The 215,129-nt window shown below is 49.2% G+C and overlaps 4 protein-coding genes across 4 annotated transcripts; 1 reads left to right on the top strand and 3 right to left on the bottom strand.

The window, feature by feature from the left end:
* Positions 1-6,840: 6,840 nt before the first annotated feature.
* On the bottom strand, positions 6,841-7,604 carry LOC134051301 (uncharacterized). Its single transcript, XM_062504974.1, has 2 exons — positions 7,056-7,604; positions 6,841-6,903 (listed from the first exon to the last, which is right to left on the bottom strand). The coding sequence occupies exons 1-2, from the start codon at positions 7,602-7,604 to the stop codon at positions 6,841-6,843; spliced, it is 612 nt and encodes a 203-aa protein (XP_062360958.1).
* A 9,832-nt stretch (positions 7,605-17,436) lies between these two features.
* Positions 17,437-111,998, bottom strand: KCNB1 (potassium voltage-gated channel subfamily B member 1). The gene is made up of 2 exons (XM_062504790.1): positions 111,432-111,998; positions 17,437-19,458 (listed from the first exon to the last, which is right to left on the bottom strand). The coding sequence occupies exons 1-2, from the start codon at positions 111,996-111,998 to the stop codon at positions 17,437-17,439; spliced, it is 2,589 nt and encodes an 862-aa protein (XP_062360774.1).
* Positions 111,999-131,754: 19,756 nt separating this feature from the next.
* Positions 131,755-139,702, bottom strand: B4GALT5 (beta-1,4-galactosyltransferase 5). Its single transcript, XM_062504943.1, has 8 exons — positions 139,570-139,702; positions 136,948-137,061; positions 136,087-136,211; positions 135,525-135,641; positions 134,616-134,803; positions 134,275-134,397; positions 133,770-133,871; positions 131,755-131,902 (listed from the first exon to the last, which is right to left on the bottom strand). The coding sequence occupies exons 1-8, from the start codon at positions 139,685-139,687 to the stop codon at positions 131,755-131,757; spliced, it is 1,035 nt and encodes a 344-aa protein (XP_062360927.1). The 5' UTR covers positions 139,688-139,702.
* A 40,192-nt stretch (positions 139,703-179,894) lies between these two features.
* SLC9A8 (solute carrier family 9 member A8) lies at positions 179,895-198,580 on the top strand. The gene is made up of 16 exons (XM_062504866.1): positions 179,895-179,902; positions 180,489-180,667; positions 180,983-181,063; positions 185,136-185,194; positions 187,664-187,747; positions 188,656-188,757; positions 189,566-189,600; positions 190,145-190,288; positions 191,415-191,553; positions 192,732-192,837; positions 192,984-193,100; positions 193,836-193,918; positions 195,095-195,206; positions 195,643-195,863; positions 196,905-197,051; positions 198,249-198,580. Exons 1-16 carry the CDS (start codon positions 179,895-179,897, stop codon positions 198,378-198,380), a joined length of 1,749 nt encoding a protein of 582 aa, XP_062360850.1. The 3' UTR covers positions 198,381-198,580.
* Positions 198,581-215,129: the final 16,549 nt, after the last annotated feature.

Here is a 215,129-nt window from a genome sequence, read left to right as displayed (position 1 = left end):
ATTTTCTAGAAGCTGTAAGATGAAAAAAAAAAAAGGGAAAAATATTAAAAAAAAAAGAAATATAAAGGAAATTATTTCCAGGTTGGCTGGAAATTCATTGTTTCCAGGAGCCCTAGCTCTTTTTCCCTGGTCTCTTGGCATCACAAACCAGGTATGCCAATCTTGAAGAAATCTCAGTGGAGAAATCCCAAGTGTGGGTGATGTGTGCAGCTACAGGAATGTGCATCTCCCCTGTGGTGTGTGGGGCAAGAGGGGCACAGGGCTGGGCAAGCATCCCAAGAGCTTCTGACTCACTTCTTGCTCCTACTCCCAAACTTAATCTTGGTCAAGTTCTCACCCCTTTTCCTGCTTTTTCTGCTCTGTGCTCTGCTGGCAGTTGTCCATGGGGCTGTATATATCACAGTACTTGTCTGTGGATCTGTGTGTCATTTCTGTTTGTGTAAGATGCCCTGTGATTCTGTGACAACTGCATATGGGGAGGCCTTTAAATCTATCCTGCTTACAGTGGCTGTTCTCCAGCATCCTGGTCTGTAGGGTACAAGAATCCTGGGTTAATGGCAATATTTTTAAATTGCCTTAAATAAACTTCCATTCTTGACCAGAGTGTTTTACTTCATTACACAGGAATGTTAAACACGGTATTTATCTGCAGAGCTATGCAATCTTACAATAACAACATTTGATGCTGCTTAAGATTAAAAGGCTCTGGTTTCAGGAGCAGAAAAGATTTCTAGCTGGAACGAACCAGCCCTTCAGTGCTCAGGTACTACATAGCAGAAACCTGAGCTTCCAGTTCATTTCCCAGGAAAGTTTCTAATGCTGAAGTCATGGACCTTTGTGAGACCTGGAGTGTCACTGGAGTGACAGACTGGTGCTGGTCCATCAGGCACCTCCTGTGTTCCTCCTGCTTCTGAGACAATATCCTCTCTACACTATGGATAATATCTTTGATTTCAGCACTTGTGACCTGAGCTGAGAGGGGGGAGTGATTGGGGGTGTGCAGCTGTTCTTCACACATGCTGCCCTATAAAGGTCACTGAACTGGGAGTTTGGTCCTCAGGTGCAACAGCTGGGATAATGCAGTGGCTCCAGGAGAGGCTTTGGGCAGTGTGAGTGCTGCTAGGATCTCTGCCAGGATAGAGGTGAATGTACATGACACACTTGTGAATCGCTCAAAGAATTTAGTGGGTGGTAGAGGAAAGAAAAGGGGGTGGTGAGGGTGCCTTTTTCTCCTATGCTCTCATACAGTGGGAAGGAAGCTGGTGACTGGGAGGTATTGAAATGCTGGGGGCACACAGAGCAGCACCTGGCAGGGCTGTCTCAGATGGCACTGGAACCAGGGACTGGGCTGTGCACGAGCAGCTCAGCCAAGAGCTGTCCTGAACAACAAGCAAATCACTCACAGTTCTCATGTTTTGCTTTGATGTTGAGGTTTAAATTCCTTGTCCTGGGAAAAAGAGTGTTCCTTAAATTTGCCAGCCAAGTGGAGTTGTGGATGTGGGAGGCAGCTGGGCAGGAGCTCCCACTCTCACAGCATAAGTGCAGCTCTTCCCTCGTCCCTCTCTCCAGGCTACCCGAGGGCCTTGGATAGCTGAGCCCTTCTGTGCAGGGTGAGGGATGTTCATCCAGGGCTGCAGTGAGCAGCCAGGATATGTGCAGTTAGTTCAGAGCTTTCTGTGCTCCTCAAGACTTTCAGAAAGGCCTTCAGTTCCACAGAGCCTTACACAAATTACAAGAAATCTAGTTTTTTATTTCTCAGACATTATGAGGTTGACCAAAATATTTGGCACAAGAAGCTTGACTTCAATTCCTGGTGTATTTTCTTTGAGAGAAAATCTACAACACTCTCTTCTCTTGCTCTCTCATTCAGTTGCATGTGTTGCTTTTCTTCTGGGACCAAAATGAAAAGCACTCAAGAGCAGAGAAAAACAATCTTCCTGGGTCTTCCTTAGCCCATGAAAAATGGAGCTGTTAGAGTCACTTGGGGTGAAAGCAGTCCCTGTCCCTGGGTCCCCCTGGGCTGGTGCTGGCTGTGTGTCCCTGCTGGGAGAGAGTGGCTGGTCCAACCAGTCCCTTTGTGTCTCACCTGGAGCTCTGGTGCTCGTGCTTTGGCAGCCAGAGCCACCTCTGAATGTCCTGCTGCTCCTCTGCCAGGTGGGCTCAGGCAGGGCAAGAAACCCTGCCCAGCAAACTGGGACTGAAATATGAGAACTGGTGAAAGGGACCATCTTACGGTAGCTGGCCAAGAGTTCACCTGTGTCTCCATGGTCTCTAAGACCTCCTGTCTCAGTTTTGCAGCCTGGAGAGTGCTGAAGGAGATGGAAAGGAAGGAATCGACAAAGAAAGTAAACCAGCTAATTTTTAGTTCCATTTCCCAAGAAATAAGAGAAGATTTTAGCAGTTAATGAATTATTTCTGAAAACATTAGTAATAGCTGCAGGCAACATTAGCTTCAAGTTTCCCAATGAGCAAGAATCACTTACATACCCTTTTAAAATTCTAATGTATTTTCATTTGCTGTAGCTCGACTCTAACATGGCTGGAGGGCTGCAAGGAGGCCAGGAGAAGTAGCCATGTTTCCTACAGATCACTGTCTCCTCAGATGAAGCAGTGGGAAGCAGTTTCTGGATCCTATTGAAGCCTGGAGCTACCAATTATGTCAGCAGAGAGGCTCCAGAGCCCTTCGTTAGCGCTGGGGACGGCGGTTTCAGCTTAGCAGAAAAGTTGGTTGTGTCAGAGGTTAAATAGCTCTGCTGCTGGTTAAAAATAGGTTTGCTCTGGACTTCAGAGGCACTGGGGTTTCTGCTTCCTTTTCAAAGAAACCCTATGGCAAATCTGGAGGCAGAAGGCAGCCAGGAATGTGGACTGGAATGCAGTGACCCAGCAGCACATGATCCCCTCCTTGTCCCAGGTGGTGGTGATGGTTTGAATCCCACCTCTCACCCAGACCTGAGGCTGGGGCACGGGGAAGAGGGAAGGTGCTGCTCTGGCAGAGTCTCTAGGGTTGGCTTGGCTTGCCATGGCACTGCTCAGTGACTGAGGGATGCATCATCTGAGAGAAAAAGAGGAGCAGATGGTAGAGGGAGTTACAGTGGGAGGAAAACCCAATTAGAAGTCCCAGCATGGTTTGTGTTGGGGATATGGATCTTAATACCTTAAGTAACAGCCAGGAAAAGAGAGATACCAGGCTTTGTCACCCATGGTGGAGAAAATTCTTGTTTCAGAGAATGATATGAAAAAAACTTTGGTAAAGCTACTGAGATATTCTTCTCTGAAGGGAGAGTGAATGAAGGAGGTAAACAATAGGAGGGATGGACTTGATATGTACAGTGTGTGGGCTCAGTATTCCAATAGAGCTTTTCTAGCTTTCCCCTCCTGGAAGAGTGTGATAGTTAAAACAGCAGCCTGAGAGTTGGAACTCTGGAGAATATCCCAGATATTCCCCAGGGAATACCCCTGGGAATATGCCCAGCACCTCCTGGCATAAGCACCTTGCCATCAGTCTTGGAGGGAGTTCACTTGTGCCCTGTTTTGGCCATTTGGAAGTTAAATTTCAGGAGCAGAGAGCATTCCATGAGCTGGACTTGGGCAGTGGCACCTCTCAGCCTCAGCTGCTGTAAAATCCTTCATCACTGAGACCGAGTTTGCAACTTTTTGCCACACACAGGAATGGGACTGTGGGAAAATGAATGTATTTTTGCTCATTCTTTCTCACTCAGTGTTTTTGTTTGTTTGTTTTGGTTTTGTTTTTTTTTTTTTGGTTTGTTTTTCCATTAAATTCTATTTCTACCTGGTGCTATGCTCTTAATTACATTGCTGAGTACACCATATAGGTCCCAGATCACTGAGTAATGTTGATAAATCATTCTTGTGAAACAGGTACGTGTTTTCTGAGGGGTGCTCAGGAGCAAAGGGTCAGGGCTAAGTAAAGACCAGAGCTCAGGTGCTCCCAGGCCTCATGGTTATGACCAAGTCAGCCTAGGAACTCACAGAAGCAACCCTGGTGGAAAGGATTGGCCATCCTTAAAGCTTTTTGTTCTCTATAAAGAACTCCAGGAAATGCTGTTTAGTGAGTTTATTCTGGAACTTATAGGAGTATCAGTTGCACAAACTTTTCCTGATGTAGGCATAGATGTAGGCATAGAACTGCAACACAGTATGGGATGCTTGATGCCCTGGAAATCCTCTCTAAATACCTCAGTGTTTATAAAAACTTCCTGCAGCTCAGGGTAGGGCCCAGCATATCCCATCTCAGCTTCCACCCCTCCACCCTGACTCCAGAATAGCAAAATATTTCATCAGGAAACAGGCACTTACAAAATCCTTCCTTCAATTTCTCTTCATTTCTGTTACATAAATTCTGTATTTCCTGGAATAGAGGCTCTGAACTGCTGAACTCAGTCTGAAGGCAGCCCAGATAACGAGCTCATTTACATTAATAAGAAATCAACTGTTCCTTTTTGCTGCATTCCTAGGGGAGCAGCTGGTGGTCTGCTTTTTCCATGCAGCTTTTCTCCTCCATCCTGAAATGCCTCAGAAATATTTGTTTGCCTGAAAATGTTACTGGAAACCAAAATAGCTGATGTGAAAAACAAATAGAGAAAGCCATGGATTGTTCTGGTCAATTAGACCTTCAGGAAGTGGTCAAATACTTTGTATATTATTTGATAGCTGTGTTCAAGCCTCATGGCTCTTAATTTACACTTTCTCATGCCTGGATCAATCTTCATCTCACTGTCCCCAAGCTGCCTCTCCACTGCTCAGGACAGTGCTAAAAGCTGCATTACTGTGTGGTTTAAGACTAATTATCATCAAGGCATGAAAACAGCATTTTACATTTTGAAATTTTGGGTTTGCACATAGACTAAATCATTTTAGCTTCAATTATTACTAACCACACCTGCCAACATTAGAAAAATGGTACAGGGTGTAGCTAAGTATAAACCATTATGTTTTTTAAAATCTAAATCTATTTTCTATAGATTAAGATATATATCTCTTATATATCTATAGGTATGTATCTATAAAACAGATATATAAGTAAGTGTATTTAGATCTATAGATACAGATAGAAAAGATAAAAAATCTAAAAAATTCGATTAGCAATGTGGGTCAATTGTTTAATTATATAAGGATTAAACTCAATGATTCAGTGTTGCACATATTTGCTTTTATTTTTCAAGACTCAATTTAATGCTCAGTACTTGTATTTCCAGCCAGAAACCACAAACTTTCATTGCTGTGACAGATTAGTCTCAGCTTGTGCCTGGATGTTGAAAATGATACTCTGGGGCAAAGTTACCTCTAAATGCTCTTGCTTGCTGAATGATAATGATGTTGCATCTCTTAGTAGCCCAATTTCCTTACAGAAAGTAGGAAGGAAGGTAAGTAAGTAGAAGGAGGCAGTATGGAGAATCTAATTCATATTTTATAAATACCTTGTAAAATATTTATATTATTACTTTCTCTTCTGAAATGGTCAAAATATATTGAAAAGCTGACCCTTTTGCTTAGGTGTTGGTAGAAAATGAAATGCACAGGTGATGGCCCAGTAACTTTGTGGCAGCTGGTGCTGAGCAGGCAGAGCTGAGCTGCCACTGGAGACTGGGCTGGGGGTCCCTGCTTTCCACAGGGGTCACTGATCCTGCTCCAGTCACTGCATGTACAGATATAGATATAGATATAGATATAGATATAGATATAGATATAGATATAGATATAGATATAGATATAGATATAGATATAAAGATTATATAGATATAGATATACATTAGATATGATATAGGTATATAGATGCTATAGATATAGATATAGACCTGCTCTTTAGCTGGGCATAAAGCAGGTGTGGTTATGGGGCTGAGGGGGTGTGGGATGAAGGTCCCAGGCAAGGCAAGACAAATTTCTGCAGTGTATGCTAACTAAGGCAAAAATAATTCCTCTCTAGAGATTTGTGACACAGTAATGAACCACCACGCCTCAGGGGATAAGCATTATTTTAATTGACTTGATAAAATAAATAAACTCATAGAGCAAACCTCCTTGGACAGTATAATTACAGATACTGGGTTATAACTCATGAGTTTGCACGCTCAGGCTGGCAGACAAACAACAAGAGATGTCATTAGCAGAAAGTGAAAGAGGAAGACTTATGTTATAGGACTTTCTCCACTTTCTCATTCTTCATTTGTAAACTTCCCTTCATGTTCAGTGCATCAGTCTTCCTAGATGTGACTGTCACTGCTCATGATGAAACATCTGATAATTTAGATTTTTCTTATAAAGACCTAAACTGAAAATGAACACAAGCAAAAGCAGAACCATGCCATTAAATAATTGACTTTGGTGATATTTGTCCACTTATGCATTTAATGCACTCATTGAATGCACTTTGTGCATTTGACTTTCTGGTTTTCTTTTGCATCTGTATAAAGTGGGATGTGGAACTGCAAAGTGCACTTAGTCTTTTTCCTTGGATGTGTATGTGCAGGAACCTGCCAGGGTACGTGAAGTGCAAAACTGCACAAACAGGTGGTGGTCTGGACAGAACATGTGCTTATTTGGTCTTTGTTCTTCTCATGTTTTAATGGCCATAAATCAAGGTCTCCACAACTCAGGGGGTTCACATTAGAGCTTTGAAACTCTTACAGAAATAGCATTCCAATATAAAACAACATTTGATGTAATAAACTTAGAAAATATTCCTGAGTAGTTTGAATTATCTTTGCTCTCATGACTTACACAATTTAACCAACCCAGTCTAATGGAGCAGAAGACCACAGTGGTTCTCCGAGAAAACCCATTTGTGTTCCAATCAGCCAAAGCAGCCTGTTTGTCTGATATTCACACCCAGAGCTCCTCGTCTCCAAACATCAGCTGTTCTCCCATCTGCATCTGGTTTTGCATCTGCACAATTGCAAGATGCTGATCATCTGGTATGGCTCAAGTGTCAGGGATCACATGTGTGCCAGGGAACACGTGTGTGTGTGTGTGTGTGTGTTTGTGTGTGTGTGTGTGTGTGTGCCAGGGATTGTAAGTGTCAGGGACTGTGTGTGTGCATGCGTGCCACGAGGTGTGGATGGGTTCTGTCCGTGCAGGGAGAGCACTGGGGGTTTCTGCACTGGGGGTTTCTGCACTGGAGGTTTCTGCACTGAGGGTTTCTGCACTGGATATTTCTGCACTGGGGGTTTCTGCACTGGAGGTTTCTGCACTGGGGGTTTCTGCTCTGGAGGTTTCTGCACTGAGGGTTTCTGCACTGAGGGTTTCTGCACTGGAGGTTTCTGCACTGAGGGTTTCTGCACTGAGGGTTTCTGCACTGGATATTTCTGCACTGGGGGTTTCTGCACTGGAGGTTTCTGCACTGGAGGTTTCTGCACTGAGGGTTTCTGCACTGAGGGTTTCTGCACTGGATATTTCTGCACTGGGGGTTTCTGCACTGGAGGTTTCTGCACTGGAGGTTTCTGCACTGAGGGTTTCTGCACTGAGGGTTTCTGCACTGGATATTTCTGCACTGGGGGTTTCTGCTCTGGAGGTTTCTGCACTGGGGGTTTTTGCACTGGAAGTTTCTGCACTGGATCTGTCAGAACAGGAGGTGTCAGGCTCGGCATGGCTTTCCTGACTCATGGTCCCAGCCATGAACAATAACATATGTCTAAACCTGCTGGCAGCTGCCAGGAGCTGAACCAGGAGCTCAGTGCCAGCCAATGGAGTTTGATTTTTGGCCAGTATATGTGACCATGAAACAGAGCAATACAGGCTTTAGGTTTTTCCGTTCCTTTTTATTTATTTCTGTAGGCTGTAGTAAGGGACCATTGCTTTAAAACCCTTAGACATTCGGACATATTTTACAAGACAGTACAGTTTCTGAATGTCACACATTGATCACAGTTTCATACTATTACATGCATATAAAGACACGGATTTTTTTAATAATTTGTTTTACAGAAACAACTGGAGAGGTCAATAAACTTCAACAAAGAATGACTAAATCAAAGTTACAAAAAATGTAAGACTCTAAGTACACTAGTATATGGCTAATGTTGCTGTAATCACCCCAAAGTGCCAGGGCATTGAAACATTTCTTAAAAGGGAAGAAAACATCTGCTGGTGCATTGGACCAATATAACTGATGAATTGAGTGAATTCCAATATAACCCAATGAAGAAATTGTGCAAGGCATGCAGGATCTGCTGGGCTATGGGGCACAAGCACTGCCCTTCCTTACAGACACGCTGAGCTGGGCTCCTCAGTGATTCCCCATGGCATGGGTTAAAAAATAACTCAGTGCAAGGCAATGGAGAAACCGGTCCCAGTCTGCCCTTTCCGGGTCACAGCCAGTTTCAGTTTCCACCTATAAAAGCAATTTGACCTAAATGTACCAGCAGAGCCACAGGAAACACATTTTTCAGTTTTTATCTGTCACTAAGTATCACTTTCTTTTTTAAAAGGACCCCCACAGCTTTCCTGTCCTTCAGTGAGGATGGGTGCTTAGGGCTGCCCTTTGGGGATGTCACTGGGAAACCTTTGCCTGGGCTCAGAGGTTCTGCAGGTCCTGGGCTCCTGGAGGAGACCCGGGCTGGTCCCCAGCCCCAGCTGCAGTGGCAGCACAGCCTTGGGCACGGGGACATCACTGAGCAGCACCCGCAGCCCTCGCTGATGTGCTGATGTTTTCTCCCTTTTCCAAAACCGCTTCACTGGCCTGATGAGAGAGCAGGATTCTCCTGCAGGAAGTGGGGGTGGATTTTTAAGTGCTAATCTAGTTGGAAAGAGAGTTTGGTTGGTAGCTGTGGCTGGCCTTTCTGAGTACAGTATCATGGCTTCAAAATTCAAAGTAAAATGGAGATGCTGCTCCCCTCCCCCTCCCCCAGACACATCAGTGCGGAATGGTTCAATGCAAAAGTAATTTTCTGCACCAACCACCAAAAAAGCCAGAGAATGGGGAAAAAATGTTCCTCATAAGCCAACAGAACTGACATAAACAAAATAAATCGCAGGGGTTACAGGAGCCAACGAGTGGCAATGAGTATGTGGAGGCAGTAAGACATAACAGGAAGAAGAGTCATAAATGGCAGAGCTCCTAAATGAAAAACACAGAGTAGAGAAGAACGGATGAATGGTCTTAAATGCAGATTACCAACAGGAGCAGAGGTTGTGCCACAATTCAAAGTAACCCATGGTCCCTGTGCTGGCAGTGTCCTCCCAGCTCCAGCAATCCTGGGCTGAGGGAGAGAGCACTGAACTCTGGGGCTGAGGTTGGGATCCTGCCGGAGGGACAGTCAGTCACCTGTGAGTTTGGGATGTGCTGGAAGGACAGACAGTCACCTGTGAGTTTGGGATCTGCTGGAAGGACAGACAGTCACCTGTGAGTTTGGGATCTGCCGGAGGGACAGTCACCTGTGAGTTTGGGATCTGCCGGAGGGACAGTCAGTCACCTGTGAGTTTGGGATCTGCTGGAAGGACAGACAGTCACCTGTGAGTTTGGGATCTGCCGGAGGGACAGTCACCTGTGAGTTTGGGATCTGCCAGAGGGACAGTCAGTCACCTGTGAGTTTGGGATCTGCTGGAAGGACAGACAGTCACCTGTGAGTTTGGGATCTGCTGGAAGGACAGACAGTCACCTGTGAGTTTGGGATCTGCTTGTGCCATCAAGTCCACAGAGTGAGCTGCCGTGGGGATGCTCAGTCATGGCTGCAGTGACTGCCACCCTCCTGCCTGAAGGATTCCCCCCTTTCCCAGGCTTTCCCTGACCTGTCTATTTCCCATTCCCTCACCCCACTGGTTTCCAGGGAGGTGCTGTGGACAGACACCTCCAGCCCTGAGGCCATACAAAGTGATTCATTTTCCATTAGCTTTCAGAGGTATGGCTCCAAATTTACTGATCTAAAGGGGGCACAGCTCCATTGGCCTCAATGGGCTTTAACTTACAGCAGCAAAGAATTTGGCATTTCATATAAATTTGGTTTCCTGGCTTTCATGAGGCTCTAGTTTTGAGGGATCTTTGTACAGAGTTCTGCCTTATTAGTTTTTGAAGGTAGTGTCACTGCAGTATTGGAAAGACCCCTTTAAAAATAAAGGTTTATCCTTGTTCAGTCCTACAGATCATCAACAGTATTATTTTAGTTAAAAGGAAGAAGGTTTTGCTTTGTCTTCTAAGCCTCTAACACTGAAAACTTCTTGTGAAATGAAGCCAGAATCAAGCAAAGCAAAATTTGGAGTAGTATTTACAGATACGAACACTTGTGGCACCCAACCACTGGTGTCAAAGGACACTTACTGTGGCTTAGGTAACACCAGCAATGAATGGGATCACATCCTGGATGCAGGCTTTCAGTTCTCCCAAGGTTTCCTTTGCTTGGTTGAGACAACGTTTCAGTGCAAGAGCCTAAATGTGATCAGCATGGGGTGAGAGATGCATGCTGGAAGATAAACATCTCTTCCTCAAAGGGCTGGGGGGTATTTGGGCTGCTCCTGTCCTGGTGTGGGAGGGCACAGTTAAGAGTGGGCTGACTAGAAGCATTCTGTGGTTTTGTTGACTATGCTCTAACAAACTTGCTGATATGGAAGGTGCCTTTTGAAGGGATTGATGTGATTGCTGATGATAGATATGGCAGCCTATTACATTACTTGCTTCCTAAGAAAGAAAAATCCCACCCAACTTTAATACTTTCATTTGTGAACAGGTCTTGCTTATACTCATATGCAGAACTGGATCTAGTGGTTATTCCTTTCATTCGAGGGATACCTGGACTTTCTGAAACACACACCTTTCCAAATTACATTTGTGTCAGGTTCATTGGCTATTATAGTGGGCATAGAAGAAAATCTCACAAAAAACGAAAGGAAATGGAACCAAAACTCCATCTCTGGCAAAAGCAGGGTCACTGCCTGAACTGCTGGGCCCAATCACAAGAAAATGTCTGTGCAGAGCTAAAGTGGCTCTGGAGTGCTTCATCATGCCAAACTTCAACAGGCCATGAGATAGCTTCAGGATGAACACTTATCTCATGGACTTCTTATTAAATTTCTGTGAAAATGCCTGTGGGTACAGCTACCAAAGGAGCAAAGAAGATCATTATGTAAGCAGGTACATGGACATGGACAGATTTTACCATAACTAAATCAGAATCTGGTCCCTTTTTGAATGTTTACACTTCTCATTCCTCCACAATTTTTTCTCATTTGCTGATTTTCTCTGGGACCAAAAATACAAATTCCAAAACCCAGTGGGAAAGGAAAGTCTGGACACTTCTGTTTTAATCCAGAAAAAACTTTCCTGAAGGTGCTTGAGCATTGCCAGGTCACTGCCTTGAATAAGAGCCTAGATTTTGATGCTTATCCCAACTCCATCATGTCACAATTAGATTTAAAACCTGTCTCTTCTTTCTGTTCTCAGCTTAATCGATGTAAATCTGGAGAAACTGCAGCCAGGAGTGTTGGGTGACCTTTCCCCTGCTGTCACCAGGGCAGAGGCTGGCCTGCTCCACGTTTCTCAGCAGGAATATCTCAGTTCCCACAGGCAGTCCCTGGTTAAAGTACCACAAACAGGAAAATACAAAAACATGACAACATCAGACAAAACCCATGACCTTTCACAGATGCACTTCCAGGAGGAAAGTTGCAGGTGTTTTATCAGAAAAAAAGAAAATGACAACAACAAAATGTTGGGGGATCAGCTGTGTAAATGAACACTGAGAGAGCTTCTAATATATTATTCTGTAATACAAAAGAAGAAATCTGACTTGATTGCCCTATTATAAATTTGCTAAAAATACAGATATATATTTATATTTTTATATATATATAATTTTTTTTCAATCTGAACAGAAAAATAGACTACTCTGGAATGCATGAAAGTCACATGACTTTTCCATACATCAGGTACTTATAAAGCCAACACAATGGCAAGCAGGAGGTACAGAGGTAACTAGAACATCTGTACTTTATTCAAGAACTATTTAAAGCCATATTCTCCCCAAATGGGTGATCCAGAGGAACCCAAGGTAGCACTTGTTGTGTGCAGAAGTCACTGGCTGCACATGGGGGGCTGGGGCTGGTTGGACCCCAGGGAAGCCCCCCTGGCTGCGGCACCTCTCGGCCTCCTTCAGCAGGAATTGTAGGGTTGCTTTGGGATGAGGTGTTCTGTGGAGCTCACCAGCAGAGAGAACGTGGCTTTAGAAACCTTTGTGATGAGTTTTACATAACCTCGTTATTTACTATAAACTGTACCGCTCGTAATTCTGTCAAGACATAAATATACAGTAGGTACAAATATTAACAATACATTACAATTTTACAGAAGAGAATACTGTTTTCCTTAGAAATGTATATCTTATTAGCTGCAAGGGAAGAAAAGGCTACAGTTTATCACAGCCATAGTTGCCAAACAACCTGAGGGCCTCAGCTGTTTCTCATGACTGCCCAGGCAGATATTCCTGGCATTTGACACACGCCATGTTCAGGAAGGGAATGTGCGTTCCACGGATTTCTTTTCCTCTCTCTTGCTTTCATTTTTTTCCTTTCTTCTACCTTTTTTTTTTTTTTTTGGCTTTCAAACCTTTCAGAAAAATGTGGATTTCACAGGAGACTCTTTTGTTTTGGGTTTTTTTTTTTTTCCGTAAGTGTGCTTAGGTGAAGTTTTTAAGAAAAGGCACTGAGAAATCTACTGCAAAGTCACTGTTTTTTCCTCTGTTCAAGGACACAACTCAAGAATCTTTAGCCTCCTAGTTAAGAAAACTGCACCCTCTCCTTCCACATATATATATATGTATATACATATATATATATATATATATATATATATATATATATATATATATATTTATAGGTATGTGTTGAAAGTGATGATGATGCCATAAGATACAAGCAAGTGCAGAAGTGCAGACATCACCCATCCAGAGAGGGTTCTTGCAGGTGTGATGTCTTCTGCAGCAGCAGGTGAGGCTCTGGCATCTTGCTTGGCACTTGGTGCACAGGAATTTTGCAGGCCTGAAGCCAAATCTCAGTGATTGAACCCCACGCTTTAGCTCCATGCAGGAGGTGTTGCCTGTTTTCCCCAACCACTATGAACTTTGGGAAATGTGTATTGAACAAACACAAATTCAATTGTCTTGCTAGGATCTATAGGATTTGGTGAGCATTGTGTTTTCAAAGCACTGCCTTTCCTCTGCAATGAGTACAGATTTAGTCTAGCACAGCTTTAGGTTAGAGTAGATTTCCCAGTGCTTACATTATATATATGTGTATTAGGCACACGCACACATATATAGATACATACTTTGTATTCAGACTTTATTTCATTAAAATAAATTAAACATACTTCTGTTTTAATTGGGCACAAAATGAGAGCTACATCTGTGTACACAAATAGAAAGAAATGCTCTTCAAGCATATTATATGCTAAATTTTAAATTATTTGCTTTCTATAAGAAATCTATAGGACTTTGGCTATTCAGACTTAAAAGGAAGATTTTAAATGATACTTTTGAATTTGGCTTTCAAAAGTGACTCAGCAAAATGCTACTTTAAAGGTAGGACTAAATAGATGACATAAGGTGTGTGTCATGAGCGATCACGCAAGGCAGACAGAGGGCCTTTGGTTACAAGGAGAGTTGCACCAGTTGACTATCAGATAAAAAATGATAGAATTGCTGATTTATACATTTTTGTCAGTGCCATCTATAAACCAAATACATCAATTTAGATGAGTGTGGTAAATTCTACACTATATGGCTATATTTAAATACGTTCACTTTCGTGATATGTAAAATATGACTTTTTTTTCCACATGAAAGCATCAGCTCTAAAAATATTTAACTTGGAAATCACTATTACTTTATAAAAAAAAAAGATCCCTGATTTTTCTTCTTTTTACATTTGTGCTGATGGCAGACATGACTGATCACTGAAACACAGAGTTCATACTGAAACTGTTCTCTTTAAGATTTCTTGTTGCTGCTCTGTGGCCTCAGAAAGCCACAGAATTAATCAGTATTTAAAGCTTATCTGCTGGAAAGTTACTTTTTACTTTTTCGTGATGACTCAACATTAGCCAGTATCTCAGCAATACGTCGGTTCCTCTAAGTACACTTGAATTGACTATGGCCAAATCCTACAGTCCCTCCGTCCCCGGGCAGACACGGCCGGGAGCGGCGCTTTGGGCTGCGGGAAGGCGGAGTAAGGGCGGAGGAACCCCGGCACGGGCCCTGCGTAAATTACACACCCGAGAGATCCCGCACACACAGCCGGGAATTCCCGCACCGTTCCCGCACACACACCGGGAATTCCCTCACACACACCCGAGAGATCCCGCACACACACCGGGAATTCCCTCACACACACCCGAGAGATCCCGCACACACAGCCGGGAATTCCCGCACACACACCCGAGAGATCCCGCACACACAGCCGGGAATTCCCGCACCGTTCCCGCACACACACCGGGAATTCCCTCACACACACCCGAGAGATCCCGCACACACAGCCGGGAATTCCCGCACCGTTCCCGCACACACAGCCGGGAATTCCCTCACACACACCCGAGAGATCCCGCACACACACCGGGAATTCCCGCACAGTTCCCGAACACACAGCCGGGAATTCCCGCACACACAGCCGAGAGATCCCGCACACACACCGGGAATTCCCGCACCGTTCCCGCACACAAACCGGGAATTCCCTCACACACACCCGAGAGATCCCGCACACACAGCCGGGAATTCCCGCACCGTTCCCGCACACACAGCCGGGAATTCCCGCACACACACCCGAGAGATCCCGCACACACAGCCGGGAATTCCCGCACCGTTCCCGCACACACAGCCGGGAATTCCCGCACACACACCCGAGAGATCCCGCACACACAGCCGGGAATTCCCGCACCGTTCCCGAACACACAGCCGGGAATTCCCGCACACACAGCCGAGAGATCCCGCACACACACCGGGAATTCCCGCACCGTTCCCGAACACACAGCCGGGAATTCCCGCACACACAGCCGAGAGATCCCGCACACACACCGGGAATTCCCGCACCGTTCCCGCACACAAACCGGGAATTCCCTCACACACACCCGAGAGATCCCGCACACACAGCCGGGAATTCCCGCACCGTTCCCGCACACACAGCCGGGAATTCCCGCACACACACCCGAGAGATCCCGCACACACAGCCGGGAATTCCCGCACCGTTCCCGCACACACAGCCGGGAATTCCCGCACACACACCCGAGAGATCCCGCACACACAGCCGGGAATTCCCGCACCGTTCCCGAACACACAGCCGGGAATTCCCGCACACACAGCCGAGAGATCCCGCACACACACCGGGAATTCCCGCACCGTTCCCGAACACACGCAGCCCCGGGCACTCTCTCGCTGCCCGGCCCCTCCCGAGCTGTCTCTCCCTTTCTCGGAGCGGGTCCCAGCGGCCGGGCCGGGCCGGCGGAGCGGAGCAGAGTCCCAGCACCGCGGGCACCGCTCCGCGCCAAGGAGACACCTGGCAAAGCCATCCTCACAATCCACACTAGCTCCTGGAACAGAAATGTGCTTATTGCTTTTGTCCGTACATGCTGCATTCACTGTTACGGGTTACAGACAGTGCTGCACGGCCGGGACGGACACACGGCTACATTCAGGACTAACCAACAGCTGTTCTTTAAAATAGCAAGGAACAAACGCAGTGGACTCGAGTGGCTTCGGGAGTCTCCCTCCGCCGTGCCCCTCTGCTCCCGCCCCGTGTCTCCGCTCATCCCCGGACCCGCTGCCTGCAGATTGCTACACCCCGGCAGGACCTCAGGGACAGGTCAGGAAACGCTCAGCGACAGTTATTTACAACTGAGTTTTACAGTAGAAACAGAGAACAACATAAATGTTACCATCACAGTTATCACAGGACAAGTCGTGACTTGCTACAGGCGTGTAACAAATCACAGTCACAACAAGAGGCACAAATTAAAGAAGTGCTTGGTTAAAGTGCTTGATTGTTACACTCTGCTATCCTACTCCATCATCGCAACGACAACAAAAAGTCAACGTAAAGTGCTTTCCCCCCGCCCCCCCGAGATTAAAAACCAAAGACAAATTATTTCCTACACAATTTGACATAACTTTATTGAAACAATAATATTCTAAAAACCTAGGCTGCTGGCTGCTAGTTCTGTTCACTTAAAATGGTCAGACCTTTTTTTTCCTCTTTATTTTCTTGTTTCATTTAAAAATGACTGGATGCTATTAAAACGCCAGGCCTGATTCTCCTGCCTCTCGCAGCCGCTTCGCGCCACGGCCCTGCAGGAGCAGGAGAGAGGGAGCACAGCCAGGCCCGGCACGGCTCACTAACGAATCCCTCCTTTTGCATATTTATGTAACACTTGCATATCTTTCACTGCGCTGCTTGAGCGCAAAAAGCTTCGGACCAGCCTGCTCCTGTCCTGAGCTCGGAGCCGGCGGGAGCGGAGCCCGGGGCAGCGCTGAGCAGCGGCGGGGACGGGCGGGCAGAGCTCCGGCACCGGTCCCGGTCCGGGCAAAGCCCCGGCCCCGGTGCGGGCAGAGCCCCGGTCCCGGTCCGGGCAGAGCTCCGGCACCGGTCCCGGTCCGGGCAGAGCTCCGGCACCGGTTCTCCTGCCAGCCCCGCTCTCCTGCCAGCCCCGGCTGCGGCTGCGGTGCCTCGGAGCCTCCTGCTCCTGCGCGACCCCTCCGACCTTTCCCCGCGGCCACGCGCTGGCCCCGGGGCAGGTCCCGGCTTTTAGCAGAGGGTAAGTGCAAGTCTCACTGTGTCCTAGGGCGTGTTTGGAATTAGATACAAGTGGTGCAACTCACCCTGCTGATATTTCAAAATAAAACATCAGGTCCTACAGGATATCAGATTGTTAAACACACAAAGAGCATTTTAAGAATTGGTTTCTCTAGACCATTATTTGTTTCAAATGCTTTTCACTTGGATTTTCCAATAATGCAAGTGTTCCCTGTTACCTTTAAACATAATATCCATCAGAGAAAGCTGTAGATGGGGAACAGCTGCCCTGAAGCACGGAGCATTGTGTTTTTGAAAGCTTTGTACCAACCCCAGCAATTTATTCCAGAGTTCAAATCTGGCTGCCTCGGCATCCTTTATGGAACTAATGCAAATCAGATGTTAATATTTCCAAAAGGAGCTCTAGCATTCAAGGGGAATGGATGGATATTTGGTCACATTGGCTTCACTGGACAACATGAAAGGAGATCAATGTGTGATCATGATTTGCAATAATTTTTTTACTGATGTGGGCAATGTCTTTAGAGTTGTTTCAGAGCAGGACATTTTCACAAACCCACACTGGACCTCCCCCAGACTTTTAGAAACAGGTGGCTTGTTTCAGCCAAGTTCATGCCATGCAGAAGCTCTTTTGTTTGTGTTGACTGTGAAGATACTCCTTAAAACTCTCAGTAAGTTCTTTCAGACCCCACCTCAGATGCTTTGATCATGTGTGTTAGCATGTCCTCCACTGCCTGGTAATACATGGACTTCTGGGGAAATGTGATTTTCTAGTCTGACAGTCTCCTGATTGCCCTGGGTTCTTCCAGTGATACCTTCCATAGAGTAAATGCAGTTCTGCCCTATCAGCTTAGGGGAGGTGGGTAAAGCAGCAGCTTCTAGATGGTTCTTCTCTGTTCTATAAACATGGTCCTTTTGCTTTAGATAGCCACTGTTTGCAACACTGTACTTGGGACTCACATTTCCAGGCGGACTCGAATCATACATGAGCTGACCTTCATCGTCAGTGTCAGCATCGATGTATTTGTGTATGCCAGCATCATGGAAGTTGAAAGCTATGGCTGCCTGGGACTCTGGTGACTTTGGGGGGGTTCTTGCACTCGCAGTTGTGTAGATCGAGGTTTCTGGGCTCATGAGAGACCTGTCAGAGAGCAAGGAAGTGTCTGCGGCAGCAGCAGCAGCTCCCCGGCTCTTGAGAGGGTCTGGGTATGTTCTCAGTACATTTGATGCTGGTACTAATGTGCTGGTGTCCTCCTCCATGAAGTTGACTTTCAGAGATCTTAGTTTTAAGGGGTTACTGGCCTTGATGGAGCTTTTGGGACTTTCAATGAAGAAAGCAGAACGGTGGCTGCTGTCGGAGCTGGGGTTCATTTCCACGTACCTGGCAGCGCTGCCCTCGGGCCTGCCCTGCTCCTGGATGATGCTGATGCCGCCCTTGCAGGGCAGGGAGGTGAGGGGGCTGTGTGAGAACCGTCCTGCCTCGGGGAACTCGGCTGCGCAGCTGATGAAGCTGTCGATGCTGGACATGCTCCTCATGTCCATGATCCCGTCAGTGCGGGTCGCCAGCAGCGGCACCATGGGGCCAGGAAGGGTTTCCATTTCCAGCTCTTCCTTCTGCTTTCCAGCCTGACTCGACTCTTTAGTGTTAAGGTTTGGCTGGGACTGAGTCTTTGCCATTTTGTTGTACATGTCCTCGAGCTGTTGGACGTTCAGGTGTTGGGGACTTGAAGATGACCTGGCTTTTTCTGGGGATCCTTGTTCCTTAGTTTCAAAAGATTTACTAGAACTAGTTTCAGAGAGTGTTCTCTTGGTCCATTTCCATTTGCTTGGAGATAAATGATTGTCCTGAACTTTATCCTTTTTGGCTATGCTTTCTCCATTCTTCTCGACCACAATGTCCATGAGTTCTATGCTACGGGCAAATGCATCCTTCATGTTCATGGAAACAATACTGCCATTTCTTTTTGCTCTTTCAAGAGCTTCCCTGCGCTTAATGGCTTTCTCCTGCCTCTTCTGCTCCTTGTAAAACTCAGAGAAGTTATTGACGATAATTGGGATGGGAAGAGCTATCACCAGCACACCAGCAATGCAGCACAGTCCTCCTACTATTTTACCCAAAAGAGTTTTGGGGTAAATGTCTCCATAGCCTACTGTTGTCATGGTGATTGTTGCCCACCAGAAAGAAGCTGGGATGCTCTTGAATTTTGTATCATCCTCATCCTTTTCTGCAAAAAACACTAAACTAGAGAAGATCATAATGCCCATCGCCAGAAACAAGATGAGTAATCCAAGCTCATTGTAACTCCTCCTCAGTGTAAACCCCAAGGACTGTAAACCCGTTGAGTGCCGGGCGAGTTTTAGAATCCGGAGTATCCTCATAATCCGAAATATTTGGACCACTCTTCGTACATTTTGGAACTGAAGTACACTTTTATTGGATTCTGTGAGGAAGATAGTGACATAGTAGGGTAAGATAGCCAGCAAATCTATAGCATTCAGTGGGCCTTTGAAAAACTTCCATTTCTTAGGGGAGGAGAGGAACCGCAGGAGGTATTCCATTGTAAACCACGCAATGCACACCGCTTCCACGTGGGCCAGCTGGGGGTTGTCTGTGGTCTGCCCAAATTCATCCACGCCTTGTAGCTCAGGAAGTGTATTAAGGGACAAGGCAATTGTAGATAGTACAATAAACATGATGGAAATGATTGCCAAAATCTGGAAAGGAAAGAGAGAACAGTGAGTTAATCTCAGAATACATGATGCTGTCTCTCGCTGCCCTTAACTCATGGCTCTATTTTCACTCACACCTTGCAAGATCCATTTTGCTCAGCACACAGAAGTCAGATTACCAATGCACCCTGAGCTGAGTTTATTTTGGAAGCTGTTTCAGATGCATAAAGGAGATAAAGCATCTACTTTGACTCCTGTGCTTTCGTCTCCATGTAGTCAAGGAACATGTAAGGAACAGCTAGGATGCCAGGAGGGCTGTGAAGCAGCAGGAGCTTTTGATTAACTACTAATTAGGTGCCCAACAAGGCCATCTGGACAACAAGCTCTGAAATTTAAGGAAGAGGGAATGCAATTGTGAATACACGATTCGATCAGTGCTGTGCCCTCCATTTAATGAACGGTTACTGCTGTAATTTGGGGTGATGATGGCTAATTACAGAGATGTGTGTACAATTCTACCACATAAGCATATAAATAATACACTCTTATTTAATGACTCATCTCTAATTTGATTCTTGATGGTTGTGAAAAACATGAAAACTTCACCAAGTTTTCTAAGCCATTTTGAGCTTTGAGTTTTCCAGAGGAGAGAGCAAGCATCTGAGCAAACCAAATTGGACAACACTGAGACAGCCAAGGCAGGGCAGGTCCAGTCACCAGAGGCCTCACATGTCTCAAACTCAAGAGAATAAAATGCAAGTGAAGTGTCTCATGGTGAAGTGTGGGGAAATTTAGACGTTAATTACTTCTGCATGGTGGCTTGTTTGAAAAGACCATCTCCTGGAGACCAGGCACTGCCCCTGAGAAGAAGAGAGCCTGATCTGCTTTCCTAGAAGGCTCTTTTGGAGTTTTTGCTGTAATTTCTTTGTTTACAACCCACCATTTCTGAAGGTGTTTGGGATGTTTGCATGGTAATTTCAATTAGTTTTGCTTGGCTTTATCTCTGCCTACTATACACAGAAGGCTTATTTGTAGGCTTAGATGTATGTACCTGTTGGGTTTTACCTCCTTCACTTTCAGTGTAAATATTAACACTCCATCTTTATTCAGTGAATGGCATCCAGCAGCAGTAATTGGTGTCAAACCTTCTGTTTGCTTTGATATACCTTCCTGCTTTGAAGATCAAGGCAATGCCAGATGAATATAAATAAATAAACTGGGAGATCTAAGGGTAAATTTTGATTTTGGTTTAGGAGATTTAGCCATAAAGCTAAGCAATAAACAGAGACAGACATTTGTCATTTCTTCCACAAGTTGCAGCAAGATGTCACTTGTGCTCCCAAGATACAGATTTTCCCCCTTACTCATCTACTGCAACCTCATCTTTAGGAATTTTCTTAGGCTAAGAAAAACGTCTAAATGTGAGTTGATTGTCCTCAGTTATTCAAGGCACTTTTCAATTGGAAAGTATATAAAACTGAGATGGAGTCTCTCCAGCAGGGTTTACAAGATGCTTCTCCCTCTGTAGGAGATACCTTGTCCTAGAAGCATCTCCCATCCACTGAAAGCCACCCATGGAGCAGTTGTACACAGAAAACTGGATCCAGCTGCTGCTGTCAGCCTTTAGCACTGTTCGGTTGCACAGGGCTCTGTCCCAAAGTATTTACAGTCTGGGATTTCAGATTATAGAAATCACCATCTGTCTCTCTAATAAGGTTTCCCATCTTGGCTGTACTGAACCTCTAGTTTGGCAGCTCTTGCATTTTCCACTGTCAGTAATGAGAGACAGAGAGCTGAAGGGAAGATGTTTGCACTCCCAGGGAGGCCTCTGGGGATGCTCTGCATCACAGGCAGCCTTTTCATTCCATTCCTGGCCTTTCCTCCTCCATTTACTCTTCCAGGTTCACTCCTCTTTAACAAGAAAAGGCAGTGGGACCGGTTTGGGCTTGAGCAGAAACAATCCCTCTGCAGTGCATGAGGCTCCAGCTCTCACAAAACTGGAAATCTTTTTTCCAGTCACTGTAAAAAAGCACCTGTGGTCCATGTTCCAGAGCACTGACCCCAAATCTTGCTGCTTCTCCAGCTGCTCACGGTTGCATGACATGGAAGGAAGCATGGGAGAGGGCTCCTCAAAATTAATGTAGTTGTTTAATTCCTCAAAAGGCATCAAACATAGTGCTTGTGGGAACTTGGGATGGGCAATCAAACTGCTGAGGTTCAGAGAACGTCCACTCAAAAGAACAGGAAGGTCCCTTGAGCTCAGGCTGGGACTGGCAGAAGAAACAGGGATGAGAATGTTCAGCATCAGAGGCCTGTTAGATTTTGTGAGTGCTGCTGAAATATCCATGTTCCACTTATGGAGCAAAGTGAAAAAGGGAACACTGCTCCTCTCCCAGGTCTGGCTGCTGGCCTATCTGGAATTTGTGGTCTGTTTATTGGGATCAGGGAAGGCACCTCTAGCATCCCTGAGCTGCTGGGTGCTGAGGAGCACCCAGAGCTGCTGCCTTGGATGCCCATGTTTGGTCCTATAATATGCATAACTAACTCTGGCAAAGCTTGCAGCCTAAAATTCAGAAGTGTAGGAAAAAATCAAGAGTCACAAAGAACTGAGTGACATGAGGACACGTTAGTGACACAGGCAGGTTCAGGAGGCCCTGCGTTGTGGAGCCACAGCTATGACAAATGCAGAGCACTGTGCTCACGGTGGCTCCGTGCGAGCTGAAGCAGGAGCCCTGACAGACCTGGACAGACATCCTCAGCACAGACACTCCTTCAGCTGCTCCTAAAGCTCACAGGCTTAGGACTGGCTTTTCCCCACGCCACTTTCAGACCATTTCCACTAACAGTTTGCATGAGAGGACCTCTGCAGTCCTCTTTGCTTCTGTATTTACTCTTGCATTTCACTTGTAGCAACACATCACAAATTGTGAAAATCACCTCAGGTACTTTACCAGGTCACTTGCAGAAGGTATTGGAAGGAATCCTGATGATGGCCCTGGCTTGTGGTGCAGTTCTCAGTATGGGCAAGATTTTAGGAGAAAACTTCTCCACTGAATCAGCTGTTTCACAATGGTTTTTGTGGAGTGGATGCTATGGTTCCTTTGTGGAAGCTAAATAACCCAAGGACAGGCAGGGCAGGGTTTTGGATGAATTTAAAGCAGTTGCCTGGAAGTGATTAGCATGATTGTACATACATGCTAGTTATTACACATGCAAATAAGACAAGCTGATTTTGGGAGCAAGTGTAGCCAGTTTATGCAATTGCTGTTTCCTGAGGCAAGATCGATGTGCCATGCTGGCAAGCCTTTAACCCCCATCTCCTCCAAAATTCCCCCCAGAACTAGGCAGGCCACCTCTGCCTGGCTATTTCAGCAAATAGCCACCTGCCCTGGGCCTGATCCTGCTTGCTGGGTGAGAGGGACCCCAGAGACTCCTCCTTTGTGATGGTAAGGGCTGTGCTCATCCTTGGGGAAGAGGGCTCCTGCTTGCTCAGAAGTTCCCCATATGTGTCTCTGCTGCAGTTTGTGTGTTCACCCTGCACAGAGAGCGGTGAATTTTAGGCAGCAGGGACTAACCCAGCATTGAGGTTTGGTGATATTTATTGCTTGGTTGTTTTCTCTGCTAGAAAACCCTAACAGAGATAAAGGCATAAGACAGGAGACTTTCAAGGCCATTAAAATTTATAAGAACTGGCTGTCCCAATCCCATAGATGGCTCTAAAATCTCAGGGTAAGCATCTGAGATCTCTCTGCTCGTGGCAACATGTCCTATACTTTTTCTGTCTTCATACTGGGTAATGAAGCTGATATAGCAAGGAGAAGGGGTGGTGTGTGGGAGAGAGTAGGAGGGTGTTTGAATATAGATTTGATATTCTTGGAAATACGATGAGGAAATTGTTATGTAATCAAGGAGTTCAATAATGGTTTTGTCTAATGTGCTTTTTTAGCTCCATCAAGGCTGCAGAATAAATGTGGCATCAGGACCAGGTTTCATTCATATGCTCAATTTACTAAGGGATTTTTTTCCTGCAGCCCCTCTGCTTTCCCAAGCTACAATACACTTTGAGTCAGACTGTCCAGCTCCATTCTGCCACACCTGTGCCAGCCTCTGAAACAGTGAGCACAGTGTATTTTGAGTGAAATCCCATGTGCTGCACAGTGCAGAAACAGATGGAGAGTTCCTTAATCTCCTCCCCAATTGATTCTGCACAGGAATAACATCCCCTGCTCACAGCAGCTATACATGTCTGTGGTATTTATTGACAGGGACTTGTTTTAGGACACATCTCTTCAGTAGAAAATGCCTATTTATTCACAAACTGAAAGAGTTTGCAGAACACAGTCACTTCTGATGTCAAGATTCTGACCACTAGGCTTGCAGGAAGTTTTTTCTAGAAAATGCTGAAGCCACAATGAAAGGTAACACTTGCTCCTTTCATCATGGCAAGTTGGGTCTGAAGTGGGGGATATGGCTGAAGGGAAGTACAGAGAACCTTTAGTCCTCTTTTTCATGTGGAAGGATGTTAAGATGTAATGTAAGACCTTGAATCTCCAAACCCCTTAAGTCCTACTGGGTTCTGTGGAGTAGAAACCTCTGCTTAGGAGTTTTCCCTGACCTGGCACATTCCATGTCACTTCAAGGTGCTGCCCCAGGGGAACCCTGTGCTCCAGCAGCTCTCTGCTCTGGAGGGGCCCTGCACACACAGCTCAGCTCCTGGAGTATCCCAGGCACTGTGCACACCATCTGTAGGAAGGCAAAGCTCTGCACTCCTCTGCAAGCACTGCTGCACAGCAGAACACCCATAAAAACAACAGCAAGATAAAGCCACTTACATTTTGCTTTGGAAACATATGAGATCTTAGTTTTGACATTTGCCTGGAAAAGCCAAAATTGAATAATGCTTAATGATTTGATTTCAATTATAGCTGTAATAAGTTTATATGTGTAGAGAGTAAGTCTATTTAGTTTAAAAGAGGATACAATACTTAGCTGATTCTATGTCAATGCTGTGTTTGCCTACAGGCACCCAGAGAGCTGCAGCTACAACTGCTGCTGACTAAGGTATAGTGGGCAGAAAGTCGCCTTCAGGCATAGCTGGCTGTAAATTCTTTAATACTCTTAAGAACATGTTCAGCTGTCAGAGAGCTATCAAACCCCATTAAATGATAAATGGTGTCAGGCTTCCTTCAGAGCAAAGCCCAGATGCAAATGGTGTGCTGGAGAAGAAAATGACAGATTAATCAAAATACTGAAGAGGCAAACTTGAAAGACATACACTGCCTTTAGACACGAGTGCAGTGACAGTTCTCAGGAGAGGATGAGAGGGAAGCATCTGTCCTATTTCTGCTGCTGCTAGCATGGGGGAAATCAAAAAAGAAACCAAGTGAATGGCACATGGAAGCTGAAGTTTCCCATTTTTCTCCCGGCCTTGCCTTGTGCCCAGGATGATGCAATCGCAGCAAGCAGCCCTGGGACTGCACATTGCACAGCGCACACCCAGCCCCACAGCCTGCACAGAGCCAAGCCCTGCCTGCCCCCTCCTGTCCACGCAGACAAACCCTGCTGCCATCCCCAGCCTGGCCGGGTGTCCCTCGACGCTGCTGCTGCCCTCAGCTCCCTCTGCCAGCCTCTGGCTGCCTCTCCAGTCTCTCTTGCTCGCACACTGCCCCCCTTCGTGCTGCTCTTGGAGCACAGAAGTCGGACAGTGGCATTTACTGCACAGCCTGGCCGTTCCTTGGGACAGCTGAACACAGACCCGGGCACAGAGCATCCCCCTGCCCTGCATCCCTGACCCCAGCAATTCAGCAGCTGCTCCTGGGCCAGGCTCCCAACTCCTGCCCTGACAACACCTTCCCCCGAGCCAGGGCTCCCCTCTCAGCTGCATCTTGCATTCAAGCAGACAGAGGTTTGGACTCAGAAAAAACAACAAAATAAAGCAAAAATATAAAGAAAAAAACAAATAAAAGAGACTGCCTTCCACCTCAGCACTGGTGAGTGCTTGGGAACAGCTCTTCAAGATCCTTTGGGATTTTACCCTGCACCAGGGAGAGACGCTGCTCGTGATCGACTCCCACCATACAAAGCAGTCTGCTCAGCCTCAGACACTATTTACAGGGGATGCTGAGCTCAGTGTTGGTGTTTGCAGGAGTGGTTGTGGGAGGGTTTTTTTAATGGTGAAATTCAATCAGGAATGTGCCAAGATAGCATGAAATCATTAGCTTGATTGCTAAACCAGTCTTCCTCTCATGAATATGCATTAGAATAATTGATATTAATTCTATTCAAATCTTACAGGCACATTAGTCCTGCATATTATAGTGTAGAATTCTTTTGAAGACTGAACCAGTTCTACTGCTGCTTTCTCACCAAAAGGCACAATCAGTCTTGCTGCAGGGAGATTCAGCGAGTCATTGATACCATCCTGAGTTGCACATTGAGAGGAAAGTAGAACAGAGCTCAGGTGATGTTTTGCCTGCAAAAAAACCTGACCTGTTTAACATTTCTTCCAGAAATTAGTTAGGAAAAGTGGCAAATCCATTTACTAGCATCAGCCACACTAATGACATTCTGAAGAGACAGGGAAGCCTGCAGGAAGAGTAAATCCCTGCAGACAGAAAGGCAGGGGCAATATCCTCTGCTGTTTAATGTGCTTGATACAAGCATGGACCTGTCAGCTGGGTGTCCAGCTGTCCAGGTGTCCAGCTGTCCAGTTGTCCAGGTGTCCCTGGGCTGTTCCCCAGGGCTGACTTCAGCTCCCTGGAGCTGCTGCTGCCCCTGGGCTCCCTGCAGGTCATGGGGGCTTCCCCACTGGGTTTCAAAGGGCATTTTTTTTTAACTGATGCCTGCAAGAAGGCCATAAAATTTAGGCTGAGGCACTTCTGCTGCCCCAGAAGCTGTCCTTGGGGTGCAGCCCCTGACCAGAGTTTGCCTGGACACTCACAGCCTGACATAAGAGGAGCTCTGGAGGCATCTCTTGCACTGATGGGAAAACATCGTGCTCACACAAGGGATTACAGAAGTTACCCTTGCAGAATAAGAAATTGAAAAAAAAAATAATAGAAAAAAATAACTGAAAAATAAACTGAAAAGAAATTGAATGTTACCATTCTTTTGTTCAAAAGAGACTTATGAAGCTTCTGCTGGTGGTGGGAAACAGACTTGCAGGATCACTCCAAGCTCTCAGCACCTTCCCAGCTCTTGGTTCTTTATTCTGCTAAAACCTTTTGCTTTCTTGTCAGCTTCTCAGCTCTCCACCATGTCCCCCTCACCCCCCCGCTCCTCCTGTCTGGCAGGCAGACCTTGTGTCAGACAGAGGACTCTGATGCAGGGACACATCCACACAGGGTCCACCTTCCCAAGCCAGTGCTCCCAAGACTTTTCTCTAGAGCAGAGCATGGAACCCTCGCTGACAGCTTTGGCACAAAGGGAATGAAGTGTTTTAATCTCAAGCACAGATGGTTCTTCCTTTTATAAGCACCAAGCACTGGATTAGATGTCACATATTTCATAAATAGCAACAACTGTATACAAACTGTGTACAAAAACAGCTAAAAACTAATCCTTGGCAACAAATCATTCATATTAGCATGGGGCCACAACAAGTGGTAAATAGAGCCAGTGGACAACAAACTTGTATGAACATAAAAGAAAAGGCAGCTCTACATGAGCAGTTCAATAAGAGAGCTTGATCCTGCCTCATTGTGAGAGTTTTGATGCATCCAGCTATAAATATAGAGGATGAAACAGAACTGTGAAGATGTGTACTTGGTTCTTTGTTGGGACACCTTTTCTTTTTCCTTTTTTTTTTTTTTTTTTTTTTTTTTGTTTATTATTTTGTTGATTTCGAGGATTTTTAAAACTCAATTTGAGTTCACAAAATGCTCAAACTCTTTGAAGTGTTTGCTGGCAGTCTGGGAATATTCATTCCATGCTTGCTGACTTCTGGACATTGACAGGAGAACAAACCTTTCCAAAGTGTAAGGGATAAACAGCAGCTTGGACAGCCCATGGCACACACCTGCAGGGTTTGGGCACACACCTGTGGGCACACACCTGCAGGGTTTGGGCAGAGCAGCCTCTGCTCCTCGGTGCTGCTCAGGGCTCTGTCTCCACTCCGACTGCGTTATCCTTAAGGAGCTCTGGCAGATGCTTCACCTCCCTGCTCTGCCATTGAGAGTTCTGCACTGGTGAGACCCCCCATTCCCACGGGAAACCCTTAACCCTTTCCACACTTAACCCTTCCCCTGCCGGCCGGCCCGGGGGGAGCCTGGATGCAGAGGGCAGGTGCTGAGGGGGGTCAGCTCAGCCTCCCTGCTGGGAGCAGCATTCCAGGGGCTCCTGGTGTCCCACACCTCCTCAGAATGGGCACCCGTTTCTGTGCTGCCAATGTGCTGCCATTTCTGTGCCGCTTCATCCCGAGTGCAGCAGGAAATGGCAAAATCTCCAACAGAGCAGGATTTGCAAAAGATCCCAGCTCCGATGTTGGCATTAAAACATTTTAACGTGGCTCATTAAAAACCCATTAAAACTTGGTTTTTCAATGCACACAGTGCCCAGCATCTCTCACTGGCAGCACTTGGTGGCATCGCCTGCTGCCTGGTGCCACTTGCAGGACCTGGCCAGTGGGAATCTGCTCAGCAGGTCTGGAAATGAGACACAGGGTGAGCCCAGCACAGGGAGAAACTGGCTGCTGGGGGGAAAAAAAGTCCAGTCCAAACTGGGCTTGTTTAGAGAAGGCAAAATAATAAGGGAAAAGCCACTCAGCACGCCAGGGAAATAAGTTTAAAAGAATTATCCAGGGATCTGGGAATAACCTTCCGAGGGCTGCAGCCTGGCACAGATGTGAATGAGCATCCCTGGCAGCTGAGGGCTCTCTCTCCATGTGTTACACGGAATGAGCTGGCAATTCCCACGGCAGTCCTGAACAGCCAGACTGCTCAGAGCAGCTAATATTGCCTAATTGTTTTCCTTTATTTCTTGGAAAGAAAAAAGACTCCTAAGGGCAGTGCCCCTGGAGCCATGTGTCCCAATTAACCTGGTGCAGGTTGTGTCACTCTGCTCTCTGCTGCATCCCCTTCATGGGGCACAGAGCGTGTCTGTTCCCATGGCCACTCTCCCCTGGGAAAGAAAGAGGAAGGAAAAAATGTTCTGCTTTCTATTTATGAATGTCCTGCCTTTTCTGCAGCCGGGCTGAAGGCTCTGACTTCTTTTCACTCTCTCTTTCCCATTTCTCTGTCAATTGATTGCTCACTGCCAGAGGGCATTACTGGCTTCAAAAGCTTCATTTTCTAGTTCCTGAGCTCCTCATCTTCTCCTGGCTCATTGCCGTTACTGGAAGTCAGATCCAAGTCCCAGACTATTTGGGCTGTTTTGAATTTGACCTTGAGAGCTTCTTTTGCTCGCCCCATCACATGAAACAATCCTTTGATCATTTTAGGCATGTACTTTAAAAAAAAAAAAAATCCAATGGGCAGAAATTATTTAATTATGTCAGTGGTGAGTTGAAATAAAATAGAACTAAAACATTCCCAGACAGGTTTAAAGAATAGCAGTGCCTGGGGGCACCCCTGCTCTCTGTGGTGCTGGGGCCTGTGGCACACACCAAAAACTTGCTTCAGTTCTGTAACTGAGCAGCAGTTGTGCTCTGGTCCCAACTTTTCCTGTGCTTAAATTCAAGGCTTGCAAGATGCAGTTGTGTAATTCGCATGAAAATTACGGCCTGTTCCTGAAGTATTTCTACCTGGAATGGAAATCCCTAAACTGTAACTTCCAGCAGTGGCCACTGAAAGCATATGGCAAAACAAAAAAGATGGGAGTAGTGAACCCTGAACTTCTGTGCCATGCTGGCCAGCCTCATCTGGCCTGGCTGGGGAACCACAGAAAAGATGGTGGTGAAAATGCAGTGGTAAAATGCCTTATGGAAAACATTATTTTTAACTAAGCTACTTATATACTGTTCCCTGCAGTACTCTAGAGAATTAGCTTGTCTAGCAAGGTCTCATGAGATTCAAATCTTTGACATGAGGTTTCTGCTATCCTCTGGGCAAAACCACCTCTATCAGACTATTGAGTAGTGGGTGGATTTGTTCAGGAAGTGGTTCCTTGGATCATCATTAGCAGGAGCAGATCCTTTCCCTGCAGCCAGCAGGCTGGGCACGGGCTGTCCTTTTCTGGGGTGAATAAGCCAGGCTTGGCTACTCCAGCAGCTGGGCTTGACTGGCTTTGGGCAGGGTGGATGTCAAACCAGGCAAACTGGCTGGCGCTCTGCTTTTGGAGACGTGAAGAGGTGTTAAAATTGCCACATGTATGGGATGATATTGTTGGAATACAGATAAAAAACTCACACATACTTTGTCAGCAGAGCAGGAGGGGGAGGGATGGGTCCTCAGTCAAATCCATCCCCTTTCACACCTCTAGGTTTTGCCCTAAAATCCAGTCAAACTACAAAGCTGCTAAAGATCCCAGTTACCAAAGGGAGGGATAATGAAGATACAAAGGAAGAAAATTAGCGGCAAAGCTGTGCTCCTGGATTGTTTCAGTGCTCCATGGGAGAGCACTGAGTTCCTGACAATTTACCTTTCAAATCTCTGAAATTAATCAACTCTTGAAAATTGCCAAAACATTATTAACACAAACAGCAACACACAGCAGGGTGGCTTTGTGAAATGACAGCAGAGGCTGCTCTCCAAGCAGCCAGGGGCTGAGGGCCACGCTGGGTGGGTTTGGCTCCACTGCAGGGGAGCACAGGACTGGGGACCCTCCCGGTGCCCCGCACCCCTGGAGGGGCAGAGCATCAGTCTGGCTCACAGCCTGGGTGTGCCACGGCTGCAGCCTGAGCAAAACTCGCTCAACAGAGCATTTCCAAAGGCTGGAATGGGTCTCCTCCCATTAGTGCCATCTTCTGCAAAGCCTCCTCTCTCTGCACCGAAAAGTAATAACCAAAGAAATGAGCTTGAAGCTAGTGTGGGACCATGCTCAGTCCCTGTGAAAGCCAGCCTGGAAGAAGGATATGGAGTCATCTTGCAGGGCTCACCTTTCTCTTCCAAGACTTCTCCCTCCAGGTTTGGATGCTCAGCAGAATCCCACTTGGATCTTGTATCCCCTTCCAAACTTGCTGTTTGCAGAAAACAATTGCAGCCAATTTCCTTTTACGTGAATATGGTGGAAGATGTAAAACAATGGGAAATTTGGAGGGGATTGGACAGTTTCTCAAAGAAAAATTAAGTGTTACCAATTGTTACTTTTTTCTTCAAAAATTCTTTTGAATTTTTTCAAAATTCATCAAGTGTCTGTGTTTGCAGTGCAGTGGCTGTGATGCCTAAAGATTTTTTAGCTTTTTATATATTTTTCAAGTATTTGTAGCCTTGTAGATTTTTAATCTATAGTTGTATGGTTTCAAGTACTTTTCCTGCCTTTTCTCACAATAAGCTAACCCTTACTGACACATTCTTGAAAATCTGTTTAGTCTTGTTCTTAAGAAGATAATTTCTGACAAGGACATCTTGTTTTCCACCAGACTTAAGAGACATAACAAGAAATGTAGCAAAGAAACCCCTGGACCACCTCCAAGGGGCTGACCCAAGGGTGGGTTACCGGGATTGGATGTTATTGGATGTACCTGCTAGATATACTAATTAATTAAGTTGACAAAAATTGTAGAAATTCTTCATCATGAGTGCACGGAGCTGTATTTGTGCACCTGAAAGCTTTCACTAAAGAGTTTCTTTCTATATTTTCACTCTTAATACTGTTTGGAAAGTTTTGTGGTTTTATTCCAGGCAACAGCTGCCGCTTTGAAATCAGGCTCTGGCAGATGTTATTTTGGGGTATTTAAGCCAGGCTCTTGCTGTCACCATCTCAATGTTCTTGGCTTTGTTACTGTTTCTCTGTTTTATTATTCTGAAGGAAAAAAACTCTGTCAGTGTTCTTTTTCTGGCAAGGAAGGGCTGTGCCAGCACCAAGTGGACGGGCTCCAGGTGGCCGTGGCTCAGTGCTCCCGTCCCTTCCTCCTGCTGCAGGCAGGTGCGGTGACACCAGCGCTTTCCCCCGGGCCAGAGGGGTTTTGTGCTTTCCCTGCTGCCTCACGGAGCTCCCGAGCCGAGCTGCAGTCCTGTGGCCAAGCCCTGCCAGAGGCTGCCCTGCCCAGGTGTGATGCTGGGGCCAGGTGAAAGGGCTGGCACGTCCCAGCTGGGCACGGTGTGCCCTGTCCCCAGCTTCACGAGGGGCTGCGGCACAAGCCCCGGAGCTCACAGAAAAGCCCCAGTCCCCGTTACGCAGCAGGAGCTGAACTCCTGCAGCGGGGTCACTGCGTGCCCACCTGGCTCGGGCTGGTGCCAGCACACCCAGCAGCGCCTGTGCCTGTCCTGAGGAGCCCACCCGGCTTCACCAAGCTGGGCTGACTCCAGCTCCTGGCGTTGCTTTCCAGGCTTTTTCAGCGTCCTGCTGTTCCACTCAAGGGTGGTGCTGTGACAGTCTCTTGCCTCCGAGTGGACCCTAAGTGTCCCCTGCAAACCCCAAACCCACAGGTACCCAGGTAATACACCATGCCTATATTTAAAAGGGTGACCCGAGTTTGGGAAGCATTTTTGGGGACCAGTCTGTAATTTGAAACAGTTTAAACGTATTTTTAAGGAATCCTATAAAATGCTGTGATGCCAAGCAAGAGCTTTCGGTTCAATTATACCCTCACAAAAATCCCAGCATGTCCAGGCAGCTCCGGGGGTGACACCGGGCAGTGCAATCACATCTTGGGATTGCTCCGAGCGTTCCCACCCTGTCCTGGATCTGTGCCCGCCCTGTCCCGGGCTGTGCCCCCACACAGGGCGCGACCCCAACCCCTTTTTCCCAGGAAACAGCTCCAGAGGAGCCGTGTGCCTGCCGCCTGGGGGAACTTTCTGGGCTGCTTCTCTTCCCAGCTCAGGCTGCTCCAAGAAATAAACACCGAAAGGGCTCTGCACAATGTTTCTTGTCACAAAGCCACTGCTCTGCTGTGTTGCTTGTGACAGTGCCACCATAAAATAGATGTTCCTTGTGCTCTCTATTCTGGTATTCCCAGTTTGAGGCTCAAAAGTTGACTTACTCCCCCTTTCTCAGCCCTCTCCCACATCACATCCTACGGAGCCAGGAGTATAAAACCACTGAGCCTCGTTGCTAATGGCCTAAGCAAATGATTTAATCAGTGATGTAAAAGGAATGACGAGCTTGTAGGATGGAAAAAATGCCAGATAAGACTAATGAGGTACTGTGTAAATCCAGGCATTTTCTAACAGATGGGACATGGCAGAGTTGACATGTATATTATTAAAAGGGACGTAAGAACGCAGACAAAACAATAGCCGGGGTTGGCCACAGCTTGATTTACGCAGTGGAAACATTTTTGCTTCTGCAGGCAAAGGCAAGAAACATAGAAGGCAATGCTTGGTAGTGAAGCCACAGTGGAGATGCAATGCCTGTATCCAAACACAGCCGGCTCTGCAGCCCTGGGCTGAGGCAGCCTCATGGGACAAGTCCTCCTGGGCTCTGCCAGACGAACCAGAATCGCTGTCCCACAAGGACAGGGGAGCCAGGCACCCTGAGACAGCTCAGGGGACAGTTTGGGGGACAGCTCAGGGGACAGCTCAGGGGACAGCTCCGTGTGCCTCGGGGGCTGTGGGCAGCAGCAGCCCTGGTGTGCAGAAGCCAGAGCTCAGGGCTGGGGAGGAGAGGAGAACCCAGGGATGGGAGCATGGTTCACTATGGGATGGCAAATGAGGCAAGTCTGTATTTTTGCCTGCCTGCTTTCACTGGAGAACCCCCTTGGAAATTCCTGATGGTGAAATGCAGAAAACCGTAAAGCAAAAACCCTGAGTCATCTGTCTCAAACTGTCACAGCAGCTTCCCCTGTCAATCCACATGACCCACTCAATTCTCATCCATTTTCTCCATTTTGGGGGAGTTGTGAAAAATAACTACAACCATTCCAACTGATTGGTGATAACATATGCTCAAACTGCAGTGATTTGGCCAAATTCTTCTAAGGCTGTACCATGTCTTAGGCTTTATATAATCCAGACAAGAGCATCAGACATGTTCAGGGGACTTGCTCTGTCCTCAGTGCTGCTGTACCCTGGGCAGACAGGCCAAAGCTCAGTGCTCTGCAGCAGCTCAGACAGGGGGGAAAAAATATATATATATGTAAAAAGAACGTAGTTACTAATGTCATTTTCCATTGAGATAGTGAATGAAATCAATCTATCATGCTAAATCTACAAGTTCCAAACTGTATACATAAGGTATATTAAGGGATTTGGAAAGATTAAGAGTAGCTCCTACATGTCTGTGTGTGCATAAGCAGTGATTGTTTTATCTGTGAATTACCTGCAGAAAAGGCACAGATAAGGAAAGCAGCATCAGAGGGAGTGTCCACTCCAAGCTGAGCTCGGAAACAACCTGCTCCTGAAACAACCAACCTGCTCCTGAAACAGCCAACCTGCTCCTGAAACAGCCTGCTCCTGAAACAACCAACCTGCTCCTGAAACAGCCAACCTGCTCCTGAAACAGCCTGCTCCTGAAACAGCCAACCTGCTCCTGAAACAACCAACCTGCTCCTGAAACAACCAACCTGCTCCTGAAACAGCCTGCTCCTGAAACAGCCTGCTCCTGAAACAGCCAACCTGCTCCTGAAACAACCAACCTGCTCCTAAAACAACCAACCTGCTCCTGAAACAACCAACCTGCTCCTGAAACAGCCAACCTGCTCCTGAAACAGTCTGCTCCTGAAACAGCCAACCTGCTCCTGAAACAGTCTGCTCCTGAAACAACCAACCTGCTCCTGAAACAACCAACCTGCTCCTGAAACAGCCTGCTCCTGAAACAACCAACCTGCTCCTGAAACAACCAACCTGCTCCTGAAACAGCCTGCTCCTGAAACAGCCAACCTGCTCCTGAAACAGCCAACCTGCTCCTGAAACAACCAACCTGCTCCTGAAACAGCCTGCTCCTGAAACAGCCTGCTCCTGAAACAACCAACCTGCTCCTGAAACAGCCAACCTGCTCCTGAAACAACCAACCTGCTCCTGAAACAGCCAACCTGCTCCTGAAACAGCCTGCTCCTGAAACAGCCAACCTGCTCCTGAAACAACCAACCTGCTCCTGAAACAACCAACCTGCTCCTGAAACAGCCTGCTCCTGAAACAGCCTGCTCCTGAAACAGCCAACCTGCTCCTGAAACAACCAACCTGCTCCTGAAACAGCCTGCTCCTGAAACAGCCTGCTCCTGAAACAACCAACCTGCTCCTGAAACAGCCAACCTGCTCCTGAAACAACCAACCTGCTCCTGAAACAGCCAACCTGCTCCTGAAACAGCCTGCTCCTGAAACAGCCAACCTGCTCCTGAAACAACCAACCTGCTCCTGAAACAACCAACCTGCTCCTGAAACAGCCTGCTCCTGAAACAGCCTGCTCCTGAAACAGCCAACCTGCTCCTGAAACAACCAACCTGCTCCTAAAACAACCAACCTGCTCCTGAAACAACCAACCTGCTCCTGAAACAGCCAACCTGCTCCTGAAACAGTCTGCTCCTGAAACAACCAACCTGCTCCTGAAACAACCAACCTGCTCCTGAAACAGCCTGCTCCTGAAACAACCAACCTGCTCCTGAAACAACCAACCTGCTCCTGAAACAGCCTGCTCCTGAAACAGCCAACCTGCTCCTGAAACAACCAACCTGCTCCTGAAACAGCCTGCTCCTGAAACAGCCAACCTGCTCCTGAAACAGCCAACCTGCTCCTGAAACAACCAACCTGCTCCTGAAACAGCCTGCTCCTGAAACAGCCAACCTGCTCCTGAAACAACCAACCTGCTCCTGAAACAGCCAACCTGCTCCTGAAACAGCCAACCTGCTCCTGAAACAACCAACCTGCTCCTGAAACAGCCAACCTGCTCCTGAAACAGCCAACCTGCTCCTGAAACAACCAACCTGCTCCTGAAACAGCCTGCTCCTGAAACAGCCAACCTGCTCCTGAAACAACCAACCTGCTCCTGAAACAGCCAACCTGCTCCTGAAACAGCCAACCTGCTCCTGAAACAAGCCCGGAGGGAGCTGCAGGGCTGTGCTGGGGCTGTTCTGGGGCTGTGCCACCTCCTGTCCCTGCTGCCCAGCAGACGTGCTGACGATCTGCTGGTTCTCAGGCCCTGCTCTCACCCCAGGACCTGCTGCCCGCAGGAATTCCCACAGGAAGGCTGGGATTAAGCCAGCAGAGCTGAGCCAGGGCTCACCTGGCTGAACGCACCTGGGCTCCAGGCCCAGGATTATGTCAGGGACGTGGAACAAGGAGAGATGTTCCACGGGCAGCAGATACTGGCTGTGGCTGTCAGTGGCAAACCCCAGCACGATGGAAATGTGCTTTCCAAAGTGATCACCTGGGCTGGCACACCCCATAGGGCAGGACACCCTCCCAGCACTCAGCGTGTGAAACTGTGGGTTATAAAAAGCATCCTCTGAAAAGATTTTTTTACTGGGTAAAGGCACATTATGAGGACTTCCTGGCTTAGGTAGCTGTGTATAGCAGCAGTAATCCTATTATGCTTATCCTAAACTGTCCTCCACCGAGCAGTGAAGTGAACTTTACAGAGCACTAGAAGCCTAATTAAGCCTCCAAGCCTGCTGTGAGCAGCTCAGTTCTGCCTCTGTGCAGCCAGGGTCAGGTCATGACAGAAAACACAAACACCTGTACCACATCCCCAAGGCTGCTCCTTGTCCTCAGTCGGCTGCTTCCAGCAAATGCAATCCAGTTCTTTGCAGGAAGAACTGTCCTACTTCTAACCAACTCTTTACAACAGAGAGCCTAGACCCATGCCCACACAGCTATGGCAATAACTCTTCTCTTGCAAATGGCTGTCCCAATTCTGAAGGCCGCTCACACACTTCTGTATTTTTGTTGCACAGCTGAGGATAAAGAAACCTGGTACTGAAGAGGGAGGCCTTGGGCCTGGCCTTTGTGGAGAGGCTGTGTAAAGCAGCAATATCAGCCCTACAGCCAGTGTGAGCTGGGGTGCAGCAGCCCTGGTGCCTGGACAGCAGCCTCAGGCTGAGCCACAGTGTCCAGGCAGGCTGGAATGGCCTGGCTGCTTCACTCGGGCTGCAGGAGCTGCAAGACAACATCAGCTTTTCACCCCGGCAGTCTTCGAATGCCTCCAGAAAAACCTGTCAGTCAAGGAGCTTTCCTGGGCAGAAACCAAAGGGATGACCAAGGGGACAGCAGCTGTAGCTGGAAAGGGCTAAATGGATGATTATCCTGAAATCTTAATTGCTAACTAATGTCTCAAACACTGCTTTGAAAAGCCCAGCATAACCCTCAGTCCAGCACACAGCTCGTGTCCCTGCTGGGGCACTCTGTGTGATGCATGCCCAGGTCTGGGCAGGACAGAGCTGACCCGAGGGTGTCACAGCACATCTGCAGCACAGCAAGAGGTGCTGGCATCACTCTGCGTGGCCAGCATGGCTTAACTGCTGACCACCACTAAACACGGATTTCTGTGACTTTTTCAGAGCTTCCTTCGCCTTTCCAAATGGAGGGCACGTCTGACATTTAGCTCTAGAAATTAATATCTTCAAATGCTTGCTTTTTGGTGTAATAGACTGAGACAGGCTAAATATTCGTGCTCTTGTCTTGCCTGGCTGGTAACCCAGATACTATTAGTGAAGCACAACTGGGTCATGAGAATTAATATTAGCATCTGCGTTAGCTGCTTTATTTACAGCACTGTAGCTGTCAAAAGTTGTGGTAGCTTAAAAGGAACATGGTTTATTCATGCTGACACTAGCAGTGGAATAGCTGGATGAAGGCTGGCTGGCTCCTGGGGACCAGGCTGGGCCTGTGGCAAGCACAGATCCGAGCTGGGCAAATGCCCTGTGAACAGTGTGGGCAGTGTGGGGTGAGGGCACAGCTCGTCCCAGCTGACATGGGCCAGCAAAAGCCTTGGCTGGCAACACAGCCCAGCAATATCCACTGTTCTTCTGTACTGCCCCAAACCAGAGTGAGAGTTTCTGGAAAAACATGGGATGGAAGGACCCTTAGGTTATGGTGACGTTATAGAAACTCTGATCACTGTTTCAGTATAATTAGGAAATTAATTAACTTCCCAGCTCAGTAATTATGGAAACTTCAGCCTCATGGAGTAGTGCCACACCCCACAGGTCCCCGTGGCCTGGCAGTGGTCATGGGCTGGGAACACCCTGCAGGGGCTGCTTGGAGCGGGGGCAGTGCTCAGAGGGGACTGCTGGCAGTGCAGGCACCTGACAGGAGCCTGGGGAGAGCATTATTATTATTATTATTATTATTATTATTATTATTATTATTATTATTATTATTATTATTACTATTATTATTATTATTATTATTGTTGTTGTTGTTGTTGTTGTTGTTGTTGTTGTTGTTGTTGTTGTTGTTGTTGTTGTTGTTGTTTTCAGCCAAAGACCAGAAGATGCAGTGAAGGGGGGGCCTGTTGTGCCTCTCTGCATGCTGCTGCAGCCAGGAGCTCTGTGACATGCAGGTGCTTAGACATACCTGTGCAGGCACTGCAGGTGCTCAGACACACCTGTGCATGCACTGCAGTGCCAGCTTTGCCTCCACCCTGGAGCTGCTGCTGTTGGACACTGGCACTGCCAGCCAGTGCCCTCCTGTGCTGCACCCTGGGACATGGCCACCTCCTTCCCAGACAGTGGCCACCTCCCTGCCATGTTCTGTCTCCTTTCCAAAATCACCTGTGACCAAGAGCCAGCCCTCCTATAAACAAAGCCAGTGCTGGGTTTCAACTTCAAACTGAGCTGAGTTAATAAAAATTTCTGAGTAACTGAAGTTTCAGCAAGGAGGTCTTTAAATAACTGTTGGCAGGGGTTTTTTTTATCAGCAGAATTATTAGAAATATTTTATCTTACCAGTAAAAATTGTATTAATTTATCATCCAGTCTACTCCGAAAATCCATGAACAAAGAAAACTAGAAAACAGTTTCACAAACTGACTTTACTAGGCAACAACACTGTCTATTCTCTGGGTACATAAAAGTCATGTTAATCCAGTATAGAACAGCAGAGCAGTTTTGAGCCACAGCCATCCCAGGCAGGAAAGGAGCTTGGGCTGGACTCTGCTGGAGCTGCCTTTGCCTTGTGCTCAGGCCAGGGATGGGAAGAGCCTGGAGCTCTTTGGGCAGTGCAGCACTGCAGTGAACGTGTCCCTGGCGTCCCCAAAACATCACCATTGCTTTTCCTTTCCCCATGGGGTCAGGCAGGTCACACCTGTCCAGCCACTGCAGCAGGAATGCACTGCCTGCCTGCTGGGCCCAGGGGTCTCTGAAACAACCAGAGCATCCTCCCACATGGGCCACAGAAATTCTGACATTCCTCTCATATTCCTGTCTCAGTTGTTACATGGATAAATTCTTAAGCCATTATATCACAACGAGGGCAACATCTATTTTTTAAAATGAGGAATCTGGCAGTCCCAGAGCCAGAGGTATTGTTCTCTGTTGGATTTGGATACATCAGCTGCTGAGTTTCTTTTTTCCTTCAGGACACACAATTAGCCATCTGGAAGCTTCATCAACACACCAAAGCAGCAACTACAATTGTGCTTATTAAATAAGAGTCTAAATCTGTCCCAGAGAAAGCAAAACTCTCCCTAGCACAAGAACCCATGGCAAATCTGCCCTCCTGTAACCAGCAGTAACTGCTGAGAAGAGAAGCTGTGCCTGGAGCCTGAACTTTGAGGTGAGAGGGACGAGCTCTGCTCTCAGCTTTGTCCAGTGCTGTCCATGGCACAGACACACCGAAACTCCAGCCTGAGTCCAAACACTCCCAAACTGTACAATCCTGCAAAACCCAGCTACTTTCTCAGAGTGTATTTTACCTGGCAAGGTAATGCCAGTCCTTGGAATCCAGCTGGTCTGCTGAGGTTTGAGGATGTGTAGAGGAGAGGTGGGAGCAAGAGGACGTTCTGGTGACTTCAGCTGGTGACTTCATCCTCAGGAGCAGCCCAGGGACAGCACAGCAGGGTCTGCACTCTGCTTGGCAAACACCCAGTGCCAACCACAGCCCCCTGTTCCACCCCCTCTTCCCTGCTCTTTCTGCACACCCAGATCCTGAAGATCTGTGCACATCCAGTGGTGGAAATGTGTCCCTAGAGGTTCTGATTACGTGTGGTAGGGGGCAATGGCTATTTGCATACAATCAAGTGTGATTAACCTTGGGAATACATTACTGCCACCTCAACTCTCCAGAAACCCACCCTAGCCCCACCCCTGCCATCCTGCTCACAGCAGACTTAATTTCCTTGAACAAAAAGGGCTTCCAGAGACCGAGGTGATGCTTCACTGCACCCCTCCCACAAGCACTTGCAAATCCCATCCAAGGATTACACAGAATTCCTCCCGGAAGTAAAAGACCCAGGAATATAACGTAAAAGTATTTGGAACACTTGAAAACACTAACAAATGCTGCTCCTGGATCTGAGGAATGAGTTGAAGCTATTTTGTTGCTCTCTGCATTGCTGCTGTGGGCCCAAGAGGTTGGTCCAGGGGCTGCTCTCCTCATCCAGAGATTCATGGGGAGGAAATGCAGGGAGAACAGATAATATATGAAGAACTGATGGAAAAAAAGAGTTGCTCTGACTGGTTATTTCTGACAGAGAGCTCTGAGCTTCTGCTGGCTTTAGTTTTGCTAACTGTACTTTTTAATTTTGGCAAGGATGCCTGGAGCCCAGGAAAGGAATGCACTGTATATATAATTATAAATCAAAATATAATATAATACAATAAGTAAAATGAACCCTGAAAAACACCACTCACTAGCTAGCTGCATATGACATCTACCTAGTTGTTCCAGGCTGTGAGTCACCACTTGAATTAAAGAGGTGCAGTTCTGCAAGGGCAGCTGGGCTCTGACTCCCCTGGCACCTACCTCGTGGTGAAGTGAAATCCAAACCCACTCAGCTTCCCCCCAGGGTCCTGAGCTCAGCCCTGTCCCACCTCAGTGCCCTGGCAGAAACCTCAGCACCAGGCTGTGCCTCCTGCGTTTTATAGGCAAAGAGTTAAATGCCTGAGAAATGGGATCACAGACCTGAGAGCAGCCCAAAGCAGCAGGAGAAACCCGGGGCTGGGGCAGAGCTGAACATCGCCGTAAAAGGCAGACACTGGAACTTCAGGAGATGGACACCTATCCCAGGGCAGTCCTTTCGCCCAGGAAAGAGGGACAAAGAGAGGTTGCAGCCATGCCCTGAGGGCTGGGGCCCACGTTTGTGACTGCAGGAGCCAGTCCAAACTCTAATCCCCGCTCTGCCAGGCTGGAGCAAACCTTGCAGCGAGGGAAATGCTCTGACAGTGCTGCTGAGCTTTAGTGCAGGGCCACGGGAGGCTGTAAGGAGCAGAAAAAGATGGTGCAATTGATGTTTTAAGCGACCACTTAATCATGGAATATCCTGAGTTGGAAGGCACCCACAAGGATCACTGAAGTGCAACTCCTGGCCCTGCACAGGACAGCCCCAACAATCCCCCTGTGTGTGATCAAGGATTTAGAGAATGGAAATGTGGAGGGGAGAGGGACAAGGGTACAAATCCAACACGTTTCTGCTGCTGACCTTAACGACCTGAACAAAAGATCAAATTGGCACAAAGATAATGAGGAGGAGGATGGGTGTAAGAAGAAAGCATCGCCCTGTGTGCAGTGACACACTCCCAAACACCTGCATGCCCAGACCTGCACCCCGGGCTGCACTGCCCAAGGCACAGCCACAGGCAGGACCTTTCTGAGCCCCCTGCTCCTGCTGCTCCTGTGACAGCTGCTTGTGCACTTCCAAAAACCAGCAGTGCAAAATAATTTAGTGCTGCTTCTCTGCAAGATGTCAGGACCCCATAATAATAAGTCATGATGATTTCACAGCAACTTTAAGCCAGCTTCCATCCTGCTGTCAAAGCCATGTGTCCTTTAAACTGCTTTCTCCCTACTGGAATTCAGCCACCTCTGTAGTGGGACACACTGGGATTTTAATCCTGTAATGGACAGCATCAATCCTGGCCTCAGGGGCTTCCCTGGAAGCAAGGAACATGCTGCAGCATCCTTCACTTCTGTTTTCAGACAGTCAAATATTTCCAGCAAGCTATTAATCTTTGAGAAGTGAGCTGGGCTTGGTCATCATTACTTAAATGGAGTGGATGGCAGAAGGTAGGTACCTGAAACCTCAATAAAAACCGCAGCCAAAAGGCATGAATATTTCATTCCTCTGCTAGAGCAGCAGCAATAGGATGTGACAATGCTGATGGCTTGCAGGCTTGAAGCTCTGGCTGGCCAAAACGAGGCAAAAAATCCTTTATTACACATTTTTCTTTATAGGATTCCAGAAAAGCTCCTGGTCTTTTGGAAACATCAGCAACAACCTGAGAGGACTGGGAGCATTTCCTTGGCAGGGTTTTAGTTCCTAAGGTACTTGACGTTTGTGATGCTTGGGATGGGATTAAAGCCCATAAATCAAGGATCCCAACACCTTGTGTGTGCTTTCAGTGAAGCAGATTTGTTTACAGCTTATTAAGGTCACTGGGAGGTTTGAGCATTTTTACCAGCTGTTCCTTGTGATTTTTGGCAGCTCTCAGGATGTCATTGTCATTCCCAGCGTATCTTGGGATGGCTTCAGAAGCCCAGGGAATGGCAACCAGGCACCCTCACTGTGCCCTGAACACTCTGCTGTCTGTGAAAGGAAAATTCCCCCAATCTGCAGGGCCTGGGAGCCTCAGAGGGCTGCAGGGCAAGCAGCTCCTCTCATTGAATGCAAGATGCAAAAACAGAGAGGAAGAACACTTTTAAAAGATTATTTTAGTCCTTTCAAAGCTTCTCACTAGAAGCTTTTGACTTGCTGAGAGAAACAAGAAGGTATTAACTGTGATGCTGAAAATAAAGCCCTTTGCTCTCAGGTTGAACCTGGACAGGGACTTTCCAGGTGATCTCACAGCACACCTGGTTCATGTGATTGTCTCTTACAGTTTCTCTTTCTGACCTTTTGATCCAAATCACTTTTCCTCTGTAGGAAATTACCTGCTGTGCTTGATGGCTGCTCCTTCACCTGGTGAAGGATGGATCTTTGTGGTTCCCACAAGACCTTCAAGATACACAGGCTGTAATTTGGTGTTTCCCTTACTTGCATATCAAATTAATTTTTGATTTGCACCTGCTACAGAGGTTTTTTGTTTGGTTGGTTGTTTTTTTTGTGGTTTGTTAATGTATTTTCTTTCTTCACGATAATACTCAAGTGAATAGTAGTGAATACTTCAAGTCAAGAGTGTGATACATTTCCCAGTGAACTCTAGCAATACAAAGCACATTTTGTCCTGGGACACGGCTCACTCCCTTAGCACAAGGAATTAACTCAAATGCTGCTGATGCTGATGTTGATGCAGTACCTGCTCTTGACACTTTCAGATGTGATTACAGGCAAAAGGGTCCTGCATCAGGATAAGCAGAGGCTGAAGGGCTTTACTGTGTTCACAGACCAGGCTCACCTCAGCCACAATTCAGGCTGATGAAACAATCAGTCCCACTACTTCACAGAACAAGCTTTTAAAACCCTGTCATTACAAAGGTTTAAAAAGGCTGTAGTGTCTCAGCTCTTCCCAATGCAAAACAGAGCACAAATGAGTATAAATCCGTGCCTCAACACAATGTGTAATTTGCATTTAGGCTGCTAAAGAGCTGAACACAAACCTACATTGAGACGAGAACATCACTGACACTGCTGAGAACGAAGGTGTGGGGTAGAACCAAATGGCAAAGGGCCTGGGCATGGCAGGGGAGGAGTGATGGAATGCCTGGGGCAGAGTCAGCCCCAGCGAGGAGAGACAGCACTTGCTGTTAGAGCACACCAGCTGGAATTGCGTAGTCTGGGTCCTTTTCCCAGTTATGGCATTCTGGATTTGTTCAGTGACCTTGGGCAAATAATTTATTCTCTTTGTGCACACTTTCCTCATCTGTAAGAGAAGGTTAATAGCTACTGCTCAGAAAGGTTGGCTTTTCCTGGCTTAGGTGAAGCTATGAGTCAGGGCAGACTTTGGCAGATGTGCTAAGAGACACCATAGAGGTAAAAAGTACAAATAATTACTATTTCTTTTGCCTGAGGCAGGTGTTAATCATAGATGTGTCAATGGTGCAGCACTGACCAGAGGAGTTGCCTACCATGGGAGCAGGGTGAGTTGCCAGGCCAAGAAGAATAATAGAATATTGTATTTTCTCTAGGTTTTCTCCAACCTAACTGTAAAGCACAGTAGATGTACTCACTCAGAATCCTGTGAGCTGGCTGAGGGTCAGCCTGTGCCCTACAGGTGTAAAACAAACACCCACCCCGTTCCCTACAGGTGTAAAACAAACACCCCGTGCCCCACATGTATAAAACAAACACCCCGTGCCCCACAGGTATAAAACAAACACCCTGTGCCCCACAGGGTGCAGGCCATGCACTGCTAAGGGGAGTAATAAACCAGCTTGGACTGCAGATGATTTCTCCAGCAGTGAACAGAATCCATAGAATTTTATTGAATTGCTCAGGTTTCTATATCTTTCATAAAAAAGAAGCCGTGTGCACATATAAGGGAGCTCACATTTTAGGAGTTTCCTATTATAGATGTCATTCCCAATGGTTAACTCATCCAAGTGTGACTTGAGTAGCCCACATCATCAATATTAAATGTGACATTTACTATCAAGAGCAAAGTTTTGGAGCTGCTGCCAGCCCCAGTCAGTGAGCTGTAAATATTTTGATCACAGAACAGGCAGAGGAAGGAGTGGCTCAGCCCTTGCTCACGCCAGCACCACGGGGAGCTGCTGGGTGTTTGCACAGAGCCCCAGGGGCTCAGCCTGGCAGCTTGGCAGGAGCCTCCTCAGCTCGGGAGCCAAGGCTGTGGGTAACCCTGTGCCCAGGCTGGTCCCTGCACTGCTGCTGCCTGTGTGATGGGCACACAGAGGATGGAGAGGGAGGATGGAGTCCCCTGCAGTGGGGACACAGGGAGCATGGAGGATGAAGGATGGAGGATGAAGGATGGAGGATGAAGGATGGAGTTCCCTGCAGTGGGCACACAGCGAGGATGCAGATGTTCCCTGGAGTTCCCTGCAGTGGGGGCACACTGCAGAACAGCTCCACCAGCCCTGCACATGCCTGCACTGAGCTGAGCCCTCGGCACAGCCTGGGAACAGCCCCAGTACCCTGGGGGAGAACCCCTGGCCCACCACAGCACCCAGTTTCCAACAGGTCCCTCAGGATCCCTGACAGGATCAGCAAGGTGTCCCCTTCCCTTCTGGACACCAGCTGAAGCCTGGCAAGTGATTTGTACAAAGATGTGACTTTCTGGTGCTGTTTTACAAAGGGTTTGCTTGTGGCTGAGGCCAGCCTGGAGCTGCAGTGTCTGGGTGTTCACACATCAGCTCAATCCCACACCCTCATCCACAGCCACAGCCATGGGCTGCCTGCCTGGGCACTGCCCTGGGCTGTGACCAGAGCTGCTGGGGACAGCGGGATCTCAGCTGAGCACAGGTACAGACCCGAGGAGCTGCAGTTTGAGAGAAGTTATCACTGTGATGACACCTGACCAGCAGCAGCACTGCGGAGCTGAGGACAAGAAAGGCTCTTGTGAGAGCTTCACATTAGAACTCTGTCCGGGTACCTCACCCTGCCAAAACCACCCAGCACACTCCCCAGCACTGCAGACTCATCTGGTCCTGCTGCAAGCTGTGCACTGCCTCCTGGCCACACAAAAAAGAATATTTTGGAACTGCATGATTTGCCAAAAAATGCATCGCTCAGCTATGGCAGTAAGGAAACACCAAATAAACACTGGGGATTTTTTTTTTCAGAGGTCATTTTTCAGTATTTTAAGGGGAAGACTTTTTGGAAGACTATCAAGTGTGTTTTTGTGAAACACAAAACTACACATGTGACCCTACAACTTACACATGATGAAGAAGTCTGCAAGGTCTTATTACTAAGGAATGGAAAAGTATATTAAAAACTGCAAATACCAAACAGCTTCATTACTTCCGTTATCATCTTTTGTCTTTGTCTAATTGTATGTATCCATTTTCAATAAAGAAACTTCATACTCCTACGAGTTAGATCTTACTGAGAGAGACTTTAATTGATTGCAGGACAAGGCCAGGCTGGCTGGATCATGCAGACAGAGAAACAAGGTGGGACAGGATCAAACACCTTAGTTATTGTGGTCTGCATGAGGAACAGAAACACTTGTTAAACTTTACTCGGTGTCATTTAATGTTATTAGCCCTCCTGGACCAGAGGGATTTTACTGCTCCTCCAGATAATGACAAATGGTGCAGCTGGACAGAGATGAGTTATTCACTCCCATGGTAATTGCTGAACAATGATACTAAAGAAGCATTCACCAAAAACTTCCCTGGTTAATGATGTTTAATTCATTATTAAATGCAGCTCATTACTGTTGGAAATAAGGCCATTTAGCAGCCATCAGCTTTGCTAATATTCCTGAATGTCTTCCAGTGATCAGACAGCAAGGAGGGAAGGCAAGTTTTAAAATATACATTTTCCCTTCAGAATAAAAATCAAAAAAATTTCTGCCAGTGTTTATGAAATAATGCCTAATATCATCTGAATCTTTTGCTTCCCTGTACAATCAGAGTAGTCAGTTGTTTGCTCCTGGAACTAACATCTCCTTTACAGGAGATTTTAAATGTGAATTTCAGTGCAAGAAAATCTCTGTATTCAGCACTTGTTGCCCTCCTGCTCCCCACATGCTGCTCCAGGGGTACAAGCACTTAAACCACAGCCTGTCTCATCCTTTCCTCACTGAAAGCTCTGCGGGCTGGGTAAACCCAGAGATCTTTCTGACAAACAGATGTGCTAAGGGCACTGCCTCCCTTCTCTCCCTCCTCTCCCTTGCCCTCAGCTCCCGGGTGCTGCAGCTGCCCAGGCAGACAGCAGCTGGGATGTCAGAAATGCAGATAAAACCAACAAATCAGCCATCAGCCAGAGCAGCAGGCAGAGAGTGGGACTTGGATCAAACCAAACTGGATCAAAGAAGGAGGCAGATCTAGTGATTTGTAATACACAATTCCCAAAGCAGCTACCCAGGAGCACCAGAGGCAGCAGGCAGAGCTGGATTGCTGTGGTGAACACTGGTTTTACCTGGTGGGATGGGGCACATCACTCTGCTCAGCTCAGTTTTTCACCCAACCCTCCTCAGACAACCAGAGTGCTGCAAACTGAGGGAGCTGAGGTGCCAATTTCCTCCAAGAAGATATCTCAGCACTAATTCACATCTTGTGAGCTGAGAAGAATGTACAGGGTAATGTCAGGTTATAAAACAGGCCCTTGACTTGCCCTGGTTTAATTAAGATAATGAGAAGTGTAGGATGATGAGCTATGGTTCCAGACAGCAGGAAAAAGGGATGGAGAGCAATTACATTTGGAACAGTGAAGAGTCTATGGAACTGGGAGCAGGGGAACAGGCTGTGACAAAGGGGATGTCTACAGGAGATTTATTGGTACTGAAAATAGAGCAGGGCAGGACTGGGTGACTGGGGAACTTTGGTGAAGCAGAGCCTTCTGCACCTGGGAGGCAAGTACTGGTGCAGCCAGCAGTGTCTCATAGGTGGAGATAAAAAGAGCTGGAGGAGGAAAAAAGGCTGCTCCCAGAGCTCCCCCATCCCCAGGGACTGCTCCCAGACCATCCCCATCCCCAGGGCTGCTCCCAGACCATCCCCATCCCCTTCCCCAGACCCGGGACAGCACTGGCAGGGAACCCTGAGCACACACGGTGTGCTGAGTGCTCCCAGCAGGCTCTGACAAACAGCCTGAACGTGTTTGTCTCACAGATTTCAGTGGGGCTTGTGTGGACCCAAACTGAAGCATCTGTTGCATCACTCTTCTGAATTGAGCTCAGTCACTCCCAGCACCCAGACACACACAACATTTCTTCCTTGATGCAAAATGCTGGGAAATCCTGAATAGAGCTGGTCTTACAGTGAGACACCATTATCTTTGCTAGCTCTGGATCAAACCCAGAAGAGGTTCAGCACGTTGCAGTTTAAATACAAAGTAGTATTTGTAGGTTAAATGTCCTCCCACAAGCATAGCCCTGTGTCTTATTTCTGTCCCAGCTCAGAGCCCACCACGACAGAACTGGGTGAAGGTGTGACAGAACCCAGAGTTCTCTGCTGATGCTTTCCTAATTGCAATAACTATAATGATGTAGTAACACCAATCCCATCCCACCAGCTCTGGTGTGACTGAATTCACCATTCTGCACAAACAGGGTTTGCTTCTCCTGCACCAGCATTTCCACTCACTGCCTGCAGACAGAGACCCCAAAGCCACAGATCTGTCTCTGCTGAGCTTGGAAACAGCTGAAAACTGCACTCCAGGAAATCAGGGTCACATGCTGCACGGGGACAGAGGGGAACTCCAAACGGGTCTTTATGTGTGTGCTGCATAATTCACCAGCACCACAATTAATCCAGATCAGGTCGTTTTACAAGAAGTGCTTCTGCAGAGTAATCAAGCTGATGAGTGAGCAAACTGGGTTCAACTTCAGTATTAAAGGAGCAGCCAGAGAAACAACTGGGAACAACAGGCCTGAAGAGGAGAGTTTAGACTGACAATTGATGTGTGGTCAAGTGACAATTGATCAATATTGGGTTGACATGAGGCTTATTATAGACCTCCTTAATAAATATACATTTAATTTCTGATCTACTGTGCCAAACCCACTTGTCTGACACTGGATTGTATTACATTTCTATGCTGTTTTTATAGGTTGAGTCCCAAGAACCATAATTTATTGACACTGCTTTATAAATCTTTAAAAGGGCAAGAGAGATTGACTTAATCAGAACGAATCGTTTCCCTTTTGTTTGGACTAGTTTAAAATCAGTTGCTTTCTACTTGATGCAATTTAAATGACTAATTATGACTTGATTTTCTCCCCTCCCAATCCCTTTGAATCATAATCAGTGCTTTCAGGTAATGAATTTACCATTCTCAGAGCATTATTAAAGAAAGACTTGGTCCTCTCTATGAGTAGTCTTATTTATGCAAGCTCCCCATCGACTTCAGAGAGCCAAGTGATTAATTCACAAATAATTTATCTGACAAATGCTACTTCCCTTCTCCCCCTCCCCACCCTTGCAAACTGCCTGTGGGCGAATTAGAATTTTCTCAATTATTCATTATTCAGAATTCTTGCAGGTTTATCCCCAGTAAATAATTTTTGCTGTAAACATTGAGTAGCTGCAATGCATGTGAGCACACTTTGTGCTCTGGGGCAGCTCCCAAAGCCACGTGGCCTCATTTCATCCCACAGCCAGGATGGTTTCCACACCTCACCAGCACAGAAGCAAGGGGGAATGTTACTTTCTGACACACAAAATTACAGCTAATTCTGTATTATCTTCAATTATTTATCTATAGGCCCACTTTGAAGTATTTTAGGCAGGAGTTACATAAGAGGAAAGTATTGTTATTCCTTCACCTGCCCTCCTTCTCCTGGGATGGTGCTCCTGGCTCCGTGGGCAGCTCCAAGCTCTGCTGGGGACTCGGGAGCAGCTCTGGGGGAACAGCTCAGACAGGGAGGGAGGGGGTTCCCTGGAGCTTGGGGTGCTGCTTCTCCCCATCCCAACAGTGTGCCCAGCACAGGGAATTCCCTGGAGTTCCCTGCTCTGACCCCCTGCACAGCAGATGCTGAGCCACTGGGGTGCAGGTGATGGATGGAGCTTGTGGGACCCCGGGAGAACCCCAGGGACAGCTCAGGGACAGGGCAGTGCCAGTCCTGGCTGTGGAGCTCAGTGCCACGGGTGGGCTCCAAACAGCACCCAGGGCTGTGCCAGCACCCAGCGGGGTCCCAGGGTCCCCCAGGGACCTCCCTGGCAGCAGAGCTCCCAGCAAAGCTGGGTCTGGGACAGCGGTGTGACTGCCACCACTCCTGCCCGGTGTCACCAGCCCTTGCAGCACCGGGGCCTGAGCTGGCACAGCCCAGTTCTTGGTGGGAGCAGCTCCCAGCCCCCCGAGGCAGTGCCAGGGGCTCTGAGCAGAAGCCCCTGGTTTGTCAGGAGATCAGATCCTGATCTGACAGTGAATTCCAGACAGCCACTTACTCCACTCTTTATGGAGAAAGTTTTTCCAGTTTTTTGACTTAGTATTACGTGCAAGCAGAACTGATTTTTGTCTGGAGAAGAAGCTCCTCACTGAAGGAAAACAACCAAGGTCTGCAGAGGGGGTTTGCCAGGGAACATGTGATGTCTCTCCTCCAGCACAGACTTCTTCTGCAGAAAACCCTTCACTAGAGAAGTGATCAGAGCTGATAGAGCTTCATCTAATTTAAATGAAGCAACTCCCTTGCTTTTCCTCTAACCTCTGCTTCTGGCTGGTTGTCATGGAAAATGGACAGATGAAACCCAGAAAGAATTTGAAGGAGAACTTAACTAAATTGAAAGTGTAGCCCTGCAGCTTTGTTTGTCAGCCTGTTTCTGTGGTGGCCCCGCTGTTAAATAATTGAGCAGTGGCAGTAACTAAGCACAGGTTACAAACTGAGTCAAGGGAGGGCAGGCAGGTAAAGGCAGCCTGTGAGCAGCACCCTGGTCCCTGCCAGGATCTGTTCTGGCACAGCCCAGCACAGAAGGGGATGCTGGAATGTCCCCTGTTTGTGTCCCCCACACCCTCCTGCTGTCCCGTGCTCCTGCCAGGGCACGGATGGACACAGGGCAGCTCCAGGGACTGGAGCTGTGCCAGGTGGGCAGCAAGGAGATCCGGAGAGCTTATTAACCTGCGTGGGGCTGGGAGTTCCCTGCTCCAATTTATGGCCCCTCTGACCCCATCTTCACTTAGCAACACGAGGGGAAGGGGGGAGAAAAGCAAAGCAGGTATCTGTGATGCATAAATAACCTCGTTGCCATGACAGCAGCAGGATCTGCAAGCACTATCAGTATGGAGAACTCCTGGGTAAATGGGACCTGACAAAATCCAGCTCCTGGGTTAAGCAGGTGAAAAAGAAGTCAAGTCATCTGCCAAAGGGCAAAGGGCTGGGTAGCAGTGGTTTGGTTTTGGAAGAGATTTCTGAGCACAGCAGATATTCCATCAGCATGCCTTTGCAAGGAAAGCAGTGGCAGATGGGCTGTGGCATGGGCAGGATGGCACAGAGGGATGCAGCAGATGCAGCTCCATCATGTCACCCCTTTGGCCCTGATGGCCTGGGCTCACCACTGTGTGTCCGTCCTGGCCATGGCTGCTGTGACACCCAGCACTCATCGAGGAGCTGCTCCCTCCGGAAGATTTCACATTTCCCAAGTGCCCTTTGTGGTTTTCATAAACGAGCAATGCAGTGACACCCTCACTGCAGGGAGAGCCACACTGTGAGCCTGGACATGGTGGGGGCAGGTTTGGTCCATGCCAACAGAGAGGGGCACAGTGGATCATACCAGGGCTCTAATCCATCATCATCATCTCCCAGGGCAATCAAAAACAGATGAGGCCTCTCAATTTCCCCCTTTTTCTGTGGTGAGCTTCCTCCTGCTTTTCAATACCCCTTGGAAAAGAGAAAGGGAGTGAAAGGAGAAGATGGGGTCACTGACACTTTGTGGTGGCAGACTGGCCTTTTGCAGAATATTCATCTTTGAGAGATGAGGGAAATCAAGGTGGGTGCTGTGGCTGTGCTTTGTGTGTGTGCTTTATCAAACCCTGAACCTCCAGGAACCAAGCCAGACCAGAACACAGGAGTGCTCTCCCTGCTGCCCAGCCTGGCTGAACCCCCAGCTCTGGGTGCCCTCTTTGCCTTGATGGTCCTGCCTGTCTAAAGTTCAAGGAGGGACAATCTGGGATGAGGAATTTCCAGCCCTGGAGGTCCTTTGCTGGCTCAAGTGGCCATTCAGCACCCAAACACCTCTGGGTTCAGGTTTCCCCTGCCTTCCCTGTCTCCTAAAACGTGCCTAATAAGCTTAATGTCCCAGGTAATTACTTCAGGAGAGCTGATCTGCTCTTCCAGACTGGCAGCAATAGGCTTGGTATCAACCAAACCAGGGAGGAATCTCTCAGGGATAATACTCAAGGCAGCAAGGACACAGCAGAGCAGAGGCTCCCCCTCACCTTTAAACACTGTTTCAGGGACTTTTACCTCAGAGCATTTTTTGGATATGATCTGCAATCATTCAGTACAACTGAGGGGGTTGGTTTTATCCTAAAACTGTGTTGCTCAGTCTTAGGTTTGTGCTGCTGGAGATGATGTCTGTATTAGGGGATCACTGCCATGCCTCCCCCGTGCTCCGCTCTCCACTCCCACGACTGTTTCCACATCCACTGTGTCCAGCCTGATGCTGAACTGGGCCAGTGCCTGCTTCCAAGTTTATTTTTAAAAACTGTTTTGCTCTGCACAATTACTGGTGCCAATGCAAATCTCTGCTGGTCCCAGATGGAGAAGGGAGGCCAACAGGTCATTCCTGCTGCAGATGTACCCCAGCCCCTTCCTGCACTCCCTGCTGGGGCTCAGAACAGCCTTTGCCAGGGGGTACAGTACTCATAAGCTGAGCCCTGAAGGTGACCCCTCTTATGTGAACTAATGACTCCAAATTTTCCATGTAGAGTGCCCCAAGAGAAAATTTCCCTCACTGGCTGCTACTGTTCTCCAAGGAACCACTCCAAGTGTTCTCTGTATATCCCACTATGGGAATTACCACTGTAACTAGTTTGTATTTTCCCCAGGGAAAAAAACAGAGGTCTTTTTTTTCTGAAACACTTTTTTTTTTCTCCTTACTGGAAAAAGCTTCACTACTGGAGTTTCAAACATGAGGTGTAAATCTTTCTTTTAGATCATTAACTCCTCCTTGGCTCTTTCAATTTTTTCAACTGCCTCTTAAAGACATGCAGGTGCTGGAGGAGAGAAGATGTGCAAGAGGAAGCCTCTGTAAGGAGCTTGTGGAGTGAACAGGAATGAACCTGTTGGTAGAGATCTGATGGCCTTTGGCCCCTTTTTATAAAGGAAGGGGGATCCAGATGTAAAGTCAATCTGTGATTTGCAGCTTGTATCTTCTCATTCAGTTTTACCAAAAGTCAGCACTTGGCACATGCTGTCCATGCACCCCCCTTTGCCACCAGCAGGATCTGGGGATGCTACAGCAGCTGCAGGATCCTCTGGGCAGGACAGAGCCAAGAGATTGACCCTGGATGTACAAGGCACTCAGACTTACACAGCCCATGGGGTGTCCCACACATTCCTTCTCCTCTCTGGAGGACAGACACAGACTCATGAACTGCTAAGGAAACCATCTACATTCACCTACTTAAGACAGAAATAAGTACACCGACTTAAATGGGAAATATCCAGCATGCTTTTTCCAACACTAATGTCTCCTTGCACAGTAATCTTATTTACAGCCAGACAAGTGACCAGTGCTGGCCTTGTTTAGGTTTCTCAGCAAGTATAAGAAGATTAATATATACATCTTATTTCTGTGGTGATAAGCAGCTTAGACAATATGACTAAGGGTCACTCCATACAATAGGTCTATGGAATTATTATAATTTTCTGGTAGGCAATGAAGTGAGCTGAAGGTTTCCAGCCTGCAGCCTCAGGGCTTTGCCATTAACCAAGCAGCTGCATGCTAAGACTGAAGCTCGTCAAGAGGCTGATTTTTTTTTTGTTTCCCATAGGAAGTAAGGACATCTTGACATTTAGTGCATGACAACATTTCTGAAAATACATTTCAGACAAATAAGAGCATTTTGAGAATACTGAAAATGTTTGTTCCAATCATGACCTTAAGAAACACTGTGTTACCTATGTGATAGAAAACAGGATAAACCTTGGAAAGAAAAGTCAATCCAAAACTGAAGCTGGACCATCTCAACTTCACTGAATACAGTATCCCCTAGCTGATTTCTTCCACAACACACACCTCCACTGATGTCTCCTCTCCAGGACAGGCAGGCAGCAGCCAGTGCTCAGGCAGTTCCTCAGGGAGCTGCTCCTCTCCCGGAGGGCAGCAGTACTGACCAAACCCCCCCTGCCCCACAGAGCCTCAGCTCAGGGGGTCCCAGGAGCTGCTGCCCCAGCGCAGGCTGAAAACACTCCTTGGCCTCAGCACACAGCTGAGAGATCTGCTCCTTTGTGAGCTCATCAGCCCAAACTGATCCCAAACCTGGAACCACAACAGTGCAGAAAAATGGCCAAACCTGCTTTTAGCATGAGCTCCAAGGGGGGCTGGAGCTGCTCCCAGGAGCCAGCCAGCTCCAGGCAGGAAGCACCCTGCTCCTCTCTGCTTTCCAGCATTATACAATTCCTTCCCTCAAAACTGGAGCCGCGTTTCACCTCCACTCAGGTGTGTTGCTATCCTGCAGATTTAGTAGAGAGCTTCAGAGCTATGCTGTACCACTCAGTAACATTCTGAGGCTGCAGTACATTGCATTAGGAAACAGGTCAAAATGCCATTGACTGAATTTGTCAAGGGAAAAAACAGTGCAACATTAAGGAATTCAATAGATAACGTGGCTCCAGGTCCAGGCAAAGCCAAATGACCCATGGTCTGACTCTGAACACTTGCAAATGTCAAGTTATGGGTTGCAAAAGGGGAACCCAGGGTGTTTTTAACTGTACCAGTACATTCAGACTCTGAAAATACCACAGTTTCCTCAAATCCTTCCATCCTGTTTCTGGTGATCATCTGGCCTCCATGGGCTGAGAAACAGGGTAGGTTCACCCCCAGCTCCTGTAGGGCTGGCTGCTGTGCTTTCTGCACAGCCTCCATCCCTGTGGGACACCAGGGACCCCTCAGCTCCCTGCTGCAGACCCCCATGGCCAGCTCAGTGCCCAGCTCAGTGCCCAGCTCAGTGCCCAGCTCAGTGTCCGTGCCCAGCTCAGTGCCCAGCCCCATGAGTGACCCCCAGTGCTGGGGTGCTGCAGGTGTGCAGGGCACTGAGCAGCCTGTGCTGGGCTGGAGGGCAGAGAGGGCTGGGCAGGAGCAGGGGGAGGGAGCAGGGGCCAGAACATGCCTGGGTTTGTGCAGAGAGCCCAGCACGGGTGGTGGGTCTGGATTTATAGACAGCACATGGCCACGGGGAAGGGGACGATGTCTTTGAGAGGGAGCAAGAAAGGGGAAAGGAGATCATGTTTTCTCAATGCTCTTATCTGAAGCAAACCCTTAATAAGGATTGGGATGAGCCTGGATAGAAGGGAGGGTTACCTGTGCTATGGTGAAGAGCTGGGGGGTGGGTGTGGGGGCTCAGCTGGCCCAGGGAGGTGCTGCAGACACTGACCCCCAGCCCAGAGGAGCACAGGGGCACGCTGCAAGCGGAGCGAAGCATCCAAATGAACCCAAACCCCAAAGACAAGGACCTGATGTAGCAGGACTCCTCTGGCACCTTCCTTCTCTGGTCACCAGGACCTCCAGTTCTCACCACTGCTGGTCCTCCGGTGTTTGAGTTCTTGCGGCTCTTTAGGTTTTGGGGCAAAAGGTGAAAATTCAAGTCTTTTTTGATGAAAAGAAATCCTCTCTCCATTCTCTAAGGCAAATTAAGCCAGAAGCCTACGGGCTTTGTAGTATTTGATGTACTATAAAGAGAGGCCAAGAAATCCAGGAGGTCTGGAGAACACCTCCATCAACAAAGTGCTTTCCTTCCAAACCCAACGTGGAGAGCAGTGGAGATGTGGGAACTCTGCAGCCTACCCTGCAGAGTGCCAGACTGCAAACAGCCCTGAGCTCTGGTACCAGGGCGGTCAGGGGGACACTGGGATGGGTTTTATGCCCAGCATCACCCTGAGTTATTCCTGACCTCAGCAAAGGTAGAGCCAGCTCTTTCCAAGTGTCCTGGGAAAAGCCACGCCATGTCTGACTCAAGGAAGGGAGGTCCAGCAGCAGTGTCAGTGGGGCACAGATGGGAACTGCAACCTGTCCTTTGTTCATTTGGGGCTGCTCTCAAACCATGACAATGGGGATTAAAGGATTGAAAACTCATTGGGTATTAGTGCTACAAAAATACCTGTGCTGTCCCTTGTAAAATACCTGTGCTGTCCCTTGTGTGTTTGGGTGTGTTTGGGTGTGTTTGGGTGTGTTTGGGTGTGTCTGGGTGTACTGGGGTGTGTTGTGGTGTACTGGTGTGTACTGGGATGTATTGGTGTGTATAGGGTGTGTTAGGGTGTGTTAGGGTGTTTTGGGGTGTGTTGCTGTATACTGGGCTGTACTGGGGTGTGCCATGGGGTGCTGTGGGGCAATTCCAGAGCACACAGAATGGCTCCATCCCCCGTGCTCAGGCTCTGACCAATTCCAGCCCCTCTCTGCTCCCGTCCATCCTGCTGAGCTGCCTGGAGCCAAACCCAGCAGGAACCATCAGCTGTGACAGAAGCTCCTCTCGGAGGGCTGGGAGAGCTCACAAGTGCCATTATTGCCTGCATTTATAATGACTGGGAATCAAAAACCTCGTTTGGGAAGCCCCATTTGTGCCTCACACAACTCTAGGCTCTGATGGATACTAAAATCTCCCATTAATTATGCATGAAAATGTACATCTTTGGCTTTTAGGGACAGAAGAAACAGTTTTGTCTTGGGAGTAACAGAGAATTATTTTGGCCCGGAGTCAAGAACACACAACCCAGTTTTTGTTCATTTCATTTGGTTTTGGGTTCCTTTCTAAGTGCAGGCAGCTCTTTGGAAAGGGGCTGTTTCCTACAGAAAAGAAAGTTTTGTGTTCTCTGCACATTCTTTCAGTGCACCATTTCAAAACCTGAGCAGGCAGTGCTCCGCTCGTTCCCTGGCCCCAGTGATCTCAGGTGGCTCCAGAGGACAATGTCACTGTTCTGGGTTGTATTCCACCGCCCTGCATCTGAAAATCCAACTGGGAATCCTCCAGCACTCTCAGGTACCTTACCAAGTAGGCAGGAGTAGCTGATAAGCTGGGTAATGAACCTGAAAAAGGATGGAAAATCCCAGAGGGATGCTGTATGGGATGGGGGGACAGCCAGGCTGGTCCTGCTCTGTGCCCCAAGGGTGGCACGTGGGCCACTGAGTGCCACACAGGTGACAGGGCCCTCTCAGACCCCAGGCTCAGCACAGGCTCTGCCTTTCCCCCTGCACAGAGCAGTGTCTCAGGAGGTGACAGGGGAAGTCCTGGCAGCTCTTGGAGCCCAGGGCTCTGCTGGCTCAGCCCCAGCTCCAGGCACAGCTCAGCCATCCCCGTGGATTTGCTGGGATGTGGCACAGGGTGGGCACAAACTGGCCCCGAGCAGAAGCCAGGTGTGGCTGCAGGACTCTGTGCCCTGCCAGAAGAGCCTGCCCAGCACCTCAGCCCCAGGAGCTCCCCAGGAGCTGCCCATCTCCAGAGGATGCTTCCAAGGAAGAGCAAACAATGCAGAGCTGCCATGATATATTTAACGATGAGTCATTCTCTTCAAAATGATCAGCTGTGAACGGCTTTCGGCACTCTGGGAATAATGCAATGATGCATTTCATGTGAATCGCTGCGGAGCGTATCCATGGCAACCCCATCCTTGCAGTTTGCCAACAGTTGGGATAACCGGCCTGGAAGAGCTGCAGAAAATAAACCTGCGTATTATGGGTTTTTAAAGGAAAAATCGGGCTTGTTTTGAATTACAAGAGGCTTGTCTGCATGCTCAGCTTAGGCTGGCTTGGTTGGCACGTTGTGGCACCTCTGTGGGTCCCTCCCAGGGGTGACATCCCCTCCCCACAGCCCCGCGGCTCCTGTCCCTGCTGTGCCATCTGCCACAGCCACGGCCCAGCCTGGAATGGAGCATGGCTCCAGAAAGGTGGTCTGTGGAAAACTGCATCCCTGCTTCCCAGAAATGTAAGGGCAAGGCATTGAAATTCCCTGCGTGAATGAGTTGTTCTGAGCAGCCTCTTGCATTACTCAGGAGCTGAATTTTGAAAACCATACGTAGGCATCGAAGAAAAAATACATTCCAATCTGCTCTTTGCTCTGGCACAGGTGTCAGACTCTCCCTAGTTCAGCAATGTGGATCCTACAGAAAAAGAAAAATGTAATTTTTCTGTATGGTAGCAGGATTTTCAGGAAGTTGCTTAAACATAGCAACTCCTGGAAGAGTGCCTTGGCTTGTTTGGTACTTGCTGGGTCAGTCTGGGGTCTGTGTCTGCCCCAAGGAAAGAAAAAGCACAGAAGGACAAGATCCTTCAGGGAATGAAAGGGCTGGTTTGGTGCAGATCACTGGGCATTAACAGGCTGCCCTGGTGTGCCACCTGCAAACTCAGCTCAGCAATGCTCAGGAGAGGGAGACCATCCCTCTGGAGCCCTGGGAATACAGAGCTCTGCTCAGATACCTAATGGGTTTTATGCCTGTGGAGCTTGAAAGCCCAGCCTGAGGCAGGATGAAACACGATTTTCCCTTCAGTGTTAGGAAGTGAGTGGCTCCAGCCCATCTTTATTTTCTCTGAAGCATTATGAAAGGCTAAACACTTCAAGAAAATGACATCCATTCACAGCATGCCAAGGCCACTGGTGTGCTGATAAAAATTCTAATTGCAAGAGGGTAACTATCAATCTCTCTGAGTCATGCTACAGAAGATGCTGAAATGGCACTCTTGTTTTCCTCTCAAGCATTCCGTCGCAACAATCGTCTCTTTATGATAACATCCATGAAGCACACACAGCTCTTGATAGGCTTTCTAATTTCACTGAACAAATCCTTTCTATTTCCCTACTAAAAATAAGGAAAAACAAACAGGGAAAGGATAAAAAAAAATAGTAGAGAGAAGAAAATTTGGTATAGGAGGATTAGAAAAAGAAACAGTTTGGCTTCTGCCAACCTAAGATTTTTCATCGCTTTAAAAAATGAGAACTAAACATTTGTCCATTTCTCCATGTTTCACCTCTCCAAAACCTCACCATGGGATGTTCCACCTGGTCAGCCTGGCTGCCATGCCCAGCCCTGGCCTGGGACCATCTCCTCTCCCACAGTGGCCACTTGTCTGCAAGCACTGCTCAGGAGATCCAGTCCTTTTGCCATGGGGAGAATTTCCATGATGGTTGGACAGATCCCAAAAACCAGCAAACCCAGACCCGGAAAGTGAATTTGTGGATGAATCCATTATCATATTAAACCACTGAGTGACTCCCAGACAGCAGAACTGTGTCTTGGCACAGCCCCAGAGCTCCTGAGCCCATCCACGCTGTCAGCAGCGCTGCCTTGGCCTCGGCCAGGACCAGACAGTACAGCCTCAGGGAACAAACGTGAGCAAAATCTCATTTTCTGCTGGATCAACCTGAATTGTGAATCAATAGCTGAGTTTCTGGCTGTTCTGCAGGCGGTACAGGACACAAGTTCTGTCCAGGTCCTGGTCACAGGTGGCAGGAGCTGTGGGTTAGGAAGGAGGGATGGGCAGACGTACCCAGCGTTAGGAAACTCCTCCCTGGGCAGCTCCAGACACTGCATCACAGCACAGACAGGCTGCTGACCTCACAGCTCCACAGAGCAGATGGCTGGGGCTCCAGGACATGAAGGAACAGGAACTGGTGTTCCGAGAGGTACTGGGAGGGCAGATCCATCCACCCTGCCTGCCCTCAGCCCCTGAAGGCTCCTGCTCAGTAACCAGCAGTGCCCAGACTGCTGGGGCTGGGTCTAGAGAAGGGACAGAATGTGAATATTCAGATCCTCAGACTAACCTGGGTGATTCTTGTTTGGCTGGTAATGTCACACCAATAATTTGACATTATTGCCTTATATGAGGAGTTGCAAAAGCTCACATTTGAGGAAGGGTGAGAACTATTTACATACACATGTGCAGGCATATTCTGCTTTTGGAACAATGCAAACCCAACCACCAGGACACAAGGGAGTTACAGCTGCTCTGTCCATGCTCTCAGTTTGGACAGTGGCAGAACCAGGACACATGACTTAGTCTAACTGTAATTAAATTGCAGTGGCAATGCCAGGGCCAGAGCCCAGGTATGCTGTCTGTCAACATCTTGCCTTCAGACAAGACCATTCTGGTTGAAATTGTCCATGCAAGAAATCTCCTCTTCCTGAAACAAGGGGTGATAGAGTGGACAGAGCATGTTTGGAAAGCTTTGTGCTTTTTGTACCTAGGAAACCACGTCTGCCCATCTCACCTGTGCCTCACTGCACACCCCATCCACACCTGGCTGTGCCAGGACAGCAGCAAGGGACCAGCTGATGTGTCTGTGCCCTGCTGCTGCCCATCTTCTGTTGTCACAATACTCCCTTTGGAGTATAAATCAATACTCTATTGATACAATACTCCCTTTGGAGTATAAATTGATACTCTATTGATACAATACTCCCTTTGGAGTATAAATCAATACTGTATTGATACTCACTCCCTTTGGCTGCTGACTGAAGAAGTTTGACTTACAGAGAAGTGTCTCACACTTCTGCATTTCATTTCTGCTTGGTTTCTCTCCATGTCTGCTCAGTGCAGCCAGGACTGGGCTGTGCTAATGACTACCAGAAACACCAAAATCCTTCAAATTACCAGGCTCTGCAAAACCCTGCTGGCCTCTAGCACCCTGCAGACCTGCAGTGCCTCTCATGTCCAAAAGGATTCGTTTTCCTTACCCACACCTGCCAGGAATCATTTCACAGACTTCTTTGAAGTAAAAATAAACCCTGGTGGATAAGACAGGTCTGGACACAGTCTCCCATGGAGCAATAAAACTTCCCTGTCCTCTTCTGTAGAGGCACCGTCCTTCTGTTGGCAGTGCAGATGTGCATGACAGGAACAAGATCAACAAATTTCTACCATGGCAGAATGAACAGAGACTTCTTTTAGAGGGAAAGATGGATGTATGTTTTCTGAGCCTCAGTCTACCAGCACAATTTATATCAGCAACAAAATAGGATGTGACTGGTTTTAAGGAGCCTGCAAAGCACATTGTAGTGCAGGACTGGGACCTGCAATGCTATTTTCAGGGCTGTTTTCTCCTCATACTCATACCATTGCTGGGTATGCAGCAGGTAAGCAGGCAAGCCACAGAGGGGAGGTTAAAAATACTTTCTCTGAACACATAGCCCCAAACTGGGGAGACTGAGCTGCAGCCTATTGAGATAAGAAAATTGAATATGCCATTCATATTTTCAAAAGGTGAGTTTTCCTCTGGAAGTTGCCACCCTATTAATATATTATGTCCAGGTCACCTTTCATCACTTGTATTTCGCATCATGAAGTGGCATCTGTGGTGGAGATAAACTGACCATTGACAACACCATGTCCAGAGGGCAAATGACTTTATCAGTGTTCTATTAATAAAGACTCCATTACTCTTTATTGCCTGCTTCCTTCTAGGTACCTTGAAACCTGGATTTCCACCTTGGCTGAGAGCAGAGTTCTCACGTTCTCAACTCTCTGGTCAAGCCCTGAGGACCCCCAGCCTTTCCTCAAAGAAGGTGCAATGTAATTTTACAGAAGAGCTCAACAATGTGCTTTTACTGTGTTGCCATAGGGCTGCAAAGACAGCCATGGTTTAATTCCAAATGCTCACTTTTTTTTATCCCTCTCATTTTATTTTTTTCCTGGACTGTGCATGCAGCAGCACATACTTGTGGGGGCTTAGTGATGGTTTTTGCAATAATTCTCTGCAACCAGTTTCTCCTATGGACCAGCTGAGAAGAGCTGACCAGAGCCTGAGGATGCTGTAGAGGAAAACAGCCTGGGCATCTTCTCCCTGGTCCTCACTGTCACCAAAAGCCAAAACTCTCACAACGTCTCTAAACCCTTCTACTGCTGAAGGTCTGGCAGCTAAAGAACCATCCATTTCCTCAAAAACCAACCTCTGAAATGAATCATTTTGATAGGTGCCAGGATAACATTGTCCTATTTTGTAGGAATTCATGTTCTGAAACGAGTTGAGCTCCAAACAAAGTGAGTAGCAGAGCAGAAAGATATGTGAACAAAACTTACACAGTTGGTATGACAACAGGGATGTTTAGCTCAGATAAGACAGAAAGGCCTTGAGGGGAGAATGAAAGAATACGTACACTCAAAAAAATTGCAAATCTGGAATGGCTTCCCCAAGACAGATAAGAATTTATTAATAATTTCCTTCAGACAGAAGATAAGGCTGGCACACAGGAGAATTAACCTGAGACTCATCAGTGCTCAATGAGGTGAAGCCAAGCGGTGAACAAACCTCCAGGTTACATCACAGCTGCAGCTGGGAGGGATGGTTAGTTATTAATTGTTAATTGTATGAACATTTCCTCTGCCTTTCCTAACAAAGTTCAGTGTGTTTGAGAGATAAAGAGCCACAGCCCTGCTGAATCATTTACACTCAGCCTTAAAATTCCCCCAAGGCTCAGCTTTGAGTGTATACACCAGGAACCTCCAGGAATCCCCATTTTTGTGGGTGAAGCCCTGGAGGTCCCTCACAGAGAGGCACAAACAAGGGAAACACTGCAGTCAAGTGCTGTGGCTACCCTGGTAGTGTAGGACAGAAACTGGCCCCTGGTTTTGTCACTTGCAGTGAATTTTTGTTTCAGAACTCCTACAGGAACAAAGCACCAGGACTGCCTGGAGCAGCTGCTGCTTCCCAGCGTGGTGCTTGCACGATGGAGAAAACCCTGCTCCCTTCCCAGGAAGCTTGTGCTGGGGGCTGTGGGGATGGTGGGTGGTGGGAAACGCCACCAGAGCAAGTCTGTGCTATTCCCAGCTGCAGCAAAACAGATATGGAACCAAACCCTGCCTTCTTTCCCAAAATGCAGCTTTCCAGCTGATTCCTTCCTCCAACAGCCAGCAGGGTAGCAGGTCACTGCACACTCTCCCTTAAAGTCTGACAGGAGCTGCTGGCAGGCACTGCCAGGGTTGTTTTCCCCCTTTTCCCTGCAGGGATGGAGCAGAGGAATGGAGGAGAAGCAGTCCCTGAGCTGGGACCTGGGAGCTCAGGACCTGCACATCCCAGGATGGACCGAGCAGCAGCGGCCAGGGAAGGTGATTGGAGAGATGTGGAGCACGGCAAGTGGAAATAATAGCACAGGTGAGCTTGACCTGGGCCATGAGCCAGCCAGTGGCAGCACTGCAAACACCTCTGCAAGGTAACTCAGTTTTTCTGTGCACAGTAAAGGACAAAACCACAGGTAGATTCTGATCAGCCCCACCAGTGCTCCTCCCTTCCCTTCTGATGGGGGAAGATGGACAAACTGCAATGAGGGTCTGAACATTTCCCACTCTGTTATCCCCTGATTTTATGCACAACAAAGAGCTTTCAATTCTCCAAACTTAACAGGTATGACTGTTTTTTATCTCTAATTTAGCAATGTTAATCATAAAAATCTGTTTTGTGGAAACTTGTGAGAGCTCTAATTTTTGTGTTTTCTTTGGAACAACAGAAAAGAGCATGAGATAATGGACTTTGATAATGTTGAATTGTTCCACTTTGATGAATTGTGATGTTTTGTGCTAAAAGTACAAAGTCATAATCCACTATAAAAAACTAAACAGCTTATGTGCCTTATACTCTTACACATTCCCGTTTTAGAGCTTGTATTTCCATCTGCCTCAGAAGCCAAAATGACACAAATTAGAATGATCAAATCAAAGGGAGACATTTTTACCTCAACAAAATGAAACACCTTTGATGTTAGTGAAACTAAACAAGAAAGTCAAAATGATTTGACGTTTCCATCAGAACTTGGCACTGACACACTTGTGTGGAACATTTCTGATGTGAGGATTCAGGAGAATCCTCCCTGTCCCCACCCCATGTGCTGCCTGCATCTCTATCATCTTATGCTTGTTTAAGGAAGAACTTGTGGACTCTTGTTTAGCAGAGAACATTATGCTTTATAAAATCCTGTAGTAGTTTTTATGAGAGACATAAGAAAGGAAACAAGAGCTGCATATTCCATCCGATCCATTTATCATCCGAGAAGTATCTTAATAAAGTTAGAAAACAAGATAATGCAGTCCAGAACTACTAAAAGCCTTTCAGTCCAGGCCTCTCCTGTACAGGCCAGTAAGGGTGGAATAAAAAGAGGAATTAATTGTAAAAGTCATTAGTATGTGACTTTATTCCAAAATGCTCAATATTTCTAGGTCTGCCCTTCAATATTCTAGGGAGGAGAAATCTTAAACCCTGATTTTTGTATTTTGACTTGAAGGAACTCCTGTTTACAGAGCAGTGTCTGAGTCAGCCGATTATTTCACTACCACAACAGAGACATCAGCTGTGACTCAGTTCAGCTGTTTCTCTACCTTTGCAACCCCAGAGTCTCCCTCTTGCTCTGGGGCTTTTCTCTACCTGGCTGCTAAAGAAAGAGCCTGGCCAAAAATACTGCACTGTGCCCCTTGCAGCCAATTCCCTCCCTGAGGGGAGAGAAAAACTCATTTACACAGGGTTCTTTGGCAGAGGGTGAGGATTCTGTGCCTGTCCAGAGACAGCAGCAGGGACAGGGACAGGGACAGGGAAAAGGGAAAAGGGAAAAGGGAAAGTGCAAAGGAAAGGGGAAAGGAAAAGGGAAAGTGCAAAGGAAAGGGAAAGGGGAAAGGGGAAAGGGAAAGGGGAAAGGGAAAGGGGAAAGGGAAAGGGGAAAGGGAAAGGGGAAAGGAAAGGAGAAATGAAGGGAAAAGCAGTTTCCTCTCAGCTCTGGGTACAAGAGGTGTCTCAGCCTGTGGGACCCTCGGGTCTGACTTGGTTTGTGAGTACTTCAGTGGCTGCAGCTCCTGCGTGCTGCTCTGAGGAAAGCAGAGCACTTTGTGCCTGACAGATTCATTGGAGCTTTTCCTTCAAACACTCAGGATAAATTCACAGCACGGGGCTGAGTTATACAGCAGCAGACACTCACAGAGAGAGCCCACAAGCACAAAATACCTGTGAGGCTAATCCCTTCCCTAGGCTGTGATCTTGGGCTTTGACACAGCCCTTGGAAGGACCTGAGGAGGGTCCCATCCTTCCCCATGTCTGTTTTTGTGTCCCCCTTGCTCCATTAGCCCTCGGGGTCAGCCCACACTGACCAGCCCAGGACACCCCATCCCCTTGGTGACCTTGCCCTGCACACGTGTGTGAGACCCCCAGGGTTTGCTGTGCCTGGGGCCTCCTCAGCTTCTCCCACCTGCCCTGCCCTCCTGCCAGGGAATTCGCTGATTAGTGTTTTTTTTTTTTTGATTTCTCCAAATCATATTCCTAATCTGAAGAGGTAGTTTTGAACAAATTTACTAAAAAAATGTGGTGATCTATGGGGCAGCTGGGACCTGGAAGCAAATTCATTGCACAACCTGGGATAAGGTCTGAAGAGATTCTCTTGCCATTTCCAAGAGACCAAGAGGGACTGACTGAACTGCAGTCAACAGAAATAGGGTAGAGCAAACAGATGTAAGAGTGAGGTCAGAGCCAGCCTTTAAATCATTAGATAGCAAACCATGCTGGCTTCATTATTTCATTTAATGACACATGAACTGTGGAGGTGTGGGAGTAGAAAATTAATATCTGGAAAAGCCAAGACTCGAATGAAAGCATTTTATCAGACAAAGATTCCTTTCCTTTCTTTAAAAGGGCTAAAAAAAGAAGAGGGAAGTATCCAGAATAATTAGCCCAAATAACACCATTAATCCTGAGCAGAAAAAGACACTTGTTTTTCCTGGATCCCTGGAGTGGGATGAGAACATTTTACCCAATGCAGTGTTGTGATTTCCCTTGTTTACTTGTTGCACATTGTATGCTCCTCTTCCAACAAGCAGCAGCAATTGCCAGTCCTTCAGCAGAGCCCAACCTCAGTGTTCAGCTCATGTTCATCACTGTTTCAGAGCCAAAATGCTGAAAATAATCTACCACTCAAAGTTACAATTATCTGAACTGCCAAAGTCAGCTGCTCCTGCTGCCTAACCTCCCCTTTCAAAGGAAACACTATTTCTCCCAGCCTTGGGTCTCCTCTCACACACTGGTGGAAGCAGGACAGTTCTGAAGCCAGTGGAGCTGTAGAGATGTGAGCTTGAGGCATGTGAGAGGCATTTATTATTGTTGTGTTGTCTCTGTTGCCATAACTCCCCCAGCCCCTCAACCAAGCACGTGCTCCAGTGGTACTGGAACTGCACAACATGTAATCCTTGCAGCACTTGCACTCAAAACAAGCCTGTTTTGCTTTCTCTCTGGAGAGGCATCACCTGGGCTGTGCTGAGACAGAGCCTGGAGCCTCAGGGCTCACCTGTGAAGACAGCACAGCATCAGCACTGGGGTCGTGCACAGCATCAGCACCGGGGTCATGCACTGCCCCTGCCCTTCTGCCACTGCTGTCTCTTCACTGCATCCTTCAGGTGATGCTCCTTCCACTATTTGGTGGCCGTGCCAGCCCTCCTGGGGCTTGGGAAGAGCCTCAGAGCATACTGCCAAGGATCCAGCTCCAGATCTGTCCTTCACATCAGCAGGGAGGGAAAGAGTCCTGGCCTGGTGCTTCCCCCCAGGGCACAGGCTGGGAGCCTGCTCTGCAGCATCCTCAGTGCTTTTATTATCCACATTAACCACAGCGAAGACAAGCCTAAGCCATGCTGTGGTCCCCATGGAAACAGGCCCAAAGAGCTCTGGCTGACTATTAATCAAGGTGTATAAATGCCCTTTCTCTTGTAAAGGCTCTGAGGAAATGTCTCCTGGTAGAATCCCCCGGAGCAGAGGGACACGCAGCAGGACATACCTGGGACAGTGCAGATGGGGCTGGTGTGGCATTTCACCTGCTTTACCTTAAGAAAATGGAAAGGAGGAAACCTGCTCGAATCTTTAGCACGTTTCCACCCTTTTTATCCCACAATGAAATTGTTTAGAGACATGAAGTCACACTTTGTGTCCTTGCTCTCGGTGCTTGAGGGCCAGTGGCGGCATTTTCAGGGATGGTATTTGGGATGACAAAGTGTTTGCAGGCAAGGGTGAATCATTTCCCTAAGGACACCCTCATACTTGTATTCAGGAGAAGAAAATGTTCTGCCTTTGGCTTGACAGTCCTTCAGCATCTCCCAGGTCCCCCTGTCAGACACGCTGGTCCTGCACGGGGCTGTCCCTGCTCAGCTGAAGCTCCCAGAACAGAACAAACACAAACAAACACAAAGGATCAGCAGCTCTGGGGCACGGCTGGGACCTCCCCCCAGCACAGCCAAGAAAAGACCTTCAGAAAGCTCTGACCCCTCTTCCTTTGGAGCAATGACACTCATTAAGGAGCCGTGCTGGCAGGAACCTTGTGCCCACTCCTTCACCTTTGCCTGCTTCCCAGACTAAATTTGCACTGGAGAGTGATGGAAAATTTATGTCTATATTGGGAAAGTAAGAAAAAAAATTCATATAAGCAGGATAATCTAAATTTCTGATCTCTATGACTTAAAAACATTTTTGTAATATAAAAAGGTTAATTTTTAATATTAATGTTTAGCATAAATTAGCTGAAGTTTTATTGTAAAAACTGTTTTGAATCACACATCAGAAAATAATTTCAAAGCTTCTCTTAAACTCCTGTTTTAAATTTGTTTCAAAGAAGGGAGCCCTGCAAACTGTCATTTTTCTGTATCAGCTTCAGCTTCAACAGTCATCTTCCAACAAAAATATTTTGCCAGAAAGTTCCCAAACAGCATTTCTACAGCATCACATTGTTCCTAGGTCTTAAAATAGGAGACTTGGGGTTATCAATCCCAAAGTCTTTCTTGGTCATAAACACTTTTTTTTTCTTAAAGGGAAAGCAGAGTCATGAGCACCTTCCCAGCTGGTCCTGGTGGCCACCTCGTGCTGTTCTCCAGGCAGGAAGATGCCATCCAGGATGGGAACTGGCACTGGCAGTGGAGGCAGAACTGGGAGCCCTTGGCCATTTCCACCCACCTAAAACTGGTGTTTTTAAAACTCTTGGCAGAGCTGAGCTTCCTCTCCAGGCGTTGTCTGTGCCTGGGAGCCCCAATTCCCTGAGCAGAGCACTCCTTGTGCCCCATGCTGTGAGCCAGGGACCTCTGGCATCCCTCTAACCTGCTCTCTGAAAATGAAAGCTGTAGATTTGCCTTCTCCATTGGCCCCTGTTCCCTCTTCCCTCTCCCTTAACATAAAGGGTGCCCTGAGGAGTGGGAAGATAAATTCCTTCTTCCCTCTGCCTCTTTGATGACAGCTACAATCAGCTTTGCTGATGAGATGCCACATGCCCAAGCTGCCACAGAAGCAGGGCATGGGAGCAGATCTGCACCCCAGGGTTGTGAGCCCAGGAGTTTCACAAGCTTTAAATGTCTAAAGCAAACAATAGGAACAGCAGCAATCATGTACTGTACTTTTCTGTCTTGCATTCAACAAAAGCCTTTTTTCTTTCCATCTGTGTTGGAAGATTTGGGATCTCTGGCTGTGCTGGAGAGAGCTCCACCCCTCCACCCACAGCCATGGCACTGGGGGATGTCACAGCCATGGATGGAACTCAAGGATGGCACTAGAGGATGTCACAGCCATGGATGGCACTCAAGGATGACACTGAGGGATGTCACAGCCATGGATGGCACTCAAGGATGGCACTGAGGGATGGCACAGCCATGGCACTGGGGGATTGTCACCACGGTGCTACAGGGAGCCTGCACTTGGGGCTGCACAAAGAACAGGGCTGGGACTTGATCCAAATCAACTTCTCTCCAAGCCTTCCCAGAGCCAAGACTGTCTTCACTGAGTCATTACAGGTTCTTTAAGCAATGGCACTGAAAATAAGACCACGACAAATGAAGATGAAAATCAGCCACCTCTAAAGAGTTCCAGGTTCCCTCCCAGGAGCTGAGGAGCTGCTCAGAGCACACACACAGATCCTGCGTCTATCCTCCAGGAAAACTCAAACAAGAATTGCTTGCCCTCTGACAAGTGACTCTGCTTTGCAGTTTCCAGGTAAAGTCTGAGTTAGAGGCATTTTTACAAAGAAAAGAAAAGGCCCATCATCTGTGCCACAGATGGAAAGCTGAGTGGTTTTGTGAGCACAAGAGCAGGGTCAGAACAGGTCTGAATTTTCTATTTCTAGTCAAAAGCTTTACAAAATAACTCTGTGCTAGCAGCTCCCACAATCTCCTTTGCATGGAAAGGGCAATGACCTCCTGGCCAGCCAAAAAAATGAAAAGATCCAACGTCCTTCTTGCAGAAAAAGAGAGGCTGGCAGAGGAGACAGAACCCACAGTGACTGGGGGACATTCAGGGTGCCCTGTTACCCTCCTTCCAAATGACTCCTGGGTTCAGCCAGGCTCCAGCTTTTCACAGCAGCTTCAGCACAAAGCAAAATACAGGAGCTAATCCTCAGAGCAGCAGCTGAAATAACTGCAGGTCAGACAGCCAGATCCTGCTGGGTATGTTTGAGTCTTTCAGAGAATTATGAAGTTTTTCATAGATAGAAAAGGTTATGTTTGAGCTCCTGTCTTTGCTCAGAATTAAGGTGTCCTGGTCCCTCCTTGCCATCATATCCTCTGCCCTGGAGGGAGCCACAGCTGAGTCCATATGCCAAGAAACGACAAAACATTTAGACACTAATTTCCTAGTTGGACTAATAGATGTGGGCTGTTAGGCACTTGCATAGGAATTAGGGCTATTAGAGCCTTTCAAAACTGGACTTAAAATCTGTTTTATCCTTACTGAACCATAAAGCCTCAGGCATCATCATGAGAACAAATCACACAGGGGCTGGCTATTTTCCACATCACTGCCTTATCCCTTGGGCATTAATAATTTTGAAAATCCATGGGAAATGCACACATGAGACTGCTTTGGGCAAAAATCCCTGGCTTTACAGAAAATGCAGTGGTGAATGATGATCTCAACATAAAATTAATGACCTGAGAATATTTTTTACTTTTCTTGCCATAATGATGAATTTGTAGAACTAATAAAGACAGTGGATAAGTGGTTAATGTTCCCCTGCAGATGGTCACAGTTTATTACTATTATGACTATATTATTATCATAATGATTCAGAGGCTGGCAGGGAGAACATGACCAGCAGTGCAAAATGTCTTGGAGGTGAGTGTCACTTTTAGCTCCTCCAGAACTGTCCCTTCTTTGGAGTTCTCTAACAGTAACTGCTGCACAAGAGCCTCTCCAAAAACTTATCCCTATCATTTGCCTGTGCTTCCTCAAGGAAACAAAACCAGGAATTTCTGCAGACAAGTTCCTTTCTGAGCAGGCACAGTCTTGCCAGGGCACTCTGGCAAAGTGTGGTGATGTTTTCAACCAGGTACAGCTGAATGAAGAGCCTTTTGTGACCTATCAGGATTTTAAATGGGAAGCAGAACTAAAATGTTTCGTAGCAGAAAAGTTTCCTGAGCTTGACTTCTAGCTGAGCAGCCTTCCTGAGCACAGCTCAGCTGTCCTTCCCAAAATACAGCGTGTACTGAGCACTCTCTGCTGTGCCTGAACAGCTTTACTGCTCCACTTTTCTCTTCAAAACCATGCATATTCTATGGTTGTTTTTCTTTAAATAGTCTGGTCTGGCCTGGCAGCAATGAAAGGCACGGAGGAGCAGGCCAGTTCTCTGCTCATCTTTTTGCCATGCATAATTGTGGATGTGTTCCCACCTCCTGCTGAGAGAGTGGGAATCTTTCAGGGTCGGAAAATCCAGGGCCAGGATCCGAGTTTCACACCTGAGAGAACTGCTGCACAGAGCAACTTTTCTTTTAATCAAGCCTTGATCTCGAGTCTCTTACATCAATGCCTGGCTGACAGCATCTCCTTCCCTGCTTTGTCTTGTTCCTTCACCAGCTTTGCTTACTCAACTTTGAGCAAAGTGAGACCAATTCAGCCAGAAGACATGCACTGGGAAGCCTCTGTATATTCCCAAGCAGGGCAGACAGGAGTGATTTCCATTGCTGCTGACAGCCAGAGGAGCACAAGGAGCTGGGAGCTGCCAGCAGCTGGAAGCAGCAGAGCCCCAGGAGAGCCACGAGCTGCCAGGGACAGGATGGAGCCGAGCTGATCCGAACCAGCACAGGAGGCACATCCAAGGAAAGGCTCTTTGACACTGCAGCCTCAAACCTCCTGCTCCACTGCTGTCCCAGTAAACCCAGCTGGTGTCTGACCCCTCTCTGCTGGAGAAGTGCTCCCTGTGTCCCAGCCAGCTGCCCACAGCAGCCACGGACTGGCACTGCATGACCTGCCCCATGGCACTGGGTGTGCTGGCTTTATTGTCCCCAGGACACCTTTTGTTACACAAAGAAATGAAATTCAGAACAAAACAAAAAAGCGCTGATTTTCATTACTACAGGGATTTTAATTTGGTGGGACTGCCTCCTACTACTGAGCATAAAATATTACATTAAAATCAAATGATAATGCAAGAGCACGTAGCAGAGTAAGAGCATGAGATTAAAAGCCAGCTGTGATTTTAGCAGTTTGTCTGTAACACCAGTGCTCCTCGGACTCTGGATGAGGACGATGCATATTGTACAGACACACTTTTACTGGCTGTAATTTACAGCCTGAAGCACTATTGTTCTTTGTATAAAAAAGAACAATTCTGTTTTCCAGCGAGCAAACAGCTCACCGGGCCTGCAGAGAGAGGCAAAGGCAACAAAATGTCTAAGGCAGAATAAAGAATTTACTGCTGGACCAAGAGAGACTATACATGAGCTCTTTTAGAAGTGACCTTCCCTGAACAGCACCAACAGAGATTCCAGCCTGACGACGTGCAGCATCCCGGCAATCTGCTGCTGGCTGTGCAGGGTCTGAGGGGCCAGCAGACTCATTTTGGGTAAAAGAGGGACGTGTCCTGTGCCAAACAGCAGCTCAGAGCTGCGGGCGCTCACTGCCCTCACCCAGCTGACAAAGCCCCTGGCACAGCAGCAGGGCTGCTCCCTCCTCTTCCTCCCCTTTCCCCGGGACATCCTCCAGCCCCACAGAGTCCTGGGGCACAAGGGACACTCTCATGTGTGTCATGTGTGACATGTGTGTCGTGACCATGGGGTGACAGAACTGCCCTAAGGGGATCCCCACCATGGCTCTGAGTGATAACACTGAGCAGCAGCACTGAAAAAACAAAAACCAAAAAACAAAAAAACCACCACAACTAATTTTGCAGAGCCAAACCCAACTTCGTTTGCTCCCAGTAAAAATGGATTTGTCACACATCAGTTATCCAGCACTAACAAACCATCTGATCTCCAGCTAATAAAGAGGTGAAAAACATTCATTTCAAACATGCCTGTTCCCCAAAAATGTACCCAATTTATGCACATTTAATTACTGCAGGTTCAGAATAAAATAGCCCTTGTCTGTATGTTCCCAGTAATTGCACATGGTCATTAGCATAGTCTACGCATTAAAGAACATCTTAATATTTAGTGGTAAAAATAGTATCAGCTCTGTGGATGGTATAAATGAATGGCTCCAAAGTTCTCACAGTTTACTTCCAGTAAGGTTTGCTCTGTAATATTTTACCAATCAACATATTTTTGGTTGACAAATGTGAGCAGATATGGATCATGTTGCCTTGTGAGGCTGAAAATAGATTTTGCAAATATGTTTCAGGCTGCGGAGGTGGTTCATGCAGTGAGGCAAAAGACAAGGAGAAGGAAGATGGACACGCTTTGGTTCCTGAGGCTGGATTTGAGTCTGGCTCATCTGTGTGTGCTCATTAATCAGTCCAGAAAGGAAACTCTGATGCTTTCCACAGAGGGCACGGCTGGTACTGGGAGCAGAGCGCCACTGTGAGTGACAGGGCTCACGTGCCTGGATGTGACAGAGCATGAACAGCACCCTGTGTGTCCTGTGTCACATCACCCTGTGTCCTGTGTCACAGCACCCTGTATGTCCTGTGTCACATCACCCTGTGTGTCCTGTGTCACATCACCCTGTGTGTCCTGTGTCACAGCACCCTGTATGTCCTGTGTCACATCACCCTGTGTGTCCTGTGTCACATCACCCTGTGTCCTGTGTCACATCACCCTGTGTGTCCTGTGTCACAGCACCCTGTGTCCTGTGTCACATCACCCTGTGTGTCCTGTGTCACAGCACCCTGTGTGTCCTGTGTCACATCACCCTGTGTGTCCTGTGTCACAGCACCCTGTATGTCCTGTGTCACATCACCCTGTGTGTCCTGTGTCACAGCACCCTGTGTGTCCTGTGTCACAGCACCCTGTATGTCCTGTGTCACATCACCCTGTGTGTCCTGTGTCACAGCACCCTGTGTCCTGTGTCACATCACCCTGTGTGTCCTGTGTCACAGCACCCTGTGTGTCCTGTGTCACATCACCCTGTGTGTCCTGTGTCACAGCACCCTGTATGTCCTGTGTCACATCACCCTGTGTGTCCTGTGTCATCACCTCATGTCCCCTGTGTCACATCACCTCATGTGTCCTGTATCACACCATCAGGGAAATGATCAGGCATGAGTGCTCAGGTTCCAGTTTCTAATGGAGCCTACAGAATTCTACAAGTTGCATTGACTTTAGAACAAAATAAAAAAAAATCTAAAGATTTGTAGAGTGAAATAGAATTTGACAGAAATACTTTTTTTCCACTCATATTCTTCACATAGAAAAAAAAAAAACAGAGAAGGGCATGGTTGAGGTTACACACACACAAAAACCAGGCTTAGTCAGAGTTTCTGCAGTCTGGGTCAGCACAGTCCTTCCCCCAGCCTGGCTTGGGGCACTGGGTGTGGAGAGCCAGAGCCAGGGATGTCTGTGAGCATGAGGAGGATGAGGATGGAGAGCCCAAATGGATGGAGAGCCCCATGCAGCTCAACTGAACCCACGTGCTCAGAAAATCTCGTACTTAAGGCATCCATATCTCAAACCTTCTCCTCTTGAAACTTAAGATCCAAGCTACACCTAATATTCGGTGAACCCAGGCAGAAACTGAAGTTTGGGTTTTAGTAGGAAGACAATTTTATGATGTAAAAATAAATCTCTATTACTGCTTAATATTTTGTCATACTCCAACTTTTTGTTTCTTCTAAAGAAAAAGAGACACTTCATTGACTTGCTCATTCATTTCAGGAAGAACAACATTTGAGCACTCGAGAGCAACTTATATGAAGAGCTGTAACAGCTGGAGTGGAACCATTGCTTGTTCAAAACTCAAATTTGCTACAACTGTACGATTTTACATCTGGCAAAAATATAGTAAAATCATTGCATAATAAATTACTTACAACTGACCTATTTTTATTTACAGCAAGAAGAGAAAAAATATCTGCAAATGAGCTGGAGGAGGAGGAGGGGCTCAGAGAGTGTCTGCAGGAGCTACAGGAGCAAAGCCCATTGGAGAGGAGCTGCAGGAGAAGTCAGTCTGTGGCTCTGGGATGGAGGCAGCCTTCACTCTCAGAAGAAACAGGATGGGAACCCGAGGATCCAAATGGACAGCATGTGCATAAAAAGTACCTTCCTGAGCAGAATTTGCATGGCTGTCTTCCCCACAGCTTTGATTTGGTAAAATTTCAGTGGATGGCTTCCAGCTCCTGGTCCATGAGCCATAAGGGAAAAGGGCTGCCAGGAACTCCCAAAGTTCACAAAGAACTCCCAAAAGGGCCTGGCCCCTTGGCAGGACACAGGGTGGAGGAGGAGGCAGCTGTTGGTGAAGCCAAGGGAAGGGCTGGAGAATGCCCAGGGCATCTGCTCCACCCTGGGAGCTGCTCCTCTGCCTGGGAGCTGCCTCCTGGGCCAAAGCTGGGATCACAGGGGTCTCAGCTTTGAGGAAAGCATGACCCAGAGAGCAGACAGCTTGCACTGAAGCCCCCAGTCCATTTGTACACAGCTACTGCAGGGCAATGTGTTCATTCTCCGTTGGTTCCACAGATTAGTTATAAAGTACCTACCCAATCTGCCACTGAAATGATGCAGAGGCAAGCGAGCTGAAATAGGTTCTGGAGTTGTCAGCTGGTGACATCCAGGCATGTTTCTAAGTTTTATGATCTTAACCAACACACACTGCTCTGTGCCTAAAGGACCTTGACACACTGAATCATGTTCTCAAAGAAAGCAGCAATTTTCTGCCTTTCTCCTATTACTCAAACTAATGTAGACACTAAATGAACTTCTGTCAAATACCTCAAAATATCTGTAACACGCCAGCACCCACTGCTGACTTTGAGCTTGGCTTTTTTCAAAAATCAAAGGTGTATTCTTAATTCCATTAAAGCTGAGGCAAACTACCCAGTTTGAAGCCTGGTGTTCCATCCTTTGTGCTTATTCTGCCAATGTGATAGAACAGATACCATAGGAGAGGAGCAGAAGAAACCTATTCTGATGGGAAATGCCCTTTTTCAAATAGTGAAATTCTCCAAGTTGAATTTTATCCAACCACTGTCCATTGAAAAGAACCCTCCATCTGTTTTATAGTTGCAGCTCATTCCTCCCATGCCCTCAATTCTATTTATGAATGCTTTTTAGAAAACCCTTTTCCCATTAAAGCAGTGCAGTGTTGAATTCTTCTCTGAGTGACAATGGCAACGCATGAAGGGGGAAGGAGGGAGAGCAGGGAAAGGCATTTCCATTTCCACAGTGCCCTGTGCCCCCTGCACAGGGTGCTGGGGGTCACACCATGGCACAGCAAGCAGCAAACGTGCACAGCAGGGCAGGGACACGGTGCAGGCTGCTGTATCTGACTGGAGATGACACAGGGTGTCACAAAAGTGCTGTATCAAACACAGGAAAGGAAATAACAGCAGACACTTCACAGCTGTCTGGACTGAGGTTTGCAGGCGCAGCCATTTGAGCACTGCAGGGGCAGAAACTTTTCCTCAGGTCTCGTACAGAGCACGTATCCTATCCTTCTATTAATGGAAAACCACACCAGAATTAGACATATTCTTCTCTGGAGCTTCTTTCTGCTCCTGTGTATTTATAGCCCCTTTCAATCCAGATAACGTGCCTGACAAAGCAGGATTGATTTGATTAGCATGTAAATAAAGCCTCATTGCTGCTCCTAGCTTGTCTGTCACCGTTGTGTTTTGATAGGATTTCTGTCTGCCTTTTCTATTTACATCTGCTTCTTGGAATCTTAGAACAATTTAGGGTGGAAAAGACCTCTAAGATCATCAAGTCCAATTACTAACCCAGCACTGCTAACCCCTGTCCCCAAGTGTGACAATCACACAGCTTTCAAATCACTACAGGGATGGCCACTCTTTGTAGAGTTCCTGAGCCTGTGTTTTGGGAAGGGTTCAGGTCCTATCCTGAGATCTGGCACTTGCTCCTGACCCAGCTGCAGGAGCAGGACCCCATCAGGGCCATTCTCCTCATGAGGGAGAGTGGATACTGGCATACCAGTATCTCATTTTTCAAGCAGATGGATCCTGAACAGCTTATGGGGGAAAGAAAAAATTCAAGCACATTCCCCTGAATGCTGGGAACAGAGCAAAAGGAGCTTCAGATGGAGACGCTCCAGACTGTATGGTTCAAGTAATGGTTAAATACATGCTCCTCAGAATTATACAAACAAATCCCCTTTCCAAATAAATTCTACCACACCCCTGTCAGTTCCAGAGCTGGGGCTGTTTTGAGTGACTAGAGCGAGGGAGGATAAATCTGCAGAATTTTCTAACAGTAAGAGCTCCAGAACTGAATCCTGACAGTGAAAGATGGTTCACAATAACCTGTTAACAGGAGACAGAATCCCAATAAATGGAAGTGGCAGAAATCCACAATATAAAGCAGCAGACTGCAAGCTAAAACTGATTACCAGATAAACTATTATTACCAACAGAGGACTTAAAAATAAACACAGAATGGTCTTGCACAACTATCAGAGGAGATGCTAAGCAGGGGATGGGGTCTGTCTACGTGGGCACACACATGCACACTCACACGCTGCAAGGATGGGTCCCTGCAATCAGATGTGCAGTGAGAGCAATGGGACAGACCAGGAAAAACAGAACTGATTCCAGCTGAAAGGAAGAAATCACGTTTTTGAGGTTTACCCAAAACAGCATTGCAGAAAGATTAGTTAAAGCAATGCCACATAAATTTGTTTCCAGTGCTGGAGCAGCCAAGGGAACAAACATGCTGCACCTTTACAGTGCTTGCTCTGAAAACACCAGAAAGGAAGAAAGAGAAGCACAAAAAATAAGTTTAACCAGCGTCTCTAAACCAAATCCTACAAAGCTGTGCTTGCAGGTGGAACATTATTCTTCAAAAACTGCTCCTCCGCAATCCCTGAGGAATCCCTGAGGCACCCGGGGCACTCCTGGCCCTTCTGTGACCCTTCAAGCACTGCCAGGCTCTGCAGGTGACAAAGCCATCACTGGGGCCCTGATCCCGCTGTGTGCCCTGTGTCCAGCTGTGTCCAGCTGTGCTCCCACTGTGTCCAGCTGTGTCCGTGTCCCACTGTGTCCAGCTCTGCTCCCCTGTATCCAGCTGTGCTCCCACTGTGTCCAGCTGTTCTCCCACTGTGTCCAGCTGTGTCCCCTGTGTCCCACTGTGTCCAGCTGTTCTCCCACTGTGTCCAGCTGTGTCCCCTGTGTCCCACTGTGTCCAGCTGTTCTCCCACTGTGTCCAGCTGTGTCCCCTGTGTCCCACTGTGTCCAGCTGTGCTCCCACTGTGTCCAGCTGTGTCCCATTGTGTCCAGCTGTGTTCCCGTGTCCCACTGTGTCCAGCTGTGTCTCACTGTGTCCAGCTGTATCCCCCCATGTCCAGCTGTGTCCCCCTGTGTCCAGTTGTGCTCCCATTGTGTCCAGCTGTGTCCCATTGTGTCCAGCTGTGTCCCCCCGTGTCCCATCCGTCCCCACCTGGCACAGCCCCAGCTCGGCCCCAGGGCTGCAGCTGCAGTCAGGCCTGGCTGAGATGAGTGGGCAGAGAACCACAATTGCCAGCCACAGGAAATCCGGGTTACTACAGGTTTGGATCATAAAATCCTCCAGCCTTGGAGAGAAAAAGCTTCAAATCCTGACATTTCCTATGGAATGAAGTTCAAGGAAAAATTGACTCATTGGAATGCTGTGCTTTAACCAGATTGGTATGCATGATATGAATATTAACTGTAATAAGGAAATTACAGTTAAATACAATATCCGTATTTAACATAAAATTAAAGAAAACAAGACCATCAGTTCATTTGGGCTATTCCAGTGGGGAATTTAGACTAAATTAACACAGCCCACAAAGCATCTTAATTTGAAGATGTGACTGAAATGTTGTGGTTCTGTTGGCAGATTTCTTAACAAAACCAAAGTTTTTAGCCACGTTATGTGGCTTCAACAGTAAACCCCTTTTTCCTGGGGCACAGCTCCACCCTAATAAAACCCCGGACAAGGTCTGAGCATCTCCAAAACCCAGAACTGTTCTCAGGTGGTGGGACCACAGTCCCTGCTCCCATTTTGCTCTCCCACAGCCTCCTGCTTACATGACAACATGCAGCAGAACACCATGTTTAAACAGACATTATCTAATTTCTGTTCAGAATAATTTTGGCTCTCTTCTTGGGGGACAGACCCCTTTAATCACTTTGGTGTTTGGAATCCCTCCTTCCCAAAGCCAGCTCCTCCCTGAGCAGCCATGTGCCAGGGCTGCTGCACTCAGACACCGTGGGACACGAACCAGGACAGCCACGCTCGGGGCAGGCACGCCTCTGCCTCGCTTAGAACATATCAGCTATTTTTATCCATTACACAGAGCTAAAAAGAAGGTTTGGGTTTGTTGGTTTTTTTTTGTTTTTTTTTATAAGAAGTACTTCAGGGAAAAAGAGACTGCACTGAAACCTTCAGTGATTTCTGAGCAGCTCATCCCCCACACACCCTCAGGACCCCCAGCCCCTTCCCCTTGCCCGTGCCCCCCTCTCTGAGCAGGGACACCAAGGGAAGGGCAGGGGGCTCTGGCTGCCTGTGCCCCTCCAGGGCTGCTCCAGCGCTGCACCACCAGTGTGCCCCAGAGCTGCTTTCCATTTTTGGCAGTCAGGCCCAGAAATATGCAGGAGACATAAATAATTCCTTTTTTGCAGTCAGTCCAGAGGACAGAGCGCTGGCTCCAGCGGTGGGGCTGGGGCTCAGGGCACCGCGGGCACCCCAAAAACTGCAGGGATCTCTGAGCCCTCCAGTGCCCCAAAACTGCAGGGATCTCTGAGCCCTCCAGTGCCCACCCCTCCTGAGATGAGGGAAAGGAGAGGAACCCAGAGATCTGACAGCAGCCCTGAGACAGAAGGTGTTTTTAACAGGAATTACTGCAGAGCACTGGGCAGGCCAGCACAGGCTGATCCAAAGGCACCAAGCTGCAGAGGGTCCCTGCCCTGAAGTGCTCCCAGCTCATGATTTGGGGTAGCAGTGCTCTTTGGGCTGCCCTGTGAGGCAGCAACTCACTGGAGCTCGGGTAGGGGAGGTTTTGGGTGGAGACAGGAGCCACTGTCCATCTTACCCATCTCCCACAGCTGCTCCAAGGGGTTCTGTGCTGGAAAAGTGCCCTTGGAGAGGGAATTCCTCTTGCCTCGATCCAACGTGTGTTATGTACCTGGGTGCTGCCATCCACCTGGGGCTTGGCTTCTCCCCAGCTGCTGCCTGCCAGGAAGCTGATGTGGAGATCCCAGGCAGAGAGAGACTCCTTGTCATGGAAACAAGCACTGCTCTTCCCTCTTCCAGCACACCTGAGTCTCACTGGGACGTTAGGAAGTGTCACGGGGCTCTGAGCCTCTGCAAGGTGCACTGTCCCTGTCTAAGGCTCTGGCACGAGGCACTCTGCCTCCCCAGCTGGGAGCACAGGGGACCTGGAAGCTTTGGCTCCCTTAGCCCAGACAGTTTGTGATCACCATCACAGGAGCCTGCAGGGGCACCAGACCTGGGCTCACAGTGGGAAAGTCTCAACCTGAATATCTGAACAGGGTCTCTGAAACTGGCCTGTGACCAAGTCTCATGTGCAGAAATAACCTCCCCCAGAGCACCCTGTGACTTCAGTAGCTGCCAAAGAGCCTGGCCAGCAGAGTCCTTAGACCTGAGACAGCTGCTTCACACCACTGTTTACATCAGCTCTCCACTGCAAGAAGAAAAAAAACCACAACCCTGAAATACTTTCCTGGTACCCTGAAAACAAAACACTTGGAGTTTTGGCCCCTCATGCTGATCCTCAGTGGGTGGAGATTTGCACTGGCTCCAGCTGAGCTCTGCTCTTTGACATCAGCACAAGAACTCGCCTGCATCTGCAAATACCCTGCTTATGCAATGCCCATAAGAACATTCCCTTGCTGCTGCTCCACCAGCTCATCAATCCAGCCTGCTCCAGCATCGGGGCTGCGGCTGCTCCACGGGAACAAGGATGTGCTGGAAAACACAGCTCGTTTTGCTTGCTCCCTCAGCACTGGGGTGCTGACAGGTGGGAATCCTGAAAGGTTGCTGCAGGGATAAAGACGTGTGCTTTTCCCTATGGGAGGACTTGGGAGGGTTTCCATGTCCCAGCCTGCAGCCCTGGAGAGCTGCTCCTCCGCCTGCCGAGGCACTGAGCTCCCCAGAACCTGCTGCCAAGGGCCCTCCGAGCTGAAAACAAGGAAAAATCTCATGTTATTCACTGTGGGTGAAAAAATATGTGCTGGAGGGCCCAGTTCAATGAATAATGAGGGGATAAAAGAGCTGCAGCAGCCCCAGCAAATCTGTTCCACGCTCGGTGTTTCCCTTTCCCGTTGTGATCCGTGGCACTGGCTCCAGGAGTGCAGCCCAGGGAGGGATGCTCAGAGCCCCCCTCACCTCGTCACACGCCGGGGTCCCCCTCTGTGGGCCCAGTCCAGCCCTCCCAAGCTTCTCCAAACGCTGCAGGGTCAGATCACCACCAACAAAACGAGGGCCACTGATGGCCCTGCAGGCTCCAAATGACTGGGGTGTCTGGGTTTTCCTTCTCCTGCTTTTCAAGTGTCCCCACTCACAGCTTGTGGCTCCAGCAGTGGGAAGGAGCTGCCATGGAAACCTCCCAGTGCCCTTTTCTGACAGCTCCTGCTGAACACACGGAGCATTCCCTCCCCGAGACATGAGACACGGCTGGGAAATTACCCCTGCTATCGTTTGTGGGATCTTCTGTGTGCCTGCAATGCTGAGATAAACGGTTTGGAAACCTGAGGAGCAAATTCACTGCAAATGAGATTGGGCACAAAAGCATCATAAGCCAGGAATTCAAAGAAATCCAGGTATTCACTGCTATTTTTCAATCTTGTCCTGGGCTAACGAGTTTCCTTCAATGACATTTGCTGCCACAAAGGCATTTCCTGGTGCTATGAGACTTCCAAGGGAAAAAAAAGGAATATTTCCATTTCTTGCAGGCAGACCATGATTCAAATCATGTCTCACCCACGTCTCTCTTTGATCAGGCCATTGCAGAGCACTGTCAGTAAGCCATGAGTCCTCAGCTGAATGAGGCTGATGGCAAACAGAGGCACGAGAGCGTGGTGAGAAAGTGCTGAGCTGCAGCACAGCAGTGGGAGCCAGGAGCACTCAGAGCCTGAAGCTTCTCTGGCTTCAGGCTCAAAGAGTTTGGTGAGCATCCTGAAACGTGAGTGCAGCAGAAACCCCAATGCTGCCCAGACTCACCAAAAATTCAGCTGTGATTGATGCAGCCTGAAATCTCCTGGCCCAGAGATATTATTCGAGAAAAATCATCAGATACTTAAACTGCCTGAGGTCCTGCACAGAACCACCATCAGTGCACATCTCTTGGCACCCAGAAGCCTTTCAGAGCCTGCCCAGGGTCAGGGATGTGGGTTGGCAGGGGGCTGCTGACAGGAGGTGCCCTCCTGGCTCCTCAGCTCCTGCTCTGGACACACAACAGCTCCCCTGAGATGTGGGAAAGGGATTCAGAAAGGGAAGCATACAAACTCTCCCCTGAGTCCCGACAAGAGTCTCTGGTGTGAGCCATGCTTTCATACCAAACACCCCAACTTTTACACTGAATTTCCCAGCCTATTTGCTGATTTAAAGAGTTTTAGGGAGGTATGAAGCAAGGACAGCTGATAAGATTTGTGTGAGTTTACTGAAGCAGCCATCAAGGGGGATTTTGACAGAACTGATAAGCAACCAAATGTAATTCCTGAGACAAGAGTTCCCAGACAGTTTACAGATTAATGAGCAGCAGCAGCCCTGTGAACAAGGCCTGCAGAGCTCTTCCAGAAGACACTGTGCCACATCCAAGGCATGCCCAGACTGCAAAAACAGCCACAGAGGTGGGGTGGAAGCACCAGCTACAGAAGTACTGCACAAGACATTCATCACATGGCTTGGCTTTGGGTTTCTTCTGCTTGGTATTCAGGTCATTTGACTTGCCTTGATGAGAGGAGGGAGGATTTCACAAGCCAGCTAGAAATTATTTCAACCAAACAATGCATGAATGCTGCCAGAGCACATTGCAGGCGAAGCTGAGAGGTCTGAAAAGGAGAGGAGAGGAGAGGAGAGGAGAGGAGAGGAGAGGAGAGGAGAGGAGAGGAGAGGAGAGGAGAGGAGAGGAGAGGAGAGGAGAGGAGAGGAGAGGAGAGGAGAGGAGAGGAGAGGAGAGGAGAGGAGAGGAGAGGAGAGGAGAGGAGAGGAGAGGAGAGGAGAGGGCCACTATTCATTTGTTTGAGCACAGGATATCATTCTGGATTTTAGCACTCAACTCTGTGGGCACTGACCCCTCAGCCTTCTCCATTTCCCTGAGCCCATGACTGGAGCCAAGAGGGCTCCATCCTGCTGCTCAAACACCACTTCACTCCTGGCCATGCAAAGGAAGGGTCCTGCAGCAATGCACCAGCCTGGGGTACACCCCTGCCATCCATTCCTTTGTTCACTTGTTGTGCCTGGCTAATCTGTCTTTAATCACTTTAAATTATCCAGCATTCAAAGGAGATGCCATTTATAGGCTCTAATTGCCAAGCTCCTACCAGTTCTCCTTGCTGCAAAGCTCTTGTGCTGTCAGTCAGAGATGGTCCCTTGCTGCAAGATAACAACATGAAATTTTCACTGCACAGAAAGAAAGACCTTGTACAAGATTGGCATCTAATTACCAGGAACAATCTAGAAGTTGCTAATATCTTCATCAAAACAAGTATGTTGGACATACAGAATAGCCAAGGTTTAGGACCCAGGTCTGTCCCAGTGCTCCCTGGCACTTTGTTTAATTATCATGAATGTGCAAGTCCTGGAAATCCACTGGAAATTCCTGGTCTGAGCTAGCTGGGCTCACTTCAGCCAGGATCTGATTGCTCTTTGCCTCTTCTCCTTTGCTTCTGGAGGTGCTTTTCCAGCCCCGTCCCTTCCCCTTCCCTTCCTGCTGCAGCTCCCCTTGCTCAGCAAGCCCTGCCTTGGCCAAAGGGGCTGGGGCTCTCCAGTGCCCAGGGAGGCTGCACCGTGCTCAGCTCCCCTCCTCTCCCCTCCCCAGCACACTCAGCTCTGCCTCCAAGGCTCTCACAGCCTCTCTGGGAATCTTCCAGAGGCTCCTTCAACTTTTTTTTTTTTTTTGAAGCCTACAGCTCTTTATTAGAATTTGCTCTAATCTCATTTTAATTCCTTCTGCAAAGTCTCTTGCCGTCTTAGATCTACTTTAATTCCTCTTGCAAGATCTCCACCTCTTGTTTTATGTCTCCATTTAAAGTCTTTTGGCCTAAGGTCCTGGGCTCTGTGCATGGCTCGGGTATTTGCTCCATCAGATTCAGCAGCAATTCCAGCTCGCAGCTTGCTCCTTTGAAAGCAGCTCCTGCTCCTGATAGCCAGACTTATCCCTGTTTGATCTGGATCAAAGTTTGGGGCCCCACTAAGATGACCCAATTAATTAGGAAAAACTGACAAAACACTTAGGCATTTCTCTGATGAAATCCTACTTATTTATGCAGATTGAACAGCCCTAGCTCCCTGAAAAGAAACAGGAGTGAGGTTTCCTTTCTCACAGCTCTTGGCATGCATCAAACAAGACTCAGTCTCCCTAGCTGCTCCTTTTAAACTTTTCTGGGATAAGCCCCCAGGATGCCCCTCCTGATTTATTCCCCTCCCTGTCTCTGTTTCTCCATTCTTTATTCTCCTCTTGCCCAGATCGATGGAAATTCATCCAACAGCTGCCTGGAGGTCTTTTCCTGAAGCTGTACCAGTCAGCAGACAGAAGGACAGGGTCATATTTTAGAGGCAGAAAACCAAGGGGTCAGCTCCTTCTGACCCTGCAGCTCCCACCAGTGCAGGCTGGGGTGAGTCACTTCTTCCCTTTGAATTACATTCTCCCGTTTCAAAAATGAGGACGTGACAAAGCCTTCAAGAAAATTTTGCTCTGGTTTGGATAGAAGGTGCAGAGTTTGTGGAAAACCCTCCTCAGTGTGTGCAGGCAGCTGTGCCAGAGCAGGCACTGTCCCTGCCCTGCACACACCATTCCCAGATCCTGTGACCATTCCCAGATCCTGTGACCATTCCCAGATCCTCTGGGGCTCCTGGCACCCCTCTGTAAGAGCAGGATCTCCAAATAACCCCCCTGGAAACAACTGCAGGGGGAATTCAGCCATCCTGCAACTGCCTGGACTTACAGAGGGGAAACAGGGAAGGGAGAAGGGAGCTTGTTTTTCTGCTTGTCAGCTTTTGGAAGCGAAACCAGCAGCACTAAGAACTGCACTGGCAGACAGAAAGACAAGTTTTCACTGGTGGTAAGACCTTAAAAGACAACTGTTTATTTAAACTAACTCAAGGTCACAGAGATGGACAGTTTGAGAGAACTCTTTTTTTTTTTTTTCCTTCAAATACTGCATCTGAAGTTGCTCAAAAGATGAAGCTGGATGCTCTGTGCATGTGGCTCCCGCTGATAGTGGGAGGGCAAAGGAGGGCTGGGAGAGATGCTGGAGCCTGAAGAAAAGCAGAAGCTTCCTGTGAAAGAGTACAGACTGGGCAGCACAGGGAGGTCAGGCCTCCCACCCAGCAAGAGCAAAGCTCAGAGACAGCTGCAGGATTTCACAATCTCCTCTCCTAGTTCTGGAAAAAAATTCAATCTCTACCCTTTGAGTAGTGAGGATTTAAGTGCTGGGTTTTCCTAAATACCACAGGGTATTTCCTTGCAGTGGGAGGTGGCTGGGCATGAGCTGGAGCACAGCAGAGTCCTTGGCAGAGATTCTGAGCAGCCCTGGACACATCATCCTGTGAGCCCAGACCTGGAGAAGGGCACTGGGTCCTGGCAGGGCTGCACAGGAACCAGGGATCTCTGGGGAGCCACCTCCCTGGACTTGGCCAGCTGGGTGCTGGGTACAATACTGACCTGTGAGTGCTGGATAAAAGGAAAACCAGCCAGCCCAGCCTCGTCCCACTGCACTGGAGCACACCTGAAACAAACTCTGTTGGCCATTTACAGCTGGGACCTCACTGCCCAGCTGGAATCCTTGTGCAAGTTGCTCCTCTAATCTTTCACAGCTTGATGCTCTTTTCGAAGATGCAAGCCATCACCACATCTGCAAATCTGGCATCTCCATAGCTGAAGGGAGGAAATTTGGAGAAGTTGTGGCAAGAAAAGAGGTTTGAGCCCTTTTTTGGAAGAAACTGCCTGAAGTGTTGGAATTAGAAGGTGCCTGGAGAGAGCTTGGAAATTCATATCTTGATTGTAAGCATAACCACAGTGAAGTGTCATTTTGTAATTGAAAAGACAAAACTGTAAAAGCTCTTTGGATTTATGGCTACTGGAAACCACCTTCCCACTATTTTCTAAATTGGTTCTCTCCAAAATCAAAAGCAAGCTCTAAAGCTCTGTCTCTGCAGATATTTTGCTAAAGAAGAAAAGCACAATTCTTGGGATTTAAATTTGATTTGTGTTCTCAGGGATTGGGTGATTTTTTTTCCAGCACAACAGAAATTGACTGGTATCAATACCATGGGAAACAGAAAACGTTTTATAAGAGTTAACTCACAATTTTCCTAAGCTTCTCTTCATGGATTTATGTGCTTGGGACCATGTGCTGAACAGACCCATGACTCGGTCACTTCTTAGAGTCTTTACAGATAAAATACCTTATCAATTTGGCCCTTGCAAGACACAAGGTGAGAAAGTCTTGAGGCTGTCCTGAAGCAGGAGCTGATGCAGGGAGAGATGGGAGCCCCAGGCCCTGGGACAGCAGCGTGTGCTGCCAGCACAGAACTGCCCTGGAGAATTTCTGCCTCTGCTTTTTGGATTCTGCGCTTCCCAGCTCACAGCCTCTGTCAATTTTCATTGGGAAGGAGGTGATCAATCCTTCCAGCACTGGGCTGTTGCTCCAAGAAAAGGTCCAATGATAGATTCCCAGCCATTGGATGGTGATTGGGAGAGATAATTAAAAATTATGGAGCAATGCAATGCTAGAGATACTGCATATGCTTTCAGGATAAAGAGCAATGTCTCCAAACTGGAAATTATGATGTTTTCTATTGCCAGAAAAGGTTTGCAGTTTTGAAGCCATCTTTTACCCTGACTGGTCAAGTATCCATATCCACATAAATCTGCACTGGCAGCCCCAAACAGCTCTGTGAGCTGCACTGCAGGAACAGCCTCTCAGTGCCTGGGAGATCTAGTGGGTGAGCAGGTGGGAGATGGCCAGCAGGTTTCTGATGTCTATAAATACAGGTACTGTGTATGTACCTGCTCAATAAATATATACATGCAGTCTTTTGGTCCTACATAATGAACCACCTCAAAACAATCCCCTACCCAGTGCAGTCTGGAGACACTAAAGCCTTCTACATGCCACATCCCAGCCTGGAAACCACAACTGTTTCATTTTCCAACTCCAACAGTCCTGACCTCTCCCAGCCTTTCGTACACTCCTGAGACTCATACTTTTCTTGGGATCACAGTGAGCTTGTGTTTTTTCATTCTCATGTGATTAATAAGTTATGATCTACAGATATTTAAGCAGCCCATGTTTATTTTTCTGTCAATAGAAAGAGAATGTTTATTTGCTCTGGGAGCACTATTTTCCATTGTCTGATTTTAAACTTCAAAACAAAAACTTGAGATACTAGGTGATTTACGAGCCCCTCCTAAAAATAACTCATCCCATTCTCATCAGTGAATCTCCCATTTGGCTCTTAGCAGTATCCCAGCAAAGCAATGGGGAGAGAGGAATGGAAGTCCCTGGCTCCTGGCGAGCACTCAGAGCTTGGCCACAGAGCCCTGCCCCTGCCCCAGTGCTGTCCTGAGCAGACCCTGCAGGTGTGGAGGGACCTGGGTGCACTGAGCAAGGCTTCAGCTCTGACTCCCCAAGAAACACCAACAGGTTCTTGTTTGGGTCATAATAACTCACAGCTTTAGTTCTTGGATTCTTATTCTCTCAGCTGTGGCATCTAATGTGTGAATACCTCTTAATTTAATCTTTACCTCTGGACAACAACTCCTGAACTTCACTTACTCTGTGGCTTGCTCCCTTCATGAACCTACGTGGTACCCCAAGGAAATCAATCCTGTGTTCAATCCTGGGATCTCAGAGCAGAGGGAGGAACAGACATACAAGGCACAGGACTACAATTTCCTTGAATCCTTGCAAAAGTATTTCCAAATAATTTCAGGGTTTTGGAAAAAAGAATCCAAATTGTCTACAGGGAGAAAACCCCAAACGAGCCCACTCCAAGAAACAAACCCAGCTGGAAAACAGCTTTGCTAGCCATTTTCCCAGCACCTGCAGCTGTAGCAGCCGTGCTGCCAGGGCCAGGGGAGGCTGAGGGTGATGAGCTGAGCTGAGCTGAGCTGAGCTGGGCTGGGCTGGGCTGGGCTGGGCTGAGCTGGGCTGAGCTGGGCTGGGCTGGACTGGGCTCAGGCAGCACCTGCCGGGGCCACCTGGCCAGGCACTCCGGGAGCCAGAGCCCGGCTTCTTCCTCCTCCTGCTGCTGCTGCTGGGAAGGTGCTGGAGCCATGTGCGAGGCAACCCCCGGCGCCGGGGAGTGTGGTTCCCACCTCTATATAAAGTGATTTCCTGCGATGCCGGCGCGGGGGTGGGATGGATGTTTTCTGTCAGGGATGTTTTCTGTCAGCGCTGACAGCGCCGGGCTGAGCCTGCGCTCCCCGCAGCCAGGCAGCATCCCTGGGGGAGATCTGCCCCCCTCCGCCCTTCCACTGCTCCCTCCTGGCCCCGAGCGTGTTCTGAAATGGCCAGAGCCCTGCCCTGCCCTGGGCTGGGCTGTGCCCGGGCTCCAGGAAACAGCAGCACCTGCCCGGCACTCCTGGACCACTGCTCTGGGGAAAGAGGCACGGACAGCCGGGATCTACAGGGGCAGGAAGGACTGGAAGGCTGCAGCTTATGGGATAGACCATGAAAAGCAAACAAGTCTGCTGGCAGAGCCAAAAGCTGGGAGAACAAACCTCAGTCGTGCTGCACACCAGGCTCAAATTCAACACCTGGGTCATCCCCAAAAAATGAATCCATTTGTTTGGGTGCCCAGCAGGGGCAAACAGGTCCCTGCTTCCTCCTGCAGGGATGCTCATCCATGGACAGCCTGTCTCAGGGGGCAGTTAATGGCTCCCACATGGCTCCCTCCAAAAATCCACCAACACCAGCTCCATTTGCTGCTCGCTGCCAGCTGTGCAGGTGACAGGATTTCCTTCCCATGGGGATGGGACGGGCCCTGTTCCCACCCCACTGTGCTGTGCCATGGCAAGTCAGATCCTACATGGGGAGGGAGTTACGGGTCAGGGCTGTCTGGAGCATCCCCCCACAGTAACTCACTGGGGTGGGCAACCCAGGCTCATGATTTCCTTCAATCCCTGATTTCCGGAATACGTCAGAAAACTCTAATTAAGGAGCCCTCCCCTTCTGGTGGAAGTCTGCTTGTGTCAACAGAGAGACGGGAGTATTTAGCAGACTTCTTTTTCCATCCTGCTAATTTTAGGCCCTTATATAACATTTCTTTCAATACAACCCAGTTTCTGTAGCCCACTGAAGGAACGGCGCTTCTCATTTGTCTTACACCAGTGCCTAAAATACTCCCCGGAGCTGGAGGGCTGGCTCTGTGCTCCCACCACGCATGGGGCCAGCTCTGCCCACCACACCATGGTGTTTAAATAGCCCAGTGCATAGAGGGACACACACACAGAGCCAGAAGAGGGGCTGTGCTAGTGCAGCAGCAGCACAGAATGAAATTAAAGCCAGTTACCCCTGTCCCACACAAGCCCAGCTCCAGGTACCCTCTGGCCAGCAGAGAAAAGGGCTGAGGAGGTGACACCTGACATGCTGATGCCTGAACCTCCCAGTGAGCACTGCAGCTCCTCGTGGTGATGCTTCAGCTTTGCTGCAAATTCCCTCAGCCCCTTCCTGTGCTGTCATCTTCGATGAGAAGTGGTTCTTACCTTCCTAAGTAAACCTCAAAGTTTGTGATGCTCCAGAGCACATCAAAAATACATCAAAATAACTCAAACTCCCTTTGACGGACCACATAAAGTTTTCAATTTGCATTTCAAAGCCACAGTGAGGAATGGAAGGCAAAAGCAGACAAGGCAGCAGCAGACACCCAGACCTGTCAATTATCCCACTGATATTTTTGCACAAGGCTGGAACAGCTGCAGAATAAACTGCCTGGGGCCAAGCTCACCCCTGCCCTGGCACTGCTGAACTCAGTGGCTCTACACGTGTGGACAAGATTTGGCTTTTCTACACACTTTTCCACGTGAAAAGGCTTGTCAGCATCACACTGGGGCAGCCCTGGAACACCAGTGTAGCGCAGCTGACAGGCCAGGGGGATCCAGCCTGTTAACTGGTTAAAAAGGAAGGAGTTTTCACTACCGCTGAGGGGAAAAAAAAGGAGTTGGAGTTGCCTGAAAGCACAGTGAATGATGCTACGGAGATGCCAGGAAATGCTATGTGTGAACAAGAGTCAGCAGTGGAGCAAGGTGTGGTGCTTCCCTGCCAGAGCAGCCCTTCCCTCGCTGGCTGCCGGTGGGAACCACCCTCCTCTCCCTCCCTTCCCTGCCCAGCAGAGCTCAGCCCGGGATCCAGCTCACCCCACGGCTCCATCCTTCCCTCTGCACCCAGTCACACCTCCCAGCCTGTATCCACCAAGGACTTCTAGTGAAGCTTTGAATAAATAACGAGCACCCAATTTCACTTTACAGTAATTAATCTAGAGGATAATGCACTCATTTGCCAATGCTAGGAGCATTTATCTTTTCCTCAGAAGGAAGTTTTTAGCTATGAAAGAGTCGTGGTAAGCCAATGAAACCTAAACCTCTGTATCCATCTTACACCAGTAACTGCTTTTAGCAGCAGTATGGAAAGGGAATATTTTCTCTGCAGCACAGTGGTGTGGTTCCCTCCCCTCCCAGGGAAAGCAAAAGCTTTCTCTCCTTCTCAGCATCTCCTATGAAGATTTGGCAAGAAGACAAGTAGTATTCTTTGTGGTGTGACTCCTGCCTTTCCCTGCCCTTCTCTTCCCTCTCAGAAGCAGCAGTGAAGCCTTTGGGCCAGGATGCTGTGCAGCACCTCGCTAACACAGCAGGCTCCTGGCCCAGGACTAGACCTCCCAAGCACTACCCTAATATAAATAAATATGATTCATAAAGTCTAACTTCGAATCTGGCAACTGATCCTCTGAACAAAGCTGGTGAGTCAAGCTCTGAAGAGGTGGAACCAGCCACAGCCTTCATGATGTGTTAGTCAGCACGAAGGAAATCATTGCAACTGCTCTGACGTGGGAACGCAGCACAGCTGATGTAAGCCTTGGCAGAAAAGTATTTGCATCATAACCCCGAACTGCTGGACTGTCTCACTGAAAATCACACCAAATAATGCACTTTTCCAGCTACCCAAGCATTGGCACTGCTGTGCCAGACCCTGAGCTGGCATCAATCAGCACAAACTGTGCACACAGCGGGGCTGGAAGCGCTCACAGCCGGACACTGCTCGGCAGGTGAGCAGGGAAAAGGAAAGAGGTGCCATGGCAATGGCCCTGACACCTCCAGGCCAGAACAGAGTGAATGATAAAGCCTGCCACAAACCCCTCTGCTGCAGGGGGGGAACGCTGGGCTGGGCAGGTGGAAATAAAGGAGATAGAGGTGGGGGAGGATGGGGGGAGAACAAAGGAGGAGATAAACTGAGAGCACAGACAGAAAAGAGCTGTCAGTGCAACTCCAAGGGAGGCACCACAGCTGTCACCACGAGCCAGAACATAATTTAACTCCTCAGGCCCCCGGGTTTTGGGTACCTGGCACTGAAGTCCTCCCTTATGCCGGGCCAGGGGAGCCGGTGCTGCACAGAGAGCGTTTCAAAGGGCATCGCCCCTCGCAGCCACTCGGGTGCTGGAGGGACAGCAAGCACTGCTGGGCTGAACAGCCTCACTCCCCACTGCAGAGGGGATTCAGGCATGCTCCAGGAGCCATCCCTCGTGGATGAGCTCTCAGTGAGGAACTGCAGAGGTGACGGGAGCCAGGACACCCCGACACCGCTCCCGGAGCCGCCGGCGCAGGGGCTGCCGTGCTTTGTTTCTCAGCTGAGGTTCTTATTGTGACAAGTGAATCACCAGGAATGAATCTAACAAAGATAGCGTGGTAAACTTAACAGAAAAAATATATCCCTCTGGATGTGTGTTGTGTTTTGAGAATAAACTGAAGAACAAGGCATTCCTCAGTTTAACCCATATCCTGGGTTTGCCTGGGGTAAAAATATAAACCTTACGAACAAGCATTGTTTTTGCATTTCCATTGAACCTGCCTTTGTGGAAGTTGAAACTGAGACAGCCCTTGCTAACCTCAGAAATTACCAGAAGTACAGACTGAGTGTGGGTTTTGGTTCTCTCCCTTTTCAGGTTGTTCTGTTGGCAAGGATGAAAGGTCCAGACTGGTGCCGGTGAGCTGGTACCACCCTGTCACCCCCTCATCTGCAGCTCGCTGGCCAAGCAGTGACCAGTGCGCTTGCTGTGCAGATTTTTCAGTGAGGATGCTACAAGGTGGACCCCAACTCTGATAGTGCTGCTGAAGGGTGGAGCTTTAAGGTTCTCCTCTGTCCAGCTCTGAGGGGAAATCTGGGACTCAGCAAGCCCATCACCATTCTGATGCTGCACATACCTGTGTCAACTGAAGGCAGCATCTGTCCCTTACAGAAAAAATCTGCTGAAATCCAAATCACACACGAGGAAGTCTGAGATGCTGTGGAAACCTACAGACATCTGTTCTGGAACCAAAACTCCAGACTGGCAAGGACACTGCTCAACAAGGCTGTCCTATCCATAATTACACCCATTTCTAACCAAGACTTCCAAACACTACAGTGACTGAAGTGAACCAGTTTCTCTTTTTTACCAGTCTGTTTGAGCTGTTTTCTAACACAGAGTCACTGGGGCTCAGCCTCCCCTGGTCAGTGCACACAGGGAATCAAATCCACTCTTCATTGAGGGACCAGGTTTAAATTAAACCTGAGCTGGTAGGAGAGCCCAGTTTGGAGGGAACATTGCCAAGTTCTCCCTTTCCCACTCATGAGGAGCTGTGAAACCCAAGGTTTTGTATGCTGGGATCCCATGGGCTCCTGATGGGAAAAGGCTGAAAAAAAGATCGCAGGGGAGCAGAACAGAAAAAGGCCAGTCTCGTGGGGAATATTTCTGATTTCAGGTGGTGGCTGCACAGTTTGGGGGTGTAGATGGGGTGCCTGTATGGGATGTGCCAGGTGTCCCTTGTATTTCCCTGCACTGAAGGAGATAAATGCAGCCCCAGAGCTGACTTCCAGCCTCACTGCACCTTCATCTTCCCAGTTAATATTTATAAAGTTCAATATTTGTGCGATGTTGTGCAAGGGGAGGAATATTAACCAGAATGCCCGAGGGGCATCCAGGAGAGCAGCTCTTCCTGCGGGCCAGGCCACCACTGTCACCCAGGAGGAGACAATCATCAGGGGCAGGGTTTGTCCCTGGGCGTTTAATTCAGCTTCCATGTGCAAGTGTGGCTGCAGAGATAAAGGGCGGCCGGGATAAATCCCAGAGCACAGCGGCTGAACTGGGAAAACAGAGTTAAAGCACTGCCACGTTCTCAGCACTGAAATACCTGGAAATCCTGCCAAGAAACCAGACTTTAGGGAAAGATCAAAGGATAAGTACATCTCACCAACATGTTTCCCTTTTTTTCCAGCGGCGATCAAATCTGCAGGAGTAGAAGCGGGTTTTCAAGGGGCAGAGCAGGCTGCCCCTCCCGGGGGCTCTGCCCTGCCCCGCAGGAGCCGCATTAGCTCTGGCTCCGGGCAGTGGCCACCAGTGACTCAGACTTTCCACTCCCCATAATCCCTCTCAGTAGGGTACAGATTTAAGAGTTTTCATTTGACTTCTGACTTCTATTTTGTTTTAATTTATGCACCTGCTTTGGAAGAGCCTTTGAAAAATCTGACAGTGGAGAAAAAAGGAGCGTGTTTTTATCTGTCTGATGGACAGGCTGAAAAAATACCCCAGCGCAGTGAAATTCTGCATTACCAGGAAAATAACAGCATCTGCAGCTTTCTACAGGCTGTTAATAACAAGCACTAAACTACTAGAAATCCTCTGTCAGAACAAGGGCAGAGCTTAAGTGAAAGAATAAGCAGTTCAACTGAGTCAGGAGCGTGTGGCTGACACAAGACAGAGCAAAGGGCTTTTTAAAAAACCACACCAATGAATTATGTACAAGCCCATGCTCAAGGGCCCAGATCCCATGTCTGGCTTGCAAGGGTCCCAGCAGCTGCCCTACTGGTCCCTCGTGCTTCCCAAGCCAGGCACGAGGCAGAGGCTCCTTCTGTAAAAGGACTTCTTGTTACGGGTTTTGGAAAGGTCAGTAAATAAAATCTAGGTTTTGACATGCCAGCTGTTTTTGGAAAAATGACTTTTTTTCCATTGTCCCTGGGTCTGAAACAGGGAACACCACTGCTTCAAAGGCACTGTGCAGCTGCAGCTTTATCCACAATGCCAGAGTGCCAGGCTGCAGCTCACAGCCTGCAGGTAACACAGGACCTTCCCCAGCCCCACATCCCTGTGGCTCACAGCTCACAGCCTCTCTGCAGCCTGTCCTCAACACAGCCAGTGCTCCTGGTCCTCCAGCCTCCCTGCCCTGCCCTGCCCTGCCTGGCACTACCTCTGCAGCTCCCCAGGGCACAGAGCCCTGGCCCCTGCTCCGTTCCCAGCTCTGCTCGTCCCTGCACAGGGGCAAATACAAACTGCCCCTCCTCTCTGGCTGCCCTGAGAGCACAGCTCATCCCAAAGGACAGAGTTCAGGGCTCACATCCTGCACCAGAGAGCTCCCAAGGGCAGCTGTCCTGCTGTGTCCCCCTGGCTATGTCCTCACTGCTGACGGGTGTCCCCAGAGCACTGCCCGGTGCCCCCCAAATAAAATCCTGCCCTATAACCTTTTCTGCCTCACCCAGAAGATAAAACTGTAATGAGGAAGATTTCCTTGAGTTACGGTTTATTTAACATCATTTTACAGCTCCGTTGTTCTAAGGTGGGTATTTTTAGTGTCTCAGATTGCTTCTTCCATCTAGAGAAATAACAGTGAGTGCATAACGTGCTGGAAAAACAAACAGTTTTACTGCGGGCTTTCTGGAGGCTTTTGGTAAATAGTTGCACCTGGTTCCAAGTGTACTTTGTTCTAAGGTGCTGGTAGTACCTGCCTGATGTCATGCACTCTGGGGCTGTTAATTAAGGATATTGTGGTTTATTGGTGTTTGCATCTGGAGCTGTGTATGAATGAATGGTGCCCCCAGAGAATATGATTTTTTCTCCTGGAACACAGATTGAAGAAATATATGAAAAATAGAGACAGACACTCTTAAAACAGCTCGATTTATCTGATCCATTTCTAGGAAGTCATATTATCCAGCTGAGAGTACATCAGTGATGCAAAACTGCCAAGGTGGTGAGCTATTTCAGGATATTCCAAACCCAAGTAATAACATCTTGGTACTCCTGTGGTGGATTTATTGAGTGCTAATCCTTCTGTATACCCTTGTCCTGCAGTCAATGAGCAGCTCTCCTCTAAAAAGCTCAGGAGCCTTTAGCATCTGCCATCCTGATGACTGCAAATCTCTCTTTAACACCCAGCAGTAGTTTGCACCTCTATGAGAGTATGAAATTTTAAGAGCACTCTTTTCCCTGGAACTTCCCTGAATGTTAATAATGGGAAGGGGGCAAGAGGGCAGTGGGAAGAATTTTAGAAGTCTGCTGGTCTACATTAAAGATGGATCCCATGGGTAACATCTCCACATTGCCTTTGACCTTCATCGTTGTTAGTGCTGCTAATATAAACACCTTACTCCACGCAAACCTCCTTGTATCATTCAGAAAATCTAAAAAGAGCAAATTTGACAGTTTAAGAACTTTTACAGCCTTCCCCCAGCAGTGGGGAAAGCATTTGCCCAGAAATCTCAACTACAACCCTGCTCTTATCTCTGTATTTAGATGGGGTTTTGAATTTTGAATGTGGTGTGTGTTGCTTACCTCAAACAGCAAATAACAGCAAATAAATAACAGCAAATAACCTGCCATTGCACCTGCCCTCTGCACCTTCCCAAAGGCTCAGGGTCTGTGACCATGACCCTGAACTGCTCTGGGAATGTGGTGAGGAGCCCTGGTGGGCTCAGCTCGGACCAGCCACAGGGAAAGGAGAGAGCTGGGGGCTTTTCCTGCAGCACAGAGCCAGGCTGGAGACTGAGTTCAAACACTGCAGAAATGCTGGCACTGCAGGGAGGCTCTGTGGGGATGGGGACATGAAGGAACCATCAGTGCAGAGCTCCCTCAGGCCTTTCCCAGCACAGGGCACGGAGCATCCCAGTGCCCACCTGCCTCTTACACCTCACCTGAAACCCCACAGACAACCAGAGCTCTGTGAGTAGCAGGGAAGTACAAACCAGACCGAAACAGATGCCCTAGCATTTATGCTGCTACACCATCAACTGCTGAACCCAAAGAAACGCTTTTTATTTCCTTTTTATTTTCCCTGAAGGTATCAGGCAATCCCATAGCAACCAGCCTTTCCGAGTGGCTGCCATGTGGCCAATACAGCTTAAGTCATCAATCAGAAAACCAGGTCCTTTCACCTCATCTGTTTCTTTACAAGGAAGTCATTTGGCCTGTTCAGATGCTGCAAAACTGTGCCCAAAGTCCCCTCTACAGGAGCACTGTGAGAAAAGGGAGGGATTTACTCCACAGGTACAAGAATAGATTTCACATGTGAGCGAGTGCCTAAGGTGAAAATCTGTGCCCAATTCCAGTGCTGGGACCACAGTCCCTGGAATAAAATGGGTTGGTTCCTCTTGCCTCTCTGCATTTTTCTTTAATTCCTTCATTACTTTTCAATGTTTTTGAAGTGGGGAGTTGCAAATGAACACCCAAGAGATGACCTGAGAGTGAAGGCTGAAAAACAGCAAGTCTGGGCAGCTTGGGAACTCCTGTGGTCACCTCTGGGTGTGAACACCTGGAAGAGGAGGAAAACAAAGGACATCACAGCTGCTCCAAGAAAAGACACAGGAGAAGGAAATAAAGTGTTGGCTTCACCCAGCACTGCAGGACAGGAGGTAAATCCTGAGGCACCATGATCCATCCTCCTCTGGTCTCCTGTCCACTCAAAAGGGACCCTGCTGCCACCACAGTGTCTAGGAGGGTTTGCTGGTGCTAATCTTTGTGACACCTTTGTTTCTGTGTCATTGCAGAGCCCCAGGCAACCCCTGCTCTTCATGGCACACATCCCCTTCAGCAGAGCCCAGCACAGTTCAGGCAGCTTTGGGGACCTACAGACCTCACGAAAGCACTCTCTGGGTGAAGCCTACGTGGACGTGTTTGGCTGAATTAATTTGACTGCAATTAATGAGCAGCAGGGAATTTGTGTTCAAAGCTTTGGGGTAGATATTTGCAGCTGAACGTGACCACTGCCTCCCACAAATATGGGCAGGGCAGAGATCACTGCTCAATGTCAACAGATGTGGTTTCTCCAGCAACCTCTTCATCTCAGTGCAGGCAGGAACTATGGCAAACATTGAGTGTCTTTGTGATAATCACTGCACAAGGACTCAGTGCCAGCTGCCTGGAGGCTTTACACGTGCTGGGGAAGTGCTGCTCTCCCAAATTTGGCTGTTCACTCTCCCTCACTTCCACACAATCTGCAGGGCAGTGGCTGTCCAGCACAGCCTCCCCAGGAAAGTCTCTCTCAGCAGGCAGCAGACTCTCATGCTTACAGTCTAACACACAAGCATGCAGAAGGACACTGTCCAGAAGGAGAACAGAGCCCAGGGTGCATATTAATTCCTGGTGGCACAAAGCCCAGGCAAGGTTGCTGCTCCATAGTCAGGCTATAAATCTGTCCAAATAGGATTCTGACCGCATCTGCCTTGTTTACATTACAAAATTTTATGGCCATGTGATTCCTCACCTGGAGGGGAAGAGCATCCTTGCACAGCCAGTTAAGGGCTGAGATTTATTACCTGGTGAGAAGGGCCTGGCTGTTCCCTGGCTGGGCAGTGCCTGTGGCTGCAGTGCTGCCCTGGGACCCCCCAGCACTTGCTACAAACTCCTGGAGAAGTTTTATGCCTTTGTTTTCCCCAGCAAAAGCTTTGGAATGACAGAAAGCTTCAAGCCCCGTGCCAGGCTATGGAGATAACCAAGCTCCTGCAAGGGCAGCCTTGGCTCTGCAATGCTAGCAGGAGAGAGAATCAAATGTTGCTTTCACCAGGGAGGGAAAGGACTTGAGCTGAATGTGCCGTGGCAGACTGGTCGCTGAATTAGAGGGAAAAAAACCCAGGTTTCCTTCCCTGTGTTGGCCCTTTCTCACAGCTCCTGGGTCAGAACTGTCACAGTTACAGGCACAAATAGCAGGTGACAAGAAGTGTCCAAACAGACCAAAACATAAAATAAAGTTCAGATTGTTAAAGATCTGTTCCACAGAAACAAATCTCTGTAGGCTTCTTGGTTGTTGCAGATGTCACATTAACCTGAAGCACTTAAGAATTTTAACTGGAGGAGGAAAATGTCCCTATTTTTATAAAAACTTCATCAGCACGCTCTCCTGGACTCTTCAGTGAATGGGGTTCTTTAAATGCACCCTAACCTGCCCCTTTGCTACATGCTTAATGGTGAGAAGCTGCTTAACACCTGTTGACCTTGAGGAGATAACTCCAATTCTGAGTTAGTGTGTGCTGAAGTGTCCCACTCTTAGCAAGGGTTTCCTTTTGCCTGCAGGAAGGATCAGCTGGGTCAGAGCCCTGTGTGTGCCCAGAGGGGGGGATCAGCTCTCTGTGACACTTGCTCTGAAAGGGGCAACTTTGAAAAAGGGTGGTGGAAGGCATCTTCCATCCCTTGTTATTACCCCAACATATAGCTCCAAAAATCTTCATTCTGTACTGTGCCCCAAAGGAAAACATTTGAAATAATCCATATTCATTGGAGTTTTTAATCCCTCCCAAAGCAGAATTCAGCAGGCAGCTAATGAAGAAGACAATTATGCAGCACTTCACACAAAGAGCAGACCAGAACAGGTGCAAAGGCTGGAACCTTGCCATGCTTGCTCTGTTCTTTGGCACAGGGATTGGTGCTTTACTGAAATGTATTCACACATCCCAACAGTTTAAGGACTTAGTCTGAGAGGAAAAGAGGTGACATTTAAGATTAATCATTCACTGTTGACCACCTAGGATACTAAATCAGAAAGGAGACAGCTGGCCAAACTCCGATTTATTTGTGTTCCTTCTGAGGAACACAGGCAGAAATGGTGCTGTAGCAGCAGGGCAGTGAAAACACAGACTGTGTTTGGTTTGCCCCTGGAATTACGGCTCTGATGTACCAGTACAGGGCAAAGGAGTGCTGCCCAAAGGGTTTCTGTCCAACCAGACAAGGATGGGAAAAGCAAAGAGAGATTTTCAATCTCTCAAAACCAAAGAGAGATTTTTGCAGATGTTGGTCGGAAGTGCAAGACACTAAAAATCCCCTCTTGGAGTGGGTGCAGGAAACCCAGAGCAAAGCCATGACCCAGAGGTGCTGACGCAGCCACGGCACTGCCATGGGACACAGGCTGTGCCCTCCCTCAGTTTGGGGAAGAGAACCCAAGAGCAGTGCCCTGGAGCTGGGTTCAAGCACACAGAGCTACTGGGACAGCAGAAACAGCCTGGGAAAGACAACAGCAGCAAGGTCAGTGGTGAAGTGTCTTTGCTGGAGGAAATAGCCTTTGTGACAGGGGTCCCAATGCACTTTTAATGCAAAAGATCATTTTTGTGAGCAGGAAGAAGGAGCCTTCTGCCAGTGTTATGGCTTATTCCCCAGGCAAATTCTAAGGAAAATAACTATTCCAACAAGTAGGTGATAATACAGGATACAAGTGATAGGATAGCAAAGATATGAACTGCTTAAGGACCTGGTGGAAAAGAAAAAAAAAAGGATAAATTTAGGAAGAGACATAGCTTCCCTCAGGATAATGAATTGTTGACAGAAAGGTTCTTATTTGCTGACCATTTCCACACACAACTCACACAATTATCCTGCTTTTACACACACGGATCAAGTAATGGCTTGTATGAACTTCAAGACACCTGATTTGCATGTGAAACCACAGCAGTTGTGGGTACAACCCTCCTTCCCTCACACCCTCCCCCAAAGGAGAGCAGGAAAGAATCACAGGGCACTGCTGGAGCCAGGACTGCCCCGGGAGCAGCTCAGAACAAACAGCTGGGACACAGCTGGCAGAGGGGAGTGGGACAGAACAAACAGCTGGGACACAGCTGGGACAGGGCAGGGGGACAGAGCAAACAGCTGGGACACAGCTGTGACACAGCTGGCAGAGGGGAGTGGGACAGAACAAACAGCTGGGACACAGCTGGGACAGGGCAGGGGGACAGGGACAGCCAGAGCACAGCTCCTCTATCTGCCCCACTCCCTGATTTGGAGGTGACTGCCCCAGTATTGTCCCCAAGAACCCCTCAGTGCTCCCCACAGCTCAGAGCCCTGCTGGACGTGGGATCCCAGCCTGGGGTGAGCAGTGCTGAGCACATCTCCTCCTCTTCCTCCTCCTCCTCCTCCTCCTGGGGAAACAGGCCAGGCTGCTAATGGGATCAGCAATTAGGGACACTAATCCCATACCTTTCTACAGCAGTTTTTGCTTTCTCTGTAAAACGTATTTATTACTCGTTTTGGGGTAGCATACACGAGCTGTGAGTCAAGACCCTGTTCTACTTAGTGCTAAATAAACACAGAACAAAAAGACAGAACTTCCTACAAAGAGTTTATGGATTAAATTAATTACATCTATAACTCCTGGAAGTGGCATTGCCATGCTCAAGTTATCTGGGCCATGAAGCAAATTTTACAGAAGACAGTGCAAACTAAGATGTATTTCACAGCCACTTCACAGAAACTCTTAAGAGCATCTTTAAAAATAACCATTAAGTCAAGTGGGTTTCGTTCATGGCCATTCATTCATAGCCAGAAACTTCAGCAAATGTGTTCTTTAGCTTAATGAACATGCAAAAATAATGGAATTACACCTGTCCCAGTGTTCAGCAGACAGGAAAGAAAGGCCAAAGACCCCTCTGGTGAGACCTGGTGCACTTGCCTAGCACAATGAAAATCTGGTATTTGAGCAGGCATGTGCTGGAGTTCTGGCCAGGGCTGCAGATGTTAAATGAGATCATTCCCTGGGATTGCAGGAGGTCTAAAGTTACACCTGTAGAATAACACTGTGTGTAAATACAGACAGAGAGCACAAATGTGTCAATTAGCAAAATGCACTCTGATACCTGATGTGCTCTAGAATGCAGCACATCTTATGTTTGGGGGAAATACCTCCTGATCAGCACAGCCCAGAAATGTCCTGTCCTGGTGAGCCACAGACAGAAACCTGAAGTCAGGAAAGGTCAGAACACACACACACACACAGAGTGCTGGATCTGGCAGTACCTTGGGTGGCATGAACAAAGCATGAGGCTCTTGGTCCTCCAAAAGTCCCTTTGCTAACATCTGCTTTGGCCAAGGCAGGGCTAGCAGGGCTTTGGCCAGTAGGAATTAATTGTAATTCCTAGACTGCACTTCATCTGCTTCAAATTTACTTCCAAGGATCAAAATAACAGTAAGCAAGATCCAATATACCTGGAATTACCAAACCCACCACTTCATCAAAATAAACCAAAAGTAAAAGCCAGTCATGTCACTTGACATCTCCTGCATGAAGAGGAATTAGAGGTTGATGTATCAGAGCTCTTGTGGTACCACAGGGAGTTCAGCACTCCGGGGAAAGGAGCCCAGCCGTGTCCTGGCAGTCCCCCCCAGCTATGACATCACCTCTCTGAGGACACCTCAAACCTTTGCAGGTCCTTCCCAGTGCAATCCCAGCCTGCTGCCATGAGCCCACCTGCCCCACAGTAACAGGCATCACCTTCCCAAGGCACAGATCCTCTCAGCTGAGCCCTGCAAACCCTGCTGAGCTCCATCACACTCTTACCTGGGGAAGATCAGAGGCAAACAACAACTGTGTGGTGTCTGCCCTGAGTTCAGTTCAGTTTAATTCAGTGCCCTGGCAATAGGCTGAGTTACAGCTGCAAACTGAGGGGGCATTTGCTGACAGAACCTCAGTGTTACGTCCTTATCACCTCTGTTCTACCCTAACAAAAACCATTCCTAAGGGATGCCAGCCAAGGGAATGAGACAGAGGTGCTCAAGCAGTTCAGTGCCAGGAAGAGGGAAGAACTAAGGTGAACTTTGCAGCCCACCTGTGCAGGACTTCCTAAAGCTTTGTGAGAAGAGGAGCAGCATTATGTGGGGACACCATAGAACCTGTGAGGGTCCCCTGGGTGGTCAGCTGAGGGTTAGAGACCCTCTGTGGGACACTGCATGCAGCTGCTAGGCTGCCCCTTGGGGACCCTCCTGCCCAGGGTAACAAACAGGTTCTCTTGGAGCAAGGATCTGCAAATCCCATTGCTGAGGCTGCTCCAGAGAGAGCTGCTGCCACCAGCTCTGCTGCCAATCACAACTTTCCTCTTGCCAGCAGAGAAAACACTGCCTTGGTCAAGAACATCTCCTGTCTGCTGTGCCCAGCCTGTGTCCAACCCTGCAGAGCTGGCAGGGGAACTGCTGGAGCCACACAAAGTCCAGCCACAGGATGATGGCATCTGCTCCAGCCTGCTTTGCCTTTCTGTGCCTGCTTTGCTCTTGTCTGTATCTGGGAGATTTTCTTATTTACTGTCTCTTCTGCACTGTCATATTTCAGTGCAGATTGATAGCAGTAGTTACTGCACCAGGCAGGCGTGAGGATTACTTAATTAATGTTTATGAAGCACTTTTAGATCCTCACATGAAAGCAGCTAAGAAACACAACGTATAATTATTATGTATTATTAATAAACTTCTGGCACATTGATAGGAGGGAAGACAACGCTTCTTTTTTTTATCCTTTTATTTTCTAAAAAGATTCAACTTCTATGCTATGAAGGACAGATTTACCAAAAATTCATGAGTAAGTAAACAAGGAGTGAAAGCTCCTTATTCCATCAGGAAGGCAGACAGCAAACACTGCCTGAGGAAGAGAGTTCCACTCACTGTCGATCCAAACACTTGAGGGACCCAGAGTTTTTGAGAGTAGCCAGATATGGAGAAGTACAGGGATGTTGCAGGCACTGCTAACAGTGGAAGGAGTCAAATGCACCAATTACAAGGAGTTTGTTTAATGTGTGGTCACTATGGTTGACAAAAGCACGAGCTGCAGAAGCAATGAAGTGTGCAGAGCAGGAGATGGACATTTTCAAACAAACAGAAGAATCACATCTGTGTGAACCAAGTTTTTCAGAGCTGAGAACGTGCCAAACACAAACCCGATTCCCAGAAATGTGAAGAAACCCAACCTCAGATGGATTCCTGGGCAGTTCCACAGAAGGGGTCAGGTCTCGTGTCCCAGCTGTTGCTTGAACTCTTATGGCTGGGATCCAGGGAAAAGGGAGCCCAGACACCAGGGGTGAATTACAACTCTGTCCCTTTCTCCATCGCAGACTGGAGAAACCTCTGCACCCTCTCCAAATAAACCAGGACAATCCCACTGCTCTGTTTGACAAGGCAGCTGGGAGGACAAGCACATGATGCACTCAGATGGCAGGACAGAGAGCCAGGGATGGACAGACACCAAAGCACTGCAGAGGACAGGAAAAGAGTAGACAGTGACCCAAAAGGGTCCTCAGGGATCCAAGCTGCTGCTCCTGATGCCTTGTACCACTGCACGTTTCTATTCCCTGTTTACTACAAATCCAATATATCCTATATATATACATGCATACATACATATATATATATATATACACACATACATACATATATCCAGTAGCCACTGGATATCGTTGAGCCACCCAGGCTAAGCCCAGCTGGCACATGGAAAAGATTCCTTGCCATGGAAAGGGAGCTTCCTGCAGTTCCTGCTCCTACAAAAGATTTTAAGTGATAATGCTGCAACAGACCTCTTTGCTCACACCTTCAATTTAATCTTTTAGCAAAATGAGAGGTTTTTTAAGAGATACCCACAAGGAATCCTGAGTCTGAACATCTGGTGAGCATAATCATGCTTCAGAAGCATTTTGCCTATCAGTACCAATGAGAGAGCATTGCTGGTGTTTATGCTGTTTATGTACTCCAAATGAGATTTACAGCTCCATTTTGTTCAAAAACGAACAAGAGCAAATGGACCTAAATAAAACAAAACTAATCTGTGCTTTTGGCTAGAGACTCTGCATGAATCCTAGTCCAAACAGAATTGAGTTCAACTCATAATAACAGGAACTGAGTATGTACAGCAGAAAAAAAAGAACTTTCAAATAAATTGTTCCTTCAATTTGCTTTGACTGGTCACCAGGTTTTGCCAGGGATGTAGGTTTTTTATCAGATTAGACAGATACCTGAGGGATGGCATCAATATTAGTTGAATACCAACAGGTGCTTGGTTTTGGCTTTGCTGTTAATTTATCTTGCCCAAACACACAGCCAAGAGCCCGAGTGCTGAGCTAAGGCCACCGTGCCCCCAGTGCAGTGCCAGCAGCCCAGGGAAGGGTCACAAATCATCCACAGCCCCTGGACCAAGAGTCCACATCACTGGACCAGAGTAACTGCAAAGCTCAGCACAAATCCACCGGAATCACAAGGGGACTGGGAGAGACGTGTGACTAGAGAAAGGGGGGACACCAAAAAAATGCAAATCCATCTTCAAGGCCAGGCTGGAAGGAGCTCCCAGCTACCCCAGCCCAGGCTCTACCAAAGGGGGCAGTTGTGGTGTCTGAGGAGACTCCTGCTGAGTAACACTTGGGTCATTCATTGCACTTGCTGTGCTCAAAGTGGAGCTGCTTGCACAGATTAGCTCTTAATTGAAAATAAATACCTTCCTTACAGAGGTTAAGTTTGGTAAAAAGGAATCCCCATCTGGATGGGCAGGTTTAATATAAGTTCATACATATCAATATATAGTGCAGCAGAGATGTATTATGATTTATTTGATCATTTCCCAACACAGGTTTTTCTGGGTGCTAGTCTGACACCTGCACTCCATTGCTGCTCAAAACACTTTAGCAGCATCCCCTCCCTGGAGCTGCCTGAACACAGCCTAGTACAGATCTCCTGCTTTCAGACCTAGCAGAGGAAAACCTGTAACCAAGGATTTTCCTGTAACCACTCATCCCTCAAACCTGACGCAGGTTTCCAGCACTTTACTGAGGCTGGGCTCATTTCAGTAGGAATATGAGTGCTTAAACCAGGAGTGGGTTGTTTTCTCTCTCCATCCCCTTGGATAAACTGCCAGAGGACTGCCAGCCCCTTTCCCTCTGTGAGTTCCCATGCTGGGCAGTGCCAGGGGCCACGGGAAGCTCTTCTAGACCATGAAAATGTCCTGGTGATGTGGGAGACAGGAAATCCAGGGTCCCCCAGCCCTGCCCAGTCCTCCTCACGACCTTGGGCAATGGTCATCTCCTCACTTTAAGATGGGGATAATACACATACCACAGGTTTGTCCTGGCCTTAACTAATCCATCTTTTCAAAGCACTTTGAGAGCTTTGCTTGATGAGCACAGACACTATAATACTCATCTGTTCCCAATACATTCAATGGGATTTTTACCCTCCACAGAAGCAGGACTAGGGCTGCCGGTGTTACTGAGGACCTAGAAAATAAATGTGCTTGGGGAGAGGCCATAGCCAGGCACCAAGGCACAGTGCTTACCTCAGCCCTCTTCCAGGCTAGCCCTGCAATAAAGGGTAGAATTTCTCATTAGAAATCACAACAAGACCTCACCAAGGCCTGCTGTAAACACATTCAGCAGTGCCAGGCCGTGTAGGAGACAGGAGAGAAGCAAGAAGACAGCAGGGGAAAGCAGAGTTCAGGGGGAAGGAAGCTCATTACAAGGTTTAGGATTGCTGTACTGGGAGTGGCAGGAGGTGAACACCAGGGACGGAACTCAGGGCAGGGCAGCCCAAGGACGGAGTGCCAAGGCTAAAGCAGTTTGGGCAGGCAGTGAGGTGAGGGCAGGGAGCCCTGTCTGCCACCAGCTCCCCGGGACAGCCCCTGGGAAACCAACCCAGCCCAGGAGGGAGCTGAGCCTCCAGCAGACCTAGGAACCAAACCACACACCTCTCATCACATCTGATCCTTGTCTGCCCTGAACATGACAACACAGACGTCGAGCTCCTGGAGAGAAGGCTCATATTAATGCCTTGCTCAAACACAGTGACCCCATTGTGCTCCTGCTGCTGCCAGATCTCTCCAGAGTAAATCATAGTGACTGTGTTTATTGTAAGAACTAAGTGATCAGCTGTGAACTTTCTTTGACATAAATATTTTGCCATTAGCAATGACAAATAGCAACGCTCATGTTGTAAAAGTAACATTGGGTTATTCCTCTCCACGGGGGCATTGACATCATGAGAAATCAGAAGGAAACTGTGATTGGAGAAATGGGTAAAAGGAAGAATGTGACAGCAAGGATATTTAATCACTGTGTAAGAAGAGTTAAGAGAAGGATGGATTTTTCCACAGAGCTCTGCAGAGCCAGCTCTGGACACTGTGGTGGTCAGCACAGGGCAGGGCTGGCCACACGTGCAGGTGTTGTCCACAGGTACCTGCCAAAGCTGCACAGGTACCAAAGCTGCGCCCGCACCTTGTGCACGTCACACCACACCAGCAGAGCCTGGGGGGCTAGGTCCAGCACTTTTATTCTGAGTTCCATTATTACTAAACCTCTGCAGTGACAGCTGAACAAAACAGGAATTTTCCATTGTTGCAAGATTTTCTACTTTTTGACTGGCGATGTTGGCACCTCAAAGCCTGTCTGCTCTCAGGCTGAACAGGATGGGAGAGCACTGAGCAGCGAGGGGAATTAATTTCTCAGAGATTTTTTTCCAAAAGGTACAAATGAGAGCTGGTGCTTTAAAAATAGCATAGACTATACTTCTATAGCATACATCCTCCAAGGAATTCAGCCCAAGCATGTAAGCTTGTCACTTCCCTCCAGAGGCAGGCAGGCTCTCAGGGATGTGGATGCTCAGGCAGGACCACAAACTCACTGCAGGCTCTCCTAGCAGGAAGTAAGAGAAGTTAAAAATCCAAGAGTGTGCCAACATGCGCGTGTTCATGCACACTGGTACTCCACGGACTGGATGGTGAGCACAGCAAGAGAAATACAAGGCCCAACAATTAACTTTCCTTTTATAGAATTCTCCAGAGGCCACAGAGCTGCAGGCTGGGATCAGAAACTGCTGAACCCAAACCATCCTCAGCAAGGAGAGCAAGGCAGCTACCTGCCTGGATCCAGGGGCAGAAATGCCAGCTCTGGGGAAAGCACCACCTTTGGAAGGTAAGGATCCCACCTGGAGAGCTCAGAACAAGCTCAGTGTTGGCAGATGCCTCCATGCAGGAGGGACGCAGGGTGCAACGCCGTGGGCCAGGCTGTGGTACAGGGACTCCCTGCAAGTCCCTTTAGAGGCAGGAAAGAATCACAGGACACAGCTACCAAGCTGGCAGGTTTACTAGGCTGTGGCTAGGGGCTTTCTCCCCCAGCTGGAAATTTGTGGAGGCTATAATGGAGAGGGGTTCTGGGAACTGGCAGCGCAGCAGCACGCTGTGGGAAGGTCCACTGGTGAGACAGAGTACACTGCAGGGAACTAAACATAGGAATTAGGGCTCCCCAGGCAAAAGATTTAAGTCCACTGGAAGGACAAGATCCAGAAAGCAGCTGCAGGATGAAAAGAGATTGATCCAGAACAGAAATCACTTGTGTGTCCACAGGACAGGGCTGTGCTAGGAGCCCAGTGATAAGCTACAGACCAAAGTGGCAAATCCCTGAACCCAGGGGAGAGGCTTTGGAATGAGGCTCTGCTTTTGAGGATCTCTGAAGATATGAGTTCATTTTGGATGAAGGGAAAAAGTCTCCTATATGTATAGCAAAAAAGCCAAGGCAGTAGGTCTATGACACTAAAAAAAAAAAAAAAGTTACAGATGGAGGCAAAATATGGGCAGTCTGACTTGAACAGTCAAAGTCAACATCTGGTCTGTGATGGGACCCTTGGAGACAGACAGGACATGGCTCAGATGTGACCCCTGAGATTCAGGAGAGGGGTTTCCTCTGCCAAATGCTAAATTCTGGCAGGTTTAGAGATGAATGAAAACTGCACACCATAAGGGAGGGCCAGGAATAGAAAGCCCATGTGGGGGAAGAATGCTCTAGATGTAACAAATGTATCTCCAAGAAGCTTTTATCATTCTTATTTTGTCACTACTATCAACAATAATAAGAAAAGAGCTTAGAGAGCATCCTCCCCAGTCCCTAAGCAATGCATCCAGAGATTAGCAGCAGAGAGCAGTGGGCAGCAGAGAAAAGCTGTTCAAGGAATGTAGAGGCATGCATAATGAGATTACTGAATTGGAGTTGCATGTTTTCAAGGATAAATGTGATATTATTGCACTGGCAAAGGCATAGCAGGAGCAGAGGAAAAGATGAGAAATAGCCTGTCAGAAGGGAGGGATCACTGCAGCTGAGCTCCCAACAGGACAGGGACAAGTGGGAAGTGGAGGCAGCGAGGAGGAAAGGAAGTGCACATCCTACTTGACATGCAGATATGCAGAGAAGCTTTTTGCAAAGTGGGTGATGTCATCGTGTTTTTCTCAGCCTTCAGGACAGCAAGGGAAAAATAGATGAAACCAGCACATGCAGAGGAGTCTGTAAGACGAGCAGACTTCCCCCTCCACATCCCATGCAACACTAATTGCTCAAATATTGATCGGGGAAATAATTTGTAAGGACTAAAGGAGGAAAATAAATACATTCCTCTTAGGAAGCAAAAAGGGCAATGTTCTTGCAGAGCTACTGAAAAGGTCCAGGTGATCAGAGAGTTTCCAGAACCACAGACATTAATCTAAGATGTAAAGTCGGTCTAATTTGTTATTTGCTTATACTGGAGAGCTTGAACAACTGCAGTCTTATTTTTTCAGGATGCCACATGAAGTCCAGCTGGAATTACAGCAAGGCTGGTTCTCCCAAGGCCAGGCAAGTGAGAACCCATGGACCCTAACTAGCCCTGGTTAGTGGAAAGCCACAGCTTCAGAGGGACTTTGGCAAGCCAGGTTTTGGCAGCTGGGCTGAGGGTGGCAGGAACCAGCTGCCCAAGCTCAGCCCTGGCAAGGGAAGGAGCAATTAGGATTAAAAACCCAAACCAGAATGCTGGAGCAGTTCTAACCACTACTGCCCTGGCATGGACACCACACCCCGAGGAAAATCAGCATTTCTGCTTGGCTTCTGGAGAGCTGCTTTTCTTTCCTGACTAAAGGAAAACTGCCATGCAATGAAGTGTAAGAGCTACTCCAGAAAATATCTGCACCTCGTCAGCTTCCAGAGTAAACCATGACAGAAGCAAGCACCAGAGTCCTCTGTGGTTATAAATGGATGTTGTGAGTACACCCAAGTACATGAAGAATACTATTTAAAAAACAAAACCAAGAATCAGCCACTAAACTATTAAGATAGACTGGGAGAATGATAAAAATAACCATAAATGTGCAAAAACAGTGATTGCAGGAAGGGGAGAAATCATCCACAAAGCCTGCAGTGATCATTTCTCAGGAAAATGCAGGCAAACAACCACAGGAAATGGGAGAATCAGATCCTTTAGAAAACATTTCTAAGGTTAGAGGGAGATGATTTTTATTTAATAACTGCCTGATAATTTTTTTTTTTTTTTTGCATTTGACAGAGGGGAAGTCCCTTGAGTGCTGCATTTTGCACACTGGGGTTTCCTTCTGGGAAGGTGAGTGCAGGGCAGCACAGAGCATCCCAGCCCAGGGCACTGGGGCTGAACCAGAACCAGTTTGGGCACTGGGCCGAGCTGGGGCAGTGCTGTGGCTCTGACACCTCCCAGAGGGACAGGGCTGTGGGTGCAGCCCAGGGAGAGCAGCTCTGTCCCTCTGCTGCTGCAGCCCCAGCACCTCCTCTGCAAACCTGGGGCCTCTCAGGGAGTGGGAATTGTAAAACCCAGGAGTGTTCTAACCAGTCACATACAGGGTGAAGCCTCACACATAAATCAGACCCTGCTTGCCATGAGGTGGCTGGCTTAAAAGCCAGACAGAGTAACCAGAAGATACAGGTAGATCTCCAGTGGATAAGAAAGCAACAAAAATTTAAGTTCTGGGGGATACTTCTTCTCTTATCTGAATGCTATTTTACAACCTGGGGTATACCCAGACATATTGTCTCCCATGTAGATAAATAATAAAAATAAAATCCATAGAAAAACAAAACCAACAAAAAAATTCCAAGAATTAAAAAAAAAGGGCAGACCCAAATCCCTGTAAACCAAACAAGTGAAAAAAGAACCCTCTCTGTTTAACTGGTCCCAGTATAACTCTGGAGTAGGCTGGTATGGAGGGGTCAGCTGAGGTGCTGTGCAGAAAATGTTAAAATGCAGCCAAAGACCCTGGTTTGGCTTGGGGGGAAAACCCACACCTGTGGCCATTTTCTGGACTTCTTGAAGAGAACATGAAGGTATCTTGTATTTGCTGGATGGAAAACCCTTTGCACTGAGTAGAACATGTCTGAAGAGAAAAAACAAACAAGAGTAGTTCAGATTTCCCCAAGAGCGGTTTTAGGACCTTGTGTGGCATTAAACCTCACAACAATTTACTTTGTTCCCTTTCCATAGGAACAGCTGGGGCTCCCAGACGTGGCAGAGCAGAGGGAGCCTGGCTTCAGGAGGGGGGCAGAGGTTCCCTGAGGTCTGCACAAGCGCTGCCCTGAGCAGCCAGCTGGAGCTGCGGGCCAGGGGCTCAGGTTCAGCACACACAGCCTCAAAGGGAGCCTGGGCACAGCTGGAGAGGGCAGATAAGGGGCCAGGCTGCCAAGTCTCCCTCCCCATGCCCTTCCAGCACAAGTTGAGGAGTGAGCCCAACCTATTCAGTGTGGACTGACTGCTCGGGAAGGTGATCAAAGCAGAGGGCACACTGTGGCAGAGGGAAAGGCGATCCGCCAGCAGGGAGCAAATCGGATCAGGAGCAGCTTAGCAGGGCTGCTGTCCCTGCCTGCTAAGCTAATTGTTCATCGGGCCTCTCTGCCCTGCTGACACATGAAATGAGTGGCAATCTGTGTTTGGGAACTGCTGGAATATTTGAGATTTGAGAACACACAGCACCATTTTCATTGCAGTAATGAAGGCCCAGAATGGCAGCTCTAAATGCTAAGGGCAATGATGCATTACCATTCCCCCTCAATTAATCCAGAGCCTGCAATGCCGGGTGCACTTACACCGAGAATTTTCTCAGAAAATGAAGCTAGAGTATTTCATTTATAAATCACAAAAGACACTTATTTGGCAAGAATGACCCTTGCTCATATACAATAAATCATGAACATCAACAGTCTCTAATGGATTTTGGGTCAGTGCCACAGACAGCAAAGCCTGGGGCCTGTGTTTCAGAATTCCAGGACTGTGCCAAAGGAGCCTTATAAATTATTCATGTGTTCATCACAGTGTCATCTGTGCCACTGGAGAGATAGAGACACTCTGGGGCTCTGTTTGACATTAAAAAAGTGATAATGGGTTCAGCAGGCAGACCATGGCTCCCCTTCCTGTACCGGGCTGAGCCAGTCCACGCCTCACAAAATCCCTTCCCAAAGTTTCATACAAGCTCTTGGTTCATGATGTGCAGCATGTTGAGAAAAAAAAAAAAAAAAAAAAAAGAAAAAACCAAAAAGGTAAAGAACTGTGTTTTCACAAGTAGCCCATCCAAGCCAGACTAGCTAAGGGATGAAGACAAGGTCAGCATTTGCAGATGTTTGTACAGAGAGGTGCATTACAGAGGTAGCCAGGGCTTCTTGTGACTGCTGTGCCGAGCAGCGAGGATGTGGGTATAAAGAAAATTCAAGTTTTGGTCCCTGCTTCTCAGTCTCTCATGCTTTTCAGTTATTCATCCCACAGTTTTCAACCTCTCCCCCTTCACTTTTGTCCCCATGGTTACTGAATCACTGTGTTCGCAGAGATTTTCCTCACTACAGAAAATGTGACTAACATGAGGCAGCTAAATTATCAGAGCCAACTCTGACATTGGTTTCTCCCAACATGGATCTTCTCTTCAAAACGCCTTCAAGTAGACCTGTCCACTGGAACCAACGAGAGAGTAAGCAGCACTTCAGCTATTGACAGAGACAGAGCCGCATCACTTGCACAGGGAAGACTTCAAAAAGGCTGGAATCAGGTAAAGGACAAAATTCAAACACCAGCTTTAGCAGCCACACAGCCTAGGAGTGCATGATACAAACAACTAGGAGATATATTTCACCACATACACACACAAATAAAGAAATTAATTAAGCCCTGGAATGGAAAGCATTATTTCCTCACAGCACCTGGGTCTAAGAGTTCAAGCAGGAGTGTCTTCTTGAAAGTCAATTTGATTAAGCAGCTGAAGACTTACACATTTTAGGCCCAAAGAAATCTCAGTTACAAACTGCACCAACACAGGCCAGCAGATATCAAGTCCAAAATGTCCAGCCACAGCAGTCTTTGCACACAGAGCACTGCTCAGAGGAGCTTCTCCCACACTGAGCAGCCCAGGCTGCCCCAGCAACGCTCAAACCATATCCCTTCCGAACTACCAAAAAACACCCCAAAACCACTGAAATTCATCTGTGTGTGAGAGGCCTTCCTCTCCTTCACTCCCAGCATCCATCCAGCCACAAGTGCCCAGACACCAAAGTGAGGACAGCACCTCAGGTGAGCATCACCAGTCCCGAGCCAGCAGACAATGAGATGTGGAGCGCTTACCTTGGCTGCTACGGAGGAGTTGGGCTTCTCCAGGAGGTCCCAGAGCTTTTTCCTTTTCTCAGCACAGCAAGTGTTATCGAATTCCTCCCCTTCCCTTTCCCTCAGGGTCTCTGCTTCTCTCTTCAGCTCCTCATTCATCTGCTCTTTCTTCTGGTGGTAGCGAGCCTGGCAGCAGGACTCCAGGTAGATCTCGTCCACCCCCCAGTAGTCCAGCTCCTGGCTGAAGGACAAGGCGCACATCTCCTCCATCATGTGCAGCTTGCCAGTGCGATAGAAGTTCAAGATAGAGGTGAACGCCCCGGGATGCCTGTCGAAGAAGTACTCGTTCTCCTCCAGGTTGTAGTCATCGCAGATCTCCATGAGGGAGTCGTGCGTGTTGCAGTCTCTGAGCTTACCCAGCCTGGTCCGTGGCAACCTGTCCAAGGTCCGCCAGAGAACCTCGTGGGCCAGCCCCCCCACGTTGAGCTTGACCCTTCGGGAGCAGGCCTTGCTCCTGACGATCTCGGTGGGGTCCGGAGGCAAAGAGGTAGTAGAGCGAGATCCATGCTTATTCATCCCCAGAGGCATCGCTGGTCCCCCTCAGGCTGGAGCTGCAAGGTGCGGGGCAGGGCCGGCTCTCCTCACCTCTCCTTCCCCTCCATGCCCCGGAGCTGCAAGAGAGGCACGCGTGGGTGCCCGCCCGCCGGTGCCGCTGTCCGCCCGCCGGTGCTGAACCGCGCCCGGCGCCGAGCCCGGCCCGCTCCACGTGCGCCCGCCGAGCTCCCCCGGGCGGCGGCCGGGGGTCCCCCCGCCGGCAGGGCTGCGGAGGTGGGGCACGGTCCCGAGAGCCGCTCCGGGCGCGGGGCTGCCCCGAGAGGGGCTGCGCTGGCCCTGGATGGGCTGCTCCCATCCCGGACCCCGGGCTGCCCCCCCGCCCTGCCCGGCCGTGTAGGCTGCGGGGAGATCCGGAGGCTTTTAGTCACTCCGGCCTTGGAGATTGCCCGAGGAAAGAGCTGGGGCAGGGAAAGGGGAGGATTTACAGCCACTCGAACGACGCGCTCTGCCTCTCTGGGCTGCCCAGGGACGCCCCCCAAACCCTCCGCACCGGCCTCTGCACAACCGGGAAAGCGACGAAAACGGGAAGAAGAAAAATCCCCGAGCCTGCCTTGGGGAGCCCGGTGGCTCCCGAGAGCCCCGAGCACTGTTGCTTACACAAGATGGCACGAAGAGAAAACCCCGCCACAAACAGGAGCGGCTCCCCCGTGCACAGCTCGGGGCTCGGCCCCGACCCGGCTGCCCCCAGCCCCAAAATCGGACCCCGCCGCCGCCTCCGCGCACGGGGAGAGGGCTCCCGTGGCCCGGCCCGAGCCCAGCCCTCACCTACCTCCTCCTGCGGGCTCCCGGCGAGGCGGTGCGGGCTGTGCGGGGCCGAGGGCGGCTACATCCTGCGGCGGGGCGGGCGGCAGGGGCGGCCCCGCTCGCATCCCCCCCGGGCAGCCTCAAGGCGGAGGGATGGCGGCGGCGCTCCCGGCTGTCCGCCGAGCCCAGGGGGAGGGGAAGGGAAACGAGGTAAATCGGATCCTTCGGCAGGAAGCTTTCCAAGGCCTTCCCTCGGCTGCGGCTCCTCACTCCTACCCACAGCCAGCGCCGGAGCCGCGTCTGCGCCCGCCCCCCAGCCCTGTCCCCGGGCAGGCACGAAGGAGAGCCCCGGTGCTGCCCGGTGCTGCTCGGCACGGCGATCAACAAGTGCAGCCCGCGGCTCCGGCGGGGCCGTGCGCGGCTGTCCCGGCACGGGGCGGAGGGGTCGGGGCCGGGGCCGGGGAGCTCCACCGTGAGCTGGAGCCCAGCATTGCAGGAGCCCGCTCCGCTCCGCTCCGAGCCCGCTCCGCTCCGAGCCCGGCCCGCTAGCCCCGGGCACAGGCGCGGCCGTGTGTGCCACAGCCAAGCGAGGAGCGCAGAGCCCCAGGCAGCCCGGCACGGCCCCCGCCGCCTCCCGGGCGATGCCGAGCCCAGCCGGGAGCGGCGGAGCTGGCGGAGCTCGCTCATCACCCCGGCTGGGAGGGCGAACCGGGCCCTCGCCCCCACCCCGGCTGCCTCTCGGCGAAAGAACGAACCCGCAACCATGGCTGCAGATATTTGCAGAAACAGACAGGAGGAACAGCAGTGGATCTCTGCTGCCGATTAGAACTATAAATATAATGTAAAGCAGCGCTTACTAACCTGAAAACACAGCAGAAACAGAAAATGTCGACTTTCCGGCAAGAGCACAGCAATCGAAGTATTCCTGTGCAGGCTGTCCTTCTTGTCTCTTTACTTCACTCCCACCAGGGGAAATGGCCCTCACCAGCAGCCTGGAGCTCCGTTAGTACCAATTAGTATCACTTAATGCAGTTCACCTGTTTGGACTGCTGTACCAGGGGTACACAGCTCTGCCCTCTTCTTGCCTTGATTGCTCCTGGCTCCTGGACTCGAGTGACAGTTCCTGAAATTGGACCCAGGTGTCTGATTTTATGTGATTAACAAGGAAAAATGACCCCCAGGCTGCTTTCCCCCATTTTCTATGCATCTCTCACCCGTGCCTGGCTCCTGATTCCCAGTGTTCTCAATGTCACTGCTAGACTATTATATTTAGTGTTTGCATGCCTACAGCTTCCTGAGAGGTTGCCTTCTGAAATCCCAAACAATGCTTTTGCCCAGTACTTTACACAACTGTACATCAGCTGTATATTTAGGAATTTCTTACAAGAAATCAGTGGCTACCTTCCTTTTGAAGGAAATTAAGCTATAGAAAAGCAAGATCACCCAGAAAGGAGTGGAAGGAAGAATTGGGAATAAAACTTGTTGACCAGCTTAATCCCAGCCCAGTGCCCCTCCAGTAAGTAGCTCCTCCTACCCCATGAATACTTCCATTACAGGACAGACATTAGGGCAATATTCAGAGCACTTCAGCTCTCCTGCTGCTTTGTCATCATTTCACCTCCAGACCCGGCTTTGCTCCTCTTACAACAGAGACAAAACCCCTGATCGGGGCTAGGAAGCTCCATCCGTTAATGATTACACAACGCTGTGAAACCTGCAGCTGGCAGGTGCCGTGGGACAGCCAGGGTTTGTCAGCACTGACCTCCGGGCCACATCCCCTCGTGATGCCAGCAGGGAAAATGACGTGGGCTCATGCAGGGGGATGCATCAGGTTCACCAGTTAATTCCTTGGGGAAGAGGCAGGGCAGGGAAGAGGCTTGGCTTTCTCAGCAGGGCGTTTGGACCCTCCTGCGGCCCTCAGGCTCCCCTGCCACTGCCATGCACGTGTTCTGCCCAGAGGCTGGAGAGCCAGCCCTGGAGGGAGCAGGGGCAGCGCAGGCTCCTCCAGTGCTGGGAGCTCCCCTTTCCCTCAGCCCTTCTGGCCGGTGCTGAAAATGGTACTGAGGAAGCTGGGAGAGGGAGCCCTGCCCAGGGCAGTCCCTCCAGCTGGCTCTGCCTGGGGTGATCCACGAGTCTGGGAAGAGGAGAGGATGTTTCCACCCCCAGGACATCTGTTCCCTGCAGCATTTCTTGTCCCACATGAAGAGTTTGTCAGCAAGGGGCAGTGCAGGCCTGAAGATGCAGAAATATGCATCGTGCTCGCTCTTCTCCAAGGTTATTTCACCCACCCTTGGTTTGGATACACATTTCAATTGATATTTTTGTACTCTGAGCTTTGCAAACTTAATTTATGGTTTGTTATTTCCCCAGCCTCTGGAGCCAGCCAAATATTTGGATGCACTTTGTGCAAACCCTGTTTCTCTCCAGGTATTACAGCAGATATTGACAAGGAAACACCTTAAACCCAAGTACAGCAGAGGAAATATGCAGAGCACAGCAGATATGTTCTCCTGGTCTCGTATTCAGTGGCATGGACATATCTGAATTTCACTGCCAGGTAGAACAGGTCTGTAAGGCAGCGTTTGCTGAGCTATAACATGAGAGGGAAATAGGTTGAGACTAAATGTGGAAATAAATATCCCTGTGCTGATCTGCGGTGACTCCTCTGCCTGTGTAAGGAAAAGTATCACATCTTCCCAAACAACTGTGCCCTATGACAGTCTGGCATCCTCCTGTCCATCCTGTGAAGCAAGCAGAAAGGCTGGGTTACATAATTTAACAGGAAAACAAAGGCCTGTGAGAAAAGGAAAGCTCCTGGCCTGTCTGCAAAGCAGCACTCAGCCCCGTCACAGCCATGGCATGTGGGACTGAGGGTCTCCCACAGACAGGGGAGCAGAAGCTTTAGGTGGCCCCGAGTTTTGGCTGGGTCCCCATTGCTGAGTTTCACATTCCGAAATGAGCTCTAAGATGTAACAATAAACCATATTGTTCTTGCAGCCCAAGGGCCTGGAACTTGTCCTTGGGAGTGGGAAAGGCAATTGTGCACAATAAACTGCCTCTGTGGCAGAGTGTTTCCTATCATGTTCCTTTAAGGCTTCCCTCAGTTTCCAGGGATTTTCTTTCCAGACTGGAAGCACTTTAGGTACAATGGAGATTTTATTTTACAGCCTAAATTCTTTTCCCTTAAATGGGAAAAAAAATTATCAGGTTCATTGGCAGAGATCCCTAACAAGTGTTGAAAAGTGCAAGAAGAACCGAGATAGACAGTGCTCATGCTACTGAGACCCCAGGAGTGTGGAAATACTGGAATACCTGGGGGAACTACTGGAAGCAGACAGCAAAATTCGATCCAAAAATGAACCTTAAAGAAAGATAAAGAGTTGAAGTTTTTAGCTTGTCTAATGTTTTTGGAAGTATTTTGAAGTCCCAGAAGTGCCCCTAACCCTCCCTGTTCCAGGCTGGCTTCTCTCCCTGCTGCTGCCTCGAGGAGGGACTGGCAGAGATGCGCCCTGCTCACCTGGCAGAGCCTCACCTGGCAGAGCTGCACCCTGCTCACCTGGCAGACTCTGCCAGCAGCTCCTGCTGCCTCCTCAGCCTCAGGCTCCTCTGGCCTTTGGGAGGAGGGCAGGAAACAACCCAGAGCAGGTTGGTTATCAGAGAATCTTCTGCTTCAGGTTCCACAAAGCACGCTCAGAGCCATCCCCCGTGGCTCCAGCCCTCTGCCTCTCTCAGTGTGAGCATTTCCTCCTCTCAGGATGTGCTTTTCCTCCACTCAGGATGCGCTTTTCCTCCCATGCCTCTGTTCAGTCTCTGTCTGTGGTCACTGACCACAGGCACTGACCCTGGCTCTTCTTCCCAAGGATGGCTCCATCAGAGCCACCTTTCCTCTTCTCTTGATGAGGATGACTCTGGGGGGCACTGGAAGCTGTGGAAGCACCAGCCTATTCCCTAAGGTGTGTAAAACATTGCCTCCTGGCTGTGTCTTGTTCACATCAAGTTTGAGACTTAGTACAATTTCTTCAGGAAGGAAAAATACACAAAAAATACACAGACCTTTCTGCTGGTTGAGGAATGAAAAGCCCTCTGGGGGTCTATTTGTCCTTGTCACCCACCTGCCTGCGAACCTGCAAAAGGATCTGAGAAATTTCCTCCCACCCATCAACACTGTAGACCAAATGCTTGGGGCCCCAGGTCCCTGTCCTTCCCTGGGGGGACCAATGGCAGCAGCAGGAGTCCTCCAGCCCCTGCAGCCATGGAGGGGCTGGGGCATGTTTCCTCCTCTTGGCTTTCCCTGTTTGGGCAGGGCTGGCTCCGAGGGAGCAGCAGTGCCTGTAATCTGTTATCTAACATTTAGCTCTGAGCACAGAGCCCTGGGAAGCAATTGGGGCTGCCATGTTATTGAACAGCTGTGGATTTATTTCCCCTGGAAGGCTGAGGGCTTGCATTAATCATCACTCAGGAGCCTTTGCAGCCCTGGACATGTGGCTTCATCCGTCCAGCCCCTTTGATGCTGCTGGGGATTGCAAGTGGCCCTGCAGTGGTTCCAGCCCTGGAGGCTGTGGCACTTCATCCCCAGGTGGCTGCAGCAGATGGGGCAGTCTGTGGGGTGCCAGGGACCGGGACCTAGAGGCAGGAATTCCCAGGAATTCATAGGCAGGAGGCCCTGCCTGCTCTCACAATATTCACAGCAGGGCAGGAGAAGTCAGGTCCCCTCCCCAGAGAGCTTCCACCTGAACCTGGGAGCAGAGCCTGAGGTGGGGAGGAGGCAGAGAAGGACCTGTGACCTGGACGTGTTCCTGCTAGGATTGACTCCCATCCCTCACGCCCGATTCCCACCCCTGGCCTCTCTGCTGCCCAGCTCCTCTTTAACAAACACAGGCTGAGGGCTCAGCCTTAGAGGCAAAGCAAACACAGAACTCAGCCGTAGACAAAATCTGCTTCGTGGTCTAATGCTGGGAAAATGCCATCAATTGAATGTCCTGGAGCACAGAGAGTTTCCTGGGGGTAATGAGAACAAGAATGGCTCTGCTCTTGCCTGTGTGAATCCTGAAAGTGGATATGCAGTCAGAGAGCAATCTCACATGGTTCCTGGGAAGAAAGTACCATAATATTCCCTTTCAGATTGAGGGATGGGCACCATAGGATGGGGGATGAATGAGCAGCTAAATGTACTTTAAATCTGAAGAGATGTCCATTAGTGATTCCTACCAAGATTGTTTGCCTTGACCCTGTTACCACTGGCAGAGGCTGTTGCCATCAGAAGCTTTCATGAGAACTGCACAGCGAGCTGAGAATCAAACTGATGGGGGTATCCAACAGGTTAAGCTTTTTATGGCTCACCTTTTATGAGAAACTGGTAGAAAATAGGCAGGCCTTAAAGAAAGTTTTACAAAAGCAGCCCTTCTCCTGTCCCCATGTCCTCCCTGTGTTTCAGGCTGCAAGTTCCTGACAACCCCCTCGTCCCCATGGTCCCTGGCACTGTGAGGTTCCTCTCCCCTCTCCTTTCTTTGTGTTCTGTCATTCCAGCAACTGGAGTAACACCAATACAAAGATTCCTCAGAATTGTCAGAATGGAGATTTTTATTTTAGAAGAGTTATCAGCTGCCTACCTTTGTCTTTTTCCACTCATTAAATATTAACAACATAATTAACAACAGCCAACGTAATGCAAAATTTAAATGGCCGTCATTTCAAGCTGCTAAGCCCCATTAAATCAGGAAATCCCAGCAAACTCCCAAACTTGACGATAACCATCATGTTTGAAAAGCAAGCAGCCATTTCAGTATTTCACAGCTGTTCTCCAAAATACTTTGACAGCCTTTCAAGTTCAAGCTTAGCTTGCATTTTTAACTAGCCTGCCCACTCCTGTTGGTGTGCAGAGCCAGGCAGAGCCCCCAGCCATGGCCCGGCAGTTCCATTCCAGGAGATCTTAGGCTCCATAAAGCACCTACGATTTCTTCCTAGCCTAAAGCTATTGGTCCTGCAGGTGTGTTTTTCAACTTTCTGCAGTAAAAGTCCTATAAAACATGGATTAACTTTTGGGGTGCTGCACATGGCTGCACAAACCCTCCCCCCTTCCAAAGGAGAGGAGGAAAGGAGATGGATGGCATCAGTGTGGAAGCTGGTGAGGGCTCAGTGAATCTCAGGGGCTGCAGCTTCAGGGAATGTGCCACCTCTGGGAGTGAATGCCCATGGCCCCAGCAGCTGCTTTTCCATTTAAAGCAGCTAACAGCCCCCAGAACTCCTACAGACAAGAGAATTCAATTAAGATGCATTGTAAAAAGTTAGACTCAACAATGTGAACAACAGGTCTCAGAGTATCCATTATTAAAGCATCTGTCTTTGTGGATTTCAATTCAGTAAACTAAGAAAGAACAGCTCGATTTTGAAAAAAAAAAATTACTAAAACTAGAGTTTCCCTGTGGAAAAATTTTAATTAGGATAGGAACAAGCACAAACAATCAGCATTGTCTGGGGAACCACCCAGGAACTTCTTTGGTTTGCTTTACAAGTTTTTGCAGTGCAATTTGAAACCAAACCTCCCAATCATTTGCTTGAGCAGGAGAAATGTGATGCTCCAGCCCTAACATGGACTAAAGTAAAGTACATTTTAGGGGGGTGACTTTGTAGGCGCATACAAATCCTTCAGCCTGCTCACAGTTTCCAGGCTTGAATTCAGTGTTCCTGGATCCTACAGGAGCAGCGCTGAGTGAGCTGAAGGGTCTCAGCACTGAGAGCTGGAAACTGCACCTGAGGGGAGCTGGACCTTCCAGTGCCCCGCAGGAGGGCACCTGTGAACACCAGAATCACACCCAATCCTTCAGCCCCTCTGTGGCACTGAAATGGATCCATGTGCAAAGTTTATTGAAAGTTGCAACTTTTAGATTCTGGCAGTTGTTTTCCCTTGAAACACTGCTCCAGGATCAGCTCTGCAGTGTTCAGCTACTGGGAATGGCTGCAGAGCACACCCAGCTCCCCAGCACCCTCAGACTCAGCCCCAAAGGTACAAAACTGATATAAACAGGGGTGGGGTGAGTGTAACTTCTACCAGTTCATCATCCCAGTTCACTGGTCAATTCATGGGTTGGGTTAAAAAGTAACAATTCTCAAGAAACTGAGAAGTGGAAGTTGACAGGCAGGTGATGGAAAGCAAGTTTTACTCAATGTTTAGTTGATATTGAACCCTGATGTCATTTTTGGACTGTGATATCCCAAAGCAGTCTCTTTCCTTGTTAAACCCCAATGTTTATGACCTGATGTCTTTCAAGTCTAGTTCAGAAGAGGTCAATAGAAGGAAAATGCATCTGAAGGGACACAGGAGTCAGTGCAGAAGAGCTGCCTCCTCTTGCTGCATTGGGGGTACCTGCCTGACCTGCCCAAGTTGTTCTGTATTTGGTTACTTGTGACTTTGCCAAAGTTAAAAATGCTCAGGTTGGAATTTTCCACCGTTTGGCCTCTAGGCTGGACTCTAGAAGGAATGAAAGGCCATTTCAGGAAAGTTGGTTACTTTCAATGACTCAACCAGGAGAAAATTATTAAGTATTAACACAGTATTAAGAGGGATAAGATGTTACTGGAGATGGTAAAGAATAAGGGATTCATCTGACATTTGCAGGTTGCACTTCTCTGCAGATTAACAAGGGAGAGGAATTAGGATTGTATGAGAAAACCTTTTTAGGTTTTCTCAAAAATTTTAGCATTCCCTACCAATCAGCAGCTTTGTTTTGCCATCCAGGTATCCTTCTTACAAACTAAGAGAATGAAATTACTTCAACTGCACCACCACAATGAAACCAACACAGTGGAGCCACGATCTCTCACTATATTGCTCCAATAAATAATTCCTGCAGTTTAGGGCTCTTCCTGATCCATGCTACAAAACCCAATTTTAAATTAAATAGATAAACAAGAACGTCTAAAAGCATCTACACAATTTGCTGGGCATTCAACATAAAAGTAACTGATGGTTTTGCGGTGTAATCATGCAGTGGAGACACCAAAGGCACACGGTAAATTTTCCACATGACGACCTTTCTCTCAGGCCAAGGGACTTCAGCTGGATTTGGGACCATCCCTGGGCTGGATTTGGGCAATCCCTGCCAGGAGAGCTGCCCTGTGCCCGGCTGCATTCGGGACCCTCTCACCCCACTGCTCCAGCAGTTAAATGTTTTCCACTCCTCCAGGGGATCTCTTCTTCCAGTCCAGCCTCCCCGAGGATGTTCACTGGGCCAAAGCGGAATTTGGGCCCCACACACCAAAGCTGTGAACGGAACAGAACGCCCAAAGCCACGGTCAGTGGTCTCCTGACCCCACACATTGCTGTGGGGTGCCCCCAGTTCTGACCTTTGGGGTTCTGCAGGTGGCAGCAAGGAGGGAGCAAAGCCCGGGGGTTCTGTGTCGCAGGAGGAAGGACAGAGCGCAGAGCGGGGCTGTGGGGTGAAACCCGTTCTATATTTAAGGGCTCCCTGGGTTGTTATGGCAACAGGAATTCCAGGCACCGCCGCGGGCTCCTCCGACGCCTCCCTGCATCCTCTGCAGAGCCCAGCTTTGCATCACGCCGCAGCCTCCTGCCTAACGCCTGGGCTGAAGGGGAGGGGAGAATGCGCAGCTCATCTTCTCACAGACAGCTTTTCCTTCAGGAGCGGAAAGCAAATGAGAACACGGGCTTTAACAAGTGCCTATGGATACAGGCACCCAAATCCGGCTCCAGCAGCACGGAGGTTCAGACCCTCCACAAGGACTGGGAGCCCCCAGCACGGCAAACCCAGCTGGGGTGTCCCCACACAGGGCTCTGGATGTGTCCCGGGGAGTGTCCCGGGGGTGGGGATGACCCCCCTCCCGCAGCTGCAGGACAGAGCCGGGGCTCACAAACTGCAGCAGCCTCCGCGGGGCCGCTCCCCCAGCTCAGCTTCTTTTGTCTGGCTGCTCAAAGTCTGCATTTCATCCACACATCCATCTATGTACTTATATGGTCCTCATCTCCACCATGTCCAAATCTCAAGGGCTACCAGGACATTGTTTGCTTTTTTTTTGCAGCTATCATGCTGGAATTCATAAACAGAAAAGCTGTATGTGAGACACATGCCCTGCTACTACAGCCTCGGCTGGAGCCCTGCAGCCAAGTTTGGGCACTGCTCATCAGGAAAGTCAGGCCTGAACTGGAGAGAGCCCAGAGGGCAGCAAGAGCAGTGACCAGAGAGACAGAAAACAGCCCCTGAGGAGAGGTGGAGGGAAATGGGTCAACTCATGGAAGCAGAAGGCAGAGCAGAGATGGGGTAACAGTCTTCCGTTCATGAAAGGCTTCTGTAGAAGAGAGCAGTGGTTTGTGTTCCTTGTCTGCTGGGAATTGGACAAAATATAGTAGGATGGGAGAATTAGGATGACTGTTGAGGAGAAAAGTGTAAAGTCCAGGGGTAGTTTACCCAATGAGAATTGGGAGTGGAGACATCATTAGCGCTGTCAAGAAAAAGATCCTTAAGCACCTGTCAGGATGGTCTAGACATATTGATCCTGGCTGGGTACAGGAGGATGGATTAGGGTACATCTCCATCTCCCTTCCTGCCACGCTGTGGTTGTTCTGTGAGAGCCTCACGTGTGCATTACACTTACACACCCCAGCAGCCACCTGGAGCAGTAGGAGCCACCTCGGTCACAGACCAGAATTAGGGCTGGTATTTCAGAAGGTACCTAAGGTTTTCAGTGTCCCCTGAGCCCACCTCATGTCACACACTCAGCAGTTCTCAGCCTGCCTGGGAGCTCAGTGTCCCAGCAGCAGCACTCAAGGGGTCTCTGCTCCACTTCTTCTCAGTGCTTCTCCTTTAACTAGCAAATCCTGTCATTAGTTTATTCATCCCCCTCTTAGAAACGGCTGTAAAGCAACAACAGCCCATCAGTTCCTACTTCACAAAGCTGCTTCTGCTAAACTGTGTTGCCTGTTGTGGAATTAACAGCATATTAGCACCAACATGGCAGTCCCAATGGGATGGCTGCTGAGCAGCAGGGCAGCTTGAATCCCAACTGATTTGAATAGAAAATATTTTTAAAAAATGATAAATTAAAAAAAAACCTAGAAAATTAAGAGTTACTGGTAACCAAAACAGGCAGAAGAGGAACACCAGCCCAGAACCACTGCATCATCCAGCTACACCCACACATCAGCTTTGCAGCATGTCCTCTGCTTCAGTCACTTCTTCGAATTCACCTTGAACTGCTGCCGTGGCTGAAAGAAGCTTTAGGAGAAATAGGAGAAGCCAGAAAAACACAGGGCCTACATTACGCTAAAAATAAACACTGAAAGGACTCAGAGTTATTCAGAGGTGAGTGGCTGGAGTGAGCAGAGCCCCCATAGAGCAGCACATGGGTCAGTGACAGCACCACCGTGGTGACAATGGCTGGGGGGTGACAGAAGCCCCATCCTGGTACACACATGGCACCAGGTCCTCCAGGGGGCTGTGGAACAGCCTCTAAACAGCAAAACCACAGCTACTGCAATGTGAGACTGGGAGGAAAACAGTCCCTCAGAGGTGCAGTGAAGTATCAGATGGACCAGCTTGGGTATTTTTGTTCTTGGCAATAAATAAATAAATAAATAAATAAATAAATAAGATTTTGATGATTAAGTGGAAGCAAAATAACCCTGTTATTGATACAAATGCCTTTGCAGTACATTGAACCCAAGTAATTTAAAGACCAGAGCGTTTTATATAAATAATTAATTATTTCTTGGTTAGCACAATGTCACTATAGCTGCCTAAATTTTCAAAGAGGGGGTTGCTTTTTAATTAGAATATGGTCATTGCAAATGCACATGGGTCTTTAATCATTCATGTTGGAAACAAGGTGACTTGGTCATGCTTCAGAAAGAATAAAGCAGCTCTTATCTCTCTCTAGATCACACCCAGCAAACCTCAGGGCTATGAACAAGCAAGGAACTCTGCCTTGTGATGAGAGCGTGTTTTCATCCCCTTAGCAGCACAAACTCTGGGGAGATGCATTTGCTGAGGTCAGACTGAGAAGAGAACAAAGTGCTGGAGAGCCAGTGTGATGCAGAATCAACCTGGCCCAGCAGCAGCCTCAAAGCAGGTTCTCCCCAGCAATCAGGGATGTTGTGAAAGTGAACAACCAGAGTGCAGATGATCTCAAAGGGTTTAATTGCTTTCTTGCTAACAACACTGCCGGCAGCTGTCCTCTCCCTTCTCTCCTGGATCTCTGGCTCAGTGGAGAGTCCCAGCTGCTCTGTGGGGTCTGGACCCGGTGCAGGCAAGGACAGTGCATGGGAGCCTCAGCCCCGAGCAGGAATCGTCAGGATCTCCTGCTGCTTTCTGCTCTGACTCTTCAGACAGAACTTTCCAGAGATGCTTCCTCCTCCTCTTCATGGAAACAGAAGCCAAAATTCGGGTGCTGACATCAAGTCTCGCTGCAGGCACTTTTCCGCAGGTTTTCCCAAGTTCTGGATGCCCGGCTCGGACACGGAGCCCCTGCTCCAGCCCGTGCCAGCAGTGCCATCTATTGCCACGCTCGGCTCTACTGCGGGGAGCCAGCTCGGGCAGGAAAGGAGCAGAGGGAAAAGGAGAATTCCCACCCGGAACAGGGGAGATTTCCCCACTCACTGCTCCGCTTTTCCAAAACAGCAGAGAATGTTTAAAGTATCTGTGCGTGTTAGAGCACGCTAATCTCAAACCCTGCAATGTCTGAGAGCTGAGCTCCTCATCAGAGCCTGGGGTCCATGGGGATCATCTCCATCAAATCCATCTCCATGTCCAGCTCCCTCGAGTCCCACAGGGACAAACTGCTGTCCTTGAGCCAGTGGGAAGCAGCCAGGAGAGCAGGGTTCAGTGAGTGTTCACAGCCTGCCCAAGCTGCAGCTCTCAGCTTTCACGTTGTGAAAAGATGGGAAGGGGCTGGTGCAGCCTCACCCTGAGAGCTCTGCAGTGCTAGATGCACCTCAAGTGAAACATCCATTCTCAAGGTATCTTAAAGAAAAAGAAAACAAAACCCCCCAAACCCAGCGAGCTGAGTTTCAGATACCTTACCCAGCAGTCCCTGCCCAGCTGGGCAGTGTTGGTCTCCATCCTCCCCAAGCACCACCAGGAGCCGGCAGAGGCAGCTGGGGATGTGCAGCCTCCACAGCCTGCCCGAGCACGCCCTGGGGACACCATTGAGCAAAGAAAAACATTCCACTTCTTCACTTCACTTCAGCCAAACATTTCAGCAGCTTGTCTCTTCCCTCACACATCTTGCAATACTTTGTCATCATAAATTGACTCTGGTTTATATTAACTAAAACCCTCTCTCGTTCAGTATCTGGTTTGAAAAATGTTGGCAATAGGCATGAGTTCAGAGCAGATTTATACCCACAGACTCTGTGGAGCGCTGGGGTGAGTTTCCCAGAACATGAACCGAAGTTTACCAAATAAGAACATGAAAAACCCAAAGAACTGATTCACATCATCCAACTCACACTTTGCAGATCCACGAGGGCACCGAGAACCTGACAACATAAACCACAGACAGACATTGCAATGCTTGTGGATATGGAAGAAAAACATGGGCTGCAGTGTCTCAACAGGAGAGAGAACTTGAAATGACTGCAGGATCAAGTTTAAAAAATCACCGCATCCTGAACTGCACCTCGTGGAACACAGGAGATGCTTCCAGGGGATCAGCTGCTGCCACTGGCTTGCACAGGGTTTGGGAGCACGGATGAGTGAGTTAAGCCTTCAAGACACTTTGATTTTCCAAGAGACACATTGTTCGCAGCAAACTTCCCACTGGGGGGAAAACCTCTAAAGGTAGAGTCGTGGGATGTGCAGAAACACCTGTCTCCTTTTCCAAATGCCTTCCCAGATTGTCCCAGCTTACATCCCAACCTCCTCCTGTGCAGTCCAACACCTGGCTTTTGGGCCAAAACAGGCAGGGAAAGGAAAATAGGGAGAGCTCAAAAATCTACCTTTTACTTTTCTTTAAAACAAAGCTTTGACACTGTTTAAAAGAAGAAAAATACTGTGTTGATAAATAATAACAGAGAAAAGGACTAAATAGAAGGGTAGGTAAAATAACACAAACATAAAACATAATTTTTGACTTTCAGGACAGATGGTACTCTTCAGCTCAGAACTTTCCCTGATGTTGGTCAGGGGACAAGAAAATCCCCAGCAGACCCAGAGCTGCTCTGTGAAGGGGCGGTGAGCAGGGGGATCTTTAGTGGGTAGGCGAATTAAACAGCTGAAAACCAGTTACAATGGTTTCTTCTTGGTAGAGGGTGACAGCTGCAGGAGCAGGGATAACTCACCCAAGGACACTGGGAGGGGGTCACAGGGGGTCACAGGGGGTCTGGGAGCACCTTCAAGGCCAGGCTTCATCTCATGCCAAGAGCCAAAGCCACCAGCTGCTGCCCCAGCAGCTGCCGCACGCCCGGGGCACGCAGGGACTTCATGTTCTCTGCACTCGGTACCTCTAGAAGAGCTGGGAATTCTCCCCCTCTGGCAAGAACTGAACCCCGTTGCTCCTCAAACAGGGAGAAATTCCGTGTTCTCCAGGAGAGGGCCGGTGGCGCCGTGTGTCGGTGGGGACACAGCGTGACAGCCCGGCAGGTGGGGACACGGGGACGGACACAGGGACACGGGGACGGACACGGGGACGGACACGCGGCCGGGCCGGGGCCGCTCCTCCCGGCGCCGCCAGAGATCGCTGTGGGAGCGCGCTCCGCCCGGCCCGGCCCGGCCCGGCCCAGCCCCGCTGCTGAGTGCCCGGTTCGGGTGGCACCGGAGCCGCAGCCCACCTGCAGCTTGTTGAGACGAGGGGGCTGCGCTCCTCCATCCCCTCCGGCCCCTTTGGGGATGGGCTCTTTCTGCCTCGCCCCAGGGTCCCGATCGCTCGCCAGGTGCGGCCGCAGGGCAGCCCCTGCTGCAGGGCTTGGCAGGGGCTCCCTCAGCCGAGGGCTGAGCCCCGCTGTCCCCGGGAGGAGCCCCGAGCTCTCTCCATGCCCAGTGCCCGGCAGTCACGGTGCCCATTTGTGCTGGCACAGCGCCCGAGCGCGGCTCGCTCACCACCCCGACACAGGCTCTAAACCCGGTTCTCACTGGAACGAGCTCTGCTAAGCACGGCATCCTTGTCACCCCTCTGTGCCCTAGGACTGGCTGCTGGCCCTTCCAGCTCAGTCACCTGTGAAGCGTTCCCAGCTGCAGCAGGGGCTGTGAATTGTGAATGAATGCGCTCTGTGGAGCGCGGGGCTGCGCTCAGGCTCAGGGATTGATCAGCTCTCAGCTATTGGTAACAAAGCCCCTGCCACACACGGACCCGGGGCCATCACCCCAATGATGCGATTAGCGGCTCTAATGCCCTCGGAGGGAAACGGTGCTGGGATGAGGGTGGGGAGGGAGAAGCCTGAATTCCCAGAGGGATTTCCTGAGCACCATGAGCGCGGCTGCATCGCGCCCGTGCCGGGTCTCCAGCCCGTCCCGGGGAAAATGGAGCTGCAGCAAGGCCGAGGTGCGGCTGGACTGCGCTGAGGCCCCGGCTGCGCTGAGCTCCTGGGGAGGCACTGCCCATCCCGACACCTGCCGGGACACAGCAGGGCGGGGAGGATGCGCCTGGTCCTGCGGGAAGTGCGGCACTGCCGCGGCTCACACTGGCCCCGGAGCAAGGCACCTGTGCCGAGGTGACTCGTGGGTTTATGGGCGCCAGGGACCCGCTGTGCAGGCGAGCGGGTGGCCCAGCCACGTGGGTGGCTGTGCTAGAGTCCCGAACGTGCCACCGCATCCGTGGCCTTCGGGCTGTCCCTGCGGCTCGAGGCTGCGCTGACGGAGGCGATTCCTCAGCCGCGTGTCCGGGCACCCTGTGGCTGTCCCCGGCTCGGGCTGTTGGGCTCAGCCACCGCGGCCATCCCCACCCCCGCCAGCACCAGGGGGGGCATCCACGGATGGGGTGGCACCCATGTCAGCGGGGTCAGGGACCAGCCGAGTGCCCACAAGGGAGGGTGTGGTCCAGGTGATACCAGAGGAGCTGCTTTCCCCCTTTTTGCTGCTGTCGGTGCTGACCATGAGAGAACTGCAGGGAAGAGGGAGAAGCGCCCTCCTACAGCGGTTGTCCTTTGGTTAGGTTGGGGCTTTGTATACTCTGCAGAGCTGTGGGATGTTGCAGCACACGAGGCAGAGCTGTTCTCAGCCCGTGCTCCCGAGGGAAGCCTTGGCCCGTCGCTGCCGGGGGACCGCGGTGGGAGAACGCTGGCAGTGCCCATGCCACGCCCTGGAAGTGTCCTGGCCATGCCCTGGCCATGCCGCCAAGCCAGGCCCTGCGGGGCTCCTCTCCTGGGCACAACCTACCCAGAAGGGGCTTTGCTCCCCACGCTGGTGTTTGTTGCCAGCCCCAGCAAGGGGGCGCCACGCATCCCCTGGGACAAGGGCAGGAGCAATCCCAGCCCTCTCCACGTGCATCCATCCCCTCCCTCCAGCCCCTGCCCCGCCACTCTGGCAGTGAAACCCTCACAGCTGGGTACCCTGGACGACCACGGGGATTCCCCAAACAGGTCAGGAACTCCTGGCACTGCAGGACCAGGGGTCCCAGGAGTTCCCACCCTCCCTCCTAGGGGAGCAGGGCACCCCTCCAGGGGCTGGAGGAGCCTGGCACCCTGCAGGCTCAGCCCAGCGCTGTGGGTGGGAGGAAGCTTCCCAGCAGACGGAGAGCTAAAAAAAGGCAAGGCTTGGAGCAACCCAGGGCTGCTAGCTATTTATTCTAGCATGCCTGTATGCTGCAGAGCAGGAGAAATATTTTAAAGCTGCTGCAAGGAAGCACGTCGGTGTGCCTGGGTTTGTTCAATTACCACCAGTCCCCAGCCCTTCAGCCAGGTGTCTCCCTAACACCCAAAGGCAGCAGACCCTTCCCTTCCACCAGACCTACACTGAAGCACATGCTTGGAAAAAAGGCTGAGGCACCAACACATCAGGAAGAATTTGGGGAGCATCCACACCTCACACTCAATTTATTTCTGGCCAGTCCTAATGAGAAATTTCTAACCAGCTTTTAGCATCCAGGGCTCACTCTTACTGACCCAAAGTCTCATAGGCACTTACCCCTCTGGGCTTCCAAATCGGACCTCCTATTAAAAAAATAGTACACCCCAGGATCCTGTTAAAAAAAAAAAATAAGCAAAGCACTGCAATCTGTTCTTGGATATGTATTTTTTTACTGAAAAAATCATTCATAAATTAACAAATACAAAAATGTACAAACACATGGGTAAATAAATGTAATGACACAAAGGATTGCTTTGCTGAGAAGTGTGTGTGTGTGTTGTAAAACACTAATCTTCAGTGCAAAAATGTCCCCCTGGCACCTCTTAAAAACATAACGGTAAGCTCAAAAGCCATGATGATGAAAAACTGCTTGAGAGTTTGAAGCCACTTCTGATGGTGAGGGGCCTGAAGTGCACAGCTGTTGCTCAGACAGTACCTCCCTTAGAGAAGCAGCGCTTTACAGAGAATTAACTGTCAATAAATAGTTTTGCAAGTAAAACCCACGTGGCTCATCTAAAAAAAAATAAATCAGCATCGCACAGGACCCGCCCTCCAGCAGGGCTGACTGATGGCGCTGATGTGGAAGGGGCAAACAAGTGGCCTTGTCGAACTTCAGCTGCCAGAATATGTACAAGTTCTCCTTAATACAAGAATTTTTACACCATAACAGCACATGCGCTTGACAGTATGTTTTTAACAGTTACATTTACTATACAGTATTTGACAGAGTTGATAAGATTAACAGTGCACATTTTCAGATAATCCACATTTTAAAAGGGGAAAAAAAAATTCAACGTGGTTAGAAGGAAGGATGGGGTGCTGCTGGGGATGGACCCTTCTGTGCCAACCGCAGAGTGCAGTTCTGAGCAGAGGTAACAGCTTTTGTTCCACACCGGGTGCGACGGGTGGCAGGGACAGGGAAGGCTGAGGATCCCAACTAAGGTAGTTCAACACCTACTCACACACACATGCATGATTCTGGGGTAGTGAACTTGGACTAGTTGAAATACATTCCTTGTTTGAAGCACCATTAAACAAAGACAGGTTTCTAGCAATGTCTCAGGATGAAAGAAAACAGGGGCAGGGTTCAGCACCCAGAAAGGGTCCACGTGAATTACAGATCAAGACTCCGAAGCAAAAGTCTTTATTGCTGTATGCTCCAGAAAAAGCAAATCCTCACCTCTGCCTATAAATGACCAGGCTGAATCCCCTCGGGAAGCGAGTTTAAAGCACATGTAAGTTCAGAGACTTTAAAACTTTGTTACAAACTTATCAGCGCTTTTCAAGGGCAGGCTGGCTGTCCTCTCATGCCGGCTGATAAGATCTACACAAAATTTGTGTTTCCTAAAGGAACGTTTTCTGATACAGGTCAGGAATGCCCTGGGCAGTCACACCCACCACAGATGCGCATGGGGATCATCCGTCCACGGAACTGAGAAAACAATGTAAACCATGAGAAGTGAAGGAAACCACCGAAGGCAAATGATGCAATGAAAAGAGCTAAAGTCCTTCGGAGGTCAAGTACCTGCCCTTGTTGTGTGGAAATACAAACTAAAACCAACACCCAATGTATTTACTTTTAAGTCAGAGAGGTCAGTGCCAGTGGTGGTGTCAGTGCTGTGTAAGGGCTGGGCAGTGCCTGTGGGGACAGGACCTGAAGTCCAGCCTGCCCACGGCAGCTGTGAAGAAGAGAGGGATGACAGTGGATGGCTGGATGGGCTGTCAGACCAAGCTCTGGCTCCCAGTCCTCATATTTTCATGTCCTTCATGTCTCTCACTGAGCTGTGACCCCTGTGCCACCGGCTGTGCCCATGCCAGTGCTGCCAGGAGCCGAGGGGGACAGCGCAGGGCGCTGCCTGGCTCCGAGAGCACCCCTGTGCTGCTGGATTTACATGACAAATACAAACTCAACCAGCCTCCCAAACCGTTCCAGCACGTTCCAGAGGGAGGGCAAGTGCTGCTGTGCAGGGAGGGCTCATGTGGGAGCAGAGGCTCCATCCTGGCCCTGGGGCTGTGCTCCTCCAGCCTTGCCAGGCTCACCCCTGCTGTCAGCAGGACACAGTAACAGCCATGGGACTGTGTTCCATATGGCTTATGGATTCATTTGAACATCATGTTGCAAAAGTGACAGAAAAGGGAGGTTTTAAAATAAATATTCCCATTTCCTCACCCTCCCTGGAACAAGCCAGCCCTGCAGTTTCTGGAATGAGTGATGACCCAGCTGGATTTCTCACCCACTGCACTGGAAGGTTCTGGGCCCTGGCCCACAAATACTTCTGCATATGCCCAGCTGGAATCATGCAAGCAGTCTCACTGGCTTAAAAGGGAACACCTTGCACAAGTACAGCGATGCTCACACAAGTGTTTACAGAACTCAGGACTAAAATGAGTGACTGCATGTAAACCTCTTGCTTGGACTTGAGCCATAGGAGAAAAATCAAAAGGGGCAATTTACACAGCATATTTACACTTACACTTCTTTAAGAAGCGATTCTGTTGTATATACTTCACGCAGGTCATTTAAAAAACCGCACAGACATAGAAGAATGGCATCAAAAGTCGTTTGATCTCCCACCAGGGCAGTTGCCAACCAAATTGCTCACAACGCTCACTGTCAAGAAGCCAGAGTCCCTCAGCTGAGCCTCCCGGAGGAGAAAGCACATCCCAGGAGAGTCCCAGTGCCAGAGATTGCTGGAGGAGGAATGTGGAGACGAGAGCAGCAGGTCGAACTGTTGTCCTGAAACCCAGAAAGCAAGTGGCAGAAAAAATGAAGAGACTGCTGAGCTCGCTGCCCAGGTATCGGGCTGGATTGGTACAGCTAGGGCAATTTGTGCGTGCACTCTCAGCCTCATTCTCCAAAATACTGTGATCCTTCATTAGACAAAGTGTTGCTTGTCCTCAATAACCCTTGGAGAAGAAAGTCTAGTGTGGTGCTTTCTTGGTGAAGGGCAGAGCAAAGTTATTTTCTCCTCTTAATATTCGGTCACCAGAGCCAGCTCTGGTGTCAGGTTAACAGTGATGTTCTTATACAAGGCGTCATACGTGACGTTTGGAAAGTAGTTCAAGTTATTGAGGCCGTCCAGGGCTTGCCTTTCTTTTGACTTCCTCAGCAAGGCGTACCTGTGCAACGAGAACCAGGGGCTACAGTCACTTCCACGTATCCCACAGCACCTGCAAACTCCTCCCAAGGCTACCAGAACACCTTTCAAAGAGCCAGGCCCAGGAGCAGCTACAAAACAACAAACTTCTGAGTCTTTAATAAAGGCAGCCATCACATTTAGATATTCTGTATTAGTAAATACCAGAAAAATCCAGAGAAGTCCATCACTTGGTAAAGAGCAAAATGCTCGTTGTGCCACTAGCAAGCATCCAGCTGCCAAAACAACCTTTGGCACCTGCCCAAAGCCTCAGTCCCTTTCCCAGGAGGGGGCTGAGCTTGGGGGTCCTGCCAAGCCCACCACCCACACCATCCCAGAGAGCTGAGGGGTAATGTGGTCCTTGCCATTTTCATGAAAACAGCCATGAACAAGAACAGAACTAAATGGCTGTAGTCTGAGGGATGGGACTGAGGAAGTAAAACCAGCAGAATGGTGGTATGGGGAAGGAAACTGCAGCTGGTGCACAAAAACAGCCTCAAGCACATTCAGAGGCAGTGTGAGGAGACAGGAGGAAGAGGAGGAGGGTTGGGAGGGGAAAATAGGCAGAAACATCTCAGCAGGACTGTGACTCCCTTCAGCACAGTGCTGGGGGCCTGTAGGCATCAGGGTGAGTGGGAGCTGGGCTCAGACCTGGGGACAGAGAAGGGACCAGGGAAGGGCTGTGCCATGAGGCAGGGGAATGCACTGGGTGAGAACAGAGGGAAGTGCCAGGAACCAGAGCTCAGTCCCGTGGCATTATCAGCCTGCCATGTTTCAAGGGTTTGACTAAATATGGGTTTTTCAACCAAAAGCAACTTCTCTTTTTCAAGAGTGAAGTAAGAGAAGCATCTCTGACTGGCTGCATTCTGTCCAACAGAGAAATGAAAAGTAGGGCTAAAGATGGAAACTCAAATGGAAACACCACCAAAAATGAGTCTTCTGCAGAAAAGACCAGCACATAGCTCAAATCTCTGCAGCAGCAGCCTAAAGCCCCTCTGCAGAACAGAGCTTGCACTGCTTGTCCAGCAGCTGCTCAACTACAAGTGTTAATTCCTGAAGTTGTTTGTGAAAGATGTATTTCTCTGGTTTTCTGTTGCACAGTTTTCAGAAGACTCAAATTCCACAGTGGTCTTCAGGCAAAGGCAATCAGTCAGCCTTTGTCCCCTCTGAAATCAACCCTGGATCTGGGACAGAGCTCTCCTGGACAGCTCCAGGGAGAATTTATCTTCTTGAGAAAAATGCTTGCACAGTGCTTGTCCTCCTTTGGTCCAGGGAACAGTTAGTTACCACTCCTGATGGATGTCTGCAGCCCCACAAGACAGCAAACCCTGAACTCAGGGGCTCTGTCCACCCACCCCAGCTCGGGGCCAAGAAGCAGAAACAAGAATGGAGTGTTGCTGTTGGACTTTGTGAGTGCTGCCAGGGACTCCTGATGCTTCAGCAGCCACACTGCAGGCCAGCCCTGCTCTGGGCTTTTCTGCAGGCGGAGCGAAGCTTCCTTCAGCACTGGGCTCAGGCTCTTGCAGAAACACTGCAGCTTCTGACACCTGGCAATAGCTACCCCTGCACATTCCTCTGGAGATAAAGGACAGGCCCTCACCCTGCCATGCTGGCCATGCCCTCTTCTGCATGGCACCCAAGCAGCCACAAAGCAAGGACCCCTCACCACAGGGATGTGGGGCACAAAACGCAGGGATGGAGGAATCCTGGAATGCTTTGCCTCCATCTCCCTGCAGTTAGTTTCCTTCAAGAGTTCAGGCGGTCACTGCCCTCAAACAGCTGCACAGAACCTACTACATGGTACAGACTCTTTAATAAAGACTTCAGGATTCTGAAAAAAATTTACTTGCCTTCCTAGGAACTGCACTTCTCCCCGATGATGGTGGGGAATTGATTTGTATTTCCCTGTGTCTCCTTCTGGTCGAGTCACCGAGTAGCCTGCGTACTGTACTCTGCATTAGAAAGGGGAGAAATAAAATAAAATAAGCAAAAAATAATCACCCGTTGTGCTTGCTGTGCTGGCAGTGCTTCCAGGGCTGCAGTCAGAGCTCCTGGGGCTCTGGCCATGGCTCAGCATCCCCACCCACGTGAACCCCCCGCTGCAGCCTGGGCTGGGGGCACATCACACAGCACTCAGCACCTCAGAGCCCTGCTCAGCCATCAGTGTGGGACACTGTGCACAGAGCCAACGGCTCCCAGCCAGCACTTCCCTGCTTCCCAATGACTGCTGGACAGGCTGGAGCAGCCCCTGCCCCACGGGGCCGGCGCAGCCCAGGGCAGGCACAGCACCCACATACATCCAAGGTGACAGCTGTCCCCTCACAGAACCACCACGGGGGCCCAGGGAGCCTGTACCTGTTCCAGAGGTCGTCATCCTCACCACCCCAGCCCCAGAAGGCGTTTGGGAATCCATTGATCTTCTGGAACTGCTCGACAGTCAGGCCACTCACCCCCCCGAAGAACTCGTTGTATGGGAGCCTGAGCAGGAGAGAAGGGTCAGGGCAGAGCCCACTGCCTCTCCCACCTGCCATGGGAAAGCCCAAGCCCTGGATGCTCTCTGCCATTCCCTCTCATGCTCCCTTTACACAAAGCCTGAGAAAAAACCCAGATTCATTCCCTGCCTTTAAAACAAATAAATTAAATCTAACGCCATCTCCTTAGCAGTTAAGGTGTCAGGGAAGAAGAACAGTGCTCACAGGTACATGTACTTATCCAGCTTGGCTGCAAAGTGCCTCGGCATCTGTCCACACCCATAATAGTTACGGTCATTCTCTGGAATGTGGTCCACGTCGTGGAAGATGAGGCAGTCCCAGTCCAAGTCCTTCATTGCTTCTCGAAAGCCCACGTTGAAGAGCATGGCACGGTTGAAGGGTTGGTTTCCAGCCTAGCAGGGAGAAAGTTCCTTCTCAAGAGTAGTCCCTGCAGTTCTTGCTCTGTGTGTGTGTGTGTGTGTTCACAGCCCGGTCTAGAAAACTGCAGAGGGCAACCAGCTCCCATACTGGCACCATGAAAGGAGTGATGTGTTAGAGCAGACTAGTGAGATCAACCAACACTGAAATATTCAATTTACAGTACGGAAGCAAAAATAAAGATTCTGAAGCCTTATTACTCAGACTCTTGAAAAAAACCCCAATTTTGAACAATCTTTTTAAGTTAGAGCTAAATATGGAGACACATTTACTGGGTGGATGAAACAAACAGTTTAAGTGAGAGGTCCACATACACATCAAAAGACAGTCATGTTCTACATGAAAAGCCTAACTCTGGTCAGGCCATTCCTGTGCCTAGGGGATGCTGCCTGGAGCTACTGCAGGGAGATACCAAAAAACTGCAGCATTGTCTGAACTGCAAATACCTGATCCAAAGCATTTTTTTTAAAATAAATCCTACAAAACAGAATTTAAAAAATTAAACAACACAAATCCCCAAATTTCTATTTTTCACATAAAATCAGTAATTTCTGGGCACATCTCTTAGCTGTGTCACTTGTAGACAGAGCAGGTCAACTTACACATGGCAACATGATCCCTAGAGCTGGCACAGAGTGACGTGATCTGGCAGGGACATCCCTGGGACAGGGCAGGGCTGGACCTGCACTCACTCACCTGCTCCACCACGTAGAAGGCGAACTGTAAACGTTGCCTCTGCAGCATGGGGATGAGGTGTCTGAAGAGGACGGGGAGGTGCTCGTAGCGATTGCGGAATGGGATCAGGATCGCCACCTGATGAACAGAGGACATGGCTCTTACTGCCCGCCCGGGCTGGGGAGCAGAGCTGGCTGCTGTGGGTTATAGGAGCAGGAGCAGCCCTAACCAAGGAGTCTTAGCTCTCCCATGTAGAGTAGCCTGAAACCCTTCCAAATCCCAAAACATGGATTTCCCATTCACTTTTGGAGGAATGGCTGCTTTGGAAAACTTCAATGTCACCTCGAGCAGAAGGGAGACTTGCAGTGCCTCCTCATCATCTGTGCCCAGCACTGGGGACACTAGAGCAGCCCTTGGGTTCATTATTTCTTCCCTGGGCACTGCAGTGCCACACTGCAGAGCTCCTCACACCACTGCTCTGAAGATGCAGGACACCAGAGATGCTCCTGCTAACATCTGCCCTCCCAGGACTCCCTGTGCCCCTGCCCTGAGCAGGACTCGGGGCTGCCCAGCTCCCAGCTACCTTCCAGCGAGGCAGGCAGTCACTTGGCTTCCAGTGCCCTCCCAGCTTGATGGAAGGGTCTTTAGAGAAGAACTGGTGGATATCCTCCATGGTGATCTCGCTCATATTTACATCAATGGGGCCCTCTGCAGAGTGGGAGAAGCAGGGAGGTGAGGAACTGCTGTGTTCCTAGGGCAGCACTTCACTGCATCCCTGTCCTCCATCCCCAGCACTCAACTTGTTTCCTCCAGAACCAGCAAAAGCAATTAGGAAATGCTGCTGATGTAACACCTCAGCCTCTGTGGTTGCTACGGGATGCAGCTCTCCATGAGAGCCCCACACCAGCCAGGTACCCCTCTACTCCTCCCCGAGTGCTTCCAGCAGACTAAACCCCCCACTCAGCAGAGAGCATTCCCCCCATTTTGAAGCATTTGCCCCCAAAAAGCTCAATTTTCCACCTGAGGATAGCTTTGGTAGAAGCATTTCTCCCAGCCCATCTCCTAGAGCTGCCCTGGCACAGCTCAGGGCTGGGACTGGCAGCACTGCTGAGGCACGAGGGAGCCACCCGCCATCCCTGCCCCTGGAAAAGGGCTGGCAGAGTCTTTTCACCGGCTCCCAGCACACAATCCCTCTTTTGTTTGTGTTTGCCAGGCGATGGGCTCCTACTTCAGCAGGGAGACATGGCTCTGACACAGCAGGGATTAATTCCTGAGGGTGGGTAAACAATGATTTCCCAGGAGGGAGCAGGGCTTTAGACAGCGCTCCCATTCATCCCTAGGTGCCTGGCAGGGAAAGGTGCAGTGGTGGTGAGACTGGGAATGCCACTGAGTGCCCAAAGCCAAGGGGAGCAGGAGAGGGGCACGGTGGCAGGATGCTACTCACTCATAGAAGGGAGCCTCTCAGGACAGGTATTGTTGGGGAAGTAGGTAAAGTCTTCAGGAAGAAATGTTGTGGCTTGCAGAAAGGTGTCATTGTGGCTCAGATCAAGAGGATAATCTGGGGAGAGAAAAAAAAAAAAAGAAAAAAAGAAAAAAAAGAGAAGTTTTCATCTGAGCTATAGCTCTGGCTATTTCCAGGCACCTCCCCATGCCACTGTGAGCAGACTCCAAAGTCAGTCACAGCTGAGGATGTCCTCAACAGCACAGCTGTGTCCCCAGTGGAACGTGCACCAGCCCAGCTGTGTGCTCATCCCCATCCTGGGACAGGTGGCTGCAGAAGCCCCAGCACCACATCAAAGAAACCTTTGCATTTTCTGGCCAAAGGAGGAATTTTGAGCATTGCCCTTAGGTATCACAAAGGAGCACGTGGCTCTTGAAAGGAAAAGCTACCAGTGCCTTGTCCCTGGAGGACCCTGGCACAGCAAGAAGGGATGTGTTCCCCCAGCAGGTCCTTTCTTAATAGGAGAGAGGGAAGTGCCCAGGCAGGTCTCAATGCCAGCCAGGACTGCCAGTGCAGTGTCTACACAGGGCAATCCTGCCTGGAATCCTCCTCAAAGGATCAATAGAAACTATCACATTACGCACTGATGTCCCTCTGCTTTGTGTCTACAAGAGCAGAGGAGCCCCGTGCTCCGGCAGTGCCCAGCACCTCCCTGCAGCCTCCCCTGAACCTCCTGGGCAGCACCCCCAGCTCCACACCTGGAGATGTTCTAAGGAGGTTTTCCACTGGAACAAGCCATTCCCTGTGCTGTGCAAGTACATAACATCATGTCAGTAACATTGTTTATTTGCTCAATAAACAGTATCCAAAATATCTCAAAACTCAAGATGGGCTGTACACAGAACCAAAGGGTTTTTCAAGTAGGAGAGATGTTATTTTGGATGCTTGATACTGTTCCAAATTTCCAAAAGCAATTTTCCCGGTAAACTCCCATTACCAGAGCACACCCGCAGTACTCGGCCCAGGTCATAGCCAACAGTGAAGCTCAGCTGCTCTGTTCTGCACCAAGGGCTGCCCTTTTTTGCTGGGTTTCCTCTGGCTGCTGTCACACAGCCTCACTGCCCACAGCATTGTGGGGACAATGCCCTCACCAGGCAGTGACACCCACCCAGAAACCCAAAATCAGTCAGGGAGGGAAGGTTCTGACCTCAGGCTTAATGCAGTTTTTGTGCCACAGCACCAAGTGCCTCCAGACGTCACCACCACCCATCCTGCCTGCCAGGGAAGGTCACCCAAGGACGGTGCTCAGTGCTTGGATGTGCTAAAACTGTCCCCAAGGCTGGGGAGGGACAGTGTCCTCACGTGCCTGCACAGCTGGGACTGGCATGAGGCTCAAGCAAAGCCCAGCATTGCAGCAGGAGCACTGGTATCACTGGTATCAGTGCGCTGCCTGCTCCAGGACACAGGTTTTTGGATCACTTGAAGCTCCCCAGGCCAGAGCCTCAGCAGGATGAAGGCTCTCACCACTGCAAGCAGCAGCAATGGAGCACCTGACACTCCTAGGATCAGCTGCTTCTTCACCCTGCCTCTGCTTTACTTGATGTTTCCAGTCTTAAAAATAGCCCAGGGCTGACTTGGTGCGGCACAGGAGGTGACCCAGGGCGTTCATCTCCTGCCCAAGTCGATAATTCCCCTCCCGTGCCTGTCCCAGGCAGGGCGCAGCTGAACTGGTGGCTGCACCTCAGCAGGCTGGGCAGCAAGGACACGGCTCCTTAATTCTGCTAATGAGGAAATGATCTTGCCCTGTACCACTCTGTCAGCCCCTGCTGCTGAAGCCTGGCAGGTGAGGAGCCCAGCTGAGCTGCCCACACCCCAGGCCAGCCTGATGCCAGCAGCCCCGATGTGAGGCTGGGGGGACGTGCCAGCAGGGATGGGACAGGCTGGGTGTCACCAGCAACACCTCACACCCAGCCAGGGCAGCTCTGCCCCCTGCACCATGCTGACACCACAGCTCACAGCCCCACGTGCTCAGATGCGTGTGGATGATGAGGAGGCTGGGAGGGAGAGCCTGCATCCCGCCCAAAATCCAATGTATTATGTGTGGCACATCTCCAGCCGAGACATCTCGGCTCACCCTTGCAGGGGAAGAGTGCAGCTTGCGAGCACAGGCTCCACCACGTGCCCAGAGCCAGGGCTCCACGCAGGCGCACGCCTGGGAAGGGATTTTTTAAATATGAAACCTGATCCTTGCACTGAATTTGGAAGTGTTTACCCTCAGACTGGTTGAAGCTACAAGTTGAATTCCTGGAAAGCAAAGAGGTTTTCAGCTCAAATCCCATTATTTCAGACCTCAAGATTTTTTCAACATTTTCACCCCTTATACAAGTTAGATGCTTTTGAACTTTTTACATATATAAATAAATATAATTTTTATATTTTGACAGTATTTCTATACATATATAGGGTATTTTTATCTTACATATATATTTTTATACACGATAATAAAAACTGCAGGCAATTAATCAAAGCTTCCACGCTGCATTTGCCAGTATAAATTAATTCCTTTAACTTAATTTTCAATGAAAATTGAACCTTTAATCAAAATTACAATTCTTCCAGAAATACCTGAGTCGTTCACGCTGCTGTTCCTCTTGGCATAGGCACTGCGGACCACCTGCTCGTACACCTGAGCTCCAATAGTTCGCATGTTCTCACGGATCATGATGCCTTGGGCTTGCATCATGAAGAGGTAGGTGTTCACTGCAAGGGAGGAAGAAAGAGGAATATTTCCATCAGCTTTTGTAGGGAAAAGAAATCAGGGTCTTTCAGAAGCATTCCCAGCCTCCTGCTTGATTTCAGCTCCCTCGTGCCAGAGGGATCCCTGGGTTGCCCATGGAGCTGGGGGGGAGGCAGGGAATTGGGCAGTGGAGGTGTAGGCAACGTTTGGAAACCTGGCAAGGGGATGTACCCAGCCAAATGTGAGACAGCACTGCAGCTTAACCCACAGCACATTCTGCTGCTTAATTAGGGAGGTTTAATTAGGAAATATCATTATAACAGGAAACCCAGCTGTGTGCCTAGAGAAGGACAGCTGTTCCAGACTGAAGCACCCAGGGCTGGCACTTGCCTGGCAGAGGCACCACAAAGAACGTCCCCACACCAGGCTCCGAGCCCCTGGCTCGTCACAGCCCGGGCCAGGCAGCAGCACAAGCCCTGGGTCCCCAGGGCAGACCCCCAGACACATTTCTTCTCCCCTTCCTCTCCTGTTGACCCTGTGCCCTGGCACAGCTCAGGCTGAGCCTGACTAGGTTTCAGTTTAAGCTGACACCCAGCTGGCAGGACCAGACCCTGAAGCAACCAGCAGCAAGCACAGCCCCGTGCCACCAGCAGCTCCCATGGCACAGCAGGACAGCCACTGTGCACAGAACCCCTCACCAGCATCACAGTGCCAGCCAAAGCCCTTCTGGTGCAGTTTTAGGCTTAAGAATGAAGCAGAAAATAACTAAAATCTTGACACAAAGATACCAAGAAGGTGCAACCTAGAAGGCCTATTCTGCACTAGTAATTTAAAAACCAGGTCAAAAGACACTCCAGGAGAGATAAAGAGGGCAGTGGGCCAAGGAAACAACAGAGAGGACCCCGCACAGAGCAGGGCAGTAGCTGATGCAATGTTACCAGGAAACATCCAGAGCAGACCGGTCATTTCTACAGCAGCACATCACAGCCTGAAAGCAGCAGCTCTCAGTGCCAGGAAGGCACAGTCATGGCTGGAGTCACCGGGAGCACAGGCTGGGTACTGCACGGGCACCAGGGATGTGTACCACCCCAGAGCACCCACCCCCTGCACCCCCACGGGCTGCCCAACTGCCCCACTTCTGCACCCACACACTGAGACAGCTCCAGAACGGCTGCCAGACACATTTCCCAATCCCGACTGTATTTTGTTTTCACACAGTAAAGTAAATATTTGAAAGGGGGATGGAGCCCCATGTCATGCCCAGCTGCTGCCCATGCCCAGCCTGTCTCTGAACTATGGGGAACCGCGGGATTTTCAGAAAGAATGGGATCAACTGCATTAAGTGCTTGGCAACTAAATGTCTTGAAATGCAATTTTAAATGTCCATTTCCAGCCCCTCCCTTCCCATACATGTACCCTTTAAGTGATGGCACCTTAAGCCAGAGGTTACAGCAGCAATGAGCAGGAGCTGGCTCATACAAAGCTGCACCCAAACCCTCTTGGCTCACCCACCTGCTCTGAGACCAGGTCTGGAGCAGAGTGACCACCAGGTCAGCTGGACACAGCTACAGCTTAAACGTGAGCTCTGGTGCAGTTTATCAGCAAGACACCCCTGCTGCAAAGACAGCAATGAGAGCTACCAAGTGCTGCTCCTCCTCAGAGGGACAGGGAATTTGTTCAAACAGATGCCCAAGGATACAGCTTGAGGAAAAGCTGGTATTTTAATACAGCACCGCAGGCCAGAAACAGAAGTAGCTGAAATTCCCCAGGCAAAGCCTTACACCCAAGCCCCAAAACCTTCAGAAGTTCATAACTGCCAGCTCAGAGTTCAGCATGGAATGAAATCATGTCCCAGCACCAGCAGACCAGCTCTGACCCATCACAGACCCAGCTTTGCCAGGCAGCTGCCCGCCGGGATTTAGGAAAATGGGAGCTCCTGGTGGAGCTGTCAGGAAGGGGCTGTTTGGGGTTAGCAGTGAACAGGGAGGGATTGCTGGAGCCTCGGGGCGTAGGGCAGCGTGCACAGGGCAGCCCCAGCCCGTGCAGGTCTCCCAGATAACCACGAGCTTTCCCTTCAGCTTCCCAGCCCAGTCACAGCCCTGCCTCGGGTGTGACACGATGAGGGTTGGTGCTCGGGGCACCCAAGGCCACGTCCTGCCCCAGTGACAGCATCCACCCCGCTGCTGGCACACGGCTCTGCCAGGAGGCAGCACCAAGCGGCACATCAGCCACGAGAACGGCATCCTCCAGAGCCAGGCAAGGCAGGGCACGCACTGTGCCTCACCAGCACACACAGCCAGCCCGGCAGCCCCCCAGAACCACACGGCATCCTCCAGAGCCAGGCACAGGGCCTGCACAGAGCCGGGGGGGCCTGAAGCCACCCAGCTGAGCTGGTTATGGGGCCCGGGCTGAGCTGGTTATGGGGCCCGGGCTGAGCTGGTTATGGGGCCCGGGTCTGCACCTTGCAGCCCACACAGAGCTGGGGCAGCGGTGAAAAACAACTCGCTGATGCCGATCAAGTAATTTCACTTTCTACTTCATTATGCTTTGACTTGCTGGGTAAAGCAGATCCAGGTTTGGTGAAGCATGAAAGAACAGGAGAGACAAATCAGCATGCAGTCCCTGGTTAATTTGAGGAAGGGGGAGGTTTGTGAAAGCGCCGTTTGTTCCCGGCGCAGCAGCAGACGGAGCAGGGCCCCGGCACAGCCACATGACACAGCCTGGCCGGGCTGCCCCGGCAATCCTGAGCACACTGTCACAGCAGCCACCATCCCAGGGGAGCTGGGGCAGCAACAACACCAGCTTTGTGTCAGGCAGCAGTTGCCTTTTCACATATTAACCCTTTTAAACTGACGATTAAGGAGATACCTAGCCAAGGGTGATGTGCCATGTACACTCCACACACCCAACATCAACAGCCCCCACGACCAGGGACCAGAGCCCCTTCTCCTACCCCCAAAACAAACTGCCTCCATGAAATAAGCTTCACAAACACTGTGCTTATCCAGAACACACAATTCATTCAGGTAAGAAAATGGGATTTAAAACATGTTATTGCAGACATTCCACTCCCTGTGTGCACATGGTGCTTAGATCAGCTCCAGGGGCTGCACCAACATCTGGGAATCACTGTACCACCAAGCTCAAATCTCACTCCTCCTCCATTTGCTGCCCTTTTGATGAGCAAATTAGCCATGTTCAAAATTTATTAAGCCTGACCTGGCTGGCCCTACAGAGCCCAGGGCCCCTGTACCCAGAGGTGTTTCCCAGAGCCACTGATCACCCCTGAGCATTCACGGCTGCACACACAGGCTCTTGGTGGGCTTGGCCTGAGCCGTGGTTCAGGCAGAAAGCAATTCTGCCTGTTGTGATATACTGCTAATCTCATCACACAGGATGATCTCGAAAATTACATCAGCCTTCTGCCTTCCTTCCCTCTGAGCATGCAGCACTTCAGAGCAAAGCATGGAGTGACAACAGCCTGGCTACTACCACTGGGCAGCTGGACAAGGACAGCGAGGGGAGAGGGGAGTTGTCCCTTTTTCTATTAATTTCCAGCAAAATCCTCACTCCCCACCCAGAAAACAGGCACAAATTAAGAATCCATTTGCCCAAATAACTCCCTGAAGATTATTCTTGTTGGTTCATTAAAGGACAAGTCAGCCCTGCTGTGACTTAAACACATGGAAAACACGACAGCTTGTCACCAGCTGGAACAGAAGCACAGGGCTGCACCCCAGGGCATGGCACCCCTTGGGATGTTGCACCCCAACCTCTGCTCACAAACAAACTGGGAGAGCAAGTGCTCACTCAAGCCAGGAGTGGATGCAACAACTTCAGCCAGGGAAGTAAAGTCCAATTACATAAATGAGCACTGAAGTCTTCCTGTAATCATTTCTCTGTTAGTATTTTCGGAGCACTTCTAATCAAGAAACAGCTGACTCTCTCATGGAAAATTAGTTTCATCATGGTGATACGTACTAGAAGAGGCAACAGGATAATTTGCAGCTTGGGAGCTGATTCAGAAGAGGCCTGTGACCTCTGCCAGCCACTGACACAGGACAGGCACAGACCTGACCTGTGTCATTCCTGACCTAACTCCTGTGGAAAGGACCTTCCTGCAGCATCCCACTGCCAGGGCACAGCAGCTCCCCTGAGCTGGGAGAGACAGCCACTGGGACTGGGGCAGGAAGAGGGGCCAAGTGGCTCACAGCAGCCCTACATGCCTGCAGCAGTATCAGCACCCAGCACGGCAGCCAGGCTTTCCTGAGGAAGGAGCCAGTCTTCCTCTGCTTTGAGATTTAGGGCTTTCTGCCACATTCAGCATCTTTCCCATTCATTAGTCCACTCACACTGCAGAAGCACAGAGGGGCTGTTTGAGTTCATCACGGTCTCACTGCTACATGCAGCCTTCTCCTGCCAGCCCCTGGAGCCCCAAAGCAGCAAGGGTAATCCCTGCCAGCCCCTGGCGCCCCCATTTCAACCAGCACAGTCACAAACCAATGCAACACCTGAGAAATTCCTGCTGAACACTCTACCAGATGCTTGGAGTGGGCACAGGTGCCCAGCAGTGGGACACCTTGCATGGAAGATGCAGCAGTGACTTGGAAGGGGTCAGGGACCCTTCAGAGGGTCCTCAGGCAGCAGGGGGGTGCTCAGGTCACCCTGCCAGGTCCTGCCTGCTGCAGACCCCTCTGCAGGGCCCAGGACAGTGAAACCAGCAGAGTCATGTCTACATTAAGCCTTTTGCTAAGCTCTCCCCACAGATCCCCAGCATCAAGCCAGCTCCATTAGCATTAGCAATACAAAGGGGTTTAATCAAACTAAGCCTCTAAGGCACTGATAGACAGTTACATGGTCTCAACTCATAAATAACCCAACTAGGAAAAGTAGCAGCATCCCAGCGTTAATACACCATGAGACCTCCGTCTCTATTAGCTTTCCAGTGGCACTGTATTCCCCAGACATGCTGAGTGCCACAACAGCTAAATAAGAGGTTCCTATTAGTTTAAGAGAATTTAATATTAATGCCATCACTGTTACTTAGCCCTTTGCTTCTAAATAGCACAGGAAGGAATAACTTGATACATTAAATGGTCTAAGAATTAACAGTGCAACAGCAGCACTGAGCTGGTAATTACAAACCACTTGTCCCCAAAATTGGCAAGTTGGCAGCTTGCACGTGCACACAGCAAGACTGGGGGGGGGGGGTAAAGTGGCAATCAAAGCCTGAATATGGGAAATTTGTATCTGAACTGTCTCACAGAAAAATGACGCTGGAGAAGCCTCACCAAGGGGAGGAAAATCCATATTATTCCAAGAGACCCTAAATTTTTCATGTACACGTTTAAGGTGGCAACTTCTATTTGCCCTCCGGCAAAAGTGCTGCACTGGCTTCAGGACACCCAGCAAGAGGAGCAGAACATGCTCTGCACACATGGGAAAACTCAGAAGGCCAGGGGAACTCAAAACATCTGCAGCACCAAAGCAGCCGTGGAAGGAGCTCTGGACCCCAACAGCCGGCAAGGCTGGCGTGGGACTGAGCCCCAGGTCACAGGTGCAGTGCCAGCATGTGCAGGTGGAACACGGTTCACCTGTGCACCAGGGCAGTAATGCCAAGGGGGCTGTACAATCACACCGGGCTTTGCAAACCCCAAGAGCGATCCGGGTCTCTGCTGCAGTTCCTCTCTTTGAGAGAGGGCACAGTGACACGTGCAGGCTGGAGCACAGAGCACAAGCCTTTGCCCAAGTTAAATATTACCCTTCCTCGAGAGATTCAGACTCTCCTACTTTAATTGCCGTTCAGGAGATGCGATTGCACGTGAATGCACGTCCTGTTTACTTTCCATCCCTCCATGCCCATGTCCAGCCAGCCTGCTCTCCCCAGGAGCAGGGAGCATCCGCAGCTGCCGTGCAGGCAGAGCACGAACGCCCCGCACTCGAAATGAGCAATCCAAGGCTCTTCAGCAGGAGCTGACACAGACCCGACCCGACCTCCGGGCTGGCAGCACCGGCTGCTGCCACCACAGCAAACATTTACACTTCCAAACGCTTCCAGCTCAGCCTTTGTTCCTTCGCTTCATTAGGAGACAAAGGGGTGGGGATTCCCGCATCCTGGACACCCTCTGAAGGCGTCAGGAATGCCAGTGCCTGAGCCCAGTGCTCATGCAGGATCAGGATGAACAAACAGGGAAGGCTTTCGTTAAGAAAAATAATAAATAAGAATTAAGTGAACGCTTGGGCAAGCAAGGGAGAGGAAAAACAGGCAGATCCTCCCCAGCGCTGTCCTTGAAGGGGGAGGGCAGGGAAGGACATGGGCAGCTCAGGACAGCTCCTCATCCCCTGGGCCACGGGAACTGGAACAGCTGCAGGAGACAAAGGAAATCTGCCACCAGCCTGGGCATCCTGCTCAAACAGTCATAGGATGTGCAGGAAAATGGGGACATGTGGAGAGGTGCTGCCTAGGAAATGCAGTCAACAGGGAGTTACACCAGTGCTGTCCTGCACCAGCTGGAAGCAATCTAGAATACAGTCAGACCACAGCAGAGAACAGGAGGGATTGGGATTTAAAATTTCAGTGTACATCTAACACCAGTTAAATAGATTTTGAAGTCATTGACTCGTTAGTCTTCCAAATTAAGAGATAATACCCATTGGAGAGCACCCAATGGAAACTGTTAAAAAACAACTTAAGAGTAATGGATCTACTGACCCAGTTCACACACCACAAACTGCAGCGTCTGGAGTTTTAACACCCTGACTCAGATGGAGAAAAAGAGACCAGGTTCTGTTGTTTCGGCAATTCCTCCCTCCAAAAAACCAAAGACCTGATTTTTCAAGCATGTTTTACAAGTGCAGCGTGGCTGAACAAAAAGGGTTATCACATGTACAGCCTCATGTCTGCTGCAAGGGAGCTGTTCCAAGGGGGGCTCCGAGAGGCTCTTCCAGGTCAGTGCTCTGCCTGCCACACCGGGCTGTGAGGAGCCCTCCTGCCACGGGCACACGGGGCAGGGCTCGCTGCATCCAGGCATGGCCCAGCATGTCCTGTTTCCACCTATTTCTTTTTTTTTTTCAAAAAGAAACAGCACGGGGAAAGCCCTGCTCTCAGCCCAGCTCGCCCATGATGCCTGTGTGGTGCCAGGGGATGAAGGGCAGAGCCAGGGCAGGGTCTCTCACACCTCTGGCCTGTCCCTGTCCCCATCTCCAACCTCTGCTGGGCAGGTGGGGACACCCCAGGGAGGGCACGGCAGGGGCACCGGGCTCACCTGAACCTGCTGTTCCCACTCTCACTGGGGATAAAATGCCCAGGGACAGGCTCATCTCTTCAGCGTCGTGGGGAATAAAGCACCCTGAGCTGCCCCAGCCCTGACAGCACAAAGGCTGCTCTGCAGCAGGCACTATTTGCACCATGGAGATCGAGGAGAGATCCCTCTGTAGCAATACCCCAAGACCGTCCCTGCTGTGGTTTCTCCTCTGCACATTGCCAGGTCCTGGGAAAGCAGCCATCCCAGCAGCCAGGGAAGGAGCACAGCCACAGCCCCACCTCCACACTATGCATCTGCCTGGCTTGCCAGCCCTTTCAACTCCTAAAAAATTCTCCAAGCTGGAATTCTTCAATCACGTGGGACGATTGTTGTCCGAGATTTTCAAAGGCAGCAGCTCAGAGCTCCCTGCCAAGGGTACTCTCACCATGCAGTGCCATTTAAGACCTACAGCAGCTTGGCCTCCACAGTCAGATTACAGAGTTGTTCTTGTCTGCAATAATTAAAGGCAGCACTGTGAATGGCCTCTCCAGCTGCTGTGTTTTATTAGAAGCAAAAAAAGCTATCAGAGAGAGGGTGCAACTTTGAACTCCCAAAACACAGACCATTACCTATGGGATTTTGTAAGAACTCTGACGTCCTAAGTCATTTATTAGCTTTGTTGTGAGCTGTGCAGCCTTGGAATATACACAACATTTTTATGTTTTTCTTCCGCCTGACAAGCAAACTGGTAATACAGCTGCTGTAAATAAATCAACTGATTCCATTATCAGTGTAGTCAGGGAATGACTTCACTGGGAAAAAAAAAAATCACCCCTCTATCTATGAACTCATTTAACACCTAAAATCCCAGTCCATCAAATCCCAGCCCAGTGTGATGCCTCCCTAGGTGTCAGCAGAAAAGCAAAAGGGCACGAGTCATGAACAGGGGAAAAGAACAAACCCTTCCTTCCATCAGCCCACAGACCTGTGCCCTCCAGGACCAGACCCCGGGGCTGGGCACACTCAGACCCTGTGCAGGGGCAGACTGTGGCTTGCCCCCAGCACTGCCCTTCTCTCCTGCCTCTGCTGGCTCGTGCCTCCTTCCCACACACGGCCAACATTTGCCAACAGCGTGGCCACGCTGGTGCCAGGCACAGGAAAACCCCAGCCCTTATCATGGAAGGGGGAATAGAACGCCCTGGTGCCAGAGAGCAGATTTGCACCACCCTGTACCACAGCACCACGCTCTTAGCTGTGCCTAAGCACTGCCACTAAGTTACACATTAATCCCAGATAAGCAGCCACAAGACCATTGAGCCACGCAGCTCAGCAAGGGATCAGCACTTCCAGAGCCCCGAGCTGCACCAGGGTTCAGGGGACATCCCTGCCTGCGAGGGACGGGAAGCTCACGGCCCCGACTCCCACCCCACCAGGCTCAGCTGGGTTTGTACAAATGGGAAATAACCTGGGGAAAGTCCAGCAGAGGCTGGCTGGGATCAGGCTGTGGAAATGGGGCACAGAATATCCTGCCTGTGCCTCTGTGGGCAGGAGCAGCCATCCCTGCCTCCTCCTGCCCGGGGCCACCAGCACTCATGTGGCTCTGCAATGGCCTGGGGAGGGATGAGCACACATAGGGGCACATGAGGGAACAGCAAACATCCTTTTCCTCCTTCCCTCTCTCCCACTGAAACACCTTTAAGCTCCTTGCACACAGCAGCAACTTAAGTTTCCTTAAGAGACTTGACTGTGTGCCAAGGGTTCTGACCACTCTCATTGATTGGGCAGAGGGGGAAAAATAATAAAATAATCAATTCCAGCCTGTCTGCAGCCAGAAGTCGAGCTCTGCTAACATGAGTCAAACATACAGCTACCTGGAAAAGCTAACACATGGGGAATGGGAGGCCAGTGCTCCCAGGTGGAACAGCCAGGAGAGCTGAGCAGGCAGCGAGGGCAGGGCTCCTCTGTGCCCCAGGGGCCTCAGGAAGGAGCTGGTTGAGGCTGGTATCCCACAGACCCTGCCCACATCAGCACCTCCAACTCAGAGGGCATGGCACGAGCCCACAGCAATGCAGCAGCCACCCTCTTCCTCCTCCTCCTGCCAAGGCACCAGCCATTCCCTCCACACTGGATAACGAGATTTTAGGTTACACCAATTTATCCACTCAAGTCACCCAGTTCGTGCAGGTTGTGTTTGGTTCCCCAAGCTATTTCAGCAAAAGGCAATCCTCCCTCACTGGCCCCTTCCCCCATGTGGTGAGCCCTTGGCAGCCCTATAAATGCCATGCTGCTCTCTGGCAGCATCCCGAGATGTTTGGGGATTTGTGACCCCTCCCCAGGCAGGGGTGGACACCCCACATGTGAAGGGGAGGCAGCTGGGGGAGGGCAGGGTGGGGAAGGGGGTCATTGTCAGCCTGAGCCTGATCTGCCCCCAGCTCTCTGCAGTACAGCAGAACCAGACAATTACTGTGTTGACAGGCATTTTTTCTCTTTTAATTAGGTGAAAGCAGGGTTAACCTCGAGCACCCTGAAGCTGGGCAGCCCTTGCCCCCCTTCCTGCCACAGCTCCCTCCATCTGCTCTTGCCCTGCAGCCCTTCCCAACCCAGTGCACAGAACAACCAACCCTGGAGCTGCCTCACAGGGCCAGGTACCAGCAGGGACCCTGCTGCTGCAGCCTAGAAACTGTCAGACCATTTGGCACAGCCCAAGACACCCAAAAGTCAGGCTGATGGGGAGATTGCACACTGACAAACCTGCCCAGGCCTTTGAAACACAAAGGAATGCTGGGCCAATCCTTGCCTATAAATCCATATACAAGCTAGGGTGATGTATGATGGGTCTGGGCAGGAAGAGAACTGAGGCAGCAACTTATTTGCAGGTTTGGTCAGCAATAAATGAAACATGGAACATTTACACTTGCTGTCACACAAGATGCTCTGCCAGCCCCACACCAGGGCTCAGGCCACATCCAGGAGAGATGGGGCAGGCAGGACAAGGGGCCCACAGCACAGGCAGGATGTGACAGAGCATATCCCTGCAGTTGCTCCAGGGTTCCTCCACTGCAGCAAGCAATGAGGCAAAAACAAGGAGCTCTGAGAGGCAGAGGGCAGAGAAGTTTGCAAAGTCCCAGGGCTGCTTTATGCAAAGGGAAGAAGCAGTGATGCTGTGGGGAGCACCTGCTGCTGCCTGGGAACAGCCTGATTCACCTCAAAGCAGAAGCTTCCTGTACCCATCTCCCCCAGCCAAGCATTTTGGTTGGGCTATCTTCAGTTCTATAGGCAGTGCCCACAGTCACATTCACAGGGAAGGAGAGCTGTGACCTGTGTGTGCCATCCTTCCCTCAAATGGCAGCAAGACAGAGGTTGGTTCCTAGAATAAACTTCTCCTTTTAGGAAAATGAGAAGGTGATTTGAATAACCAATGTATTTTCAACAGCTTGCTCAAGTGGACCATCCCACTGCATGCAGGTGAAGCAGTACAGAACATGCTCACAGCTCACAGATGTGGAGACAGGGCACCCCAGAGCACCAACACAGCTCTCATGGCAAAAACCCCAACCCTGCAGGAAAGGGACACCACACACCTTGGACAATGCACCTGCCCTGCCATTCCAGGCAGACCCTGACAAGCACAACAGCTCTTAACTGAGAAGTAATTCTAAACCTGCCTCAATACCTGCCTACAGGGACAGTTCATAACCATGGGCTCCCTCTGCACAGACAAGGCCACAGCAAGGAGTGAGTGCCTCTGGGCTGGCAGCAGCAAGGAACACTCCTCTGCAACCACAGCAGCTCCTCTGCTGCCAAAGCCCTGCAGGTCCCAGGGCTACGCTGCACTGGGGCCAGGACAAGGGGACAAGAGGCCCTTGTGAGCTGACAGACACTGCAGGGACATGGGGGGTGCCCTGTGCAATAGTCTGGTCCCTGCTGCAGAGCCACACAAGCCTACAAGAGTCAGAGCTGCTTTTCTAGAAGGTGGAAGCCTGACTGCCAAATGCCAGAGCATCTCACTTAGCTGTCAGCATGAAGCTTTATGTGGCTGGGAAGACGCTTTCAAGGTGAAAGCTAGAAAGGGAAGACTCTTCCCCCAAATCCTCCATGATGGTCAATGACTAACATTCTCACACTCCTACCTCCCCACGGCCTCAGACTTCCTCCGACTTCCTCAGTGTGGTTTTGCATTTGGTCACTGCTGCAGTCAAACCCGCCTGCTGAACCTCCGGCTTCTTCGAAAGCACGGCTTGCCACACAGGCACAGACTGAGCAATGTTCCCACTCAATAGCTGGTCTCCAGGCTGGCATTTCCAAGGGCTTTGATCCATTCCAAATAAGGCAATCAGCTTAGCCCTTGATTAAATACATAGCATAATCCACCTAAATCTTGTTAGCCGCAAAGCAAGTTGCTCGTCTCCCCAGTTGGGGGTGGCAGTGTGTGTCACCACGGGGCAAGTGGGGCTGTGGCAAGGGGAAGGTGTCCCTTGGGGCATGGCCTGGGCAGGCAGCAGCACTGGGGCAGCTGCTGACCACAGCAAGGCCACTCCAGCAAGCCCCTGTGGACTCAAGATGCAGAAGTTCATGGGATCCTTGCGCAAAGCCTCCCCTGCAGCACACAAAGAGCACTCACGGAAGGCTCTTGTCCCCTCCCAGCTGGCAGGTACAGGAGAGGGTGCCCCCAGGGCACAGCAGGCTCAACAGCCAGCAAAACCCTTAAAAAAAAAATCAGGAAAAGAGAAATCCCTGACCCTGAGCAGGGAGCCAGGTTGCAGCACAGAAGGAGGATGCACTGCAGCTTTGGGGGAATTTCACACTACAGCAGTTTTCCCTTCCTCAGGAGGAATGAATCAGTAGCCCAGCACTGTGGAGCCTCAGCAGAACAGGAAGGTGCTGAGAGGGAAGCACACCACAAGGACAGCTACTCCCATGCCAGACAGGAGCCTGGCCCAGGTGAGATGCAGATGTACAGCCAGGACATCAGCCTCACACACACCTGTGTGTGCTCTGGCCAGCTCCTCCAGCTGAGAAAGCAGGGAAAGCAGCACCCCTTCCCTCCTGGTCCCAGACCCCCCTGCACTCCCCAGAGCAGGCACCACTGTGGGTGCACACACAGCAGGACATGGGAACCAGGCAGCCTGGGCAGTCTGGCAAAAGGAAACTCTCCTTCCCCAGGTGAGCTCCAATCCTCTCCTGCGTGGCTCTGGGATCATATTTACAGGTGAGTCTTTCCAAGCCTGCCGAGACAGAGCACGGAGCTCTGACCATGAGGATGCTGCTCCCCAGCACTGGGGCTGTCTCCCACCAGTGAGCACCCCAGCAGCCACTCCACTCCCACCCCAAATTATACTGGGATAGGAGACAGGAGAGATCTGCTCCCGAGATTACAGTGGAGGTGTTACTTAGGTCTTCAGAAGACAAACTCCCTGACAAAGGCAACCGCTCCCTATTTCCCTCCAGGTTTCAGAGCCAGCAGGTGAGGACTGGCTCTGCATGCAGGTGACCCACTGGGGGCTGGTCACAGCCTGCAGGCAGGAGCCCTGCAGATCTCTGTTCCATGCTGCTTTAGTGACTCTAACGCTTCCTGCAGCAGCCAGGCACGTTTCATCAGCTACTGGAAGAATTTTGAGTTAATTTAACCCCGTTAACACATTATACGGCTTCTGTCATCCCAATTATCCTTAAAAAAAAAAAAAATAAGTCTTGGGCACAATCCCAAAACACAGTTTCAGGTAGATCAGGAAAAAACTTCACAGGACTTCAAACAGGAAAAAAAAAAAAAAAAAACCAGCCAACAGAGGCAATATCTGCTTTCACCAAACACTAGTCAGGAAGGCTGAGCAGAGCTGAGCTTGCCACTCACCAGCTGGTGTAACAGGAATCAGGTTTTTGGCATGGGGATCCTCCCCCCAAGCCGGACAAGGGAACAGGCTGCCCGCAGAGGAGCTGGGATGATAAATGACAGCAGTTGAGCACTGCAGGGGCATTTCACCGCTTCAGAGGCTGCTGCTATAACAATCTTCTCTGACTCAGCAGCTGAAAGGGACGCTGGGAAGGAAGCACCATAAAAAAAAAAAAAATCATGCATTATTAATATGGACTCTGGCAGCAAGACATGAGTTGGAAAAACACTGAGGGGGAAAAAAAAATGACTGCAGAATAAGAGTGAGCTGCATGTGTGGAAGCATTTCACATTCCTGCAGGAGTGGGGGACACCCTGTACCCCTCCAGGGTCCCCAGCTCCAGGGGAACCCTGTGTTCGCTGCCAGAACTCAATATCCACGGTGCTCTCCTTCAGCTCAGGCTGCTGCAGAAACCACCATGAGCCCTGGGCAGGGCCCACACTCCTTCCCAGCAGCTCTGGGCTCTCCTGCCATGGCACACGGCTGCTCCAGCAGTTTGTTTTTATTTACCTGTGCTCTGTGCATCGCCTGCTGGCTCCTTGCAGCTTCCCCCCCTGCATCCCAGCCCTGCCTGGCCATGGCAGAGGCACCCACGGCTCTGAAACACAGCCCTGCAGTCCTTGATAGCCCCTGCCAGCCCTTGATAGCCCCTGCCAGCCCTGCTGACGCACAGGGCACCGAGGCAGGCACTGAAATGCCTTCCTTTTCCGGCCAGGTAGAGAGGGGAAAAATATCTGTTTGACCTGACTACCTGGTGCACTGCAGTGTTTGCTTTCCTCTTCTATTCCAACTGCTTTGTACAGGCTTTTTTTGAGGCAATTTATAAACATCAGTGTTCATGTAGCCGTTGTCTTCTCTACTTCCCACCCAAAATCCTTGCTCCCAACCTGCTGCTGTGGGGAGACACCATCAACCAAGAGTGTGCACTCATGTCACAGGCACCCATGGCCCCTGCCAGCCTGTGTTGCCAGTGCAGGGAACCCCCCAGCTCCACTCAGGAGCCTCTGGGCAGGGCATAAGCACAGCTCAGCTCTCAGCCCAGCTTGGTCCCTAGTCCCTCCAAAGCAAGGGAGGTGGCCAATACAACACCAGGCTTCAAAGTCTCCTTTGATAATTTGTATGGCAATAGCATTCAATAAAACCAATCAATTACCTTGCCATAAAATTCTCTAGACAAACAAGCACTGGTCAATCTGCTTCCACCACAGCCCAGCCCACAGCAGTGCAGCGGGTGCTTTGTATTTGCTTTCTTCCCTTATGTGTGCAATGGCATCCTCCATACAGAACTAGTTCCCAACCTTTACCTTTACCTTTTTTAGATTAGAGAGGCTCAGGGAGGGAACAGCTTCACAGGAGCCGTCTCACACACAGCCCCACCATCACACAGGCACGTGCCTGCTCGATGGAGTTTGAAAACAGCAGGGAAAACAGCACAGGCTGCACCAAGCAAAGGAGACTAAGGCATAAACCACGGCCCAGTTTGAACTCACATCCCCTGGAAGCAGCCCCTTCCCTGCCACAAGAGCTGGGGACAGACAGGGACATCTGAGCTTGGGTCCCCTGTGCTGCAAGGGGGGCTGGCCAGCACCCCAACAGCATCTCCAGAGGGGCCCAGGTGAGCACCCTGCTCAGGACAAGGGCTCTAGAGAGCTTTGTGCCAGCCCACAGATCCCACACACGCCTGCATGCTTACAAAGGACAGAGCCCTTGGGTTTGCACCTCAAGCAAAAACTCAGCACAATGACCTTTGGCAAGTGGCACACAACGTCACCACACGCGTGCAGCTACAGCCCCAGCAGGCACTGACCCCTCACCTCACCCACAGTGCCAGGAGGGAAGCAGGAGCTCACACTGAGCTTCTCGCACCCCTGCAGAAACGTGCACTTGCCTTGAGAAAGCAAAGTGTCAAATAAACTTCACTGAAGCTTGTGGCTCTATGAAAAATGCCCACAGTCACCACAAAACACAGTGGATCCCCCAAACATCACCCCCCACCCCAGGTCCCTCCTTCACTTTAGCAAGACCAGCAAGCCCCAGGAAATTCCTTCTGCAATGAAAGAAGGGGCCCGTGGCCCTGCCCATCATTCTCCATACCAGAGCTGCACAAGGACACTTCCCACCAGGACCAGGGTGACACGTGCCATCCCCTGCCACCCCTGGGACCCTTCCAAACAGCAGATGAGGATGGTCCAGGGCTCTTCTCCTGCCTGGCACTGACATCACCCTCAGCTTTCCAATCCACCTTTCCTTTCAAAATAAGAGCAGCTCCAGGGTAATGCTGAAAGCCCTGGTGGTTTTCATGTTATCTATTTCACATTCCCCAAAAACCACACCCACCAACATCTCTCAAAAATTTCTGATTTGGGCTTATCTTGCATTTCAACAGCACAGTCCACTATACATTTTCTCCTCCATCTCTCCAAACAGGACTAATCCCCATGGTATTTAGAGCTAGTGCTAGAAAAGCTTCAAACACACATTAACCACCCTAAAGCATCCGTGTTCAAAATGCTGCCAGCCAAAACCACAGCCAGAGCAGTCTGAATGCAATGGAAAAGAAAAAGCCTGTATGGAAATAAACTTTACTAAAATAACCCAGCAAAGGTTTTGTCAAAGTAAATACACACATTGTATTGTGACAATGATGTTTTAAAAATAAAGCTGTTCCAGGGAAGGCTTTTCTTGCTCCGTACAGCTGCAGATCAGCTTCTCTTCCAGACCCCTCACCCTCAGTGCTGCCACAGGGTGAGCAGAGGGCTCTGCAGAGCCAAAGGACATCAGCCATGCCACCACAACTCTGCCACCCTTGTGAGGCTCCCCAGAAATTTCAGTTAAGATGAAGTATTTATCCATGCGCTTGGATATTTAAATCCACCAATTGTAACAGCATTCAAATGGAATCAAGTGCAAACATACAGCTCCCCACACTGCTCATCTCCATTCCCTGCACTGGTCCCCAGGGGGGTCCATTGTACCCTGCAGAGCAGATGCTGCCTGAGTTAATGCAATTAATGAGTCCACCTGGAAGAGAGGCAGAGGATCAGCCCAGGAAATAAAGCAGCAGTGTCAGAGCCCTTATCTCCACCAGAGCCAGCAGCCATCTGAAGGGCTGAGCTGCTGAAGCCCTGGCCTTCCTTGGCCTCCCAACCCCATGGAGGAAGACCATGGGCTGACAGCATGGGTGGGTTTGCTTTAAGGTCTGCTCTGCTACAGATTATTGAAGTTTTGAAGCACTCAATTTGCAGGAATGAACCAGTACCTGGAAGTTTTTGTGTCTACCAGTCAGCTTTCACAAGCCAGGCTCCCAGAGATACAGGGATGAAACATGAACTCTTCACATAATCTGCAGTTGCAACACCCAGTGAGCCACCAGCAAAATAACCCAAACCAGACGTGCCTGACAAACAGCACAGGTGTTTACAGGCAAAGAAAACCCAGTAATTCACCTGCCCTCAAAGAAACCTTGTAATCTGTTAGCCTTGAGCAAGAGGTGGTCTCCAACCAATGCTCTGCACCAGCAGAATCTTGGATGCACTGGCACAGGAGCAGCTGGGTGGAACAGGGCTGGTCCCCATCCCAGCCCTGCCTTGTAGAAACCTCTTTGCTGGAAGAACGTGGTGCTGCCAAAGGAACTCCAAAGGATTTCCCACAGCTGCCAACAGCCTCCTGCTTGTGGCACAGGAGATACCAAGCTCAAGTTCTTTTGTCAAGGAGCACTTGAGGGTTTACTACCCCCAATCACTGTCAGATGCAATGACTGCAGCATCCTCCGTGGGACATGCGTGGAGCCAGGCTGTTACTTCCTTAGGCTGTGAAATGCTGCTTGGCAAATCTTTGGGGCAGAGAGAGTGAAGGATGGCAGTGTAAGACACCACACTGCTCGTGCTGCCTGGGGAAGACCTGGAGATGAAAGCCAGAGCTACCTGGCTTTTGTGCTTTACAGCACAAACCTCATTTCATTATTCCAAGCTGCACCTTCACCTTCTGTCCCTTTTCAGACAGTCAGCAAACCCAGAGGACACCTGCACCCAGCCAAGCCGAGGCCATTGTGGCTCACCGTGTCCTGCTTGGTCCCACCGTGGTCAGTGAGCGCTGTCCCTCGCTGGGGACTCTGCCCTGCCACCCCCCTCCTGCCCTGCTCTCTCCAGCTCGCTCTGCCCCGGCTCCTTCTCCCCCCCACTCCCACAGCAGAGCTCAGAAGGCAGAGCAGCAGCAGCAGCCCACTCCCCCACAGTGCCATCCCCCTGCCCGAGGACCTTGGCCACCACTCTTCCTCTGTCCCTCACCACCACAGGCAGCTCAACCACTTCCCACAGTCCCTCCAGCTGGACAAGCTGGCAGTAGCAAAATCTTTTGCCATTTCCCCCCCCTAGAATGCCTCTGTGCTAAGATCTGCCAGGCTGATGCATTAAACAACCAAACTGGACCAGCCACCTTTGGAGATATAATATTGTTCCAAAACTGAAAAACGAGCTGCACTGAGGCAGCTCTTGGTCCCCACAGCACTGCTCTGCTGCTCACCAACACAAAGCCTGACAGAACAGTGCTTCAAAGCCCTCCTGCCTAGCAAAATCCTTTTGCTTTGCCTAGCAAAATCAAGTTCTTGCACCATAAATGTAATTCAGGGCTAGTGGTGCTACCTTCATGCCCCGTATGACCGGTTGGGAGCAATTCCTGATAAGTTTGGAGGAAGCAAAGCCAGACTGAATTACAGCTCTCTCTCAAAGGTAACAATCTTTCACCCAATAATTTAAATTCTCCACATTATTTTCCTGCATCAGATTCAACCAAGTACAACTCCTGTGGAAATCTAAGTTTAAAAAAATAAAATTAAATAAAGAGGCTCGACTCCAGCATCCATTCAGACAACAAAGGAAAAGCCAAGAGCCGCTACCTGGGCACCAGGGAAGGCCCCTGCGAGCCCTCTGAGCCACACAGCAGCCACCCTCTACACCAGGAGCAAGCCCAAGGTCTGAGAAGTTCCCACTGTTGCAGTTAGAGGTATCAAGATGAAATAACTTGCAGCTTGAAAAAGCATTACTGCTTTCAGCTGCAGGAGGAAAGTTCCTTAATTTCCTAGGCCCCATTCAGAGAGAATAAAATCAGACTCTTGTAGGAAAGCTGTATGAGCTGCCACCATGTGAAAACAGGACACACAGGGATGACCCCACATCCCATGGATGAATTCAGAAGCAAAGGATAGGATGAAACAGAAGCAGCTTCTCGAGGTGTTCCACCTCTGTGTCAGCACACTCCTTGTGCCCGCATCATCCTTGCTCCAGCACCGGGGTCTGGGCATGGACAGAATGACTCTGGCAAGCCCATTCCTCCACACCCCAACTGGGGAAGGCAAGAGGCACGAAGGGCAGGGCAGGGCCTCTGTCCTGGGAGGGCAAGAGCCTCAGTGCCAAGAACAAGCCCTGCAACATAACCTGTCCCGGTGCTCCCTGAGCTCTGTAACAGGACAAATCTGTGTGCCCAGTGCCAAGCTCTGTTTTTTCCAACATGAGGCCAGTGTGACTTCTTGCAGTGAAATCCCAGCCAGCCCTGTGCCCTGCTGGTCCCACGAGCTCTGGGCACAGCACAAGGACCTCTCCAACACATGAGCATCCCCACGTACCTGCTGCTCCAGGGCCCCTCTGGACACCAGGGCAGCTCCTGGAGCCTCCAGCCACCACAGCCCCTGCTCATGGCTGCAGAACAATTGGCCACCTCATCCTGCACACAATGGCCACGATGAGACAGACCCACACAATGACCCGGCCACGGCAGCGCTGGGAGCCAGCGAGCGCTGGGGGAGAGGAGAGGGAGAGGGAAAGGCTGCTATGCCTGTGCCAGTGGCTGGATCCTGGCACTCACCTGCCAAGGTGGCCATGGGAGCCCAGCAGTGCAATTGTCAGGGTGCTGTGTGGGGAGGACAGACAGGTATTGGACGTGAGAGCTGGGCAGGAGGCAGCCCTGGCTGTTTACATCGGATTGCTCTGCACAAACTTGAGGCCACAAGAACATTTCGGTTCCATAGGAGGAAACCTTGGTGAAGAACAGGAATTAGGAGCTACCTTGGGCATCACCTAAGTCCAGGCATAACACAAACGTAAGGCCCAAAAGCTCTGGACTCCCTGCAGGAGCCAAGCGTGGCTATTTGCTGACAGTAAACATGAATTTCTTCTGCATTTCCTCTGGAGCAGAATGCTGGGTTACCTGGGCTGTGAGGAGCCAAACACCACGGGCAATCCGGCCAGCACTGGGCAGGCAACTCAGAACCCAGTTGGGCTCCCCTACCCCATCTCCAAAGGGCACCAGGAGCAGTTCTCCAGCTTTTCCAGCTGACAAGCATGCCAGCTCCACACCAATGCGCTGAGACAGCACCCAGAAGTGCAACTGTCCCAGTTTTCTCCTGGCACTGGCACACAACTGCCTGAACACAACACGCCTCGGCAGCGCCGACGAGATGTTCCCCCACAAACATGGGGCCTGGGGACAGGCTCCCACCCACGGTGACAGCACACCCTGCCATGGGGATGCCATCCTGCCACAGGAACACTGCCAGCCCAGAGGGGCTGATGCTGCCCAGGCAGGACAGGCTGGCTCCAGCCCTGCCACCACCGGCTGCTGTCCCCCACGAGCAGAGCTGGCTGTACAGACCCTTCCCAGCAGCCTGTGGCACCAGGCAGACAAAAGCCTTTCCAGGCTTCAGCTGGCTCAAGCTCACTTGCAGCTTCAGGTCCCATTTATTTGGATTTTTTTTCTTTTCAGCTGAGGTACAATCAAGGAATGGATTAATCACTTTCCTACACGTGGTTTAGCCAATGAACTGCAAATCCTTCCTTAGCCACTTCCCCAGCATGCCCTACAAGGGATGGGCTCACGACAGAGGCTTCCCCAGGCCCTTAAGTGGCCAGGGAAGAGCAGCCCAGCCCCAGTCCATGCACTGAGGCATGGACAAATGCAGCAGGCAGGACAAATGCCCCAGAACTCTCCGCTGACAGCATCTTTCCATCACCTGCATGTGGTCCATTTATGCAAATTCCCAGCTCTGCTCATGTCCTATCTGACTCGTTCTTCTCCCAAGCTTCTACTCACCACTGCAGCCTGAAAACAAATTCCCTTCAAATGCTGAGAGGACTAGCCCAGCAGTCCCAGGAATATTTGGCTGGGTTTTCATGATGAAACATTTTTGGTGGAAAGAGGAAGAAAATTTAAAAAAAACCAAAAAAAAACCACAAGGAAGTATATCTTCTGTCACCTGATAAGAAGATGACTCAGAACATCACTGACATCCATGGGTGGGTGGGGACAGGGACCACTAACACTTCCCTGCCTCCTCTTTGGGCATCACAGGTAGCAAGAACATGGGGTGGGACGTGACCATGTTATCTGAGCTCCACACAGGGAAAGGCCTCTTGGCACAGAGCTAGCCTTAAACATATTTATACCCTACATCATCTCTAAGACTGGCGACCATGCAGAAATAACATGAAATTAATGAGAATACTCTTAAAAACAGAACAAAGCCATCCTTACAAGAGAAATTTCTTTCTTAAAGTGCACTTCCACCTGGGCCCCAGGAAGTTCATCTACAGCCACGCCATTCCCTGCGCCTGCCCCGCCGAGGGCTGCAGGATGCCCTGGATAAAGAGCACTGGATAAAGAGCACTGGATAAAGAGCACTGGCCCCCAGCAGCACGTGAACAGGACGAGCCAGGCTGCGCTCACAGAGGAGCAGGCAGTGGCTGCACCTCCAGTGACCACCGTGTGAAACCGGAGGCCAACAGAGGCGAGATGGGGCTCAGCAGCCCCGGCCAGCCCAGGGGACCGTGGCCAGGAGCTTGGGGGCTGCCCATCGGGACAGCAGAGCCCTGGGCCACCACGGAGAGGCTCAGCACGCACAACCTCCCTTGGGATGTGCCCAGGACACGAGCGGAGCTTCGTATGCCAGCCAACCCCTGCTCAGCCCTGGGAAAGGCTCCCAAAGCCCAGAGGCAGCCACAGGACATCATTTGTAAATAAAACCCCACAGAAGTCACCTTGAAAGCACACAGAGATCTCCTTGGGATGTCCAAGATAGGAATGGCACGAGCAATACCAATGACATTTCAAGGAGAAACTTCCCATTTCTTTGCAAAGGGCTGTTTCTATAGAAATAAATTGTTGCCAAAGTTTGGTTGAAGGCCAAACCCCAAGCCTCGTCTCCTCGAAACGAGATAACACCGTATGAAGAGAACAGATGCTTTCCAGGCACAAGTCTTCCCGTCTCAAAGGAGATGGACAGAGAGCCCCACCAGCACCGGGTGCTGGCCATATTGACACACGGCTTCTCCAGCTCCCCATGAAGCTAGGACAAGGAACATAGGAACGAGTACACTCTCCCTCTAAAATACACACTTCTCATCTTCCCACTTGACAATCAGAGTAGGATTTCCGCCAGAGAGCACGTTCAGATCACAAGCACTTGGACAACACTCCACTACTTCCAAACAAACTCCGGGGCGGGCAGCCGGCAGGAGCGGGCTCGCTGCCCCCCGCTCGGCCCCGGCAGCGCGGGGAAGGACCCGGGGACCCGCCGGGCAGCGCCTCCTCCCGCGGCCGCGCCGGGAAATGGGGACGCGCTGCCCGGCCCCGGGCACCGCGGAGCCGCAGCCGGGGGCGCCGGGCCCGGGCCGCCCCTCGCCGGGGATGCCGCGGCCCCCGGGCCGGCCGGGCGCGGATTACTCAGCGTTTCCAGAGGCAGACGGCGCGTCCGTGCCCCCCGCCCCCCACCCCGGCCCGCCGCTTACCGATGCCCGGCGCCACATAGACGAAGTAGAGGAAGGAGGAGGAGAGCGAGAAGAGGAAGAGCGCGGCCAGCAGCGAGCGCCGGGGCAGCAGCCGCCAGGCGCCGCGGGGGCCGCGGGGCCACCGCATGGCCGATGCGGCGCCGCCGCCGCCCTGCAGCCGCTCCGCCGCCGCTCACATGCGCCGAGGCCCGGCGGGAGGCGCCGCGCCGGGGCCGCTCCGAGCCGCCGCCCGCGCCCAGCGCCGCCGCATGAATGTGCCGCGGCGGGGAGGGCCGGGCCGGGCCGGGCCGGGCCGGGGCGGGGCGGGCCGAGCGGGGCGGGCCCGGTCCGAGCCCCCGCAGCACCGACGGCTCCTCGCTGACACCTCCCCGCGCGGCGCCGGTGGTCCCGGAGTAGCGGGCGGTGAGCTCGGGGCACCCGGTGTGCCGCTGATGCTCCGGGGATACCCGGCGTTAGCTCCGGGACCGACTCTGGGACCCCGACAACGGCCCTGAGACTGACTGCAGTGGCCCAGGACACCGGCAGCGGTCAAGGGACATCCAACAACGGCCCCGAGACATTCAGAAGTGGCTGAGGACAGCCGCCCGTGGCCCCAGGGAAGCTGTCCTTGAGTCCAGGACTCACAGCCGTGGCCTTGGGACACCCATCAACGGCTCAGGGCACTGTGGTCCGGGGACACCCGGCCACGCGCCTGGGACACACAGCCCCGGGAGAGCAAGGGCTGACCCGGGCCCCAGGCAGCAGGGGTCTGTTCCAACAAGCGCTGGGTGCCCCGGACCTTGTGCGGGGGAAGACCGAGCCGCGGGGAAGGTGATGGTTGGAGGTGGGTGGAAGGGAAGAGGGGGCCAAGGCACCAAGGTCAGTGCAATAATCAGTAGCCCAGTCGGCTACAGAGTAATTAAGTAGTTTTGCACAGATTTGTGGGCAGCTCCCCTGACGTGTGTAGGAGGAGTTGGAAGAAGATATGGAGATGCCTGAAAATGAAAATATGGAGACCAGAAACACCATCTTTATTGAGGGAGCCAGAAGTAGCTGCAGAGCAGATGGAGCCCAGCCCAGAGAGGACTGGTTTTTGCCTCGTTTATGATTGCAGACTTTGCTCGGGGGAGGCTGGAAGGAGAGATAATTCTTATTTCACCAACAGACAGTGCTGAGAAAACCAAGCCCAGGCTCTGGGCAGGAAGCAAGGCTGTGGGCCAGACATGGCCAGCTGCCACCACCCAGGGCAGCAGAGGCAGCAGCAATCCCAGGAATGATGGGCTGTGGGGTAGGGGATGGGGACAGGCTGTCTGCCAGGACATGCCCTGTATGTCCCTCCATGTGTCCTGGGGACAAGTCTCTCCAGGCAGGGAGCGAGGCATTGCTCAACCCAAACTTCTGACCCCAAACCACAGTGACTGCTGGGCAGTGCCCTGCACCAGCCCTGTGCCAGCCTGGTGCCGGACACTGGGACAAAGGACGCTCCAGGTATGGCTGTGTGTCACAGTGACCCCTGGAAGGACTAGCCCCCCTTGCAGCCTGGATGCAGTAAGGCCAAATAAAGAAACAGTTCCCATGTTCAACAAATGGGACACAAGCAAGCTTCTCTTTGACACAGAGTGAAGAAATAAAAATAAAATTTAAAAAGAGTGGAGTTTAGCAAAAAAATAGAAAACTTTCATTAAAAGGTAAGCCATTCATTTTCTTCATGTGCCAAGGCATGGAAGGATGCTGAGGAGGAAAACAGGGATTTCCCTGGAGAGGCTTTATGAGCTGCATTAACTTCAGGAATGAGGAAAATGGTACTTGTTCTTGTTTCCCATTGCCACTCCATCACCACCTTCATTGAAATAAATTAAATCTGAACCTTATTAACTTCTGCTGGTCCACAGTACTGCAGCAGAGCTGCATGGCCAAGTGCAGCTGGAATTGCTGTTTACAAAATAGTGTTTAGCCGCCTCCTAAAAGGATGCCTTGGGCAAGGAAATGCAAGAAGATTTCTTGCTTGGTTTATGATTTGTTTGATGCAGACATGGTCAAAGGTGAGACATCGTCGCAACCAATAATCTAACCTTTAGAACATATTTAATTAGCAATGACATTGCTGGAGGAGCCACCCAGAAACTTGCTCCCAGGCCTGGGCTGCCGCAGTGGGGACTGTCACAGACAAGTGAAGCCAGGGGAGCCTCGGAGCCACACTGGGACATGCTTGCCCTGCTCTGACTCACCTCCCATCTCCCTCCCTCCCCAGGACTCCAGTCAACCCACTTCACTTTGACCCTTTTATTTTGCTTAGTCTCTTCCCCTCTTGTCCCTCCCTGCCTCTCCACTGCATCCCGAACAAGGGATTAGGAACATCAGCCAAAGTCGTCCTCCCTCTCGTCACCCTTTTCCAATAAAAAGAATGACACTAAAGAGGACGAGAGGTTCCAAAGGCCAGGTTAGACTCGGGGCAGGAGCGCTGCCAAATGGGGCAGTCACAGGCAGTGCCTGGGGAGCTCTGGCTCTGCCCCACCTCCAGCCTGCCCCAGCCCTGCAGCCCTCCCAGCTGTGGGGAGCTGCACTCAAATTCTGCACTTTCTGCAGAGTTTAACCAACCCACGGCGCCCGAGACCCTTCGGGGAGTGTTTGTGTGAGCAGCTTTGCCGACAGCCTCAAGGGGAAGGCAAGGTTTATTAGCGCCTGGCCATGAGCAGGAATGGAGGGACAGGTCCTGCCAGTGTCCAGAAGATGTAGCTGCACCCTTGGAGCACATCTCCACATAAAAGACATTTTGTATCTGGAGGGAGAGCAGTTTTGGTGGCTCAGGGTGCCCCAGGGCTAGCGGTGCTCAGAGGGAGGGTAGGACACTGTTGCACCATGCGTGGTCCGGGGAGGTTGGAACTGCACATTCAGGGTGGCACTGACACAGCTGCTGCAGTGTGAGGGGCACTGGCACTGCCCACCCCAGTGACACCTGGCCGTGGCATGGCTGGGCAGAGGTCTGCCAGTCACATCCAGGATGGACAGAGGTCTGCCAGTCACATCCTGCACCCAGCCATGGCACAGGGAGGCTGGGGGCTGCCTGGCGCCCTGCACAAAACAAACCCACCTCCCCAGGAATGCCTCCGGGTCCTGACCCTTAGATGGGCAATGCCACATGCTGCCAAGGGCCTCAGGGAGGCACAGAGCTGGGGAGCACTGCCTGGCAGGGTCAGCAGCAAAGCCTTACTGGAGCTGACCACAGGGGAGGTAAAAGGAGCTGTGGAGCACATGACACCGAGCTTTGGAGTTTGAAACTGCCATTAAAGGGTTGCTCCACTTCAGCTGCACTTGTCCTGCTGTTGCTTTCCATGGATACTCAATGTGGACCAGTTCATCTGGGTGGATAATCTTTGCTCTGCCACTACAGGGAAGGACAGGTCATGGCAGGGATGTCACTGCCCTGGCCAGCATTTGCAGTCTTTTTCACGGACTCTGGGCCTTCTGGCATCTTCAGCTCCAATGGCAGAGACTTTCCAGAGCAGACCTCATGCTATGATTAGGAAAATGCCTCCATTTATGAGGGTGAGGACAGTCAGCAGCGCACTGTGTCAGCCCTCCAGCTGCTCAGCAATGCAGCTTGCTCCAGCTCTTCCCTGGAGTTTCTGTTGCCAGATGATTTGTGAGGGAAGTGGGAACCCGAGCTGTACTCCTCAGACAGACAGAAACTTGGGGTGGACTGGATGCTGACCAGCTCTCGGCCTTGCGGGAGCAATGCGCTCCCTCTGTGTTTCACTAAATGAGTCTTCACAGCACAGGGCTTCAGATCCATTTGGAGACAACAGAGTGTTATCCCAGGCTCTGAGCAGGAGCAGGACACAGAGAATGCATGCACAGTAGGAATGTAAATATTTTTTACATGTACACCCACAGACCCAGCATATGCAATAAATACTCAGCATAGGCTATGTGCCAGATCAGAGACATAATTATTGATGCAGCAGGTTTTCAGAAAGACACAACAGGGTGTGTACTTAATTTGGCAATAAGAGCACACCTAAGTGGCCCTGGCATTTTCGGCTGGGTATCAGACCACTGCCACCCACAGATGCAGTAATTTAATCCCACATTGATGTGCCAGCAGTCACAGAGAGGAAACCAAAAACAGGTATTTGTTTGTTAAGATGGAAAAACTCCACTGAACGCTGCAAGGTGCTCCTTGCACACAGGAGTGCTGCAGACCAGCTCTCAGATTATGCCACCCACTACACTTTCTAGCAAGGCTATTAGGGCTCTGATATTAGTAGCACCTGTACACATGCCTAACCATAGGGATGACTCATTCTGCCAGAGTCAACAGATGTGTCATAGCTCCCAAAAGCAGGCAATATCCACAAAAACGATTTTGCAAAGCTCCACGTTCACTTGGAAGGTAGCTCTGATCAGAGAAATTATTATCTTCTCATTGCAGAGATTCAAATGATTTTGTTGCATCAGCCCACCTCTGAAGGTTGACCCAGTCAAAGAGGACTTGTGCAAAGACTCATAAAATGCCTTTGAGATCTAAATATTCAGTCAAGGGAATACAGCAGGCGATATTTCCCAAAACTTCCCAAGGAAGGAAATTTCAGCTGACGAGACAAAATTATTGTGTAATTCAGTGCATGTAATTTATCCAGATTTTAAAATACTGTTTAAAAAGTCCCTCTCAAAAGGCTATGGCAATGGCTGGGGTAAACTACTGCCAAACAGCGTGAGAGTCAGAAAACAAACAGGTTATTTCCAGTACACCTGGAGGTCAAGAGGAGAATGCCAGAAAGTTCTCCACTGGGGCCAGCCTTGTTTGTGGATCAGATGGAAGAATGCTGCTTTTCCCTGGTCTGCGAAGGATTCCAAGGACATCAGGCAAAACCAGATGGAAAGGCAATGCAGGCAGAGGTGAAACACTGCCTAACCCCTGCCAGGTGACAGGGATGGAAAAACATCTGCATTATTCAGGCACACAGCTGGATTTCAAAACTAGCAGTGGAGCCAAGGAAGTAGGATGAAATTCTGCCTCTCCTGAAGTCACCTGACTTCACGACTTCACACGATGTGGAAATGCAACTGCCTTCCAGAAATCTGGGGACAGGGACAACCAGGAACAAAAGAACATTTCAGAGGAAATTGCTTTCTATTAACTCATAATTACATAATGCAAAATTAACTCACAAAGGCCAATAGCTTAACTGGATTCCCAAGAGAGGAAAAAGGTTGTATGGTGAATAAGCACCTTCCATGGTCACCTTAAGTATGATGGTTCAAATGCAGAATATAAATTCTTCTTCTGTGAAGCAAAAAAAAAAAAAAAAAAAAAAAAAAAGCCCATTTCCTTCAATAGCTACTAGAGAGGGCGTTTGAACCATCTTGAACCATCTCCACTCAGTTGCTAACCAGTGGGAAGCTGCTCAGGTGATAATATGAAATGGTTTCCTTCTGGATCTCCTCTTGCACTTTCAGCCACACACAAAATCATACTTAATTCTGTGAATATATTTCAATATGTTGCTGGAATAAAGTATGAAGCCTTCCAGCCACCTTAATCTTCTTCTCAACTTGGATTTTGATTAACTGGAATAAATATTTAATTAGAAAGGCAAAGAGATGAACCTCTTGACCACCCAGGCACTGCCTCTGTAGTCATTGCCCTTTGATGTACAAAGGAAGGGCTTGTAGGGCTTCCTAAACACATGCGCAGCCTTTCATTCCTCTTAAAAGTGTAGCAAGGTCGGGCTCTGGTTTTGGATTTATCACTCAGAAGCCATGCAGTGAACAATCACGGGGTGATTTCTGCTGGTCTTGGTCAGATGAGGGAGGGGAGGTTTGCCTTGCCCCCCAGAGCCAACAGGAGTTGGGGCATTCGTTTCCAGCTCCCCATGAAAAGCGGGGGGCTGGGGAGCTCTCCCTGCTGTCCCTGCTGGGCAGTGACTGCCACGGGGAGCTGGCTGCAGCCCGTGAGGGGCTCCCGGCCACGGCTCTGGGTGTTTTCCTGCCATCAGAGCAGTGATGTGGAGCTGACACGAGAGGGGTGACATCGACACACGGCGTGTTGGGCTCAGCCAGGCTTCCCTGTCCCTCTGCTCCCCTGCGACCTGACAGAGTGCTCAGACACCTGAGGGTTAGGCCGGTGCTGAATCAAGGCTTAGGAAGCAGCTCAGCCTGTGGGAGATGTGCTGGAACCGGCACCGCCGCCCAGCTGGATTCCCTCTCCTCTGGGCTTAATTACTGCCTGCTTTTGGCACTAGCACCGTTTGTGCCACGTGCTCTTACTTTTCCCCAAAGGAGCATTTGCACCTTTACTATATTTATTTTATTCTGAGGAAATCCTAATGATTTCCTGTCATTCTTGATTCTGATCCTGTTTGCTGTGGGACTCCAGCTGTCCTCTATAAATACCCAACTCCCAAATCTTTGCAGAAGCGAGCGCGACTGTGAGCAGGGAAGGTGAAGTCAAGCTAAAGAGACCTTCACCAGCTCTCAAAACAGCTGCTGCTCTTGCTGCTGCAGATGATTTATTTCTCATCTGGAGAACAACAGTTCAGAGCTAAGAATCGTGCCTTCAATTATTTATTTGGCTGTGCTGGAGAGTGGTGAGGTGCTGTATAATGTTTATTGCATGGAAGTGTCGCTCTGAGGGAGGTTTAATTGCTTTAAAACGTAGATGGTGATGAGAACGCCTTGGAAAAGCTATTTGCATACATTTTCTCAAATGCCAAATGTGTAGCTTCCTCCATGCTCAGGCAGTCTGAGGCTGCTTCCCTGCATTACTCAGCTTTGCTGGGTGCCTCTGCAAAATTAACAACCAGAAACTCCCCAGCATGGAGCAGAAAGGGAAACTCAGGGTTTGAATGTGGGATTATCTGTAACAGCCAAACCAGCAGGACTTTGAATCCAGGGCTGCAGACTCTACACACAGACTGCCCCTGGCCCTCGGGGTCCATGCACTGAGCACTGCCTGCTCCCAGCCATTGCCTTCACTTGCTGACCAAGAGGAAGCAAATCAGTGATTTCAACAACACAGGGCCAGTGAGCTGCCACCGAGGGCAGGGTGCACACCTGTGCCATGCTGCACCCACACCCCTGCTCACACCTTGTCTTCTCAGCACTGATTCCAGAAAATGCTCACCACAAATATTCCTCCAGTGATCTTCACACAAGGCCATGCACAAATCTCTCTTCCTTCTTTCTCCAGAATTCAAGGGCAAATTGTCTCTCAAGTGCCCTCGCAGGTTATCCAGCCCCAGCCACAACAATCTGGTCTAAACATATCTTTACTCCATGGAATATCTCACTCTGCAGTTTGTAATTACTTAATGCTCAAGTATCAGCTGTTGACACAAGTAGGACCCTGCCTATAGGAGTGAAATAGGTATTGATTTAATGCCCTCACTGCAAGGGATCATAAGGCATCTGGAAACAACTTATTTCACAACTGCAGCTATCCCTGAAGATGAGCTTGCTGCCTGCCTGCCTTTCCCCAGATACCTGCTCTTTTTCAGCCAAGATGTGGTACTTGGAGAGAAGAGAGATTTACAGCAGCCAGGGGTGTGCAGGCTGGCCAGCAGTGCTGTGCAGCAGCACCAGCTGTGCTGCCACACAGCAAAGTCAGGAAGAACAGCAGTTTTGTCTGCCACATAGTCCATGTGCTGCAAGACAAGCACCTTCTGGAAGCACCAGGATTCTTTTGGAGGTGATGTGCAGCTGCGTGTGTGTGATGGGTCAGCATTTCCAAGTGTGGTGGATTTGCTGATCCTGTACAAACCCTCTACTCAGGAAAGCCATAAGGAAAGGCACCAGGCCAGTCCCCACACAGCACAGCAGCAGTTCTGCTCCCCCACAGGGAAAGGCAGCAGCTGTGTCCAGGTGGGCTCTGAAAGAGGCAGAACATTTCCCATGGGACACCGTGGATCCACTGTGACACAGTTGTTTGTGCCATCGGAACAGGAACAGGTACTGCAACCCACAGTCATGCTGACCCTGCTCTGCTATTTGCTCCAGGAACCTCCAAATCTCCACTCAAGCCCATAGCAGGGTCTGCAGCTGACAGTGCAGAATAACCCTGAGATGTGGGGCAGCGCAGGAAAGGCAGAGCATCACCAGCTAGTACAGCAATGGGGGGAAGCTGCGGCAAAGCAGAACAGGATCACCTGAACTGGAATTTGTCCAGGACACCAGGACACACACTCACTTCTTACGAGCAGCCTGAGTGACCACATAACGTAACTGCAGCCTGAAATATTCCAGTTGAAAGTCAGGCTGAATTTTGTAAGAGCAAAAGTGGAAGTGATAGGGTTTTTTTTATGTCTTGCTGTCACCCAATTAAAGCAGTGTAATTCCATGGAATTTAAGTGTCAGCCACACATCCTGGAATAGAAGCTATGGGGTTCATTACAGGTTTCACAGAGGATAATACTGGCCTGTGATACAGAGGTGGCCAGCGAAGGTCACCTAATGGGTCTGCTGGCCCTAACTGCTGTGTCCCCAAACAATCACCACCCCATGATTCAGCAGGGTGAGGGTGCTCCCTGCATGACCAGCCAGTTTCAGCCAGGTTTGCAGAGTTTCTCTTCTTATGCAACCTCCCTTAGCAATTCACAATGGCTGACTGAAGCTAACAGCCGAGCTTGTTAAGAACGCTGCCTAGCTACAACAACAAACCAGGCTTGGTCTTGCCATCAGCATATTTTTCTCAGACACACCAAGAAAAAGACTTTTTTACAATGTGCAGTTCATTGTACACAACCTGGATGTAAGCTGTTTAACTTGTAAGGGTATTTTAAACTAAACAAACAGCTTTTTGTTAACATTTTTCCCTGGTGCTGCAGATTTCTGGGTATAGAATAGCATGGATCACTTTGAGTCATCACTGCTTTACTGGGACAGAGGGATGTGAGGTTATATGTCCCAGCTGAAACTCTGAGACTATGCAACCCTTTTTCAGACCTGAAATCAATTGGAGTATCAGTGAAATGCTGGCCCTAGGAGAGCAGGGGGAGCTGCTGGTTACAGCTTCATCTTACCCCACAGCCAGGGACAGCCAAGGGCAGCAGCACTACAGGAATGGGCAGTGCACCCACTTCAGTCTGTGTACCATGGCTGGAGGCATGTGGCAGTGAGGAGCACCTGGGATCTTCAGAAGAGTCATTGCAGGGGTGAAAGGAGGCTGGTAGAGCTCATCCCTTCTTGGAGAGAGAGGCATATCCGAGGAAAATGGCCTTGCCAAGAAAAGAAAAAATTGCCTTGCCCTCAGCTTTTGTTCTTTTCTCACCAGGCTCTCATCCCCCAGCACTGGGTCTGGCTGGGGAGGAGTGGCGTTCCTTCAGTGGTGCTGGTCAGGTGCTGTGGTTTGTAGTTCTGGCTAAACCAACACTGCTAACACCCCAGTGCTTTACACACTGTCCAGCAGGGCACAGTATCATGTGTTTTCTTTTCCACACTCTGCCCCCACAGAGAGGAGACTGGGGAGTTAAGACACTGGGGGGGGACACACAGCTCATCCTGAGTGACCAGAAGGATATTCCACACCACAGGACATTTTCCTCAGCAGTAAAAGCTCAGGGACAAGACGAGGAAAGAGAGATGTTCAAGGTTATGGTGTTTGTCTTCCCAAGTAACATTTATGAGCTTCCCTAGGAATGGCCCAACACCTGCCTGCTGATGCAGAGTAGTGACAGAATTCCTTATCTTGCTTTCTTCTTGTACAGCTTTGCTTCACTTACTAAACTGCTTTGTCCCAACACACTCCTTTTTTTCTCCCTTTTGTCCTCCTGATTTTCTCCCCCATCTGACTGGAGGGGAGTGACCACCTGGCTGGAGATTTACCAGCTCACCACAGCTAGATAGCTTTCCTTCCGGTGTATTTTCTCTTCCCTTCATAAAATATCCCCTTTTCCCTGTGAGATAGTTATCGCTTATGTGGCATTAAATCTTTGTTATTGATGCTTTTCCACTTTACCTCTCTAAAATCTGCATTTGTTCCCTTATCTATGCTTCAGGATGCAGGAGCCATGTTCTCTATCTGGTCACAGGGCCCTGGGAAGGGATGTGCTCTGTGTCCTATGGGTCCTGCATGTTGTATGTCAAAAGAGATTTGTGAAGTAGGTGTGAACAGGAGCTTTGTTTTATCAACAAAGCAATTGCTGTCCTGATGAGGGATTGCAGAGATAACAGAAGCAGGAGAACATTCTTTTACTTCTTACACTTCAGAGAATGCTCATAAAAACCACCACCAGCAGCAGCCTCTGTGAGGAAGGACGTATGAGAGAGTGTGGTGTACCAGGCTGAGCAGAACATGCAGGTGATTATTTTTCTCTCTGCTCTGACTTTGCTGGGTACTGAACAGAATAATAACATCATTTCAGCTGTGAAACTTCTCTCTCCCAGCAGAGGCACCATGGACAAGGTAACGGAGCCTCCCAAAAAAATCTAGGTCCTCCTGCTTGTATTCCCAACAATTGGCTAAATGGCACTGGGCAGAGGTGTCTGGCTAGCTGCAGCATGGCTACTGAGCAGAGCGGGCTGGAGGCCAGGAAGACCAGCTGGGAAATACATGTACACACTGGCACACACTTTGGAGTGCCACCCCATGTGTCTCCCTGTGTCCCAGATGCCTTTGCCAGGCTGTCCCATTACTGGCAAAGGGCAGAGAAGACAGGCATCCTTCTCGGAAGGGTCCTGCATTTCCTCCTGCGAGGGCTGGCAATGCTGAAGGCAGCTTGAGAGCAAGATGCTCGTGTGAGCGAGAGGCGACACGTCCTGGGAGTGCCCAGCAGCTCCAGGCTACTGCCATGAGCAGGAAATGCAGTTGTTTGTACAGTTGCTCTCTTTTCCAATCGCCATTTGTTTGTAGACATGTCACAGCAGATGCACCTCACCAGTACAACAGATACTCGGACTCATTTGCAGCTGGCACCAGTAAATGTAATCCAGCTAACCAAACACTCTGTTTATCAGAGTTGTCACAAAGATCTGTTAATACCCATTGACAGAAGGACTTTCAGGATAGTCTGTAATAAGGAAAGAGGAAGAAGTTTCAATTTATAGACCAACAAGAATGTACTCCAGAGTATACTGAACCCTGCCCTTAACAAAGAGGTATTCAGCATTTAAGGGAACCCTGGGCACAGAGCAGGCAGTGAGGAGGTGAGCTGTGCAGGAAGGAAGGCAGGGCTCAGACAAGGCCAAGCTTTCTGCAGATGATATTTCTGCAGATGGCATTGGGGTTTCACCTCCCGGGTGACGAATGGCTCCTGTCCGGGCAGCAGCTGCTGCCTGTCCACCGAGGGCAAACGTGGACACAACACTCAAGGTTCCCTGCAGCACATGGGCCCCTGTCCAAGGAATCTGGTGGCAACCAGGTCCAGAACAGAAAAGGAGGTGGCTGTGCTCACAGTCCAGTGGGGACTGGCTGCCACAGGAAGCTGCAGATACTAGAAGTTTCCGTGATTCTTATATACCGAGGAGTAGCTGGAGAGGCTTTTGGAGCCAGGCTTACCCTGGTCTTTACTTCCCAAGATGCCTCCTTACAGCTTTGGGTATGGGAAAAGGGGGCAGTTGTTTGTTTAAATTCTAATTCTGGCCTGGCTGTAACTGATTGTTCCATTCTTTTTTTTTTTTTCCCCTTATTTTACAAATTATTCTTTCTACTGCTGTTGTCTTCTTTCCCTATCATTCCTCATCACATACACACACACATGCAATGTGCCATCAGATTCTGGGATGGATACACATGCACCAAATACATAAATGCACTCCAGAAACCACACCCGGGGCAGGATGCAGGGGGCTCAAACTTGCAGTGCTGGTTTGAAATGAAGAATTGAACTGCCCTTTGAAAAAGAAAGTAGATTGACTTGAGGAAGACATTCAGGAAGAATTGGAAAAGGATGTTACTTAGTCATCACTGCCTTCTCACATCTCATGTAGTGAGCATGCAGAAGGCCTTGGCCAGTGCTGGGAAGAAGACGTGGGGCCTGCAGGACCCCGTGGCTTGTGCAGTGTGGCTGTGTCCCTGGAACTGGCAGCAGATATGAGCGTGGAGCTGCCCTGTGCTGGGCTCCAGCCCATCTGGCTGGTTACCTGCAGGGTGCAGAATGGGCAGATAACTAAGTGGTGTTATTGAGAGCCATCTGTGACTGTAAACAAACCAAAACGTCTTCACTGGGAGATGGGGGTAAAAAAGTGGAAGCATGCTTCCCCATGTGTTTGTGTCTCAAGATTTAGTGTTGGTCAGAAAGCAGGTGGAAGGGACCCTGCGAGATGTTTCTCAGCTCACCCGTTGACTTGCTGTCTGTTCTGGGCCCATTTTTCCAGCCTCTCAGTGCCTCAGTTTAGGCATTTGTAAAACAGCAACTGCCTCCTGCCGAAGCCTGTCACTAAACATAGCCCATTTGTGCTGGGAGAGTCACGTCGTGAGACAGAAGGCCCATCACACACTGCTGGGAGAGGGGACTCGATGAATCACAGCACAGCACCAGCTCTAAAATTCATGAAATGCCTGAGTTGACAGTCAAAAAAATTCTGTGTTTAAAAGAAAAAACAAGGGAGGAAAATTCCTCTATGTCCTGTCTCTGGGGTATCACCTCCTGGCTGTGTCTGAACCATGCAGAGCTTGGTAAACCAGCGAGCTCTGTGCACAGGGACAGTCCTGTGCCTGCCTGCCTGCCTGCCTGGCAGAGCAGCTGTTGGTATGTGGCAGGGCACAAGCCAGCATGAACAAACCTCTGTTACCAAAAATGGAGACATGAGGTTGGGACCAGGGGAGCTGCACTTCCCTGACAAGCAATCGGGGCTGGAGAAGTTGGCATCACTCCTCAGCAAGGTGCTCTTCGCCCCATGCCTGTCCAAGGCACAGGAGTTCAGTCTCCCCAGCCTGTGTGCCGAGCCCCTCAGCCAGCAGTGCCAGCAGGTGACGTGCCCGTGTCCTTGGGGACACTCCCTCCAATGCCCTTTGGGGCCCAGTTTCCAAGGGCCAGTTCCCTTTGCATTTCAGGTGAATCACAACCTTTGGTGCCTGGCTACAGCAGCACATCTTGCTGGGCAGCCACGCAGTGTGATTACCACTGTCACTGCTTCCTCCTGGATAAATTCCAGATTGAGCGTGTCAAAACCAGCCTAAACACGCAATGAAAAGCAAACAAACCAAGCATCCAATAGTTTCTAACAGCAGACAACAAAGCAACAGGAGAGACATTATCTATTGAGAACTAGTGCCTGGAATTTGCCTGCCTATGTATTTATTTATGTTTATACATGCAAGTCTGTGTATATATATGCACCCAGGCATATGCCTACTGCACATAGCTACAGAACAAGAGAATAAAATGTTATACATGCTAAGGCACATTAAGGAATAGATAAACAACTCTGTACAGTGAAGGGTCTAAAAGTATTTTCAGCATTTCTTCAGTCAGCCAAAGAGAATCTTTTACATCTATCCCGAAGCAATAAAGCAAATCAAATGCTGATGCTTTCCCTGCCTCCCTAGTGGCAGCTGAACCTTCACCTGTGTAATATAGCAAATGTCCTGAGTTTAATAACAAAGATCATTCATCTGCCCTGTGAAAGTACCTCCAGTTCTCTCTTTTTCAGTCTCAGACAGAGAGGAGATGATCTATTTGCACAGAGGTTGTTCTCAGGCCAATGCAGCTCTCCAGCACCCACATCCCAGCCTGCCAAGATCTTCAGCAGCTGTAATGGGACCAATCCTGGGTGATGCTGAATCCCTCAAAAGGCAGGTCTTTTGCAAGCAATATCTGCCCCTTTGGTACTGTGGTGCCACAGCCATAGGCATTCCCTCCTCACATGCAGCTCACAGATATTTTAAGGCCATTTTAAGGCCACTGCTGATCTTGATGTTTTCAATATTGCTGATTTTGTCTTTGAAACCACTGGCTCATTTTGGATTTTGGCCTATACTATTCCATGCCAGAATCAGGATCTGGCTTCAGGTGAGTTTAGAGTTGAATCCCTCTCTGTAACCCAGAAAATATTTTATCTTTACTGTGAATCCAAGCTTGGAAGGGAACTGATGTATTTAAACACTTGCAGCATAGTTCTACAGTAAATCTAGCTGAAACACTTCCACTTTCCCTACACCTGGCAGCCTCCTCCCACTGTTGCTGTACCCCACTGCAGAAGGAAGTTCAGCACTGTTTCAGAGAGAATTGACTAAAGGGTGGCCTCAATGTGCCTGAGATCACCACATTTGCAGATAATCTAAAAGGCAAACTGACATGTCTTCAAGGCCAAAGACTGTCATAAGAGTTAAACCAACTCCCTAGAGTAAATCTGGCATGACCTTGGTCTTTAGAACGGACAGACTCCACTCCTGAGCAAGAACAAAGTCCTGGGCTGTAAATTAGCACCTTCCCCAGCATTTCCAGCACAAGGTTACAGCTGGTCACTAACACATCTGTGCCTGCCCTCGGTGTTCTACATAGCTATCTATTTAGGCTGCTCTGCATAATTTAAGAATTAGAACTAAACACTATGTTACCTACAGCCACATCATCTTAGATGAGCTTAAACAACTGTGAAATTCCTGTGATCTATTAAAGGCAACATTCAGTGCATACATTAATCAACAGATGCTCAGTAGCTGTGCATCAGAAAACCACAAGTGGGAAGCAGCCCGAACAGCCTCCTGCCAAAATTATTGCTTTCCTTGTGACCAAGTCCTTGAAACACCAAGAGCACCACGATGCTAGAGCAGTGCTTGGCTTGGTTACCTCAGTGACAGCAGCACAGACCGGCCCCTTTCACTGGGAACAACAGGTCAAACAAGCAGTGGTATTTCCTGCTGATGAGTCAGAGATGAGACACGAAAATCACCATCTCTTTGCACAGAGCATTTGAGACGTTATAATTTGGTTTCACCTGGGGTTGCTTCAGCCGGTGTGCTGCGCTGAGCGTGTGCGTGCAGCACTGTAACTCAGTGGGAAGGAGATGGTGCAGAGTAGCTGACCAGCTGCTACGTGCTGGTTGCTGCAATTTCCTGTTCTCACACACCAGTCTGACCCGGCAGCCCTTGTTGCCTCCTGCTCTGATGCTCCCCCTTCCAACAGGGCTCCCTGGGACCCTTATTCTCCATCTACCTTTTTCCCTTTTCCTGTTTTTTTTTTTTTTTTTTTCCCTTCAGATCCTGGCCTTTGTGAGGTTCAGTCCTGGGTTTGTGTTTATGTTGACAGGCCTCTACTTTCCTGGCTAAACCTTCCTCCCTTTCACATTCCTTCCTGAATCCTTCCCATGGCTCCCAAACCCCATCTGTGGTTTCCCCTTGGCCAGGGCAAGCAGGCACAGCGAGGACAAGGTCAGTCGCATCCTGAAGAGTTACATCTGTACTCATCTCTTTTCTGCACTAGTCCCTCATGATTAAAAGCACATGACAGCTAAAAACAAAACAAGTGTGGAGCTTTCTGACCACACCAGTTGAAAGATTTAAGGAACAAAAACAACTCAAAAAATGAAGCTGAGGCCAAGGCCAAAACCAAAAAAACCCCAAACAAGAAAAAAGCAAAGAAAAAGCAAACCAGTACAATTTCTGGCCTGCTTTCTTAGGCCAGATGACCTACTCATTACGCCAAACAACTCGAGTGACTAGGAAAGAGAGTTTTAAGATTTTCCCTGTTCTACACCAGCCTGGTACAGAACTGAGCATTGCTCTGGTGACCAGGGCAGGACCCTTTGCTGCTGGTGAAGGTCACACAGGACTCCAGCCATGCCCTTTTCCCTGACCAGCACAGCTGCCATGGCTCTTCCACCACTGGCTGAGTGGATTTTACAACATCAGGAATGTTGTAAACTGCCTCAGATCAGTGTGGGCACAGCTGTAAGGGAGGAGGAGCAGACACCTGCATGGCACCAGCTATGACATGCAACAAGGAGGCTTCCAGCTGCACAACAGGAAGAGCTCTTCACCCTGAGAGCACGGCAGCACGAGGACAGGTCTCCCAGAGCAGCTCCATCCATGGAGTGGGGACATTCCATCCTTAGAGATTTTCAAAATTCCTCTGGACAAGACCCTGAGCAACCTCCTCGGACCTTGAAGCTGGAGCTGCTGTAAACAGAGGATGGACTGGAGCTCTCCAGAGGTACTTTCAATGATATTTTTCTCTGATTTCTTGGAGGACAGGATAAGGACCTGCCAAAGAGGACTGGGCTGCACAGCTGGGGAGCTTCTTCCTCTTCTGTGACCCAGAGCATGTACTGCATGAAGGAGAGGCACATGGACCTCACTGTCCTTCTCTGTCACAATCCCACTGACTCTCCCTCCATCTCTTTCAATATAGCTTCTGACTTTTTCACTGTGCTTCCCAGAAAAGCAAAGAAAAACTCCAAAATTATTATGAGCTAAAAACACGCAAGTTTGCTGAAAACTAATTTCTTCTTAGAGGAGTTCTCAAGGGAAACACTGACAATCTAGCTTTTAGTGACCAGATACTTCCAGCCATCCCTGGCAAACTCTTAATTTTAGTTTTCACAGAGAAAAGGAAGATGGTATTCACAAGGAAATTTCCTGTGTTTCATCAGCTTAAGTGCATCTTATCCTGGATCAAGCTTCATTATTTATGGATGAAGTGTTGTTCAAAATCTCTACTCCAGTACATCCTGGAAACTGAGATCAAAAAGTAGAAGTGCCTGAGTTTCTGATGAGTTGGAGGCCTGCAGTCCTACTGTTTCCAAGTGGAGGAAGATGTGCACGTCACTCTGGAAATCAGCTTGCACCACTTTGCAACGTGCCAGTCTCATTTTTAACTGGCACCTGTGGGCTCTGAGTCACCCCATGAGCTGTGCCTTGACTGAAGCCATGCACTCTGTCCCAAATGCTACTGCGATGCAGAGAATGAATTAAAGCAGATGGGGATTAGCAAACTGCAGATCATCGGAAATTAGCCAGTGTGGAAATAAAACCTTGGTCATAACTGGGGTAAGACTATCTAAGTAGGTCACCACAAAACCATATCAGATGAGCAAAGGAGGTGTAGGTTCAGTCTGTCAACATGAAACCAGACATTCTCCAGCTCTGCCCTGCCAGTAACACAAAGAAAAACAGTTGGTGTCCTAGTCACTGGTTTTTAAAATTCAGACATGTTCATGTCTATTCAGGTGGCTTTCACTTTTACGTAAATGAGTGTCAGTGTCTCTGTCATGAAACCGAAATTTCATTTGATTAAGTTCACAGCAGATATCTTGGAGGGCCTTTAAAACAATCTGAAGTACTCAAATCAGTAAGTGTGTTTGTACAACTCCCCTTTTATTTTCTAAGGTGGTCAAAGCAGAAACCAACAGAAATGCATGTGATGTTGTCCTGCACTGTCCCATGTCCCTGTCAGTGCAGCATCTCAAACTTGCACTGGATGGATGGATGGATGGATGGATGGATGGATGGATGGATGGATGGATGGATGGATGGATGGATATCCTCAAATAGCTTTGTAAGCTGAAAGGTGCTAATTAGCCTCATTTTCCAAAGCACAGGAGAGTTCAGAGACCCAACCCCAGCAGCAGTCTGGGCCAGGAGGGCATTTGAACTTAAACCAGATAAAGGTGGTTTAACTTCATTTGAATCTGCTGATTAAAATCGTTTTTATCAATTAATCGCTATTGATTGATAACTGATTCAAGTGCATGTTTACACTGGTTTTGAGGCAGAGGCCTCCTGATTTAGCTCAAAGGGAATTCAGCTTTGATGTGGCTGCGGCTGGGCAGTGAGAGCCGCGGAGCAGCTGCGCCCTCACACAGGGCAGCCCAGCCAGCGGGAAAGGTTTGGGAGCTGCAGGTGCACACTGATAGGAACAGTCGGGATGCAGCTCCTGCCCTTGGAACTGCACTGATGGGAACAGTCGGGATCCACGGGAACAGTTGGGATCCACGGGAACAGTCGGGATCCAGCTCCTGCCCACAGCACCGCAGAGCAGGCCTGGTGTGACACTGCAGCACATGTCACAGGCATTACAGCCAGGTGTGCAGAGCAGCCTCGGAAACCAGCCTGTGCCACTGTGACCTCAGTGGTGGCTCTGAGGGACAGGGAGCGATGCTGGCTCTGAGGGACAGGGAGCGATGGCGGCTCTGAGGGACAGGGAGCGATGGCGGCTCTGCAGTGGCTGCCCCCGCCGATAGGGGGCGCCCCAGGCGCCGCCGCCCCGGCACGCAGCGCGGGAACCGCGCCGTGCCCGCCGCGCGCGCGGCCGGCCCGCTGTCACGTGACACATCGGCGGCGCGCGGCCGCGGCCGTTCCGCAGCCGTCGCGCGGCCGGACGTGCCCGCCCGAGCACCGGAAGCGCCGGCGCGCGGGGCGCCGTGGGAGCGTGAGCCCGGCAAGATGGCGGAGTGAGTGCGGGGCGGCGGGGGCGGCCCGGGGCTGCGGGCCACGGCCGTGCCGTGCCGTGCCGTGCCGTGCCACGCCGCGCCGCGCCGCGCCTTACCCTGTCCTGCTGCGGGGCACGGCCGGGCTGTGCTGTGCCGCGGCGGTGCGGTGAGCGGGCGGTGAGCGGTGCGGGCCGTCCCGAGGGCCCCGCGCGGTGCCGAGGCTCCGGGGCTGGAGGCGGCGGGGCCGGGCCGCAGTCCCGATGGCGCAGAGTTTGAGCGCGGGGCTGTTGCTGTGCACACCCGCGTGGGCTGGGCGTGCCCTCGGCCTCGGACTGTCCCGCATGCCGGGCTGTCCCTGCATCCCGGGCTGTCATTGCATGCCAGGGCTCTGCAGTGTGTGAAGCAGCTCCACAATAGTCAGCTCCATAAACAGGAGCTTCCAGTATTTGCCTAATCCAAGTCTGCTTTGAAAACAAGACTGTGATGAGTTGGTCACCAGTACAAGTTCAACATGCTCTGGGGGCTGCTTGATGTGTGCGTATCTGTGGTGGGCTTTACTGTGCTTCTCCCATCCAGTCTATAATCACATATTATATTATCCTGACAGGTCTGCAAATGCCACCCGTGAAGTCATCAATGCCACCCTCCACACTCTGCTGGCTGCTACTACCAAGATGGTGGCACCTACACCTCCCAAACCCATCCTTCCAGTTCAGACTGGAGTCCAGGCTCAGCAAGAGGAACAGTCCAGTGGCATGACCATTTTTTTTAGTCTTCTTGTTATAGGTGAATGATGAACTGAAAGTCTTTTAACCTCTGTTAACTGTAGTCTGTGTGTGAGGACACAGGCTAACTCAAAATCATAGTGGTTTATTTCTCCTCTGGTTCTCTCTGTGAAGTGGGATTTTGCATAGGCACAGGGATTGAGAGCATTTATGGTGGTGAGAGCTACTGCTTACACTTCTGCTTCTTGGTTTATTGCCAAAGCGAGGTCTACTAAATCATTAGGAGGAGTTTGCTTGTATATTTAAAAAATACTACTTAAAAGTACCTTTTATTCTTTTCCAACACTCCTGAATCTCCATTGTTTTGCCTTCCCAGCTATTTGCATCATATTGGTGCATTTACTGATAGAATACCGGCTTCATTTTTTACCAGAGAGCGTGGCTGTTGTTTCCTTAGGTGAGTAACCGTGACATTTTTATGTTGGATTTGTGTTAATCCAGGGACTGTCATTAGTGTGCACTGGAGATAATGCTCTGTTGTGTGTTAGCTATCACTAGAAAGTAGCAGCAAACTGGATGCAGTGAAGAAAACTATTAATTCATAGAGTTAAATTGATTGAAGAAATAAAGAAATGAGCATACCTGCAGAGATTGGCCCAGGAAAATGACACCTATAGGGATGTCACTACCTGAGTACTTTGGCATCTTCCTCTAGTTTGCATCTTCAGGGTAGGACAAGATGTGCAGCACTCCCTGGTCCTGAGGCTCCAGCCTTCCCTTTGAGGTGATACATGTGTTTATATTATGTTGGCAGAATTACATCTGAGTGTGGGATTTCAGTGTGGCTGGGGACTGCAACTATGCTGAAAACTCACCTGGACTGCCAGATCCTTAATGATCCCAGCAGTACCATGGCAAGAGCTCTTCCTATGGCTAGAGCTGTAAGAGTCTCCCTTCGTGGAGATCTAGTGCTTACTTAATTTGGATTAAATTTGGAGTGTTCCTGAGCCTGTAGTTTTATGTCAGGGTAATTTAATTTATTTGTACGCTGTTGCTCCTGATTTATAAATGTGTAAATGAGAAGCAAATCAGGCCAAATACGTTCATTATTTTCTCTGCACGCTGTCTGATGTTTAAAGAACCTGGTCTGAGTGTTCCCAGCACCAGTTTATCAGCTGTGATTTGTCTGCAAGATTCTGTGATAATTTTTCTTCTCTTGCCAGTGATGCTTTCACTGACAGTTGTTATAAAAATACAACAAGAAGACAAAGATGCTTAGTTATACTCCTGAGGCAGCTCAAAGGACCATATTACTGGTTGACCAGGTAGATTATTTTTGATTTTGGGCTAGGCTGGTACCTTCTCTCATATTTCTTAACTGTATTTTTACACAGTTTCTCAACTGGAGTGAGTGAGCGGTGCTTGTCAGTAATTTATGCTTCCTAGAAAACAGGGATCTTCCATCTTGGGTGCTAGATTGAGAAAAGCTTAGAGCTGTTACTTGGCTGAAAGAGAAACATATTTTCTAGCACTGTGACTCCCTGGATTTGTAGGTAACTGTATGTGCTGGAGCCCACATCAAGTTTCTCAGACAATAGATTTTGGAGCTTCAAGCAGCATTCACTTGCAAGGCCCTATGTGAGTTTCTGCAGAAAAACAAACAGTTTCAGTTCTGTTCAGCAGAAAAACAAACAGGTGGGTGAGGATCCTGTGCTAGGGCTGGGTGTTGCACACACCCCTCACCTTCATAGCAGCATCATCCATCAGCCTTTTCTGCCTTTGTGGTTCAGTACCTGACACGAATCAGAGCTGCTGCAGTTCATCCTGGCTCACTCTGTCATCCTCACAGAAGCCACCCAGTGCTTGGTTCACTGTTGACACACTTCTCTTTCCCTTCCTCCTTATATTATTGCCATGGACAGGTGAGATGTCTTGTGAATGTACCTCCCAGTGTTCTGAAAGATGCCAGAAGGATGTTACTGTCCCTTCAGTATCCTTTCCCTTTGTACACAAAAACCCAAGTACAGGGTGTTGATTTGGCTTCAGATCAGGTTAGTTACCATGGTTGTTAAATAGCTAATCTCAATTTAAACATAATCCCCAGTATAAAATGCCGCAGTATAGTGATTGCTCTTGTTGACATAGTTTTGGATTTTCTTTGCTGTCATTCTGTGTATGCTGGGCAGTGCAGAGCAGAGGTGTTGGGCCAGCTTGTGTCCCTGCTCCTGCTGAGCTGTGCAGAGCAGCAGAGGCACAGGCATTCTCCCCTTTCTGTTTCTTGTATTGGCATCTCAGCTGCACGAGAAGGGTTTTAGTTGTTGGATTTAGTATTGCTGTGTGCTGTGTTCCTGTGAGCTCCCAACAAAATCCTGTTCAAGAGCAGGAAGGCTCCTTGCCCGGGCTGTCTCTGCTACTCATGGTGGTTCAGAAGGAGCAGTGCTGCATCTCTTGTGTTCTGTTCTGAGGTCGTGCAGGAACGTGCTCAGCTGGGTTTTGGGGTGACCTGTCTTTCCCCCCAGTGAGGTGACATGATACCAGCAGATGCAATTCCTGTGAGTCAGCAGGGTGTTATACCCAGGAGCAGCCCAGGTAACAGACGGCCTGTGTCATTTCAGCCTTTTGTAGTTGCTTTATAGGCTCAGTCATGTTTGAAGTGCTCTCAGCCCTGGTGACAGGACTGTGCACCTGTGTAAGCACTGGAGCTGCCAGCTCAGTGCTGCTCACGACCCTCTGGTCCTGTAATGCTCTGCCCAGCTGCAGGAGCACAGCTTGAATTTCAAGTATCCAGTTTTGCCAGCAGTGCCAGAAGTGAGGTGTGTCCTGTTTTGACTTGCAAATTAAGCAGATGCTCTCAGGAAGTTATTGAAGGCTGATAAAAGTGACAGCAGAGAGGAGAGTGTGATCTTCACAAGTGTTTTTCCTCCCATTGTCTAAGCTGCTCGGAGGCTTCTGGTTTATGGTTTCTAGGGGGTGTATCTCTCCTGGTGGACAGGGTGGGAGTGCATTCTCTGAGGCTGGATTTTGGTGCTCATCCTTACAAGTTGCTGGAATTTTATTGGTAAAAATAATTCCCAGAAATGTTTTTTCTCTTTGATTTGTTGCTGAGTTTTAACATGTTCTCAAGAAAAAATGAAGGTTGGTTGCAATAAGAAAATGCCTATCAAATTTTCCCAGAAAATGAGGTATAGATTAACTGTTACAGATTTACCCTTCTAATTAGCCCCTTGACAAAACTGACTTGCCTGATTTAATAGAAACAACTGATCAAAACCTCCATTCATTAATTTAGTAAAAAAGGAAGAGTAGTTTGTAAATGTATGTGGCATATGAGTGGCTGTGTCTGCATTCTGTCCTTCAAGGAACAGCAGACCTCTGATGTACCTTCATTTATGTTTTCCTCTTCCTATCCATAGAAACCATTTCATGGAACAATTATTTCCCCCCTCTGGGACCGATGCCTTCCCAGATTTTTGTATAAAAGAAGGCTTAGGCCTCATGGCTTTGTGTGTATGGCACATTCATCAGCAGCAATCCATGTGATTCTGTTTGTGAGACTCTTTTGTTAGCTGCAGCATGAGAGGAGGTCTCATGAGTTACAGGAAAGCACACTTAACATGAGTTACAGGAAAGCATATTTAAAGCTTTGCAGACATTCTGTACCTTTCATTTGGAGTATTTGACTTCTGTGTCCCAGTGTTTGACTATGAAGCCTCCATTTTGTAAATAATAAAACACAGCTATGCAGAAACACAGGTCTGAAATCTGGCTAAGACAAGTTCCCTATAAATACTTGAAAACAATTAACGACAGTTCATGAGTTAGCTTCATGACTTCCAGAAATTTTGTTACAGGTTTATGTCTTCATATTTGAAGATATCTGGGAGGAAAGAATACGATAACATTTAACTACAGAGTTTGCAGCAGCCTTGATAAAATTCTTCTATATTCACATTATTTCTACATGACTTAAACAGTGTGTAACTCATTTAGAAAATAGTTCTGACAGGGTCTCCACCCCGATCAGAGTTTGTTGCCTTCTTCATTGCCAGAAAGTACTATGATTTCATTCAAACAAAATTCACTTCTGTGAAGGAGACTGATTTCATTTAAGCTGCTTTAGCAGCAGATAGTATTGAAGTGACATGAAGCACAGATGCCTAACTCATAACTTGCTGATTCTTCATCAAGGAAGATGAAATTTCATTTGAGTGCAGCTTAGATGAGAAGTGTTTTTGAGTAGTTAAGCTGTTATCTTTCTGAACCAGTGAGCACCACACTCTCAGTAGGTCTGTTTGGAGTTGGGATATCCCAAGAGACAATCTCTTGTGCAGGGAAACTCTGCAGTTGTGTAACATACTGGAAACTGGGTATTTGGGTATTAAACACAAAACCACTCTGTGCTTTCATGGTTTAGGAATGAAGGACTTGCTGACTATGTTTTGCCTTGTTTTCACTTCTAATCCTTGGAGAGCTGATAAACAGTGACGTGTTTTGTGGCTATTTCAGGATGTTTTCTTTTTCTCTCCTAGGTATCCTTATGGGAGCTTTTATAAAAATCATAGAGGCTCAAAAGCTGGCCAACTGGAAGGTATAGTTGTAACAATTTATTTTTAATTGTAGAAAAATCCCTAAATCTTATGAAAAAGGCTTTGTAAGACTTGATGTTTTAGAGGGTGAGTTCTGGCAGAAGCTTCTCTAAGAGCTAAAGTCTACAATGAAGCAAGGATTTTGCCTCCTACTGTTTGTCCACACTATCAAAGCAGTGAGCTCTTCACTATTCCTGCTTTAATTTAAAATCTTGTAGCATTTAAACTGTGGTTTTGTTTCACAGCACTGAACAGTTTGTAAGATCAATGAATCAACTGAAGTCACAGTGATTTGAATTGCCAGTTCTAAGCACAGTTTATATCAACTAGGTGAACATCTTGGTCTGAGTAGGGAATTTTAGTCCTCGCTTGCAGTTTTATATTTCTTGGCCCTTACTGCCCTAAAGGAAGGTCTTTGTCTCCTTAGTTAAAATACATTAAAATGCATTGAAACATAGGTTTTCAATCTGATGTAGTTTTTGAACTACATATTATACTTCTTTTTTTGTCAGCTAACTACACTGGTTCTGTGTACACTCGTTTAAACAATTGCACAGCTCAACAGTTGTGTTGTAATATTTCATTTTTACATATGAAATCATTAGAAACAGTGGGGGCTGCAGTAGTTAGTCCTTTTTCATTCATGATTTTTGTCAACTGGATTTGACTTAAAATTGAAAATCGGTTAAATGGCCATGACATCAGCATTTTAAATTAGTTTCTTATGGATTAAATAATCTGAGTAAGATCATGTATGTTAGAGGGAAAAAAACCTTCATGCTCTGATTTGAGCACTTGTTCTCTAAGCACAGCTGGTGAATTATGGGGAGGTTTTCTGGGAAGGGTTGGTCATATCTTGGGAGGCACTGGGGAGCTGTGCTTGCTTATGTTGTCAGCCAAGGTGAAAGGCCACAGATATCACATTATTATTGCTTATTTGAGATAATTTCACTGTAATAAATCTTAGGTTTTAAAATAGGCTGGCATAATTTTAGATGTGAAATTTTCTAATCAATAATTGCAGACTGTATTACATGGTTCTAAATGGTTCTAAATTTACTAAATACCTTTTGTTTATCTGATAAGATAAAAAATGAAATATATAACTGCAGGCTGTATATCCCTGTACAAAGCAAATCTTGCCATGAAAACTTTGCTGCGTAATTTCTAATGATCACACCTTACTAAAGTGTTCATTAAAGTTCACCACTGGGACCTTGTGTTTGCTGGTGGTTCTTGGCTAGCACAGCTGAGAGTCAGAGTCCTCATGTTTTATTTTCCTCTGCTTCCATGCAGCACAAACACAGTCCTTCCTTTCCATTGTTCTCACTTCCTTGTCCAGCTCTGGTTTCAGGGCTTGTCCCAAGTGCAGTGACTCAGATCTGTGGGTTTTGTTCTGGTGCAGTGACTGTGCTGGCAGGAGCAGGCAGTGCCAGCCATTGGTTCAGGATTGTGTGTGCACAGTCATGGGCTGGAGCAGTTCAGCCCAAAGGATGAGTTTTGTTTTCTAAGCCCCCCAAATCCTTTAAGATGATTATCACTGGTGCAGGCAGGAATGAGACTTTAAAGAGATACCAGGGTACCTCTGGTTTGAAAGCTGGTATTAAAACAGAACAGTCCATCAGCTGTTTACCCTGGTTTAAACAAGTTAATCTGAGTTTGAGGAGGTGACAAACCTGTGTTCAGTGCTGGGGTTCCAGGAGGGAGTGGGTAAAGAGACTGCCCCTCACCTGAGACTCATTTGCCTTCTGTGTTGCTCTGCCAGCAGAAAAACCAGGGTGCCAGGCTGGGGGTACAGCGTGAGCACTGTTAGCCAGGGGATGAGATAAGTGACAAAGACTGAGGACACAAAAAAATAGCATCTTACCTCATGGTGGGTTCCAGTTATATCACTGTGATGGTAAAAAGGAACCGTCAGAATTCAATCCAGGCAGAAATTACATTTGCTGAGAAGATAGCAACCTCAGGCCCCTCAAGTGGTGTGTCACCTGAGCCTGGTCACCTGCAGGGCCACTGGGCTGATGATGTGATTTTCTTGTCAGGTGATGAGTTTTCCAGTGAAACTGCTTGGTCCCAGTTAACCTGCTCTGTTCCAACAGTGGCCAAGAGGTCGCTGTTCCCTGGCAGTCCTTACAGATTTCCAGACTCTCAGAGAAAGTGGGAATACTTTTTGTAGAAAAAGGAAGATTTTTCCTTTACCACAAATAACCTGTTTTCTATGCAGCTTTTTTTGGAGACAGTAGTTTAAAATAAGTAACTCCTAGATTTCTATCACTGGGTTGAAAAAGAACAATAGAAGTAGCAGCCTGGATTAGTTTGCTGTTCTTCAGTCTTCTAGTTTGTGATAAGAAGGGAGAAAGATTTTTCATTTTCCATCACAGTTTTTTTAAAAGCTTTACTTTTCAAAGAATGGTTGATGCTGTTTCAATAATGATGATTTCCCTGAAATTGTATTTTTTTTTTTTTTGCAGGAAGAAGAAATGTTTCGTCCAAATATGTTTTTTCTGCTTTTGCTTCCACCTATTATATTTGAATCTGGATATTCATTGCACAAGGTCAGTCCCTGCCAGACACTCATTTTGGATGTTGAGGTTTTGTTTGGATCAGATTCTGCTTTTAGTTATCCTAATGAAGCTTAGGACAATTGCATTAAATTCCATTATATTAATCATTAGGGAATTGAGAGTGCAAAATTTAAACCTCTTGATCGCAGAGTGCAGGGAGTGTTGCTTGTTGCTGATAACTGAGTGCTGGCAAGGTACAGCACAGACGAGGTTGTCCTTGGCTGGAGAGGTTTCTTACCTCAGCAGAGCTGTGCAAGGGCTGTGAAGGAGAAGTGGGAAAGGTGGGGTCACTCCACAGCTAAAGAAGAGGGAAAGGTGTGTAAGGTTCTGAGCCTTGCCTGGGGGCATTGTGCTTCCATGGGCATTTCTCACAGCTCTCCTCCTGGCCCAGGGGGTTTGGTGCTCCCTTGTGCAGCCATTCTGCTCCAGCTGTGCTCCAGGGGAGGGAGGGGACAGTGGCCATGGTGACACCAGGAGCTGGTACCAGCACTGGAGACCTTTAGTACAAAATCACAAGCAATGGACTAGAACTGGGAAGTGTACAAGCCTTTTTCACATGCCCTGTCTCCAGCAGAGGGATGCACTTACACTTTTGCCAGGTGGGGAATATGTCAGTGCTGGTGAATATCCAGCTGTTTGCCTGAGGACTGGGTTCTTGTTGTGGTGCCAGACTGGGAATCAGTCCTGGGAATCAGAGGCATTGCTATTGTCCTCAAGAGAGCTGCAGTCTGTCGGGGCAGATGGTGTGGATGTGTGTCCTGGGGTACCTGGAAACAAACTGAGCCTTTATAATCCAAAACCTAGCTGTGACTTAGAATCTAATTAAATGCAAACCCAAACATGAGTTTTCCTTCAGGCCATTTTTTTACTAATTTACTTATTTTATTACTGTGTTCCAGGGTAATTTTTTTCAGAACATTGGTTCCATCATTCTGTTCTCAGTATTTGGCACTGCAATATCAGCTTTCATTGTAGGTGGAGGAATCTATTTCCTGGGCCGGGTAAGACTTACTGCTTTGAAACACTTCAGTTTATCTGGCTTGTTATTTGAAAGTCCATTTTTCAAGGTCAGACAAAAGGAATGAAAGTGAATTCCTGGGTCACAAAGTGCAGTTCTCTGCTCTCACAAAGGCAGTGTTATACAACCCCTGCCATGGATATTGCTGGAGAGGCCGTGGAGTCTCCTTCCCTGGAAGTGCTCAAAAGCTCTCTGGACATGATCTGTGGACATTATCCATGGATAGGGTGCTCCAAGGGCCCTGTGGAGCAGGAAGGGTGGAGTAGGTGACCTCAGGTATCCCTTCCAACCCGAGCTCTGTGACACAGCATGTGCTGTGGGAAAAGCAATTAAGACTTGAGTTTTACTTTTTCCTAACTTCCACAATCTTCTGTTGAAAGGCTGTTCCAAAACCTGTGTTCTCTAGAGCCATCTTACACTCTACAATAGTATTTTTTTTTTTTTTGGCTTCTGGGGTTTGGTGTTTTCTGTTGATTATGTATAGACACAGATATTTATCTTTTCTCTCAGACTTCATTCTGGTAGGCCAAGCATTCTATGCTTTCCTCTTTGCCACTCAGATTTCTCTTCCTTTGATGTCTTGGTTACTCTGCTCACCTGACTCTGCTCTGGTTCCCTGATCTTGGGTGACCAGAATTGTTGCAGTAGATTACTATTGGAGGGCAATGTTAAATGGATAACATCACTACTGTGAATTTTTCTTCATAATGAACTCAGGATTTGATAAATAGATGGGTTTTTAAGAGCAGCAGAACACCACAGTTGATTGTGATTATGTTCTATCCTTTCAGGCTGATGTAATTTATAAACTCAACATGACAGACAGGTAAGCTCTTGGGGAAATGGTGTAGTACATGAAATGAAGTTTTCTGCAGGTGGGAAATGCACTGCAGTTGGCCACCTCTTTTGGTTAGTGTTTAGATTGCTGAGATTCAACTTTGTGTATGAAACTAAGAAATAGATGGACCACTTCTAGCCCTATTTATTACACCCTTATTTCCAAACAGTGTTGTACTATATTCCATTCTGTTGCATTCTAGTCTGTTCTGTTCTGTGCTCAGTGATTTCTTTAGACAGATACTTGGTATTTTAACCAAACTTTAAGATTTGTAAATTTTGATTAGTTGGTATTATTAATATATGGGATAAGGGTATAACTTCCTTGTCCATATCTTCTCTTAAAAGACAGAATAAGTTTTTCAGTATCAATAATGTAGATTTTTTCAAGAACCTGGCAAGTTCCTGTGACAGGAAAGAGAGTACAACTTATCTCTGTGTAGAAATTGTAACAAGTCTTTGTTACTGTTGTTCATGTTAGCTACTAGGTAGGTATTTTTCTTCATCTAGTTTCCTCTTTTGTGTTCTTCCAGTTTTGCATTTGGCTCTTTAATATCTGCAGTTGACCCTGTGGCTACTATTGCCATTTTCAATGCCCTCAATGTGGATCCTGTGCTTAACATGTTGGTTTTTGGAGAAAGTATTCTCAACGATGCAGTCTCAATTGTCCTGACCAAGTAAGTGCATTGGAAGCACACGTTTATGGAAACAGCAACTACATCATTTTCTATTAGTTTTTCAGATACACAGTAATTCTTCCATCTTCATTTGGAACAAATGGTGTATTTCAGGTTAAAGCCTCGTTAACCCTAGATCACTGATTGCTTCCTAATTCTGTTCATTATCAGCCCTCGTTCCATCTGAGGGTCCTGACAACAGGAGCCCCACAAGTCACCAGTCAGCCACAGAAATTTTCACCATCCCAGAGCTGCTCTGTCTCTGTGCCACTGTGGCTGGGGAGGGATGCAGCAGCATCCATGCAGTGGGGTTGTCTTTGTGCTGGGGCTGCCACGGGAAAGAGGAATGTCCAATATCCTTATCGTTCACCTATGATAATTCTTTGGGGCTGAAAGAGTAAAAAATGGATAGATAAATCTTCATGTTATTGCTGAAGCCAATAGATGTGAGTGTGAACGTATAGAAGGAACAGCTGTACCATGCAAGGAGTGAAGTCAGAGTAATTTTCTAACGAATTAATTGCTTTTGTTACAGTTGTCATGCCTTCAGGGAAGATGCTGGAGGCTAGAAGCAGCCATAAGCAACACTAGCTGTAATCTGTGTGTTCTTTGCACAGAATTTTCATGAAATATATTCCTGAGATTCAAAGAGGTTTCTCCCCTTTCCTGTTAAGAGCTTCTTTGTTTTCCATCAGTGACCTTCTTGTCTCTCATCTACACCTAAATATTTGATGAGAGTTCTTCCTGTTCATTTGTTCTTCTCAGAGGATCGCATGAGTTTTTACCACTGTAAAATGTGTTTCCTTTTCCTTTTCAAAGTTGGAACATTGTTTTGAAATCCTGGGCATCACCATAGCCTATTTACGCCATTCTGGGATTCTTCAGAGGAGCAGTGCTGGAATTTTAGCAGAATTAGGTTTCCCTTTGGGGATTACACTAAGGCTTGATTTAACGTCTTTTGACATTCCTCTTGTTATATATATCACAGTAAAAGCCTTTTAAGAGTGGTAGCAACAAAGAAATGGGACTCTTTTTTGTTGTTATGCTCAAAAGATGTTTGATATTTTTGGATCCAGGCTTAGAATGTATAACCATTTCTTTTTATTTCTCTATTAATTGTATCTAGCACAGCAGAAGGTTTGACAAGGGAAAATATGTCAGATGTAAGTGGATGGCAAACCTTTCTACAGGCACTGGGATACTTTCTCAAGATGTTCTTTGGCTCTGCAGCACTTGGCACACTTACTGGTCTTATTTCTGCATTAATATCCTTTTTAATTTTGGCGATGTATATGTATGCATTGGTGGACTGCAACATTCTAGTAGCATTTTCCTTCCCATCTTCTCCAGCATTTTTTAAAGGATATTTCTTATTAGACTTTATTTTGGTTTTATGTTAGTGTGCATGGATGTGTATTAAAAGTGGCATCAATTTTTTATGAATATAATTAAGGTCTGAAATGTTGTATAATAGCTTATGTGCATTGGAGTGTTACAAGATCTGGTAATTGTTTTGTAAATTCATAATATATTAATTCCATTTCAATACCAATCCATTTTAACAAGCATATGGCTTCTTTTTTACATACATAAAATAGTTAATTAAAAAGAAAAAAAAGACTGCTTTTCCCGAGGGCCTTTGAGTCAGCCCAGCTGGTTTGTCCCTATGGATCATGTGCAGGCAGCTGAATGCAGACACTGTTCTGTTTGGATTTATCCTGGCTTGTATTTTGCCTCTCCCGCTTCCATGAATTGGTTGCTAAACAACCCAGGAGCTGCTCTGCTGAGATCAGGAAGGCTGTTTGCTGTAGCCCAGACACCTTTGTTACTTTTTGGGCTTGTTTAATGCTAGCTCTGAGTTCACTGTGTGAGCTCTGGGCTGTACAGCAGTCACTCATGTCAGCTGGGACACACTGCCAAACACTTGGTTTGTAAACAACAGGAATGGAGGAATGGAATGTTTGATTAAATACAGACATATTTCCCCTTTTGGTTCATCAGCCTCATTCAACAAACTTGAATATTATTCCATGCATCACAACAAAAGAGGGAGATATTCAAATCTAATTCGACTCATATCTAAATTATACTAACTCAAAGAGAAAAGCAGTTTATTTTCCATTTACAGTTAGTTGTGCCTTGAAAGTACTTGATTTACCTGTTGTTATCAGTATTGTAGAGGCACATCAGCAGAAGATCCTTTTTTGTCTCTAACTCTGTCTTCTGACATACTTCTACCAGCAGTAGCTTCTATAAGAAACATTCCTCACATAAGAAATTACTGATCTTTCCATACTTGAGTTGACGGCCAATATGTAGTTTTTATTGGCTATTCAGTTAAATACATTAAGCATAATTATTGTTTTGTAATGGAATGAACACATCAAAATATTTCTTTGATTTATTTTTAATTTACTTTTTTCCATAACATTTCCGTGTGTACGTACTAAAGCACATTGATTTAAGGAAGACACCTTCCCTAGAATTTGGGATGATGATTATCTTTGCTTACCTTCCTTATGGACTTGCAGAAGGGATCTCGCTCTCAGGTGAGTAGCAAAATGAGTTCTGATCACACTTTGAGATGTTAAAATATTTCTGTTGCTGTAGAAACAGGTTTTGCCTTGTGAGAAGAGTACTCTGGAGGGTCTCAGCAGCAAATCCTTGCAGAATCTTCTGTTGCTCTTGCCCACAGGTATCATGGCAATCCTGTTCTCTGGCATCGTGATGTCTCACTACACACACCACAACCTGTCCCCAGTGACACAGATCCTGATGCAGCAGACACTCAGAACTGTTGCTTTCATGTGTGGTAGGTGCTGCCTGCTATTGAATCTGGTATTAATAGTTTAAAATTTCATTTGCATGGGATGGTGATTCTGTAGGAGCAGCAGAGGTGTGAATTTGCATCCAGGCATTTGTGTGTCAGTGGTGCTTGTGTTTAGGAGAAGAATTCCTGAGAGTGGAGGCTGGAAGGCACTCAAATGTCACCTTTCCTGCCACACTGGATAAAACAGGCAGTAAATCTCTCTCCCATCCTGTAGGCTCCTGCTAAGATTTGCCATAAGATTGATGGCCAGATAGAGATCTCTGACTTGTGTGTTCCTCTGGTTTGTTTTTAGTTCTGGGAGATGGGGTTTGAGTGGTAGTTTTTATTTTTTTTTTTTATATGAAAAGCCACTTGCAAAAACAGTAACTTCAAATATAGAGGTTTTTGGAAGTAGTGCAAACAGCTCAGAGTCTCGAGCCTTTCCAGTTCCTTTTTCAAACCAAACCTTTGAAGAAATGACATGTTCCTGCACTGCAAACACGTCCCTGACTTCTGGGGCCTGTCATGAATGAGTTCTGTATTGTTTGCAGAAGGATGCAGTGTGATCAGGGAGTGGCTTTGCTGCAAAGTGAACTTAACCACTCCTTAGTGAGCATCAGCAGCTCTCCAGGGCTTTGTCAGGAAATCCCATTTTATGTACTGCATGTAGTAATTAATAACAGGAGTAGGAAAGGTTTTCTAGAATTGTTTATTGAAGATGTGATTTCTCTTTTTCAGAAACGTGTGTTTTTGCATTTCTTGGCCTGTCAATTTTTAGTTTTCCTCACAAGTTTGAAATGTCCTTTGTCATCTGGTGCATAGTAGGTATTTACTTTCTTCCATATCTTTTTAGATGCATTTTTGGTATTGGGGAAGGGGAAAACACCTTGCAGCTAAGAGATTTTAGAATAAGTGTTACAATTTATAGGCCTTCATGAAAATATCTCAGACACCTTTCCTAATTCTGTGTCTTAAACCCATTTCAGCATGCCTTAATGCAGTGACTGAATTTCCTTTCACATGGGGCTTGCCTCCATCTGTTGCCATTGTAATGGTTTAGTATCAGCATGAAAAGTGTGTTCCCTTTTGCAGAGTCCAGTGAGGGCAATGTGGATCCATTTCCAGTTGTGTTCAGCACACTGGCCCATCCCATGGTTCAAGGGAAGGATTGTTATCTGCAGCTTCCCCAGGCAGGGATATCAGCACAGGGAACTGCTCTGCCTGCATTGCACACAACTTCCCTATCTAATATATATCTAAGGTGTGACACTTCCTTCTGTGTAGCATTGCCCTCTCAGGTATAATGCAAATTGTGTAATTTTGGGGTGATTCATAAAGAAAAACAGCACAGCCCTTCAAGGATCCTGCTGACTAATTCTAGGATATTTACCTTATCAAGGTCCATTTGTAGTGGAGCTTAAAAACAATGCTCTGAGAAAACCCTGCCTTTTTCCTAGTTAAAGTTTTCACTGTGTTTGTTAACTGTTTGCCATTAAATCAATAGTCCCTTTTTTTTCTTTTCTGCTCTCAGAGTGTTGCTTCAGTGTGGGGAATGTTTTATAGCCATTCCCAGGGAAGTGTTGAGAAACAGCCTGATGTGCTATTTGTCTGGCTCCTGGCCTTTCTGAGCAACAGGGCCACAGGGAGACAATAGAAATACCTTATTGCCTCTTGGCTGCTGCACCAAGGGAATGATTCAAGGAGCTGAACTGAGGAACACTTCTACCCAGTAATTCTTGGTCTCCCTGGAATGCCTCCTGGGTTCCATTTATTTATTGTAAGTAAAGTAGCCTGGTCTCCATCAGTGACAGGTCTGATTTAGTTTCAGTTAAGCAGACAAAATGCTTTAGGAGTAACATTCCACAGTGCCCTGTGCTGAGCACACCTGCCTGTGAGCAGAAAGAGCATATTCACCTTCCCCTGTAAAATCAGCTGCAGCTGGGGCCTCATGGATGTAACACATCAAATGGGCTTTTGCTTTTATTTCTGTTTTTCAGGTGCTGGTTCTGTTTGGTAGAGCAGTGAATATTTTTCCACTTTCCTACCTACTCAACTTTTTCCGTGATCATAAAATCACTCCCAAAATGATGTTTATCATGTGGTTTAGTGGTAAGTCAAAGCTCAAAATACTGAGAGCCAGAAAAAATGTTTTATCTCTTTCATTGTGTGGCCCACTCTAGGAGGAACTGGTTTTTCATTGGTTGAGCAGAACTCAACTGAACGTTTGCACTATTCTGAAACCCAAGTGCAGAGAAATGTTCTCTTTCCCCTTTGTGCTGGAGGACTTTGCTCTGGTGAGCCCCACAGGAGCTTTTCTGTGTAGAGGCTGCTTGTCTCTCTAGCCCAACAGCTTCACAGTTTGAACAGCAGTCTCTGAAATGCTCCGACGTGTTTTAGGGTGGTAGCCAAGTGCTGGATACTGGGCATGCCATAGGATTGTAAAAAGCCTTCCCAGGGCGGAGAATTCCTGTTGAGTTCTGCGGGTTGGTTGACCCTGTTGCTGCTGTTGGTTGACTCTCCCTTGCTGCCCTGTTCTCTCCCTGAGGATTACGTGGTGCCATTCCCTATGCCCTCAGCCTCCACCTGGGCCTGGAGCCCATCGAGAAGCGGCAGCTCATCGGCACCACCACCATCATCATCGTGCTCTTCACCATCCTGCTGCTGGGAGGGGGAACCATGCCCCTCATCAGGCTCGTGGACATTGAGGACTCCAAACCACGCAAGAGGAACAAGAAGGATGTCAATCTCAGCAAGACAGAGAAGATGGTTTGTCTGGGGTTTTCATTCAGAAGATCACTGGGGTTTGGTGGGGGAATTTTTCCCTTTAAATATTTTTCATGACTAAAAAATAAGATTAAGGCAGTAGAAAAAGCTAAGGTAGTAGGACAAAGCCACACAATATAATTTTAAAGTATCCTGAAGACAGAGTTTGGTTAGTGTTGTACAAAATATCTGTTTGGACAAGGGGAGGAGAAATAGTCTTAATTCAGCCCAATTACAAGTTGATCTATATCAATTACAGTAACCAAAGCATAAAGCAGATGATAGAGGATTGAGTCATATGCAGAGAGAAAGTGGTTGGTACAGTGTAAGATGGAAATTAATCATAGAAGGCAGATGGAAATTATTTTGAAAAATTCAAAGGCCATGAGAAGGTGGTAACAATAGCCCCCCTCTGACTGGAGTTCATTTTAAAGCAATTTCTGGCAAAGCAAGAGATCTGACAAAGCCAAAATCCACTCTGGAACCTCTTGTGCAAAAGACTGAAGAATTAAAACTATCACAGGACATTTTTTGCCTGTTTTTCCCTAAACCATTGAAGAGTATATGTAGGGTACTGTTCTGTAGGATCTTGAGAACATTTTTTCTTTGTGTGAGGTTGATTTAGTCTGCAGAATTACCTTTGCACTGCCCACACAAGGAAGTACAGGAGGAGTGCAGGGGCAGGGCTCATTTTCAGTGGGACAATGACAGCAGTGGTGCTTGCTGGATGACAGCATTGTCCAGCTCACAAGAGAAAACCTGCACAGTAGAAACCTGTTCTCAGCAATAGTGACAACACAAAACATGGAACATTTGAGGTCTTTTCCCTTTCAGCACAGAAAGGGAAGCTAAGAGGCTCTGGGCTTTGATGGCTGAACAGACTCATAGAGCCCTAAGCCCTGCAGGGCTGGCTTGGGGATCATTTCCATATTGTTCCACCATGGCAGCTGGGTGTCATAAGGGAGACCACAGAGCAGGGGCTGATCAGGGTGGTGGATGTCTGCCACTACTCTTGGGTAATTCTGATATTTGTGATTTTTCTAGGGAAACACTATAGAATCTGAGCATTTATCAGAGCTCACAGAGGAGGAGTATGAAGCCCAATACATAAAACGGCAGAACCTCAAAGGGTTTATGCGCCTTGATGTCGAGTATTTGAATCCTTTCTTCACCAGAAGACTCACACAAGAAGTAAGTCTTTGTTGTTTTCTTGAAGAAGAGAAACTGGTGGAGTTGGTTGTTGTCCTCAGTACCACACAGGCTCATGGTGCAGCCACTTGTGTGGGGACAGTGGGACATCTGTGTATTGCTCATGCATAGAGAGAGCAGCTGTTCATCACAGCTGCTCTGTAAGTTGGATTACATGAGCATCTCAGAGCTACCCCACTTAAACTTGGTGTAAGGATTTGCTGAACTCGCCTTCAGTGGTGCAGAGACCCATGAAGGGCATCAGGAGTCTCTGGCTGCTGCTGCTGCTGCTGTTAGAAAAAGCTGCTGTCACTCAGGGAGAGTTTTAAAGTGCTGTCTCACACTGTTCCTGCCTCTTGCTGTCAGTGGTGCTGTGACTTCTGGAGCTGTGATGTTGCTGCCTGGGAAATGGGCACCAGTGTTGCACCTTTCCAGACTGCTCCCTTTCCAGAGACCAAGGCTCTGAGGCTGTAAATGCAAAACAACACCTGACACTAGCTTGACACTGAGCAGCCCCAAGGTGTCAATACTGTGCCATTTGCACTCCCATGCTTCAGAAATCTTGAGGCTCCTTAGCCACAGGATTCACTGTTTTTCAAATTTCCCATGGAAGCATTTTGGCTGTGCACTTCATAGTTTTGTTTAAGTGCACATTCCATCTTCCTAGCCTGCTCAAAAGTACTGTTTTTCCTCTTGTTTTGTACTTTTCAAAAGTACCCTTTCAGCACTTTCCTACAAAAAATAAAGTCATTTATTGCAAAACCAGAAAGGAATCAAGAAACCAAAGTAAGCATCTGATTCACAATTGGTAGCCAAAAGCATGGGCTGTCATCCAGAATGCAACCAAAGGCTGGAAAAATAAGCATGTGAATCACCAGGGCAGGCCACAAGCTTCCCAGCGTCCCTGTTGGGAACACGAGGAGGACAGTCAAAGCCAGGCCCTGCAGACAGCATTAGGATTGTTGGAACACACAGAGCAGGACTGTCTGGAGAACACAGGTACAAACAGCCGTCATCAGAGCTCATCAGAGCTCATCCGCAGCAGTAATTACTGACTGAGCACCTGATGAGTATTTTCTGGTGGCAGCAGAACGGCTGCTGGAGCAAGGATTGCCAGAGGAATGCGTGGGGCTGTGGCCCTGCTGCGCCCTGGCACCGGGGGTGCTGCAGCAGTGCAGCATGCTCTGATTGCCTTTGCAGGACCTGCACGACGGGCGCATCCAGATGAAGACCCTGACCAACAAGTGGTACGAGGAGGTGCGCCAGGGCCCCTCGGGCTCCGAGGACGACGAGCAGGAGCTGCTGCAGCAGAGCGGGGCCGGCGCGCGCTGAGCCCGGGGCCGCTCCCGCCTCCCGCGTGTGCTCCTTGGGCAGGTGAAACCCACGGCTCTGCTGTGACCGCGGCAAGGGAGACCCACGGGCTCACTGAAGGAGGAGCCTTTTGCTGCATAGGGAATTCCGCGCAGCCAATGATGACACTGTTAATGGGGAGGGGCTTCTTCCCATCCCAAAACCTGCTGTGACCACGCGCTGCAGTGCAGGGCCCTTGTGTGGCTCTGCAAAACAGAATGAATTGCACTTTACCTTTTATATATATATATATATATTCATTCACAGCATGAAGAGAACTGACAGTTTATACTGTGAATTTGTTTCAGCACTAGTAAAGGGAATCTGACTGGAAGAAATGTATAATTTATGGAATTTGCACATTTTGAACCTAGAAAAGATGCATACCTTGACAGGAGCAGATCCTGCACATACAGGGAATCACCTCTGAAAATGCAGTTTTGTCATTCAAGAAATTCTTGATTTCTGTTTTATGGGATTTTTTTGGTTTTAATACTAAGGGATATAATCTACAGTACTGATTAAAGCATGATTTTGGGAAAGTGGGGGCCTGTGACAGCACAGAACTGCGTTTGAAATTGTAGTTTCTTTTCCTTGGCTAAAGCCAGTTGCAGTTGGGTCTCTGTAATTGGCAGTTGCTCCTTGTTGGCACTTTGGCTTCAAATCTTAGAAAAGAGCAGCTTCTGTTTTGCCTAATTTATGAAGCGTCCCTAACACTCCAGAATTCACCAGTGGAACTTTCAAGCTTCAGTGGAAGCAAAAGCAGCACAGAGATGAGGAAAAAGAGCCTACAAAATCTAATCCAGTGGCTGAAGCAGCCCCTGCTGGGAAGTGCCAAACAGCTTCCATTAAGCTGTCCCATTTTTTTCTCCTGCTTACACTGTTTCAGAGTCTGTGGTACCACTGCATTTGTTCTCCATGGCCCAGTGCTTGCTCAGCGGTGCCAGCACCTGAACGTGTTTGTTGCACGTTTGCCATGGTGACACATGCAGCAGTTTGCTCCCACTGCCAAATTCCTCTTGGCCATTTGCATATCCACTGCCAGGATGTGAATTGCAGTTCAGCACCCGAACGTGACACGCAAATGCACATGTTTGTTTCTGAAGATGTGAGACTTAGTTTTGGTCTGGTTTTGCTACCGAGTTTTTTAATCCACTGCTTACCTACTGAGAGAATAAAAGTTCAAGAATGTATTTGAAGTTCTGAATCTGTTGTCTGAGGAGCTTTTCAAAATACCACCTCTTGTCCCCTGCTGCCTTTCCTTACCTGTGGAGGGGGCCTCCCTGCTTGTACCAGAGCTGGGCCATGCACAGCTGGGGCTGAGCAGGCTGTGAAAGCCATAGGTGCTTGCTTGATGCATGGGAGGATGTGTGTGAAAATCAGCCTTTTCGTCACCCTTCCAGACCCCTGCCGACTGAATTACAATTCAGTTATCATCACTGTTACTGCGTTTCTCACCTTGAGCCTTTACACCCAGGAGCTGGAAGGTCCCTGAGAGCTTCTCCTCAGGTGTTCAGTGATGGAGCTGCTGTCACACCGGGGCTGGCACAGCGCCTCGGTCCTGCTGACCTACCCGAGGGCCACGGCTCTCGGTGATTCCCGGCAATTCCCGATCACTCCCGGCAGTTCCCGGCAATTCCCCGCGGTTCCCGGTGACCCCTGGCGGTTCCCCGCGGTGACTCCCAGTGATTCCCGGTGACTCCCGGCTGTTCCCGATCCCTCCCGGCCGTTCCCGGGAACGGGAATTCCCTGCCGTTCCCCGCGGTTCCCGGTAATTAATTCCCGGCAGTTCCCCGCCGTTCCCGGTGATTCCCGGTGCCGAGGCTCGCTCACGCCGCACCTGCGCCAGGTGAGCTGTTCGCTGCCGCCCTCTGGCGGCGGCCGGCGGCACCGCACGAGTGAAGGGAAGCGCGCCGGGAATCGCTCTGAAGCGATTCCAGGGACGACCCTGGGGATGGCTGCGTTTTAGACCAACTGCTCTAAAACCTAAAGCAATGTTCCGTTTGTCAGAACTTGGAATTAAGTGTGTATTCTGAAAGAGCAAAGCTAACTCCCTTGTTCTGGAACCGAAAGAAGTTTTTACCATAGTGCCCAGTGCTCATATTCACTTACGGATAAAATGGCTTTTCTGTCAGTCATTTCACAGTTCGGAGTTCTTCACTTAATATGCTTAGAAAAGAAATATTCTTGTTTATTTGCCAGGCAGTTACTTCAGTTAGGCTGGTCCTGCTCCCAGCCCTGCCCCTGGACAACACCAGGACAAGAGCTGAGAGCCCCAGCTGGAAGCATTCTTTACCTCCAATTAACCACCTTCTGGGACCAGCTCAGCATCAGATCCCAACAACTTTTGGCAGCACTGGTAATCCCTCCAGCAACCTGTGTGGCCTGGGAGGCCTGGAAATGGGCTGTGCTCAGTCCCCCTCCCCTGGCTGGATGTGGATGTTTCCTTTGAAACCAGGCTTGCAAGCTGTTTTCTTTTGTGCTGTATTTTTTAAAGGTTATTCAGGGTTTTTTACATATCCTTGGTAAATTATAGTATTAGCTTGTAGTCTGGGGAACAATGACTCATATAAGCTCCTTTATGATCTTTTCCAATGTAATTTAAAATGAAAACTCCTCCACCTGATGGCTTTAAATGAGGAGCAATGTGCTGTTACCCACACTGACACAAGTGCCTGGAGAATTCATCAGAAACAGTGGGTACCGGGCAGGAGGGGTCCTGCTGTTCACCTGCCCATGGGCAGTGGGCTGGGCTGGGCAGGGCACCTGGGACCCCACAGCCCCCTGAACCCTGGTACCTTGGCAAACAGCCCCCCAGTTCCTGGTACCTTGGCAAACAGCCCCCCAGTTCCCAGTACCTTGAGCAGCAGGCTGTGCGGGTTGTGGGCCCCACGCCGGGGGGATGTGTGGGGCCGGGGGGTCCTCAGAGCTCTCCGTGACACCCACACCATCCACAGGATCAGCACGTAGAACAGCAGGATGAGCAGGCAGGGCAGCAGGCAGCAGAAGAGGAAGAGGATGTCGAGCGTGTTCTCCCTGCTGGAGGCCGCCCAGGTGATGCAGCAGGCTGTCCCCCAGCTGCCCCACTGGGCCAGGGGGGCCATGGCAAGGCCAGGGCGTGAGCCCACAGGGCCAGCAGCAGCACCATGGCGTGGCTCCGGGAAAACCTGCTCCCTGTGGGGGGACCCGAGGGCTCCCGTGGGCCGGGGGCAGAGGAGAGAGGGAATTGCACCCCGAGCCACCCCCAGCCCCAGGCCCCCCCGGGTCCTGCTCAGCCCTCCAGGCACTGCTGGCATTGTGTGGTCGCTGCCCCAGCTGCAGTGCCTGGCCACGGCCAGGGCTCCTCTGGGCCACCCCGCACCCTGCCACTCGAAGGACCTTCCCCTCCCTACAGAGGGAAGCTCTTGGGGAAACGTTTTGTTTTCCTTTTTGTCCCAACCCCCATCAAATCTCAAACTCTCTGATCTTCCAAGACTCGCTGAAAAGTGCTAAATCTTCAGACGTACGTGCAAGTAACATTTTGCTTTGAAACTAAGCAACTAAAAGCACAATTTGGTTCTGCATTTTCTCACAGAAGATGGGCTGGGCTGTGGATAAGCCCCAAGTGCCAGGCTGCCAAGCACTGGCTGATCAAGAGCAGAGGCTGTGCAGGAAAAAGCCACTGTCACCTGGCTGCCTTTCCACAGCCAACTTACATCTTCATCTTTCCTCCCACCTTCTCAGCCACCTTCTGAGCTGTTGTGCTGGCACATAACCAAGGTGACTTTGTTCCAGCACTGTCCTTGAGGCACTGAAAGCTGCTGGGGACATGCTGGCACTGGCAGCAGCCACTGGCTTGGAGCACACAGGCCGTGAGTCAGGGAGAGGGGGATAGGAGGGACTCTGGGGTGCTGGTCTGCAAACCAAACTGATATGTTTGATTTCCCATTTTGTTTCTATTTTTGGTCTTTAATGCGAAGTATATTCTGAAGATAAATGCTAGAGGGATGATTAGCATCCGAGCTGAGGAAATTAAGAACTCCGAGTTGGAGAAAGAGCTGTGCAAGGAACATCCATGGGCTCCCTCACCTCCTCAGGTGCTCTCTGCAGTGCAATCATTCATCTCAGCCCTGTGGAGGACATAGAGGTTAAAACAGGGCTACAGACATGAGCTGTAGCACTGCAAACCCAGCCCTCCTGTATTAATTATTTCAGCAAATTAAATACATTTAGCCTATGGCCCTCCCACCAGGGAAAGCAGCTCCTGTTGCTCTGCCAGAGCTTGTGGCTCCCCAGCTGCAGTCTGCTCTAGTCTAAGCTTGTCTGTGCATGGACATTCAAAAACCTGCAATCTGCTGAGATACAGCCACACAGATGTGGCACCTGGGGACATGGTTTAGTGCTGGACTTGGAAGTGCTGTGGAAACAGCTGGACTCAGTGATCCCAAAGATGTTTTCCAGCCTAAACTTGTTTCTGTGGCTCTGTAACTCTAAATACTGACTGGGAATAGGCTGCTGTGGGGCAGAGCTTTCCCTGAAGAGGTGGACTTGGCTCATTAAAATAAAAAGGGCTCTGTTATCAGAGAGGGGTGTGAGTGAGGATCAGATAACACATCCCAGCACTTACCACATGCCGGGTAACAGACCTTGAGGCAGCACACCGTGCAGAGCACCATCAGGCTGTCAGGCTGCACAGCCCCAACAGGACCCCACAGGAGGTGTAGAGGGTGCACACAGCCTGGTGGAAGAGCCACCTGCGAGGAGAGCCTGCAGGTGAGCCCGTCCTTCCCCCCAAGGCTGACAGCCCTGCCCCTTGGCTGGACAGGAGGCTTCTCCTTTGTGGGAATTTCCCAGCACTGGGATTCCTACAGCAGAGCTGGGCACATGTGGGGTTGTTCCGATGGGCTGCACAGGTACCAGCACCTGGCCAAGGAAATACAGGCATGGCCTTGCCCCTAATTTGTTCCCTGAGCACCCCAAATGTGCACACGGGTGGAGCTGGGGGTGCAGGAGCTGCCCTGACCCACAGCAGCTCCCACCACTGCAGCACCAGCTTGGACACCCACCACCAAAACCCTTCTGTGAGGAACTGGGGGGACAGGGAGCAGCGAACACTCACTCTGGGACGGAGTCTGGGAGCTTACACGTGCCCCTGTGACCCCCAAGTCACCTTGCCAGGGATCTCCTGGCTGCCAGTTTGCAAACTGGGCCACTGGCCAGTGCAGAGCTGCTCCCCCGAGGTACCTGTGTGGTGGAGGTGCCAAGGGGAAGAGCGTCACTGTCACGCTCAGGTCGCTGATGGGCAGGTTAACAATGAAGAACTTGGCAGGTTTCAGCAGGGACCTCTTCTCATGAGCCAGCAGCAGCAGCAGAGAGTTCCCAGACAGGGACATGATGCCTGTGGAGGAGGCAGAGAATGGGGTTGTGTGTGACAGAGCCAGCAAAGGAACCAGGAGCATCCTGAGATGTTTGGAAGGAAACACTGCACAAGTCTACAGAGGGTGGAGAGGGCTCCAGGCTTCCCTCTCTGGGGTGGGCTGAGCAGGGGAGCCTGGGGGACCCACAGAGCTCTGTGAGCACATCTGGAGCTGCTTTACATCAGATCAGATCCCTTCCCCTTGCTAAGATCCTACAGTTTGGTAGGAGGGCGGAGATGGGATGAGGCTGCAGCAGGCTCTGGGTGCAGGATCTGGCATTCATTGCAGCTGGAAGGAGCAAGGGGCACTTCCTCCCAGCTAGATAAATAACAGGAGCTGTGTGCAACTGCTCCTCTGATGTGAGGCCAGGGAGCTGGGCCCCTTGGCCCTCCTAATTCCTTCCTGGCAATGTCACTCCTGTGAGTCTGCACTGTCCCATATCATGGTAACAAAATAAACAAGAAGAAAGGCATTATAAAGATCAAGGAAAATCCAGACAAAACAGAAAAAGGCTCTTTGTTTGCTATTAATGTATTTAAATCAACACTGGTGATTAAAGATTTATAACAAGGGCTTTCTCTTTTTCATTACATAATTGTGATTTCATGGAAAAGAGGTTTCAGTGTCCTCAGAAAGGGAATCTTTGCTGCTCTTGGGGTAGGTTGGGCAGGATAAGAGTTCCTCCCTAATGGATTAGGCTGCAAATTAATCTCATGGTAATAACTATTTTCCAAAGCCACTGAATGGCTGACACTAAAGCTCCCCTCAGGAACAGGACTCCCACATGGGATCTGGCCAAATCCAGAGCTTTGGAGTCACTGGAGAGCAGAGTATTGAGATGTTTATCTTTCTTCCGAGCCTCACAAGACATTTTTCCCACAGAGCAAGTCTCACATCATAAATTGGATCCTCCCATCAAGGTGCTCCCTCAGAGGAGCATGTGAAGGGGGATGCCTGCACAGGTCTCTCTCTGCTCTAGAGGAGAGTCACAAACTGCAGAAACAACACATCCACAGCAATTTCTTACAAAAACAGCGACAAGAGTTTTCTTCTAACTCAGAAACATTCCAAATGTATGACTGTGCTTGATCAAGACTCCGCTGGGAGAGATTCTGCCCAGACTGTCCTCGGGGGTACAGCCAGCACAGCACAGCCCTTCAACATCAAACTGCTCAGCCACGTAGTCCCTGGGCACACAGAGCTGCTGAATTGGATTTAAACTCCATTGTTCAGATGCTGTTCTGGGAAGAGAGACTGTGAAAGCTCCTTTCCCCTCAATTTAATCAGACTTCAAAATAAGATGAAGTTTTCCAAGCAGCCGCTGCCACAGGTACATTCTGAGGAAAGGTTTGTATTCTACACTCCAGCCCTTATTCCTGTGCTCACAACAAGAATCAAACCTCAACCCAAACCTACATCCCACGTCTGGCACCTGGGAGGACGCTGGCACGGCTGGACTGGTCTGATCACATGCACTCTGTCTACGCAAAAAATCATAATTTCATTTTGTGTGATTGTCAGTTTTGCACTTTTATCCTCCAGACTTGAACAGTTGCTTTTCTTCAACAAACGTAGAAGAAACTGGTCACCAATTCAGAGTCTGCCTTGGAGAGGAGGAAGAAACCTGATGAGCCTGGAAACTCTCCTGACCTCCAGACTCTCTCGACAGTCAACGGCAGGAATCAGTTTCTGCAATTCCCAGCGCAGGGGAAGCTCGGACACTGTTGCCTACCCAGCAAAGACTGCAGGCTTTAGAAAGTCACAGAACATCAAAAAGACCCAGCTGAGAAGTGCTCAGGGTCTGAGGGACAGAGCAGTGTGAGGACAGGCAGCTCTCACACCCCTACCCGAAATCGCTGAGTTCTCCTGTGCCGGGGCTGCCCATCCAAGACAGGAAAATCTGCTTTTTGCCTCACTTACCCACCCGGGACCCCTGCAAATCCGTTTTGGGGAGCTCAGCCCTGCTCACACCCCAAAGCGTGCCCCTCGCTCGCTCACACCATCGGTGCCCAGGGCAGAGCGCTCCCAGCCCTGCTGCCCCCGGGGACACCCGCGGGATCCGCGTCCTGCCCCAGCCGGCGCGGGGATGCTCGGGCACCTTTCCCGGAGGAGCCCCCGGCCACAGAAACTCCCCGGGCTCCGAGGGGCGGCCTCGGCTCCGCCACTCGCTCAGCACCGCGGGGATGGACAGCTCCGCTCTGTCCTTCTGTCCTTCTGTACAGCTCTGTCCTTCTGCACCGCTCTGTCCTTCTGTCCTTCTGTACAGCTCTGTCCTTCTGCACCGCTCTGTCCTTCTGTCCTTCTGTACAGCTCCGCTCTGTCCTTCTGTCCTTCTGTACAGCTCTGTCCTTCTGCACCGCTCTGTCCTTCTGTCCTTCTGCGCCGCTCTGTCCTTCTGTGCCGCTCTGTCCTTCTGTGCCGCTCTGTCCTTCTGTCCTTCTGTACAGCTCCGCTCTGTCCTTCTGTCCTTCTGTACAGCTCTGTCCTTCTGCGCCGCTCTGTCCTTCTGCGCCGCTCTGTCCTTCTGTGCCGCTCTGTCCTTCTGTCCTTCTGTACAGCTCCGCTCTGTCCTTCTGTCCTTCTGTACAGCTCTGTCCTTCTGCACCGCTCTGTCCTTCTGTCCTTCTGCGCCGCTCTGTCCTTCTGTGCCGCTCTGTCCTTCTGTGCCGCTCTGTCCTTCTGTCCTTCTGTACAGCTCCGCTCTGTCCTTCTGTCCTTCTGTACAGCTCTGTCCTTCTGCGCCGCTCTGTCCTTCTGCACCGCTCTGTCCTTCTGTCTTTCTGTACAGCTCTGTCCTTCTGCACCGCTCTGTCCTTCTGTCCTTCTGCGCCGCTCTGTCCTTCTGTCTTTCTGTACAGCTCTGTCCTTCTGTACAGCTCTGTCCTTCTGCACCGCTCTGTCCTTCTGTCCTTCTGTACAGCTCTGTCCTTCTGCACCGCTCTGTCCTTCTGTCCTTCTGCGCCGCTCTGTCCTTCTGTGCCGCTCTGTCCTTCTGTCCTTCTGTACAGCTCTGTCCTTCTGCACCGCTCTGTCCTTCTGTCCTTCTGTACAGCTCTGTCCTACTGCACCGCTCTGTTCATCAGCCATTCTCATTCAGCTTTGGAAGAGGGACTGAAGTCTTTGAGATAATTCGGTTCTTGCTGGGTTTGTGCAGCAGGGAGAGACACAGGAGAGCTGCCCGAGGTGAGGAAGTTCAGTGGAGATGCCATGGAGCAGACACAAATCCCAGTTTGCTGCTTTCCCTTTTTGTCTGCAAGAGTTTTCTCAGAAGAGATGGAGGAGCCAGGGATTATGGAGGTGATGGGGGACAGGAAACCAAGCCTGCGGGGAACCAGACTCCACACCCTTGGCTGTCCATGGAACAGCTTTTTCTTCTTAAGCCTAAGCACACAGAGAACTGTGCTCAAGCCCAGGCCCACCACCCTTTCAACTTTGCTTTTTATGGCATTGGTCGGGTCACAGAGAGTCTTCAAAGGAGTCCTTTTGACCTGGGAATAAACCAACAGATTATCCTCTAGAAACCAAAACTGACCTGAAGAAAATTCTTTGCTGTGAATCCTAGAGATGCTGATGTAGTCTTTGCAATCTGGAACATCTAATTTTGTTTTCTAAACTCTCCCTTCCTCTTCCTTCCAGCATGTGGAACACCTCCTTTAGCAATGCCAGGTTCCAGATCTAGGAACAAGCATTCCAAATTCCACCTCTAGAATGAAGCTTATGGACTCTTTATCTTACAAAGAACTTGAAAATGGATACAAACAAAATCAAATTACTGTGGCTCTTCAAAATGTGTATCTGGACTCTTTCCCAGCCACGGGAAGCTGGCAGGGGGTGAGATGCACATGCACACACGGGTGTGCTCGTGCCAGACCTTCCTGCTCTGTCTCTCCTGCTCCCCAGCTACTCCCTGGGGATTTGGTGCCTCTCCTGCACCAGGCAGGGAAGGGACAGTGCAGCCCAGCTGCTCCTGTCAGAGGTGCCCCGTGGTGTCCTTGCCCAGCCTTGGCTTAGCATTTCTGAACTCCAGATGATGGGAGAAACCTGAAACTCTTATCCCTCCACCTCTGAGAAACCACCAGCTCACCACCAGACACAGGACCCTTTCCTGGGAGCATCCCACTGAAATGCTGGCAGCAAACTCTGGCAGGGTCAGACAAAAGAAGATGAGACTTTGAGAAGCTGAAGTCTGGCTGAAGGCTCTGCCCCTGAGCTGGAAGGCACCAACAGCAAGAATTTATAAGTGCACCAGTGTTATGAGGCATAATTTGAATTTCCAAAAACATGTTAACATCACTAGCTAGAGATCTGTTAGAAATAAATGTTTAATTTTTATTTATCATATCTAACCAGAAAATCAGCCAGCAACACACGAATGGAGATGGAGCCATTATCGGGCACTGCAAGTAAGGAGATGTTCAGCTTTTCGTTAAGGAGCAGTGACAGATAGAGAGCAGAGCAGAACAGTTCCATGGGCAGGCAGCTCAGCTGCAGCCTGAGGGACCACGATCATTTGTATGCAAATGACAGAGCTGAGACAGGAATCAATGACAGCCCAGGTGTGCAAAGAACAGGTTTGGAAGCACATTGCTCAGTCTCCTACAAAGAAGACAGGAATACTTTTCTCTCTTGCATCCCTGGTTTGTTCCTGATGAATAGAGGGCCATGTACTGCAAATTGCTCTCAATAATCAAGCCAGGAGAGGCAAAAACGAAGTGACAGTGAGCAGAGATCAGGGCTCAAGTGGCAAAACAGCTCTGAGGATACTGTGCTAAAAAAAAAAAAAACAAAAAAACCCAAAACCACGTTATCAAAACAATTCATGAAAGAAAAAGGCTGGAATAATCACTTTGTGCTGGCCGAGGAAGGTGGAACTGAAGGTGGGCTTTGGACTCTGCTCACGGGGCTGGGGCCAAGGGGCTAAACACAGCAGAGACTCTGTAACGTGTAATCCACTTCCCAGCCCCACTGCCTGCACGAGCAGGGCATCTCAGCAAAGTGTCACTGTCCCCACTTGGCAGAAAATTTGTGAAGATGAATTTGAGAGGTCTCCAAGGCAGGGAGCTGCAGCTAAAGCACTGCATGGTACCACTCCTGGCTTCCACTCAGACCGCAGGAGCGTTTAATTCTAGAGAGCAAACACAGAGCAGAAGCTCAGAGCACAGATTTCAATTGCATCCATAAAGCAGACAGTGTCCTAAGCTTCAGAGGAGACAGAGCTCAACACAATCAACGAGGGCAGAAGCATTTCCCTAAAAGCATGCTCCTAACGTTTGACCTCAATCACAGCAGATTGAAAGATGGGCCTGGTCACATTCCTTAAGACAAAAACGATCACCATTAATAGGCACGGAAGAACATTCTGAAAAATACCTGCCTGAATGTCGAGTGAGGTTCTCTGTAAAGCCTCCTCCCCTCACGGTACCCTCTGATTACTTGGCTGGAGCAGGGGTGTACCAGAGCAGTCACACCACATCACACTAAAGGAATTAACCTGGGAAGCATCACTTCCAGTCCTATTGCACTCACTTTTCATGAATCATGGCACCTCCCCAGGCCTCTGTTCCCTCCTGCAAACAGCATTAATAGCATTTATTTCACACAGTGTGGTGGAGGTTCTGCTCATTACCTGTCTGTGCTCTGCTCTGAAATCTGCATGCAATGAGTTTTTCATCCTGCCAGTCACATTTCCTCCTTCAGTATCTCCCAGGCACATTTTGTACCTGCAAATCCAACCCATCAGCCTGCGGTGCCTCACTCTCAAGTGACTCACGAGTGTCTGTGCCCATTGCTTCCTGTGTCTGACCTTAAAGAGAAGGGACAAACCCCACATTTGTCTGACAAGATTTAAAACCCGCTGGCTGGTTTTATGAACCCGTATTTCTCCCACTGCTTTGTTGTCTCATCTGATTTTATTGTCACTAGAGTCTCACCTAGCCCAGCTGAGGTCACACACGTTATTTCCTGAGCACTCCTGCACTGGAGAGGCAGCTCAACATCTTTGCAATGTCATCTGAAGGTGACATTCAGCCAGGAACAATGCTGGGTGATGCCATTCACATAGGACAGATCCAAGCTACACATGCTGTTGCCCAACTTCCTACCATCTGTACACCAAACTCTCAGCTTTCTGTTAAATAGACACTGTTCCCATGCTTGTATACTTAGCTGGGGGCATGAGGCAGCACATATGTTGTTCTTGAGCTGCACTTCCCCCCTCACAACGTGTGCTTGTGACTGTAATGGAAAGATATATTAAATATATGTATTTCTGTTTGTGTATGTGGCTTTTCAGTGCCACCCCCAATTCCCAGTGCCTGCACATTCTGGTTTCTCACATCCCACTTGTGGGCTCTGCTTTGGATGCTGCCTGTCTCAAAGTCCAGCTGGCCACAGTTTAACCCTTAACTCCCAGGATCCTCTCCAGGCTAAGTCACCTGCGAAGCACCCCTGGGAGCATCCTGGGGCTGGATCCCACCAGACCTGAGCACAGCAACCAGGGAGCTCCCTCCCCACCTTCCCCTGCCACCCCCCACCCTGCAGCAAACTTTGGGGAAGAGGCCGAAGGGGAGCAGGGAAATGTGTGCAGTAACAAGCTGCAGCTCCAGGAGCAGGCTGTGATGTGGGGATCGAGGGTTAGCCTTGGTGCTGGGAGCCTGGCTAAAAGCCTGGGAAGCAGAGGGCATAAACGCCAAACAGAGCCAGGCAGCACTCAGAGCAGCACCCACAGAGGCTGTGGTTATCCCACTCACAGCTGGACACCTGACTGCAAAGCTGCCTTTCCACATCCCTGCAGAAACTCCTCCAGCTCACAGCTCTGTCACAGCCAGGACAAGGGCTGGGCGGTGTGAACGGTGCAAAGGTCCCCTGTTCCAGGAGGTTATCTCAAAGGAACACCTGTGCTCAGATCCAAGAGCACTTCAGCTTGCACCAAATACAGCACAGCTTCCCCTGCGGTGCCTCCTCCGTGCCGCACACCCTCCTGCTTTTCCAGCAAACCCAGAAAGGACGGCACAGCCCCAGGCTGCCACCGCACACCATTAGCCCCATTAGACCTGTGGGTCTGATTTTCTGCAAAGACTCTGCACGTGTGCAGCCAGATCCACCAACACCCACCACGGCTCACCTCGCACTGCCAAGCGGAGCCAGCCCAGCTCAGTGTCAGCCCCCCAGCACCGAGCTGCACGCAGCCCGTGCTCTCTCTTCACACGCTACAAAATAAAATATTTGCATTTTGCTCAAAACACCGTGGAGAGGCACAGGAGCCTGCACCAAGCCCTCCTGTCTCCCAGCTCTGCGTGTTTCCCAGTCCTGAGAGCAGCACTGCTGGGAAGGGCTGCATGCCTCATACTCTGGAGTGAATTCCTTTAATTTTTGGTTTACTCTTTTCAAATGTTCAAAGTCTACTTCGAACACATGCAGACTTAGCACCTTACCAAGTTATTTTGTTTCCAAGTTGTGGAATATTAATTTCCATTAAAAATGCACCCATTTAAATAGATTTTTAGCAAAGCTTTCAGGTTGTTCCTAATTAATATTCCCTTTGAAATCTATAAACTTTCTTTGCTGCTACCTAGTTTCTCTGCATTCAGCTATAAAACTAGTATTTCAAGGAACAATCACTTTTGTGTATAGTAATCAGACACCATTATCAGGCTCCATTTTTAAGCCAGTTTTTGCTCCTCTTCCCTGAAGGACTGTCAGGCCAGTAACTCTCTCCCCTTAACTTCCTACTCATTCTACTCCTTGGCACTGGTGTAATTGCCCTCCCACATTTCTTTACTCCATGGCTTGACAGTTTTAGAGGAGCCCTCCACACCTGTGGTTTTATCTGACACTAATTCCATCCCCTCAGCTCCTCTCCCTGTTGCACAGATCAGGTTTACCCACGGGCAGTCAGCACAAAGCGAGCAGGCTTTGTTCTTGGAACGAGGCTGTGATTGCAAGGCAGTGCCTGGATGAGGGGCAGGTTTGTAACTGAACGTTTTCACAACCCCACTTAGAAACCCCTTTGCTTGCTGGTGATGGGGAGCTCTTGAGCAAACACAACTGGAAATCAGGCCCCCCTTCACCAAGGGGAGCAGAGCTGCTGCCAGAGCTCCAGGGACAGCTCCTGCTCCCTTGAGGGCGAGATCTGAACATCCTGCAGCTGAGCTGCTGCTTTTCACGTTCCAGGGAGTGCAAACGGAGAAACTGGGATGTGACTTCCAGTTTGACAGGGAAGGTGTCTGCTGACAATGAATGAATCTCCTTGTGACTTCAAGCTTTGTTGGGGAGAAAGAGACAAATTCCAAGTGCCATGGAAATAAAAATACTCCATCAGTTCATTTCACCCTGTCACTCTGAGCAATGCAATGCTTGTTTTTAGGATTTCTTCTCACATGCCCATCTGATTTCTGAGCAGAAATCCACGGTGCCAAGCACTGACACAAAAATCACAACCCCTGGCATTATTTAGTCATATAGAAAATATTCCACCAAGGAAATAATGTCCTTCACTGGAGAGCCTGAGCAATAAGCTGCAGGCAGAAAAAGCAGAATCAAATCAGTGTCAAATCCACATCTGCTCCAAAGACATGTGAGCATCCTACTTGTGCTCAGTAAAGGTCATTTTGCCAACAGGCTTTGAGCCTGTTGGAAAGCAGGAAGTATAATGAAGGGGCAAAAAAAGAGATTTTTACATCATGCACTGAAAGGTGACAGAAGATGCCTTCAACCTGCCCTGAGATCCAGCCTCAGGAGCAGCCAGGAGACAACTACAGGGACTGTACCTGGGTTTGTGCTACAGCAGGAACATTTCTGTTTGATCCTGCCTAGCGGCCAAAGTTCTCGGAGGCAAAATCCTGTAGGTTTTGCACTTCTGCAGCTGTGTGTTGCTTCCTAGGGTCTCCCATCTTTCTTCCCTTCAAGTCTTGTTTATAGACCTCATAGTGTTTCAGCACATCTCAAAAATTCTTCCTCAGCTTCTCATTGTACTGCAAACGCCCTGCAGAGCAGGACCAGACAGACAAAAGGTCCCAGAGGTATCTGGACCATTGCAACATTTAACAGGTTGTATTTTAAGCTGTGAGGAATGGATCAGGGAGAAAGAATTTAACTCCAGCTGCAGGCAGAAAATCCACACTAAAGACAAATTTGTGCAAAAAGTTTTTGGTGTGAGTTACCAACATAGGAATACTGTGCCTTCTTTCATTATGACAGAAAGCTCTTGGACAAGAATGTCATTTTGTTAAACAGCACATAATGCTCACTGTAGTATAGACAGCAGCACAGTTATCATGCTCTATTTCACAGCATTAAAAATTAGCTATTCTCCAAGCAGGAGAAATCTTCATATCAAAGATTCAAACACCATGGGCTTCAATACTGTCAAAAGAGATTATTTTAATTTTTTATATACCTCTAAGTTGTCCAAAACTTTTTGAGTCACAATGGAAAGTGAATCAGACTTTGGTTCCTGAAGGAGGCAGAAGTCCCAGAAGAGTCCCAGTGAAGGGAGGTTTGGAAGACTCCAAACTCTTCTCATGGCAGACTCTTCCCAGAGCCCAGCCATGACCCACAGAGGAGAGAACGCATTTCAGATGACTCAGTGCTTCTCTACCTGAATATTGAAATGCAGGAGTAAGAAAGGGGGAAAAAGGGATTTCTGAGGCTGACCTTTCAGGTTCGATCTCTGGAGACGCAAAGCTCTCCCTGGAAGGACAAGGACCTCACGCAGACCAAACTTGCTCTTTGACCCTCCAGTAGGCACCCATTCTAAGTGTCATTTCTGTCCCTGATTCACATGAAGAGGTTTTGTGTTCTCAGGCTGGAATCCTCCACTGGAGACCTAGGAGTGGGTGACAGAGTCTAACAGCATCCTCTGTTCAGCTCACATTTCCCCAGCTCTGTTCCTTTGCTATAGTGGGGCACCACAGCCTCCAGTGCCACTTCTGGGATCATGGGGCGGACACTGGAGGAAACACCTCCTTAAACAAGGTACAGAGTTTCCTTGGATCCTTATCACCACAAGACACAAAATGCCAGCTCCTCTCCGTGGAAGCAGTGCCTGCAACCATCTGTACAAGCAGGAAACACCATTCCTGTGTTTGGATACTCCTCTGCCAGGAGGCTTCATCTCATTCCTTGAACTCCTTCCCGCCCTTCCTGCCTTTAACTGCACCCCTGGGTTTGCTGCAGCAGCTGTTCATAAATCTCCTCCCAGCTGGCTGAGCTGATCTCACTGCCCCAAGCCGTGTCACTGTGCTCTGTCCCCCAGCATGAAGTGGCCACGGGCAGTGCCCAGCCCCAGAGCGCCATCCATGGCTACTGCCCAGCAGGAACCAGACACGCTCCCTCTCCTTCCTGCCATTAGAACAATCCCTCAGAGCAGCTTCTGTCACTGGGGTCTGAAGAATGAAGGAGTTTGGTCACAGCACAAAATGCAGGAGTAGCTGCTCTAAGAGGGATTTACTTCTCCAGGAGTGAGAGGCAGAGCGTGGGGAGCTAAGCCCCTCTCCCCCACTCTCCCCAAAAAAGGAGAAGCAGAACATATGCACACAGCCCACTGATTTCTGCTGAGGTGGCCCCAAGCCAGCATACAAAGGAGGCTGGAACAGCTCCGAGAGGACATCTCAGTTAATACCACGGGAAACAATGCTACAGACAATGCCTGCAGTTTTAGAGCCAGGAACAAAGTATAAAGCAAAAAAAAAAAAAAAAAAAAGAGCAGGAAATGGCATTATCCCCTCAGCACACATCCCAGGCCCGATAAATGAGCATTCACCAGCATTTCCCAAGGGCAACTGAGCTCCTGGGGAGGTGTTTCACAGCAGTGCTGAGCTGACCCCTCAGGACACAAAGGATGACCCTGAACTGAGCAAACAGACTTGAACAGGAGATAGGGGCACGAAGGAAAAAAGGAGGAGGAGGAGGAGGAGGAGGAGGAGGCTTCCTCTCCGTCCCAGACTGGCCTGCGGGGAGGTTCACCAGGGGTGCACCAGTCAGCACAAGGGCACGGAGGTGTAAACAGGCTGCTCCTTCTCAGACCTGCTGGGAGGCAGCATGTCTTCTCTCTAACAGTTCGTTTTTGTGCTTGCGGTTTGCAAACGTGCAATGATGGAATCACACAGAGACTGCTCCCTCAGCAGAGGCAGCTCATCAGACTGGCCATGCTTTAGAAAGGTGCCTGTGAAAATTCCAGGTGAGGCAGTAAAATCAAGCACCTTGACACAAAGCTACAGAGCAGATTTTACTTACTTCGGGAGAAAGCAGCATTTTTCTCTAAGGAGCTGATGAGCAGTTGTGGGTTGATTTTTCTTTTTCTAAAGCAGGTTGATGGTGAAAAATCTCAGAACAG

This window comes from Cinclus cinclus, chromosome 18, assembly GCF_963662255.1.
Source record: "Cinclus cinclus chromosome 18, bCinCin1.1, whole genome shotgun sequence".
NCBI lineage: Eukaryota > Metazoa > Chordata > Aves > Passeriformes > Cinclidae > Cinclus > Cinclus cinclus.
The sequence above is the reverse complement of the archived record's forward strand: the minus strand, read 5'-3'. Positions and strand labels throughout refer to the sequence as shown.

Bases quoted from the DNA above. Each gene is read 5' to 3' on its own strand.
- LOC134051301 (XM_062504974.1), bottom strand. From the start codon at position 7,604: ATGCCGAGCCTGACACCTCCTGTTCTGACAGATCCAGTGCAGAAACTT. The intron at 6,904-7,055 runs GCACACACACAG...GCAATTGTGCAG, and splicing joins CCACACCTCGTGGCACGCAT to ATGCAAAACCAGATGCAGAT.
- KCNB1 (XM_062504790.1), bottom strand. From the start codon at position 111,998: ATGCCTCTGGGGATGAATAAGCATGGATCTCGCTCTACTACCTCTTTG. The intron at 19,459-111,431 runs GTAAGCGCTCCA...TTTCCTTTCCAG, and splicing joins ACTCCTCCGTAGCAGCCAAG to ATTTTGGCAATCATTTCCAT.
- B4GALT5 (XM_062504943.1), bottom strand. From the start codon at position 139,687: ATGATGCAAGCCCAAGGCATCATGATCCGTGAGAACATGCGAACTATT. The intron at 136,212-136,947 runs GTGAGTAGCATC...CCCACTCTGCAG, and splicing joins TGAGAGGCTCCCTTCTATGA to AGGGCCCCATTGATGTAAAT. The intron at 133,872-134,274 runs GTACAGGCTCCC...TTTCTAATGCAG, and splicing joins GATGACGACCTCTGGAACAG to AGTACAGTACGCAGGCTACT.
- SLC9A8 (XM_062504866.1), top strand. The intron at 188,758-189,565 runs GTAAGACTTACT...CTATCCTTTCAG, and splicing joins GAATCTATTTCCTGGGCCGG to GCTGATGTAATTTATAAACT. The intron at 190,289-191,414 runs GTAAGTGCATTG...AATTGTATCTAG, and splicing joins GTCTCAATTGTCCTGACCAA to CACAGCAGAAGGTTTGACAA.